This window comes from Pristis pectinata, chromosome 1 (assembly GCF_009764475.1).
Source record: "Pristis pectinata isolate sPriPec2 chromosome 1, sPriPec2.1.pri, whole genome shotgun sequence".
Lineage (NCBI taxonomy): Eukaryota > Metazoa > Chordata > Chondrichthyes > Rhinopristiformes > Pristidae > Pristis > Pristis pectinata.
Genome location: NC_067405.1, coordinates 97,996,826 through 98,216,256, shown reverse-complemented (window position 1 = coordinate 98,216,256; position 219,431 = coordinate 97,996,826). Strand labels below are relative to the sequence as shown.

General features: G+C 40.1%; 5 protein-coding genes across 7 annotated transcripts; 2 read left to right on the top strand and 3 right to left on the bottom strand.

Moving 5' to 3' along the window:
* Positions 1 to 26,093: 26,093 nt before the first annotated feature.
* On the top strand, positions 26,094 to 39,134 carry si:ch211-10a23.2 (Galectin-related protein A-like). The gene is made up of 4 exons (XM_052024534.1): positions 26,094 to 26,220; positions 26,900 to 26,988; positions 34,951 to 35,125; positions 38,714 to 39,134. The coding sequence occupies exons 1-4, from the start codon at positions 26,194 to 26,196 to the stop codon at positions 38,855 to 38,857; spliced, it is 435 nt and encodes a 144-aa protein (XP_051880494.1). The 5' UTR covers positions 26,094 to 26,193; the 3' UTR covers positions 38,858 to 39,134.
* Positions 39,135 to 43,741: 4,607 nt separating this feature from the next.
* plek2 (pleckstrin 2) lies at positions 43,742 to 62,189 on the bottom strand. The gene is made up of 9 exons (XM_052027789.1): positions 62,023 to 62,189; positions 58,962 to 59,126; positions 58,359 to 58,540; positions 56,660 to 56,751; positions 53,918 to 54,090; positions 52,063 to 52,164; positions 51,153 to 51,236; positions 50,593 to 50,674; positions 43,742 to 48,446 (listed from the first exon to the last, which is right to left on the bottom strand). The coding sequence occupies exons 1-9, from the start codon at positions 62,068 to 62,070 to the stop codon at positions 48,319 to 48,321; spliced, it is 1,056 nt and encodes a 351-aa protein (XP_051883749.1). The 5' UTR covers positions 62,071 to 62,189; the 3' UTR covers positions 43,742 to 48,318.
* Positions 62,190 to 79,224: 17,035 nt separating this feature from the next.
* eif2s1b (eukaryotic translation initiation factor 2, subunit 1 alpha b) lies at positions 79,225 to 95,309 on the bottom strand. Its single transcript, XM_052030641.1, is given in 10 exon segments — positions 79,225 to 79,772; positions 81,054 to 81,197; positions 83,816 to 83,913; positions 85,426 to 85,530; positions 87,419 to 87,457; positions 87,460 to 87,486; positions 87,489 to 87,573; positions 88,704 to 88,783; positions 89,714 to 89,955; positions 95,161 to 95,309. Coding segments are annotated over 9 exon segments (945 nt in total). The 5' UTR covers position 89,955; positions 95,161 to 95,309; the 3' UTR covers positions 79,225 to 79,646.
* A 461-nt stretch (positions 95,310 to 95,770) lies between these two features.
* Positions 95,771 to 122,157, top strand: atp6v1d (ATPase H+ transporting V1 subunit D). Its single transcript, XM_052030627.1, has 9 exons — positions 95,771 to 95,919; positions 98,873 to 98,990; positions 99,227 to 99,306; positions 99,714 to 99,781; positions 105,957 to 106,001; positions 118,409 to 118,512; positions 118,778 to 118,844; positions 121,472 to 121,550; positions 121,705 to 122,157. Exons 1-9 carry the CDS (start codon positions 95,879 to 95,881, stop codon positions 121,841 to 121,843), a joined length of 741 nt encoding a protein of 246 aa, XP_051886587.1. The 5' UTR covers positions 95,771 to 95,878; the 3' UTR covers positions 121,844 to 122,157.
* pals1a (protein associated with LIN7 1, MAGUK p55 family member a) lies at positions 118,853 to 212,770 on the bottom strand. Of its 3 annotated transcripts, none has more exons than XM_052030605.1 (18): positions 212,367 to 212,502; positions 169,171 to 169,243; positions 163,808 to 164,317; positions 158,293 to 158,501; positions 154,651 to 154,728; positions 153,586 to 153,732; positions 146,389 to 146,550; positions 146,177 to 146,254; positions 145,242 to 145,425; positions 138,403 to 138,474; positions 136,136 to 136,207; positions 134,532 to 134,699; positions 134,251 to 134,453; positions 133,159 to 133,269; positions 123,788 to 127,383; positions 122,393 to 122,515; positions 120,355 to 120,402; positions 118,853 to 119,057 (listed from the first exon to the last, which is right to left on the bottom strand). In XM_052030605.1, exons 3-15 carry the CDS (start codon positions 164,172 to 164,174, stop codon positions 127,207 to 127,209), a joined length of 2,028 nt encoding a protein of 675 aa, XP_051886565.1. In that variant the 5' UTR covers positions 164,175 to 164,317; positions 169,171 to 169,243; positions 212,367 to 212,502; the 3' UTR covers positions 118,853 to 119,057; positions 120,355 to 120,402; positions 122,393 to 122,515; positions 123,788 to 127,206. The 3 variants fall into 3 exon arrangements, with proteins under 3 accessions (XP_051886565.1, XP_051886575.1, XP_051886555.1); XM_052030615.1 differs by adding an exon at positions 170,750 to 170,868 and having other exon boundaries at positions 118,853 to 120,402; positions 212,367 to 212,496; XM_052030595.1 differs by having other exon boundaries at positions 118,853 to 120,402; positions 212,367 to 212,770.
* Between the last annotated feature and the right edge of the window lie 6,661 nt (positions 212,771 to 219,431).

Here is a 219,431-nt window from a genome sequence, read left to right as displayed (position 1 = left end):
TTGGGCCTCTGTACCTCCCTCTGCAACTGGATCCTCGACTTCCTTATCGGTAGACCACAGTCAGTGTGGATTGGTAATAACATCTCCTCCTCGTTGACAATCAATACAGGCACACCTCAAGGATGTGTGCTTAGTCCACTGCTCTACTCTCTCTGCACTCATGACTGTGTGGTTAGGCACAGCTCAAATGCCAGTTATAAATTCACTGATGACACCGCTGTTATTGGCAGAATGTCAGATGGCAATGAGGAAGTGTACAGGAGTGAGATAGATCAGTTGGTTGAGTGGTGTTGCAACAATAACCTCGCACTCAACGTCAGCAAGACCAAGGAGTTGATTGTGGACTTCAGGAAGGGGAAGTTGGGAAAACACACACCAGTCCTCATTAAGGAGTCAGCGTTGGAAAGGGTGAGCAGCTTCAAGTTCCTGGGTGTCAGCATCTCAGAGGATCTATCCTGGGCCCAACACATTGATGCAATCACAAAGAACAGTCCATGAACAGATGAACTCTACCTCGTTATTCCTCTTTTGCACTATTTTATTTATTTTTTTAACTTATAGTAATTTTAATATCTTGCACTGTACTGCTGCTACAGAAGTGCTACAAATTTCACGACATTTTGTCAGTGATAATAAACCTGATTCTGATTCTGAATGGTGGTGAGGGAGGAGGTGTAGGGACAGGTGTAACACTTTATACAGTCACAGGGATAAGTGCTAGCAGGGTCATCAGTGGGGAGGGAAGAGTGTACAAGGAAGTCACAGAGAGAGCGATCCCTGCAGAAAGCAGAGAGAGGGGGAAGGAGAAAATGTGCTTGCTGGTGGGATCCCATTGGAGGTAGCAGAAGTTGTGGAGAATGATGTGTTGGATGCGGAGGCTCGTAGGGTGGTAGTTGAGGACAAGGGGAACCCTGTCCCCATTATGTCGGGGGGGGATGGGGTGAGGGAAAATGTACAGGGAATGGATGAAATGCAGCTGAGTGCTGCATTAATGGTGGTGAAAGGGAAACCCCATTTACTGAAAAAAGAGGACATCTCCTCCCTCACCACCATCTCTGATGCCCTGGAATGGAAAGCCTCATCATGGGAACAGATGGGGCAGAGGTGGAGAAACTGGGAGAAAGGGATAGCATCCTTGCAAGTGACAGGGTGGGAAGAGGTTGTAGTCAAGGTAACTGGGAGTCAGTGGGTTTGTAAAAGATGTCAGTGGTTAATCTGTCTCCGGAGATAGAGACAGAGAAATCCGGAAAGGGGAGAGAGATGTTGGAGATGGACCAAGTGAATTTGAGGGCAGGGTGGAAGTTGGAGGCAAAGTTGATAAAATTGACAAGCTCAGTACGGGTGCAGGAAGCGGCCCCAATGCAGTCGTGAATGTAATGGAGAAAGAGTTGGGGAGCGTTACTGGTGTAGGCTTGAAACATGGACTGTTCCACGTAGCCAATGAAAAGGCAGGCATAGCTGGGGCCCATACGAGTGGCCATGGCTACACCCTTTGGTTTGGAGAAAGTGGGAGGAGCCGAAAAAGAAGTTGTTGAGGGTGAGTACTGGTTCTGCCAGATGGAGGAGGGTGGTGGTGGAGGGGAACCGGTTGGGTCTGTTATCAAGAAAGAAGCAGAGAGCCTTAAGACCTTCCTGATGGGGGATGGAAGTGTACAGGGACTCGACGTCCATAGTAGACGTCAGGGCCAGGGAACTGAAAGTTGTTGAAGTGATGGAGGGCATGCGAAGTGTCACAGACGTAGGTGGGAAGGGACTGGACCAAGGGGGACAAAATGGAGTCAAGATATGAGGACACAAGTTCAGTGGGGTAGGAGCAGGCAGAAACAATAGGCCTACTGGGGCAATTAGGTTTGTGGATCTTGGATAGGAGGTAGAAACTGGCAGTGCGGGGCAGGGGAACTACGTGGTTGGAGGCTGTAGAGGGGAGATCTCCAGAGGTGATGAGGTCAGTGCGGGAGACAATGACCTGATGCTCCTTGGTGGGGTCCAGGTTGAGGGATAAGTAAGAGGAGGTTTCCAAGAGTTGACGTCTGGCCTCAGCAAGGTAAAGGTCAGTCCACCAGCCTACAACAGCACTGCCCTTATCTGCAGGTTTGATTGTAAGATTAGGATTAGTACAGAGAGAGTAGAAGGCAGGGCAGAGTTGAGGGACCTATAACTAATAGCCAGCGCATAGGGTGATACTTTTTCTTCAAAAGTGTATCATGCAATCTTTCACATCCATTTAAGAGAGCAAATGTCTCAACTAAAAGTTGGCACATTTATAATACGTCTATTGTGCTATCAGGCAAGAAAGTACCACTTCATTTTCCAGCAGGAAAGTGTTAAAAATCAGAACATCTTTTTTAGGCTATAAATTCTCAAATAGTTCTGCAAAAGATGCTGGATTTAACTGCATGTGTCTCCAAGAAATAAAACTCTCTGCTGTTACAAGAAGGGAGTACAACACCCATGCTGCCATTGCTGAAGCTGTATAATGCTGTAGTGAGGTTGCAACTTCAGTAATGTACCCAATTCTGGTCAATAAGCTAAAAGTGGTTCTTCACAGAAAGCAACAGGGCTGATCCTTTATGTGGCGATGGTTATAAAGAACAATTAGCAAACATTTCAAGTACCTCAATAAAGTACAAAAGACCAAGAAAAGGTTAAAGCTGAGCACAATTTCAAAGTACATGGGCAAAAGTTGTAAAAAGACTGATACCAGAAAGTACATCTTAAAACATGCACATGTATGTCCCAGGAGATCTAAAATGTTGAACAACCATTGAAGTATGCAAGAAATCAGATTTTATGCAAACTCTCGCACACATTTTCAAACAATTTTGAACCACGAGGTTCAAGGATAGTTTCCATCCAACTCTCTATCTCATCAAGGCCCTTGCACCTTATTTACCTACATCCACTGCTCTTTGTCTGTAACTGTAACACTATATTCAGCATCCTGCTATTGTTTTCTCCATTTATACTACCTCGATGTGCTTATGTATGGAATGATCTGACTGGATGGCATGCAAACAAAAGCTTTTCACTGTATATCGATACATGTGACAATAATATACCAATTACTAATTGAAAGTACTTTATAAGTATTTTAGTTTATTGGCTGCTGCATCAACACTTGTCATTGATCTTGAAAAATACTCCCCAGAAACCCTTAGCATATTTCTAAATTGCAGTGACAGTTTCAATCCACACGTTCTGCAATGGATCTTTGGTATCCAGGAACAAGACAGGCAGTGGACAAGCTGATCAAAAACCAGACCAAAGAACATGCACAGGCAGCAAAACCAGAGGTAAAAGGCAGAGAATAATGTTTCCATTTTTGTGGATAATGTGAAAAAATGAATATACATGAGATTAAGAAATATCAAAACAAAAGCAAAATATTTGTTTTTAAATGTTCTCCTAAGGGAGTGCAACTTCACACTGATAAAGATTAGTTTTTTCAAGCCAGGGTAGTTCTCAGCTGTCACCAAAGCTTAGCACACTGTTTAAATATATAGTTACTCCTGACTGAATACAGCTTAACATTCTCATCAGTCTTTACATTGAGGAATGTGGTTAATTATTTTATGTTCACTTCAAATCCAAGGTTTTTAAATTGATTTTTATTTGTAAAGATTGCGAAGTCTATGGAGGAATGATAGAATCTCCCAGATTTCTGCAGTTATTGTGCTGTTGTAGATTCCAGAAGTTGTTTTGAGTTTTATCCAGTAATACTGGCAATGGCTGACGAGTTTATTGCTCTTACTACCAATGATTTCAGCCCACTACTTGGGAAACACAGCAGTTAATTTGTGTACAGTAAGATCCCATAAACAGCAATGAGACAGATGATCAGTTAGTCTGCTTTGGGCTGTTGTGCCTGAGGAATAAATATTGACTGGGATACTGGAACCCCTGCCCCCTCCTTTTACATTTTTCTGAACAGTAAATTTAACATTTTATATGAAAGATGTCACTTTTTCAATGAAACCAGACCTACACACAATACTCCAGATGTGGACTCACCTGGGCACTATATAAATGGAGGAAGACTACAAATCCTCATGCAAGAAAGACCAACATAGCATTATCTTGCTATTTATCCGCCATACCTACATGTTAACTTTAAGTGATTTGTGTACAAAGATATTCGAGCCCTTCTGAATATCAACACCATTAAAAAATGTTCTGCTTTTCTACTTTTTTACCAAAGGGGACAACCTCACATTTTTTTTGCATTATATTCCATCTGCATGTCCTTGCCCATTCAATTAACCTGTTCATATCCCCCAAAGTATCTCTGCATTTCTTCTTGCAGTCCACACTGAAAACCCCACCCCCCAGCATTGCATCATCGCAAATGGAAATATTACATGTGAACCCTTTATCCAAATCATTGATAGACATTGTTAACAGCTGGGGTCCCAGTACTGATCCCAGAAAACAGAGTGCAGGAAAAAATGACCCATTTATTGCCACTCTCTGCTTTCTGTCTTTTAACGGATATTAAATCCAATACCTCCTATTATAGTCTAATTTTGTATAATTATCACTTGCATGGCATCTTATCGAAAGTATTCTGGAAGTCCAAATGCACCCCATCAACTGGTTCACTCTTATTATTCTGCTAGTTACAACCTCAAAAAATAGATTTGTCAAACACGATTTCCCTTTTATAAATCCATCCTGATTTTTCCCATTCCAATTATTATTTTCAAAGTGTCCTGTTTCCACTTATTTAATAATAGATTCTACCAAGGCCATTGATCTATAGTTCCCCATTTATTATCTTCCTCCTCTTTTTAAATAGTGGTTACTTTTGCTACCTTTCTAAATTTCTAATTTCTAGAATCTCTGGAATTTTGGAGGACGAAAACTTATGCAGTATTGCATTATTCTGTTGGCTTTGTACTCAGGTCCTTAAATCAAGCTTGAACTTATAACCATTTGATTCAGAACTGGTGTTAGTTTGGTTCCGTAATCTCCTTCATAAACTCGTAAAGCAGGAACTTGAAATGGGAAAGCAGAGGTTTCAATGGAAGTTGGGCAGATAGTTTCTATCTGAGCCTATCTTTATGAATAAGTTATAAGATATTCAGCCTGATAATACAAAAACATTATTCAAAACATAATTCACAATACATCTAAACTATAGCATGCTTGGACTGTACTGCTGCTGCAAAACAACGAATTTCATGTCATATACATCAATGATAATAATTCTGATTCTGACATTGGTGGTGCTGGACAAGGAGATTTTTCAGACTATTGGATGTCATTCTTTCAATATTCCAAAACACTTTTAATTCACTATTTTTGATGTTACACAGTAGAGCGATACATTTTCCAGAGAATCCGTTAAGTTTAAAGGAAGCCGAGGCAAACAAAGCCCCTGTAAGTTTTAAGGGAGCATCCAAAACAGAACCAGGTGAGTTTCAAGGAAACACAGGAACTGAGGCACCAGTGCATTAAACAAAACAAGGGAGCCCCAGTGCTTTAAACCGAGCATGGGAATCAACAGCCGGTGAAACAGAAGCTGAACATTGCGATTTCTGAATAGTTGGAGAGTGGATTATCAGAGCTTTGCTGTATAATGCTTCCTTTAAATTGTCCCCATATTCATATTAATACCTTCCAAAAGAATTGAATCATTTTCAGAATATTTTATGGATTTGAAGACTAAACCGGGGACAGTTTTAGTACATAAACATTTCACTCACAATGTCACCAGAATTTCTGAAACAAGTGAGACCCGGAAACCTCATTATAATAGCACTCCAGCATAAAACATTTCTTTCATATGAGCACTTTTCTTTATTGATTATATATTTATTAACATGTTAGTAATTAGAACAAACTATTTCTATAATTGACATCAATGGAATGTGAAATATGACTCCATTGTTTTTTGAAGATTTGGTTATTGAGCCATACCTGGTTCAAAGCCTACTGAATTTTTTGGTCTGAATTGGCAGTGTCGTAATGAAGGCAACATCAATTACATTCATTATGTTTAGGCTCCTTCCTTGAAGACAAACCTGCATGTACTTGGAGAAAAAAAGCAAGCTGCTGGAGGAACTCAGCAGGTTAGGCGGCATCTGTGGAGGCAAAGGAATAGTGAACATTTCAGGTCAAGACCCTGCATCAAGATTGAGGCAGGGTCTAAACCTGAAAAGTTGAGACAGTCCTGAAGCAGGGTCTCGACCCAAAACATCAGCTATCCCTTTGCTTCCACAAATGCTGCCTGACCTATTGAGTTCCTCCAGCAGCTTGTTTTTTGCTCCAGATCCCAGCATCTGCAGTGTCTTGTGCCTCTATATGTACTTATGTACCTTGTTATCACAACAGCTTGGGTTAATATCTAACCATTTGACTCTTGCAAACAACTACATAAACACCACCATCTGCCTCCTATCTAACAAACAACTGTTTATTTGCCGTACTTTTAACACCTTGCCAATACAAAAATAAAAGAATTCTATTTAGATTATCATCAGCAATCAGTAGGCCACGGCGGCATTATGCATAGTTGCTTAAGATGTTGGGAAAACGGAAGTTTCAAACGCTTGACGAAGGCAAGGTACAACTGTGGAAGTAATAGAGCCTTCCATCTCAACGCCAAAACCAATTAAAGGCAAATCACAGGCTGTGTTTTAGAATGCAGATATGATTGTCCACCTAACTTTTCTTGAGTTTAATGTTAAAAAACATGTCATATCATAATGAATTGTATAAAAGAGAAAATAGAGTGCTAGAAACATGAATATAGAAACCACAATAAGGTCATAACGTCAAGAACATACAACCTAGAACAGTACAGCACATGAAAAGGCCCTTCAGCCCACAATGTCTATGTGACCGTGACATCAAATTAAACTAAATTCAAGGTTGTCTCCACAGCTTTGCACTTGGCTAAATGGCTGGCAATCCAGGCATTAGCCCCTTACACACTACCTTCATTAAGCAGCCAACCTTGTGATTTATCACCCAAACCAAATGGGTCCAGACAATTCTGTGTACTAAAGAAAAGCAATGCAAACCATTGTAAGATGACTCGCCCTTCTGAGGGCAACCTAAATTGCAATCATAAGAGGTGCTTTGCTAGTTTGTTTCAATGAGTTGTCCTTTTGTAAACATCTTTCTTTGCATTGATGGCACTATTTCTGCGTATTTTAGTTTTACTCTTTATACCACTTAGTAGTTCATTTAACTCATGTATATATTTTAATGTATTTTATTTGGAAACCAGTGTTTTGATTTGCTATTAGAATGTAGGTTTCCCTTTAAGGCTACAGTGTCCAATTGATTAGAAACCCACATCCTCTGTTCATGCAGAGGTCAATGAACCAGTGGCAGGCTGCAGCTCCAGGACTTTTTCTTGTCCAAATGACTGCTTTTGTTTCTTCATCCTTCTTTTCCCCTGTGTATGATGCAAAATTTGGCATTAGATAAGACAAGGGCCTGTGTAACGAAAAGAAAATACTTGCTTGAGTGGAAAAACTTTATAAAAGACAGGGACCCTGAATTTGCTCATTGTAATCCCTGTCATTATGCTGGATCAAAGACAATTTATTTTCAAAATATGCTTTATTCGTAATCATTTTAAGTCAGCATTTTCATCACGTCATGTTATTCCAAGTTCTTAACATTAACACAACACAGTTATCATTTATGTAAGCCCTTGACCAAATGGTTCATGGCGTCTTAACATACATTGCAACCACTTGTGCAGTGGGGGCACAGTGGCACAGATAGCAGAACTGCTGCCTCACAGCTCCAGTGACTTTGATTCAGTCGTGACCTCTGGTATTTCTGTGTGGGCTTTGCACGTTCTCCCTGTGATGGAGTGGGTTTTCTCCCACATCCCAAAGATGTGAGAGTTGGTAGATTAATTGGCACTGTAAATTGTCCCTAGTGTGTAGGTGAGTGGTAGAATCTAGGAGGAGTTAATAGGAGCATGGAGACAACTAGTTACAGGGAAAATTAGTGGGGAATGGAATTGTTCTGTGAGCCGGTACAGAATCAATAGGCTGAAATGTCCTCCTATGTGTAAAGTAATGTGGGAAAAAAAATGGAGGGATCTCAATTATGGCACTTTGCAACAGAACCTTTGCAGTTACTGTACTCAGCTTCAGCGTGTCCCTCGGCACTTAGTCCTGGAGTGTGCTAATTTGTAGCATTCAGTCATAGACATATTTTGCTCTGGAAGACCATTGTGTTCCAGGCAGAGCTGAGGGGATCTTTCATTCTACAGCAGCTGATATTTGTTTCACTGTGCTTCCTTGAGAACAGCCCATAAGAGTCCAGTGTTATGCAGCTATTCAGGATGAAATTCAGCAAATATCCCTTCTTCTCTTCCCAGACCTCCCATATTTTAGAAGGAGGAATTGTCTCATTTCCACTGCATCCATTACAAGGGTTTGGAACTATACTTTGCAACATCAGAGATGGATAGAACCTAAGGACATAGTGACACCTGATGTTCACATACCCAAGTCTACGCACAGCTTGATGCAGTCATGCACAAAGATAACCATCAGAATGAGACCACATTGGGAACCCTTCCCTCCCTTTTTCTGGAGGTCTGTGAACCTGATCCATTTTTGAACATCAGGTGAACTGGAAAAGGTCTCAGGTGATATCCACAGTGCAGTTGTGGAGCATGGGCCAAGTAAAGCAACAATGAGAGTACCTCACAATTGATGATCAGGTTCTTTCCCATGGTCGAGAGGAAAAGCCTAATTATTGCTTAGTGACAACAGCACCAAACTTGCTGGAGCACTTAAGTATCAATCGGGCAGATCCTTAATAGAGTGCCACTTAAAGAACACCATGGCATCTGGCTGCCCGACACTCCCAAAAACTCCAGTTTTATTCTATCCTATAGTTTCAACAATCATCTTTCAGCAAATTGGTATAACTCTTGCACTGCATGTACTGGTCACTATCATTAGTTTAGTCAAATCTGCCATTCACATTATAGAGTTGCTAAAGGTTCTAATTCTTACAAGGAAGCAACCTCTGGAAAATTTCTGGTGTATTTTACAGTCCATCCTCAATTCTTTTAGTCAGTCTCTCCTAAGTCGAATTGATTAGTTTACTTAATTATCTACTATGATTGGTAGCCCTGCCTTTTGCTTATTACAGAGGACTTCACACATTCCATTTGTCCTTGTTTTCTCAGGGTCTTACCAGAATTTGTTCCCAGCTTTAACGTGTACCTTGGTAATGAATCTTATTAAACATCTGGTCATAAGTATCCCTTCACATGATGGAGCAGTTCACAGTTGTTTTAATATTCATATTGATGACTGTTACTTTATTTTCTACATTAATCCCAAGGGATTGCCTACAAAGAAAGACAAATGAGCAACATCTTTAAAGCAACAGTTATTAGAGTCTTAGAGCAATACAGCATGGATACAAGCCCTTCAGCCCAACCATTCCATACCAACCATGTAATCCACCCAAGTAGTCCTGATTTCCTGCATTCGACCCATATCACTCCAAGCCCCACACCTCCACATACCCTGATTTTTAAATGGTACTATTATATCTGCATCAACCACTTCGTCTGGCAGCTCAATGCATACACTCACCATCCTCTGTGTGAAAATGTTGCCCCTAAGGTCCCTTTTAAATCTTTCCCCTCTCACCCTAAACGCATGCCCCCTAGTTTTGGATTCCCCCACCCTGGGGAAAAGACTGTTACCATCCACCTTATCTGTGGCTCTCATAATTTTTATAAGGTCACCCCTCATTATCCAACGTTCCAAGGAATAAAGACCTAGCCTGGCCAACCTCTCCCTATATCTCAGGCCTTCTAGTCCTGGCAACATCCTCGTAAATCTTTTCCGCACTCTTTCCAGTTTAACCACATCTTTCCTATAACAGGGTGACCAAAACTGTACATGGTACTTCAAGTGCAGCCTCACCAACGACTTATACAACTGCAACATAATGTCCCAACTCCAATACTCAATGTCCTGACTGATGAAGGCCAGCATGCTAAACGCTTTTTTCACCACCCTGTCTACCTGTGTCACCACTTTCAATGAACTGATTATTCGTAAGGTACACTACAATCTGAGTTGGTAGGAAAATTACATTGGATTTTTCGGAGGAGAATAGGGTAATATCAGAAAAACCCAATAAAATGTGAAGTTACTAACCAAATTTACATTCTAAAGCGGTTCTAAAAAAATTCTTTAAAGGGTAGAAACAAATACTTCTGAACATTGTTTACAACATTTTTCTCAGACACATATATTTCCATCCACACATAGTGATTCTACAATGAGTGTACATTGTAATATAACTTTTAAAAGCAAATGCAGGTCAGATAACATCCTCCATTGTACAGTACAGCACAGCTCTGATAGGCAAGCTGCAAAAAATAGTTGCAAAACACTTCCCTAATTCACTATTTCTTTATACTTCACTGTATCAAAAAGAAAGATGGAAGCAAATTTTCTAAGTTTCTAATCCTAACCTCAACACCTACTTCAACAAAATATGTTGCTATGATTATTGAGAAGCTATGCAGTCAGTACAATTAAGATAGGATTTTGTCTTTTTTTTCCATTGGCCTTTTCTGAATCCAAGGAGTATTTCAGTGATTCCAGTTCTATTTGAGAGCCTTTCTGTGCTCTCTGTACTTTCTGTGTACTTTCAGCCTTTCTGTGTTTTCTGTACTAAAAACGATCAGTATAAATGGGTGGTTGATGGTCAGTGCAGACTCAGTGGGTTGTAGGGCCCATTTCCATGCTGAATCTCTGTATTTCTCTAATGTGCAACATTGACACAGATGTTTCAGCCCAGCTGGTCCATGTCAGAGGTTATACACATTAGCCTCCTCCCATCCTGGCATAACTTTGTAATCCTTGCTCCTTAATGTGTTTATCTAGAATCCCCTTGAACACATCTTTGCTATTTATTTCATCTGCTTGTTGTAGTAAGTTCTGCATTCTCAGCACTTATTGGATAAAGAAATTCATTCTGAATTCCCAGCTGGATTTATTAGTAACTACATTTTCCTCATGGCCCCCAGTTTTTAATCTCTCTGTGGAAATGTCTCCTCCAGTAAAAACAGAAAATATTGGAAATACTTAGCAGGTCAGGAAGCATCTGAACAGCTGTGTAACAGCTTCTCCATATCTACTCTACTGATTCCTTTCATGATCTTAAAGAATTACATCAGGTTATTTTCTGCCTTCTCAGTCCTAGAAAAATAGCTTCCTAATTAGAAAATCATTTTGTTAGCTGAAAATCTTTTGAAAATTGCCAAACTCTTACCCAAGGCTGTTATAGCTGTTCTTTTCTTGTCAATTCTTGTCAATTCTTTTCTTGTCAATTCATTTTTCTATTCTCTCCACATTCTCAATGTTACATTGTTAAATTCTTTCTTTGTAGTGGTGTGAATGTGCTTTTACATTAATCAGATTATAGGTGCTGTGTTGCAGTAGATGTCATGTCAATAAAATCTTAAATTTAAAATTTACCAATGCTATAATAGGCACAGTTCAATTCATAGCGGCATGAATTCCTGTCAACTGCACCTTCTTGTGCCTGGCATAGATTTGTATGTCAAGTTTGAGATAAGGATTGGGTATTTAATTCAAATTCCCTTTCTCATGCTAAACTTTGACTGAGTCCAACAGAAGACAGCCTGCTGCCAGTGGCCAATCCTTGACACCAGCTTCAGGAATTCTTTGTGAGAAAAAAAATATCCTGCAGCTAGTGATGTAATGCCGTTATCTGTAAAATCTGGGATAAAATTTTCTAAGAAAAATCATTTGTCTTTCAATAATTCAATACTATATATGCTTCTACTTTCTCCGTGGGGAGTTTGTACCATGAACTAAAGTAATGGTTGCTGGATTCCCGCCACTTCTGTCATCTCTTCCACCATTCCCCCTCCCTCCCCACTGCACCACCACCACATTGGCTCAGTGATAAACAGGCTATCTCAAATTTCCACATGTTATTAAAGAACAGTACTGTTACAGGAAAATTGGGAACTGCTGCTTGCACTCCTAGTTCTCAGGGGAGTTTCCATCCACCCAAATTAGGGCTCTATTACACCAAATAGCTGGAATTCCTGTCAAGATAAGGCTTAACTGCACTCCTTCTAGAGTACCTCTGATAGCATTCTCTTTATGTCTGTAGTCCTAGTAGAATGATCAATACACAAAGGCTATCACCACCCCCACACACCACACCATAAACAAAGAAACACTAATTGAGGAATCTAACCTGGACCCTACACACTAATAGAGTTATACAAAGATGCCGTAAGGAAACAGGCCCTTTGGTCATGTTATACTAATCCTACATTATCCCTTTTTCTTATTCTCCCCACATTCTTGTTAACCCTCCCCAGATTCTACCACTCACCTACACACCAGGGGCAATTTACAGCAGCCAATTAACCTACCAACCAGCATCTCTTTGGGATGTGGGAGGAAACTGGAGTCATGGGTAATATTTCCCACCAAATTGATCTTACAGTGTTGCCAGATTAGGTAGTTCCTATGTTCTTGAGCCCACCATTTCTGATACATACAATATAGCTGAACTAAGAAGAATGAGATGGAAAATCAAACAATTAACATGCATTTATATGGATACTGGATAAGCACTGGATTTTCTGTGCCTAACGTGATCCCCAAAAGTCAAATAGCATGACACAATTCTGGTCTTGGCTCATCAATCAAAATCTTTTTTAAGGACATGTCAGGGCTTCTTCCTGCTGATGGAACTTTGCCATCATGAGCAGAGTTAACCATATATTGGAAAACTAAACCTCAATCAATGATTTTTTTAAAGTCACGATTGGTAAATATTGTCTGAAAACCGTTCACATACTTCACCTGTTAACACAGATGCCAGTGAAAAAGATAAGTACATGGCATAAGATGAAGTAATCCCCACATAAATATAAGTAGTGTAAGACACGGCATCATGTCAGTCATGGCATATCCTTTGGGAAAGATTATAATGGCAGCAATTAGAAACTACTTTTAGTTTTGAAGTTTCTTATTGGCCAAACACACTTGATATCCTGCCAAACAGAGTGGTAGCATTTAGCATTACTATAATTGGAAGTGAATTTTTTAAAAAGCAGCATTTTAGACCAGAAATATTTATTTGTGCAACACAGCGTGAGAAACTTAAGTGCAACATAAATTTTTGTTGTTCTGCTTTAACTGAAAATATATAATTGTGGCTCATAGTATTATATTCTCATCAGCATTTGGCTCAGTGCCCATGAAAATATCTCAGTAAGTTCAGGAAGCAAATAATACTCCATTTTGTTTGTTACTTTTCACTTCCAGCATCTACTGAGAGAATAGATTCTCATTTATGCCACTTTGTCACTAATTAATCAGATTGTGTAAGAATGATCCTCCACCTCCACAGAAGAAAGACCTTCAGTTTACTGCAGATAGTACTGGGTTATTCTGTTGGACTCCCTTATAGCTCTACCTGTGTCAAAAAATTGTTTTTGTTGGTGGCTAGTATTGGTATTGGTTTATTATTGTCACTTGTACCGAGGTACAGTGAAAAGCTTGTCTTGCATACCGTTTGTCCAGATCAATTCATTACACAGTGCATTGAGGTAGTACAGGGTAAAAACAATAACAAAATACAGAATGAAGTGTCACAGCTACAGGGAAGTGTATTGCAGGTAGACAATAACGTGGAAGGTCATAACAAGGTAGATTGTGAGGTCAAGAGTGCATCTCATCATATAAAGGAACCGTTCAATAGTCTTATCACAGTGAGATAGAAACTATCCTTGAGCCTGGTGGTATGTGCCCTCAGGCTCCTGTATCTTCTGCCTGATGGGAGAGGGGAGAAGAGAGAATGACCTGGGTGGGTGGGGTCTTTGATTATGCTGGCTGCTTCACCGAGGCAGCGAGAGGTGTAGGCAGAATCCATGGAGGGGAGGCTGGTTTCCGTGATGTGCTGGGCTGTGTCCACAACTCTCTGCAGTTTCTTGTGGTCCCGGGCAGAGCAGTTGCCATACCAAGCCATGATGCATCCAGATAGGATGCTTTTTATGGTGCATCGATAAAAGTTGGTGAGCGTCAAAGAAAACACGCCAAATTTCTTTAGCCTCCTGAGGAAGTAGAGGCGCTGGTGAGCTTTCTTGGCTGTGGCGTCTACGTGGTTGGACCAGGACAGGCTATTGGTGATGTTCACTCCAAGGAACTTGAAGCTCTCAACCCTCTCGACCTCAGCACCATTGATGTAGACAGGTGCATGTACCCCGCCCCCTTTCCTGAAGTCAATGACCAGCTCCTAATTAACCTTGTATCAACATATCCTGATGTAGCTCTAATATTTAGAATAATATTCTTTAAAAAATATAGGCATATTTTGATGGTAAGTAACTTGCTTTGTATTTCTAGCATTTTCTGTTTTGTTTTGGAGTTACAGCATTCTGGTGAAAGGCATATACAGGTTGTCCCCATGATACGGCAGGGTTCCATTCCTATGAACTCTTTGTCACCCAAACAGATCACAAGTTGGAAATGCGGCTGTGAATGGAGTTCCTACATGCAGAAGATGCCTGCAACCCCGCAGCAGCCAGCACATCCATACTGCTGGTCTTCAAAATGCTCATTCATAAGTACGGGATGAACATAAGTCAGTGTTTGTAACTAGGAAGAACCTGTACATGAACTATAAGTACATTTTTTTCTTTTCATAGGTTGAACTACTGTATCTCCAGAATTTTCAAATTACATTTCCGATTTCCAATATGTTTCTTCTCCTTGCACCATTTATTTAAATTTTATCTTTAAATATTCATTCACTAGTCCTCAACTCTCTCAAAAGTTAAAAAGATGCATCATCCTTGACTAGTTTCCTGTGCACCGACAGCTGTCAAAATTTAAATTTTAACAGGAAAAAACACTAATTCTGGCATTACTTTAGTAGTTAAGAAATATCTATGTGGTTTTATTTCAGTCATCTCTTTGTTTCTGAATCCACTAGCCCATGCTACAATAATATCATCCATTTATACACCAAATTTGATGTAGAAAAATGTCCCAAGATACTTCATTGGACACGTCAAACAAAAATTGGTACTACACACATATTAGGTCAGATAACTAAAAGTCAGGTCAAAGAAAGCAGATTTAAGGAGTACCTTAAAGGAGGAAAGTGAGGTAGAGAGGAGGAAAAGTCCAGATAAGGAGCTTCAGAGAAAATCTAAGCAGCTAACTACATGGCTGACATTCAAATTGTGATTTATTAGGAGATGATCAAGAATTGAGAAATGTGGGACAGTTATAGGGCTGGAGCTATTACAAAGATAAGGAGTGTCAGAGCCATGGAGGGATTTGAGAATATTAAAATCAAGGTGTTGCCTACTTGGGAGCCAATGTTAATTAGCAAGCAGATTGGCATAGAACTTGGTGTGAGTTAGAATGTGAGTTTTGGGATGACCTCAGATTTACAGAACATAGGATGAGGGAAACCAACCATTTCAATACTCCAGTCAAGAAGTAACAGAAGATTGGATGAATGTTTTAGCAGTTAATGAGCTGAGCCACGAGTGGCTGGACAATGTCACACAACTTTTAGTGGTCCTCTCAGCTCACCTCAGGGTACAATGGGACACCAAGGTTGTAAATGAAACTTTGAAAGCATAAAGATGCAAATGTTGGAAATCTGAAATAAAAATAGAAAATGCTGGAAATACTCAGCAAATCAGGCAGCACCTGTGGAGAGAGGAACAGTGTTAACTTCTCAGGTTGAAAACCCTGTCCTGATGAGTTCTGGTGAATAGTCATTGACCTGAAACATTAGTTCTATTTCTCTGCCTGGCCTGCTGAGTACTTCCAGCATGTTCTGTTTCGATATGTATAAAATATGTTTTTTTTTAGTTTCAGGAGGATAGCAGGAAGAGAGCAGGAATCAACAGCGAGGGGACAGAGTTTATGGTGAGGGTAGAAGACAGTGGTTTCAATCTTTCTGAGATTTTGTTGGATAGAATTTGCCGATAAGATGTTTATGTTTGACGATATTAGTGATTGTATCAAGGCTACATTCACATTCAGGTTGGAAGATAGCCCATTAAAATATATGACAAATTATATAAAGCACAAGTTCAAGAAAATAATAAACCTTTTTTAATTAAGTATCAAATACTGCATATTACTGCTGACTTTGGATAAATATAACATATGTTGCATTAATTAAGCCATACAACTCAGGGTGGTCTTAGGATTAATCGCTGAGATGAGTTGAGTTAACTGATCACAGATGTGGCCAAAGTTAGGGCACTGCTTTTACCCATGATGTCACAATTTTTCTGCTTTAAATTATATGAAACGTTTTTACTTTTGACACATTTAAACCATTGATCCATTAAAAACCATTGTAAGTGTAAGAAATTTTGAAAGCCATTTTATTAATAATTAATTAAGTTTTCCGATAACTGTTGTAGTCACTATTTCTGTGAGTGTAAATTGATGTTTACCGGTTTGAGTGCTATTGTACTACAACTGGTATTTCAGATGCACTGAAATGTGATCTGCATGTGGACATGAATCACATGGTTTTGACCATTTTTCAACAAATTAGGTCAAACCAAAGGGCTAATTTCCAGTTAAAGTGAAACAAGTGACTAATTCCTGCTAAATTAAAGTGAGATGGTTTTATTACTACCAGTAGGAAAGAAGAATCTTATAAATCTGGATGGAGTAGAATCTGATGTCAGTATTCATATAGGTACAGGTCCAAATGGAAATATCCTCTTTATCAAGGTTATTACTTTTACAAGAAAAGAGAGGGAAAAAAGTCCTCATTCTTCTTAGAACATTTTTCCCAAACTATAACATGTTTAAACTTAGAAAAAATTAGGAGTGGTACTATTGATCCTTCGGTTAAATTTGAAGAAACTTGGAGCCCATTTATCCAGCATTTTAATATGATGTAAGTTGACCTTTCCCGAATCCTTTTCAATAACTTTCCATTCGAATATAGAGGAGCGGAGTTAATGACATAATAATGCTTTTAAGTGAAGAAATACGACAACCCAACTTTTGTTTAGTTCTTGGTTAGTTTTTATTATTCCTATTTTTTTTTTGTTTTGTTACTGTTTTCTTATTTTTGGTTTTTTTTCATATAATCAAATTTCTTTTTAAATCTTTCTCATGTTTAGTTATCAAGAGATTGGGAGGTTCAGATTATATATCTTACTCTTTGTGTCCGTATATGTTAACTGTTATTATTGTAATCCCAATCTCTTTGTATCATCTGTATAATTACTACAGTTATGTTTATTAATTTGAAATTTAATAAAAATATTGAAAAAAAAGAAAGAAAGAAAGAACATTTTGCGATTATTGCATCAAGATGAAAAAGAAGTATGAAGAACAATTTGCAGAGGATAAACAAAGGAAGAAGGAATGAGCACTGGAAGAACAGAAGGAGCAGTTGGCATCTCCTTTAAAGTTATTAGTAGTGAATCCATGGAAGTTACAAGCTTAAGTAAAATTGGCTAAAGGTACACCAAAGTATCAGAATGATTGAAACAGTGCAACAGTCCATGCAGGTAAAAACAACCCTGGTAAAAATCAGATCAGAAAACAGAGCAGTTGAACTTAGGAAAGAAAGACAGTAAATGTCACAGTATCCAACAGCTGTGTGACATATGCAGCAAAATGAAACTGGGGAAGTTTGGTATGATATCCTGCAGAATATGAATTTGGCATGGTGATATGAAGAGCCCAATAATGAACAACCAGTCACAGCACTGATTCGGAGTTGAGGGTTTTCAAAAAGATCAAGAATTAACTACTGTACAATAAGCTTTCGTTTATCATTAGTTTGGATAAAATGTCTGCAGCAGAAAATATTTTCTATCTCAAGTTCCAAACTCAATTAAGTGAATTTGCATGCATAGCTACAGTACTAATTAAATATACGGAGAGATTAAATTATATTATTGTTTATTTAACTAAGAAATATTATTTTTTTTTACTTTACATCAGGTAAGCAAAATACAGTTCCAATTTGTTCCTGCATTTCCCCTTATACATATAAAGCAGGACAGTGGCACTAAATTACTTGCACTATTTGAACACATTTGAGAATAAAGTGCAGCAAAATTTGGGGGCGGCATGGTAGCGTAGCAGTTAGCACAACGCTATTACAGCACCAGCGATTGGGGTTCGATTCCTGTCGTCTGTCAGGAGTTTGTACATTCTCCCATTGTCTGCGTGGGTTTCCTCCGGGTGCTCCAGTTTCTTCCCACATTCTAAAGACGTACGGGTAGGTTAATATGGGGGTTTAAAATGGGCGGCGCAGACTCATTGGGCCGGAAGGGCCTGTTACCACGCTGTAAATAAAATTTTTAAAAAATTAAAAGAAACATCTATCTTCCCTCTTGTCAAATGTTGACCAGGACTTTGAATTTTCATTGTTTTTTTCCTTTCTAATCATGGGATCTCATTAATTTTGCTGTAACTGTGGATTCACAGTTTTACATTGTGAGTTTAACAAAAACATGAATTGGGTTCAAAAACATGGGAAAATAGAAAGCTGGGAAATCTGAACTGCATGTTCTACTACTGAGAAAAACAGTACAAAAGTTTTCTAGTTGCCTTAAGTATTTTCCAAACCTGAAACACACCCATTCTCATTATTTTAATGTTTAATTCTGTCATGCTAATCCATCATGCACTAATCTGGCCAAATGATTTTTCCATCCCTTGCAGAGCATGTCTCATTTTCACTTTATTGGAATTTTTGAAATAACGTGCTGAACAGAACAATTTAACCCATGTCATTTTGAGGGTTCCAATGATCTTGTCTATCATTATCAATGAAAAAGAATATCGATAGAGATAACAGTTAAAGGGCTTCATGGATCTCCTTTTCCTTAAAAGGTCCAAATATATCCTTAATAATAAATTACACAGAAGTTAAAAACTAATTTGACTCAAAACAATAATATGCATTTATATAAGGCATTTAACGTTGCAAAGCATCCCAATAGAATTCACAGGATCATTATTAGACAGGATTTGAAGCACAGAGGAGATATTAGAACAGGTGAACACAATGAAAATATTTGAGTTAATAGGTTAACAAATTCAAAATTTCCTGCGTAAGCTGCATCTCAGTTTGCATTTCTCTCACCCCTGAGTCAGAAGGCAGGGTAGTTTAGGGGTAAGAGTGGTGTATCAAATACCATTGAAGAAACCTTACGCTGACTTTCCTCTGTGATTTTGAGAGACTGCTGTACCAGAAGAGGTGAGATTAAACGGAGTCTCAGTCAACTCTTTCAAGTGGATGTAAAAAAAGATATTATTTTGAACAACAGAGAAGATAATCCCAGTGTCCTGCCAGTTCCCTCAGTCAACATCACTAAAATTGATTAGCAGGTTATCATTATACTGCCATTGGTGGATGCTTGCTGTGAATCATATACTACATCATTAACTACCCTTCAGTGATAGTGTTTAATTATACATAAAGTTCTTTGAGATATCCTTCATTTGTCTGTCTTCATTTTTTAATCTCTTTTGAATATAGATACCACATGAGCTATCATGCAATAGCCTCAGCATTTCCGAACATTCTGAAAGTACTAACAAGAGCCTCATATATTTTCTCTGTCATTTTCTTCAGGTATGTCATGTGTATACCATCTGGTCCTAGTGCCCTGTGAACAATTAATGGTTTCAGGTTACTTCTTGTGTATGCTTCACTGACCTCAGTATTTAATGGTTCCTGTAAGAGGGTTTGACTGGATCTAGAACTTTATGTGTAAAATTAATTTAATACATCTGTTATTTCCTGATGTCCTCCCACATTATTGTTCTACCCAAGTTAAAGGAACTTTCTGGTATTTTGCATAGTTCACAGAAACACTGACCCTTTAACTCCTTCAGTTTTATTTAGGACTCTTCATAACTTGTCCTCAACAGCAATATGGCAAGGCCCTCAGTTTCCCAATTACACAGAATGGTAAGGAAGTGCTCAACAACCAAGAATACATTTCTAATGTCCATGACATGGTAATGAGTGTTGCATAGAAACCCAGGGATTGATGACATAAGAGTGGTCACGGTTCATGACTGTCCACCATTGTCCCTCAAACCTCTGTGACTGAGACAGATTTGTGTTTCCTTTTAAAACAAATAGGGTGAAACCAACAAATAAACTGCCAATGATATTTCTACAGTACCATTCTATGTCCACATATCATACCATACTCTTACAATAATGCTATGTTTGTCAGTCCAGCTGAAGCATGTTACATTTTAACTTCCATAATGACATTTGTTTTGATGAAAGGGAAAGTAAAGAAACCAGCAGAGTGCATTGCCCTACAGAATTAAAAACAAGGAAGTTTTAAAATATTTAGGACTTATGGATTGGAAAAAGTTGTTGTGTTTGAATGACAAAATTATTTCTCAAGTATAAAAAGTTAATTATTGGAAGCAATAATGACAGACATGATGATAACGTGTGTACTGCCACTTTATAAATGCAAATTCGAGTTGATTTACATAAACACAAATAGTTAATGAGAGGCAAAAATTAAATATTGAAAAGGCTGAAGCCATTTCTTCCACGTACTCTGTTTCCTAACCACCAGCTCTCTCTCCTTTGTGATTTTCTAAAGTTGTACGTCTGTGTGCAACCTTGGACACTGAAGTGAGCTTTGGATCAGGAGTGAGAGGCGAGCGAGCGGAAGCAGCCGAGGAGTTCCGAACAAATATTTTTTTTTCTTCTAACGGTTCAAGGATAGCGGGGAGTAACTGCGCAGGTGCGTGACGTCAGTCGGTAGCGCGCAAACAGTTTAAAAAGAAGACTGCCATAACCAGTGGGCAGCGTAGGAGCGGGCAGCTGAGTAAGTGGGAGCAGAGTGTTTTGGGCTTTGGCTCAAGGGGCTTCGGCGTGAGGGAGCGAAGGCGGGCAAGTAGCTGGTAGGTAAAGGTGAGGTTTACCTGTTAACTGTTATAAATTTTTAAGAAGGAAAAAACTCGGTAGGGAAAGAATTAGTTCAGATGAAGGACATGGTGGTGTGCTGCAGCTGCTTGATGTGGGAGCTCGTGGATCTTGCTGTAGTGCACGATGACCACGTCTACGCAGTCTTTGTTCTGGGTGATAGAGATCAGTGATAAGGGAGGTGCTGTTGATGCATTGCTGCAAGTTGCTGAAGTGGATATTGTGGATACTGCATTTTGTATTCACAGCTGGCTGGTAATAATAGTCATGAATGTTTACAACTTCCAAACAAGTTTGTTCCTTTGTCCTGGGTCATTGCATGTGTCTCAAGTGTTATTGGAGCAATGCCATCCAGAAAAATGGAGTGCATTCCATCATCCACCTGGGTTGTGCCTGGATGGAAAGGCTTTTTGGATTCAATAATTGCATCATGGCACATGATACTAAGTCTCAGACCAGTTCTTAATAGCTGCAATATTTAGTTAGCTTAACCAGTTAAGTTTCTAGTCAATGCTTGCCCCCAAGATGTTGGTGGTGGAGGACTCAATTATGATATTGTCATAGAAAGTCAAGGGTAGATTATTAGGTTCTCTCTTGATATTTGTTGTATATAATTGTACATAGGTCCCCATAGATAGAAAGATTACCAATGTAACTCCATTTACAAAAAGTGAGAGCAAAAAGACAGGAACCATTTAGGCTCACATCAGTTGTAGGGAAATTGCTGAAATCTATTTTTGACAAAGTGGGAACAGGACATTTGGAAAATATCAATAGGATTGAGCAGAGCCAACATGAATTTATGAAATGGAAATCATGTTTGATAAATCGGTAGGAAAGTTTTTTGTGGTTGTAGCTAGTGGAATAGATGAGGGCAAGTCAATTGATAAAGTGTATTTGGACTTCCATTAGTCCATCAATGAGGTTCCACACAAGATATTATTCTTAAAATTTGACGATGTGGGATTTGAAATGATATATTCACACTGATTAAGGATTAATTAATGGATAGAAAATAGAAAATCTTTTGGGTCGGGAGTCATTGACTAGTGGCTACAACAGAGATCAGTACTATAGTCCCAGTTGTTCACAATCATCATCAATAATTTGGATCAGACCCAGTATCATATTCAGCTTTGCTGCTTGTACACAGCTGAGTGGCAGTGTGGGTGGTGCGGAAGATGCAGAGAGGCTTCAGTAGATAGGCATGGCCTAAGTAAATGGGTGAGGAGATAGAAGATGGAACAAAATGTGGAAAAAATGTGAAGTCATCCACTTTGGTGGAAAAATTAGAAAAATGGAGTGTTTTTTAAATGGTGATAGATTGAATGGTGTTGGTGTTCTGAGGGACCTGGGCAATCTTGTACATGAATCTCTGAAAGTTAATGTGCAAGGGCAGAAAGCAACTGGGATGGTTCTACCATCCACCGCATGGACCGGACGGCGGCATCCGGTAAAGGCAGAGGCGGAGGCGTTTGCTTCATGATTAACTCTTTGTAGTGCACAGATGTGGCGGTTCTGTCTCAGTCCTGTTCTCACAACCTGGAACATCTGGCAGTCAATTGTCATCCATTCTATCTGCTGAGGGAGCTCTCTGGCGTCATTCTGGTAGTGGTGTACGTTGTGTACGTTCCACCCCTGGCAGAGGTCAGGCTGGCACTGGAGGAGCTGAGCACCGTGATCAGCAGTGATGAGACAGCGTACCCTGATGCCTTCCTGATCATCACTGGGGACTTCAACCAGGCTAGCTTGAAGAGGTCTCTGACCAACTACCACCAACATGTCACCTGCAGAACCAGACAAGCCAACACACTTGATCACTGTTACACCACCATCAAGAACAATTACCATGCCATCCATGCCTGCACTTTGGCAAGTCCGATGACCTGGCTGTACTTCTACTCCCAACATATAGGCAGAGACTGAGGACCTCAGCAACAGTGCTGAGGACTGCGAAGGTATGGTCAAGGGAGGCCGAGCACCGTTTACAGGACTGCTTTGAATTGGTGGACTCGACCATATTCAGGGATTCATCTTCAGATCTGAATGAATATGCCACAGCCATCACTGACTTCATCAAGACCTGTGTGGACAAGTGTGTACCTTCAAGAATATACAGAGTCTTCCCAAACCAGAAGCCCTGGATGAACCAGGAGATTCACAGTCTGCCGAGGGCTAGATCTGTGGCGTTCAGGACTGGTGATCCAGAACCCGACAAGAAGTCCGAGGTACAAAGTACAGAAGGCCATCGTGAGAGTGAAAAGGCAATTCCAAGTGAAGCCAACTTCCCCTTTCTGAAGTCCACAATCAGTTCCTTGGTCTTGCTGATGTTGAATGCAAGTTTGTTGTTGCAACACCACTCAACCAGCTGATCTGTCTCACTCCTGTCTGCCTCCTCATTGCCATCTGAGATTCTACCAATAACAGTGGTGTTATCAGCGAATTTATAGATGGTGGTTGAGCCGTGCTTAGTCACACAGTCATGAGTGTAGAGACATACCAGTCTTCATTGAGGGGTCAGTGGTGGAAAGGGTGAGCAGCTTCAAGATCCTGGGCGTCAGCATCTCAGAGGATCTATCCTGGGCCCAACACATTGATGAAATCACGAAGAAGACACGGCACTGGCCCTACTTCATTAGGAGTCTGAGGAGATTTGGTATGTCACCAAAGACTCTGAAAAATTTCTACAGATGTATCCATAGAACTAGAAGGTGGCATCCATCACTAAGGACCCATCAGGGAGGAGGTATAGGAGCCTGAAGACCCAAAATTAATAGTTGAAGAACACCTTCTTCCCCTCCGCCATCAGATTTCTGAATGGTCCATGAACACGGCCTCATTATTTCTTTTTATTGCACTTTTTATTTATTTTTGTAATTTATAGACTTTTACGTCTTTGCACCGTACTGCTGCTGCAAAACAACAAATTTCATGTCGTACGTCAGTGATAATAAACCTGATTCTGATTTTGATTCTGGTATGTGGTATCTTCAAGACAGGTCAATGGATTTTTAGATATTAAAGCAATCAAGGGATATGGGGTTAGTGCACAAAAGTGGCACTGAGGTAAATGATCAGCCACAATTTAATTGGTTGGCAGTGTAGGCCTAAGGAACTGAACAGTCTATACCTGCTTCTTCCATGCTGGTGGCACAAATGATACTTACTACAGGTAGTTCTGCTGTAACGAGATACTTACCTTCCTAAGAAACCTCGTGTCACAGAAAGTCGCATCATAGCAGAACAGGCTGTAGTTGCCTTCAAAGCACAGACTTAAACAGGTTTTCTCGATCACAATCGCGCTATAACCAGTGCAGCCTGCGCAATGCAATGAGTGTTCTCTAATCCATCAATTGTGTTAAAACCAATTCGCTTTATGAAAACACACATTATAGCAAAACTACCTGTAGTTAAAAAAACAAGTTTAAACATTGTCTAGATCTTGCATTGAACAGCCATGGGCTGCTTCATTATATGAGAATTTCCAGACAGAACTGAAGACTATATGTTCATCAGTGAACATCTGACTTGGTGATGGAGGAGTTTAAGAAATTGTAAAATATGAATCTGTAAGTATAAAAATCATTATATTTTTTAGAAGTTGCATTGCAGTGGATGAGAGATACTTGATCACAGCCTAAAATCAAATTGTCCCGAGACCATAAAATAACCTGGAAAAATAAACAAGCATATTGTTTAAATGGTGAGAGACTGCAGAGCTTTGAGGTGCAAAGTGTGATAGGTGTATGATTCATAAGTTATTAGGAAAGCTCACAGAACATTATTGTTTATTTCTAGGGGAATTGAATACGTATGTTTTGGGTTTACAGGGCATTAGTGAATCCACATCTGAAGTAGTGTACAGTAATGGTCTTCTTAGTTAAGGAAAGGTGTAAATTTATTGGAAGGAAATTAGAAAAGGTTACTGGATTGTTGTTTTAAAAGTAAAGGTTGGGCAGATATCCCCCAGAATTTGAGAGTAAGAGGCGACTTGATTGAAACGTGTAACATCTTGAGAAATCTTAACAGAGTGGATGTTTTCTATTGTCAGAGAAAAATAAGGGGTCACCCTTTTAAGATAAAGATGAGGTGATGTTTTTTTCTCAAAGACATGAGTCCTTGGAACTTTCTTCCCCTGAGGACGGCAGAAATATAGTCTTTGAATATTTTTAGCACAAAGGGTGCAAAGGGATGAAGGGTTACTGGAAGTAGATGGGAGTGTGAAGTTGAAGTTACATTCAGGTCAGGCATGATCTTATTGAATGGTGAAACATGGTTGAAGGGCAAGTGGCCAGCTCCTTCCCCCATTTCATAGGTTCGTATTTCCTGGCAAGGGTGTCACACTGCTTGGGTTTAAACTGATAGGTATCAAATCATTATCTGTCACATTTCAACCCTATTTGATTTGAGCTGAAATCTCATAACGGCAGCCTAAAGAAACCTAATAAATGTGTAAAAAGAGAGAAAAATTATGTATTCCCGTTTTAAAATGATGCTCTAGAAATAACACGCAGAATAAAAATTACTGTAAACTATGTAGTACGTAGTATCAGCAGTACAGTTCGTGCCAATCACGGTTGGGGGGAAAAAACGAATGAAGGCTTGGCCAAACGTTGCTTCTTAAACTACTTGCACTGTTATATTCTGCTATATGAAGCTGGGGTATTTTCGTTCACGGCCCTGGTAAGTATTTTATGTGAGCAATGCCTTGCACTTATTACTGATACACTTATTCCTGGTCTTGAATCCTCTTAACCCAAAATTACACAGCATTGTTTCCTAAACGAACTCCCTAAGTCAAGAGAAAACGTGAACATATTGGAGATTCAAAATTTGCCAATTTTGTAGGCTAACAACGCTTTTATACATGAACGAATCGCCCAATGTACATAGAGAAACTGACCCAGAAGCTTTGGCGGGAGTTTTCTGCTTGAAGCATTGAAGTGTGCACGTTGCAGCCATGTGCTCCTGCGAGATTACTTTATCTGCGCTCAGAAGTCCGGTTGCAGACTGAAGGAGGACCGTGCAAACAATGAGGGCGGAGACGCGTGGAATCCCCACCCCGCCGGGGTTGCCATGGCAAGCGGCGCGGCTGGAACTGCTTGTGGTCAAAGAGGATGGAGGCAGGCGCGGCGCGGGCTGGAAAGGAGATAACGCACCGCCACTCTTACTTCTGGATTCACTGATCTGACCCCGGCAACCTCTTCGCTCAAAAGAAGGCGAAAAATGGCGGATAATGACAACTCATCATCTGTAAGTCTTCTGTGGAAAATTATGTTTAAAGTTGCAAATAGTTGAATTTGATGGGTTTTTTTTCGAAGGGGTTAATTTTGGTACGAATGCAGCGCCCCCCATATCCGATATACATACGATTTACCTGGCAATCTAAAATATGGTAGTTCGGTCACTTAATTGTTTAAAACGTGGGAAATAATCTTGGCATATTATTGATTCCAATATAAAGTTTGGCATGTGTTTGAGCTTTCGTGGCAGATTCAGGGATCACTGCTGCACATCGGACCCAGTCCATCCACGTTACAACACGCTTCCAGCGAAATATAATTTCGGTACTTCTGAACACTTTGCAAACTTAGCACGTGTCCGGTCAATTGTGAAACAAGTTTTGTTCATTGTTGCTGGTTGAAAAATTGGTTGATGCTCCAATATAATTAAGACAATTGGAATGTCTATGCATTGGGTCAGCGTAAAGTTTAAATCCGTTGCAATGAGGCGGGTGTCCCTACGTTTTACACGTTGCAGGTTCTTCTATGAAGATATATGTTATTTTAACTAAAGTACAGTATGAACTTTGCACAGTGGCACTATGACAGATGGCATCAAACCCTAGGGCAATTCACATAGACAGAGATGTTGTCCAGTGTGATGTTGCCTTTCAAATTTGCATTGACGGTAGCATTATTAATTTTTACAGGGGAAGCCCTTTGTCGGTGAGATCAAAAGTGGGCTGAAGCCATCGATGAAGATGGCCATCGTGGGGATAGTTCATTCAAAGCCGAACAGGTATAGCGAGCTGGGAACACATCTTTACTTTTCGTCATTGGATTCGGGGGTAATTCTCCATAATCCTGTCCTGCATCTCATTTCCCATAAATTCACTCTACCTGTCAAGTTTTGTTTTCATTGAACTGAATACTAAAAGAGCTGAAGGTAGAAGGTATGCATGGTCACTTGATGGAATCAATAATACATTATACACACCTGTGTTGCTTTGGTTATTGCCTTGTGAAAATAATAATTTTAGTTGAACTCTTAATGGGTTTGATGTTTGGCTTCAAAAGTTATTACATTTGTACATTGAGCACTTAACGGAGGGCAATAGTTTGCTGTGAGTGCCAGAGGTATCAGGTAGAAATATTTTCTGGTCAACAAACTTTCAGATACATTCAAATATATATGTGTGTATGTGTATATATGTATATATATATATATATATCCTACAGACCTCCTCACCACCAATTAATATAAAAGTATGTGGAAGCATATTATGGAAATGTATTGTATTTCTATAAGAGGCCATTAAAAAGAAAATTTTACCTTTAAGAGATACTCATTTTGATGCACACGTTGTTCCAGCCCTTTAACCGAATGTGCTTGCGATTTTGCAGAGGAACAGAATTACATCTTCTTAATCCCAGAAGTTCTTGAAATGAAACATGCCAGAAAGGATCAAATGTAAACATTATACAGAAATTGTGACAACACCAGAGATTAATTTAGTGGGCTATCAGCTTTTGTGCTATTTTGAGTAGAATTTTTAGCTTGTCATGGTTGGGGGTGGATAAACAGAAGTAAGAAATAAAGCTGGATCATCTGGCAAAGATGATGAAGGAAAGGAAAGAAACACTAGTGCTGAGGATTCTGTCCAGTCGTCCCCAGATACCCCCTTGGAAGCATATTCTATAAAGCTCCCCAGATCAGAAGCCAAGCTGGCTTATCGTACCAATTAGCCAAAATAAACTGACCCGGCTTAAATACGTGGTTCAGCTATTCACTGGATGTACTTTCTAAACTACAGGGAGAACCACTTTAAATATTCATTTATGCTGCAAGAGGGAAAATAAAGAGGGCATAAAAGCAATTGGAAAATAACTGGACAACTTCAAATCAGAAAAAAAGCTCTTGACAAATTAGCAGAACTTGATGATTCCAGTGTATGACAAGACTTTTAATATTTGATTAGAATATTAATCACAAGTAACACGTTTGGAAAAGTAATGCATCTCGCCACAAATTTTGTTATCCCTTTAGAACTATGAAAACTGGCAAGGGGAGAAGAAAAAAAGCAAAACAGAGTTCACATTTTTGGCACAGGAAGAATTAGCATTCCCTATTCTTTCGTAAACATGCAGTGTAAATCGTCATTTACTTTCTCATGGCCTTGGGGAAGAGGGTAGTTCACAGCAAGAAAGCACAACATTCCCAAGGCTTGATCAGTAACTATTTATGTACTGGTGAGTCATCTTTAGCCAAAAATATATATATATATCCTACAAACTTTCTTGCCACCAATTATCGAGCACACTATTTTAAAGCAAAAATGCAACCTCTCGCTAACTTCAGATTAATGCCAATTATATGTAAGCATATTATAGAAATGAATTATATTTATTCTTGAATCAATTGTGCACTCAGAGCCAGCACAATAACTTTTTAAACTCATGATGTGGTAGTGTGCACTGAAGTACTTGGCTTCTAAAATTCAGCTCCATTGAGTCAATGGATCTCAATTTCCAAAGCAGAGTACAACAAGCAAAAGCTGCCAATATATTGCACACTTAATGCAGGTGTCCAGGTTCTACTTTAGTACAAGATCGATCATGACCACTCATGTTATTTAATTTATATTTTATGTCTTGATTCCTTGAAGGCCACACAAAATTAATAAGCTAATGTTAATGTAGCAGTAGGACATAAACAAGCATATGCAACCCCCAATTGTCGAAAAGCAGAAAGAATATTATTTTTTGTAGTTTTGCTTTCTATGTTGTTCCAGCATTTGAACGTAACCTCATAAGATTTTAGAGTAAAGTGTCACGAACCAGCAACAAAAGAAACACACTGAGCATGATTTAGTGTTAAAAACTATTTTATTAATCACTACTTATGATAATACGTAAAATAAAAGTAAAAATGTTAGTATGTTAGAATTCAAGAATGTTAAACCTCGAACGTTAACCCCAAAACTAAATTCGTCGTGTGTGTGTGTGTGACAAAGTCCAAAACTCCCAGTTCCTGAATGGTTCTTAAAGTTCAGTTCCGCAAGCCATAAGGTGAAACATGAGCAAGGGCTTCTTCAACAACCACCGTTGTCTGAAGATAAGATGTAGATGTAGAAAAACATAGAGAGAGTACATACGAAATCCAAATGTTCCACGATGGAACCCAAACGACACTTCAGTGTTTACTCGGTAGTGACTTCCTCACCCCGAAAAGCATCCGAACCGTGGTCGTCCACACACAAATACCTGTTTCCTTCTACAGGTCAGCAACAAAGTGAACTCCACCGGATTACTTCCAACTTCCATACATGGATTTCAGTGGCAAACACAGTTATTGTTTCTCATCCATTGATAGAGAAAACAAGCAGGCTGGTGTCTCTCTCCCTTCTCTCTCTCTCTCCTTCTTCTTTTGCCTTCTTCAACAACGTCATTACGTCCTTTATCTTCTATTGACGTAAGCACGCCCCACACACACACATACACACACACTCTCTATCTTAAAGGGACTTTCACTGAGTCCGTAACAAAAGAAGCTTTGTCATTCTGGAAAATTGCAAGCTGAGAAATTAAGCCAAAGCATTTCTTTCGTAAATAGTTTTCCACATTTCTCCTCACTCCCCCCCACCCCTCACAACTTCTACGGTCCTCACCTACTTTGGTGCTCAGCTCCTCGCATCTACTCACAAAGGGTTTGGAATTTTGTTTCACAAATGCCAATGAATAGCAGGTCAGCTGTTGATTTTAAATCAAAGATTGATAGATTTTTCTTAACTGACGGTCTGTGGTGTAAAGGCAGTTATATGAAATTGAGTCACAGATCGCTTATTGTCACAGTAGATACCTGAACAAGACTTGAGGAACTAAATGTTCCAATGATCCTCTTTGCTGAGGTATGGTTCCAAGTTTGCCTTCTGGTAATTTACTTAGGTATTCATTGATCATACATCAGCCTGTCAGAAATGGCCAACTTAATTGAATAAGATCCAATCCTCAGGTGACACCCAATATATGGTCTTCTAACAAGAGTGGCTTTTAGGAGAGGGATTTTATTTTTATTTTGAGATTTGTTGTTATGGCATTAGAACTGACCTGGTTGAGTAAGCTTACTCCTCAGAGATTAGGATTCCCCTGTTTAATTCTCAGGTCACTGGATAGAACCACTGAAGCAGTGAGGGAGAGGTTCCCATTGAGAAGGTGATATGAGTTTCAGAAGTTTAGTTCAGGTTCCAAGGTAATTCATTTTGAACTGAAGCCAGATTGACCCCTACTATGAATTTAGATGCTGCAAAAAGTTACTTACTTTCAAATTTAAGGGTATAAATTTTCAGAGGAAAAAGCGACGAATCTTATAAATATTTCAAAGATGAAATAGAATGCAGAGCAAACATTTACTAAAAGCTGGCCAAAATCAGTTATTCTGTTAGCGATTTTCAAGTGTTACAAAACTTTCCCATGCATCCTGAAGCGGTTACAGTCTTGCTACAGGATCCAGACATTCACCCATAAATTCCATTTACAAGTGGGACAGGATGAAGAATTTAATGGCGACAAGAGGAAATCTGCCTCAAGCAGAATTGTGATGTTTAAAGTCCAGATATTAGTCATTTGTTGACCCAGTGTCAAAATTCTCCAACTTCTGGAAAAAAAGGGAGGTGGATGTGTGGCTCCTCATCTAAAAATACACGCTGAGTAATTCAATAGTGGAATTATTTTATAACAGCATGTAACTAATTATTCCAGCATGTGACAGCCTTTCTACTTTAGAGTGCTACTTTGTTGTAATGGCGACACCCCTGCCAGATCCCTTGTGCGTCACTCCAAAGCTTTTATTTTCATTCATCTCCTCCTTCTACATATTTTGTTTTAAAAATGGCCTAGTAATTTCCTATTTTTTCATCTTAAGCAACATCCTTTGGAGTTGACTGTAGCGACCCAGCTACAGTAATCACAGGGTTTCTGAATGTAGTGAAATGTTCAGTTTATCATTTGGAGCGGACTGCAGAAGTTTACTCTCTGCTTCTCAAGCAGATACTGTATATGTGAGGAAAACTTAAGCCCCTGTCCCAAAGCACATTTTGAAGCAGAGCATGGCTGTATCTGATGCTGTCAGAGATTTCAGATTGGATGAATCAAATCTGGCTTGTACAATGGTTGAGAACTCAGCAGGAGGCTGAGGTAGGTCATCTGCTTGGCACTTTTGGATGAAGATTATTCAAAATGCTTCAGCCTTGTCTTTGGCACTCACAGACTGGCCATTGTTGTTGACCGTGGGGATGTTCTTGGTGCCCCCTCTTGTTACTTGTTTAATTGTCTACCACCATTCACAACAGGCAGAACTGCAGACCATTCATTTGATCCATTGGCTGAGGGATCACTCTGCAATCTGTTGTATGTTGCTTTTGCCATATAGTACACATTTACAAGGATGTTGCCGGGACCCCTCATTTATGAGGATCCTCAATTACAAGGATGTTGCCAGGACTCCAGAGACTGAGTTGTGGAGAGAGGTTGAGCAGGTTGGGACATTTTTAATTAGAGCGTGGGAGAATGAGGGGTGATCTTATGAGGTGTGTTTAAAAAAAAACATGAGGGGCATAGATAGGGTGAATGCACACAGACTTTTCCCCAGGTTTGGGGAATCAAGAACTAGAGGGCATAGTTTTAAGGTGAGAGGGGAGAGAATAAATAGGAACTTGAGGGGCAACTTTTTCACCCAGAGGGTGGTCAGTATATGAAATGAGCTGCCAGAGGAAGTGGTTGAGGCAGGTACATTACCAACATTTAAAAGGTACTTGGACAGGTACATGGATGGGAAAGGTTTAGAGGGATATGGGCCAAATGCAGGCAAATGGGACTAGGTTAACGTGGGCAAATGGGACTAGCTTAGATGGGAATCTTGGTCAGCATGGACCAGTTAAGCTGAAGGGCCTGTTTCTGTGCCATTATCACACTATGACTCTGTGTAATCCCAGGGTGTGACTTCCCCAGACTGCTGCCTTTAGGCACATCCAGTGCTGCTCTTTACATGCTCCGCTACACACATTATTGAACCTGTGCTGATACCTTGGCTGAATGGTGATAGGCTGGCCATCTGTTTACAGATTCTTGGTGCATATGTTTCTGCCACTAATGCTGGTTCACAAAGCTTCATGTATATCCAGATCTGAGCTGCCAGATGTATTTGGAATCAATCCCATTTAACAAGATCGTGGTGCTGCTCAACAGAGCTCCAGAAAGACAATGCAGTGGTCACCACAACCATTACTGTCATGGACTGATGTATCTGGATCAGGTAGATAGACAAGGCCAAGGTTAAGTAGGTTTATATCTTGCGCTGGTTTGATTACCACCTGCTGCTGAGCAGCCTATGATAAGGATGGCCTGGTTGCAATGCTTCCAAGCCAATTCTAGTGATGGGCATTAAAGTCCCCCATCCAAATAGGTTTTATGCCTTTGGTTCCCTCAGTTCTCCCTCCAAATATTCACCAGAGATCCCATATTTCTTATCAGTCCTTCATTATAACGCCAGTCTGTACTCATTTATGTTGCTCATGTCATCTTTGTTTCCCTCTGTTCTTCCTTCGTATGTTGTTATGTTGTTCAGCAGGGAGGAGCAATGATTCATCAGCTAAAGCAAGATGGTGGGTATTGATCAGGAGGAGGTTTTGTTGTCCATGTTGTATCTGATGCTGTGAGACTTGCTGAGTCCATGAAATAACATTGAGGACTTCCAGGATTTCTTCCCTGCCATTTGACTAACCAAACCACATGAGCATGCATCCCCATCGCCATTCACCCTAACTGGGGAAGGTATCACCAATACTTCCCATGAGTCGTATTTCAGGAAATCAACTAAAATGAAGCTAATTTGGGAAGCAGGAAACAGAGGAGTAATCCTTTTTTTTGTAGTCTTAACTAATACATTAGGGCTAGATAATAAATATCAAAATAGTTGTGGTTTATTTACAAAAGCCAAATACATTAACTAAGATAGGATGAGATATCTTTACTAGTTACATGTACATCAAAATGCATCTTTTGCGTAGATGTTCTGGGGGGCAGCCCACAAGTGTCGCCATGCTTCCGGCACTAACATAGCATGCCCTCACCTTCCTAACCCGTACATCTTTGGAATCTGGGAGGAAACCAGAGCACCTGGAGGAAACCCATGCAGACATGGGGAGAACGTATAAACTTCTTACAGACAACAGCTGGAATTGAACCCGGCTCGCTGGTACTGTAATAATGTTGTGCTAACTACTACAACCACCATGCCTGCCCATATGTACATATAGAGTCCTCCATCACCAAAGAGAAACTGCTCTGCCTATTCAATCTGTCTACAAAGCAGGTAGATCATAATGGCTGTCATCCAGTCAAATTTAGTACATCCATCTGGAAATACACTTCAAAACGTGTATGATGACAGCTGAAAAACTCACCTCATCATGGCCTTGCACCTTATTGTCTGCCTGCACTGCACTTTCTCTGTAACTGTAACACTTTATTCTGCATTCTGCTGTTGTTTTTTTCTTGCATTACCTTGATGTACTGATGTGATGGAATTATCTGTACGGATGGCATGCAAAACAATGTCTTTCACTCTACCTCGGTACATGTGACAATAATAAACCAATTTACCAATTTACATTTTGTTTGACACAACTGCTTATGTTTGAGAAGTCAAGGGTATCATTGGTCCAGATTCAACAATAAATTTCTTAAGGGAGTGGGGAAAAAGTTACAGATGTGTGGCAGGGTGGGGAAAACTTAATTTACCAATTGGATAGCTCTGTGAAAATTTTGTCAGTCCAGGCCTCTCTTTTCTCTAACCTGATACCATGTACCAGCTAAACCAGTTTCTTGAAATAACAACAGAAAACAGTGAAAGTACTTAGTAAATTTGGCAGCGTATGTGGTTTTAGAAACAGAGATAATATTTCAGATTGAGGACCTTTCAGCATTTTTTTTACTTCAGAATTCTAGCATCTGCTGTCCTTTGCTTTTTAATTGTCTTTTTCTCGGTTGGGTTGTCAGCAGCCCACCTGGGCTAGCCTGGTTGTATGGACACCCAGCAGGACTGAAAACAAGACCTATCTATGGTTGGCTGTGGTCCCTATGGGCCAACATACACCCCTATCTGAAGAGGAGATGGACACGACCAGATCACTCTGGCTGAAGAATCACCCATAATCAAAAGAAACTTAACTAATCTCACACTGACCAAGCATGGGGTCTAATGGAGAGGATTGTTGCAGCATTGAGGGTACTTCAGTGATGTGACTGACTTGATCAAAGAGCGTTCAAGGGCACAATGGGCTAAATGTCTCACTGTGTCAGACCACTCTGTGGGTTATATTCAAATGGAAATTTTCAGTTCTGAAATCACAGTTTTAATACTTGAGCATCTAGCTAATGTTTTCTTAGAATCTCAGAATATCACATCATAGAAACAAGCCAGTTTTGATTTGAACCTTCAGCATGATGATCATAACAGAGCCCCATCTGGCTTGACCTCACAGTATTGTGTAGTACCAGAGCATTCATATTCTTGCCTTGATTTGTGCACAATGATTGCTCAGCTGAGATGCCTGAGAATAGATGCTGATTGTGGGCTAGTAATCTAGCACTGGTTACAACTTAGAACATGAGTACAAGGAGAAAGGAACCGGAAAGCAAAACCAAATGGAACCACTTTTTGTGATCACTCTTATGTAACGCTTGCACATGTGATTATCCACAGCTTTGTAATAAGTCTCATCAGCAATCCTTTGGAACCAGAGACAGACATTGGCCTTGAAGTAACTGTTAGCTTCCGGGATCGCTCAGTTGTACGAAATGCCAAAGTTTCAGGCAAATGGGGAAAAGAAGAGAAAAATATACCTTATTTCCCTTTCGCACCTATGCAGCACTTCAAGGTGAGTGTCAAATTAGCTGGTGAAAATGTACACTTAAGTTGTGTTATCTTTAAATGGTATCCTAATGAAATATATAAAAGACAGTGTAGATATGCCATTAAAAGAAAATACTTATGAACAGACTCAAAAACGGAACTCGTTTGTAATCCGGGGACTTCCTGTATGCTGGAAATGCTTTCCAGGTCTGGTACCATCTATGGAAAGAGAAAAAATTAATGTTTCAGATCAGATTCTGATGAAAGATCATCAACCTGAAACTTCAATTCAGTTACTCTCTTCACAGATACTGCCTCATCTCCTGAGTATTTCCAGCATGTTCTGTTTTATTTCAGATTTTCACCATCTGCAGCTGTTCCTGGTTTTTGTATGTAATTTTCGTTTTTAAAAACTGAATAGGTAAGAAATTTCAAGCTAATGAGTTCATAAGCAGAATTTTTCCTCAGTTGAATGCAGGGAAATATATAAATGTAACTTAGCACAAGAACACCAATTCCTTTATACTAATTCTGCACTTAAGGAAAGCAATTTCTTTGGTACAAAATCTTTGATCCCTGTGTTTTGGAATCCTTCCTTAGTCAATATATGCAGTGAATAGCTGAAACGTGTTCAGGATTCATCCTTCATTTGCGCTGGGGTAACTGACGTCATTTGGAAGAGCAGTAAGAACTAAATATTATCAGTGCACTTGGTTTAACAAAGAGGATAAAAACAAATGACCATGTTTGATTGTTAATCCTCTAATGCTGCTGGCTAGGTATTGGTTAGTAGTGGAGGTCAAACATGCCTTTAGACACTAGGTCTTAGATTCAAGTGCAGCCCAGACCAATGGAGCTGAAAGTTTTCTGTATCTGGTATAAGAAGAGGAAACTGAGACTAATTGTTTTCTTAGCAAGCCAGTATAGGCACAATGGGCTGATTATTAGCCTTCCATACTGTGTGATTCTATGAAGTGCATGTGAATGTGTAGGATAGATAAGGACAGACATTGAAGTTATAGGTGTATAAATAAATCATTGTAATTAAAAACAAGGTTTATTGAAAGATGTAAAATATAACTGTGATGATAATGGGACAAATGCTGCATATGGTGAAAAATCAAACGTTGGTGCTTTCTATATGGTGATCCATGCCAAGGCAATGTTATTGGAAATGTAGTCAGTCTGAAGGAAACCCATCAATAAGAGGTTCAGATTGAATAGTTTCAACAGATGGTTCAAATGATCTGATACTTGCCCTCAAAAATCCACACCTATTAGCTCACTATAATTCACTGTATCCAATTCATTTTCTGGTAATACACGGTATCTTTACAAGGACGTAAAACAAAATTAACCTCAGAGCATTTAATTATTTATTGAAAAAATGCCACAGCTTAATTCACTGCTTTTCCACTGGCAGCCAAGCAAGAAATCCGGCTCTGTCAGACCTAGGTGAATGGATAAACACACACTCAAGTGATTGTTCTGTGCACAATTGTTCATAGTTAGCAGTGCAGTAAAAACTGCAACTTCAGGTTCCAATGCTTTGATGAAAAAGAGTGAATGTTTTACTTTGTGACTTAGTGCCAGATACCTTATGTAAAACACCGATTGTGTTGCTTTGATTTTGTTCATTGAACCCAGACATTTGTTCATTAGCACTTAGTTCCTGAGCTGGAGTTTGACTTCACTGGTGATCTGTAGACAAAATGGCATAATTTTAAGTGGGGTAGAGGAACAGTGATCCTAGGTTTCACATGTACAAATCTTTAAAGTTGGCAGGACAAGCTTCACCAAAAGAAACACTTCAGAGCCATGGTTTTATAAATTTGAAACTGAGGAAGTCATCCTAAGCATTTATTTATCAATAGTTAGGCCTCAGATAGAATATTTAGTCCAGTTTTGGGCACCAAATATGATAAAAGGCAACAAAGCCTTGGCGGGTGGAAAAGACATTTAGTAAAAGGACAACAAGGATGAGACATTTCATTTATGCAGAGACTGGAGAAACTGGGATTATTCTCTTTAGAGTAAAGGAGGTTAATGGGAGACTTAGTAGAGATTTTCAGAATCTTGAATGATTTTCATTAAGTAAATGAGGAGACGCTGCAAATGACAACTGAGTTGATATCCAAAGGATAGAAATTTAAGATAATAGAAAAATCAGAGGGGTGATAAAACAATATTTTCACATAGCATGTGATTGCTAAACTCCCTGAAAGGGTGGTAAAAGTAATTCACTAAAGCAGTAACTCGCTTAGTACTCAGAATACATTGCCAGGAATGAGAGGGCTAATGGAATCAGTGCAATAAAGGGAATTATGGCATTGTATAGAGAGGGATGTGTTACAGCACTGCTGCTCTGGAAACCCTGTTCTCCACTGGCACTCTAGCGTCAATGAATCACCCACAGCTTGGTGTGGAGAGGCTACTTGAAAGGGCTGAGGTGAACGGTGTGGTAGCTCATCGAGCTGTGGGGCTCGGGCTGCACCCTATCCGACACCACGTGTGTTGACCATTGCTGGGGACCGGCAGCTCTGCTCCATGTGTTGACAGTCCACTCAGATCCTGTGATGTCTCTCATCACCTCCTATTGGAGGTGAAGGAAGCTGCTGTCAGCCCCTCTCTCTGTTTAGCTGCACGGCTTTCCCTAGCCCAGAGATTTCTCAGTGGCAACAGGATCAGAATGCAGCACCCTCCATTGAATTTGTCACCTGAGAAATCTCTTGGGAAAGCTGTGCGTCCAAATAAAGAGAAGAGGACTTCTATCACGTCCAGTTGATGGTGGCAGAAGCCAGGTGGTCTGTAAACACAGGGAGTACCCACTCGCACACCACTCAGCCCAGCCTACCCAGCAACAGCCCTCACAGATGGCCTCTCTGCACTGAGTCATGGGCTATTCATTGCTGTGAGTACCAGCAGAGGGCAGGAGCTTGTTCCAAGTTGCCAGCAGAACAGTGTGCAGCTCAAGAAGATATATTTTTTTTAAGTACAGTGGGTACATTTTTGCAAGTGATTGGACTGCAAGGTCAAGAGCATGATACCGAATCAGCATTCTGCATGGCAATACTAAGTGGAGTGCCACTATAGTAACTTTTTTTAAAGAAAGGAACTGTCTACACACTTGAAAGGAAATATTTGAAGGGCAAGGGGGAAAGAGTAGGTGAATGGAAACATAGTACTAACGAGATGGTGCAGGCACCATAGTCTGAAGGTGGCACTGTAAGTAGAGCTACTGCCTCACAGCACCCTCGACCCAAGTTCAGTTAGGACTTGTGGTGCAGTTTGTGTGGAGTTTGCACATTCTCCCTGTGACTGTGTGGGTTTCTTCATGAGTGCTCCAGTTCCTCCCAAATGCCAATGACTTGTGGCTTGGTAGGTTAATGGCCACTAAAGTTTAGGTGAGTGGTAGAGTCTGAGGGGAGTTGATGGGAATCTGAGGTGAATAAAATGGGATTGGTGCAGGATTAGTGAATTAGAGTGCTCGATGATTGGCATGGCCTCAGTGTTTCAAAGGGGCTGTTTCCGTGTTGTGTGAGTCTGTGGCCTACTGTGATGTAAAATTCCATGATTTTTCAACATAGTGAGACATTTTAAAATTTGATTTCAGATGGAAATCCTGTGTGAGCACCAGCAGTTCCGGGTGCAGGTCGATGGACAGCAACTGTTTGATTTCACATATCGTTTCCAGCAAATACAAAAATTAACTGCATTAAAAATTATAGGTGACCTTCGACTGACGAAAGTAGTTTAATCTTTGTCATATGTTCTTTTAAAAAAAAGATACAAGTTCAGGAGCTGGTTTCCCCAGTAAGAATTGTTTTAAAAGTCTGCATTTTCTCCAATGCTGCAACAATTTACCTTCTGAGCAGCAACATGATTTCTAGTGAGCAGTGAAAAAATGTACCTTTTGGAAAACTATTCAGGATTTGTTCGATGGTTTTGTGGACTTAGGTTTTTCAAATATTGGATTTGACTTTAAAAGCAAACCAACAAATTGGACTGTTAAGAACCTTCTTTGTTTAATTAAATATTTCTTATGTTCCAAAGTCTGTCTGCTTTTGCTTTTAATGGCTCACATCAATGCATTCAACCTTCCCTTTGCATTACTTAGTCCAATTAGTTAGGGTATGTCAGAATTATTATTTATACAATAAGAGACATATGGTTCCCAGGAGTTAGTGTTCCTCCCTGTTTTCCATGGATACTATCTTTATTAGACATCATTATCAGTTGTTGTTATTTATCATTATTATTGAGTGCATTAGTTGGCTGGCTGTCTTATCAGATCGGGGAGCTGTTAACACCTCACACTTGCCTAATATACAAATCTTGATAGCCTTGAACTCCTGCCAGTAAGCCTTCTTGTTGAGCTGGACATATTTCAGTGTTAAATTTTGTGTAGAGTTTCTTCTAATTTCTAAATTGTAGTTCATTCAGTAGCACTCTTGCCTCGAAGGCTGTGGGTTCAAGCTGACTCTTGAGATACTGAGGGTTGCTGCAGAGGTGATGTCTTTCAGATGAGACGTTAAACTGAGTCCCTGCCCAGTATCTCAGGTGCTTGTTAAAAGATCCCTTGACTCTATTTCAATAAATAGTGGTGTTTTCCCCAGTGTCCCTACAAATATATAATCCCTCTTCAGAATTTACAAAAATTCAGATTTGTTTGTTTTTATATTGCTGATCATGGTAGTTTCTGTGAAAGATTGGCTGTCACATTACCCATCTGTTTGATTCCACTGTCACATTGATCTTCACTGAGATTGGTTCTGTTGTATGCCCATTGGTTATTATCACTGCTTGCATGCTGTCATGGAGAAAACATAAGATGGAGACAGATTTCTGTGGACAGCCAAATTTGGGAAGGATGTTCCATAGTCCTTCCTGACCTCCAGTAAATTTCCTGTGAGAGTGGAGCTAATTCTCAGAATTGTTGGAAAACTTCAATTTATGGCAATTATATTCAGAACCAAGGTCACCCAAGCTTCAGTTGTAAGCTGCATTTCCAAGAAGACACTTGCATTTGCTCATGCTCAGAGGCTAAACTCCAAGAAACATTCAGCTCATTCACTGAAATGTTCATAATGTGCCTTGCACTCAACATGTGCAAGACAGAGACCCTCTATCAACCTGCCCTCACTTCACCACACTACCCTCCAACAATAAAGGGAGACTCTGGAAAAGGTGGACCATTTCCCATTTCTTTGGGGCCATTTCTCAGCAAAGGTAAATATCAGTGATGAGATTCACTGCTACCTCCAGTACATCAGTGCAGGCTTTGATCAATTGAGGAAAAGGGTATATAAAGATAGAGACCACAGACCCAGTATAAAGCTCATAGTCTACTGGGAAGCAGTGATCCCTGTCCTAAATGCTTCTGAGTCCTGGATTACCTACAGCAAGCATCTAAAGGCACTGGAAAATTCCATCAATGCTGTTCTGCAAAATTCTCCAAGTTCATCGGAAGAATAAACTAATCAACATCGGCATCCTCTCCTAGGCTAACTTCCCAGTATTGAGATACTAGTTACTTTGTTAGCTGTGTGGGGTAGGTCACATTTACGTAACCAACACCAGACTCCCAAAACAGACACACTATTCTAAGTTTGTCATGGGAAGAAATTACCAAGCCAACAAAGAAAAAGATTCAAGGATGGCTTAGAGCTTCCTTGAAGTGAACTTCCCAACTGACATCTGGCAACCTCATAATGACTCAAAGTGGAGAAGGAGCATTCGGGATCATATCGAGAACCTCGAGACCGTACACCAGAAGCATACAAAACCCTGCATAAACAGAGGAAAGAGCACACCACTTCACAAACCACCCACCCCATCAGCAATTTCTTGCCCTTCCATGGAAGACTCTGCAGGATTAGCCACCACAAAGTGGGACTGGAAGCCTTGATCCCAAGGGACTTTCTAAGGAGGAGGACATTAGGAGTATCCATTGGCAGCAGATCACTTTGGGATGTCCAGAATTCATGAAAACTCCAGATAAATGTAAGTCTTTTGCTTTTTGTTGAGCTTAAATATAACATTTAAAATATATTGAGATGACATATTCTGGCTCTGATTTAAAATGGGGAGAAAAACACCAGTCATCATAACACACCTAACAAACATTAGATGGTTCCAGAGCTCTGCATGGACGATGGACTCATTGGTTACGGGTACGGACATTCGAATTCCACTGAATGCATTTAATAGAATTAGAGCCGTTGTTTCCCAATTCCTCATAGTATTTGTTTATTACTCTGTCCATCACATAGCAGATAAATTTTGTTCACATGAACGTTCTAGCTAGGAGTGACAAGGACTGTATAATAACTAAATAGCACCTTACTGAGAGTACATTTGCAACATCCCATTTACACTTTGTCAGCTGAACTTCTACAAAGTCAATGTCAACATTGGCAACGTGCTGAGGGACGCACTGAAGCTGGGTGCAGCCAACGCAAGGGCTCAGTGGGGAAGGACTACAGTTTAAGGTTCTTCTGCCACTGGAGAGGGAGGGGTGGGGTCAGGCGAGAAAGCCCCTTAAATATTGTAAATATGGGATTGGGTAGCCCGCCCAGGGAGCCATACAAGTGGCATCAGTGCTGTGTTTTTTATATAGAAAAGTAACACTAATGATGGATCCGTACACGAATGTAAAGGTTTGCAATGTTTTATTGTTGTATATAGTTTTTTTTATGATGAATAAAGTTTATTTTGGAATTTAAAAAAAACACCAAAACAATGGAGGACTAAAAGTGGTCCTGAGTGTTATGAGCGTGAATGTGGAAATGGACATTGCTAAAAGGCATCATGGAGATAAAGAGAATTTGCATTTCAAGTTAAACAACTTATAAAAATAAAGTTGTTCACTCTGTATTGCATTTTCTAAGGTTTACGAACGAACTGCAAATAAGGGTGTCTAATGTTAAGTGTTAGAGCCACACCAGATTCCAAAACAGCTGGTAATTGTACTGTGGTTTGGAAAAGGAATCTTGCTTATCAAGCTAACAATTTCTGCTAATAGACAACTAAGTATAACAATTATTTTCCCTCTTCGTGGGCCTCCATGCAACCCAGCAAGTAGTAGTATATTTTTGAGACAGTAATTGGCAGGCAGAACAAGCAAAAGTGTTGGAAATGGAGGCAACTGATGAATCACAGCAGCTCTCATGTGGCCTCAGCTGCATACATTTACTGCACATAAGGAAAACATCCAGTCCATTGTCAGTGCTGGATCTTCAGAAGAACAACCCAGGACTAATCCATTTACCTTGTTTACTGCCCAAACACATGTGAATCCATCTACTTCAAATATTCATATAACCTTCATTTACTTGCCTCAGTCATTCAGTGGAAAAATAGGCCATGCTGCATTAAGTTTACATGAAGGCATATCTTTTCACTTGTCATTTGAGTCGGACCTACCCTGAATTAACTCACAAAAACTCCATTGTTACAATAGTAAATAGTCAACCAAAGGGCATTTTAACACCACCCACATAGCCAGCAGTGACGAGCTAAGACAAGTCTAGTTACCAGATAGTATCAAGGATTAAACTCAAAATACAGTGAAAGCAAAAAAGACTGTAATTAAACCCATTCAATTAAATCCTACCATCCCCAGTCTATTCACCACTGTCTCACTGATCATGATTCCTGGTTTTCATCTGCATTTTACACTGTTTTATACAATAACCCAATTACCATTCAATCAAACAAAATGTATCTAATTTACACACCCCTGAACTAATTGATTAAACTATTTCCAGTCAACATCTTACAGATATAGCATTGTCAACAAACTTAAGCATCTAATACTGAGTAGCTAAAATAATACTCAAAACTCGTTAAATAAATAATTAAAATTTTGCATACTTAGCAATCGTTTTAACATCATCTGCAATCTCCTGCTCTTTTGCAGGTTTAGGCTCATTGCTCAGTTCAAGTTTACACTGTCATCACACATTTGGTGCATGATAGAAACATTTTATCTCACTGATCAATAGAGTGTGGCAAGGTTAGTGATCACTGTCAGAGGTTTATTAGAATTAGAGATGTATGCATCAAACAACATGTGTAGAGAGCTAAAAAGGTTCAAGGTATTAACAGTTAATGGATATTATACTGACGCATAGCTTAAAGATGTTCAAATATGTGGAGGTGGTATGTGAATTAATTGCTGGGCTGTTATAGAATGGGAGTTAGTGTGAGTTGATGAAGACAAAGAAAAGGCCTGAATCCAGAACAAACATCTGTTTTACATTGTATCTACTTTACATAACAAGTGTTCTTCAATTTGTTCAATTCAAACACAAATCGATAATAATTTTGCTTTATCTCTATACTGATTGTCACTCTATGTTGCCTATGGAGACATTGGTGATTCTGTGCCTTAAAGTGGTAAACCTTGGAGATAGAAAGAACCAGACAAACACATTGATCTCAATAATCTAATCTCACACCAGTCAACAAGCATACACAGGTACCCTCTTGGAATTGCTCCACCAAACCCCATAACCCTTCCCATATGTATAACAAAAAATCATGCTAAGTGTAATCCTTTAAATAGTTAAATTATTTTATTGTTAATAAAAGAAATTCAATTTGTTTTTATTTACAAACATTTCATCCAGCTGTTTAAAACAATAAGATAAGTGTATACTCTAAATGCTGAAGAATTTATGTAACTTTCTTTTATAGATGTTACAGTTTAAACCCATTCAAAGATGCTTCCAACGTTCCAGATTTCTGATGACGACCCATACAAGCCCGAGTCACCCATATAAGTAAGCATTTGCAGGAAGTGGAGACTACGGCATAGAGTAGCAAGTAAACAAAGTCATACCAGACCAGACATGGAATTCCATTTTAAGTAGTGAACGAAACTTGTGGTCACCATTTCCACGATGTTGTAAACAGGAAAAAGAGGCAAGTAAAATTAAAAGAAGTCAATCCACAGAGAACTGGGAAGACACAAAAGAGTGCCCAACAGCATAGCACTACAGTAATAGAAGCTGGTAAAAGGAATCCACCATGTTATAAATGTAAAAATCACAGGATTTTAGAAATTTGAGGCATGATATTGCATTGCCTGATTTTTAACTTCGTGCTCACTGCTTTTTGTTATGCTTGAGGAAGGTTCCTAGATTACTTTTAGTTAATGTCTTAGTCTGATACAGATAAATAAATAACACCTCAATTAGAGTTTTACGTGAAATTTCATTAATATGTGCAAAGTTCTAAGCAAAAACTCTAATTTTCAGGGAAATCTGGAGTTCTTTGCAGAAAGTTAAAGAAAGGTATTCCTTCAGCACAATCGCAGGGTCAAATCTGGAACATTGCAATCTATAATGCTACATTGGTCATTGTGGAGCAGTAGATCCACTCTCAACATCTGTAAGATTAGCAGGACTGTGCAGCGGTCTGCACCTTAACCTTCATTCTGGTCTTCTACAAGATCCAAAGCTTATATTTTTGTTTTGTCAAGTTGATTTTCAGATAATACATTTTAATGTTTTGTGATCCACATTCGTGAAAGGTCTTTGTCCTTTTATGTTTAAATCTCTTTTATTTTCTCTTTTTATCATGCACTATTTTCTAAATACTTCTGTTGCAATTTTTATAATCAACTGTGAGGAACACATTTGGCCTTTAATTCTCCACTTCCTCCTGACTTTCTTTACCCTTATTATTAAGGGTTATTAATTATATAGTTAATGACTCCTCTTCCCCTAACTTCTCTCAACTCTTGACCTCCTTTCAAATTATCCCAAACGAAAAAAAAATTATACAGGAAGCTCGTAGTTCCTCAAACGTTTGTCTTTTTATCAGCCAGGAGAGGTTATCTTCATCATATTCAAAGAGTGGTTGAAAAGTTCCTTCACTGCTTCAGAAAGCCTTCTTGAGTTGAGCTGGTAGGGAGGAGAAGCAGCAGTGAGCAATTGAGAGGCAACTAGGACAAAGATGATCAAAGGATCAAAAATGATCACTTATGAAAGTGGGAAAGAATAAAGGTGAAGGATGTCATTGTGACAATCACAGAGAAAATGGTTGAAGGCTATACCACTGGGCAGAGGAGGGGGATTGAGAAATGAAGATACAGGAGTTCGGGCAAACAAGGCAATGGCAACTTAGAAGCTTGTTTTTTTCCAGCTTTCTTTCCTGCCAAAGCCCAGATCACTTGCACAGTTGTCAGTGGGCATGAGCCAGAGTGAAGGATTATGAGCGGATAGAGCAAGGCTAGGAAAGACTTTGAATTTCATCTGTGAATGTATGGAAATCCAGTAAGAGTCTGCGAGAAAGGACGAGAGATAAGTAAGATTTAAAATGGGATAGAGGGTGGGCAGCAGATTACAGGGTGAGCTGCAGTTTTGGCAGGATGGAGATTGAAGCTTTGGGGACCAAGAGGAAGAATAACAGGAGCTGACAGGTGTTGGGAATGGGGACAGCGTTGGTAGTTCAGGCGACGTAGATACTGTGAGGTGGAAATGGATGATAATGGAATTGATGTATTTAGACCTGGGATCGGAACCTGCTGAGTTTTAAATCTCCAGTTCCCACTTTATATAATGGCTGAAGCCCATGCGTCAATTTGCAACTCATTGTGGATTGGTGTAGCCACAATTTATCTCATCATGTTTTTGTTTCCTTCGAAACTCATTTTCGTATGGACTGAAAGAGGCAAGGAATACTCCAGTAAAGTTTTTGCTGGCTAATGACAAAAGAACATAAATTTCTGGGTTCACAATTTCTATATGAATCTTTTCTCTAGAAAGCCAGCTAGCTTTGTGGAGGAAATTGAGCAGTGATCTACTTCTCTCCATTCCATCTCTTCCCCTCCCTCCTGCTCTCAAGTGCTTCCCTTTCCATCTTCTAGTCTTCCTTATTTTTCTTTTCCCCCTTTTCCTCTCTCGCTCTACCTTTTGCTCCTTTCTTCCAATCTTTTCTTTTTCTCCCAAATGCCTTGACAGAACTGTGATTCAAAAAAGTTCTGTTGAATTCTATTTAGGATCATATTTATAGTATTTTATTTGTAGAGGTTGTAGCATGTTCTGCCCCTTGTATTTTGACTGCACTTTTTACTGGCATTTTCATTTACAGTTACAATGAATAGGACAAATAGGTTGGAGGATCTTTTTGTCTGCTTCTGGAACTGGGTAAGTCAGTTCATTATAAATACAAAATTCATAAAGTCACTGCATGTCTCCAGCCCTTTGCCCATGTTAGGCATGCACCTGGAATTGTTGAATCTACAGACACCTGCAACCAGAAGGCACCAATCTACTAAAGCAATTGAAATTCCAATTATGCTTAGTTTAGCATTTTAGTTTGATTCATCTCTTTCATTGCTATTTTCGACCAATCCCATGAATTGTCAATGCGGACAATACAGTATGTTTATTTTCACATGCAACTAATGGGGATTTCCTCTGTGAATCTTTTAGTTTTAGACTAAGAGAAAGTTCCAGACCAAGTTCCCAGTCCTCCTCACTATCCAGTTGGCCTTGTGGGAACCACATTTGTATGCTGATTGGATGAGGGCAGCTATGCTTCTGATGAACCTCTTGTATTGCTACTAGCAGCCTCCTCCAGTGAGAAGCCCTGTGTAAACATTGGTTAATAACAGGATTAAACTTGATTCTCACACTTCCATAGTTGAATAGACTGCAAACATTTACTGGACAAGCCACCAGAAGGGTGCTAAAGTGCATGCCTTACTTTGCAAATCATTTTCCCCAGCCTTCTGTTAAAACATAGACACCTGCTGAAGAAAGGTCTTTGACCTGAAACATTAACTCTGTCTGCCCTGCTGAGCATTTCCAACATTTCGGTTTTATTTCAGATTTCCAGTATCTGCAGTTTTTTTGCTTTTGGATACCTGACTATGAATTAGTTGTACTGGAACTTCCGAGAGTACTGCTAAGTGTGGAGGTTGCCACAGATCTTGTCAGTGGTGGGAGGTAGAGCCATCATGGAGGAACATGATCTTTAACTCAAATGCACCTTGAGCTAAAGTTTCAGGAAGGTGATAAAAAGTGGTTCCTCACCAAGTTAAGAGCATTGAAACCACCAATCCCCCAACTCCCCACCTAACCACTTTTGTTCAGATTAGCAATACGGCATGATCCAGGGATTGAAATGAAAGATCTTTCTGATTTGTACTGCTTTTGCTATTTATGGCAAGAAGAGAAGCAAATTCCAGTGAGGATTCCTGCAGCCTCTTTGTTTTCTACTCTAACTAATCCCATCTTGATAGCAGTGGAATCAAGCGGAAAACACTACTCTGGAGTGGCGTGCATGCCAGGTCGAAGAATATAAGCAAACTCTTTGTTGACAGTGAAAATGCCCCAGCCAAGTTTGTTCTGTTGGTTATCTGGGTATTATTTCAGGAGAGCAATTTGGAAGGGAACCCAGCAAATATTCCCAGCTCCCCCAAATACCATGCTCCCCACATCACTTGCTGCAAACACCACCGGCTATACCAGTTGAATGAAGATAGGGTGGAGATGAGATAAGCCAGCTGCCTCCTTTAATTATTATAATTGCATTCCTTTAAATTACACTCCAAATTGCAGGCCAACTTTAAATTGCACTGAGTAATATTTTAAGAGCTCAAAACTAGACGAAAGCAAAGTCCAAATACATCAGTTATTTGCATTTGATATTTATATGTAGATACAAATTAAAAGTGGTAACTATAAAAAAAACCTCAAAAAGACATCTAGAAAAATAAAGTGCATCAACAATAATTTGGGAAAAAATAAATAGTGACAAAAAGCTCAGGTTTTCTCTTTTGCCTGAGATTCCACCGAAAGGCATTGTTTCTGGGTGGCATAGCTATTGGGAGCTGTTGAGTGTAGTCCAATTAGTCTGGTAAATAGTCTTCATAAGAGTTACAGGTGGACAAATGGCAAATAGTAATATAAAGTTTAAAGATTACAACAACATGCTGTCACTGTGTTGTATCCAAAGTCCATCATATTCATCCATTCTTCCAGTAACACAGTTCAGAAAGTCAGTGGATGATTTTTCTCGACTCTGTGCATGTGTGTTAGAGAAATAACACATGGAGAACGTTTTCATATTCAAGATAATTTTCTCTGACGATACAGCACTACTTTGAAAAGAACCAACTACAATGAAGTGGAAGAACATTGAAATATTTTTTCAGTTCATTTCCTGCATTATACTTTCCAACTGAGGATGTTTGACAGATGTTTATGATACTTGTTTGATTGCCCGAATCCACTCAGATCTTTCAGCACGGGAGCCAGCTTGTATGTAATAATGCACATCATTTGTGGTTATGATCTTGAAGAGGTTGCCCTGAACATTCCCCTTTATTCCTGAAATATTAACAAAAAAGGTAAATATTTATATATGCCACATTAAAAAAAAGCAATTCATTATGTGGCCAAGTGCTCATGCTTAAAAATACTTCAGGGTAGTACTGTGGCACAGCTAGTAGACGCCGACACACAGCTCTAGTGACCCAAATTCAATCCTGACCTCTGGTGCTGTCAGTGTGGAATATGCACATTCTCTCTATGACCACATGGGTTTCCTCTGGGTACTCGGGTTTCTTCCCACAGCCCAAAGACATGCAGGTTAATTGGCCACTATAAATTCCCCCTAGTGTGCAGGTAAGTGGTTGAATTGAGGGGGGAGTTCTTGGGAAATGGGTGGAATGAATTGGGATTAGTGTAAATGGGTGCTTGATGGTCAGTACAGACTTGGTGGGCTGAAAGGCCTGTTTCTGCACTGTAGGACTCTATGACTCTTATACAAGTAGGTTTAATGGGATCTATAAATCACCCTTACATTACATAGGGACTTGAAAGATATCTAAACAATGCCAGTATACTTCCAGCAATGCTCTGTCATTTAAAATAAACAGAGAATACTGGAAATACTCAGCTGGTAAGGCAGCATCTGGGCAAAAAGAGGAACACTGAAAGGCCATCGACTTTCATCAGAACTAGGAAGATTAGAAACTGAACATGTTTTAAGTTTTAGAGAAGTGAATTGGAAGTCTGTGATCAGTTCAAGCTTTTTGATTTATATTCTCTGACAGGCTGTTGCAAAAGACTAAACACAAAAGGGGGCCTTCTGTTTTCATACTCACAGTTTATTCCAACATTTTTGTTGTCAGAGTACACATCTCCCCTTATACATTGGCTGAAATCAGTCTCTCCACTAGCATGGTTATCACAGTCACAATGTTTAAATTCAGAAACTTAAGTAACCTTTAGTGCTTCTTATGAAACACTTAAGTTTTGCATTTTGCAATAATGCTCCTGTGTAGCTATATTGAGACTGATGAAAGTCAACATAACCTTTGGTCACTGAATGCTACCAGCAACTATTGTTTGTAGTATTGGCTCTTAGTTTAATACTAGTTTTTTAAAAATTATTTGTTCTTTAGGTGTACGTGGCACCAGCAAGGTTTCAATTCATTTCTTTAGATGCTTTAAGAAAGTCATGGTGAAGTGGGAATTCATCACATGAAATGACCTAAAGCGTATCCGCACTTTTGCTGATGGATCAAATGAGAACCTCCAGTGGGGTTCCTGGCACAGTGTATTCCCCATCTGTGAGCCAGTGCATTGCAGCAGAGCAGTACAGAATGTGCTGGAGGGCAAAATGCTGGTGCATCAGACCTCCCATTCCACTCTGGAATCACCTGCATACAGTGATGGTTTCTGATGAACCTGAGCCAAGAGGTTGGATATGCTCTGTATCTGGCTCCTCTCCTATAAAAACTCATAGCTGGTGCATCCAGCACAGCCCTATTCATTCCAATGGGATCACTTAACCGAATGGAAAAGGTGTAGAGGCAAGTGGTTTGTTTTTTTAAAAAAAAATTTGATGTTTTCATTAATCTACATTAGATAAACAGATTTCTAAATACACTGCTTTTTATTGTAGTTCTTTAAAATTATTTAAATTTATTTTAACTGGTCTTTAAATACCTCTGATTACGAGGTAATCAAAAGTTGCGCGGCTGCAATAGCTAAATGCAGCCCGGCAAATAGCCCAGGAGGGTAGAGTCGACGTCCAGCCTGGATCAAGCATAATCTGGCCCAACAATTTTTCTTAACAAATGATTAGCTAGCAAGGCAATTTCTAAAGTTATTAAGATTCAACCACATGGCATAGGCCTGCAGTCACCTATTCTGAGTCAGGCTGGGCAGATGTTACTGACTCCACTTCTCTAATGAAAGCAATTGAACTTTAAATGATAAACCAGAACAATTCATGATCATTTTACTTTCTAGTGACTGCTCATAAATTACCAAGTTCTTTGTAGTTGAACTGGAATGTGAATTTTGGTGCTCTTCCGAAACTTCTAACTGTAGTCCAGCATCGTAACCATTGCAGTACTGTATTCTTTGAAGCTATTCATTATGGTTGCCCAAGATATTCATACCCGGTTTGCTGAACTGTTAACTCTTTCATCACCCGTTTCCAATATGAGAAGCTAAACCTCACCTGGTGGGATCCCATTGTCTTCCAATGCAGATACCAAGCAACCGCGAAGTGACATACCACCAACTGGTTCATTATTTTTTTCCTATTGATGTAAAACAGTTATTTCAAGTCAGTTGGGGTAAAAGTTAATAAAATGAAAACATTAAAAGTGCAAGGAACACATGTTGGGTGTAAATTATAGTTTAACTTCTATTGTGAACATTATACTTCCACACTGCATTCATTGCTTCATGTTAAAAATTGCCTTTTGATGATGTTAGTAGGAGTGAGTTAAATGTTCACATAACATTCTTTCTTTGCCACTGATGCATCTCCTTATCTAGCCATCCAACATCAGTGATCTGCATAAAATAAAGAACTCAGTGACGTAGCACATCAAACTCAATTTTTGAATGAATTATCAAATCATTTGTTCCTGTCTAGATTTGGATGCAGATCTGGATTTGGGTGTCAAAGAGGGAAATGTAGAGATCTACAGGCACTACTCCCATTGCCTGATCCTGATGTGACATGACAGAAACAGAAATCTGTTCTCACTGTAAACAGCACATGGCACGTACCTTGCAGGGGTCATAGTAATGTAGATGTGAAGGATCAGCTCTCAGGACAAATCTTCTCACTTTCCAGTTCTTTCTTTTGTGTCCCTAAGCACCACAAAAAAATATCATCATGTTTAGGATTTTGGAATGTGTGCAAGTGAGAAACACTAATATTTAACAGAGATATTTTCCTTAACATATTTACTGTTGGCAACTGATGTTCTGAAGTCTCCAAGCTTGTGATGTTTGTCTAAGAACATTTTACAGATTGTAATATTCAGAATTTGTGCATGTATTACAAGCCAAAGCTGAGCAGAATTTGGAATTTAACACTGTGCAGTCTGACAAACACCGAAACAACTCCCAACCCCACTCTTCTAACAACATTGGGAGCAATCTTGACTTTGAGTAACAGTGAAACATGAACAATACCATTAAACATTTCTTCCAATTATTGTTCCATTGAGGGGACAGAAATGGAACTACGTACCCACCAGACTACTACTATCCCACTACTTGTGATGAGAAAGCATTAGCAGGACTCTGGTACCTTCTCCAAGTGGTCATCCTTTTTACAGGACCAGGCTGCACAATGAGATCTGATCATTTCCTCATCTGATACAGACATGTTTTCACTTTGTATCCAGGGGTTACCGGTCACTGGTCAACTTTTCCCTTGATCTGGTAGATGAGCACTGACTGGGGATTTCACCCTAATCTTTCAGGTCTGTATTACTAAGTTAATAAATGTAGTTTAAAACTAAAGCAATCAAGTTGGGGAAACATTTTCAAGGTATTTGGAGGGTATAATTGAAAAATGGCAATGCATCTTATCTGAGAGATGAGCAAGATTTTTCAATCTCCATTTATTTCACAATATTCACATATCAAGCCAAATGAAATATGTGAACCTGGAACCTCGCTACTTTACCTGTTTCATCAAAAAACCTTGCTTTACAATCTTTCCACTGAGATCCATCTGAGGTATTTCAATTTTATCACTTGGACTATCTGTCTTCTTCAAATTTTTTGCCTGCAGGGAATGCAAAATGCAATAGTTAGCTTCAGAATTATGACCATCCTCATACCCAACCAGTCACCCACCCATGTCCCACAAAGAGTTAATAGAATCATGAGTTTGCCCATCAGGAGTCACATCATGGAGACAACACCCATTGAAGCTAACTTGACACCTAATGTCTGTAAAGAACTGTTAACAGTGAACAGTGCTGGTAGAATCATTGATGGCCCTTCTTTATTTCACAATTTAAACCTGCCCACAGAAGATGATCCTACCAGCTTTTCACTTTATAACAAAGAATCTGTGCTTTTTAGTGGCAACAGGTCAATGGTCAGAGAGCACATGCTCAAACTAAATGATAAAGGAAGCAAAGAGAAGATTAGATTTTTTTTTCCACATGAGACTATGTTCTAGAGTGCACTGTTCTAAAGAAGGGGGTAAGCAGCTTCAATCGCATCTTTCACAATGCAATTGTATATATACTTGAAAAAGACGAATTTTCAGGATAGCGAATGGAGAGTAGGACCAGGTAGGTTTTTCCAAAAGGGTCAGCACAGGCAAGATAGCCTGAATAGCCTCCTTTAATGCGCTGTGAAACTGTGATCTCCACCCCACAAAAGAAACTGATGTACACGTTGGATATTTCCATTCACTGACTTGCCCATCAGATGTAATAATTAACATTAATTTACACGAGTTGTTGTACAAATTACAATTTTTCAACCTCAGCAACAAAAAAATAAAACAATCTTCAAAACATGCAAGTGGAACAAAGCAACAACAAAAGACATGGAAATATTAGAACTTGGAGAAGATAGTGTTTGGGATCTGTTATTGTATCAGTTATGCCTAAAGTCCAAAGTGTCCAAATATTCTAACTCGTCACCAATAGTTACCTTTTCAACAATGCCTGTGAAATAGGTTGCAGCCAACAAATATTTCCAAATTGAGGACAACAATTACATCAAGCTGCACCATCAACTTAGCTTCTCTCCACACAGATGCTACCCGACCTATTGGGCATCACTTTTATTTCAGATTTCCAGCAACTGCAGTGTTCTGTATCTCATATTTCTAGCATTGTTTATTTTTTTGTTCCTCCTCTTGCCTGTCCTCGTTCATTTCCTTATACTTGCATTCCCATCAGACTGATCAGCTGCAGTGAACAAACCTTGACCACCCCCAGCCAGCATTGCTCGCACTCATGTCATTCGGTCTCTCTTGGTCTCCACCCTATCACAGATATTCCACTTATTCCCTCTATTCATTCCCCTTCTCTGCAACTTAAAACATGTTCAATTTCTAATTTTCTTGCTCCAGTCAAAGTTCACTCTGTTTCTCTCTCCACAATCGTTTCCCTGGTACCAATTCAAACAAAATCTGTTGAGGTGATGACCATTAGAAATGACAGCCAAAACAGCTGGTTCCATTTCCAGTCAGTCAATAAGTTGGATCCCAATTGCAGTGGTGAAGATGGAGAGGAATGACGTCACTGAGTGGTTGTTCTGCAGGGACTGTCAGTGATATAACGGAGCAAGTGCTCAAGGTGTTACTCCAACTATAAAGTTCAACATTCTCTTGGGCTGCTAGCAACAGTGCCCCACAGATTTGTGCCTCATCCTGGGGCAATCTAGGTGGGCTGGTATCCTGAATTTGCATGGGGCATTGGAGCAGTATTCCAGCACTAACAAACCACTGTAGAAGAGGAGAAAATGCTTGTGCATGAAACCAGAAGAACCACTGCTGTGCAGTGCAGGAAACTTACAAAACAATACAGTGCTGTTGAATCATCAAGGAACTGCTCCGTGCTGGGCTTTGTGCTTTTATCTCCAACTGGTTTGATGAGGTCATCTTCGATCAGAAGGGAGGCCACAGTAATGGCGTCTGAACGGGAATGGGCAACATTTCTGGACACCAGCCAGTCAATCACTGTCGAACCTTTAAACAGAAAAATTAAAATATGAAATGATTAGCCCGACTCACTGGGAATGAGTCCAGAGACTGATAAAGACAACATTGCATTTCATAAAGAACCAAAGCTGCCCAACTTCATTGATTAAAGTGTACGGGATTGTTTCCTAAGCAATTTGTAAAACCAGTTTGAAAGCAGCACTGCACTGCCAAAGTAGACAGTGTTTCCATGTTTGTTTTGTTTAGGGAAGATTCCCATAAGCAAAAGGGGAAAACCACTGGGAGAATTCCCCTGCTCCTTCATCTCGAAAGAATAATCGTGGCTTCCCTCGATGATTGCAAGGGGAATGCTCTGTACACATTTTACAGACGCAGTCTATTCTCATTCCCTCCACTACTCTAATCAAAATGATTCTTTTTGTGATCAAAAGGTAGAAAATATATTAAAAGCTGAATTAATAGGTCTCCTTCTGTTCCATGACAGGTAGCATAGGAGTTCTTTTTTGTAATGTTATCTTACTAAATACATATTTACATGCATTGGAATATTGTTATACTGGAATGAACCAGGATGCAGATGTTTACAGAACTCTGTCAGACTCCACCTGCATGCTGAGCTTTTGTCTGGGCAAATCCAGTACCAGTCTTTTCAAGCATTTGTTCCCACCCCTTCCCAAAAAAATGAAGTTCTCAGAATTGGCAGAGAGCAGTGAATCCAAACTAGTTGCCCAGCAGCACTGTAGACACAACAGGAGAAATTCAGAGGTATCTGCTAGTCAAAGGGCATGTAGATATTAACATTCATTCATCAGTGAAGACCATGTTCAAAAACAGCAGCTGGGTGTCAGGAATCTAAGCTCACAAGGATAATGAAAGAAAAAGAATTTTCACCAAGAGGAACCCTGCCAATTTTGTTCTCAATTGCTATCAATCATTCTTTATCCCCACTATTTAGCAAGAGTTTTACCTCCTTTCCACCTACAATGAAATCTAATTTCTGCCCCCCCACCCCCAAACACATTTATTTGAGCAGGATTTTGATTGCTTTTGTTTTGTTTTCAAAAATCCATTCATTCTCTCCCCGCTCTGGTTTCTGGGTTACAATACCTGTTTTTTCCTTTAAACACCAAGAGTGAAATCAATTGAAATACATGAACTTTCTCAATCATGTAATTAAAAAGAATATATATATATATATATATATATATATATATATATATATATATATATATATATAAATAAATAAACAAACACACATATATCTAAATTAAATAGATAGAGCTAGGAGAATTACCATAAAAATTACTTATTGTACTATGGTTGTTCTCCATAAATATTTACATTTCATCTTTGCTCATTTTATTTCCTTCCAAGAATGGACACATGAGAGAGAATAGGTCACAGGGAAATATGTGGGATAATGGGATTGCTCTGATTGCTGGCATAGGGTCAATGGGACAACTGGTCTCTCTCTCTCTCTCGCAAGGAAATATTAAAAATGTCAAATGGCTCACCTTGTGAAACCACAGGTTATGAGAACAGATTTTTAATTTTAAAGTAGCCAGTGTTTTTAAAATGGGGCTGTTCCTTTGCACACATATAATAGAAAATATAATAAAGTGCAATGTTGATGCTATAAAAAAAACCTGAATGGAACCACAGTTGGAGTATTCTGTCCAGCTTTGGATTTCACAAAACAGGATGTAAAGGCAGCTTGGATTCAATAAATGGCTACCTGGCATGAGAAATTCCAAATAAAAAGACAAGAGAAATTGGAGCTATTATTGCCAGAACAGAGGAGATTAAAAGGTAATTTGATAAAGTTGTTTAACATTATCTGTAGATGAGACACGGTGGATAAAGGCAGATTGTTTCTTGTGACTGAAGGATCTAGAATGAAATGCACACAGATGGTAGATTAGATGTTAGAAGGTTATATTAATGTACAGGATAGACATTTTGACACAGATGGTGAGAGTCTGAGGAATATTCTACTAGACTTAGTGATTGAGGCAGAGACCACACCAACATGTCAAAGATTCTTGGATTGATGCTTGAAGGAGAGGAGGAAAGGGACGTGGGACCAGAATAGGGAGAAGGTATTAGACATTGGTGTCACACCCAAAAGATTTCTGATTCCTGAATCCCTCCAGGGAGTAAATTAGCACTATTCAATTTAACTAAATATTGAGGGATTCAAATAATTTTTGAATTGTTACACCAAAATGAGTGAATGCCCTTCAAAATAGCTGACATCTAGCACTTGTGCACAATATTAGGGGTTACAGGGATGTCTGTGATCCAGACCCTTTTGGTCCATAATCCTGGCTCTGATAGCTTATCAATCAACGCAGCAAGAAGGTGTGCAGCTGTGGGATATCTGGAGAGCAGAGTATTGGGCTTGGTTGTGCTGAAACAATCTGTGCCAAAAGTTAACACCCATGAAAAGTGCTCATTTGGGTCTGTTACCCAGCAATGCTGCAGCACTGGAGCAAGCCTTATTCATCTCCATCTGATGGGGAGGGAAGGATATAGTTAAAAAGAATAGTAAAACAAGACTTGATTATTCTTCAGGTTCCCATATTCCTTTGCTTACCAGTGAAGCATAGTTTGTAGGTGTTCCCATATTCACCATTTGTCATCTCCTTGATCCCACTGTTGGTTTCTTGCATCTCCTTGATTAAGTGACTATGAAGTAAATAGATTGTGTTATTGTTCACTTATTTACACATTTCCTAATGCAGTTGTTGCTGGCAAGTCATTCATTGCCCTCTCCTACTTGCCCTGAAAAGTTGACAGGTTTGGCAACACATTGGAGGAGAAGATATGGAGCCCCATAGAGGCCAGCCCTGTGTGAGGTATGTATAGTTTATTCCCTTAGAAAAAAGTTAGACTTTTACAACAAAACAGCAGATCAATGGTCATTTTACTGATATTAGCATTTTTAGTAAAGTAACTTCTCAAACTGCCTGAGTGAGATTTGAACGCAAGCTCTCTGGATTACTCATTCAGCTCTATGCACTATTAATCTTGATCTCTGAATTGCTAGTCCAGTAGCATCTACATATCTAACCACCCAGGATAATATAGTCAGGCTAAATTTGAACAACTACAACATCCGTTCTGATTTTATGGTTAAGATGGTGCTAAAGTTATACTGATTAAACAGCATCAAATCAAAAACTAAAATGGATTATTATTTCCTCTTCATTGCACCAAATAAAATGGGGATAACATTGAATTAATGTGATATTTAGTAACAGTAATTAAAGATATTGGAGTAATTAGAAATATTGGAGAAATTAATGGGAATAAGATTCAATAAATCCCATGGAGGTGATGACCTATAACCTGGGGTTCTAAACAAAGTGGCTGCAGGGATAGTGGATACAGGGGTAGTGATCCTTCAGCATTCCTCTAGATTCTGGAATAGCTCCAATAGATTGGAAGGTATTAAAGGATATGGGGTCATGCGAAAGAGTGTTCAAGAATTAGCCTTCATAATGGCACAAAAGCCAAGGGCCTTTTCCCACTGCTTTTATTGTTCTAATGAGATGATCACAAACAGTAGCCTTTTGGTTTTCTGCTGCCATTGATGCACATTAAATGGGACTTTAAATGGCTGTTAAATGCAAAACAGAAAACATGTTAACACTACTATTATAAAACAAACATTGCACAATTCATTGCATTTTTGGGGTTAAAACAGGTAAAGCACTTCTATATTTTCACTATTACAAATGTTACTTTGATTCCCCTTATGGTTAAGATGGTAAGAGCAATGCAGACTATAATTATCCCTGCCTTGATGTCTGGACTTCAGTCGGTTGGTAATCTGAGCCAGGGTGATGTTAGGTCTGCTACAATTAACCTGCAGTGCAGTAATTGATCTGAAATACACTGTCTAGAAGGATAGGGGTAGAACATTCAACAGTGCCTTTCAAAAGAACATTGGACAAGGAATAAATCTGCAGCTGTGGAGAAGGAGCAAGGGAATGAATTAATTGGATAGCCTGAGCAACTAATACACACAGACATGATGGGCTGAATAGACTCTTCTTTTGCTGCAAGGCTCAATGGTGCAGATTTCCTTTTTATACTGAATCTATGTTATCTGTGTGTACCCTGTTTAGTTAAATAGGTGGCTGACATTCACGTATGCCTTACACATGAAGAATGGCCTAGACTCCAGAATGAATTAGCAACATCAGAACAGGAAGTAGAGAATTCTTGGAAGTGGGAGGATAGAAACAGGACATACTTGATGGCCTATGAAACAGAGTAATGACATTTACCTCAGGCAAATGTTTGTTGGCACTTCGAAGGATCTATCCAAAGAGCTCAGTTGCTTTTGATGCTCTGGGTTTGAAGCCCTGATCATGGTACTAATGTCTTCAGCCCAGGAATCTCTTTGCTCACGACAGGAAGCTTCTAGGAAATGCTCGACAGAATTCTTTGCCTTCAATTTTATCACCAGCTGTCAAAACAGATAACAGGTAATCAGACCTTAGTTTACAAATTCTTGTTTTTGGTAAAATTGTACTGATTCTGTAAAATTACTACAACCTCTGCATTCCTTGAAATGTTACAGAAGTGATTTTGCTCAGAACCAAAATAGCTAAATGTACTGTGGCACGTAGAACAAAGTCACATGGATCAAGCAGTTCCCAGATTCAATGCCTTATTTATGTTTTTTTAAAAAAAATCTCAGTAGAGGCAGCAGTTGGAATGCTGAAAGGTAAGGGATCATGTTCCAATTGTGAAGATAAAAACAATAATGCAGGCGATATCAGAAAGAAATTGTGCAATTAGAATATTACACTGCATTGTAAAATTATAGAGGTGGTAGAAACAAATTCACAAGCATAAACTAAAGAAATATGCTTCAACATTCTTACCGGCCTGTTTTCGTAGTCCAGGCAGGGACAGTGGACAGTACATCCTACCAAAGGAATAATGCCTCTGGGGCGAGACTCCTTCTTTCCTCCTTCAATTTTATAGTAGAGAAGTTGATCTTTGGACAATACAAACCACCGTGCTTTCCAGTTGTGCACGATATGACCCTGAAATTAAAAACTTATCATTAAAACATCCCAAAAAGAATTCCTAAACAGCAGAAACACCCTTAAATGCCACAATATGAATCTTTATTACAAAGTATTAATTTTGACAGACAAAAGCATTGCCTTCCATACTTGGTATTATCAACAATTTCAGGGACTGGAGGAATATTCTTTGAGGTGTTATGTTCAATAATAGATTAACCAGTTTGTTTCCAAACAGGTGATTATTACTATGAGGTCTTAGCCTAGTGTCTGTTTTGTAGCCACGCCTTTAGCTAGAATGTATTTAACTCAAATATTAACTTACTTTAATATGGGTCAGGCTCTACTGCACAGGCAATTTTGGCTCCTCACATATATATTGTATACACATAAACAAAATAAAAATCAACCAAGTATATCAGGTATACTACAAGGAACCAAGGAACTTTTAAATGAACTTTCAAAACTGGCTGTACTCTGACAGAAATGCTGGAGGGATCATTCATACTGAGACACAAACAGGTTGGACTTCACAGTAACCCAAGGAAAAAAATGGAGTAAATAGATGACACAATGACTCGTGTATGATTAAGTCTAACTGTTTGTCTTCTCTGAGCCACTATGGTATGGCTGTCCACAAGACTTACAAATCCACAAAGAAGTAACAACTATTGTTCCACCAAGACTGGATTCATCCCCAAAGCCATCGGAAATGTCAATGCCCAAATTGTGTTGGAGTGAAGTTCATTCGTTAGCCTTTCAAAATGCTGATTAATCCAAACTTTTCCCATCAAATCACCCATGTGTGATATTGATGAAAACCTCAAAATGACACAGACTAATTCACTGACACAGAAGGAACCATTTCACCATCTTACAGCATGATTAAGAAATAGGCAGTGCAATCAAAAGATGGGTGGAGGAGAGGTGGGTCAATCAAATTGTTATGGGGGTGATTTTTGAATTTTAAAGGAGTGTGTGGGGTAATCTTACAAGGATTGTTCCTCCCTGCATATGGCAACAGACTCTGAGTGATTACCAGGGAAAGTTGTGCTCAAAAATCATCTATTAAAGAGAATTATATATACATAACTAATATTTAAAGATAGAGGGATCATTGAGTTTAGTATTTGTAATTACGATAAACTACCAAATGGAAATTGAACTGCTTTGTGAGTGGTGACCAATTTTACCCTAACCAAAAGGCTCAGGTTGAATTCAATAATCATACTTTCATAGGGGAGGGTCACCCACCTACAACTGCACTGAAAAAACTTGGTTAAATTGTATCAATTCTTGATTCTAACACCTGCTGTAAGGTGATGCACCTAAAAAAAATCCTAATATTGAACTCTCCTAATAGATCTCATAACCTGCCCTGATCATTACAGCTGCATGGGGTGGCATCCATAATACAGAAACAATGAACGCCCGTATCATATGCTCATAAGCGCCTCCCGTCCCGGACTGCCTTACATCAAGCAACTTCTGTAGACTCTTGGGGACAGTCTGTCACACTTCAAGGTGAGAGATCTAGACCCGAAATGTCGACCATCCCTCTCCCTCCACAGATGCTGCCTGACCCGCTGAGTTTCTCCAGCAGTTTGCCTTTTTAAAAAAACTCCTGCATTCTCTTGTGTCTCAATAATAATCACTGGACGAGCAGATTAATTGACAATATACTCAAGTAGCATTAAATTCATAAATAATTCTGGACTGAACAGCACAGACTACCTGTTGAGGTATGACGTTGGAAAGAACTACTAAAGAAAAAAAAGTTAATAAACAACTGGCAAGGAAAAGGAGACTCAAGATACCTCAATGAGTTTTCTCCTTTTACCATGCTGTGATAAACTGTCGTCATTTCTAACCACCTGGTGAATGGACGAAGTGACCTTTCCTCCTCTTTGACCTTTGAGTCATTAGATCAACCGCCCCCGGTTCCTCCACTTCCCGCCTGGTCGAGGCGACTGCAGCCCACCAGCTGTGCCTCCGGTCCGGAAGGGGTGGTGGAACCCGTCAAGATCGCGCCTGCTCCGGCCCCAATGAGTCAATCTAGGAATTTACGTGTGCGGAGGTTGGTTTAAAAGTCGGGTCCGGGCTACGGTAGGATGCCCTCCACAGTCGAATATCCCCAGTTGACACCCCCCCCCCCCCCCCCCCCCCCGTTCCGGCCGCCCATGAAGAAAGCACTTAAAAGCAAGGTTCCCGGGGACTTCCAGAGCTCCGGGGGTGTTCGGGACCGCAGCCGGAGGAGCGGGTTATGGTGGAGTTGTAAAACAGCCCGGCACAGGAAGAAATAATTCGGGCCTTCTCCTATTGCTACAGAACAAGACCCCCTATCACTGTCCACGCCACCGTCAGTCTCGTTATGTGGTCAGATAAAATACTGAACGTCTTTGCCTCCTTGACTTTGAAACACTTGTCAGCGCTTCATTTTCATCCGATCTTGTGATTTAATTCAAGTCTGTTTGGAAAAGAGAATAGCATGTGGGCATCCTTGTTGTCACATCGGGGCACGGAAGTTCCCAAGCTCAGGTAGAGACGGTATTGGAGAATGTACTTTCTGAACAGAAGCGTGGGGGTGGGGGGAAAGTCTGGGTAAGTGGTACTCATTTCCTAATGTTTAGAAATTCAGGGAGTTTGTGAGCAAGGGTGCTCAGAAGAAGCAATGTGGGAGCAAAATAAAACCGGAGATATCAAGGTAAGGATAGACAATGGGGGGCGAAGAGAAAGAAGAACAATGAACATTTGCAGACTTCATGGCGTTTTCTTAAAATCTAGCCCATCATTCTATTTGCTAATTAGAAACGGTCATGGTTTCAATTAATTTACTTTTCAGCCTGTCACTATAAATGGCAAACACCAAACTGATTTCACTGGATGAAATGAGAAAAGCAATAGGTTTCCTTACCCTTTTGACCAGGAATCCTTCTCTTAATACACCCGTTTCTCCCTGCATGTTGGCTGCCGAGTATCTGGATTCTCTCTGTGACCAGCACTGAGTTGTTAAACTTTAAATACTTCGGGAAATATCACACCAAGTCATGACGACATGTTGCCTGCCTCCTCCACACCTTGGGTGCACCCAGCGTGACTAATTCTGAGTAATCCTTGCCTGTAGGATCTTCAAAGTAGTGATTTGATAAGCAGGTGCTGTAAGTAAAAATCCTGCTGCAGCGGTGAAACAAACGAACAAGAGTCAGGAGGTCCTCAGGAGTTAAACTGGGATGGTGGTTGGTGTGAGGAATGTACAGTAAGTATTTGAAGGGGGATTTGCCTGCTGCAGTGTGAATGTCTCACACTGTTGGTGAGCTTTGTTAGCACAGCTAGATATTAGACAAGGGACATCAAAATATGTGTTTGATACTGTTTGCTGTCACTGCACTCCAGGAGATCTCTGAGAATAGGTGTGTCATATGCCTGGAGAATTGCAGAAATGGAGTACATGCACTCAGAAGTAAACTCATCCACCTAGCACACAGCTATGTGCCTGTGATACTTCTGCGAGTAAGTTTTTCATTGGCCTTCTCCATACATATACTCATGTGTATGACAATAAACTCGACTTTGACTTTGAATGTTGACCACAAGAGAATTTCTTGGCCAAAATCTTGAATGAGATTTTGTGGATTTTATTTTATTTGGAAAACAACCAGGTAATTTGTGCCCCATTTCGCACATTACCTGCAAATGCTGGGCAGACACAATTCTGATGAAATGTTAACCCTATTACTTTTTCCAAAGATGCTGCTGAGTGTTTCCAGCATTTGTTTGCTTTTAAGATTTTCAGAATGTGCAGAAGTAGAGAGACATGGGTAGGGTCTCTGAGTGGAGATTAGAAAGGAGCAGAGAGAGTGTGAGTGAATAATGGAATGTGGGGTGTGAGTAGATTATGTTAATAGATATATTGAATATACAATATAGTTGGGATATAGAGAGGTGTCTGTACCACTTAAGCCATTTCCCAAGTCACTAATGGCATCTGTTGTGACTGTGACCATGGAATACTATCCCTCAACCTTTTCCACCCTTTAATAAGACAGTCTGCACCATCCTCCAATGCCACTCTTCTATCAGACATCTGGATTGGGCTGCCATTGTCTAGTTATATCTACTTATCCAAATGTAGTTGACAAATTATAATAGCTTTTCTTGTAACTTATATCATTACTCCTGGTGTCCCACAAGAATCTTGTCCTGGTTTTCTCCTATTTCTCATCTGCATGCAGCCCCTTGGTAATACTGTCTAAAACCAAAGTCAGGTTCCACATATACACTCAATTTTACCTCAACATCATCTTTCATGACTACTGGTATCCAGTACTGGATGGGCAGAAATCTCTTGGTAATACTGTCCAAAATCAAAGTCAGGTTCCACGTATACACTCAGTTTTACCTCAACATCATCTTTCATGATTACTGGTATCCAGTACTGGATGGGCAGAAATCTCTTCCAGATTATTGGGATGACTGAATCCTATTTATTTGTTCCCTGCTGCAAACATTGATCCTTCAACATGAACTCTATTGCTTTCCTTGGCAATGTTTGAGGCCAAACCAGACACATTCCTGCTGTTGTATTTATCCTGAGATGAGCCTGTGTCCACACATCCACACCTTCACTTGAGACCACTTACTTCCAACACTATAGCTTCTCTTGTACCAGCTCCAGCCTCGACTCACCTATTCCTGAACCTTTCAACCATGCATTTGTTAAGTTGAGATCTGGCTGTTCAAGTGCTGTCTTGGCTGGGCAATTCTACCCTTGTAAAGTAAAGCTCAACCAGTACCCCATTGGCTGCATCCTGACCTGCCCCCATTTTCTCATCAACCCGGTGTGCACTGATTGACATCTGGTTCCAGTTCCAGAATGTCTCAATTTAAAATTCTCATTCTTGTTTTCAAACCCATTCATGGCTTTGTGCCTCACTATCTCCATAACTTCATTCAACCCTATGACCCTTTGTAATCATCACACCTCTAGTTTTGGTCTCTTCTTCACCTGCCATAGGCCACCGTGCCTTTAGCTACATGGGCACTAACCTCCAGAATTCCTCACAGACCTCTCTGCCTTTCCATCTCTCTCTCCCTTTTAAGATGCTTTATCAACACAGGTCTTAAATACTTAATTACAAGGCCAAATGTGTGCCAAATTTTCTATGACATTTTACTTCATTAGAAGAGCTCTCTTGATGCTCTCTAAAGTTGTTGTTATTAGTTTGTTTTGGCATTGTGGGTTCAGGGATAAAGAACTGGAGGACTTGAGTTATAAAGGAGAGGCTGAATAGGCTGGGATTGTTTTCGCTGGAGTGAAAGAGGATTATAAAGTTATTAGGGGCATAGATAGGGTAGATGGGTCACAACCTCTTTTCCAGTGTAGGGAAGTCTAAAACTAGAGGGCACAGGTTTAAGGTGAGAGGGGAATGATTTAAAGGAGATCTGAGGGGCAAGGTTTTCACAGAGGGTGGTGGGTATATGAATAAACTGCCAGAGGAGGTGATTGAGGCGGGTACTATTACGACTTTAAAAAAAAACATTTGGACAGGTACATGGATATAAAGGTTTAGATGGACATGGGCTAAATGCAGGCAAATAGGATTAGCTAGATAAGCATCTGGATGGACATAGATGAGTTGGGCTGAAGGGCCTGTTTCCATGCTATATAACTCTATAAGGATTGGCAAGGCCAAAGGGAAACTGCATTAATGCCCTTGTGGAAGTGCAGGTGAATCTTTATCAGTCACATGAAGGGGAAGATGAGTCCAACTTGAGTTCATCTGAAAGATATCACATCTGACCATGCAGTAGTCCCTCAGTAGAGCATTGAGTCATCAACCTATATTACTTGCTGATGCCCTGGAGTCAGGTTCAGGACACTTGTATTTTGGAAAAACATAGTATGGTTCAATAAATACAAATATAGAACACGTTGTTTATGAGTGACACAGAGACGCAGCTAGTACAGCTACTGCCTCACAGCTCCAGTGATTCAGGTTCAATCCTGACTTCGGTTGTTGTATGTGTGGAGTTTGACCATTCTTCCTGTGACTGCATGAGTTTCCTCCGGGTTGGCAGGTCAATTGGCCACTGCAGGTTGTCCCTAGTGTGTAGCTGAGTGGGGTAGAATCCAGGGGCAGTTGATGAGAATGTTGGATTAATATAGGATTAGTGTAAATGGGTGGTTAATGGTTAGCACAGACTCAGTGAGCCACAGGGCCTGTTTCTGTGCCTTATCACTCTGACTTTATTATTGAAATTGGACCTTGCAGTGTCAGATCCATCCCAGGTTCACTTGTCCTCTGTTTCTTTTTAATCATGTTCCCCACCCAAGATTAGAGTCAATATTAGGGACCTGCTGTAAAAAAAAATGTACACATAAAACACAGATGGAGTGAAAGTAGCTTAAATCTCTTACTAGCACAACTGTTCTGCTAACATTGTTGATTTAACTCATTTGTACTGATTACAGAACCACTCTCACACTGGTACATCATACCGGCCTGTACCAGGTTCCTCTCACCTCTGACTGTGGACCATTTGGGTATTTAGTTAGCATTTTGTTAGCAACGTGCTGGTACAAGGTCTGAGAATGAAAGTACAGGCGTTCATCTTTCCTGCAAAACCTAGTGCACTTTGAACTATTTGAGAATGGACTTGGGAATATGCCGCAGGTAACTAAATAGAAGAAGAGAACATATCCGCACCCATGCTGATCTGACAATGAGTTCTTGTCCAGATCTTAGTGAACAACATACAGATACAGCCTGCCTCAGTGAGTCACCTATGCTTGTCACTCTGCTGTCTGCTCTTACCTGGAGTTACAACTTATTCTTAAAGTGGATCTCTGATCCAGCAGACTGTGTGTATTACAAGCCTTCCTGCCAATGGTAGCAAGCCCCACTCCCAATGCTTTGAAAACCAGGACTCAGGCTTATTGGCTGCAACAATTGTCAATAGACTTAAAATGTCTGTAGCATTTTCAAACATACAAAATCAAACAAAAATGGTAAAATATTAATCAGACTATTAAAAAATCTTTAATACACCAGAAAACAGTTAAAGGTAATTAAAAACATTTAAGTTAGAACAATTAATTAAACATGAAAATTATCTGAAACTTGCCTATCTCTCTCAGAGCTATTCATCTCCATTCAAAGGAATAGAGTTGCTAAATCTGTACCAAGTCTGACCTGGCACTGTTTCAACTAATTGAGCCACACTTGCTGCAGTTTCAGCAGTTTGATATCTCAACATAACTGCGGGAAGTTGGTACTCTACTTCTGGACTCCATGAGGAATTCAGGGTCAGAACCCAGGTAGAATGGTAGCTGTGAGGCCTTCTTAGGAAGTTTGGAATTTCCTTATTTGTGTCTGTCGACCTCAGAAATGTTTTGTATAGTCAATCTCTTCACAAAAGATTATACAGCATTGTTTTAAATGATCCTTTGACAGTAACACAGCATCATCCCAGATGAAGCCACTGAACGGATCTGCAACCTTGACATTCAACTTTAACTTGCTACACAAACAGCTGTACATGAGAAGCCTTGCAACGTGAGTCAGTGAAATAATCTATGCAGAGTTGGTTCATTTCTGAATGTTTTTTTTTATCCGAATGCACCCATTCCATTGGTTCCCATTGGATTGCACAGGCCATGTTTGCCAGTTCCAGGTAAAAGCTGCAGTGGGGAGATGGTCAGTACAGATCAGGAATAACATCTCCTCCTCACTGACTGTCAACACAGGCGCACCTCAAAGATGTGTGCTTAGCCCACTGCTCTACTCTCTCTACACTCGTGACTGTGTGGCTAGGCACAACTTAAACACCATTTATAAATTTGCAGATGACACCATTCTTGTTGGTAAAATCTCAGATGGCAACAAGGAGACGTACAGGAGTGAGATAGTTTGGCTGGTTGAGTGGTGTTGCAACAACAACCTCTCATTCAATGTCTGCAAGACCAAGGAATTGATTGTGGACTTCAGGAAGGGGAAGTTGGGAGAACACACACCGGTCCTCATTGAGGGGTCAGTGGTGGAAAGGGTGAGCAGCTTCAAGTTCCTGAGTGTCAATATCTTGGAGGATCTATCCTGGGCCCAACGCATTGATGCAATCACGAAGAAAGCACGACACGGCTCTACTTCATTAGGAGTTTGAGGAGATTTGGCCTGTCACCAAAGACTCCTGCAAATTTCTATAGATATATGGTGGAGAACATTCTGACTGGTTGCATTGCAGCTTGGTATGGAGACTCCAATGCATGGGATCGAAAGAGGCTGCAGAAGGTTGTAGACTCAGCCAACTCCATCACAGGCACAACCCTCCCTGCCATGAGGACATCTTCGAGAGGTGGTGTCTCAAGAAGACAGCATCCATCACTAAGCACCCTCACCATCTGGGACATACCCTCTTCTTGTTACTACCATCGGGGAGGAGGTACAGCAGCCTGAAGACCCACACTCAACAATTTAGGAACAGTTTTTTCCCCGTGCCATCAGATTTATGAACGGTCCATAAACCCGTGAACCATTATTGTTGTTATTCCTTTTATTTGCAATGTATTTATTTTGTAATTTATAATAATTTTTGCCTTTGCACTGTACTGCTGCCGCAAAACAACAAATTTCATGTCATATAAGTCGGTGATAATAAACCTGATTCTGATTCTGGGTACCGTCCAAAATTGTGGCTGTTGCAAAAATGGAAAAAACACAGAGACTAGATGTTCAGGTTCTGAATTAGCATTCTGTGCTATATAGCTGTCTTGGGGCAGAGAACAATCTGAAACATGTTAGTGTCACTAGTTATGTAAATTTTCTTAAATGACAATGTGAAAGAAATTTGAGTCCTGGAGGCACTCAATGAACTACGTGAAGCCTGCACTCAATGAACTGTACTCTGTGGTCAATAGCCTTGAAACAGGATACCCTGAGACCTTCTTCATTATTGCAGGTGACTTCAACCAGAATGTGTTACCAAAGTAGTACCAGCATGTCTCCTGTCCCACCAGGGGCCCTAACACCCTTGATCATTGCTATACAATCATCAAAGATGTCTTCCGAGCCACCCCTTGCCCTCACTTTGGTAAATCTGACCACCACACTGTGCTCTTTCTCCCTGCATACAAACAGAAACTGAAACGGGAGGATCCAGTACAGAAAGTCGTACAGAGCTGGTCTGAGGAAATAGATAAACTTCTATGCAACTGCTTTGAGTCAGTGGACTGGTCCATGTTCAAAGACTCAGCTTCCAGCCTAGATGAGTATGTCACCACCTTCACGGACTTTATCAGCAAGTGTGTTGAGGACTGTGTACCAATGAGGACAATACGGGTGTTCTTAAACTGGAAACCATGGATGAACCGGGAAATCCACTCCCTACTGAAGTCGAGGACTGCTGCATTCAAATCAGGCGACCCTGACCTTTACAAGAAATCAAGATATGACCTCCCTAAAGCTGTCAGAGATGCCAAGAGACAATATCAGTCCAAAATCGAGTCCCAGACCAGCCGTCAGTTGTGGCAGGGCTTACATGCTATAACGGGCTACAAAATGAAGTTGGGCAGCATAGTCAACAACAGCGCGTCCCTTCCCAATGAGCTTAGTGCCCTCTATGCATGTTTAGAATAGGAGGGGATTGGTTTGTCACCACCCACCCTGACAGCCTCCAATGCACCTAAACCTGTGGGCACCATTGAGGACGTAAGATCAGACTTCTGGAGGGTGGACCCGAAGAAAGCATCTGGCCTGGATGGTGTCCCTGCCATGTGCTCAGATATTGTGCTGATCAGCTGGCAGGGGTATTTGCAGACATATTTAACCTCTCCCTGCTTCAATCTGAGGTTCCCACCTGTTTTAAGAAGACCACTATTATCCCAGTACCTAATAAAAACAAGGTAATATGCCTTAATGACTACCGACCAGTGACTCTGACATCCACCATCATGAAGTGCTTCAAGAGGCTGGTCATGGCACGCATCAACTCCAGCCTCCCGGAAAATCTCGGCCCACTGCAATTTGCCTACTGCCAAAATAGGTCTACAGTGGTCACCATCTCCCTGGCCCTACACTCATCTCTGGAGCAGTTGGACAATAAAGCCACATACGTTAGACTATTGTTTATTGACTACAGCTCCGCCTTCAGTACTATAATTCCAAGAAAACTCATCACCAAACTCCGAGACCTGGGACTCAACACCTCCCTCTACAACTGGATCCTTGACTTTCTGACCAACAGACCGCAATCAGTGAGGATAGGCAGCAACACCTCCAGCACAATTATTCTCAACACTGGTGCCCCACAAGGCTGTGTCCTCAGCCCTCTACTCTACTCCCTATATACTCATGACTGCGTGGCCAGATTCTGCTCTAACTCCATCTACAAGTTTGCAGATGATACCACCGTAGTGGGCTATATCTCAAATAACGATGAGTCGGGGTTCAGAAAGGAGATAGCTTAGTGACATGGTGTCATGTCAACAACCTTCCCCTCAATGTCAGCAAAACAAAAGAGCTGGTCATTGACTTCAGCAAAGGGGGCGGTGTACATCACCTGTCTACATCAATGGTGCTGAGGTCGAGAGGGTTGAGAGCTTCAAGTTCCTAGGAGTGAACATCACCAATAGCCTGTCCTGGTTCAACCACATAGACACCATGGCCAAGAAAGCTCACCAGTGCCTCTATTTCCTCAGGAGGCTAAAGAAATTTGGCATGTCACCTTTGACGCTAGCCAACTTTTATCAATGCCCCATAGAAAGCATCCTATCTGGATGCATCACAGCTTGGTGTGGCAACTGCTCTGCCCAGGACCACAAGAAACCTCAGAGAGCTGTGGACGCAGCCCAGCACATCACAGAAACCAGCCTCCCCTCCATGACTCTGTACCTCGCTGCCTTGGTGAAGCAGCCAGCATAATCAAAGACCCCACCCACCCAGGTCATTCTCTCTTCTCCCCTCTCCCATTAGGCAGAAGATACAGGAGCCTGAGGGCACATACCACCAGGCTCAAGGACAGCTTCTATCCTGCTGTTGTAAGACTATTGAACATTTCCCTTATACAATGAGATGGACTCTTGACCTCCACAATCTACCTTGTTATGACCTTGCATTTTATTATTTACCCGCACCGCACTTCCTCTATGGTTGTGACACTTTACTCTGTATTCTGTAATTGTTTTTACCCTGTACTACCTTAATGCACTGTGGAATGAATTGATCTGTATGAATGGTATGCAAGACAAGTTTTCCCACTGTATCTTGGTACAAGTGACAATAACAAACCAATACCAATACTTTGGATTAGAATCTGTTCTTCATCAGTAGGATTAGTTTGCACCAAATTCACAGTTTGCCTTTGGTATTCCCCCATAACACTACTTTTTGTTGTATGGTACAATTATTTTGACCAGACTCTCTTGGTCAAAATAAAACTGTACTAATGATTCATACCAAACTCCACCCTAACATAACACAACCCAGGCAATTATTCAGCTCTGAACTCGTCTGGAAATAACCATAACCATTTTTGGGAATGCACTGTGCATGTAATCATATTTAAATTACAACATTATCTACTGGCTAGTCATAACAAGCCGACAACATTCTTTCTGGCTTTGAAATTCAGACAAACATGTGACAGGACGCTTGATTAGCAACAATTACAGAACTGGGCAGGTAAAGGCAATTGCCTCTCCACTGATACATTCCTGAGAACTATTTTTGATTGCAGTCAGTTGTGGTTAAGACAGAAGAAGCAATTGGTATGAGTTTGAAGGATTTGGTTACCCACACTGGGTAACTATTTTAGTTACTATTACTAGTTGCTAGTTACTATTACTAGTTTAGTTGCTATTTTAGCACTACTTATAGAGAAATGATATACTGCTAAAATGTGCAATAATGTTAATACACACCTTACTGGATGTCCCAGTTAAGTGCTTCAGAAATATAAAATGCTGTTGTAGGAAATATGGGAGGCAATTTGGACACAGCAAGCTTCCACAATTGCAATATGCTAATGAATTGTATTTTTTTTTACAATTGAGAGATTATATATTCACTAGCCTACCAGGGTAACTCATTTATTTGGCCCCAAAATGCTATTTTAGTATGTTTTAGATCATCCTGACAGGAGTCTTGGGTTAATTTTAAGATCTCATAAAAATGATGTTTCTACTAATGTAGAACTGCCTTGATATTGTTGAATTTTAAATTTTAATGTACTAACAGGAAGGTGATCCACAGTTAATAACAAAATATTTAACAGTCCTGAAGAGGGACTGGTGAAGGACCCAGTCTTGAAGAAGGTTCTTGATCTGAAACATCGACTGTCCATTTCCCACCACAGATGCTACCTGACCCGCTAAGTTCCTCCAGCATTTTGTGTGTCGCTCCAGATTTCCAGCATCTACAGTCGTTCTTGTGTCAACGTATTTAACATATCTGGAATGAATCAGAAGTAAAAGTGGCAATACCTTTACAAACTGACTCACCTCTGTCCTTTCTATATTTACACGCCGGATCAAATAATTTTACTTTAGATTTCTTTTCCACAATTCATTTCCCCCTTTTTGTCTTAAAGACATTGACACCATTTGGAACATAGTTGCACAAACACATGTCCTCTGGCATCTTAAACAATTTGTCATTACTATATTCAGTTATGAGCTTTGACAGTAAGCAGTGGACTATCGCAGCATGCTGTAATTCTGTCTCCTACTTCAGTAACAGTATTGTGTCAACCTGCTGAAGGGGTAATTGGACAGAGTTCTTGGATATCCAATTATTATTTGAACTAAGCTAACCTATTCTAGCTAACCTGCCTCTGGAGTACTGACAGTTGTGCTCTTGCCTCCATGTAATGGTGGAAAGTTAATTTTCATCTAAATTAATTTCTACATTAGAGAGGCTTTCAGAATTTGATCTGGGGAAACTATCTTCAATTTTACAAAACCCACTGTTGTTCAGTAATAACTTGCAAGGTTATTTCAGAGACTAATAATAGCGAGATGAGTAATTTAAAGTGGTTTATTTTACTTAACTCACCTATGTAAAAGATAAAATAATTCCTTTTGCCAATATGTATTCATAGTTACATAAAGGAGAACAAGAGAAAACAAACAGTGGGCACAGATGAGTTGTGTCAAATTGTTTGTTCCTATGTTGTGGCCTCCATGTAATTCTATACAATTCTTCTATGTAATAGCTTTAAATGGACAAGGTCCCTAACAACAAGGTATTATTGTAGGCTGGTCAGCGCTTTGTGTATCCAGGATATCTCAAAAATCTCTTGAGTTAATGAAGTACTTTGAAATGCCATCACTGTCGTGAAGGTATCAATAAACTTGCGCACAGCAAGCTCCCACAAACACCAATGTGATAATGATCAGATAATATGTTTTCATTGAGGGATAAATGTTGGTCAGGACACTAGGTAATCCCTATCCTTTGAAACAGTATCAGGGGATTAGTTATATACCTCCTGATTCAATAAATAACATCTCCAATAGTGCAGCACATCCTCAGCACAGCAGAGAAGTGTCACCCCAAATTTTTATGGACTAGTCTCTGCAGTGGGAATTTAACCCACAACCATCTCCCTCAGAGGCATAAGTACTCCCACTAAGCAATTGCTAATGTTCAATTAACAGCCGGGTTTTCTATCCCTTGAGGTCAAAGGACATGCTGCCATGGTTATTCTCACTTAGTTGAAACATGAGAAAATACAAATGTACAAATTGACACCCAATCTCAGACTTAATTATTAGCATTAGTTCAAAGTAACATGATTAGATGAGGATGTACTGAAAACTATGATGGAGTTATCTTTTCAGAAGGTCAGAAATACCAGAACCATGGCACCATTATATAAAATGCATACAAAAAATTGTTATTAGTTTTTCCAAAGCATTTCTTTTTAGTCATGTTCTCTGGATTAGACTACTGAGGCATTGAAGCCCATTGTTGGTGCCCAATACCCTTCGACAAGGACCTGGATAATTTCAGGTTGATGAAAACATTGAGAATCATATATTACCCCTAATCACCTGGATCTCTTCAGAGAGGAGCAATAATTTCCCAGAGAGGTCTCTATTCTCAGATTTTTCCTGGTCTAGGAGCATCAGCACTTGGCGATGTAGATGGCTGGTTGTATAATTTTTGAAGGGAGAGGATGTCAGTGTGGGTGCATTTTCATGGGCATGGAGTTTTTCTTCACACCCTCCTTATATTTTGATCATCATTTGGGTATGGAATTGTGCAACCAAGAAACTATATGCTCCTTGAGCCTGCTCCCCGATTTAACATCACGGCTAATCTGATTGTTGGCCTCATCTCAACACTTCTGCCTGTTCCCCATAAACCTCAATTCCCCTATATTCCAAAAATCTACTTCAGGCTTCAATGTAATAACAGCAGCCATTCTGGAAAGGGCCAGGGAAAATAAAAACAGCCATCCAGAGCAAGTAAAATTAGCAGTAGTTAAAGGGAAAATGTATAAATAATAAGGATCAAAATAGAGCTCAGACACAAAATAGGGATTTTCCTGATATACTACTGACCCTCTTATGTGAGTGGAGGAGTGCAGTCAGATTAAACTGGTCAGATTTTGATTACCTACTCCAGAATTTCACTGCATCTTCGGGAAGTATCATTGAGATAAACCAAATTTATCCAAATTCCAAAAATAAAAAAAAAATAGATGCTGGAAATCTGAAATAAAAACAGAAACTGTTGGAAACATTCAGCATCTGTGGAAGGAGAAACAGTTAAGATTTCAGGTCAAAGACCCCTTTTCAGATTCTTTTCCAAACCCCCGATGAAGGGCTTCAACCTGAAATGTTGACCGTTTTGACAGATGCTGCCCAACCCACTGAGTGTTTCCAGCATTTTCTGTTCATTCAAATTCTGTCTGCACAAGCATCTTGTGTAAACTGACTCTGCAGTTTGTTGTGCATTCCTTTCTGAACAGGATTAAGTTTTGCGGGGGTGTTGGAGTCAATCTGACACATCAAGAAGCAATAGAGGCTTCTGCAGAAAGTATTTCAGACAATTGTCATCTTGTTAATAGTATATAGGTGATGGCTCTCCACAGATCAGAGAAAGTGAGGGGACAGGGGATTGACAATGACTAGAGCAGGAACACACAAAGCAAATTACCCTCACTAACAATGTCTTCCCATAGGGAAGAGAAAAAAAAATCCAGGCAGGGCTATCAAATAGATGATGATAATATCAGAAACATGCATGGGCTCAGTAAGTGCATTAGATGGGAATGATAGCTTCCACCTTAACTCATTAACTAATTTAGTTAATGACATGGGCAAAGATTGCATTATTTCAAGGATGTCTTAATGACTTGGCCCTTGCACTTAGAATGATCTGGTTAATGGGGAACAACCATCTTAGATTTGTTAAAGGCAATTCATGTAATCTTAATTTTCTGAGGTAACAAAGAGGATCGATAAAGTTATATGTATGGGCTGGTGCTGTGCATTTTGAAAAGGTAGACGATAGTGAATAGTAATATTTGGAAAGTGGAAGCACTTTGTACGATTGAGGCAAAAATAATAGGCACATTATTGGCCTTGGACAAGGCAGTAGAAAACCATAGGAGAAAAGTATTAGGATCACTGTTTTTCATAAATTATCTGGATTGGTACACGAGCATATTTTTGAAATTTGAAAATTTTGCAGCATAGTAACCAGGATGGTGATGAAATGAGCAGATATAATGAACAATTTAATGCAGATAAATATGAAGGGACTGCAGACCAGAGGGATGAAAATTTATAAATTCTTGGAGGTAGCAGGACAAGATAAGGCAGGTATATATAGTGTGGGTTTTTGTTTCTACCACCTTTCAGATGGTGACTTCTGGACCCCAACACCGTCTTTGTGAATAATTTTTTCCTCATCTCACTGTCGATCCTTCTAATTACTTTAAATTTACACTGTGTGGTTTTTGACCAATTTGTTAAGAGAAATGGATCTTTATTTCCTCTCTCTCTCTCAACCCCTCATTTTATTTTAAACATCTCTATTAATTCTTCCATCAGCCTCATCGGTTTCAAAGAAAACAATCCTAGATTATCCTCTTTCCATAGTGAAAATATTCCAGACCTGGCAATATCCTTGTAACTCATCTGCACCCTCTCCAGTGCAGTCAAATCTTCTTGTAATGACATAACCAAAACTGTATACAGTACTCAAGCTGTGGCCTAACTAGTGTATATGCAGTTCAAGTGCAACTTCCCACCCTTATGTTGTGCTTCAGCCAATAAAATCTGCAAATACTTTTAAAAATTACTTTAAGATGTCATGCTACTTTTAGATCCTTCTGTTCTTCCATACCTCAGTATCCTCCATTTATTTATATTCCCTTGATTTTTGCTCTTCCCCAATGCATTCTCTCAAACTTTGTATTCAACTCTATTTGCCACTTTTCTGTTCAATTGATCAGACCATCTTCTTGCAATCTAAAGTTTTCTTCAATATGCAGTCTGCCCATCCCTAGGAGCAAGACCCTGCATACTGACAGGATCTTCCATGACAAAATTGGATCACATCAGTAGAGCAGGGGTCCAGAATAAGTCCCATCTACAAAACTGCTGGCTATATCAAAGCTAAAATATTGTATGTTTATTTCCAGAAATATTCAAAAATGAAAGCCAATGTAAAATCCTAAAACAATTACTTGATCTTTTTAAAGAAATGAACAAATACGTAGACCTTTTGAAGTCAAAACCCTCCCTTGAAGTAAATGGGAAGCCATCACCAAGTTGACAAAGATAGAAAATCACCACGTTATTCTCCCTCAGTGATAACAAATGTTATAAAAGTTGACATACAACTGATTAAGAACAAAGCTGCACTACTCATCATGTTGCACAAGTGATAATATTGAGGCAACAAATGGTATGGTGCAGATTCAGAGACATTTTGTATGAACAAAAAAAAGTGAAAAACTGAGGCACTGAAGTTTCTAGGTGTTTTCAGTGATTGAGGAAACTGAGAAGATATTCTGGGCAGCTGTTTCACACAAAGGTTTATTAAAGCGTGGAATGGAGTTCTAAAGTTAACAATTTAGATTGACTATGCCCAAATTAAAGGCTAAACAGTTGAGGAGAAAGGATAGAACAGTGGAAAAACATTTAGGCTGATAGAGTTTAAACATCACCAACCGAACAGCTTGGTTAGACATTTTCTGTGCTATAAACTAGACTTCAACTGTGCATTATATTGTACTCTCATTACTCCATTTGGCCCATCAGGTCTTTACTGGCTGAGCAATACCAGCAATCCCATTCCCTCACTTATTTATCTGTATTTGGACTCATGTTCATCAATTCCACACCGATTCTCCTGCCTCTCACCTGCACCCAGGGTCATTTTCAGCAGCCAATTAACTTACTAATCTGTGCATCTTTGGAATGTGGAAGGAAACTGGAGCTCCTGAGGGAAACAAATGGAGTTACAGTGAGAATGTGCAAGCTTCACACAGGCAGCACTAAAAGTCAGGATTGAACCTGGGTTGCTGGAGCCGAGAAGGATGAGCAACAAATCTTTTTGTAAATAAAAGAGAAGTTCTACTCTGAATCTAGACAAACCAATGTCAAGCCACTAATCTTTGATTTCTAATGAAAGGGAAACATCTCAACTGTCATAGTCACTTTTCAAACAAACTACATGACCACCTTTGCAAATGAAATGGTGGTCAAAGGCAGAATATTAGTCAAGACACTGAGAACTGCCTAATAAAAAATGAAATGCAAACTTAAATATGCCTCAATAGGCAGATGGGTTTTAAGTTTCAAGATTGACAAAGCAGAGCACTTTCAGTACTGTAGAATTGTCATCTTAAACTTGTTCAGATCCTGATATAGAGATTTCAGACCCAACTTCATGGGGAAACTGAAGTCAATCAAATTTTATTAAAAAAATGATAGATTGTGCAAGAAAACAGTTTGATATTAGTTAGCACAGACATCTCTTCAGTAATAAAATCCGATTTGCGAAAGGTTTCACCTAATTTGCTATTTTCTCCTCCCACTCCAATGAAACCCCCAAAATTTGTTTCTATCGAGACATGCCAAATTCAATTATCAAACAACAATGCATTAATTATAGTTTGTGTTGCCTGTCTGAAATGCCAAGACAGAATGAAATTAATCTTACAGAAAAATTATTGCATGAAATTGCACAATCCTGGGGAGAAGTTAACTCATTCCAGTTTAATTAATAAAAATGTTGAAAGTTGCATTATGGTAGAAATTCCCCCTACTCTTCACTACGACACACACTAGCTGTTCAATACTCAGGTTGTTACAAGCATCAAATTGGCATGAATGGGTACAAATTCTCTCCAGGACTTTCTCCCTGCATAGTGCCAGAACTGCTCACATTCCTGCTTAAAAGATTCTTTTGTATAATTAGTTCTGGATTTGTTAAAATTATTTATACATACAATACTCGCCCTTTCAAGGAACACTAGCTTTTAAGTTTACTGCATGTCTAAATAATCTAACAAATCCAGAGCTAATTATACAAAAGAAAATCAATTTAGAGGTGAAGGATCATGACTAAGTAGTTATGAAGGCAGACAGACCATCAGAAAATAAATACTTAAACATACAAATAATTAAGAACTGGTGGAAATATTAAGTGACAACTTTTGCAGGAGAGTGAAGGAAAAGTGTAGTATTAAGGATAGCCGCATTATTAGGAAGTTACAATGACAGAAAAACAGTAGAACCCGCAAATGTAATAGGTGCTCGGCCATTTTAACATATAGTCTGGTTGGTCAGGAGAGGTAATACCAATGATCCTCCCTTCAATATTTCAAACATCATTGGATATGGAAGTTATGATACAGGAGGGTTGCTAATATAACACCTGCTTTACAAATTGGATAAGCCAAGTAACTACAGTAAAACTCTGATAATCTGCTTTCTGACAAATTGGAAATCCTTATGTTTGGCATCTGGCTCACCAGGGCACTTGTTCTTGCACTGTCTTGTAACTATCTGGTTCCATTTCTCCATGCTCTTGAAACTTAAATGATTTACTGGAAAATGCATGACATCATTTTTAAAATCTGAACGTCCGATAGTCTAGAAGACTGCTAGTCCAGCACCCAAATCCTGAGTATGCCAGATTAAGAGTTTTAATATAGACCATTCACCAAAAATTCAGTGGCAAGTCTCTGAAGTTCACAATTCAAAATAAAATAACCACTTGAGTTATAGTATAAGGGCAGTCAGAATGAACTCATGAACAATTGGGTATCTGACAAATGTAATAAATGCCCTGACGATTTCATTTTACAATCCTAACTCTTGACTGGGATCAACTCGGATTCTGTGGATGTATGACATGCTGTAGTAATATGTATGGCATCATGTTTAATTGTTCCCCACATGGCAGCAGGATTCAAGCAACATTATACCACCACAGTCTGACAACAAGCATTTGAAAATGTGGCAAGACTTAATTCCAATAATCAGAGAGAGAGAGAGAGGAAAAAAAAATCAGAAACAACCTGGCAACTTACTCCCTAGTAATTTAGATACCAAAGTGTTAATACTACAACAGGTTACTTTTAAGCTAACAAATGGTTTAGCTGGAATAGCGAATTAGCAACCTGACTTCGGACATGAACATTTTTTGCCTGTAAATATCACTGTCACAATTTGTGGATGTGAGCTAATTGAGCATAAAGAGCAAGTGAAGTTCAAAAGCAGGCTTAGGTTTTTGATGCTAGCTATTTTAAGCACTAAATATACCATCACAGTTATGAAATCTTTAGTGAAATATCCAGATGAAGTATTATTAAGATTTTCAGTGGATAAACGTGCATCTGTACTGTTTCTAGGGTACTCAGCGTAGAAGAATAATCCAAATTCGGCAATTAAAAATGAGTGGTTTTAACTTGCATATCAGATTTCATATACTGACAAGTTACACAATGGAAGTGCAAAAAAAAGTTTTGCAGAGGAGAGAAATCAACTTGACCAAGGGTAGCCTCCACTTGCATCTAAAGAAAACAGAGTCAGATGCTTTACTTTGTTACTCATGACTATGACTTATCAGGTAGTGCATAAAGGCAGTGCCAGGAATGCAAACAAAAAGGCCATTTTGCCAATGTTTATTTTTTTTTGTTAGATGTTCTGAATACAATCTTTGAGAAATAAAACTTCCTCTCCTCCAGAGAACCACATACTTGTTAAGTTTCAATTAGTGATTTTCTGGAGTTTCACTTGGAAAGAGACCTGCTGGAAATTTAACAGTAAGGAGCAAGTTGAGTGCCTAACATTTTTAAAAACTCTAGCAGTTACAGCCTTCCAAAAAAATAAGATTAACCTGGTTTGTTTTATGTTGGATACTAAAAGATTCAGAACAATTTCCAGTCATGTTAGCTAAATGAGAAATCAAATGTGTGTATGAAGTATTTTGGATACACCCAATACTGATAGCTTTGGAGTCTGAATTTTGAATGGAATTTGTCTCGTCTTATCAATTTCCAGAATCCAGAAAGTATTTAATCCTCATTTTTTGCTTCCATTTCATCTGCATCATCATCTCCGTCAACTTCAGCATTTTCCCGCTCCAGTCGCTCAAGTTGTCTAGCCAATTCTGTCTCATCGGTATCTGTAACCACCTTGGGCTGTAAAAGTCATAACAAATAAATGCAAAAAATAAGACGATGAGGTAATCTAGATTGTATACAGTAGTTCACCATCCCCTCAAGTTCTTGTCACCTCAGTCTTAAATGGCCAATCCCTTATTTCTAAACTGTCCCCAGGTGCCAAACTCCTCCATCAGGGGAAACATCCTTCCTACATCTGGCCTGTCAAGCCCTGTATATTTCAGCAAGTTCTCCTATCATTCTAAATTTTAAGTCCAAGCATCCATCCCTGCAGTACCTCACTAGACACAGCCTGGCAAATTAAGAATTCCCACTCTTGGCTTTCCATCCAATAACCATTAATCAAGTCACATCATTTCCATATACTCTAACACTGTTAGCCATACTCTTGTGTTGTACCTTACTGAAAGCCTTCCAGCAACTGAAATTCTGGAAGGCTTTCACCACATCCCCTAGTTCCTCCCTTGATCTCCTCTATTATTCATTCTCAAAAAAAACCTTAAAAGATTAGTCAATTATGATTTTGCTTTCATAAATCCATGCCGACTCTGCTCAATCCTTGCATTGTTTTCAAGGCATTCTGTTAATATGTCCTCGATTATAGACTTGAGATGATGGAGATGATAGAAATAACGGTTTGTTATTTCCTTGTTTTCTCCTGCCCTCCTTTCTTAAATAGTGAGGTCATATTTGCTGCCTTCCAATACACAGGAACAAGTCCAGAATCTACAGAACCTTGGAAGATGAAAGTCAGAGCAGTGACTTTTTCAGAAGTCACCTTTAAAAACTCTGGAATATGAATCACCCAAAAATGGTATCGATGGTAATGGCTCTTACCTACTCTCTGGCCAAGTGTCCAACAGCTGCCGATTTGTATAAAGGATTGAGTTGGGCCAGGAGGGCATTAAATGACCCAACCCAAATGCTTCAGCACAATAGAAAACAACTCAATTCCTTCACATAGCTGGGGCCTGCTGGGCTCAGATTGTGTAGCTAGGCTCCAATGCACAACCTTCCAGTAAATAGTACTGTGTTTCAAAGACTGGACCACTTAGCTGAGCTATCCAGACCTAGTTTGCAAAGTCAGCCACAATTTTTTTCTTTACTATATCTAGTATCTTTAACTCACTGCAGTTCTTGGGTTATATAGTGGTGCGGTTGAAATCACTTGAGCACTAAGGGAATGGGATGTGCATTCACAACCACAGTAACTTTTCCCACCATGTTAAAGACCTGGTGTATATATTGGTCTACAGAATTTAATATAGGAATAAGGGCAAGCAAGAACACAAGACTGACCTCCATCTGAATGTTGAAAACTCCTCTTTTCTCCTCTATACGTTCTTTAATTGCAGACATGGCTTGGTTTAGAACAGAAAGACCTTCTGTACGCTCAAGTGTTGTGGTAGTCATAACGTATCTTGGAGGAGCTATGAGATTTATCTGAACAGGGAAGTAAAAGTTAAGTATTAATGAACTTTGTCAAAACAGATTTAGTTATTCACCGTGATTGCGAATAAAAAAGGACTTGTTTGTAATTTCACCCATCCATAGTTCCCACAAAATAGACTATGCCAACTGATTTGTCTCCTAAAAATGGAATTTAATTGCTGCATGATACATTCTGCATTACCAGAATCTTTTTGCTTAAACATCATTTGAACCATTTCTTCACACAACCAAATTACAAACTGAAAGTTCAAGATTACACAAGCTTATGTCAGTGTTCCATAAATCAACTTTATTTTTTGCTGAATCAAATTCTCAAAGTGTCTAACTGATGCATCCATATACAGTACCTCTTGTTAAGAAGCTCACCCTTCTCTTAGTTCAATTAATTTTGATGTCCCTGGCCACTGATATTTTCTCAGTGGACTGGTTAAATTTTTGCTTAAATGATTATCCAAATCCACTTGTCTCCAAATGCAACATCTCAATGTGATGTATTTTAAAAAATAGATTGAAAATGTAACACATTCAAAATTTCTGATGAATTATCTATGACATTACCGTAACTTATGTACTGCTGCAAAGCATTCCCATTTTCCAAAATGAAAATAGCTATTTATCTTAATCACAAGCACAGAACTGTTTATTGAAAAACGTACAGCTCAAAATAGATGGCTAAATCTACAAAGTTGGCACATGTTAATATTCCCACCTCATTGAGATTTTTAATAATAATCAATTTCCCCACTTAGTAAATAAATTGATTGCTAACAACCCCATCAAAACAAAAAGATTGAAACTACAAAGAATCTCTAGCTCAGAAACAAGCTATTTGGCCTCACTAATCTGTGCTACACACAAATTTCCTCCAAGCCCTTTTATCACAATATCAACATAGCGAGTTACACATTTTGACCACATTCTAGGTTTAAGGAAAAGTTTATGCCAAATTCCTTATTAGTTTATTAACCTCTAGATCTGGTCTCCACTGTAACTGGAAACATCTAACTTGTCAAATATGTTCATGGTTTCCAAGTATGTAGAAACTACAATGATTTTCAATCAACATAACAGTACATGTCAGGAGGATTCAGTTCACACACAAAGCCTAACCAGGGTGAATGACTGAGTGCTCAAGGCATTTGTGGAACTCTACTCCAGCATGACTCAGGATTCTGGAGAAGAGAAACAAATTGGGAGAAAATGTTTACAATAAAAATTGTTTTGCATCATCCATTTCCAGGCAACTCCAGTGGCATTCAGTTTGCTCTGACAAATGTATAAAAAGCATTTAAAATGACCCATTTCTCCATTTAGCAATTGTTTTATTCTGAGCATGCAGACCTACATTCTGATGTTAAATGCAAGTTATAAAGAATATCCTCTCTTGTTTTCGTATACCCTTCCAGGCATAAACTAATGTTGCCTTGCACAACACTAAATATGAAATCAATAAATGGAAAGTGTCCAAATAGATTAAAATGCACTATATACAAGTGATTTCAGAAATATTATTTTGTAAGCCTCAAGTCCTTGTTTATACTGAAGGTTACACAATGTTAAAAATAGCAAGCAATACGACATAAACTTTTTTTTAAAAACTTATAATCGTACGATGACAATTTTGCAGTTTTAACAGATCTCAGCCAAGTCAGCCAAATACGACTTTATAAAATACAATTATATCAAATTACAGGTATGGTGAAAATGACATTTACTTGCACATTTTAAAGATTTGGCTGACTGGATGAGATTTGTTAAAGTTGCAAAATTGTCACGACACAATAAGTTAAAAAGACAGTTAACTTGCTCTAGCAATATTGTTTAACTGAGATTTTTTTGGGAATATTTTTAAGTATACTGTGTAACCTCCAGTATAAATAGGAAGGGCTTTACATTCGCAAAACCTATACAGGCACCTGCACGAAATATAGAGTCTGCATGCAGTGAATTGTAGCAGCAAAACAGTTATTTTGCTGAAATCATGAGTACATTTTAATATTCTGAGCCAAAAAGTCTATTACATAAAAGGTTTGTGTATGCTGGCCCAAAAGAATTTTAACTGAAATCTACATACTGCGCAAAACATGTAAACAATTAACTTAAGGGCTTATGCCTCATAACAGCAGAATTTGATCCCTTAACCAACAAGTCAAATTGCATTTAAATTTTAATTTCTTACTTTCTATTCTCACTACTCTCCCTCTGAGGATCTACTTCAGGTACTCTATCCAATTACATCTCCCACAACCAAGCTTGAGACTCCTACTTCTGAACTGACCCAAAAAGGTCCAGATTCCACCCCACCTACCAAAAATCCAATTCCTTAATCCACCTAGGCTCTCCTCCCTACTGCAAATCCACCTCAAGACCCAAATCCAACAGCTAGTTCAATTCCTCCACTCGCTCTCCAATTAATACAGTTAGTTGAAAAGATATCTATGTACACACAAAGAGCAATTCAAGGAAGGGGCCCAGGCACCGAACATACATTGAGTTGTGAAACAACATTTTACCTATAATGCTTCCAGCTTGTGCAGTTAGTTTCTAGGCTACAAGGAACTGCTGCCATTAGAAAAGGTTGTCTTCCCCCCCCACCCCCCAACACTCACCTTAATGGGCATGCTTTCTGTAGAACATTCTAGACCAGCTCGAAGCGCCTCTTTCACAGCATCAATACCTTCATATCCGTAACATGCAACTTCAATATCTGGTTTTAGACAGAAAATGATAATTAAGGAACTTAAATGAAAATTGAAGTAGGAAAATAAAAAAAAGTTATCCCGTTTAAAAACAACCAACCACAATAATGGCATTCAGCACTAACAAAGCAGAATATCTCAAGGCCCTTGATGGAGCATTATTCAATAAACTTCATAGTGAGCCATAAGCAAATATTAAGGAAGATGATAAAATCATGACCAAATATCTAAATTTAGGACTGGATCAATACTGGAAAGAGGTACAGGGATTTAGGTAATGACTACAGGGCTGAGGGGCTTGGCAGTTAAATCATTAAGTGCAAGGGTGGCAAGAACAAATTAGATAGAGGATGATCAAGGGGCCAGGATATGAGCAGTGCCGACATTCAAGGTAATAAGATGTGAGAAGATTGCAGAGTCTGGATTGATGATGGCAGGACATCAGATGAGAATATATGCATGAGGATTTTAAACCTTCAGCATTACTTAAATTAACAGCAATATATATTTGTGAGCAGAGAGGTGGTGGATAAGCAACATGGTCAGAGTTCTGGATAACCTCATGTTTGTAGACAGTAGATTTGCTATATTTCCAATTAACTTTCTGATTCAATTTCTTTTCTACTCCCCCTGCACCACCCACCCCTAAAAAAACATTCCTAATGAAAGAAACAGCAGTGCTCCACATGCAATAAGAATAAACTGCTCAAAATGAAGTGAAAGAATATTTGTTTTAACTTCAGTTCACTTTGTACATGGTTCAGAAGTGTGTTAACGCATCCAGCTTGACAGAAAAGCTCAATGCTTGGCCACATGCATGATCATTCCATTTATTATGATATTAGTTTGATACATTGGGGGGGGGGGGGGGGCAGTGGGGATGGAAGTGGAGGTATAGAAGCATTTGTATTTAGAAACTTTGCAGAACATATCAAATCCACGAAGTACAATACAGGTCCTCCCCAGCCTACAAACGCCAAACTTATGTACAGCCCATACATGTGGATGAGCTTTTGGGAGACCAGTGGGATAGATTTTGCTGGTAGCTGCAGGGCTGCAGGCATCGTCTTCCATGTAGGAATTCAGTTCGTAGTTGCATTTCTGACTTGCAAACTGTCTGGGATACGTACAGTTCACAGGAATGGAACTGTGTCATAAGTTGGGGAGGACAGGACCTGTACAGGGCCTTCTTCATATCCACCCCACCCCCAACTCCTCCTTCATTCAAAATAGCTGTAAGAATCACTGTCCAAACTCGCAAAAGGAAGAAAATACGTGGGTGTGAATAAAAAAAAACCACTGGCTTCTCTAGGAAGTTAATTTCAGCATAAGGAGGGAATATGAATTTACCTCATCTAACATTGAACCACATACTACTACCGCTAGTGAATAGTTCAATGAATCACATTTGTTTTTCACCTCAATCAACCAACCCATGCAAACCCAAAATACATAACCAATTAAGCTTAAACCAACTATCCACAGTGCCCCGATGCAGTACAGAATCATAACTAACATACCTGCTCGAATTTTAACAGCCTGTGGGGTCAGACGCCGTCTAATATTTTCAAGTAATACACCCCGCTCTTCTTCTGTCAAGTCAAGACTGTCCAGAATGGTAGGGTCTCTATACAGGAGTTTTGGACAGGAGAGGGAAATGAGAAATCATATTAAGTAAGACTGTCAGACTAAGTAAGCCCAAGCAAAAATAATCTATCACAGTGATGTACAAAAATAAAATAATGTGACTTTCTTTAAAAAAAATGAGAAGTGGTATTGTGAAAAGCAAATTTCCATCAAAGGATCTTGTATGTTCAAGCAGTATTTTTTTTCAACAGACCAGCTGAACCACACAGACCAGGAATGCATTTAATAAATTCATAGGTTGCTATCCATTAACTGTTTACAGAGTAAAAATTAATAGAAGTGTTAAAGCTACTTTCCATCCTGTTGCTTTTGGTGGAAAGGATGCAGGAGAGAAATCAGCCTGTTGAAATTACAAATAAAGATAGGCTTGGTACCAGGCTACCTAAATTTGTAATGAATCACTGGTACTGTCCTGTGCTATTACAGCTTCTATACAAAGGATAGTTCCTAAAACACTTGGAGTTGCATTGATTAACAGAATTAATACTTGTAGAAAAATTTGTTCAATAACACTGCCCAACAATGAATTCTTAAAAAAATGAAGTGCACCACATTTACTTGCAGAATCACTCAAACAAGCAAACTCAAAATTTGCACAGACTCCACACAACAGGTTGAGAGACCACTATGTATAAACAAAATAGGCTAGAAGCAATTAAACTAAAAGGCTTCATGGTGCAACAGGAAAAGGCCAATCAGCCCCTCAACCCATGTCCACCATTTGGATACAAGTAGATCTGCATCTCATATTAAGTGATTTGCTTATCATTAGCACTGCACATCAATTCACATTGTCTCATTTGTTACATTAGTTTTTGGATAAGGGGCATTTAACTTAATTCCCCCCCCACCCCCCATTTCTGAAGTTAAAGTAAAGGGAAAAATAAAGGCCTATATATAAAGGGAATCAGATGGAACAACTAAGAAAGAATTGAAATACAGGTACAATTTTCAGGTCTACCATGGATTCCCAGCATTAGAAGCTCAAAAATCTGTAAATTATAATATAGGCACTACAAAAGGTGTTTATTTAAAAAAGTGACTGATGCACATGGACAAGAAACATTTGGTCAATTTAGTTATGTTAGTTGTGGCCAAGGCCTCTCACCGTAATGGCCATTTGTAATTTACCAGGAAATGACTCCTATAAAATACTCAGCTTTCACCACCCCCCCCCCCCCCCCCCCCCCCCCCCCCCCCCCCCCCCCCCCCCACCATTTGTCTTTGACAAATCTTTCACTCAGCCCTCCTAACATTTATTTTTAATGAAGCCCCAAGGCAAACAAAAGTTGAGGCACATATTTTTCTACTACAAATCCAAGTTATTATTGGCATCAGTTGAAGTATTTTGAAAAGCCAAGATGTGACAAAAATACCAAATTAAAGATGGCGTCCTCAAGTGAAAGAAACAGATTTCAGTTAATTTTACACTCACTAACGAAGCAGCATGTCAACAGAGCTTCCATCTACTGACCTCAAGTGGCAAGTGAGTTAACTGCCTCCAGTGGAGGCATGCCTGGATTAAATTTCTAAAACATCATTGCAATGCGTATGCAATGCACATTTATCCCATGAAAATATTCAGGCTGACAGATGAAGGACTGATATAGTATATGTTACATTGTAACAGGATCACCAATGTAAACACTAATGAACAGATTCTAAGACCACTGCGAATGAATTTTTTTCTGCTATACTACATACAAATTGCACTGTATCCATCGTGATGGAGAACAAAGAGGCAGATTTGACAAAGACAATTTGGCTATATTAAAGTCCATGACTCTTAAATTTAGTTCTTTACAAGCAAAACAGGAGGAACTTTCCAGAAAATTCCATCTTTGAATGAAGAAAATAAGTGCATACTTACGAAAACTGCATGTTTAAATGCATCATAAGCTCCAATCCAGGCCTCCGGTACTTCTCATCAAAACCCAAGCTGTTCTCTGAAATAGGGAGTCTAGCTGCTCATCTTTCGTGTACTCAAGTACTTCGGCCACATGGCGCAAAATACTGTACACCTATTTAAAAGGAACATTAAAAAAAGTTTTACTCAAGAAGAATTTATTAAATACCAAGTCTTTATTTTTAAAAATGACAAAGTAAAGATAGAATTTGATCTTGAAATATCCCACAGAATCTCATACAAATTCTCAGTGAAATTGACTCAGTGTTATCGCAGTTAAAAATGATATCCAGATTGAACACAAGCAAATTACATGAAAACCAAGCTTACTTTTGGTATTGTTTGGCAAGAAATAGCACAACTCCAGATTCTTAGAATAGTGCTTTCCCATCACCCTCATCATACCTATTGCAAATCACTGAAACAACAAATTAGTCATACTCATTTGAAGAACCTTCCTAACAATATACATCTTGTTTATCCAGTTATTTTGGTCAGGGATTTGCTATGATTAACAATTATTGATTATAATTTGCATCACATCTGATATTAATAAGATGCAGGACATTAAGGCTCAAAGCTTAAAATCCTACTCATGAAACAAACCCAGAAGCATATCTACATCTGATCAAAATTTCCAACAGACTCGTAACCATGAACCAACTCAAAGGCAAAAAGTACTACCAGAGTCTAAAGTTAAATTATGATCAACGAGAGCATAATTTTTATTCTGTGCTTCTCCAGCAAAAATCATAAAACATATTTTATTAGTATAATGACATGTTTAATCTAATAGTCGAAAGGGTAAGGATCAGTCTAAAGCTTGTTCCACAATCCAATGTTAAGAACTGGAAACATTTGCTTCAATACCACTTTACAATGGACTCTATAAATCAATTTTACATGCAACAATGTAAAATGTAAATTAAGTTATTTGTTAAGAGGATTGCATATTGTGTTTTGCAAAGAAGACATATTTAATGCAGGCCTTTTATTATACTGTGGGGCAGTCTATCTGCATCGAAACAAGAGATTGGTCGCACAACCAAGCATGGAGAAGATGTTCAACAGGTATTTAATATACAAACCTTTATGCATTGTTGTCTGTGCATAGGCTTGTTATAATATAAACCTATGTAAAGCCACAAGTTATACATATAGCAAGTACATAAATTGGCGCATTCAACCCAAGACCAAACTTTTTCCTTTGACGTATCAAATGTCTGAGAAAATGAAAACACTTACAGTCTTGGATTTGGTAAACTTGTCTTCACATTTTATGGTTTCTTCTTGTGAAACTCGACGCTTGGACAGATCAATGTAGCCTGGATTAAAAAGGATAAAGCATAATTATCACCATTTTACCAGTTGTTCACCTGCTTTGAAGAGACAGCCCTAAAATATTCCATAATGCTCAAAACTTTACAAGGAATTTTATTAGAATAAAACTATCATGCTCCAGAAAATTTACTTCATCCGTACATGCAATTCATTGTGCATCACTGATGTTGTATCAAAGCCCTGACAAAAGCTTTTACAGAAAGTGAAAAGCATACAGCTCAGGTTAATTCCATTATTCAATCACAAATTTAATTAATCCCTAAAGCTTCAGCATTTATTTATTTTTGCAGGGAAAAAAATTCCTCAATAATCCCTCAAGCAATCCATCCAAAGAATCAAATTCACCATATAGACAATTTAGATAAATGGTTTGAACCAGTAACTCTCGCACGGCATCTGAATATTAAATTACATCAGAAACAAACTAAAATCCAGTTGTTCTTGGAGTATGTTAAGAGCAGAGATTATTCGTGTATTTTAGCTATGTTTAAGGGAAAGAATATGAATTTTCATAGCAATTTTCACATTTACAAGGCACATTTCACAACCAATTAATTTATTTGGAAGGGTAGGCAGAGTTATTTTTACAATATTATAAATCATTTTCCTGAGTACTGGTAAGGGTTAAATAGCATTCATTAGAGATTTCCTGGTCTTCTTCAAAAGTCTTATGAAATCAGATACATCTGCCAAAATCTTATGAAATCAGATACGCCTTCATGTCTAATTCAAGGCATTGCACGTAGCCAAGATTGTGCTCAAATCCTACAATGGGTCAAGATCATTCTTTCTGACACAGAAAAAAGATACTGACATTTGAGCCAGCAAATCAAAAGACCGACTTTCACCCATAGCACATTCAGAGATTTAAAGAAAATCTACATTTGAAGAATCCAACCTCCATATAATATTACCTTTCTCTTTATCCACTCTGATTACGACTACACATTCATTTCTACCAATGCGAATAAGTTTGTTGATGGATCGGATACGTCTCCTTGAAAGCTCACTGAGGAGAATCATGCCTTCAATGTTGTTGTATTCTAGGAGGCTTACATAGGCACCCATCTCGGCAATGGAACGGACATTTACCATCACCACATCTTCCACTTCTGGAAATTTGTGTTGGTAAAATCGACAACTAAGAGCTGGCATTCTGAAAAAGAAATAGGTTACAATACGTTAGTATATTAAAGCTACAACATTGCACTTTTGCTGCTACATAATGCACAGAGTCAATGGGATCCAAAATATTGATGACAGGAGATGGGTGGTAGCGGAAGTGGTGAAAGGAGACAAAAGGTTAGGGTAAAATATTGAATATAAATACACAAAGCAACACTGATAAGGAAAAATGACTATGGAATGACACTATGTGTTTTAGATAATTTCAGCTTGCGTGCTTTAAAAGGTACACAAGAATGAGTGTTTGCAAGATTGGCGGGATGGATTCATTGGCAGCTTCAATCATCTACTGCCACGTGGGGGTTGGTTTGCTGTTTTACTTCTGACTTACGAACTTTCTGGGTAATGAACAGTTCACAGGAACAGAACCCTGTCATAACCTGGGGAAGACAAAAAATGTCAGAGATGTCTGTAGAACAAAGGACACATTTCTATTATTGTTGGGATTTAAATATAGTGGAAGAGGCAAATAATTTGCAAAAAAAAATTTGTAAAAAGCTTTGAACGTTGCATAGGTGACCTGAAAAACTTGAAACCTATGTTTAAACTGCAGTTTCCCAATTTATTTGCTTCCCTTGGTCAAAGTAGTCTACATTTCAATTAGAAAAACATGGCTTAAAAATTAAACTTTTGATAATTTTGGAAGAGTAAGGACTGATGTTTTGGGCTGCTGCGATAATTTGCAAATGCTCAGCTATCTAGCTGTGAATATGACTAACAATTTGCATTTAATTTTGCTGACTTGTAGACCAATTCACTCGCATTTTGCGCATCGAATTCCAATGATAGAGTCTGATATACAACTTTAAAGATTTAACAAGGAAATTAAGTGTGTGTTTTTTTTTGTTTACCTTGTACCCTACTTGGAACTGGTTGTGTAGTTTTGCAGCCACCTGTTAACCATTTTTCTGTAAAAATCTGAATAGAATCAGCTCAGCTGTAATGCAATCTGTTTTCACAGCATCCACACACAATGTATTTTCCAGATATGTCAATGGATGGCATTTGGGAATTTCATGCATTTTGTTTTGTTTCTTTCAGTGGAGAACTGAGATTAGCTGACTCTGTACAAACAGGGGATTGAAGTTTAAATATTGTATTTTAGTTGCTAGCATTCTTTCTGAAGGATAAGCTACATTGATATTTGAAAGAATGGTTGTGTAGTTTTAAACATGAACCAGAGAACTTTACAACATTCACAGCACTGTTTTGGGACAATGGTCATCACAATTTTACTTTAGAATGCTTTATTCCCAAATTCCAGTTTCTTCCTCTGCTTCAAAATGCCTCTTGTCTATTACAAGATTCATTTGTCTGTTTCAGCTACTCCATGCAGCAGAGCACTGTGTACAGTTGCAATTTTATCCAGACCCAAAACTTAAAGTGACTCCTGATGTCACAATGACTAATTTCAAAAACTTTAATTTTAACTTGTTTAACAAATTTTAAATCCTGTCCTCTTGGTTTTTTCTACTAATAGAAATACTCTCAATACTCCGTTTAATTTCTCATTTGAAAGATAACAATGCAATGGTCTAAAGGCTAGCAATCCAGTGATAAAGCTGAATGAATGCTAGATCTTTGAGAGAGATCACCATTCGATCGAGACGACCAATCAAAACCCTCTCAGCTGATTCAGGAGGACCCAAAAGATTCTACGACACTACTTTGATGTTTTTATTTGAAACCACTTTTCCAGTCAATGTTTATCTTTAAACAAATATCTAAAGCAGAGTCACATTGCTATATTTTCAAGTCTTCTATTACATCTGTGAGTATGCTTTAAAAAGTATTTCAATGATTGCAGAGAGGTTTGGGTTGTTGCAAGGCTATCAAATTACTATACAAGTATTCCCTTAGTGGCAAATGTCAAGCTTGGATTCTATGCTGCGTAGTCAGAAGTTTCTGACCCAGAAGCAAGCATGACAGAACTAATGACCAAAATAGATCTGACACTGATCTTGAAATGAAAGCAAAGTATCCCACATCAGATGAGTTCAGAGCATGAACTGCTTTTGTAACTGAAGATAACATCACAAACTGCACATCCATTGGTACCAGTTTTGCTTTTAGCCACATACAGACTGAGACCTCATCAAGTGAGCCACAGTCAGTTATTAAATGCACCTAACCATCACTATTCAAGATCTAGCACAGAAATCACAATGCCCACTTTTCAGCAACTTTATCTGCATGTCCATTCTCCCCAATATAAAGAAAAACAAGAAATCTGGGTGGTACCGTTAAGTTTTAGGTAAATACATTTATTTCATCAGATGCCCTGTCAATGGAGCTACAGCATCAGAATTAGGGAATTCAAACAATGTAATTTTGCGTTTCTCAATAACATTTTCATGATAAATTGCAGAACGACAGAAATTAACCTTGAGAAGTCATCGACTTCAAATTTGATTTTCCCTCGACAAATGCTATTTAATGTCAAGTATTTCTAGGATTTCCATTTTTAATATTCAAAACTGAAAGTACAAGCAATCTGCCCAATCCATCCCTTGAGCAGCTGAGACCTGGATTCAATCCTGACCTTGGATTGCATATGCTCCCTGTGATCAAAGATATGCTGTTAGGTTAATTGGCTATTGCAAGTTATTCCTTAATGCATGTAAGCAACAAAGGAATCAAAGGGGGAAATTGGTGTTCTGTTAGAGGGAGCAAGCTGTACGGCAATTAAATGAGGGAAATAAAATGATGAGCAATGGGACTAATGGGATTGCTCTGCTGGGAGCCTGAATGGCTTCCTTCGGTGTTGTAACACTTATCTTTGTACACAAGTCATTGACAGTTAACACACAGGTGCAGAAAGCATTCAGGAATGCAAATGACAACAGTCACCTAGTCTGCGTTTGGTCTTGCCAATGTAGAGGAGGCCAGAGGCCACACTTGGAGTGCCGAATGCAGTAGATGATATTAAGGGAGGTGCAGGTGAAGCTTTGTCTCACCTGAAAGGACTGTTTGGGTCCCTGGATGGAGGTGGTGTAGGGGCAGGTGTTGCATCTATGGCAGGGGCAGTGGAAAGTTCCCAGGGTGGGAGCGGGATGGGGGGGGGGGGTGGTGGAGGAAAGAAAAGAGACAGGAAGGAGTGAACTAAGGGAGTTGCAGAGAGAGCAGTCCCTGCGAAAGACAGAAAGGGGCAGGAGGGAGAGCAGAGGTGCAGGAAATGGCAGAGATACAGGTGCGAGTTCTCTTGACCACAGTGGGAGGGGGGGGAACCACGATTAGTAAAGAAGTTGGACATCTCTGATGTCCTGGAGGGGAAAACCTCATCACGGAAGCAGATGCAATAGTGGTGGAGAAATTGAAAAAAAGGGATAGCGTCCTTGTAAGAGACAGGGTGAGAGAGCGGTAATCAAGTTCTTGCAAGAGATAGGGTGGGAGGCATCTGCTCCCATGACGAGGCTTTCCTCATCAGGCTCATTAACGCAGACTAGGTGACCATTTCGCAGAACATCTGCACTCCGTCCATAACCGCGATCTGCATCTCCCTGTTGCCAGTCACTTCAACTCCCCCTCTCACACTATCACAGATATGTCAGTCCCCAACCTCCTCCACTGCCAGGAGAATTCCAAGCGCAAACTGGAAGAACAGAACCTCATTTTCTGTCTTGGAACCTTGCAGCCTAATGGAATGAACACTGAATTCTCCCACTTTAAGTAATCCCCACCAACCCCAAACTATGCCTCTTCTTTTCTTCCCTTTCCTAGTCTCTCTCGTCCTTCCACCACCCTTTTTTTCCCTCCTTACCTTTGACCCATCCCCCAGTGGATCTGCTCTCCCCCCCGCATCTGCCCATCGCCATCTCTTACCTACATCTACCTATCACCACCTTGTGCCCATTCCACCTCCCCTCTTTTGTCCACCTATCACTGCTCTGCTTTTCCCTCCAATATATTGGGCTTTCCCTATCTTCAATCCTGAACAAGGGTCCTGACCCGAAACATTGACAGCCTGCTTTTCTCCACAGATGCTGCCTGGCTTGCTGAGTTCCTCCAGCATCATAGTGTTTTTACCAGACTGATTCCTGGGGTGGTGGGTCAATCATGAAGGGAGATCAAGTTGGCTAGCCTCTTATCACCTAGCATTTAGAAGATCTCTTTGAAACACAAGGATAGATGTGAGGAACATTTCCCCCCAAACTGAAGGGATCAGTCTCAAAATAAGGTGAAAGCCATTAATGAGGAAACATTTCTTCATTCAAAGGGTGGTGAACCTTTGCAATTGCCTATGCTGGAGTCATTGATTACATTCAAAAGAAACACAGATAAGTTTCTTGATATTAAACCAATCAAGGGACATGCAGATGGGCCAGGAAAATAGCATTCTGGTGGAAGATCTAAAGTGCTCCTAGTTCTAAAGTGATACATTTTCAGTACAATAATAATGTTACTCCAATGCTCACCGTCCCCTTGGTCAAGAGGCTTAAAATGATACGTCAAAAGATACAAAAAAAAAGGATAAACTAGAAATTAGCCTGCAATAATTGGTTTTGCCGCCACAACTTGAAATTTTCATCTTATCCCTTACAGAATGTGAAAACGCTACAAAATACATTGATTCCCAATTACATCGAATGAATGTGAAAGTTAGCCAGACCAATTGTACTTCATTGGTTAAGAACGAAAACAAATCCACACAATGTGAGTTAGGCGCCGGACTCAATAGTTGGGAAGGGCAGTGGTTCACTTCTCAGGACTCCACAGATTCCGGCCCAGAATGATGCAATCTTCCGTGCTCTTCGACAACCCGACCTCTTAGTCACACGTGGGCACACACCACAAAAAGTGTGGCACAGAAACTGTAAGAAAACAAGGACGGAGTAGCTAGCCTGGCATCCGGGGGGGGGGGGGGGGGGGGGGAATGGTCAACTGCTCCCTCAATGCAAAGGTGCGAAGGAGCCATGAGCTATCGGCGACCATCAGTGGAGGTCGCAGCTGGACCTGCCAAGCTTTCGACACGCTGACCCACCGCCGGTTTAAAACCCAAGCAAAAGATTCAGGTCGAAAGCAGGAGTTGACTTAAGCCCCGGTCCGGTCCAGCCCAGACTGCGGACAAACGTGCCAGAATTAGGCCACAGCCCAGAACACGGTCCTCGGAGCCTTCACCCGTGGCGTGGGCAGGTACAGACAGATTGCCCCCCACCGACTTCACACCTCACCTCACCTGTACGGAATCCTCCAGCAGCACCGCTGCTACTCCACACACGAAGGAAAGTGTTGTCCGAGCCCGCTCCCCCTCCACACCGTTTCCGCCCGGCTCACAGGCCCCGCAGAAGTTTCCCGAGAGCCGGCACCGCGCAGACGCGAGCGACGGCACCGGAAGCCCGAGGTCAGATCCGGCGCTGCTGGAAAAAAACACGGCGGTGCTCCCAATTTTCTGATAGTCGCTCGACGTGCAATTTCCTCCTCCCTCCCCATCCTTTTATTTCCTCGGTTGTCGTCGTCGTCCGTCGCTGCCGAGTTCTGCTGGAAAATCAGCCGCGAGGCTGAATTGCGCAACGGTGCAGCGGGACACGACGGGCGCCATCTTGGTAATGGAGAGTTATCCGTTGTCGGCGTAAACGCACGGAAAGTGGTGCGAAAATCGGGACCGGGCAGCCGACATCGAGCGGACACTGTTCATTTTCGTAAAAATCCTCCATCGAAGGTGCTTGGGGTGTGGGGGGGGGGGGGGAATCGGTCGCTTCCGACCGTCACGTGATTTGCGAGCAGCTGACCGCCGAGGTGCGAACGCAGCCGGAGCTAACATTTGGCTCAGAATAAGAGGGGCTCGACTGCAGTGTCGTTGTATCGTTGCATGCTGAAGGTCAGCGCAGTTTCCTCAGAAACCGGTGGATTTTCTTTCGTTCGCTTGTAGCTGGATTGCTGCCAGAGAGCAAAAGATGTCGGGGAAGGAAAGGATCGAAGTCTTTCCATCGCGAATGTGAGTAATTTTTTTTTATCGCCCGTTCATTTGGATTAATTTTCCCATTCAAAACTGAGGGGGAAAAAAACGAGTTCCTGAAATTCGTACTGCTGTGTGTAAAACTAGCATCGGTATTTTCATTTTCTGTCGCGGTTATCGGCTTGTACTGAAGAAGCCGCAATGTAAAGGCCTATTTCTCGCTGAATCATTTGCCTATTTCCAAATAAAGGAACTATCGGGGACCACAAACTATGAAAGTTTCAGGAGCCACTGGTAGTGGGAAGTTCTTGGAATCGATTGCTGTGCCTGTGCCCAGTTTAAACGACTCTGTAATGTTGCAATTCGATATTGCGATTGGGTTATCGTATTGCACTTTTTGAAGAGGAGGATATTTAACTAAGATTGTTTGTGTATGTAAATACAAGAACTAGTTGCAGTTTTAGCAAAAACAATTGTCATGCTTTGCAGTTGGTCATAATGCAATGCTCTGACTATTCACACTGAACAAAACATTGAATCTTGTGTTTGGATTATTTCAAAGTTTCCTGTAATTAATACCATTGGGAGTTAAAGGCAAGAACAATGCAGATAAGTTTATAGCACAGAAATGAGATAGTCTTACTGGTCAATGCACTGCATAAGCCTTTTTCCATTCAATTGCTTCATCAACCCTCCAGTGAAGGTGTTAATGGTGAACTTGTAAACTCCACATGGACAGTAACTAAGTTCTTGAGACTGCATGTTTTAGTTTCCTCCCAGAGATGTGCAGGCTCGTATGTTAATTGGCCACTAAAATCTGCCCTGGTCTATAGGTGAGAGGGAGAATCTGGGTGAGTTGATGGGAATTTGGGGAAAATAGGTTGCACAGAAGGTTAGTGTGGGAATAGGACCATTTTGTGAGCAGCATAGACTTAATGAGCAGAATCCCCTCCTTCCATATGGAGGGGAATAGTATTAGATATTAGTTGAGTTGTACACAATGACATGGAACAATAAAATGGACACTTATTGTCTCTTTACTGGATCAAATTTTTGTGATCAATCTTTGAGCATCTGCACCAAACAGCAATGGTTCAAGAATCAGGCTATAATGCTGTCTTCTCAGAATAAGTAGGGATGGGTGATGTGACTGTCAGTATTGTCATTTCCCATGAACAAATGAAAAACTATCTAGAAACAGTGGGATTTGTGAAAGGCTTTGAAGTGTGACCTATTAATTCCCACAATGTCTGTGTTATCCCTGTGAATTCACCTGCAGTTTCTTATTCTCCCCACGATTTATTCTTCAACTAACCACCAAAACAGGTTATTACTTATTATCCTTGCCATATATAAATTAATTGTCATAAATTACACCATTTTAAAAAGTAAATAATTGGGCAGTTCCTTGAGAATATGAAAAGTACTGTATTAAAAGCTTGTGACTTTCTGGTGTCTTCTATGACCTTTTCATAATTAAAGACTTTTTTTTGAAGTAAATATTTTCATATAAACAGTGTGCAGATTAGGAACTGGTCTGAAGGGGTTATAGTACCTGATTGTATCAGAGAACCAAATCAACCTTCATAGCTGAATATACACAATCTCTGCATATTTAATTTAGTGCATCTGGTTGCTCAACTCTAGTATTTATACATACATGAACTCGGTACATATAATTCAGACTCAACTCTGGTCTGGAGTTTGACCATAAAACATAGTAGAATTAGGCCATTCGATCCATCAACTCTGCTCAGCCATTTAAGTCAGGTGGCAGGTTTCCTCTGCTGAAGTACATTAGTGAACCAGATGGATTTTTACAACAGTCTGGTAGCCTTGTGGCCATTACAACTAATGACATATTTAATTCCAGATTATTAATAGAGAATAACTAATTTCTCAATTCCTTTGAGTATTGAACTTCATCTTGATTCAATAAACCTCTGGCCACTCTCAGTGAATAGTAGCAGAGTTCTTTGCACCTTGTTATGTTTGCTGTTTGGAGTCGTACAGCATAAAAACAGGCCTTTCAGCTTGTCAAACCCGTGCCGACCATCACGTCCTATCTATACTAATTCTATTCAAATGCTTGCCAAATGCTGCTTAAATGTTGAGAGTACCTGCCTCCGCCACCTTCTTGGGCAGTGTGTTCCAGGTTGCAACCACACTCGAGATGGGGGATAAGAAGTGTTCTTCAGATCCCTTTTAAACTTTTACTCTTGACCTTTAACCTACACCCTCTAGTCTTTTGCACCTCAGCCATGTGGAAAAGTTTCTCATCATCTACCCTATGCCTCGTACTTCTGTATATGTCTATCAAGTACTTCTTCAGCCTCCTCTGTTCAGGGAAAACAAACTCTGCCTATCCAATTGCTTCCCTAACTGAAATATTCCATCCCAGGCTAATTCTGGTGAATTTCCTCTGCACCTTCTCCAGTGCAATCCTGCTTCCTTAGTGTGGGGCCCAGAACTGCACATGGTATTCCAGCTGTGCCTTAACCAATATTTTATAAAGTTGATCCAGATCTCTTTGCTCTTATACTCAATGCCCCAGCTAATGAAAGCAAGAATCCCATATGCCTTCATCACCAGCCTATCTACTTGTCTGCCGCTTTCAGAGATCTTTAGACTTGGACACCGAGATCCCTTTCTTTATTAATACTCCCTAGGGCCCTACCATTCATGGGATATGTTCTACCTTTATTAGACCTTCCAAAATGCCACCTGCCATTGCCCTGCCCAGCTTTCTGGCTGATCAGTATCATTCTGTACCCTCCTCACTATCAAAAACACCATCAATTTTAAATTAAGTGTGATTTCAGCACTTGGCACCTGCTCTGGTTGAAAATGGGAAATGTGATTCATCTTGTGGAATATAAAAAAAAAATGAGTGTGTTGAAAAGAACCTGTAATGTAAATTTTGTGTGTATTCTAATGAAATTATAATAGGAATATTGCACTTATCCATTATTTCCTTTTCCTGTTGCTACAGGGCAAAAACTATAATGAAGGCCCGGTTGAATGGTGCTCAGACTGGTCGTAATTTACTGAAGAAAAAGTCTGATGCTCTTACACTCCGCTTCAGACAAATCTTGAAAAAGATCATAGAGGTGAAATTTATGTATGAAAGATCACCATTACAAGCTTGAATGAATATTCCCATTTATTGCTATTGTGGTTTACATTGAAATTTTAATATAATACAAATTTTGATTAATAAGTGGCTGGAATTAATCAGTTAGGTTCAAACAGGTCATCTTCATGTAGGTATAAATAAGCAACATTTCTGTATATCTAAAAATGAGTTCTATATTTAAAAACAAAATTGATTTTTCTTTTCTTCCAGACCAAGACATTGATGGGTGAAGTCATGAGGGAAGCAGCTTTTTCCTTAGCTGAAGCTAAATTTACTGCTGGAGATTTCAGGTAAGACTATAATGAAAAAGTATTTTGCCAGATGACCGGTTTAATACTCAACATGCAAAATTTTGTGCATCTAATTTTTGGCATTGTTGTTGTTTGCTAACCATGAATTGATGAGTTGTGTAGTATTGGTTTACTGTACAAGAGAAATTGTACATTGAATCGAAGCCTCTTTATATTGTATTAACATTTATGTTGAATAAATATGATTCAGATTCTATATGTAGTATCCTTGCATAACTTCTTTTCACGCCCATTAAAGATACTATTCAATTGGCGTCATCCTTAGTATTTGATCTTTATTGCTAAAATTGTGAATTCATGTAATTTGAATTGTAATTATATGGAGGACAGTGTATGATCCAAGTTGGCTAATATCGTAGTTAATTTCTTGGTTCTGTTGTATGCAGTACTACTGTGATCCAGAATGTGAACAAGGCTCAGGTCAAGGTCAGAGCTAAAAAAGATAATGTAGCAGGTATGTTTTTATTGACACTATCATATCTTGGTTCTCTTGTAAAATGTGGCATTTTATACTTGCAATATCAGATTTACACCCAAATCAGTGAAAGGCTTTAACTTGATGAAACTTAGTTGTTTATGTAAACCTCTGCCAATTTAAAAGAAGCACCCACAATATTCTACAGACTTAGATGAAAAATGTAAGTGTCATATCAGCAATTTTCCTGCAATGTCTCTGTTTTTCCTCATGAGTACTCTGTAGAAGAGCCTCTTCCCTCATTCTCCTCTTATCTGAATCACTGATTTTTTAATGTGATAGAATGAATTCTGACGTTGTCCAAATAATATACAAGCTTTAAAAGTGGGGTAGTTTAATTTGTTTCCATTTTTCATTGAATGAAATATAAACAGATTACAGTTTATTGAAGGGAAGAGTTCTCATTCTGGTGCTTTAGTCTTACAATTATTATGATTCCAAACTTGCCCAGTATAAAGTTTGAAAGAATGGGAAAACTGTAGTGCAGAATTAAATCTTTGTTAATTTTCATTTTGTACTGTAGATTTGTCAAATTGATTCAACTTTACTGATTTGCTGACATATTACCAATCTGAAATATTGAATTAGCATATGGATTTTGCATTCTAATGGTGTCAGATCTGATGCATCTTAATTTGATTATGACAAGGGTCTGTCTGAAGGCTGCTCACAATACCTGACATTTTGTATGGAGCGTACCATGCCACCTTGATCTATGCTAGTAACTTGGGTTACTTTATAGCTGCTAAGCACAATTTTGTAGAGAAAAAAATTTTTTGTCCACACTTTTTAACAAGGAGGTTTGTTTTCCTCTTGATGTTGGTGACAGTGGCAGGGCTTATTTATTGTCCATTCATGGTTACTTTGATAGTAGTAATGAAGTACAGCATTTTTGTTTGAAGAATTTAAAAATGCAGTGTTCCCATAATGTTTGGTGGGGATTGCCAGGATTCGCCTAAAAAAAAATGTAAAAAGTGTAAATGGTAATTATTTTTGCTCCTTTCACCATCTGAGGGAAAGGTGGTGGTAGTGGGAACTCCAAATAGGCTTTGTGAATTATTGCAGTGGGTCCTGCTGATAGTAAATTGTTTGTTTTTTTTCCCCGAGGGGGGCCTCTTAGTGCAGGGCTGAAAATATTGGATGAGTACTTGTCAATCTTGTGTACTCAGTATTAAGAAACCAAGATTAATGGTGCAATTTTCTCATTGTTTTGCTATACTTGGAAATTCTGGAATTACTTCAACTTTTGTTTTATTTTAAGTCTATAGTTGCCATTGGTTAGTTTATAATTGTGCACAACAATGGTCTCCATTTTGTAAATGGATACAGATACGTAAAAGAAAGTGGTCTTTGAAGACAAACAAAATCATAGTGGCATGGTGTGGTGCGCGGCAGTTAGTCACTGCTTCACAGCTCCAGAGACCTGGGTTTGATCCTGATTCCTGGAGCCGTGATTTGTCCCTGTGACTACGTGGGTCTCCTCTGGATGTTTCCATCTTCATCCTAAAGACAGCTGGTAGGCTAATTGGCTACTGTAAATTCACCTTTAGGTAGGTGACAAAGCAATTAAAGAGAGGGGAATTGATGGTCCTGTGAGAAGAATAAGTTAAGGCTATTGGGAAATAAGATGAAATAGAAAGGGACCAAAGGGATTTCTCTACTTGGAGCTGATACAGACTTAATAATCTGAATGGCCTTTATGTTGTAATAAGTGTGAAGGTGTGTTATTTGACAGGTTGTACAGTAAAACTCTAATATGGCAGACTGTGGTTTTTGATGCTGGACTGGTGGATTTTTTGGATGTTAATTTTTTAGATGTTATACAGTATAATAAATTTTCTTGTGATGATGCAGGTAGTTGGGTGACCAGAAAAGCTAGATGGGGTAGACAGAGTGCAGGATTCCCCTGTGGCCATTTCCCTCAAACAAGTATACTGTTTTGATACCATTGGGGGTGGGGGGGGAACGGATGACAGTTCAGGAAAAAGCAGCAGCCAGGTCTGTGGCACCAGGACTGGCTCTGAGGCTGAGCAGGGAAGGGTGAAGGCAGAAGGGACTATATCGGTAGGACACCTGATAGTTGGGGGTGGGGGGACCCAGACAGGAGATTCTGTGGCTGCATGGTATGTTTCCTCCCTAGTGCCAGGGTTGAGAATGTCTGAGCGGTTGCAGAACATCCTCAAGGGCACATTGGCACAAATGACATGGGTGGAAAAAGGATGAGGTCCTGGGGAATGAGTATCAGGAGTTTGGAAAAGGGTGAAAAAACTGGACCGAGGGTAGTAATCACTGGATTACTTCCTGTGTCATGTGCAAGTAAGAATAGGAGGGTGTGACGGGTGTGACAGATGAGTGCGTGGCTGAAGAGTTGGGCAGGGATTCAGATATTTGGACCATTGGGATCTCTTCTGGGTCAGATGACCTGTACAGGAGGGGCAGATTGCACTGAACTGGAGGGGTACCAATATCCTGATGGACAGATTTGCTGCTAGGGAGGGTTTTCCACTAGATTGGCAGGGGGATGGGATCCAAAGCAGAAGTGAAGCAAATGTGAGGCTGGAAGTTGAGACAATTCATGACGGTAAGGTCATTGGACAAGATAGGCAGCAGAATGGCAGGGAGAGAGGGAAAGACTGTTGGATTAAATTTCAGTGCAAGAGGCCTGAAAGGTGAGAAGGATGACCTCAGGGCATGGATAGCTACAGTGGACTGGGATATTACAGCCATTACAGAATCATAGCTCAGGGAGGGACAGGGCTGGCAGCTAAATATTCCAGGATACAGCTGCTATAGGTGGGATAGAGGTAGAGGAAAGAGGAGGGGGAGTTTCATTTCTAATGAAGGGGAACGTCACAGCAGTAGTCCAAGATGAAATTACTGAGGGATTGTCCAGTGAGGCTTTATGGGTGGAGCTGAGAAATAAGGGGATGATCACCTTGTTGGGATTGTACTATAGGTTCTCTAATAGTCAAAGGGAATCAGAGGAACAAATATGCAGGGAGGTTGCAAGAATAATAGGATTATCATAGTAGGGGATTTTAATTTTCCTAATATAGATTGGAGTTGCCATAGTGCTAAGGGCTTAGATGGGTGAATTTCTTAAATGTGTTGAGGAAGTTTCCTCGGATAATATACTGAAGGCCCCTATTCGGGAGAAGGCAAAGCTTGACCTACTCTTGGGAATGGGGTTGGACAAGTGACTGAGGTGTCAGTGGGGAAGCATCTTGGGACCAGTAATTCCCATTAGTTATGGAAAGAGACAGACCTGGTCCACAAGTTAAAGTTCTAAATTGGCGCAAGGCAAATTTTAACAGTAGAAGACAGGAACTTCTAAAAGTTGATTTGAGTACTTTGAAGGCAAAGAGATGTCTGGTAAGTGGGAGGCTTTTGAAAGTGAGATATTGAGAGTTCAAGATCTGCATATTCCTGTTAGAGTGAAGGGCAAGGTTGGCAGGAGTGGGGAACCATGGATGAAGAGGGATATTGAGGCTCTGGTCAGGAAAAAGGAGACATGGGTCAGATACAGACAGTTGGGATCAAATGAATCCCTGGACGAGTATGGGGATGCAGCAGTATACTCAAGAAGGAAATCAGGAGGGCAAAAGGGGAGCATGAGATAGCCTTGGCAAAGAAGATTAAGGAGAATCCACTGAGATTTTAAGTATGTTAAGGAAAATAGGGCCCCTCAGAGATCAAAGTGGACATCTTTGTGTGGAGCAGTTGGAGATGGGTGAGGTCCTCTGTTGTTACAGTGGTGAAGGACATGAAGACTTTGGACCTTGAGATAGTTAATAGGGATGCCTTGGGGATGGTCCACATTACAGCAGGGGAGGTACTGGATGTCTTAACATGTAATGAAGATAGATAAATTCCAGGGTCTGATCAGGTATATTCAAGATCACTGGGAAGCTAGAGAAGAAATTGTGGGAGCACTGGCTGACTTAGATACATCGTTGTTAGTGACAGGGTAAGTGGCAGAAGACTAGGCGGTGGCTGATGTGTTGTTATTAAGGGCTGCAAAGAAAAACCTGGGAACTATAGACCAAAAGCCTAACATCTGTGGTAGGCAAGTTACTAGAGAGGATTCTGAGCGATAAGATTTATATACATTTGGAATTAATTAGGAGTGGTCAGCACAGCTTTGTGTTGGACATCATGACTCATGAATTTGATTGAGTTTTTTTTGAAGAAGTAACCAAGAAGGTTGATAAGGACAAGGTGGTAGATGTGATCTATATGGACTTCAGAAAGGCCTTTGATAAAGTTCCACATGGTAGGCTGCTATGGAAAGTTAGACCACATGGGATCCAGGGAGAGCTAGCTAATTGGATATACAATTGACTTGATGGCAGGAAGCAAAGGGTGATGGTAGTGGAAGATTGGTTTTTGGACTGGAGGCCATGTGATTAGTGGTGTCCCCTGGGGGTCAATTCTAGGCCTATTGTGCTATTTGTCATCTATATTAGTGATTTGAATGATAATGTTAAAGGTTTGGTTAGTACATTTGCAGATAACACTAAAATAGGTGGTGTCATTGACAGTGAAGATGGTTATCAGGATTTAGAGGGATCTTGATCAACTGGGTAAGTGGGCTGAGAAATGGCAAGTGGAGTTTAATTTAGATAAATGCGAGGTGTAGGACTGAGGGTAGGACTTTCAGAGTGAATGGTAGAGTCCTAGGGAGTGGTGTAGGACATAGGGACCTTGGAGTACAAGTACATAGTTCCCTGAAAGTGGCATCACAGGTAGGGTGGTGAAAAGGGCCTTTGGCACACTGGCCTTCAGTCAGGGCATTGTGTACGGAAGTTGGGATGTTATGTTACAGTTAGACAAGACATTGGTGAGGCTGCATTTGCAATATTGTGTTCAGTTTTGGTCGCCCTGCTATAGGAAAGATGCCATTAAGCGGGAGAGGAGACTTGAGGGACTGAGTTATGGAGTGAAGTTGTGTGGGTTGGGACTTTTTTTTCCTTTGGAGTATAGTAGGATGAAGGGTGATGTTATAGAGGTGTATAAAATCATAAGGCGCACAGTAGGGTGAATGCGCACAGTCTTTTTCCCAGGATTTGGGAACAGAACTGGAGGCATAGGTTTAAGGCGAGAGATTTAATGGTAACCTGAGGGACAACTTTTTCAACCAGAGGGTGGTCAGTATATGGAATGGGTTGTCAGAGGAGGTGATTGAGGCAGGTGCATTAACAGGTTTAGAGGGATATGGGCCAAATGTGGGCAAGTGGAACTAGCTTAGATAGGAATCTTGGTCAGCATGGACCATTTGGACTGAAGAGCCTGTTTCCATGCTGTATTGCTCTAGCCAGGTAAGCTTAAATGGAGTGTTGGAACCCAGACCCAGAAAGTCAGTGGAAAGTGCAGCAAACATCATCTCATGAGACAGATACTTAACTATTGGGATTTCTAAATAACTGGATAGCAGATTATTGGAGTTTTTAATGTAACAATCATGAACAACTCAATAAACAGATTCTTGTTTTGCTGTACAATGAGAAGGCTGATGGGTAAACCGATGCAAGTCTTTAAGATCATGATAGGAAAGAGGGAGAAAATATATTTTCACTGTGGTTTAGATCAAAACTAAGTGTCATTGATAACTTCAATTGGAAATTTTATCTGTAATTGTGGGAAGTACAGATGGCCAAGATCCACATGACAAAAATAGAAAGTCTTGTTTGGAGCATAACACCACCAATGAGCAATTATATCATACAGTTGGCTTGTGCTGTGGACATGATGTAACTAAAATTTCCAGTTTGGTGTCCTGATTCAGATTCCCTTTTCCAGGAGGGAAAAGTATATTTAAGTAATTTTAGTGGTGGACAAATAGATTTGTACTAATGTTGAATCATTTAAGTTCTTAAGCATGATAATAGTGTTATGTAGTACTTCCAATGAATCAACAGAATAGAGGATAAATATTGCAGTCTTTTTCTACACCTCCTGGCCATTGAAAGGAAATGGCATTTGAAGCCTGCTTTGACTTCTAAAACTGAGGTGGGTAAAGAAATGTACATTTTTTTTGAGCAAGATAAAGAGCAATGGGTAAATTTACGCTTTATAAAAATTGTAACTTCATGGTATGAAGGAGTATAAAATTTGTTTGCTGTTCGTACATTTAGTGAATTTATTTTCTTAATAGGTGTTGTACTGCCAGTATTTGAACATTATCAGGAAGGAGGAGACAGTGAGTAAAACATTTTTACTTTTGTCAAAATGGAAATGTTTATTGTGCTTCATAATGGTTAAATGATTCCTTGCAATTGCACTATCGCTCAAGTAGTCTTCTATAAAATTTTTGAAAGATAAGTCAGTTTTCTGGAAGTGTTCCTAAAAGGTGCAGAGACAAAACAGGTAATTTGGGACATGAATTGTGTGCATGAAGGGAGAATGTGCAAACTGTCTATATCACCATGGCACAGGGAGCCATTCATGTGTGGGGAGAAAAGAAATGTAGTAGTCATTGGGACAGCATAGTTAGGAGAATGGACACTTCTCAGCAGCAAAGACAGTCCTGAAGGCTGTGTTGTGCTAGGGTTAAGGGCACCTGTTCTGGACTGGAGAAGAACTTGGGATGGGAGGTGGTGGATCCAGTTGTTGTAATCCATGTGGGCACTAACGACATAACTAGGATGAGGAAGGAGGTTCTGCTGAAGGATTACAAGGAGCTCTGGGTAACTTGAAAAGCAGAACCACAAGGGTGGTAATCTCCACATCGTTAGCTGAGCCATGTGTAAATTGGTGAAGGGTAAATAGGATTAGAAAAGTAAATGCATGGTTCCAAGCTTTTTGTGGGAGAAATGGGTTCTGATTCATGGGACACTGGCACCAGAACTGGGGAAGGAGAGAGCTATTATTCTGGGATGGGCTCTACCTGAACGATGTTGGAACCAGTGTCCTGGTGAATCACATAATTAGGACTGTAGATAGGGCTTCAAACCAACTAGGAGGGGGAAGGGTTCCATGTCAAAGTCGTGTTTATTGTCATATGCACAAGTACATGCATGCACAGGTGCAATGAGAAACTTACTTGCAGCAGCATCACAGGCACACGGTATCATATAAGCTGCATTCACAAGAAAAATGTTAAAAAAAAAGTCCATTTTAGTGCAAAGTGATCAAAGTGGTCATAGTGTTGTAAAACTGTAGTGATCAGGGTTTTGCCATTTGGTTCAAGAACTGAATGGTTGAAGAAGTAGCTGTTCTTGAACCTGGTGGTGTGGGACTTCAGGCTTCTGTGTCTCCTGACCGATGGTAGCTGTGGAAAGATGGCATAGCCCAGACGGTGGGGATGTTTAATGATAGATGTTGCCGCCTTGATGCAGCACTTCCTGTAGATACTACCAATGGTATCATCAACAGAACAGGTGGTGTTTGAAATCAGGAGGAGGAAACTGATTGTGATAGGCCGGGGACAGAATATGCAAGTGAAAATGCAAAACAGAAAATCCAAGATTGTTTAAAAAAACTAAAATTAAATTTATTAAAAATTGCAAACAAAAAATCAAAACTGGTTGTGTTAATTAAGGAGGGTACCAGAACAGTGCTGAACTGTGATTATAAAGGCAGTGGATAGTGACGTGGAATTGGTTTGGGTTGAAATCATGAATAGCATGGAAGGGAAGACATGGGTGGGTGTAGTCCATAGACCCCCCCCCCCCCTCCCAAATGTGACCCTCAATAGGTCAAAACATTAATGGGCAAACATCAAGAGCACGTTTGAAGGGAACTGCAATTATCATGGAAGAGTTTAGTCTACATAATGATTGAGAAAACCAAACTGGTAAGGGCAAAGTAGAAGAATAATTTGTGGAGTGCGCCAGGGATTGCTTTTTAGAGCAGTACATTACAGAGCATAACTAGGAATGGGGTATTCTAGATTTAGTCTTCTGTAATGAGGAAGAATGAATAACTATAAGATCACTTAAAGATCCCTTCGGGTGGTGATCATGAATGAAAGAATTCCAAATACATAAGGATGAATACAATAGGTCCAATAACCAGACTCTTCAATTTAAAATAAGGGCAATTATAATGATATGAGGGAGGCTTTGTCAAAAGTGGACTTGATAGATAAACTGAGACATGGGTCAGTAGACGGGGAGTGGCAAATATTTAAACTGCTGGTCTGTAATGCTCAGCAAGAGTTTATCCCTGTCAAAACAAGGGATTCCATGAGAAAAGCACAATCCATGGTTGACAAGGGAGGTAGAGGATAATGTTGAATTGAAAAGTAGTTTATACCAAGTGTCAAGGGCTTGTGATAGATCAGAGGACTGGGAAGATTTTAGGATCCAGCAGCAGGAGACTAAAGAGCTTAAGGAGGGAGAAAAATGAATTTTATGATAAAACTTGTACACAATCTACAAACAGCAAGTTTTTATATTTTATATATAATATACACACACATACATAAATACACACACACACATCGGAAGAAGGCAGTTAGGGTAATCTAGGGCCTCTAGAGAACAAGGCAAGTGAATTAATAACTGCAAACAAAGAAAGGGCAGATATCTTGAATAAACTTTTTGCATCAATCTTCACCATGGAACACATTGCTTATATTCCTAAGATATATGGCTGATTTCAAATAACATGGTAGAAAGTGGTGAAATCCTAATCAGAAGAGATGAGGTATTGGAGAAGCATTGGGGGGGGGGGGGGGGGGGGTCAGTAAAGATGGACAAGTTACCAGGACCAATGGCCTGCACCCAAGCATTTTAAACAAAGTGGCTGCAGAGATAGTGGACCCATTAGTTGAAATTTTTTCAGAACTCATTATACTCTGGGAGGCTACCAGGGGATTGGAAAACAGCTAATTTGACACCCTTGTTCAAAAAAAGGAGAAAAGCAGAAGGCAGGAAACTACACTGACTGCTGCTATTGGCAAGATTCTAGAGTCCATAATAGAAAAGGAAATAGCTAATCATTTAGGAAAGCTGAATGTAATTAAAACATGGTCAACAAGACTTTGTTTGACTTTATGCAAATCATGTTTGTCAAATTGGCTCAAATTCTGTGAGGATGCAATAGGAAGAGTTGTTAGAGGAGAATTTGTAGATGTAGAGTATTTGGGTTTCTAGAAGGAATTTGACAAGGTGCCACGTAGGAAACTGGTGCCTAAATGAAAACCCTCATTGTATTGGAGGACGTGTTAGAATGGACTGAAAGCTGGCTGTTTCACAGAAAACAGTTAGAATAAATGGGTCCTTTTCAGACTGGAAGGTATCTAGTGGAGTACTGCAGGGATCAGTCTTGTCCTACATTTGTTCATCATATGCATTAATGACCCAGAGAAAGGAGCGGTATGTAAGGTTTTCAAATTTGCCGATATGAAAATAGCTGAAAGGGTAATGTTGTGATAAGGATACTGAGATTTTGCAATGGAATATAGATAAGATTGAGTGGTGGGCAAAAGACTGGAAAATGAATTTATTGCAGTGAGTAGAGTTCATGCACTTTGGTAAGAGAAATCGAAAGGCAAATTATTAACTAAATGGAAAGACTGCAAAAATAAGTTCATAGAATTTATACAGCAGGGAAATAGGCCTTTCGGCCCAACTGATCCATGCTAACCAAGATGCCCCATCCAAACTAGTCCCATTTGCCAGCATTTCTAAACCTTTTCGATCTATGTATCTGATCAATTGTCTTTTAAAATTTGTTACTGTACCTGCTCAAACACTTCCTTTGGCAGCTCATTCCACATACATACCACCCTTTGTGTAAAAATAAACAAAAGAAGTGTCTCAAGCTTCTATTAAATCTTTCCCTTCTTAAGCCTGTGCCCTCTAGTTCTTGGGAAGAAGTCTGAGTGCATTCACCCTATCTATGCCCCTCATGATTTTGTACACCTCTAAAAGTTCACCTCTGTCTTCTATACTCCAAGGAAGTTGGGAGATTACAGGTAGCTGTAAGAATATTAGGGTAGTGTTAGTGGGAGTTTTTAAACTTCCCTAATATTGACTGGGTCACCCATAGTACAATGGACTTGGGGTGGAATTTGTTAAATGTGTCCAAGAAAGCTTCCTTAATATTTTGAAGGCACAACACTGGACCTTCTCTTGGGGAATGAGGTAGAGCAAGTGGGGGAGTACTTTGGGACCCAGTGACCATAATTCTATTAATTTTAAAACAGATATGGAGAAAATAGAACTGGTCCACAAGTTAAGGTCTTAAATTGGGGCAGGGCCAATTTTGGAGGCAATTAGGCAGGAACTTGCAGAGGTTGATTGGGTGAGACTGTTTGCAGGTAAAAGGATGTCTGGTGAGTGGAAGGCTTTTAAAAGTGTGATACTGAGTTCAGGGACAGTTTGGTTCTGTTAGGGTGAAGAGCAAGGCTGGCAAGTTTAGGGAACCTTAGTGGCTGAGAGATATTGAGGCTCTGGTCAGTAAAAAGAAGGCACACATCAGATTTAGGCAGTCAGGATCAAGCAAATTCCTCAACGAGTATAAGTGTAGGAATCCACTTAAGGAAATATGGAGGGCAAAAAGAAGGCATGGGTGGATTTGGCAGGCAAGGTTAAGGAAAATCCCAAGAGATTCTACAGGCTAAAGAGTGGCTAGAATAGGTCCCCTTAAAGACCAGCATGGCTGTCTGTGTGTGGAGCCACAGGAAATGGGTGAGATTTTTAATGAATATTTGTCATCAGTTTTTTACTGTAGAGAAAGATCATGGAAGCTAACGAATTAAGGCAAATGAGTTCTGAAGTCTTGGACCATAGAATTTTACCAAAGAGGAGGTATTGGCAGTCTTAAAGCATATTGAGGGTGATAAATCCCCAGGGCCTGAGCAAGTGCATTCTTGGACCTTGTGGGAAGCTGGGGAAGAAATTGTGGAGGCCCTTGCAGAGATATTTGCATCATCTTTAGCCACAAGCAAAGTTCTGGAAGACTGGAGGGTGGCTAATGTTGTCCGTTATTTAAGAAGGGCAGCAAAGACATGCCAAGGAACTACAGGCCAGCAAACAGTGGTGTGCACGTTCCTGGAGGGAAATCTGAGGGACATGAACTACTAGCATTTGGATAAACAGGGACTGATTATGGATAGTTAGCATGGCTTTGTGCATGGGAAATTATGTCTGACAAATTTGTTAGAGTTTTTTTTTTTGAAGGGTTACCAGGAGTACCAAGGGCAGGGCGATGGATGTTGTATATGGACCTTAGCAATGCCTTTGCCAAGGTCTTGCATGGAAGGCTGGTCTGGAAGGTTAGATTGCATGGGATCCAGAGAGATCTAGCTAAGTGGATACATGATTGGCTTGATGGTAGGAAGCAGAGAGTGATGGTGGAAGGTTGTTTTACAGACTGGAGGCCTGTGACTAATGGTGTGGCACAGGGATTAGTGCTGGGCTCATGGTTGTTCTCATTTCGTATAAACTACTTGAATGAGAATGTACAAAGTATGGTAAGTAAGTTTGCAGATGATCCTAAAATTGGTGTTATCATAGACACTGAAGAAAGTTATCAAAAGTTACAGGGGGGAATATTGATCAGCTATGTAAGTGGGCCAAGGATGGCAAATGACATTCAAATCGGGTAAGTACAAGGTGTTGCATTTTGGGAAGTCAAACCAGGGTAGGTCCTTCACAGTGAATGGTAGGGTCCTGGGGACAGTTGTAGAACAGACTAAGGAGTACAAGTACACAGTTCCCTGAAAATGGCATCACAGGTAGATAGGGTGCTGAAGAAGGCATTTGGCACACTGGCCATCAGTGAGGGCATTGAGGATAGAAGTTGCATTTGTATAAGACTTTGGTGAGGCAGCACCTGGTGTATTAGACCATAAGATATAGGAGCAGTATCAGACCATTCAGCCCATCGAGTCTGCTCTGCAATTCAATCATTGGCTGATACTTTTTCAACCCCATTTTCCTGCTTTGCCTCTGTAACACTTAACTGTCTTACCAATCAAGAACCTATCAATCTCTGCCTTAAATACACCCAAGGACTTGGCTTCTACAGCCCTCTGTGGCAATGAATTCCACAGATTCACCAGCCTCTGGTGGAAGAAATTCCTCCGCATCTCAGTTTTAAAGGGATGTCCCTTTATTCTGAGGCTGCCCTCTGATCTTGGACTTCTAATGGAAACAGCCTTTCCCTGTCCACTTTATCCAGGCCTTTCAGTAACTGGTAGGTTTCAAATGAGATCTCCCTCATCCTTCTGAACTCCATAGAGTACAGGCCCAGAGACATCAAACACTCCTCATATGTTAACCCTTTCATTCATAGGATCGTTTTTATGAACTTCCTCTGGACCCTCTCCAGGACCAGCACATCTTTTCTTAGATACAGGGCCCAAAATTGCTCAATATTCCAAATGCAGTCTGACCAGCACCTTAAAACCTCAGCAGTACATCCTTACTTTTCTGTTCTAGTGCTCTCAAAATGAATGTTAACATTGCATTTGCCTTCCTTATTACCAGCTCAGTCTGCAAGTTAACCTTATGGAAATGCTAAACTTGCACTCGCAAGTCCCTTTGCACCTCTGATTTCTCAATTCTCTTCCCATTCAGAAAATAGTCTACAACTTCATTCTTCCTACCAAAGTGCATAACACCACACTTCCCTACACTGTATTCCATCTGCCACTTTTACCACTATCTCAATCTGTCCAAGTCCTTCTGCAGATTCCCTGACTCTGCGACACTACCTGTTCCTCCATCTATCTTGTTATCGTCTGCAAACTTGGCCACAATACCATCAGTTTCTTCATCCAGATCATTAATGTGTAAAGTGAAAAGTTGCAGTCCCAATACTGACCCCTGCAGAACTCCACTAGTCACCGGCAGCATCCTGATAAGGACCCCTTATCCCCACTGTTACTTCTGCCAGTCAGCCAATCTTGTATCCATGCTAGTGCCTTGCCTTTAAGGCCATGGGCTCTTATCTTGTTTAGCAGGCTCACGTGCGGCACTTTGTCAAAGGCCTTTTGAAAATCCAAGTAAATAACATCTACTGACTCTCCTTCGTCTGACCTGCTTGTTATCTCCTCAAAGAATTCTGACAGATTTGTCAGGCAAACTCCCATTAATGAAACCATGCTGGCTTTACCCTATATTATGTATTGCCAAGTACTCAAATTTAATCTTTTTATGATGGACTCTTAAAATCTAATCAACCACTGAGGTCAGGCTAACCTGCCTATAATTTCTTGTCTTTTGCCTCCCTCCCTTCTTAAACAGCAGTGTCAACATTTGCAATTTTCCAGTCCTCTGGGGTCCTCACTGACCCAAGTGATTAATGAAAGATGACGACTAATACCTTGACGATCTCTTCAGCTACCTCTTTGAGAACTCTGGGTGTAGTCGATCTGGTCCAGATGATTTGTCCACCTTCGGGCCTTTCGGCTTCCTCCTTAGTAATGGCCACTAGTCACCTCTGCCCTGACTCTGGAATTTCTGGCATGTTACTTGTGTCTTCCATTGTGAAGACTGATGCCTGACCCTGCATCTCTCTTTAATTGGTTGTGATATGTTTTTGTATATATCTAAACACTTTGTTATTATCTAATTAATGTTTCTTAAATTATAATTATAGGAGTATTAAACAATTTATGAAAGGGAAATTAAAGGACCTTACCCACTTCTCCCTGGGCCTCTTCTCGCTAAAGCCTCCCCACTCACACACTGGTCCACTCCAACAATGGCTGCTCTGCTGTAACCTGCCTCCCTTTTATTGGCTGCTTGGTCTCCCAATTAGCCAATAATAACTGCTGCAATGCTCTGCTCCTCCTGCCTTGGAAAACTCACCAGTCATCTTACAGTTGTGATTACCCTGTACATGGAAAGAGTGCAGAGGAGATTTATGGGACTATTGCCAGGACCTGAGTCACAGGGAGAGGTTGTGCAGGCTATGACTTTATTCCTTGGAGCATAAGGGACCTGAGGTGTATAAAATCATGAGGGGCATAAATGGGCAAATGCACAGTCTTTTTCTCAGGGAAAGGGAACCAAAAACTAGGGGGCATAGATTTGCCCTCTAGGGGCGAGATTTAATAGGAACCCGAGGGGCAACTTCTTCACGCAGAGGGTGGTGCATATATGAAACAAGCTGCTAGAGGAAGTGGTTGAGGCAGGTATAATAATAACATTTAAGACACTTGGACAGGTACATGGATAGGAAAGCTTCAGAGGTCTATTGGCCAGATGCAGGCAAATGGTACTGGCTTAATGGGCATGTTGGTCAACATAGACAAGTTGGGCTAAAGGGCAGTTTCTGTGCGGTATTACTCTATGACTCTAAATAAGCGAAACACAGAAGGTTCTAGTGCATGAATCACAAAAAGCTAATGGCAGGTCCAGCAAGTAGTGAAGAACGCAAATGGCATTATGGCTAGCATTGCAAAGAGGTTGGAGTTTAAAAATGTTTTCTTTCGATTGTACAGGGTGTTGGTGAGACCTTCACCTGGAATATGGTGTACAGTTTTAGTTCCCCTTACCTATGAGAAATGTAGTAACATGGAGGCAGTACAAAGGAGATTCACCAGGCTAATTCCTGAGATAAGAGGGTTGACCTACTAAGACAATACATAGTGTGGGCCTGTATTCCTTGGAGTTCAGAAGAATGAGGGGTGACTTTATTTAAACACAAGATCCTAAGGGAGCTTGACAAGGGTAGATGTTGTCATGTTTTCACCAGTAGAAGAGTCTCGAACAAGGGGATATTGCAACAATATAAGGGGCTTGTCATAATACTGAAGTTCATAGAAATTTCTTCTTGCAGAGGGTGGTGAACCTCTGGAATTTTCTGTCCTGGTGGTGATGGAAGCTGAATCTTTTGAAATTATTTAAAGTGGAGATGGATTAACATTTGCTAGATCCAGGAGGGGCATGGAGGAGAGGCACAGAAGAGAAGCTGAGGCCAGAATCGTATTAAATGGCAGGGCAGGTTTGAAGGGCCCGATAGCCTTCTCCTGCTCCTATTGCGTTCTAGCTGGTAGATTAGGGTGTGATCTCTGGATTATTTCTGGTGCTGTGTTCTTGTGAGTATAGGAATTGCTTGATAGGTCAGATGTATGTGTGGCTAGAGGGAGAGTGCAGGAGGGTGAACTATAGCTCGCTGGCCGGTGCAGAGAGGATGGATTACACCTGCATTGGAGTGGATCCCACAGCCTTGGGTAGTTTGCTAATCCTGTCAGGGAGGTTTTAAAGTAAATTGGCAAAAGAATAGGGTACAGTCAAATATTAGAAGGAAAACCAAGTCATTCCAGTAAGGAGAGCAGACCCAAGGCTAAATTGCATCAGTTTTAATGCAATCTTACTTGTAATGCAGATGAACTGAGTGTTGATGAGGACATGGAGTATAATATGTTGCTGTCACAGATACACAGCAGAAAGGAAGGTAGGACTGGCAACTCACTTCCAGGGTTAAAAAAAGTCTTCAAGCATGACAGTGGGGATACAAGAGGTGGTGGGATTGCAATGTTAAGACGATTACTGCAGTAATGAGGGAAGAGATCTTTGAAAGCTCTTCAAGTAAGGGGGTAGAGCTGAGAATAAAAAGGGTGATCATTTTGTTGGGAGTATCCTAAAGTCATCCTATTGGTTAAGCAGGAAATGGGTGCAGATGTGTAGACAAATCAGAGATGCAAGGCTAATAAGCTTTTAGAAATAGGGGTTTCATCTCCAATATTGATCGGAGTTTGCCTTAATGTGAAAGGGATAGAATTCTGAATGCAGCATCCAAGAAAACCTTCTGAGAGAGCATATTAGATAATTCTATTAGAGAAGAGGCAATACTGGACCTATCTTAAGGAATGCAGCTGGGCAAGTATTAGTGTCAACAGGAAAGCATTTTGGAATTTCCATATTTCTTTACAACATAGAAGCAGGCCATTTCAGCCCATCGAGTCTGTACTGGCTCACAGGAGTTAATGACTATTAATCTGCAAATCTCAAGTAGGATAAGAATGATTTGGAAAGTAAAGAACCGAATTAGGAGAAAGCTGAAGACTGGATCTGAAGTAGGTTGTTGTGGCTTGAATGAACTTCATGGAGACTAGAGCTGTAGATGCAATAGATCTTTATTCAGCACCACAAGCAAACAGAGACAACATGGTGACAGAATCTCCCTGAACTCAAAGTACGTGGAGTATACATAATCTAAGAACAAAGATAACAGTGGCTGATTGAATACAATTTCTATTGTTACAATTGCAGAGTTTACTTTAATATTTTGGGTGTATTACAAATGCTTCCATAGAATTGTATATTTACATTGGGAGCACACGTTTACAAGATTATCAAATGTCTTTGTTGAGATGAAGTAATCCACGGCAATGGTCTGAAAGCTTCCGAACACAAAAATCCAGACATTCTAAATATAGTTTTCACACAGTATTGAAGGATGATTCTTCAGGTACACAAACAACCCAAATATTGATTGACAGAACAAATATGCCAATGTGTGATGTGCTCAGTGGCAAAAGAGCCAGTCTGGAACCATAATAGTACAAAATGTCTTTGCTGAAGCTGTGTGATGTAGACCAATTAAGATAGCCCTGTTGTCTGTACATTTGGCCAAGTTATACAAAAATGCCTCATGGTCATGTTTCCAAACTATCTCTTAAGTAATCTCCAGATACAAGCTGGTGGCCTGCTCTTTACGGTGCTTTTTGTTTTTGCAGCTGTCTTTTAATGTCAGCTGAATTGCTGCTTCTAGCAGTTACATGTGAAATTGATAGAAGATTGGTCCTTGTTTATATTAATGGCTGCTACCCTATAACTCCTGTTTATAGCTGCTTCATTCTTAATGATCCCTAACACTAGGTAAGTCTACATGTGACAAGTAGGAGTCATTCAAAAAGTAAATAGAATTCAGGGCCAACATGTTCCTGAAAGGATGAAAGGCAAGGGCAGTAAGTCCAAGGAGCCCTGGATGTCAAGAGTTTAAGGGTTGATTAAAGAAAAAAATACAAATGGCAGGTATAGAAACAGAGAAAGCCTGTCAAGGTGTGAAATGTGTATAGGGGGTTCTTAAGAAATTAGTGTGCAAAACAGGGTACAAATTATTGGCAGACAAGATTAAGGAAAATTCCAAAGAAGTTTATATTAAGGGCAAGGGGATATCCAGAGAAAAAGTATGGCTCATAAAGAATCATAGGGGCAATCGGTATATGGAGCCTGAGGTGAGATTATGTATTCACAAATGAGGATGTTGTGGTAGGGGGAAGGTGAAATTCCAGAACAAGAATTAGTAGCTTAACAATAGATAAAGTCCCAGGAAGGCAAAGGAAGAGAGTGCTGGGGCCCTGAGATTTAAATCTTTGGTCTCGGGTGAAATGTTAAATGACTGGAGGGCAGCAAATTTGATACATTCCAAAAGCATAGCGGGGGGAAAAAACCAGAAAATTACAAGTTAGTGAGCCTAGTTAGTTATTGTGGGAGGGAATTTAGGAATAGGATTAATATACACTTAAAGATGGTCAGCATGGTTTAGTTAAGGGGAAAACTAAATTGATTGCTACTTTGAAAAATTCAGTGTCTATTAATGGGGGCAGTACAGTTGATATATTCCAGATGGACTTCAAATGAGGCCTTTAACAAGGTCCTATGTGGGGAAAACTGGTCCAAAAGGTTAAAGCCTATGAGATCAGAGGCAAGTTGGCGAATTGGATTGGTAGTAGAAAGCAGAGGGTGATTGGAAGTATGGAACTAGTTATGTACTGTGGGTATTGTTGCTGGGTCCATTGCTGTAATTGTAGGAGGTATGATTAGTAATTCCACAGAAAACATGTGAATTGATCAGTTGTTAAAGACAGAGCAAAAGTGGATGGAACTTAATTCCAGTGAATGACAGGTGCATTTTAGGGGGATGGGGGAATTAAAGGCATACAGAATGAATGGCAAGGCACTAGGGCATTTGAGGGCAGAGGACCAATGTGTATCCAAGAATTCCCAAAGATGGAAGCATGGGTAAATAAGGTGGTGAAGTTGATATATAGGATACTTATCTTCATTATCTGGGGCATGGAATTAAATGGAAAGTTATGCTACGCTCTGATGAGAGACTGGATGGGTTTGTTTTCATTGAAGTGGAGGAGGCTGAGAATATTTTTCACCCAGAGTGATGTTGAAATTTGGAACAAGACAAGAATTTAAATTGCTAAAGAATAATAAAGTCCTCATCACTATCCATTGAATTCTGATGAGCACCCCATGTGACAACTGTCCCCCTTCTGAACAAGCTGCTCCATCTTTAACTTAGTACATTTATTGATTAACATCTTTTGTGTTTCCTGGACTTTGATGCACCTAAGAATACTAAAGAAGTGTGTGTGTAATAGATAAATAAACAGGAGAGCCAAGTCCTTGGGGAAAAAAATGAAAATCAGAGCAAACTTGCAGAAAGGAATTAAGTGAAATTGTGATGCAGAACAAATGAGTCTAAACTGGGGGATGAAGAGGTGGGTGGAGCACAGAACATAAATTCACAGGAAAGTAGTTGCTGGGGGAAAAAAGTCAAACTTTGAGAAATTACAATGGAGCTAAAATGCTTTGTAACTAATTGTGGTTATACAGTTGGAGACGCACTAGTCCATAATTTTAGTTTTAATACTTAATTTTTGGTGATTTTTTTTCAATTCTTAAGGTTATGAGTTGACTGGCCTGGCCAGAGGTGGAGAGCAACTGGCTAAATTGAAGAGGAATTATGCTAAAGCAGTGGAACTTCTGGTTGAACTGGCATCATTGCAGGTACAAAGTTGCGAAAAACAAGACTGGGGTCTTATCTTTTTTGAAAATACGAAACATTTGTGGTACATATAAGACTACATTGGTATATTTATGGTGCACCAAAGAACATGGTGTACTTTTGCCAAAATCTTATTGATAGTTATGTACGTATCATGGAAAGATATGACTTGAGCTAGGCTCCTGAAACCAAGGTGTATGTTTTGATACAAACTATATTTTCCCCTTTGTAGCTATTAGCAGACTAAACTTGTATTCTTTATTTCAGACTTCATTTGTGACATTGGATGAAGCTATTAAAATTACAAATAGGCGTGTAAATGCAATTGAACATGGTAAGCTATGTGTTTTCGCTACTGCCTTTAAGATGCAGAGCTTTCAGAAAATTGAGCATCTCAATTTAAAATAATTCTTCAATCATAGAACCATAGAAAAACTACAGCACAGAAAACAGGCCATTCGGCCCTTCTAGTCTGATCTCTTTGTTCTTCCCAGATCTCTTTGTTCCTCCGCACTCCTCATCTTGTACATAGTTTTCCAAACCTTCCCTAGAAAATGTTAGAACATTAAACATTTTGTTGATTAGTTACATATTAGGTTGCCAATTTAAAATTTGGAAGAGTGCACACAGTTTTAATCACCATGCATGCCAATCGCAGAAAAATATCTCATTTCATTTTCAGTATCTGGATTTTTGTCTGAGGAAATAAAAGTTTACAACTCTTTTTATACCTTTTAAAAAAAATCACATGAAATTTAGTCCTGCATAGCTGCATGGAATTAAGAAAATAGGTAATTCTTGTTTCTTTTCTCTAACCTAGGAAACAAGTATTTTCTGTTTGGGCAGCCCGAGTGAGGATGACTACTTCCACTTGGTTTCCAAGTTGGTTAGTGAGGCCAATGTGGGCCTCAAACTGCAGAGTCTTCCATTGATGGGGTGGAGAGGTGGCAGTAGATAGTGACAGAGCATGGACAGCTGAGTAGTTTGAGGTGGTCTGCCACTTAGGTAAGGCCTTTTAGTGCTTCCAATTCATGGCCTTAAGGTCAAGTTGAAGCATTCAGGATTGCCTTCAGAACCTCTAGTGATCATAGGCCAGAGATTCCCTGGAGGCTTTGTGCATATTCTTGAATTGTTTCTCTAGCTGGCAAGTAAGCCCTTTGTTTTTAAAGAAAAAGTTTACTTACTTAATCACAATAGCTACATCATATAGGAGGGGCAAGATTCAATTTATTAGATCCTTGTACAGCTAGATTTATTGTATATAAATAAAATGAAATTGGCTCTTGGGTAAAAGATCTGTGGACTTCTAAGGTAACTAACTTAAGCTAATGGCAGAGACAAGTAAGCGATACAAATCCATGGGTTCTCAACCACTATTCTTGGAAAACTGTTTTCCAGCAGGACGCTGGAATTAGATATTTGGGTAATTGTATTGTAAAGTAGCCTCTAGCTGGTTGTTTGTTAAACCTATTCGGGGGGGGTGGGGGGGTTGTTGAGAGAAGAAAACTAGTCAGGCTTGCTTTGTTTTATATGTATCATTTTGCTCAGTCCCTATTAAGACTGAGCAAATGATACAGATACAAATTACCAAAGATTTAACACATTGTGCACTGATACAAAATTTACATTTGACTTTAGATTACAACTTTGGTATTTAAATGTACTTGCAGTGACTGAATGCAAAGTCACTCTTGCAATCACTTGAAAGAGCCTTTCCCCACCTTTTTAGTTGATAACCTGTCTACAGTTCCCTTGCAAACTGAGCTTCACTTTAATTCTAGATGAATTTGAATGCAAACTCAGTCCAGTGTTCACTGATGATTATATTTTTATGTACATCATACCCATGATTTACAGCATCTCCTTCCTGTTTGTTAGCACAAGTCCTTGACCTGGAAAATATAGAAATGTCATTTGTTTTAACATCAGCAGAACAAAAATATTTTGATGGGGAAAAGGCCAAGCATGTTAGCAATAGGGAGATCAAAACCAGAATATATAGAACCCATTTGTTACTTAGGAGTTCTAACTTGTAAATCTTGTGACAGCCATACCACAGTGTTTCAGAGAAGGACAGAGTTTAATTCCAACTAAGCCTGTTTGTATGAATGGCTTCTTAAGAAGTTCCTTTCAGCTCAGCCTTTTTAGTCCATGTAGTTTACCATGAGTCAAGGGAGCATTTGCTGGGGAGTTGACTATAGCCCTCGTGCAATCATTGCAAGTCATTGCCTGGAGAAAGTAGAGAGTCGGGTATGAGAACCTTGAATATTTTGTCCTTGTTCTTCCACGCTAAAAATGAATTTGGTGGGAATGTCTGGAAGGGAGGTTGATGGATTCAATAGTACTGAAATTCGTGAAATTCAGACTTCATGGGACAAGTAGTTTGGATGATAAGCTGTCCAAAACAAAAGTTAAGGCTGTCATTTGCACACCAGAATATTAATATTTATGATGAGTTATTAGAATACCAACTTTTAAATTTTCATAAGCTTTTTTCTTAGTCAACTTAAGCAGTTGTTTTTTATTCCCAAGAAGACTAAGTGAGCTCAGGATCTGGTCTCCATAAAACTTTCTTGGATTTAGATTTTCATCCATAAGATGTTCAAATGATCAGTCATCCCAACCTGTAGTAAATAATTTCTCCCGACCTTGCTCCTTGTATTGAATTTTAAACTTATGTCACCATTTTCCGCAAATAAGTTATACATATCACAAATTGGTGATTAGGCTAAGTATGGTGTGGGCTTCGGTACTATCTTCAATGTTAAGTTGGAAAATCTGAAGCCTAGAGAGAAATGGATAGCCAGAAATTTGTACAGTAACGTTTAACACAGAATTCCGCTATCAAGTCTAGAATAAGGTGAAGATGGGAAAAGATTATTCTCTGAAGGTGTCAAGAGTGATCAAATCACAATGTCAAGACACTACTCAACAACTAATCACTGTTCTATTTTACTTTAGTGATAATTCCTCGGATTGAACGCACTTTGTCTTACATAATTACTGAGTTGGATGAACGAGAAAGGGAGGAGTTCTACAGGTCAGTGGTGTGGTATCTTGTTCTGTTGCACCACCTCTTGGGTTTGTTACTATGTGACTTAAGTATCCCAGTTTGCTGTTTTATGCGTACTTAAGAAAAATCTAAGGATCAAAGCATTATTTAACAAATTAAGCAATGTTCACTTTATGTTCAGATTAAAAAAGATCCAGGAAAAGAAAAAGCAGTTGAAGGAAAAGAGAGAAAAAGAACAGGAGGGTCAAAGACTAAAACATGATAATGCACCGGCCAACCTACTTGAAGATGAAAAGGATGAGGACCTGCTCTTTGACTAACCTAATCAAGTGGCTTCAGTTGCCTACCTTTTATTGAAACAGCAAGCACTCAGCTTACAATTTAAATAGTGATGTTTATGTATGTGTTCTATTTAATAGACAGTGTTGATTTGCAAATCCAATTGTATTTGTCAGGTGAAACCTATGTTTCGCAAGTTCACAAGTTTTTACATTACATGTAAACAAGACATTTGATTCTTGCACACTTATCTGTGCAGTATGGGGATATAATTATTCACTGTTATCCTGTACAATGAGCTTATGAAATACATTCCTTGCAAACGAAGTTGATGATTAAATGGTTTGAAAAATCAGTGCTAATGGATGGATGTTTTTATTGGGTGATGCACTTTCAAGTTCTACCTGGAGCAATATGCATAAAAGTAATACAGGAACATGGCTGTAGCCCTTTGAATACTCCATGGAAATAGTTCACAAGGTAGATGATATTAACTAAAATACTTTTTCTAAGTCACTTTGCTCGTTAGTAATTAGGGTCCCATCTTTTTTTTTAATCTATGCACATTCACTCAGTATACTGTAGCTTACCTTTGTTGTCCTGAATTTGACCCAGCCTGGACCCTGGAAAAGCAATGTAGATAGGAAGAGCCTCCACTTTTTTCTCATCATTCTCCTTTGAGCCACATTGAGATGTACTCATGACTACCACCTCTGTAAATAATGCAGGATCCAATAATAATCAAAAGAATATGATTGTGAGGAGTAACAGGGCTACATCTAATGTTCCAAAATATCAGTAAAATTTTAAAGTTCTATATTGGAGAGACTTACTAATAGACAAGTATATGACTTTACCATCTTCATTTAACTTGTCGTTTTTGTTCTTTCCAAAATATGAACACAAATATCACTGGAAAAACTCAAGAACTTTCTGACCCTTGCACCTTAAGCTATGCTCCATATCCAAACAGCACAGTAGGGAGGAAGAGAGTCCATCCTGTAGTCATTTGTCTAAAGTTAAACATCAAAACCTCTGGCATACCAAACCAAATCTGTAAATAGCAAAACACAGCTAGCAAGTATGTATGCTGGTCTCATAGGAAAAGGGGTACCCATTTAATTGGAATAGAAGCCTTTTCTCTCCTACTAAGTACGGCTCCCCCACCCTCCTTCCCACCTCTCCAATTCACAGAAAAAATAGTTCAACAAGTTTCAAAAAGACATTTTTTAAAAAAGACATGGGTGATAATTTCAATTAACATGAACATTTAGTCTGGATATTTTAAATCAGTTAATTCAAACACTGAGTAGCAGAAAAGATACATTAGCTGATGTTGCTCCGACTGAATTGCTGTAATTTCAAAGATTGCCTTTCAATTAGGCCCAGGTTTAAATCTGCTACCTTTGGGGGCAACTAGCAATGGGGAATATATGGCAACATTAGCAACAACATACCAGAAATACTTGTTACATTTAAATGTTACTCAGGTGTGCATTTAAAGAGCTATGAACTCCAGAGCTATAAAGCAAATGCTGAATAGATGGGATTAGACTGGATAATTCTTTCTACCAACAAGATGGGAAAGAATGGCCTGTGTTGTAAATTTTCAATGATTATTTCTTCATAAAACTGTATCCATATTGGTAGTGATAGATCTAAGGACCTGCCAACATTTGAGCATAATTGCCACAAATTTGATTTCCACATGAATGGGGAAACTCAAAATTTATTTAGACAAAAGCGGAGAAGCTAATAAGTATGTACTTCAAATTTCATTTATTTAAAGCATGACCTTGAAATGTCTTAATGTTAGAAAAATCAATTGAAACTTCTCCAAATGTTAATTTTTCTTTCTCTCAAGTGTTTAATGTGCAGGACTTGGCTGGCTCTCTGATATGATGCAGCCTTAGTCTTTGTAATCAGAACAGCACTAAAAAGTCAGCTGACAAATATGGATTTGCACAAGTTCAATGTATACTTACCATGTACTCATCTTGGCACTCCCTTGGAATCAGGTGTGGCTTCTGCTCCAGTTGTAAAGTGGCTGATGAGGCCTCTATATAGGGATGAGACCTCTAGAGTCTACCACCCATGGGATGGGGGGTGGTGTACCCCTGTCATTTAACACTGCACTTTTGTGTGCTCCTGCCAAATGGACTTGAAATTCTCACTGCGATCTCAAATGTTCCATTTCCATTTTGAATAGTCATGGGCCAGAGATTTCCTCAAGTCACTGGGGACGTTACACCTTTTCCAAGGCTTTGAAAAGCCTTTCAATATTCTCCCGTCCTGCTGTGTATTATTCAGAAATGGAGTTAACCATTTCAGGAGTCTGCTGTTAGACTTGCAAACAATGTGGCCTGTTCAACAGAACCAACTGAGATTACTTAGGGTTTCAGTGCTGGGAAAGTTAGTCTGGATAGGAATGCAGATGTTGGTTCCCTTGTCCAGCCATTAAATTTGGGAGGATTTTTACAGATACAGCATTGGTGATATCCTTCCAGTGTTTTGAGGTCTCTGTTGTGGGTAGTCTACGACTTGGAACAGGAGGGCATGGAGCGATCCTGCCTGGCAGAACATGAACTTCGGCACCAGGGATGAGGTCTTGATCTTCAAATACTCTTCCTTCTCTCAGCCAAGTGCTGTGCAAGCACACTGAAGGCAAGGCTTAATTTCATTATTGGTGTGCCTAGAGATATGGGAAACCATCCATGTCTCTTTGTCAATCATTTTTGCTGGACCTTCTGTGCTCTGTCCACCCAACTGCTGGACTTGAACCATTAGATTTCCCTTGCGATCTTATGGATTTTCCAAATCCAAAAAACTACTTGTCTTTGTGGTTAATGAGGTCCTGGATCACTCATTTATTCTCAACTAGTTTTGTTTTCTGATGGACAAACCAAAAGTTTCTTTACAGGTACTAATTATGGTGAAATCCAGAAATTGTGGGCACAGCAAACATCCTGTTGGTTGGGGGTTATCAAGGCTCCAGAAGACAAACTGAGAAGAGTTGTCATTTTGAGATTCTTAAAACCTTCCATGTTTATTTTCTTCCAGCATCGCTCCTGTTTCTGTCATTGTTTTGGGGTTAGGCTGAAGATAAAAGGAATTTGACCACGGTCAGTCCAACAGTCATCAATACCAGCCTTGGTGCAAGGGATCTCAATGCCCTTAGGGTTTTTTTTGTTCAGATAAAGGCATCATAATCTAATACGCCTGAAGCAAAGGCTTTGCAATGAATCTTTTGCTAGTCTCTAGTTAAAAAAGACATTAGTTATGACAAGACTATGCTCCAAGCATTTTGTCCCAAGATTACTCCAATGAAGTTAGCTTTCCCCACTTGTCGTTCATGCCTTACCAGAGGATTGTGTCTTTTCCAGCCTTAGCATTGGAGTCCTGAGGAGGATCATTTCATTCCAAGGTTGAGATGTATGTACTGATGACTGTAGCATGCAGGTTCTATGTCAGAGTGAGCCAGGAGGTTCACAAGATGAAGGAGTTACTGAAATGTCAGACAATATCACTCCTGATATAGATTGGCAGTGGGCAGTAAACACTGGGAATTGACTGCTGGGAACAAGCTCAGGCTTTTTGAAACAGCTTTGTTAAAACAAACTTGTACTTAGATCTAGTGCAAACTTGCTATGTACGAATGAAACAGCTAATCTCAAATCACCAAATGATGCAGCACACAGTTCATCGTGTCTCTGCCGATTACACCTAATTTAAGAGTTTTATATCATGAATAATAAGATTAACATTCTGTAATACCAGGCAACCTAAATTCACTTATTAAATTGGGAGTAAGATAACATTTACATTCAAACATTTAAATAATTAATTCAACTTTAGACATTAACAATGTTCTCCTTACCCAAAAGGATTGGCTCATGGAATTTGTGAACCTCAGGATAATGATAAACATTCTGATAGACAGTTCTAGCGTTCAAAATTCTCTTAATCCTTTCAACTTTCATAATTAAGTATCAAACCTTCATGTCTTGGATGGCTGTAATCTCACCAATGCACTTTCTGATCTTTCCAAGACATTAAAAAATGCAGATCACTTTGATGAGCTCCAAATCAGGCAGGAGTGATTTGTTTTATTGAAAATCTACAAATACACTTTTACATTATTCTGTGTGGTCAAGTGTCTTAAAATAATTTCTATAATTAGAGTGTAGATATATTGCCAGCTGAGGCCGTACCCTGAATATGGATAGATTCCTAATGTTAAAATATGCATAATTTGAACATGGCACATCCAAACATCTGCCCAATGAACTTCAAAAGCATGAAGGTTGTACATAGCATTTGGCATGTCATCAAACCCAGATATCTATCTATTGCTGACCATCAATAAAATTAAATATCCCGATTACTTCTACAGCTATTAACACTTAACCTTTTCATAGATGCTGCTTTGCTTTTATACAAACAGATAGGCATAAGTGCACCATCTTCAATGTCTCTGCACTATGTTTAATACTGGAAAAATCATTTGCATAAAAACAAAAAATTAAAACATGCATCATTCAAAAATTGTTCAGTGAATTTTTGCCAGAAACAGTGTCATTAAATTCCAGTGTTTAAAAACTATTCTCAAAAATGAGAGAGAAATGTCATCACTAATCAAGATTTCATGAAAAAGATTTTACCAGGACTCTTAGTCATTTTAACTTAAGACATTCACATTTGACGATTGCTTTTTGAAAAGGCAGCTGCTTAGGATGTCTGCTGTGCCAATTATTGACTTTCTGTACAGTAGTTACATTCAATAATTCTATTCCAGTCTATGATCAAACTATCTGATCATTAGAGACAAGGTATTAGTCTGCACAAATTAGGTTCACGCATATACACTCTTTAAAAACAAATTATCAAGTCTTTCAACTGAGCAAGCCCCTAAGCTGCCCAAAACTAGTGTTTTTCTGTTAGGAGGAAGCATAATCTATTATAATGTAAAAAAATCTATCATGGAATTCACGAATTCTATTTTCCATAAAAAATATAGTCTTGTCGTCTGCATACTTTCCTCACAAAAAGACCTGGAACAGTGCTTGTCACAAACTATTGCGCATCAAGGCTATAACCTACACAAAATAAAAATACCGCACCTAAAAAGGTTAAATCTGTAGTGTCAGAAGACACAATTATGTACAGTGCGATTCAAAGATAGCTAATGACAGAAGTGTATCTATATTTACATTATAAATAGTTTCCATAATAGTAATTATACAAGTATTTCTACTGCCAATTTCTGGCATAAACTGGAATGTCAAATAGTTAATCCCTGCCATTCCCAAGCCCCCCCCCCCCCCCCACCAACTTCACACTCTACTGCTCGAATTAATAATCACTTTCTGATAAATCACCATAAAAAAGTCCTGTTCTTTGTTCTTCACCGAAGCCACGAAGATGGGACCCACTGAGGTTCTGTGTCAAGTTTGTTTATGAGGCGAATTAACTCCTGGTAAGCCTTTTCCAAGTCGGTATTAACAATTGCTGCATCAAAATAGTGTCCATAGTTCTGCTCCATTTCCCTGGCCTTTTCTATGATATCCCGTAAATCTTCTGGCTACAACACAAAAACAAAAAATGTTCAGTATAGTTATATTGCAGCATTTACATAGCAAAAGATTACCTGTTCTATGTTAACTTAGATCACTAAAGGGCCGATTAGAATACTTGGAGACCCAAAGTAAAATTAAATGTATTCACTCAATCGCAGCTCAAGCTTTTGCTGCAAATCAATTTCTCTGTTTCTCTGGCAAGCTGAGAGGCGAGTGCCTTAAAGTCATTTCTGAGGAAGCACCCTGGCATTACTGTTATGCAAAGACATCACATTTCCCTTTCCATCAACTGTGGAAATCAGGATCATTTTTACCTGGATTGCTGTATCCCAAATCATGTTCCATTTTCCAATTAACTTACCTACATTACTACATTTGAACTATGCCTCCCTGCAGATACATAAATGTGTAGATTTTGCACACAACTGGCCCAATGAAAATAAATGGAGAGACATATATGCAGCTGCTGGTTGAAGAATCCATGCTGGTTGGTATTTACTATAATCCACCACACATTTATGCAGTGGTTTAACTTCTGGATCCCTGTACAACATTGTGGCATTTGCAGAGATACACTTCTTTCAAAAAAAAGTTTGCCACAACCGATGTAATGCAACAAAATGCAACATTTTACTTAAATAGTGCAGACAGGGGTTCCCTGCTTTGATAGGGATTGACATTTAAATAGACAGACTACAGAATACTGGAGTACTTGTGCATGAAAACAAAGTTAGCATGCAGAGTAATTAGAAATGCAAATGAAACACCATCTTTTATTGCATGGAGGATGGAGTACAAAGGTCTTTCTACAACAAGAGGATGTTAAAGAAATCACATCTGGAGCACTGTGTACACTTTTGGTCATCCTATTTGAGCAGGGATATACTTACATTGAAAGTAGCTCATAGTAGTTTTACTAACTTGATACCTAGGACAAAGAGAATGATTTATACAGGTAAGGATGAACAGGTGAGGGGACTAGATAAGGGAGATGTTGAGAGGATGTTTCCCAACGTGGGGGAACATCCTCTCAACAAGGAATAATTGTTTTAGAATAAGGGTTGGCTATTTAACAGAGACATCGAGGAGTTTCTTCCCTCAGAGGGTCAAGAACCTTTGAAATTCTCCACCCAGGGCCCAGGAGCACTAATTATCAAACATATACTTTAAGATAGATTTTTGATCTATAGGAGAGTTGAGGAATATGGGGGGGAGGAATGTAAAAAAAAAGAGCTCAGATCAGATTCACCAGGATCTTATTGAACGGTGGCATTGTCTCAAGTGGCCACATGGGTTACTCCTCCAATTTCCTGTTTTGCAAAAGAAAAGGGAGAAGATTCTGAAGCAGATAAAACTGTGATGATACTGAAAGCTTTGACAAATGATAACAGATGGATTTTTTCTTGCGAAATTGGTTTGAGTCTGCAAATTTATGTTTGTCTGATATAACCCAATATAAGAAATGCTATAATCCAATAGGGATCTTGTGTGGAAGATTTTGAATTTTACATTTTATTACTGCAAACAAACTAAATGCACTAAATGCAACATGGACTGAACAGCTAACCACACAATACTACCTTAAGAGACTTACAACATTTTATGGCTGCACAGGTACACATGTTCACACTGGTTAACAGTGGGACATTATCAGTTATATTAAAGTAGTCCAAATAGAGAAAGTGGAACCCAGTTTATGCTCAGGTCAAGTTCCACAGTGGTGATTAAACAGTCATTTTATCTCAAAACATTTGAATCCAAATTCACTTCTCAGTGTCATCAACATCTTAAGGTAGTAATTTGAACAGGATTATCATGGGTCACAAAACATAAATTGTGTAAGGTTTCTAATACTTAAGATGCAGTTCAATCCTATTCTTACAGCCTTCTGCTCTCCAATTCCAAATTACCAAAAATGCTCTTTTGAATGCCTCCGATATTCCACTCGTTCACAAACACCATTTTTATTCAGAAGAATATACTTAAGAATGGGAAATTAATTCAAATTATTCAACTCCGAGAAACAAATGTGGATGCGTTCAGAGGACTTTGTCAGTCGTGTTAATGTTGCTCTGAAACACAGGAACAGGAATACTCCATTCAGCACTTTAACTGTAATTCCATTCAATTTGACTGACCTGTATAGGAATAGCATTTATCCGCACCTGCTCCAAGTCCTCAACCAAATAAACTGCATCAATCTCAATCCTAAAAATTTCTAAAATTCTAAAAATACACCACATATCAACTGAAGTGACTCCTGAAATCATTCCAAGAAGCCTTGGGCTTAATTATCATTATCATTATGCCTTCATTGGAGACTGTTCATCACTACATCAAACTCCATCAAATCTTCCTGGGGTGGAAACTGGGAAAAAAGGGGAAAGCCAGCTGAATGGATTCTCCCAAACAATGACAGGGAACTCCTCACACTGTGAGGATAGACAGTTATCTCTCCATTCACAAATGATCCTGAAGCGGTGGTTGGTTCTGGCCAAAAACTACCAGGTAGTACTTTATATGGTCCGGCAGGTTTTCCAACTACAGGCTAACCTAGTACACAGATTTGCTGGAGTCTGCGCATCAAAAGATAACTGCCAACCATGGTGGTAATGAACAGCACAGTAATGATAGAAAGAAAATAGAACTTCCATTTATATACTGTCATTCACAGCATCAAAAGCACGTCATTGCTGATTAAGCACTTTAATAATGTAACTGTCCGGCTGATAAACGGAATCAGCAGAAGATAAAGAGGGCAATCAGGCAGCCAGCAGCAAAAATGTATTCCATCATAATCAGCAGTTTCATGTCCTAGCATCATCTCACTTTACCATTTCAATCAAGTCAGGATATCAACTCTGATTCAATGAATAGAGAAGGGCATGTCAAGAACAGCATCAGGTGCTCATGAAAACAGTGTGCCAAACTAGCGAACTGTGAGACAGGGCTATGTACATGCCAAACAAGAATAAACAAGATACATTTAGACAAAACAGAGTGATCCCACAACCAACAGATCAGACCAATGCCCCTGTTGCATCTAGACACAAACGATGGTGGAAAATTAAACAGCCATTGGGAGGAAGAGGTTTCAAGCAACTAAGCAATGGCCGGTGCCAGCAGGTGAATGCCAAAAAAAAAGGCTGAAACATTAGCAACCATGTTTAACCGGAATTCTGATTGCATGATCCATCTCGACTTCCTTTTGAGATCCAGGATATAGGAGAAGCCAGTCTTTAGCAAATTTCAGTCACTCCACGATTTATCAGGATGCAGCTGAGAGCATAGGATGCAGCAAAAAGGGCAACATTCCAGCTGTGCCCTAGCCCAAATGTTCCAGAACAATTGCAATACTGGCATCTACCCAACAATGTCATGAGTTACTCAGGCACGCCCTGTCCAGAAAGAAACGCAGTCCTGCTAATTTCTGCCTAAATATTCTACCCTTAATCACCAAGACAATGGAGGTTGTCAACATTGTTATCATGCTGCATTTATCCACCAATAACCTGCTTGCCAATTCCCCACTTGTGTTTCTCTAAAGCCATTTGGTTTCAGACCTCATCCAGTCTTTACTCAGAGAGCTGAATTTCAGAAAGGAAGGAGGCCTCCCTTGACATCAAGGCAGCATTGCCCAAGTGTGGCATGGTGAAGTCTTAGTAAAACTGAAGTGAGTGGGACATCAAAGGGGAAGAAAAATACACAAATGAAGACTGTCGTAATTGTTGGAAGTTAAGTTCCCTAGCCATAGGATGCCACTGTAGGAGTTCCTTAGCAGTGTCTTGGTCCAACCATTTTTACCTGGTTCATCAATGGTCTTCTTTCCCATAAAGATCAGAAGTGGGGATATTCGCTGATGATCGCACAATCATGTTTGCATACAGCCAAACCTGGACAACATTCAGGCATAGACTTATGTGTGGCAAATAATAATCACGGATCAGACAACGACCACATCCAACAAGGCAAACTCCAGTTACCTACCATTGATGTTCAATGGCATTACCACTGTTGTGCCCCTCATGACCAACACCCTGAGGGTCATCACTGACCAGGAACTCAACCGGATCAGGTGCATAAGTACTGTGGCTGTAAGAACTGGGTCAGTGGTTGGGTACTCTGCAGGCAACTCATCTCCTGACACCACTCACCATCTTCTACACACAAATCAGGCAACTCAAACAGCAGTTCTCAAATCTCACAATCTCTGTAACCAAGAATGCAAAGGGCAGCAGGTGCACAGAAATATCACAAGTTCAGGTTTCCTCTCCAAGTCACACACTAACTTGGAAATATTTCACAAGTCCTTCATCAGACCTCCCTACGCAAGGGCACTGTGGGAGTACCTATAGCAGAAGGTTACAGAAAGTGCCCCACCAACTTCTCACGTCCCACCAACTATTCCAGCAATGTTCACATCCTGACAAATGGGTAAACTGTAAAAAAAATAGATGAAGAAACTGGCAAGATGTGACTAATGAAGTTCCTCAGGAGAAAAATACCATTCATAAATTTGATATCACGTACAATTTATAAATGATTTGGTTGAATCAAAATCCATGTTTCTAAATTTGCTGTTGATACAAGGATAGGCAACACAGCAAGCAGCATAGATGGAAGCATTGCTTAACAGTGAGTTTCTGTGAATGAGCAAAACTCTGATAAGTGGATTTCACACAGGCAAATGTGATTTTATCAACTTTGGAGCTTGAAAGGAGAGAGAGTTTTCTCTGCATAGAGAAAGGTTAGAAGTTTTAGAAATCCATATAGAGACTTGGCGAGGAAGAGTGGGGGGAACAATGTTGATTGATAAGCAAAACGGTATGGACAGACACAGAAAATAACAGCTGATGGAATGCTGACCTTTTATATCTAGAGAACCAGAAAGGACAGAAGTAATGCTGCATCTATACCAAGCCCCAGATTAGACTACATCCAGAGTTCTTGGAATACAAGCCACAAAGGATATATTTGCCCTGGAGGGAGGAGAGTGCAGATTTATGATAATGATGTCTGGACCCCAAGGCTGAAATTCAGAAGTGAGATCTTACTAGGATTGCAGATGCTGGAACTGAAAAGGATAAGTGTGGTTTAATTCTACACAAAATTTCAAGCAGCAAGATGGATAAAGAGGAACCATTCCAGCCAGAGTGGAAAACCAGAGGATATAATCTTACAATTAGATCTAGGACATTCACGAACAAATGGGAAATATTCCCACACAGAGCATGCAGAAATTTCAAATTTTTCTGCAAACAGCAGGTGATTTTAGATCTAAGACTGATCGACTTTTGATAACCAAAGACATTATGGGATAAAGCAGCAAGACAGAGCCTTGGTCAGCCGTAATCTCACTGAATGCCATTTAGCTGGAGGAGCTAAATGGCTCACTCTTATTTCTATGTTCTCATGGGTGAGTGTTTGAAAAGTTCACAAGGGCAAGTAGGAGAACAAGGAGCTCAGGGACATGCTTCAGGGAACTGTGGGAATTTTAACATTAATCACAGTACTCTTCCTTCCTTCGCTCCCTAACCTAACTGCTAAATTTGTTGATAAAGAATGATCAGAAAAAGACTAAAATGTTGCAAAATCCTGTATAACATTTAATTGGAAAAATGTAAAATACTTTGCAAATTAAGGAATAGGAGAAAGTACTGTTACTGCCAGTTCTTGAACTATACTTAACTATACAGTGTATTTTCTCAGGAAGAGTACACAGTGATCTGATTAAACAAAGGTTTAAAAGAAAGATTTCTCACAAACTATAAAAAAAATACCTTAGGATTTTTCCCCTCTTTGGTGAGCATTGCACGCAATCGTTCTTGGGAAGGTGGCGCAATGAAGATTATGTAAGGCTTTAAATCAGAATTGCGCAGAATCCTCAGTGACTACAGAAAAAAAAGCAGCGAGGTTAAAAATAATTGACAAACTCTATCTGGTTACGTTATTATATTTTTTCTTTCCGTTTCTTTGAGACGCAACTTGTGGAGCTATGAATTACTTCAAACCCCTGGACCACTTAATCCAAACCAACATTTTTGCTACAAATCATTTAAACTATAAGATGGTGGGTAAGCACTTCCATGTGGATGGTTAAACCTTCAATGCAAACTTGATGAGATCTATGCCAAATTATAGGAAAGCTTTGGTCATAAAAATGATGATTTTAGAACCATTTTATTGGGACTTCTTTTTTAAATTATGAAGCTATTAAATTAACATTTGATGGCAAGACTAAAATATCCTAAAAGTGCTAATAATCCTTTTAGATATGATTGTTAAAGCAAACTTAAACAAAAGAGTATAAAGATTACACTTCCAATAATTTTGCTCCAAAATCATCTACATGAAATATTTTTGTTAAAAATATGCAAAACGCTTTTACAGTCACAATAATTAAAGCACCAGGTGTGCAAGTTATTTTCATGTTCAGCATTTACTGTTGGAAACAATCAATCATTTCTTTAACCATTCCACTCTGCCTAACTTAAAATATTTCAGTTGTTGCTACAACATTCCCTGCAAATGTTTTATTCCCATTTGACTCCACTGCACCTATTATTTTGTTCAATACCAAGTTTATGAAAGTAATATTGCTTTTTTATAAAATCACCAGGATATTCAATATTAGCATTTTAATTCCTCACCAGTGGAAGTATACCGGTGATATACCACCAAGCATTTCCTTTTATTTTGGTTCTGTGGCTATCACTTATCATATGCTTCTAAGGAAGAAATTTTTTTCCCTTGCATCGTTAACCCTACTTGTGCAACAATTATCTCACTGGTATCTCTGCTCAAATTTCTTAACAAAAATACTAATTTATGTTTACTGGATTAGTAAACTGGATCACACACTCAGCTCTTACCTGTGTATGTAAATTTAACAAGCATATCTTCCCAGAGTTGATCACTTGTCGTACTGAATCAATACTGGTACCATACAAATTTTTTTCATATTCTCCATGTTCGATGAATTTGTTGGTTGCAATATCAGCTTCAAAAAACTGACGTGCCACAAACAGATAGTCACGTCCATTCACCTCATTATCTCTCATGGAGCGTGTCGTATCTACAAGTTTAAGAATACAAGTTACAGAGAGTTCATAACAAACACTGTAGTTAAACCAAAACAGTGCAGATAACTTACGGGGTACTGCTGGAGCAAAACGATCAGCTTCTCTTTCCATCAGCTTCTGTCGCAGTTCATTCTGGCCACAGTTTACTGGGCCAATCAAAACTATTGGCCGCTTCCTGCTTGCAGGTTGGTGATACAGTGACATTTCTTCGTATGTCAAGATCTCATCATTGTCATAGTCTAACGGGGAAGGGAGCAAGACACAGAAATCCTGAAGTTAATCAGATGTATTACTTGCAGATACATTAAACAAATCATTCCTTGACAAGTTTCAGAGATTTATCCATAAACACTAACATGGTTTTGCAAGTTTTTAGAACAAGCTTTAAAAATGGCTTTATTGAATATTTTCTTTTACCTTATGTCAGTTTTGTTGAAGCATTTAGAAAACACCTCTGCTTCATACATTTCTGAACCTACATGCCAGCTCTTATGGCACAAAAGGACATTCTGCCCATAGAATCCTTGTCTGCTCTCTGCAGAGCAATCCAGTCAGTCCTTATGATGAACAAGTCTGTACAGTGGATCTGACACCTTTTAAAATTCTGCCAAGTTTCATCAAAATACTATTTATCATTTGGGGCTCTTTTCAAATATACATGTCAGAGGAAAAGAACAAAATCCATATGATCCACCTCACTGCACCACTCCTTTAAATTACTGGCAACTCTGCACGGCAAACCACATTCCAGAAAGCTAGCAACTGTTTCAATACAGTTGCCAATTCTAAAAAGTCTGTAGATTAAAAACTGCAGTGGCTATTTTACTTGCCATGTATTTATATACATTTTGCAATTTTAACTATGTACGCTCAGCATTCTTTTACTTTCATGACAAGTTAAAAGGTATGTGGAAGTTCAGAGGCATAGTTTGCAATGTAATTTATTTTTATATTGAAACTGACGCCTTCTGCCTAACCCTAGCATTCATCCTTCCCTCCTTATCCTCCTCAGTATCAACTGGCTTTCCTCCTTCAACCGTCGTTTCTTCCATTATCATTCCCACAACTTATTTCTCCCTTCCATTTTCCCTCTTCCATCCAATACATTTAACTCTTGTTCTAACCTTAAATCTCTCATTCCACAGAGGTTGCCTGACTTGGAGTGTTTCCAGCATTTTCTATTTTTGTTTCAGATTTCCAGTATGAAATTTCTTTCTTAATTTTGTTATCTGTTCATACTCTCTCCTCTAACCAAGCCCAGATGCTAACAGACTGTGCTGAGCTCTTCTGTGCAGCAAGACTTTAAGCCTTGATAAACTGGAGGGGGGAATTTCTGCTTAAAGTAACAAAAGGGCCAGAATCACAACTATAAGTGCAAAGGCAGAGGGAAACAAGGTCTCATCTGGTCCACTGGCAGCTGTGTAATTAGTTAGCCATGACCAAAACTGAATTGGAAGGTAAATAATCTCCAGTCTTTGGTGAAAATTCAATGAAATGCTAAGCAGCCTGATAAGCATGTGAATTGTAGAAGGTTAGCATGTGCATACTTTACACATCTTGAATGTGTTTGAGATACAAAGTTATCCAACTTTAAATACTTAGCAGAAGTTATACCAGTTCATTATACTTCACCATATCAAATTCCTCACATCAAAAGCTCTACATTTTTACATACCATCATTTCGATTTGCATTATATAGCACCTTCTTTCGCTTCTTCTTATTCTTCTTAGCACACCAAAGCTTACCTAAGCAGAAAAATGTTTTACAATCATGTATATTTTAAGTAAATTTCAAAGTCAACTTTTAACCAGATGATATACACAATTAAGAGAGGGAAAGGTAAGAATTAAAACTATTTTATTTTTAACAAGAACAAGGAGAGTCTCACACTTTGGTCAAAACTGCATGACATCCTGTGATCATAGAACAAACAGCACAGAAGGAGACCAGCCTTTGCTAACTATTCATTCCACTCTTTGATCCTTTCCACTTAACGCTTGCAAATGTTTTATATCTAGTTAATCATTTCCCTCAGAAAACTATAATTGCATACACGTCCACTACCCCACCTGATACTGCATTCCAGATCACAACAACTCACAACATTTAAAACATCTAATCCTTCTGTAAACTCAACTTATCCTACAGAGTGCTTGCTGCCTGTTTTCCAACTTTCACCAAGTCTCTCATCCATCATCACCATGCTCTGAACCCACGCAGGACCTAAGCAACAGCTGAGCTTTTAAATTCTCATTCCTATCCTCAGATCCCTCTTTGCCTTGACCCTCCCTACCTTTGAACTCACTTCCAGCTATACAATCCTCATTTCTGCTCCAGTACAGGTCTCTAATGCAACACCGATTTTAATTGTTCCATCATTCCAACAGCTCTCAAAGTGCCCAAGTTCTGCAAATACGTCTTTTTTAAAAAAAAACTTCTCCATCCATTATTCCTCCTTAAGAATCTCATTCTGTTTGTCCTAATGCATCCTGTGGTATGATGTCCATTTGGGTTTGGTAGTGCAGCTGTGAAGTGCCTTGGGATGTTTGTTATATTGATGGCAGTATATACAAATTCAATTTGTTCTTAGTTCTTTTGTCAATTAATGTAAATCCATATCCTTTAGTTAGAGAGATGATTTTCCAGGGAGAATGGACAAATACCATAACCACAAGAAGAGCATCATGATTTCCAACTGCTTCTGCTGTTGTTGCAACGATAGCAATGATTTTAGAAGTTTAGGATTTCTTTGCCAGCAATTTACATTTTGTCAACTCAGTCTTTGTCATTACTTGAATCCACCAAGTTCTTATTAAAAAGGTAACAATTGAGCTTTTAACTTACAACTGTTAAATTTCTGGTCTGAAATATAACTATGCAATAATTAGATTATGATATTAATTCTGTATGATAATGATATCACAACATATGATATCCAATGTGTTAAATTATGACGTTTCCAATTAGGATAATATTACCCAAAATCTGGTCTTTATCGTATGTACTCAATTTCCAATACCACTTTGAATCTCCAGGCTTAATAGCAAATTAAGCACACTTAACCACAGTATATTACACAATACTCACTTCAGGGCAAGAAAGTCTCTATATATTTAAGATGATTTCAATCAGTCGAGCTCTGTTTTCAGTGCTTGACAAGTGCTCCAAATGTGTCATTCAGTGTCTATTCAGTAATTAGTGCAGTGGCACAAAATAACTTAAAAACTCAAGGAGTGGCAAAATTATATAGACATTACAAGAACAATTCTGTTACATATACACAAATATAACAGTGCAAGATTCCACTATTAATATAGGTGGTAAATATTCTGGTTAAATTTCTCATCATAAAAACAGAATTATACTGTATTATGGACATCAGACAGTAATTTAATATTGATAAAGATTTTAATTGTGAAAATTAACAAATTGAAGACTAAACAACTGGGAGTTACTTTGATGTATTTAACTCCAGACTATAACCTTAGAGCAGAAAGTAAAGTATCAAACACATTTAGGAAGTCTCCTTTCCTGCTTGCAACATTGTGCTTTATCATAGAAATAATACCTGAATGGATTTCATGCTATACCTCAAAAAAAGGTATAACCCTGAAAATTGTGCTCTGAATGCATTTGGGTGATTCTGACATTCATCTTAGGTCAGTCATGGAGGGCGACTGTTCTGTGTCACAGATGATTTCACTCTTATGTTATGGGAAATGGTCTATGGTTTGCATGATGTAGCTGAATCTGGATATTACCTCTTCCTGCACTCAAATGATGTCATATAAAGTCAGCAATCAGGTTTTGAAAGAAAATTGCACATAGATGCTACTTTCAATCTCAAATGTGAATTTATTACTTTCACGTGAAACTACAACTCCTTTGGCTTGAAATTACTTTAGCCAACTTAGAAGTCTTTGAATTTATGTTTCCCAACCTGATTTTTCAGGTTCCTTGTCTTCTTCTATTGTTTGTTTCATGGCTTCTCTTTGTTGCTGGAAGCTTTTCCCTGTTTTTGAATAAAGGAAAAAGTTTTACAACAAAGAATAAAATGCACGATTATAAAATAGACAAAAAAAAAATGATGGTAACTATAAGTTATAAGAAAAGTTCATTTGCTTGTCCAATCCAAAAGGTAATTTATCAATTATTTTTAACCAAGCATGTCAAAAGACATGCATTTTTATTTGCTGGAGACTTGAAGGAGGCTATATAAGGTCAATATAATAAAGCCATCAGGCTTCCACAATCCAAAAGGGTGGATTTAAACACCACCTTTACTGCTTTATTGGTAAAGGAGTGGTAAAAAATTTCAGCTTGCTTTGCAGTTGAGCTGTGCAAAATGGAACCACAGTCTGCGGATCCCACAATACTGTGTTAATGTAGCATTTTCCAGTTTAAATTTAAAAGTATTCAGTGGATCAAGGGTAAATTTCCCAGTGAGGTAAAGAAGATGGTCTTTTTGATTTCTTGTTAAATTTCCAGTTGAACTCTCCAGCAAGTACAGCATGAAATGTCCTCAATTCTTGGCAAGCTTTACAAAAAGCCACCAATGACCACACTTGTTAAGAAATTATTTCAGTGACATATTTAAAATAAAGGCCACATTACAAAGATGACATTAATAACACTTGTGCCATTATTAAACAACCTAAACAAATTTTAAAGACATTTCAGGTAATGTAAGACCAAGTGGAAAACAGTTCTCAAAATCAGGAGCAATTTGACACATGTATACTCAAAGCAAATTGAGATCTAAGTCACCAACCAATTATTTTAAGATAGCACCATTTAAACAAAAATACAAGTGTTGTGTGAAATCGTTCTTTTAACTGTCTTAAGGATCAAGGACTCTGGACTCCAGCTTAGTAGACCAAAACTAGTTTAATCACAAAGGCAAACGCAGGACAGAATGGACGGGAACAGACACACGCTCACTCACGCACAGGATACCACGAACACGAGAGGGGAAGCACAACTGGGGTAAAATACACACACACACTAATACACACAAGCACACAGTAACAATGTACAACTTCAGGATATAACACTTCAATGCCCATCCCACACTAGCATTGGCCCTTAACGCTCCCTGACCATGTGGTGATGGCACTCTTACCAATGATCTCTGCAGCGTTGTCTCACTACTCCTGGGGTCGTCGAAAGAGGAAGGGCCAATGCTAGTGTGGGACGGGCACTGAAGTGTTATATCCTGAAGTTGTACATTGTTACTGTGTGCTTGTGTGTATTAGTGTGTGTGTGTGCTTGTGTGTATTAGTGTGTGTGTGTATTAGTGTGTATTAGTGTGTGTGTGTATTAGTGTGTATTAGTGTGTGTGTGTATTAGTGTGTATTAGTGTGTGTGTGTATTAGTGTGTGTGTGTGTGTGTGTGTGTGTGTGTGTGTGTGTGTGTATTTTACCCCAGTTGCGCTTCCCCTCGTGTTTGTGGTATCCTGTGCGTGAGTGAGCGTGTGTCTGTTCCCATCCATTCTGTCCTGCATTTGCCTTTGTGATTAAACTAGCTTTGGTCTACAAAGCTCGAGTCCAGAGTCCTTGATCCTTGATCCTTAAGACAGTTAAAAGAACGATTTCACACAACATTTGGCGCTGCAAGCAGGGTCTTGAGTATTTTGGCTGGACACAAATGCGGGGAGAATGTTTTGGAACTGGGGATACAAGGCTAGCGCAGATACAGAGGAGAGGATCCCGGAGTGGACAGACGAGAGTGAGGGATTTGGGAGCTTGGCCAGCATGCTGGCAGACCATGGTAAGCCAGTGGACTGGGCCGAGCAGTTAGATCCACGTGGTGAAAAACTGGGACACCATGTGGTGGCCCTCCTCCAGCAGTCAGGATTCCCCAGTGCCAAGGGGAGCCAAAGGGGTGCCCTCTGGCTCCTGGCATACTGCCTGAGGTGCCAGGTCAAGATTACTAGCCAGTTGCAGGATACCTGCCTGCAGAGGGAAAGAGAGATAGAGACCCTCCGACAGCGGTGTTGCACCCTCCAGGAGGCAGTCCAAACTGCCCAGACCCAGGCCAACGACCTTGAGGTCCGGGGTACCGAGGTCGCCTGCTGGCTGCTCCAGGTGCAGCAGGCACAAGCCGCCCGCAGAGCTGGCTGGCAGCCAGATCCCTTTAAAATCCGAGCCCTGGTCCGGCGCGGCGACCGGCTAGACACATGGCTTGGGGACAGGGATATATGGATGGATAAGGACGATGAGGGGGCGCTCGATGAGAAGGGGCTCCCTCGTGCCCACCCTCCCCCCTACCCACCCGAACCCCTGCATGCTCGACCCGTCACCATGTGGTCCCAGGTCCACCAGAGGGGAGGGGAGTCAGGATGAGGCCCCCGCAGGGGGAAGTGCCCATGGTCCCTCCGAGATTACTGAGACCCGGGATTTCTCCATCAAGGAGTTAACGCAGCTAGCGGACCGGTACCTCCAGCAGCCGGGCGAGCACCCGGCCGCATGGTTGCTCTGGCTGTGGGATGGGGGGGCCTCCAACGTGAGCCTCTCCCACCAGGAGGCGTGTGCCCTGGGGAGCCTGTCTGACCAATAGAGCATTAACAATGCCCTGCGGGCGCCACATGGAGGGACTGGGAACAGCACTACCCTGTGGGATCGGGTAGTGACCGCAGTGAGGGTCCGGTACCCTACCCTCCTCGAATGGGACTTATATGGGAGACCGCAGTGCAGCACGGTCAGTGAGAGCACCGGGGTCATCAGGGAATGGGTGCTGGTGACCGGCATCTATGAGAGGCCCGGCGATCGCGGGTTGTTAGAAAACACCAGGGTGACCAGCGCGCTAACGGGATACCTGGCCACCACCGCATGTGGTCATGCCACATGCATGAGGCCAGTGGTCCTGCCCCTCATGGGACCGGCTAACAGGAAGACCGTGTGGGACGCCATCACCCTCCTGGAAGGGCTGGAGTTCTTGCAGCGGGGGAAGCCCACCCAGGTCTGCAGAGCGGAGACGAGGGCTGGGGACACGACCCCCCCGTCCTACACGCAAGCAGCTATACCTACACCTGTTGCGCGTAGGGGTGGACCACGCCAGCATAGACAGGGTCCCGACCTCTGCTCTCCACGTGCGGTGGAAAGAGCTCTGTGGGGGGAAGCCCAGCCATGGGAAGATCCACCGCCACCCCGGGTTCAAGCCAGACACAGGGGGCGCCCCCAACCGCCGGACCACGTGGGCTGCCCCTGCAAATATTGATATTGCCTCCGCCCCTCCCCCACCTGAAACAGTCTCCCCTGCACTCATGGCTCAGCTCTGGGACCTGCTGAGACAATAAATAGCCCACCTCCGCCAGCAGGAACCTTCACCCGCGGGGTGGCAGGCCCCCGCCCCCACCCCCCCGCCACAGGATGAAGGCCAGGGGTCCCGGCGCATTTGTTCCACTGCCCTCTCCTGCCTGGGAGACCTGAGGCCACATATACCTGTAGCAATAACACTGGGGAAAAAGGAACGTACAGAGGTGGATGGCACTCATTGACACAGGTGCCCAACACACCATCATCCCGGGTAACCCCGCTGCATGGAAGGGGCCACAGGTTCAGATAGAGGGGTTGTGGGGTTCCCTTTTGCCCGCGAGGGAAGTCAAGGTCCGCATGGCTGTCGGGAACCAACCTCCTCGGACTGTAGCTGTCTTAATTGCATACTTGCCTGAATGCATACTGGGAATGAATGTCTTAAAGGGACAGTCCCTACACACCAACGGAGGCAAGTTCACTTTTGGAGTCACCCGTGCCACGGTGGTAGTCGGGGCGGCCAAATGGGAACCGGTTGTTGTCCCCCCTCCCTCCAAGGTCATCTGCAGTCGGCAGTATTGCCGGGAGACATCAAGATAGTACAGAGGCCGTTCAAGCCTTGCTGCAGGAGGGAGTCATTAGGCACGCAACCTCCACTTTTAATAGCCCCGTCTGGCCCGTCCGCAAAAAGAACGGGACGCAGTGCATGACGGTGGACTTGAACAAGGCTGCCCCCCCCCTCACTTCAGCTCCCCCTAGGGGTGGCAGCTACCCATTACATTGGACCCCCTCAGAAGGGAGAAGTCGTTGCACGCGGTCCTGGGGACACTCGTTGGGTCGCGATTCCGGGTCGAACTAACCTGTCCTGTCTCCATACCCAACACCTGACCTGCCAGGAATGAGTTTGTTTCCCCCGCTACAGGACGATGGCACTGCTCCCTCCACTCTCCATCTCTTTCTGCTGACTGTGATGATTGACAAGATGTCTGCTCAACTTTCCTTTGAAATTACTCACAGATCCGCCAGCACCTCCAAAGACAGAACCATGGAGCATGCGGAACGGTTGAATCTACCCCTGAATCCCGGCACACGCCGTTGAAGCCTTGCCATCGATGATGATTCCTTTGGTTACTTGTCAGAATGGACTGTTTACATGGACTCTCTTGTTTTTATTAGTTTTCCTTTTATCTTTGTTGCATCGGTGTTGCGCAGTTCGGTTGCCCTGTTGCGCCTGTCGGGCTCATTATATCCATGTTCTTGAGGGGTTGGATGGCAATTCCTCATCATTTCCCCCACCATTGCACATTCCTTCCAGAGATTCCGAATGGGGTGGGTGTTTTAGGAGCTGGTATTTCCCTTCATACAATTTGACCTCCATGTGAGCACAGTTACTGAGCACGCCAAGGGAATGCTGGTGTAGACTCCAGGATGAGTACAGTTCCACCTTTTCAGTTGGACGTTGTGAGTTTGAGCGAGACTGGTGTTCAGGTGCCCCATGATCACGGCTGATGGTGCTGCTAAGCTGGGGCTCCCTGAACTCCGAACTGGACCTACTGGATCTCCAGCTCCAGTACCTACGCGTGGCTTCCCACAGGCTGGTACAGTTGCTGCCTTCCAGTGTTTGACGGTGCCCTGAATCCACACTCAATGAACAGGGGGAGCACCCAGCAGGTACAGTGACAGCAGGGCCATCGCAGAGTCGGAGAGGCTCGAGAGGAGAGCCTGCCCCCCGTATTGCATGGCCAAACTGTCCCATGAGAAACAACGATGGCAGCGGAGCTGGCTGCAGTCAGGCTGGTAATCTGGTGGAATCAGACAGCCCTGGATGGTCCACTCACTGCGAATGGTGGTACATGTGCGGTGATTACAAAGGAGTGCTGCACCTTTATCTCTGATAAATCCAGCAATCCCTCCAACCTGACTGCTCACTTCGGGGACTCGGTGGCCAAAACTCAGAACCAAGGGACCAGCTCCTCCAGCGAGACACCTTATGGGAAACAAGTGGCCGTTTGGGTCACTGGGGGATGTTGGGCTACTCTCACCCACTAGCCATTGCCCTCCTTTTGTTGATTATGGTTTCTGTGTACCCTGATAGCTCCTCCCTTGATTGACAAGTCATTTAACTTCCGAGGGGTGGAATGTTGTGAGCAATCCACATGGATGTCACGTGACAGTAACGACACTGACCCCCGCTGACCAGAGGACAGCTTTGCTCCTCTGATCGGAAGTGATACCACTGTCAATCAAGGTGTGGCTCCACCCACCCCTCAGGTGTGAAAGTACCTTTTACACCTGAACTTGCCTGATCAGTATCCTTTGTCTCTGAACCTGCTTGACCATTGGCTGTGGCAGGAACCTGTGTCTTTGACTTCCACACCATTGGCTCATTCAAATCACAACAGTGAGGCTCCACCCAGCCTCCTAGCACCATAAAAAGGGCTGCCTCCCCTAGCCCTGCCTCTTTTGACGACCCCAGGAGTAGTGAGACAACGCTGCAGAGATCACTGGTAAGAGTGCATCACCACACGGTCAGGGAGCGTTTCACTCAGACTCAGAGAGCGTTAAGGGCCAATGCTAGTGTGGGACGGGCATTGAAGTGTTATATTCCTGAAGTTGTACATTGTTATTGTGTGCTTGTTTGTATCAGTGTACATATGTGTGAGTGTATTTTACCCCAGTTGCAATTTCCCTTTCGTGTTCGTGGTATCCTGTGCGTGAGTGAGTGTGTGTCTGTTCCCACCCATTCTGTCCCGCGTTTGCCTTTGTGATTAAACTAGTTTTGGTCTACAAAGCTTGAGTCCAGAGTCCTTGATCCTTAAGACAGTTAAAAGAACAATTTCACACAACAACGAGTGAGGGACAAATTCAGAAATAGGAAACTTGCTGGACTAGATGTCAGTCAGCAGTAGGGCAACAGCTTTACCACAGATCTCCTCTTAATGTGAACTTTGCAAAAACGAAAGACATTTCTGCTCTGTGTCCATCAACATCACTGAGTTATGCGGGCAGAAAAAAGGGACATCATGTGCCATGGTAAAGATGTGCCCACAAATACCAGGAAATACAGACTGTGAATTACAACATGCAGACTCAAACTCAGAGCAGTTCAGATGAAAGTCTTAGGAGGCTTAGAAAACTGTCAAGCTCTTTACAAAAGGCTGAACATCTTAATTAACAAGCCATTGTGAGGTTGTAAAAAATTTGGAAAAACCTTGAAAAGTCTTTTTAAATTAATAGGCCATGGACCAATCTTCTTAAATCTTCAGAGGAGTTATTACCAAGTATTGGGAAATAAGTGCAAGTTCACTCTCATATTGAACCTTGTATTGATTTGAATTTTGGAGTACACCACAGAGCGGTGAACAGCTGCCAGCAACTTTGTGCTCAACGTGCTTTGCTAACAATTTTGCACAGATTACTTTTACATCAATTATGCAAGGTAAATTTCACTCTTTACCACCGAGAGAACACAGAAGTATAATATTGCAAAAACAGCTAAGAAATGAAAAACTAATGGCCTCTTACCTGGAACAAGCCCAGCTAATGGCTGATTGTCTTCATCTCCATCTCTATAAGCCTGCCACCAGTTAGGGTCTTCTTGACTTATTACATGAAGTATGTCTCCTTTTTGAAAAGATAGCCCCAACTCACGACAAGGAATATAAGGATCATCCGAGGGGTCATAATCGAAGTGGGCTTTTACGTGCACCTGATAAAAAGGTAGTTTCATATCTAATTAACATTTCTTAGTTTTCATTACTCTTAAGGTTAAAATCATCTACCAGCATCATAATGCACCCAGAGTAGAGAGCCAGAGATCCAAATTGTGCTTCCGTACAAGTATTTTTCTTAGTTCTAAGGTCTCACTAAAGCATCATTTCCCAGGGCTTGATGAAAACAGTTCAGCAGGAACCAAGTTCCTTGACATACTGCAAATTCTACTGATCTCCTCCCCATTGCTATTCACCTGACAGCAATCTTCATCCAAGAGGAATCAGAATGAAAAGCCCAAGGTCTGGTTAACAAAGAGTTTAGTACAAGGACTCTTTTTACTACAAATATATTCACTGCACTTAACATTTGCATTTCTAACATTCTGGCAAATGGATTACACAAATTTATAGTTTTGAAACATTAGATTTGTACTGTGGATCATTAAACAAGGAGAAAAACAAGCATTGTTCCAATTTTTCATCTGGAAAGAGTCTTAATACTTCTCAATAAATGACCCCCAAAAGATGGAAGAAAAGCACTTTACATCCACAAAGCACAAACATTCCTATTTCAATTGATTCAACTATTTTAAAAGAACAGATTCCTCTGATCTATTAGTACTACCACCATTAAAACAGAAAACTGTTTGCTAAAGAATAACTTGTAATGCAAACACAAGTTTAAAAATTAATTCAAATCAGTCGTGGTTAGATTCTTCTTAGCTATTTTACAGAAAGCTCACTTACCACCATTTCCTTAGCAGGAGGAATCTTGGTCTGCTGACTGGGAATCAGCACAAATGTCAGTGTACCATGCATCTCAGCCTACAAACAAAGAAAATTTTGGTTTGATTTTATAGAAATGTGGCCATTTAATTCAAAGACCACACAAGTCTTGATAAAAGCTTCGAAGTTAAAAAGGAAGTACAGTTTTAAAATGACAAGCACAAATCACATACCAGCAAGTCAAACACTTCATTAACATCCTTTCCACGAATCTCAATTCCATTTATTTCAAGAACTTCATCTCCTTCATGCAATACACCACTCTTCTCTGCAGCACCACCCTTCACTATTCGACTGATGATCACAGAATCCAGATCATTACGTACCGTGGCTCCCTTAAAAAGGAAGACAAAATAGCATGTTATTTAGGTTGAGGGTAAACCACACAGGTTGAATGCTGAGATTCTGGTTGAATCAACTGACCCCAATAAAGGCAGCAAGGAGGGGCAATACAAATAGCCCATGGTCCCTATGCTCGTGAAACAAGAAAAAAAAAATCAACTCACAATTCTTTGTCACTAGTGCTCCCCTTGTCGAAGTCATGAATAAATGTTCTAATGACAAGAATGTGCTCAACAATTATATCCTTCATCCAATTACTTCTTATCAATAACATAGAAAACCTACAGCACAATTCAGGCCCTTCGGCCCACAAAGCTGTGCCGAACATGTCCCTACCTTAGAAATTACTAGGCTACAGAAGCATAGAAAACCTACAGCACAATTCAGGCCCTTCGGCCCACAAAGCTGTGCTACCAGGTACTTTAATTTCTTACATTTTTCAACTATTTTAAAACATCATGAATGACCAGTTGAACAAACAACTTGAAGAACACGAGCACCACTTGAAATGAGCCTGAGCTTCGGGTACCTTCTTGAGGAGAGGGAGGATTGTAAAAAGCAACAGCAGTTATTAAGGCAAGGCTGAAAGTGTAAAATTTTTGAAAAGGGCCACTAGATGGAGTTAGAATGCTGCATTAAAGCAAAGAACATCCCAAGAGAAATGCAAGAGAAACAAAAAGACATGCAAATATCTTAAAGGAAGTCAATCCAATCCTTTCCACTGGCTCTTGCTGAATGGAATAATAAGTGAGGTTACAATATGAAAGAATCACTGACATCTTTTCAAAAGGAAGATACAAAGAAAGACCAAGTTTACAGCTTTAGAAAGTGAGCAACAGGGACAACATCTACTCTCTTCCCAAGCACATTAATTGAGTAGCATTGCTCGATATTCACAGATTTAAAGTATATGCGCACAGTTATTTCATATAAACTTCATTCAAATTGGGGACAAATTGGAGTTTGCAGAACCAAGCCACTGGAGAAATTACCAGTCTTCAACAATGGATATCTGAACTGATAGGCCCAAATCTGTAGCATTTCAACATTAAAATCTGTGTACTTGAAGAGAAAATGGCCTTCAAATAAGACTTCTTGCAAAACTTTTGTCCAAATTCGTTTATAGCCAATGTATATTTAAAATATCATCTCTGTTGTAATGCAGAAGTCAATTTTCATACAGCAAGCTCCCACTAACAGCAATTGGTGATGACTACAAAGACATTTTTATGATGCTGATTGAGGAATCAAGAATGACAACTGCAACTCCGCCACTCTTGTTTGAAACATTAACTTAAGATTTTTTTTTACACCCACCTCACTAGGCAGATGGGGTCTCTGAATAATGTCTCATCCAAGGATGGGACTTTCAACAATGTGTTACTCATTCTGCACTGCAATGGATGGCAAACATACTGAACAGATTGTATGCTAAAAAAAAATTCTTGGTCATATGAACTTGCAACTCAGAAAAACAATGGAAGGAAAAGAAATGTTGTTTTCCCTTCTTCACTGAAAATTTGTATTGTTGCTCTAATATTTGAAACTAAATAGCTATGAACAAAAATAATACTTAAGTTTAAAATGTTGTACCAATATTGCAAACTTAAGCATTTAAAAATCAGTAGTTTCCAATGCAACTTAGCAACTGGAAACCAGTTCAAGGAGCACTATTCCATCTTCCAAACAGGTATGTTATAGCCGACAGGACTCAACAATTTCAGATAACCAGCCTTTCTCATTTGCTTCAAAACTTGTCAATTCTGATGAACAGTCTGTTACATGAACTTCAATTTTCATTTCTCCATAGGTACTGCCTGACCTCATGAGCATTTCCCGCATTCTCCATTTCAGATTTCCAGCAACATGCAACGTTTTGGATAGCACAGTTCCATCAGTTTTTCATTTCTGTCTGTTCTCGTTTATCTCTTTCAACTTCCATCCCCTCCAGACAGATTAGATGTGATTTTAACAAGCTTTCACCACCTGCCATCTTTGTTCCTGCCACCTTATGACCTTCTCTGCAACCTTAAACACATTGAATTTAACTTCTCCAAGTTCTGATGAAAGAACATTAACCCAGTACGTTAACTCTGTTGTCCTTCCACAGATGTTGATTGACCCAAGTGTTTCCAGCATATTCTGTCTCTAATTATTACAGTCAGTTTATACCAGTTAATATTTGGACTTGGAATTTCCAAGTACTGCAATGATTAAAAATAACAAAAATAAAACAAGGGTGCATTAACACTACAAGAGTTGTGGATATGACATTTTTTGTGGTGTTGCCAACACCTTCTATGCAACAAGTATCCTTTACAATTCTTACTCCACGTGAACATGCAAACGAAGTCTGTAAAGAGAATCACAGGCTTTTAAATAGTAATAGTGGCCTTCCCAAGTTAATCAGCTCGGAGTTTGTGTTGTTCAACTTTATGTCTTAAAGAAACAACGTGGACTTGGCTCTGCAAACTCCAATTTCCCCAAAATTGAGTAAAATCGATGGGAAACAACTGCTTAAAAAGCACTTCAGATGAAGGAAGTCGAACATGCTTGGCAAGTGAGGAGAATGAATTCCATTTGTGCACTTGTTAAAAGTGCTGCAACCTAAATGAGTTAAGTATTTAATTATTTTTAAAAACACAGGATCAAGTGGGCGAGTACAAGATATAAACTGAAAGAATGAAATTAAATAATTGATTTACTTCAAATAAGATTTGCAATTAAGTTGCCTGCAACACTGCAATAAGATGAAACGACAATGGCTGAAAGATTAAGATACTGAAAGTTAAATCCCTTTTGCAAATTGTTGCTGTGTAAATACTTTCAAACTAGTTTTGTTTCTTATCCATTAATAATTGGACAATTCATGTTAAGAACCCTGTCCTGGTATAGTTTTCAATCCGGTAGTATTTCTGATAATGATTTTGAAGTGAAAATTTCAACAAAAATTTCTCAAAGAGAACTCCCAATCTTTTTAATAATTACATATTCACTCCTGGATATTAGGTTGCATGATTAGTTTTTGTTCTGTAAGATTATACAAAAATCATTTGAAGAATTATTCTGTACTTGCATAAACCTTGTACGTGGGAAGCATGTAATAATAATTTAAATATCCACTGGCTGGCATTTATTGCCCATCCCCGTTTTCCCTTTGGAAAGGCAGCGGTCTGCCACCCTCCTTGACTGTTGCAATCTTCTTGTGAACTCCCACAGTGCTGTGAATTGGAGAGTTCCAGGACTTAGACCCAATGATGCAAAAGGAACCGAAATATACATCCAAATCAGGAAGTTGTGCTATTCAGACAAGAAACTGCAGGTAGTAGCACTCCCTTGCATCCTCTGCTGTCATTTTTTTAGACATAGAGATCATAGGTTTAGGAAGTGCTGCCAGATTGCACTTGGTAAGTAGCTGCATTTTGTCAATCTTACATGCTGCCACCAGAGAATATGTTTGGAACAGTGGGTGGGGATGACAATCAAGGGGGGCTTCTTGACTGTAATTGGTGCTTATGCAGGTAAGTGGACAGTATTCCATCTCTCAGCACGTATTTCAGGAAATATACGCAATGCTTAAGTGCTACATTGACATCTGTGGGCGTTCTCTATTGTATGTGCACCGTTTATAGGAATCCTTTGCTCAAGAAGCTTAATCGCATATTTGTTTCTGTTCACCTAACTCTTTGCTCTGAATGGAGAGAGAGAAAATTCATGTAACAACTCATAGCAGCAAACATAACTCTAAACAGATCTGTGGTGGCTTGGTGATTTAAATAGATGTCAACAAGACAGTATTAGTGGCGTCTTTCCAGTGCGTTGAGATGCTTGCTGTAAGCACAACCATGCTGAATCCTGATCTTATGCTTCATCTTCTTTGCCATTAAAACAAGGTGACAGAATTCTTTTCTGCCTTTTCATCCACTATTTTAAGATACAAAAAGAAGTTCCATGACACAATTTATTTGCTCCTTCCAAAGAAATGTACTGGTGAAATATACTAAATGAAACAGCACAAGTCAATTTATGATTTAGAAGGGTGTGCTCAAACATTTCATGTCAGATTGCCCTTCCATTTTTTAATGCAGTCAGATTCAAAATTACACGACAATAACAACAGCGACTTCAAGAATAACAACACCATACCTCTTCACAATCACAATAAGGTTACAGCATGGAAAAAGGCCATTCACCTCATCAAATCCATACTGGTTCTGTGAAAGAGCAATCACGCTAAGTTGTACTCCCCCGGCCTCTCCTCATAGCCCTGCAATTTTTTTTCCTGTTAAGGCTAACATTTACACTGAACCCCATCACATAGTAACAATTCATTATAGCTCTCTTCGTCCAGGAGACTGAACACTCACAGATACATCCCTCCTTACTTTAAAAATGCCATCCACTTGGGGTGTGCACTGCTGTACCAAGAATCTTACAGGAACCCCTGACTCTGCTGGTGCTCCTGCAACAATGAAAAGATGGACAGTTCGTGACTACAGCGAGTGAGCTCTGTTACTCTAGAGAAATATCCAGCATGGGGAGAGCTCTGTTGTCAAAGAGGGGTAGACAACAACTTCTGGAGGAGTTGATGAGAGATATCATAGGATCCAAGTCATCTGTCCACACATGAAGCAGGTGCTGCCAGAACCCAGCAACGGCCTACACTCACTAGCCAGGATGCAGCTTTACCTCCGCATCTCAGTGTTACGGAGCCGCATCACTCCCCCTCAACCTGCCTGACATCGGCCTTTACAAGCAGCCTCTGCATACTGCCTCAATGGTTCACCCCACACCGAGCCATGCAACGATGAGATCATTTTAACAGTTTCATTGCTGTAGGAGTGCCAGCTACACTAGTTCACTGAAGACAGCAATTCTTAAAGCACTTAGCAGCAATCTGTCAAATACTGCTGGCTGTAGCAGTCTGAAATATCTAGTCTGTTCAAAAGGAATAATTCTTGTATCTCAAACACTGATTTGCACTTTGATATTGTCATTCCGGGAATTACAAAGGCTGAAAGACAAAACCTCAATGATGGGGCAACTTCAAAATTTCACGAGGAAAAGTGCAATTGTGTTCTTTTTAGATTGCTAGAATAATTATTCTTGCCAATTAAAGAGTACTGCAATCAGAACTTACTTTTTAAAACAATGATCACATGCTTTTTTGCAAATATTTCTGACTCTTTCAGTTGAGGAAAGTGTTCTGATGATAGCATTATGGAAAACTGTTATGAAGCAACTAAAAAACTTGATTGAAGCTTAATTAACATTTGTGAAGATAATGAAAGCTAAGGATGATTCAACATTGCAAATGTGTGTTAATTCAACAGCCCAAGTTTGAGAGGCACAATAATTGTAATTGGAGTTCCATTTTGAAACATCATTCAAATGTTTCTTGAATTAAGTTTTAATGAAATTATCAAGAAAAGTACAAGTAAACAATAATGATACGAATTCTCACATATTAATGGTTTGCTTTTAAACTTAGATTCTGACAGAGTTGAAGTTCTAATATTGCCCAGTGTTAACCAGGGATTCTGTTTCCTTGAATTTTCTGCCCACAAGGACTGTTACGTTTGTGGTAGACAAAGTGCTGCATTCAACTTGGAATATTGATGGAGAAAATTCTTAGAGATAGGATATACGAGCATCTGGAATCCAATGCCTTGATTAGGGAAAGCCAGCATGGCTTTGTGCAGGGCAAGTCGTGTCTTACTAACCTGGTTGAGTTTTTTGACAAGGTGACGAGAGAGACTGATGAAGGTAGAGCTGTGGATGTCACCTGTATGGACTTCAGTAAGGCATTTGACATGGTCACACATAATAGGTTAATAAAGAAAGTTTAGATGCATGGGGTCAGTGGAGAATTGGCTGTGTGGATCCAGAACTGGCTTGCCCATAGAAGACAGAGGGTGGTGGCTGCAGGGACTTTCGGGCTGGAGGCCTGTGAATAGTGGTGTTCCACAGGGATCTGTATTGGGACCTCTGCTGTTTGTGATGTACATAAATGACCTGGATGAGCATGTTGATGAGTGGGTTAGTAAGTTTGCAGACGATACCAAGATTGGTGGTGTTGTGAATAGTGTAGAAGACTGGCGACGGATATAGTGTGATATAGATCAGTTGCAGATGTGGGCATAGAAATGGCAGATGGAGTTTAACCCGGATAAATGTGAGGTGTTGCACCTTGGTAGGACTAACGTCAAGAGGCAGTACACTCCTAAGGGCAAGACCCTTAACAGTGTTGAAGAGCAGAGAGACCTTGGGGTGCAAGTCCATGGCTCATTGAAAGTGGCTACACAGGAAGATAGGGTGGTTAAGGCGGCTTATGGAATGCTTGCTTTCATTAATCGAGGTATTGAGTATTGGAGTCAAGAAGTTACGATGCATCTCTATAGAATTCTGGTTAGGACGCATTTAGAGTATTGCGTGCAATTCTGCTCACCTCACTATAGGAAGGATGTCGTAGCTTCAGAGAGGGTGCAGAGGAGGTTTACTAGGATGCTGCCTGGATTAGAGGGCACGTGTTATCAGGAGAGGCTGGACAAACTTGGGCTCTTTTCTCTGGAGTGGCAGAGGCTAAGAGGTGATCTGGTGGAAGTGTATAAAATTATGAGGGGCATAGATAGGGTGGACAAACAATATCTTTTTCCCATTATTGAGCAATCCAATACCAGAGGGCATGCACTTAAGGTGAGAGGCGGTAGGTTCAAAACAGACATGAGAGGCAAATGTTTTTTTTACTCAGAGTGGTGGATGCTGGAATGTGTTGCCTGATAGGGTGGTGGAGGCAAATTCATTGGGGGCTTTTAAGAGGGGCTTGGATGGGCACATGAATGAGAGGAAAATGGAGGGATATGGGCATTCTGCAGGTAGGAGGGATTAGCTACGTCGGTACAACATTGTGGGCCGAAGGGCCTGTTCTGTGCTGTACTGTTCTATGTTCTATGGTCTACTCAGTTACTGTACTGTCTCATGTCAAGCTGAAGTGTACATGAATAAGGTGAGCAGAATTTGATACTCACAAGGGGGATATCACGTGCTTTTTCAATACGAACAATTTTCACAGTTTCTCCTCCATATTGTGCTACTCTCTCATAAATACTGTCTTCATTTTTCGATTCCAAAAGCATTTCCTGTTGAGCCACTCCATCGTGAGCTAGAAGCAGTGCCTGAAACAAATCAGATCAAACAAACTTAAGAACATTACAGTTCAAACCTGCCTCAGTACTACAAACTAATCTCTTCCCTCATATTACTTAGAACAAACAATATACACAAATTGTTCATGCTTCACCCTGAGAACTGGTTAAGGGTACTAGTTTCGTCAAACTTCCCGAATGGTTAGTTACTTTTCAAGTATATTATCACCCCGATTTTTCTTAATTGTTTGCGAAAAATCAAACCTCTAAAGATTTAAAATATCTGTCTACATTAATGTTGTACCTGTTGGATGGCAATACACACAGATTTGGTTTACTGGAAATAAATCAGACAAGCAACCTATTTCCAAAAGACATCATTATAAGAAAAGCATTTTTCAAAAGACCTGAAGAGAGAGCAACATTTTATTTGCATATTTTGAACCAAAATATCTCCATGGAACCATACAGAATCTATTTTAATGAATCAAACATGGCCGAATTTCTTATGTCAACAATTCATACATTTTGTAGGATGGAAGGGAAAACTACTAAGATGTTAAATCATGAGAATAATGAATAAATTAGTGAGCTAAAATTTCCACTGCAAACTTGTGTTCTTATTCACGCAAATGATATTAGTTGCTCTTTTAACCTGAAGCAAGCTTAAATTATTAATTACAAGAAATTTCTTTTTTTAAAATACTTTGCTTCCAAAATATTTCATGACAATTAAATACGTGATCATTCCTGAAACAGTCAATTGCCACAAAATAAAATATTCAAAATACTGATATTTAAAATTACTATCTACCTGTGCTAATTGAAAATACATCAACATAATAGTTTAAAATGAAATTTCTACATTTGCTTAATCTGCTTTTATTTTATATTTTTGAAACAAATTTTGTGATATAAGAATTAACAACAAAAATAACAAGTACATACATCGAAGAGTGGTGAAGCAAGAAGAGCTCCGAGTTCCTGTCCATCCTTTTGGTGACTAATGGTCAAAATCTTTTGTACCTTAAAAGAAAATAATAGCAGTGTGCAGCATCTCTATATGCATTATCATAATTATATATTTATCCTATGTGCCTACATTGCTATCTTTTGATTTGCACACATTTTGAATCTTTCTCCATCTACTGGCAAGTTTCTGCAAGAAGACAAGGCTACCAAATGTGAAACGATCACTGATTTTATTGAAAAATCTGTGGAATTGATGATATGGCAAAGGCACATTTATTGCTCATCCCCAAATATCTGCACTTCTGACAGCATTAGAAACAGAAGGAATATGCTGAATGGCCCTTCAAGCTTGGTCTTCCATTCAATATAGGCATGGATGTATCTGCATCTCAAATCCACTAAGCTAGCCACGCCTCATATCCTCCAATTCCCTCTAATGTTCAGATCTCAGCCTTAAATATGCTCAGCAACTGAGAATCCACAGCTCTCGAGGGAGAAGATTCCAAAAATGTACAACCTTTTGCATTATGTTTCAATTCAGTCCTGAAACTATGCCCACTAGTTCTAGTCTCTCCAGAAAGAGGAAACAGATTCCCACCATCAACTTGTTAACATCCCACAGAATTTTAAGTCAATGAGATCACCTCTCACTCTTCTAACCTCCAGTACATGCAGGCCAATCTTACTCTTTTATCCATCAATGCCTCAGGAATCAATGTAGTAAATCCATGCTGGACCAACTTGAAGGCAAATAAACAAAACCAAATACTGCAGATGCTTAAAATTGGAAATATACAAAGTCAGGTGGCATCAATGGAGAGAGAAATAGAGCTAATGTTTCTAGCCAATGACCACAAACTGTTTCTCTCTGCAAGGGTGCTAGTTAAAATGGCAATACACAATAGGAATCGTTTCCAGAAATTTCAGCAGGATTCTTTTTTTTAAAGAAAGGTCTTTTCAAGGTCTTATCCAAGTATAATTCAGAAACATTTACACTTGTACTACTCAACTGCAGTAGTTAATGTTGGTTGGAGTACTAAAGTGCCTTCAAGCATTTTACAAAATACAAAGTCCCCATAAAGCAGCAAATTATATGACACAAAGTTTCTTCAACCCATCAAATCTTCCCTGTGTTTTTCACTAAACAGTTTTTCAAAAATGCTAAAAGCATTTTAAACTTTTTAAAAATATAAAATAAGAAGAAACTACTAGATTTAGCTCACTCCATGAAGAGATTTCAAATCATCACAGAGGTCTGCCCCACAAGCTCCAAAAATGTATTGAGTGAGTGCCACATCATCAATGGATCAACATTCAGGAAGATAATGTAAGGGACAGGGAACCCAGCAATCCTGGAAGTATTTAAACGTGTGCTTTAGAATTTTAAATTGTGAACAATGGGGAAATAGGAGGAAGGATGAATGTGCAAGTACTGGAATGACAAGTTAGTGGAATTTAGATATTAGTTAGATATACTGCTACTACTTGCCGAGGCTGTTCTCAGAGTACCTCATAAACCTGCGACCAAGAAGGACAAGGGCAACAGCTGCTGAGGAACGTTGACACTCGTAGGTCTCTTTCGAAGTCACACACCACACTGACTTGGAACTACATTTCCAGACCTTCATCATTGCAGGCCCAAATCCTGGAAATCCCCACCCAACATCACTTTGGGAGTACCTACACTGGAAAGGCTGATTCAAACCAGCCCATCAAGACCTTCGAAGGCAATTAGGTATGGGCAATAAATGCCGGCCTTGCCAGCAATGCCCAGATTCCAAAAATGAATTTAAAAAAGGCATCAGTATTGTCATGTATGTAATCAAAACTTATCCATGATTTTCCCCAAATTTTTATTTGTTGACTAGAATATAATAAATTACAATTCAATAAAAAACTTTACATCAAACTTTTCCAAAAATCTGCACGGAAGTATAAATATTTAAATGAATAAAAATTAAATCTCCATAATGAAACAGCCAACTTTAAAAATGGAACATGCATATATTGGAAACAAAGGCATTTCATGAAATCCTACTACATATATGCGTTGCAGTAATTTGTAACAGTTTCATCCCAATAACTTCCTCTAGAAGTAGTGGCCATTTCCTCATTCAATGCAGAAGTTCACCCATTCCTTCTTCATGATGTTCAATGACTTTAATTTTTACTGTACATGTTGATAAACTGTTCCACAACTTTTTCAGTTAGTAAAACAAAAATCTCAACCCATTTTCTTTTAACAGCTATAGCAAAGTCCTTTAACAAGCTCTAACCACATCTAAATTCTGGTAAATTCATTATCATTATTTTTGTTGATGAAGCATGGAGTTTTCAGCAGGGAAGAAGAGCAGCATTTCCATTCACTGGAAAGATGTTTCTACCGAGAAAAAACTTCTGTTATGTAGATAACTGTCTTAATATGTTGCTATGGGGAAAAAGCAAATGCTTGGAAGGAAAATGAGTTTTGAGGATGGAAGAGACTAAAGTCATGCTCCAAGAGATAAGAAATTGGGAAGACATTTGAAAGAGCTGAGGAAGGTAATACAGGAAAATAGCTTTGATTGAGAACCTATGCGGATACAGATAGGGACTGAGAAAAACTACAGAGCAACAGAAGGTGTAAACTGAAAACAGGCCTGGAAAACATTGCTCAAATGTGATGGCCGAGAGCTGAGGCTCAAAGAATGGACTTTGAAATAGGTTTCAAGTACAGAGCGAATGAAGCACTGCACAACCGGGATGAATGGATTACACACTTCTGCATTAACTTTTGATTCAGAAGACTGCAAATGGGGAGAAATAAATCTTCAAACTGTTCAATGGAGATAAAGTCTCACAAACATTGGGAGTGCAGGAGGGGTGCCAGATGGGGTTCTTGAGATTGCACTACATTGTAATTGGAGCCCAATTGCTGCGTACACTAAGCACTGGATTCAACAGATTGCCAGGAAGGATGATGATTATAGAAACACAAATATAATTTTAAGGAGCTGAATAAGTTAGCTGGACTTAGTAGTGAGCTGAACAAAATTTACAGCTCATGTAGGACTTGGGTAATGTTACCTAAAGCTTTAGGTCAATGATGACAGTATAATTTCACTTGCTGAAGATGATCCAACATGCATGGAGGACACTTCAGTACAGAGGACATCCAGATAATGAATCTGGAGAAGAGGGGGGAAAATAAAGGAATTTCAGGAAGACAAGAGGTGATCAGGTGAAGAGGAGAAACCACCAGAAAAAAGCTGTCATTGCAGTGGAGTACGAACAAGTAACTTCTCATGTTCCAGAATAACAGATTACTCAAGTGATTACTCATTTAACATACCATCAAAATGGGCTTCAGAAGTTGCCATCAGAACATTGCTAATATTGGGGGTAGAAATTTATCTTTGGTTGCCTGCACTAGAGGTACAGTGCAATACTTGCTGCATATTGTACTCATTTTCTATGTTAGGTTTCACTGAAGTCAACAGAACTGAATTTTGGGAAAGGAAGATGATGCACAATAATACCATAATGGCAGAGTTAATACAAGCAGTCATGAACAAACTTCTACCCCATAAAGTTCTGTACAAGAATCAATTCTCTAATCAAATTTAACAATTGACCTACCTCCTGGGATAGCTCCTGTGCATTGGAGCTTATAGGGTAAGGTGGACTCATCTTGTGCATATGAACTGCTACTGTATTGTGAATGTTGAAGGCATTTTGGAAATCCCGGTTCTGAACCAGCTGCAAAATGAGTGCCACATCATCCTGACTCTGACTGTCAACCAGGTTGTGTTGGATATGTTTTAGAGAAGACAGTAGTTCATCTACCTCTGGAGTTTAAGAACACAAAAGCCTTGTCAGTAGAATCATTCAAAAGCATTTCATAATTCTTCTTTGCAGGCAGAGTCAACGTAAATGAACAATTGTTAGTAAATAGTGACTCAGAGATTGGGAAATCCCCAACTCTAATCCTCAGATAATGATTTGACTGATTCCCTATGTCAGCTGTTTGTAAGCAAATGAACCTATAAAAGGCTTTAGCAAAAAAAAGTGAGTAGGCTGGAGGGAAGGGAGTAGCTAAGGAAAATTAGATGGAAGAAGTCAAGTGAAGTATGGTTTGGGTTCAGTGATATTCTCTTCCTTCACAAGATCACAAGACAAGGGAGCAGAAGTAGGCCATTTGGCCCATCGAGTCTGCTCCAAAGAAAAGGAAAAAAGAAAAAGAAATGAGAAATGGGGGGGGAGAGAACCTAACCCCAATTTCCGGCCTTATCCCCATATCCCTTGATACCCCAACTATTTAGATATCTATCTATCTCTTCCTTAAACGCCTCCAATGATCTGGCCTCCACTGCTGTAAGGAATTCCACAAATTCACCACCCTCTGGCTAAAGAAATTTCTCCTCATCTCTGTTTTAAACCTGTACCCTCTAATTCTAAGATTGTGCCCTCTGGTCCTGGACTCACCCACCAAGGGAAACAGCTTGACCACATCTACTCTGTCCAGTCCTTTCAACATTTTAAATGTCTCTACGAGGTCCCCTCTCATTCTTCTGTACTCCAGTGAGTACAGTCCAAGAGCCGACAAATGCTCATCATATGTAAGCCCTTTCATTCCGGGAATCATCCTCTTAAATCTCCTCTGAACCCTCTCCAACATCAGCACATCTTTCCTAAGATATGGGGCCCAAAACTGTGCACAGTATTCCAAATGAGGCCTCACTAGTGCCCCGTAGAGCCTCATCAACACTTCCTTACTTTTATACACTATACCTCTCGAAATGAATGCCAACATAGCATTCACTTTCTTTACTACCGATCCAACCTGGTGGTTAACCTTTAAGGTATCCTGCACAAGTACCCCCAAGTCCCTTTGTACTTCTGTACTTCGAATTTTCTCTCCTTCTAGATAATAATCTGCCCATTTATTTGTTTCCAAAGTGTACAACTGCACATTTCTCAACACTGAATCTCATCTGTCATTTTCTTGCCCATTCTCCTAAACTATCTAGGTCTCTCTGCAACCTTCCTGCCTCCTCAATACTCTCTACTCCTCCACCTATCTTGGTGTCATCTGCAAACTTAGCCACAAAACCATTTACTCCATCATCCAAATCGTTAATGTACAAGGTAAAAAGAAGCGGCCCCAACACTGACCCCTGCGGAACACCACTAGTAACCGGTAGCCACAGAACAAGATCCTTTTATTCCCACCCTTTGCTTCCTGCCAACCAGCCAATGCTCCACCCATTCTGTTATCCTACCTGTAATTCCATGATCTCTCATCTTATTGATCAGTCTCTTACGCGGCACCTTGTCGAAGGCCTTCTGAAAGTCTAAATACACAACATGCACCGCCTCTCCCTTATCCACCCTACCTGTGATTTCTTCAAAAAGCTCCAATAGGTTGGTCAGGCAGGACCTTCCCTTCACAAAACCATGTTGGCTAGGACCTATCTTGCCTTGCACCTCTAGGTATTCCATAACCCCATCCTTAAGGATCAATTCCAATAACTTTCCCACCACTGAGGTCAGACTAATAGGTCTGTAATTTCCTTTATGCTGCCTCCCACCTTTCTTATACAGCGGAACTACATTTGTGACCCTCCAGTCCTCCGGAACCATGCCGGAGTCTATTGATTCCTGGAAAATTATCACCAATGCCTCCGCTATCTCTAAAGCCACCTCCTTCAGAACCTGGGGATGCACCTCATCCGGTCCGGGAGACTTATCAGTCTTTAGCCCATTTAGTTTTCCTAGCACCTTCTCTCTAGAATTATCCTTTGTGATAATCTCTTCCAAGAGTTGAACAGCTCACGAAAAATCATCATTAAGGCCTTTCAGAAAAATTGGCTGTGGGTGAAATTATAGAAGGCATTTGGCAGAATGACATCCTTCTATTTCAAGGATATTGGATAGATATCATGTTTGGACTGCTTACATCCCTCAATATATTTATTATGTAGTTTTATATACTGCTCTTCACCTTTTAATAATAGAAAAAGTTTAAAATCTCATTGGTCGATTTTCAATTACAATATCATACACCAGTATACGAAACTAATAATGCTTGGTGCTGAATATTTTAGATGAAATATTCTTGCATCTAGTCAGGATCAGTCTCCATCTTTGTGAGGCAATGGTTAGGGAATTATGTGCTCAAGTTTTTTTTTTAATTTTTAAAAAAATTTAAAAAAAAAATTTTTAAATTTTATTTACAGCGTGGTAACAGGCCCTTCCTGCCCAACGAGTCCGTGCCACCCATTTTGAACCCCAAAATTAACCTACCCGTACGTCTTTAGAATGTGGGAGGAAACCAGAGCACCCGGAGGAAACCCACGCAGACACGGGAGAATGCACAAACTCCTTACAGACAGTGACGGGAATCGAACCCTGATCGCTGGCGCTGTAATAGCGTTGCGCTAACCGCTACGCTACCGTGGAAGTTATCTTTTGGCAATGGAATGCACTTCCATTTCACATATCCAATTAGCATTAGCTATAATCACAAGAGAGTTATAACAATGCTCATAAAACAGATAGAAGTATTCCTTCTACCTGCTTCAACAAAATATCCTTTCAAAAAAAATCAAGAAGTGAATCCTCTTGTGTAACTTTTCCACCTTGTATGCCAGCTACTGATTGTGTTCCTTCCTACAATGATTTTTAAATGATATTCTCATTTCATCGAAATTAGGGAAGTTTTGACAATGGAGCTACATCTATTAAACTTCAGTTGAAAATACCCAACATAATAGAGATACAGCACAGAAACAGGCCCTTCTGCCCACAGAGTCCACATCCATATAAAAGATATCCTACCCTAACCCATCTCACTACCTCCACCCTCCAATTCCCATCAACTCCCCACTATATTCTATCACCCACCCACACACTAGGGGCAACTTACAGTAGCTGATCAACCTACAACCTGCACATCTTTGGGTATGGGAGGACACCAAAGTACTTGGATGAAACCCAACTGGTCACAGGGAGAGAATGTGCAGATTCCACACATGTAACACCAGGGGTCAGAAATTAAACTGGGTCGCTGGAGCTGTGAGGCAGCAAGTCTATTAGCTGCGCCACAATGCTGCCCCAAATAATTTCACGTAGTAAACTTAATACTGGCTAGCAGAGGTTTGCATCCCCACAAAGAAGGGCTGAATTTGACCCAAATTCTTTTGATGTTGTGGCTGGGCTAGATGTCAAGCAAAAATGATTCAAACAGAAATTGTTCAATGGAAGCACCACAATGCTGTGATGCAACAAAATCAACAAGGACTTTTTGGAAACAGAGGAACAGAGGGCAATTTTTTTGTGAATAAGAAGAATGTCGAAAGTTAAGCAATGATGCATTACACAGTACTTCACAAGAATCAGCATAAATAACATTTGCACTTAAAAGCTAGCGTCGTAGCACTTTACAATTTAGCACAATAAACATTTCCTAACTCCAAACAGTAACTTCACATATATTTCATCTTAAAAGTCATGCAAACCTTTTACAAATTTCAATGGAAGAAAAATTAAGTATTTTAAACATTGGTATGCTTAACAAAAAGAAAAAAAACATCTGCAGGCAGAGTAATTTCAAATAGTGTCCATGAAACAGAAAAGTGGTTAAAAAATGGATAAAATTCATTTGGCATTCATCAACAGTCACAAAATAAAAAGCACCAATAGAAATGGAGAAACAAACCTAAAACCACAACTTGCTGCCAACTGTATGCCACGCAAGCTCACCACTGTTGACACAATGTTAAGCTTTAAGGATCTGCCAGTATCCACGCTGCCCAAAGCTACCTAGATGTAAAATGGCAAGGCCTTGTGACGTGGCAAGCCATGAACAAGGCAATGTTATCACATGCCTTGGCCAGAATAAGCTCTGCCCTTGAAACAGGAGGAAAAGACAGTTGGCTTCCTTAGCTCACTATGAAGCCTGTCGGTAACTGTTCTTGAATGTTCTTCACATTCAGAAGAATTCAAAAATTATTAAGAATCAATGAAACAAAAACATTCAAATTATCATTAAAATGTAAAGCAACAAAGATAAAAACACTTAAATAACAAAATGCATTGAAATAAACTAAATTAAGATGTATAAAAAAATGTAAGTCACCTTATATTCACTGGACTCCTTTGCAGCAGTTTCTTTCCATTCAAATGAATGGACTTGAGTACAATAGACAGAAACTGGACTCGACGAAGAGCCCGAAGTCTGAAGATGACATTATGGGCTAAGAGCAGGCAGCAACTTCAGGATTTCTCCTTTCAGGTGGGAGTTCCAAGGTTGGATTCATATGCTGAGAAGTGCCAACAGTTCAGCACCCAACTGCTGGCAATTTACAGCAAGCCCATCCTGCAGCCTTAACAGATTATGGGGTGGGCACAAAGAAAATAATTTCAAAATTTGAAAAGCTATTGTGACTCAGATCACCACTGGAGATTGGGGACAAAAGAACTGAATTCTGTATTTACAGTCAAAGCATAATAGACAAGATGGGAAATCATGTTTCAAAAGAATAATGTTCATTGCTTTGCTTTTCATGCATTGCTTTGGCTCAGATGTTTAATGAAGTTTGAATTAATCATGACATAAGGGAGAATTAGATGGGATTGAACAGAGAAACAGCAGTGACAATAGTTGGATACCATGCAGGAACTAATATTAACACAGTGATTAATAGATTAAAATGCTTTCTGGTGTAACTGGGATTCTGTACCAATTAAGGCAAAGCTGTACAACTATCAAAAGGAAAATTAGCATTTATGGCAAAATTTAATTTTACTGCAAATAGTAAGGTTTAACTTTGCACCTGGTCACCATGACCTTTGATGTACTTACGATGTAGCATTAACAGCAGTCTTAAGTTTTACAATAAGATAGAAGATAAACTTTCAAGTATTTCAATTAGAGTACTAGACTTGGTGTGCCATAATGAATTAACATTTTATATTCAAGTTGAGGGATGTTAATCTTTTAACCACATGCTCATTATACCTAGAAAACGGTAATTATGCAAGTACACTCGATGTTCTTCCATAGCAAGATAATAGTATTCCATTAGTAGCACTGTGCATTTTACTTAAGAGCTAAGAAAGACTTTTTCACACATACTGCCCAGTTACATACCAAGAACTTTAACTGCATTGCTGGGTCCCTCTAAAATAAAGTCCTCTTCTTTATCAAATGTTGGATTATCAATGCCCACTTTAGGCTGAACTTGTGCCAGTTTCTTCAGTCGAATGGAAGAATTAAGGTCGAACTCCTGCTTTTTTCCCTCTTCTTCTCGTCTACGACGCATATCATCCTGTTGTTGGCGAATCCTCTCCAATTGAGCACTTCTGCGTATTGGCATGGTTCGTGAACCCAAATCATCAGGGCAATCTACAGCCATTTCTCTGTGTCTTAATGGTTCATCATGAGAAGAAAGGTCCAAGTTCTTAGCATCATTATCCGATTCATCTGCAACGTGTCCATTCATATGCGAGGTAGTCATGACTGAAATTTGTGTCCTTAAATTACTTGTATCTGGAACCTGTACTTAAAATTTGGTTCTTTCTCAGAAAGTTCATGTTAATGATGATAGAGGTACTTTTTGACGTGAACTTCACATTCCAGTCTACTTAAACTGAGACTAGCCTGGAGAAAGAGAATTAGTGTTTAGAAAAAAAAAGTGTGCAATCCATGTAAAACACAGTCAAAGAAATCTAAAATAATCCACTACATAGTCTCAACATTTATTTATTTTCCCACCACTATTAGGTTATGCAGACACAAACTCAAACTCCTATACTGAGGATGAACACAACCTTCCCAGACTTTCCAATACAATGCCACCCCAAGTTTGAAGTTATTTAACACTTGAGTTTTTGTTTCAGATTTCCCTAGCCTGTAGCAAAGAAATAACCAGTCGCCAAGTTTCTGTCACAGGGTCCAGTGCATTACTCTCAACTGATTTCAACTACAAGGCTCCCACTTTTCCCTCCCAAACGTTCACCATTTTGGTCACAACTCAGATCATTCAGTAGCAGCCAGCAGACACATGAATCAGAATGCCAGCTGGCACTTTCCCCATCTGCAGGGTCAGTTTGAGTGCTGCTAAGGTTTAGCAATTAGTTATTAGCAGTGCAAAGGTGGGCATTGCAGTCTATAGAAAATAATTAATACTTCAATCACACTCTCAAATAATAGACAACTTTAAATGCTAAATGACAGGTTTACACTAGAATGTGCATACAATTCACATGCTAGTGTAAAAGGGGCCAATTTTCTTTAGCAGAAAAATGGAAAACCAAGATAATAAGCTTAAAGCAATGGCAGCAGAATTAGAGGGGAGAGAAAGAAAAATTGTTATACCCAGAGGGTGGTAGGAGTCTAGAACTCACTGCCAGAAAGGCGAGTAGAGGAAACCCTCATCACTTTTGAATAAGTAGTTAGGTGTGTATTTGAAAAGCCGTGATCTGCAGGGCTACAGACCAGAGAGTCATAGAATTATACAGCACAGAAACGAGCCCTTTCGGCCCACCTCTTCCATGCCGACCATGATGCCAATCTACACTAATCACATTTCCCACATTAGGCCAAGTGCTGGAATGTTACATTAGGTAGGACACAATGGTCTCAACTGGGTTCTTGTGCATCATAAATTTTCTATAATTTCCTATATTATTTTAGCCCCAATGGCAAATACTGAAAATCAAGAACTTTGTTTGCACTTCTTCCCTTCGCACAATAAACCAAATTAAATTTTACATAGCCATGTTCATACATCTTATATTTTGTTTGTGAAGTGGAAGAAAAATCAGCATCTGGAGCAGGAATGGTAGTAAAAGATCAGAAAACAAAGGATGACAACTAAAGGGAGATTGTGCCTTTTATGGATATCTTGCCAAATTACCAAAAGCTTCTCTATTATTTCATGCACACAGATGAAACAAAAGAGTAAAATAAAGGCCCAGAACAACCTCTTCTCCAACACCCACTGCTACTAGGTATGAATTTGAGGGGATCCATGACACCCAACAGCTGTGCCATTATCAAGCTTTTTGAGCAGCCAATCACATTAAATAATTATTGCAGACATCAAAGGGCACAAAAATAGAACAATTTTGAAGTAACTTTGTAAAGTTAATGGTCCTAAATCTTGATTGGATAAACTTATAATGCATTAATCACATGTTTAAATATACAGCACAAAGTTCTATAATAAAAATTAAATTCTTTGAATTTTGAAATATTCACAAGGGTGCTGTAGTATACTGTGCATGCTTAAAATCATTTAGTGCCAGATTGATTAAGATGCAGTCATTATAGCTTGGCACTATCTATTCTCTGAATTGTCAAATCATTCTGATATCCAGTACTGGATGAGCAGAACTTTCTTGCAAGGAAAAATTGGCAAGATCTTGGGGTGCAAGTCCATTACTCCCTGAAAGTGGCAACACAAGTAGATAGGGTGGTAAAGGCAGTGAACCGCATGCTTGCCTCCTTTGGTCAGGACATTGAATATAAAAGTTAGAAAGTCATGTTGCAGCTGTATAAAACTTTGGTTAGGCCACATTTGTAGTACTGTGTGCAGTTTGGTCTCTACACTACAGGTAGGATGTGGAAGCTTTAGGAAGGGTTTGTAGAAGTTCAGAATGTTGTGTGGATTGGAGTACATTACGTATAAGGAGAAGTTGGACAAACTTGGATTGTTTTCTTTGGAGCGTCAGAGGTTGAGGGATCATCTGATAGGAATTTATAAGAGAATGAGAGGCACAAGATAGGGTAGATAGTCTTTTTCCCTCAGGGTGGAAATGTCAAATACTAGAGGGCATAGGTTTAAGGTGAGTGGGCGAAAATTTAAAGGAAATTTGCGAGGGAAGTTTTTTTTTCCAAAACGCAGAGTGCTAAGTGCCTGGAAGGCACTGCCAGGGCAGGTGGTAGAAGCAGATATAATAGCAATGTTTACGAGGCATTTAGACAAACAAATGAACAGGCAGGGAAGAGAGGGAGCAACAAACAATCTGCTGGAGGAATTCAGTGGGTCAAGCAGCATCTGTGGGAGGGGAAGGAATTGTTGACGTTTTGAGCTGAAACCCTGCATCAGTCCAGATTCCAGCATCTACAGTCCCATGTCTCCAGAGAATAGAGGGATATGGACTATGTACAGTAAAATGGGGTTAGTTTAGATTGGCATCATGGTTGGTGCAACATGGTGAGCTGAAGGGCCTGTTCCTGTGCTGTACTGTTCTATGTTAAATATTCAGTTCCTGAGACTAGCTTAATTTCTAAAGCAAACTCCCCTCACTCTTCCCGATTATTAGATCTTTACATGGCCTCATCCATTCATAACTCTCTAATTTCCTCCAGCTCCAAGCCTTCAATATAGCTGCATTTACCCATTTCTGCCCTCTTATTCTTTCCTGAATTTAATTGCTCCACCATTGGCTTCATCAGCAATAGCTCCAGGGTCTGGAATTCTCTCCCCAAAGCTCTGCCTTTTTGTTCATCTTTCTTTCTAAAGATGATCCTTAAAACTTACTCCAAGCTTTTGGTTCTTTGCTCAATTATTTCACATAGCACCGCCCTTAATTTTTGTTTTGATAATACTCCTTATGAAGTGCTTTTGGATAATTGTGCAAAGTTTAAAAAGTGCTATGTAAATGTTGTTGCTGCAGTATAAATTCAAAGCTCAGACCTTGTGCAACCAAGCACAAGGTTTTCAAGGTACATTACAGCTGCACTATATATAAAATATATGAAATATTAGTTCAGATGATTTCCCTTCACTGCTTTAGTAATGGCTGAAAACAGTACAGCTCAACAAAGTGGGCTGCAATGATGATAGCATCTTTGCAACTTCTACATTAAACTCCGGAAGTTCCCGTCCCTTTCATGGAGTAATAATGGCAAGTGCAAGCAGTTGTACCGTCATTGCCACCACAAAATCCAACTAATTAAGCTATGAAATATCTGGACTTTCATTTAGTTATATGTAGGGCAGGATATAAATTTGATCATAACAATTGCCTGATAAGCATAGAGTACCACAGTTTCCATGAATGTAGAATCACACTGCATTTCCACATGCTGAGGACTCTCCCAGCTTCAAGAGGATTCTGTGCTGGACTAAAGGAATCAAATGAACTAGAGCCATGGGTCTGTAAAGAGAGTAATAGGCAGAATGCCCCTGGGATCTAAGACAATCCATAGAAGTGGAGGACACCAAATTTGCATCTTTATACCTATGCTAAATTATGCTAATTTTCAGATACACAAAAATGAATCAAATTAAGAAGAGCTTATGGTGGAGAAATGCAAGAACCATTCCTGCACTTCAATGCAATTCCCATGTTGGCCCTGCAACTGGAGTGGGCACATACCCAGCAATGTGAACACGGAATTTCTGGAAGTTCCTCAGTAATGTTGTGGTGCAGAGACCCAAGGTAGAGGGACTCTAACTTCCATTTTACATTTCCCAGGTTCAATCAAAAAGAAAATTTACTCCATAGTTTCAATTTAGCTTATCTAAGACATTAGATAAGCTAAATTGAAACTGTGGAGTAAATTTTCTTTTGAGCTACAGATCCAGACATTAGCAAAAGGGGCAAGGGTTAGGTCCAATTATTTGTTGATGTAAAAATTACAAAATAAAAGTTACAGGGTGTCAGTGAATAATGAGTACTGTACATCATAGAATTGTACAACACAGAAACAGGCCCTTTCAGCCCACCATGATGCCACTTACGTTCATTCCATTTGCCTGCATTAAGTCCGTAACCCTCTATACCTTTCCTATCTAAGTACCTATCCAAATGCCTTTTAAACATTGTAATTGGATTTGCCTCCACCACCACCTCTGGTAGTTCATTCCAGATAACCACCACCCCATGTGTGGAAAAACTTACCCCTCAGATCTTTTATTTCTCCACTCTTACCTTAGATCTGTGCCCTCGACTTCTAGACTCCCTTAACTGGGAAAGAGACTCTGGACTATCTTCTATCCATGACCCACATACATTTATAAACCTCTAAGGTTATCACTCAGCCTCCTACATTCCACTGAGAATAAACCCAGCCTATCCAACCATAACTACAGTTCTCCATTGCAGGTGACATCCTGGTGAACCTCTTCTGCTACCACATACATTTCTCTTCAATGCACAAGTTTGAAAAAGAGCAGACATTTCTGAAAGCATTATCATCAACTAACAGGTTACTTTGTAAATTCATTATTGTAGCACAGTCATCAGTGCTGGCCAAAGTACACACTCAAAGATGAGTTGGTGAATTTATTACAAATTCCTTCGTTTCGGGGACAGCAATTTTTTTGACTCCCCCTCATACTTCATTATCAAACAAACTTTTTCTTCTCCCCCAGGCTTCCAGTGCAGCTGGAATTCCTCATTTAGCTATGATTAGCATTCTAAAGAACTTGACCCCTGTTTCTGTATTAACAGTTCTGTCACCCATCAAGATGCCCTGGCACCATATCAAAAGATACTTACATCACTCCGGGAGAATTTCCACATTTCATCTGCTTCTTTCTGTCCCACATTGATTTAGGTTTTGCTTAGCAGCCTGTATGATATAGAAAAGATGTTTTCTTTGAAAACAGGTAATCATCTATGAGCACAACATATTGCTGCTCCAACCCATGACATCATATAGCTTAAGCTAAATCCTTAGAATCTGTAATAAATCATAAATACCAAAAATAATGGACTTTAAAGTATCTGATGTATTCATATCAGTTGCTTTAGGGCAGTGATTTTCCTCTCATTATCAGCTGGATGAAACAGAGCAGCAATATTTATTGAAGCTAATTTTGATTGTCAAGTTAGTGTACTCCAGCTACAGAATATATTATCTATCCACATTAATATTTTGCAATTAGATATGGCCACAAGAGCATGTCCATTTTCTCCCCCTCAACCTTTAAACATTTGACCTGCCCAGTATTGTTGTCACACTAAAGAATCCAGCTTACACACTAATTTAATAGGAAAAAGACATGACTCAATTTCAAATATTACAAACAGCAATCTGCTTCAAGTTAATTATATAAAAATACAGAAAGACCTGCAAGCAATTCAAACACCTCTGACAACAGCACTCTGTCAATGGGCCCCTGGGTCCATGCAGGAATGGGATATCAGGATCCATCACCTGATACCTGCTTGCAGACCACTCCATTTCATGGGAAGGCTGCAGAGGCGATGCAGAGGGCCAATGACCCCATGGGGCTGAAGAGAGGAAAAAAAAGTTTTACCCAAGGAATTGCAAGGCAGCTGCCAAATACAGCAGCATTTCAGCAGATTCCGCTGTTTAAAGCATTTATGTTTTGCGATAATACTTCCCCTTTCTCATAAATGAAAATTATTTATAATTATAAATTTAAGTAAAGAAAAACTAAAGCCTATTTAAACAACAGCTACCACATCGATTCACACATTTCAGTCCAAAGACAATGGAAAAAAAAAATCACTTTCTCCTTTTCCTTCCCCTCTGCACAGGTATTTTCCAAACAGTACACAAATACATTCATCACAACAGTTCAGGCCCAAGAAATTAAAAAATATTCTAAAAAAAATACCAGCAATCTCAGCCATGGATTTACCTATAGAGACATTTAAAAAAAAGTAATTAACCTTTCATGCACATGATGACCAGTAAAACGGATCTCTGTTAAATTCTTTTCATGGCTCATGGCAGTATTTCCAGCTTTCAGTCAGCAGATCCCACTGGAGAATTAGGTTGATGCTTCAGTGCAGTACTGAAGTGTTTCGGAAGGAACATTAAAATGAGTGGCTGAGGCTCAGGGGAACATTTAAAAAACATTCCATTATGCAACTTAAAAGAATAGCCGAGGAGCTTTTACTGGTGATTAACAGCAAGTCAAATGAATTGATATGCCTGCCAAATGTTGGAATGACTATTTGCAAGTTTTTCTCCATACATGGACATCAATATCGTCAATATGACAATCAAATTGATACTTTGATGCTGAGAGGACAGTTTATTTTTGTTAGTTGTCCTTTGGATGAGCTGTTACACCAAAACCTTGAAATTAACTAAAGAACGTACTAAGTATAAAAGTTTCTTGCTGGAAACTGGACACTGGTCACAATAAGTTCCTTCCATTCAGATAGTAATTTGTTATATTTACTGCAACTGCAATTTTCTGGATTTTGTAACATCAGTATCTGTAAAGCAGATAGTACTCATTATTATTACAGAATAAAACTGACAGCGACTTCTGAGATGTGCAAGAAAGGACTGATTGCTCCACAACAGACAGCACATAAGACAATCATGCAGAGTCAACATGGTTTTACAAGAGGGAAATTATGTTTGGCATATTTGCTAGAGTCCTTCAAAAATGAAACAAACAGTGAATGAAGGGGAACTAGTAAACGCAGTGTATTTGCATTTCTGGAAGGCATACGATACGGTGCCATATAAAAAGTTTACAGCACAAGAACACATGGAGATGGGGGCAAAATATTGGCATGGATAAGGGCTTGGCTAACAGAAAACAGTGAGTCAGGATAAAATGAGTCATTTTCAGATTGGCACAGCCAAGAAAGCTCCCCAGCGCCTCTACTTCCTCAGGAGGCTAAAGAAATAGGCATGTCCCATTTGACACTCACCAACTTTTATTGATGCAATAGAAAGCATCCTATCTGGATGCATCACCACTTGATATGGCAACTGCTCTGCCCAAGACCGCAAGAAACTGCAGAGAGTTGTGGACACAGCTCAGCACATTACGGAAACCAGCCTCTCCTCCATGGACTTCTGTCTATACTTTTCACTACCTCGGTAAAGCAGCCAGCATAATCAAAGACCCCACCCACCCTGGACATTCCTTCTTCTCCCCTCTCACATCAGCAGAAGATATAAAAGGCTGAAAGCACGTACACCAGGATCAAGGACAGCTTCTATCCTGCTGTTATAAGACTATTGAACAGTTCCCTAGTACAATAAGATGGACTCTCGACCTCACAACCTACCTCACTGTGGCCCTTGCACTTTATTGTCTACCTGCACTGCACTTTCTGTGTAGCTGTGACACTTTACTCTGCATTCTGTATTGTTTTACCTTGTACTACCTCAATGCACTGTGTAATGAATTGATCTGTATGAACTATATGCAAGACAAGTTTTTACTGTACCTTGGTACAAGTGACAATAACAAACCAATTCCAAAATAGTGGTATGTAATTGAATCCGTAAGACAAGACCACATTTTAGATATGAATACCAAACATTACCTGTCCTTGAGACTGAATTGACAAATTGAACTAAATGAGAAACTTGGACGATTATATAAATACATGCATCCAGGTTACCTGAACGATCTGATAGTGATCTGTTTTAGTCCATTAATTCAAACCAATTCAGGACAGCAACAGAAAGTAAAAGTCGTAACTGTTACATGAAAGTCATAATCTTTACAAGAAAGAGCACGTTGTGTCACTCTCGAAGCAAGTTGTTGTATGATGACTGAAAGAAAGAAGTGTATCTGGACACTCTTCAATGAAAAATAAATTTAAAAAAAACACAATAATGTTTGAAGTTCAAAATACAAATCATGCCAGAAGTACATCTTTGGAGCAGTGCCAGCATCTGCCAAGAAGTCAAGAATTCTGTGCTGAAAGCGAGGCAGACAACGAAGCTATCCAACAACTTGAACATGATACATGCAACGTTAAGTTTCTGTTGCCAAAAATAAAACATGATATATCAACCTTCAAAGCAGATAAAAAATTTGAAGTATCAATAATTACAATTTAAGTGCATTCATTTTGGTACTGAGAAAGTATAAATATATGGATGTTTTAAAACTAACTTTTAGAATCATATGCAGAGCTTCCTCACAAGGTGTAATGAGTTAATGATAGAATGGGTGCATTTGGTTGTGATGTGTGTAAAGAAAAAGAAATTCCTTTTCGAAAACAACGTTAATCCCTGTGACAAAGATAAAGTTATTTTTTTGTCATTGGAGACTTTTTGAACACCTTGAGCTTCAGTGAACGTACACACCTCCTGGATTTAATGCAACAAGCAAAAACATTAGAAAGCATGCCATCATACTTGGCAACAATTCACTAAAAAAAGTCAGAAGTTCCTCTATGCTAAGAATGCAGAAGCAGAAGGGCATTCCACCCCTCATGTCTACATCTCATGCCCTACATTTTAAGATGGTGGCTGATCTCTTATCTACTTTCCTACACTAGCTGTATATTCCTTGACTTTCTGAACATTCAAAGATACATCAATCTCTGTCTTGAATATATTTAGTGACCAAGCCTCCACAGCTCTTTTGGGTAGGGAATTCCAAAGATTCACTGCTTGTTGGGTGAAAACATTTATTTTCATCTCCTCCTGAATAATCATGCCCTTGAGACACTGACGAGACACAAGAGACCGCAGATGCTGGAATCTGGAGCAAAAAATAAACTGCCGGAAGAACTCAGCGGATCAAGCAGCATCTGTGGAAACAAAATAATGGTCGACGTTTCGAATTAAGGCCCTGCATCAGGACTCAGATGCAGGGTCTCATCCCTTTGCCTCCACAGATGCTGCATCACCCACTGAGTTCTTCCAGCAGTTTATTTTTTGCTTGAGACAGTGACCTCTGGTTTAGACGCCCCACCCATGAATACATTATCCTTGCATCTACCCTGTCAAATCCATAAGAATTCTGTATGTTTTAATGAAATTCCTTTTTAATTCTTCCAAACTTGAGAGTTTAGAGAGACAATGGTAGTTATTTTCAGGTAGCTTTTTCAACCTCTTCATACCCCAATATGACATTAAGTTTGGATTTACACATTCCCATTAGTAAATATCAAATTTAATTTTTTTTCTCAAAGGTCTTTGGTGTTGAAGAGGCAAAACAACATCTGGTGTGTTCCATGCTGCATGAAGAAAAAAAATATTAAAAGAAACAAACTTTCGTTAGAAAATTGCGGAGGTGTTCTTTGGGGTAAGTATTGTGGTTTTGAAGTATTAGAACCATAGAACAATACAGCACAATACAGGCCTTTCGGCCCACCACGTTGTGCTGACCTTCAAACCACTCCTAAGACTATCTAACCCCTTCCTCCCACATATCCCTTGATCTTAAACTCCTCCATATGCTTATCTAACAATCTCTTGAACTTGACCAACGTATCAGCCTCCACCACCACCCCAGGCAGCGCATTCCATGCACCAACCAATCTCTGGGTGAAAAACCTCCCTCTGACGTCTCCCTTGAACTTCCCCCCCATTACCTTAAAGCCATGCCTTCTTGTACTGAGCATTGGTGCCCTGGGAAGAGGCACTGGCTGTCCACTCTATCTATTCCTCTTAATAATTTGTATACCTTCATCATGTCTCCCCTCATCCTCCTTCTCTCCAATGAGTAAAGCCTTAGCTCCTTTAGTCTCTCCTCATAATCCATACTCTCTAATCCAGGCAGTATCCTGGTAAATCTCCTCTGCACCCTCTCCAACGCCTCCACATCCTTCCTATAACGAGGCGACCAGAACTGGACACAGTACTCTAAGTGTGGTCTAACCAGAATTTTGGAAAGCTGCATCATTACTTCGCGGCTTTTAAACTCGATCCCACGACTTATGAAAGCTAACATCCCATAAGCTTTCTTAACTACCATATCCACCTGTGTGGCAACTTTCAGTGATCGGTGGATCCGAACCCCCAGATATTCCTCAAACTGAAACCAGAAATCCTTTTTACAGAGGAATGTGAAAAACCACAGATTCTAAGTCTGAACATCCAAATAGCTTTAGTTCTCTTAATCAATCCAATGTACTGCAAATATTCTTTGAAAAACAAAACAGACTCTTTTGCATAAAATATACAAATTACATGTATATTTTTTAAAAAAGAATTCCAAGTTAATGCCAATTTTAAGCAATTTTAAATTGACATGAAACACATGCAGTGTAAATACTATCGATGCAACGATGAGATATCCCCTGGCTGGGTTGTTTTGAGCCAGGAATCTCAGTCTCAAAATAAGGGGTTGGTTACTCAGGGCATCGGTAAGAAGAAATTTCTACAGAGGGCAGTGAACTTAACCCAAGAGGCCTGTGGTCACTGATGATGCAAGAGAGAGAGGAAGAAAGAGAAAAGAGACATACCCCTACAGATACTGAAAAAGTATCAAAGGATATGGTGTTAGTGCTTGAGAGTGGTAGAGGTAAAAGATCTTGATGAATGGCAGCCCAGGCATCAGGGGCTAAATTGTTTACTCTTGCTTCTATTTCTTATGTTCTTAAATTGGGTATCCAGGCCAAGAAATGATCTGTACCAAAAATTGGATGGTGTTAGCTCTGGCATAGTGCTGCAGCTAGTGCAGCCACTGCCTCAAACCACCAGCGAGCCTGGGTTCTATCCTGACCTCTAGTTTGCCCATGTGGAATGTGCAAATTTCCCGTGGTTGCCCAGGTTTTTTTTCCACGCGCTCCGATTTCCTCTCACATCTGAAGGACGCGTAGGTTGGCAAGTTAATTAGCTTCTATAAATTTTCCCCTATACAGTGGGTGGGTGGGTGGGTGGTAGAATCTAGGGGAAGTGATGGGATGCCTCTGTTGCTGGTATAGACTCCATGGGCCAAAATAGCCTCCTTCTACATCGTAAGATAACATGGAACTATTTTGAGAATGAAGCAGGTTTGCTTAGCTGTTCCTAGTATATTTGCAACATCTTCCAAATTACAAAAAGAGTCATTATTTAGTGAAAAGAAGAAAGTGAAAAGGAGAGAATAATGTTGCTGATTTACATATAGCCACTGGTAAAAACAAAAGGCAAATCCAGTAGTTCCAGTCAGGCAATACATCAGTTATAGCACCTGCATGGAAAAAAAAATTCAAATAACCTTTACACACATGGGCAAATTTTCCTTCCTGTTGCCTACGTTTTAAAAGTTTTCTGGACATGAGCATTGATCCTCTTAGTATACATAAATATGTCTTCAAGTTCTAAGCGTAAAGACTTGGAAGCATAGTAATTCAGGCATTATGAAATTCAAGAAGCATAAGCTGCCGAATCAATGGAATCTCAAATTGCTTTACACTGGAATCAGGTCAGGCACATCCAGAGCTGTCGCACAGCGCAAGCACTGGTGTGAAGTGCATACAAGAGCCTTTGCAGTGATGCTCATCTGTCAAAATAAAAATACTTGGAACATCAGCACGACTCAAATTTCAGACTGAAACCTTAACAGACTTCAGTGTTGATGACCAATAAGAGTCAAGTTTATTAACAAAACCAAAAGCACCTTCTCCCTGAATTTTCAGGTTAACACTTACGATCTTAAAAAAACAAGGGATACTTGTGAATTTCAGAAACTTTGCCCATTTTCCCCAAAATTTAGATTGTTCACTTATTTAACATACCCAGAAAAACAGAACTGACTTGCAGAAGAAAGTGGAACTATTCAAATGCACTACTAAGGCCCATCTCAATTGCAGTATTGTTTAAAGCAAAAAGATATGTCACGAACCAGCAACAAAAGAAACACACTGAGCATGATTCAGTGTTAAAAACTATTTTATTAATCACTACTTATGATAATACGTAAAATAAAAGTAAAAATGTTAGTATGTTAGAATTCAAAAATGTTAAACCTTGAACGTTAACCCCAAAACTAAACTCTTCGTGTGTGTGTGTGTGACAAAGTCCAAAACTCCCAGTTCCGGAATGGTTCTTAAAGTTCAGTTCCGCAAGCCATAAGGTGAAACATGAGCAAGGGCTTCTTCAACAACCACCGTTGTCTGAAGATAAGACGTAGATGTAGAGAACATAGGGAGAGTAGATACGAAATCCAAATGTTCCACGATGGAACCCCAAACGACACTTCAGTATTTACTCGGTAGTGACTTCCTCACCCCGAAAAGCATCCGAATCGTGGTCGTCCACACACAAATACCTGTTTCCTTCTACAGGTCAGCAACAAAGTGAACTCCACCGGATTACTTCCAACTTCCATACATGGATTTCAGTGGCAAGCACAGTTATTGTTTCTCATCCATCGATAGAGAAAACAAGCAGGCTGGTGTCTCTCTCCCTTCTCTCTCTCTCTCCTTCTTCTTCTTCTTCTGACTTCTTCAACAACGTCATTACGTCCTTTATCTTCTATTGACGTAAGCACGCCCCACACACACATACACACACACTCTCTATCTTAAAGGGACTTTCACTGAGTCCATAACACCTCCCACCTAAAAAAAAATTTTCCCAAGAAAAATTCAACCGCGCATACAGTTAGTAATGTTAATAATTATCATGCTACACAACTACAGACTATCAGATTAGTACAGATACATGTTTCCCATTTAACATCGGGAAAGACAATCAGCAATCACGTTATCTTTGCCTTTAATGTGAGTTATCCTGAGATCAAACTCTTGCAAAATTAAACTCCAGTTTAACAGCCTTCTGTTCTTGTTTTTGACTCGGCTCAGAAACACCAGTGGGTTATGATCTGTATATACAGTCAATGGTTTCTGAGCGGTGCAAACATATACACTGAAATGTTGCAAGGCTAAAACAAGCGACAGTAATTCTTTCTCTATGGTGGAATAATTCTTTTGATGCTCATTACATTTCTTTGAAAAGTAAGCTACAGGATGGTCAATATCATCAAGGTCACCCTTCTGCAACAACACAGCTCCTGCAGCTTCATCACTGGCATCTACTGCTAATGAAAATGGCTTTTCAAAGTCAGGTGTTTTGAGCACAGGATGGTAGCATAAAATGGCTTTCAGCTTCTTAAATGCTTCTTGACAAGAATCTGTCCAAACAAACTTTACTCCCTTCTTCAGAAGATTAGTTAGGGGAAGAGCAATATCAGCAAACTTTTTACAAAATTTTCGATAATATCCAACCATTCCCAAAAATCTTCTAACAGTCCTCGTACCTGTGGGAATAGGGAACTCAGATATTGCTTGAACTTTTGCCTGAACAGGAGCTTGCTTGCCTTGACCTACAACATAACCAAGATACGTCACAGTGGCATGGCCAAATTCACTTTTAGCCAAGTTAACTGTAAGATTAGCCTTGGAAAGTCTTTCAAACAACCTTTCTAACGCAGAGATGTGATCTTCCCAAGTATCATTCCCAGTCACTAAGTCGTCAATGTAGGCATCTGTATGTTTTAACCCATGAATCACTGAATTAATCATTCTTTGAAATGTTGCCGGAGCATTTTTCATTCCAAATGGTAAAACATTGTATTCATACAATCCAGAAGGGGTTACAAAGGCTGAAATTTCCCTTCCTCTATCTGTTAATGGAACACACCAGTACCCTTTTAATAGGTCAATCTTTGTAAGAAATTTTGCCTTTCCCACTCTGTCTATGCAATCATCCACCCTAGGAATAGGGTAAGCATCTGACTTTGTTACAGCATTCACTTTCCTGTAATCTGTGCAAAATCTAACAGTTCCATCAGGTTTAGGTACAATAACACAGGGCGAACTCCAATTTGAAGTAGAATGTCTAATAATATCATTTTCCAACATGTATTTGATTTCCTGATCAACAAGTTTACTTTTTTCCACATTCATTCGATATGGGTGTTGTTTGATTGGTTTTGCATCCCCAACATCAACATCATGGGTAATTATCGATGTTCTGTTTGGAACATCTGGGAACAGATTTTTAAATTTTAAAATTAATTCTCTCATCTGTTGTTTTTGTGAAACTTGTAAATGGTCCAACTTCATTTCAAGGTTCTCCATGATATTTTGGTTTTTCAGTTTTGATGGAACAATATTTGGTCTAAATTGGCCTTCCTCAACATCAACATCAGGCATTCTAGAAACAACCTTTACACCATCCACCAAGGCCACAACTGAATCCCTCTCATAATAAGGTTTTAGCATGTTTACATGACAGAGTTGTGTTTTCTTGCGTCTATCTGGTGTTTTGATTATATATGTTAGATCAGTCACTCGAGATTCAATAACATAGGGTCCAGAAAAACGAGATTGCAAGGGATTATTTTGGCTAGGGAAAAATACCAACACCTTTTGCCCCACTGCGAATGTCCTAGGCCGAGCACGTCTATCAAAATATGTCTTCATTCTTATCTGGCTTGTTTTCAAATGCTCTCTCGCTAGCTGGCAGACTCTTTCCAACCGAGTTTTAAATTTTTTTGGACATGGGGAGGTCTCCATTTCCTCATTAACACTCCATTTTTGACATAATATCCACTTGGCACTTTCTCAATCTCCTCACATGAGAGTACTTTTTCTTTCAATTCTGTCAACTCAGGGTCCTTTGTCTGTTCCACCATAAAATCCTTCCTCGACAAAGACAAATCTTTAAATTCAGGCTCACTATAAGGATGTTGATCCTCCAGTGAAGACAGAAAAGTCTCAGATAAGGCATCATAATTTTCTTCCTGTTTAGGACTGTCACAAGGAACCACATCAGACTGCATCGGACTGTCTGTCTTGGCTAATTCTCTAGCTCGAGCTCGAGTCACCGCACATGATGGGTAAACATCTGAATCATTCTCAGACTCATCAATCCTTGGTTTGGTTGTTAACCGTACCACAGGATCACTTTCTCCATTTGCAAGGTCATTTCCCAATAACAAAGAAACTCCTTCCACTGGCAAACTAGGTCTTATCCCTATCTCGACTGGTCCTTCTACGAACTTTGACTTTAAAATCACCCTGTGAAAAGGGACAGACATGGTCTCACCTGTAACGCCTCGTACTAGATTTACTTCACCAGTGTCACTTTCTTCACCAAAATTTAAAACACTGTCCAGCAAGAGAGATTGACTAGCCCCAGTATCTCTAAGAATTTTCACTGGCACCTGGGGTGACTCATCATTCAGTGAAACAAAACCCTCTGATACATATGAACGGAATTCTTTTCTCACCTCCTCCAACTTTTCCGCTTTTCCCTCTTGCAAGGACTGATCTTTAACAGCATCTCCTAAACCTTTTTGATTTTTAATTGCCTGAAAGCAAGCATTGGGCACAGCTTCCTTCTTTTTCTTCAAAAGGGCACAATTAGATATCACGTGGCCAGGTTTCCTACAGTAATAACAAGTACGCTCAACAGGTTTCTCCAGCCCTGGCTTCTTTTCATCTTTTCCTTTTTGATTACCTCCCAATTTAATCTCTGGTTTACCTGGATTGTCTTTGTAACTCTTTTGAAAGGTTTTAGGTTGTCCCCATTTGGATTTATGGGTTAAAGCATAATCATCTGCCAACCTAGCAGTTTCTTGTAAAGTTTCCACTGCCTTTTCATTTAAATATGTTGTTAATTCAGCTGGAACACATCTTTTAAAGTCTTCCACTAGTATCAATTCTGTCAATTTATCATAATCCCCATCTACATTTTTAGCCAGGCACCATCGTTCAAAACATATTCCCTTTCCATTGGCAAATTCCATATAAGTCTGATCTGCAGATTTCCTCAAGTCTCTAAATTTTTGTCTATAAGCTTCAGGTACCAATTCATAGGCCTTCAATATAGCTTGTTTTACCTTGGTATAATCAGCTGCATCCTCAGCAGACAAAGCAGAATAAGCTTTTTGAGCTTTACCTTTAATCACACTCTGTACCATAAGAGCCCATCCTTTCCTTGGCCAGTTTGAACTCACAGCAACCTTTTCAAAATGTTGGAAATACTGATCAACCTGATCTTCTTCAAACGGAGGGACTAATCGAACCTCCCTGCTGGCTGAAAAACCATCATCAGAATCAGATTCCGAACTCCTACGCTTCATTTGTAACTCATGCTGCCTCTTTTTCTCCTCGTTATCCAGCTCCATCCTCCTCAATTCCATCTGCTTCATTGCTAGATCAGCCTCTATCTTCATCTGAGTTAGCTTTTGTTCGGCCTCTAATTTCTCTCGTTCGGCCTCTATCTTTAACTGGGTTTGTTCTCGTTCAGCCTCTATCTTTAACTGAGTTTGCTCTCGTTCAGCCTCTATCTTTGCCAGCTGCACCTGTGCCTCAGAAATTGCTATTTCACTGCCAGGAAACTGTTTTAACACTTCCTTCTCAAACACCTTCTTTTCCACATAATGGCCAGCTATCAATCTCTGAATATCTGCCTTTCTCATAGACTGCTTTACTTCTGTAAGGTTTAGCCTTGTAGCAATCTTTATCAAATCATCCTTTTTCGCCACCTCCAATCCTTTTTGGGTTGGTGACTCCAAAAATGCCTTAATATCCATTGCTGCTGGTTTCCACACACACAAGCCAATTAAAAAGAATTTATCAGACCTTCCTCAAAAATCTTTGGATTGAATCCCGAACAAATCTCGTCAATCTGGGGTACAATCCCAGACGACACTCGTTAACCTTGGGAACTATCCCGGACGAGCCCCCAATTTTGTCACGAACCAGCAACAAAAGAAACACACTGAGCATGATTCAGTGTTAAAAACTATTTTATTAATCACTACTTATGATAATACGTAAAATAAAAGTAAAAATGTTAGTATGTTAGAATTCAAAAATGTTAAACCTTGAACGTTAACCCCAAAACTAAACTCTTCGTGTGTGTGTGTGATAAAGTCCAAAACTCCCAGTTCCGGAATGGTTCTTAAAGTTCAGTTCCGCAAGCCATAAGGTGAAACATGAACAAGGGCTTCTTCAACAACCACCGTTGTCTGAAGATAAGACGTAGATGTAGAGAACATAGGGAGAGTAGATACGAAATCCAAATGTTCCACGATGGAACCCCAAACGACACTTCAGTATTTACTCGGTAGTGACTTCCTCACCCCGAAAAGCATCCGAATCGTGGTCGTCCACACACAAATACCTGTTTCCTTCTACAGGTCAGCAACAAAGTGAACTCCACCGGATTACTTCCAACTTCCATACATGGATTTCAGTGGCAAGCACAGTTATTGTTTCTCATCCATCGATAGAGAAAACAAGCAGGCTGGTGTCTCTCTCCCTTCTCTCTCTCTCTCCTTCTTCTTCTTCTTCTTCTGACTTCTTCAACAACGTCATTACGTCCTTTATCTTCTATTGACGTAAGCACGCCCCACACACACATACACACACACTCTCTATCTTAAAGGGACTTTCACTGAGTCCATAACAGATAGAATTCAACCTAGCAGATATGGAGAAATTATTGACAATGATTAGGAAATCCAGGACACCCTAAAATGAGTGGTCAAATTAGGAAGCATGAAAGATAGTGGAAACATGGCTAACCAGTACTAAAATCCATTTACTTTGGAGAAAACAAGTTCAAATTTCTGGTATCTCTTAACAATGCTTTAATTTTAAAAATTTCATCCTTGTTTTCAAATCCCTCCATGACCTTTTACCTATCTCTAGAATCTCTGTCAGACCTTTCATTTTTCTGAGGTATTCTACCATTTTGATCATCCTTTGAATTCATTTTTGCTCCAACTTTGTCAGCCTTGCCTTCAGCTGCTTGGATTTTGAGATCTGCAGTTCTGTCAACCACTTCGCTTCTCAAGTTCTCTTCCCTAGCTTAAAACACTGGTTAAAACCTACCTGCTTGACCAAGCATGTGACTACTTGTCCTCTTATCTTCTTGTGTGTTAGTTGTTATTTGTTAATGTTACTATGAAGTACCTTGGGTCATTTTACCAAGTTGAAGGAATGGAATGAAATACAAATAGTTCAATTTCTAAAAATATTCCAAGGACCTACTTTGCAGTTGCAGAAGTGCAAAGAAGTCATTTTAGTGATCATGCTTTGGAACTTTATTAATAGACTAGTTATAGCTGTCCTTTTGTTTTAATGAAACAAATTGTGTATGTGACGACTTCTTAACCTCAGAAAATAGAGACCGAGTTAGGCTCCTCAGCTCCATAGGCCTACCCTGCTTTTCAATTTGATTGTGGCCAATCTGCCTCAGGCTCTCTCTCATCTTCAGTGCAGTTCCTATATCCCTCAATTCTCCTATGTTTCAAAAAAATTATTTGCCTCCTCTTTAAATATCTCCAGTGATCCAGCTTCCACAACCCTCCAGGATAGAGAGTTCCAGAGGTTCACCATTCTCTGCAATGCATTTCAGTTTTATATGTCCATCTTCTAACTATGACCCCCGTAGTTAGTAATTTAAGCAGGAAGTGAGCGAGCATGCACAAGAGACACCGCAAGCATAAATCTGTCAGTCATTCTTTCCCATTCTGGCCAACGTCCCAAATCAGTGCTGTAGCAACATGGTTGACTCTTAAATGCCTCCTGAAATGGCCAAGCAAGGTTCTCAATTGTACCAGAACCACCATCTTAAAGCGGAAAAATATAAAACCAGACAGAACATCAGCATCGACCTAGGCACAGATTTCAGAAACTACCAAGTTATTTCTCCGCAAAACAACCTTGCAAAGTCCTCCTCACAAAACTCTGGAGTGGTGTCTAAATTGGGAAAGCTGTCTCATGGACAAGTCAAGCAACAGCCTGACATATACAAAGATATACCTTCAGATATCATGTCAGACACCTCCATCACAATCCTTGGGTATGCCCTTTCCCACCAACAGGGCAAGCCTACCAGAGGACCTGGTACAGTGGTAAAGAGGGAAGGGGAGCCCTCAACAATGACTCCAGACTCCATAAAGTCTCTTGGCAATGGGCCAAAAATAAGCAAGGAGATCTCCTGATTATTACCTACCTACTCACTCAGGTCTTTAAGTTGAACCTTTTTGGAAGCAGCACTGCAAGTAGCAAGGAAACAGACGAATACTTTGGGGACTTCAATATTTACCTCCAAGAGCGAATTGGCAGCGCCACCACTGACCAAGCTAGCCAAGTTCTAAAAGGCAAAATTTCCAGATTGGATCTGTGATAGGAAAGGATAAAACTACTTAACCTTACCTTTACAAATCTATCTGTTGCAGATACATCAACCTCTGACAGCACTGACGGCCCGTGACACAGTCTTTGTGGAGACAGATTTCCAAATTCACACCCAAGATATTCTCCATGTGGTGTGTCACAGAGATCAGTGTCAAGATCCCAACTTTTCACATTTTATTGCAATGATTTACAAGTAGGAAATCAAATGTAATATATCAATGTTTGTTGAAAATACAAAGTTGTGGAGATTGTAGGCTGTGGGGAGGATGTAGGATGCAGAGAGGTTTTGGGGGATATAGACAGGCTAAGTGATTAGGCCAGGACATGACACATGAAAAATAATGTGCAAGAATATGAAGTCATCTGCTCTGGTGGAGAAAGAATGGAAAGGTAGACTTTTCTTTTATTAAAAAAAAATCACAAAATCTTGAAAGGTCTTGGTGTTTTGGACCCCATTTCTAAGGAAGAACGTGCTGGCGTTGGAGATGGTCCAGAGAAGGTTTACGAGAATGATCCCGGAGATGAAAGGGTTAATGTACGAGGAGTGTTTGATGCCTCTAGGCCTGTACTCGCTGGAGTTTAGAAGGATGGGGGGGGGGGGGGGGGGGTGGAATCTCATTGAAACATACCAGATATTGAAAAGTCCGCATAGAGTGAATGTGGAAAGGATGTTTCCAGTAGTGGGAGAGTCTAGGACCAGAGAACACAGCCTCAGAAAAGAAGGACGTCCCTTCAGATCAGAGAGGAGGAACTTCTTTAGCCAGAGGGTGATGAATCTGTGGAATTCATTGCCACAGACGGCTGTGGAGGCCAAGTCATTGGGTATACTTAAAGCAGAGGTTGATAGGTTCTTGATTAGTAAGGGCTTCAAAGGTTAAGGGGAGAAGGCAGCAGAATGGGGTTGACAGGGAAAATAAATCACCCATGATCGAATAGTGGAGAGAGGCGATGGGCTGAATGGCCTAATTCTGCTCCCATGTCTTATGGTTTACAGGGACTTGGGTGACCTCATACACAAATCAATGCAATATTAATTCACAGTCTCAACAAGCAATTAGGAAGGCAAATAATATAATGGCCTTTGATTCAAATCCTCTTGCTCTGAGTAAAGATATCTTGCTCCAATTGTAGAGAGCTCTATGGAACACCTCGGCCTTCTGAGTGTTTTCAGTATTTTCTATTGTTATTTCCAATGAGACCGCATCTGGAATATTGTCTGGTCTTCATGCGAATGAAAGACATACTTGCAATTGAGTGAGTACAGTGAAGATTCAACAGATTCCTGGGATAGCAGATTTACAATGCGAGGAAAGATTAAACAGTCTAGGCCTGTAGTCTCTTAATGAGAAAAATGAGAGGTGAGGAGCTCTTTGAAATATACAAAATTCTTAAAAGGTTTGACAAGGTAGATGCAGAATTAATATTACCTCTGGCTTGGGAATGGAGAATCAGGATCACAGACTCAAAAACAAAATGTTGACTGCTTCAGAACAGTGAGAGAAGATTTTTGGAATTCATAACCCAAGGTGATTGTAGGAAGTTCACTTGCCAAATATATTCAAGACATGATTGATATATTTTTTAGATGTACAGGGGATCAGGGGATATAGGATAAACCGTTGCTGAGTTAAAAGATCAGCCATGACCGTATTGAATGGCTGAGCCACCACAAGAAGCTGAATGGCACATTCCTGCTTCTATTTCTGTTTTTATGCAACTGTGCTAAATGGGTTAGACTTGAAACACATCTGCCAGCTCAAAATTGGACATACATATAGCATTGTGTATCATGAACACTTGCAAAAACATCCACTGTCACTGTAAGCTCATGGCCTGGCCTATCCCTCACTCTCCTATTAAAAATGAAGCCAAGGGATCAAACTTGGTTCAATTATGAATAACTTGTATAAATCCCAATCAATAAGGATAAAGTATCAGAGAAAATCATAGGGCTACAGGTAGGCAAATTGTGAGGTCCTGATGGCCTCAAGGAAACAACTGCAGAGGTAGTGGAGTCATTGGTTGAAAATTTTCAAAACTCACTAACATCCAGAAGACTGGAAAACAGCCAACATGACAGCCAACAGCCAACTTGTTCAAAAAGGGAGAAAAGACAGAAAGCAGGGAACTACAAGCAAGTTGTCTATTATTAACAGTATGCTGGAGTCAGTAATCAAAGAAGAAATAAACAAAAATTTAAGAAAGCTGAACATACATCAAACCTAGTCAACACGGTTTTATGAAAGGTAAATCACATTTGACAAATTTGCTCAAATTCCTTGAGGATGTAACAGGGAGAGTTGATAAAGGGGAACCTGTTGATGTAGTGTATTTAGATTTTCAAAAGGCCTTTAACAAGGTGCCACATAAGGTGCATAAATTAAGAGCCCAAGATATTGGAGGAAGTATGTTAGCATGGATTGAAAACTGACCATCATATAGAAAACAAAGAGTTGGAATAAATGGGCCTCTTTTAGGCTGGAGGCATGTATCCAGTGGACTACCCCTGGGATCAGTTCTTGGCCCTCAACTGTTTACTATTTATAATAATGACCTGGAGGAGAGAATGAAATGCAAGATTTCCAAATTTGCCAAAGATACAAAAATAGGTGGAAGGGCATACTGTGATGAAGACATTGTGATTCTACAATGGAGTACAGATAGAGAGAGTGAATGGGCAAAAATCAAAAGAAAATTTAATGTGGGGAAGTGCGAGGTCATGCACTTCGGTAAGAGGAATCAAAAGGCGAATTATCTAAATGCAGAAAAACTGCAAATGAGTGAAGTTCAGAGGGATCTAGGTGTTCTAGTGCATGAATCACGAAGTTAGCAGGCAGGTCCAACAAGTAGTTAAGAAGGCAAACAGCATTTTGGCCTTTACGAGAAAGGGGTTGGAAGTTAAGAACAGGGAGGTTTCATTACAGTTGTACAGGTTGTTATGGCCACACTGCACACAGTTTTGGTCACCTTTTCTAGAAAGGAGACCAAAAGAGATGTAACAGGCTAATTCCTGGGATGAGAGGGTTGTCTTATCAAGAGAGGCAAGACAGTTAGGATCTGTATTCTTGAATTTTTAAGAACGAATGATGATCTTAATCAAACATACGAGATCACTAAGGGGGCTCAACAGGGTAGACATTGAGATGTTCTCACTGGTGGGAGAGTCACAAAGGGGATAGAGCTAGAAAATAAAGGAACAGTCGTTTAAAACTGAGGTGCGTATAATTTTTTGTTCTCTCAGAGGGTAGTAAATCTCTACAATTCTCTTCCCCAGGGGGTAGTGGAGGTTAGATCATTATAAGTTTTTAAGGTATAGATAAATAAATATTTTAAATATCAAGAAATTGAGAGTTATGGGGAACTGGCATAGAAAAGCAATTGAGGCCAACATTAGTCATGATATTATTGAATGGTGGGGCAGGCTCAAGGGGTCAGGTGGCCTCCTCCTGCTCCTATTTTCTTGTGTTTGTGCATAAGAGTGCATGTCAGCAGCAGCAGCATCAGGTAAATCTAAAAGTGAGGTGGCAACCTGATGAAGCCATAAACACAGGATTGTTTCTTCCAAGGTAGTCCTCAGGATCGAGGAGGACTTGTCTCTATTCCAGTTCTGTGGTTTCTGTGGTGCCTGATGAGCCCAAAGTGGGCAACTCAGACTCTTCTACAGATGGGCAGTAGATAGTTTGTGAGGTGAGGTGATGTGTTCTTGCCATTTATGTAGGGTTCCTTTGTGCTTTTGTTCTACAGACTCAATGTATTTAATATCACGCTAAACTCTACTTCTCTATTGTGAGTAGGCATGGGTTAGAGATTCCCAAGGGTCAGTGAGATAGAATATAGAACATTACAGCACAGTACAGGCCCTTCAGCCCACAATGTTGTACTGACATTTTATCCTGCTCTAAGATCTATCTAACCCTTCCCTCCTACATAGCCCTCCATTTCTCTATCATTCATGTGGCTATCTAAGAGTCTCTTAAATGTCCCTAATATATCTGCCCCACAACCTCTGCCGGCAGTGCGTTCCATGCATCTACCACTCTCTGTGTAAAAAAACTTACCTCTGACATTCCCCTTATACCTTCCTCCAATCACCTTAAAATTATGCCCCCTTGTGTTAGCCATTTTCACCCTGGGAAAAAGTCTCTGACTGTCCACTCGATCTATGCCTCTTATCATCTTGTACACCTCTATCAAGTCACCTCAAATCCTCCACCTCTCCAAAGAGAAAACCCCAAGCTCACTCAGATGTTGTGACTTTACCATGGTTTTACGAACGCCTTTGAATATCTTCCTCTGTTCACCTTGTATATCACTTCCCATGTCAAAGTTCAGAACAGTATCTGTTTCAGGCATCTGGTGTCAGATATCCAAACAATGCAGCCTGAACAACAGAGCTGACCGAATATAACTGGGGTCTCAATACCAAAAATGGATGGCCAGGGAGAGAACAATGACATTGCTTATTTCTTTCCCGTGAATTTGGAGAAATTAGTGGAAACAGCACTGCTCGGTTGCGGTCTGTAGATTCAGACAGCAGATCATACCAAAGCTCTCCAGTCCTGCTACATCGAGTCATGAATGTTGGTGGGTACTTAAACACCAAACAGGAAATGGAAACTCCAGCAACATTCCCATCCTCAATGATGGTGGAACCAGCACCTCAATGCCAAAGCCGAGACTGAAGTACTCACAATCACATTCAACCAGAAACAGTCACAGCCTCAGACAGCCACACTTCTCTTTCTTCCCCAACTATCCACTACAGACTTCTTCCTTACTGCAGCCTTCTCTTGATATCAGCATGTAGCCCTCTGACAATCCAACATTTATGCTCGCTAGAGGTTAAGACCTCAAATTTCCACTAGAAACGGATGACCACTGGTATTCAGATAAAGCCCAGTTGTTATAGCCTGCCAGATCACAGTCTTGGACACTTCACTGGGAATTAAAAACTGGGCTCTTTGTTCAATGAAGGTAATACCGAGCTTGAAACTTTGATTGCCATATTGGTTAAGGCTGCCATAATTGTTAAGACTATCATCACAGATTTTTCCCCACTTGACATGAGGCAAGGAAACAAAATAAAATGGTTTGGCTCCTGAAACACAGCTTTATTGATTTGGATATGTTGGTGCACAAGTTAATTTATTTCACAATGCATTTGTATGCATTAACACAGTGAAGCCTAATTTCACTCCTCCAGTCACTATGTGATTTCATTGTTATGGCACACTAAATGATTGGAAAGTTTGGAATTCCTGATGACATGAAGTTATTTGGGAGTTAATATTTTTTCTATGGCTACATCACTCATGTAGTATATCTGTTCAACTCCTTATATTCAGCATGAAATATGCACAATTAATAATTTTAGAAGCCGTAATACAATGGATAAAATTGATGCTTTATCCATCTCAAACAGATACCAAAAAACTATAATGCAGAGCTTTCATCCTCCTTCACAACCAAATCCCATGTTAAGTTGCAAAATTGAATTCAATGAATCTGGTACATTTGAGGCAGCACCAGAAAAAAATCTGCTATGAAAACATCACTTGAGCATCATTAAAAAGCTTAAATCATGTATTTTACCCGAACCGATCCTGCTCATAATTGAAGATGAAACTCAATCACTCCAAATGGTCCAATAAGCCATTCAACTGTCAAAATTTTTGCCCCTATTGGAGGTGAGTATAACACGTGCGTCTATCAGCATCACCCTCATCTTGCAGGCAAAATTTTGTTAAAAAATGAAATATCCCCAAGCTCAAAGCAGAAATTTTGACCATCCATGCTTTTAGAACAAAATATTTAAAGCTACAACTGGCATGCCTTATAACAACATGATAATTGGTTACTGTGAAAATCAAGAGGTCACTAAATAGTTTGCATTTACAGTAAGATTCAATTTCAAAACAATGCTACCTTAGTTACAGTCCCTGATCTCTGTCTGAAAAGAGCAACTGTCTTGGAATTAACCAGCTTAAGCTGAGGACAAGAGGGGTAGTTTAATTTAGGACTGTGACACAAACACAACTTCAAATTGAGGGCTGTATTTACTGCAGTAACTTCCAGGACTTGTTTTACTTCCTCTCAGGCGGTGGACCAATCAACAGAAGGGCTTGCAGCTCAGCAACCCAGCCATCTCCCAACTATACAGCCAAGGTGGCCAATTCCAGATCTAGGCACCAGGCCAACAAAGAGTCTGCCAATACTGACTGGCAGCCCTTCTTCCAAGAAAATGTCCACAAGAATGGTGTCCTTGGAGAGGGAGCACATGGTGTCTGCTGGCTAATGGAGGCCCTCCAGGAGTAGCGAGCACCACAGGGGCCAGAGTGCAACCAAGACAGCGAATATCACATTTTACTTTAAATGTTGGAAATAAGGTTAAAAAAACAAAGCCACCTGATTGTCCAATTGCTGACGCCAGTCCCTTGCACAAGGAGGTAGAATATCCTGTCTTTTATCATTCTGCAATCCAGCTCTGACAGCTTTTGGCATAACTGGACAGCTAAATAGTGAAAGTCTGCTAGCTGAGTAGGACTCTGGATCAGTTTGGGCTTCTGGAGTTTGAAGATTGGTTGTGGGTGTAGTTTACTGAATTTGTTTAATATTGTTAATGTAACTGTTTGCCCAACATGAGACGATAAAGACACAAAAACTGGCCCTTCAATTTTGAATTATCAAAAAAATGCAGATGACAGAAATCTGAAATGAAAACTGAAAATGCTGGAAACTCAGCAGGTCATGCAGCTTCTTCTGATTTGTTGATGTTGCACACATCATATTTAAATATTTTTGTTTTAAAAACTATAATCACTTCAGTTTGAGTTTGAATAAGGAGTCAAGCAAGGAAAATTGAAAATCCATGTTTCTAATCTGCTTATTTGCCTTAAAGATTTTGCTAATAAAGTGAAGAAGCGGTTAATTCTTTAACAGTGTGACCAATTTTACTGACTTGCTAAATTCTAACTGTGAAATAATTTCTCCAAAACATTCACTGGGTTGGACTTTCTGCAATCATTACTGCAAGCTTTCACTATATTTCAATTTTCAGGAAGCTTCAATTTTCAGGAAACTTCAATTATCCTGCACAATTGATTATCAAATCATGAAGAGTTATTTGAATATAAAAAATGGTATCAGTGAGATGCAGCTCATCATTATTCGAAATCTAAAGTTATATTAAACACCATGAATGTTAATGCAATTATCAAAATTCAAACTGCATCATCTTACTGAGCCTGCATTAAGATACTTAACATAATCAAGTAATTAAAATGGAAACATTATTCACTTTTCAGTATCAGCTTAATACTCTTTCTTTAAACTGTGTTCCCCATTTCAAGCCTAACCTGCTGAAGTTGACGGCCAAAGCACAAGACTGCAGACAAATTCCACTTTGAATCAACAACTGATTCTGAACACAAGGACAAACTGCCTAAACTACTTGAATCAAACTCAGAAAAGTATTTGAAATGAACAATTAAGATTTTGGTATGCAGTACATTTCTAAGTTTCATTATTTTGTACACTTTGGCCCAGAAATGTCAATGTGGTTTTGATGTCACAGAGGCCAATCATAAGTACATTGACAAGACGATAGGCTCATCCAGAAGATTGAGAAACATGGGATCCATAGTGACTTGGCCATTTGGATTCACAATTAGCTTGCCCATAGAAGACAGAGGGTAGTGGTCGATGGGTCTTATTCCAGTTGGAGGTCCATGACTAGTGGTGTTCCACAGGGATCCGTACTGGAACCTCTGCTGTTTGTGATATATATATGTATAGGTGGGTTAGTAAGCCTGCAGATGACACAAAGATTGAAAGATTGGTGGTGTTGTGGATAGTGTAGAAGATTGCCAAAGGATACAACGGGACGTAGATCAGTTGCAGATATGGATGAAGAAATGGCAGACGGAGTTTAATCTGGGCAAGTGTACAGTGTTGCACTTTGGGAGATTAAATGCAAATGGAAAGTACACAGTTAATGGCAAGACCCTTAACAGTGATGATGTACAGAAGGATCTTGGGGTCCAAGTCCATTGCTCCCTGAAAGTGGCCGCACAAGTTGATAGGGTGGTTAAGAAGGCAGATGGCATGCTTGCCTTTATTAGTCGAGGCATAGAGTTCAAGAGTCAGGAAGTTATGGTGCAGCTTTGTAAAACTCTGGTTAGATCGCATAAGGAGTATTGCATTTAATGCTGGTCACCCCTTTAGAAAAAGGATGTGGAGACTTTGGAGAGGGTGCAGAAGAGGTTTACCAAGATGGATCAGACGCCAAGTGTTATGAGGAGAGATTGAACAAACTTAGGTTGTTTTCTCTGAAGCAGCAGAGGCAGAAGGCAGACCTGATAGAAATTTATAAGATTACGAGAGGCATAGTTAGACAGCCGGTATCTTTTTCCCAGGGTCAAAATATCTATTGCTAGATGGCCTGCATTTAAGGTGAGAGGGGAAAGTTCAAAGGAGATGTGCAAGGCAAGTTCTTTACACAGAGAGTGGTGGATGCCTGGAATGTGTTGCCAGGGGTAGTATTGAAGGCAGAAACGATATAGGCGTTTCAGAGACTCTTACATGGGCACATGAATATGCAGAGAATGGAGGGATATGGACCACGTGCAGGCAGAAGGGATTAGTTTAATTAGCTCAGCACAACATTGTGGGCCAAAGGGCCTGTTCGTGTGCTGTGCTATGTTCTATTTCCCTTCCACCTTAATTTGAAAGAAACAACAGCAAATCAGAATGCCTCACAAGAACATACCCTAGCTTGTGCCCTTTCTTCCATGATTTGTTGAAAACAGAGGCTATTTGAAAATTCCTTCACAATATCTTAACTGATTTCTCTGCACTTGGTTGCTCTCTTCATCTTCATTATTGGCCAAAGCAAAACTATTTTTCACAGCAGGCTGCCATGATATCAACAATTCTTTCAATTGAAGCAAATCTTACTTTTAAATCAAGGGGAAGTTGGTGACCATGTGAAAGAGAATAAGAGGCTACAGAATAAGAGGAGTCAGAATTGGTCTTATAGAATTACTCTGCTGGGAGCCAATGTGGACTCCATGGGCCAAATGGCAAACTTTTGTATAAACATACCTATGATGAGGTTTTTTTTTGTGAAAAAATAATTTTAATCAATAATATTCCATTTAGCCAAATTGAAAACCTACTAATTTAAAGATGCACATTTGGGGAAAAAAATCCCATTTCTTTGCATTAAAAACAGTATAGTTAAAACACCAGTAAAGTATAATCCTGGGAATCCATCACAAATTCAAAACTGCAACTGGGTCTGGAGACTAAATCAGAGGAATGGTTGGCCGAAGGAATTTGAAACTGCAAATCTCTCAGAAATGCTACCTTAAAATAGACCATTTGGAGATTTAAGCACAGATCACCTGCAAATAAAATGCGCACGCTATCAACAGTTGTATTGAGGAAAAACATGGTCATCGTTTAAGTTTTTTGACAAGATCATAAAAATGTTACTTTTTGAAATTGCTACAGGTGTTACCTCAGAACTGGCTGAAAATTTAAGAAAATTTGTCTTCTGCACTAGATCCTAATGATAATTTTTTCCCCCATTCTAGAGCTACTGGAACAAAAAGCACAAAACTTCAGATTCTGGAAATCTGAGATTTAAAAACACAACAATTCTGGAAACACTCACCACAGCAGGCAGAGTCTGGCCAATGAGAGACAGCCTGTAAATGTGACAAACTTTAGCAGTGAACATACAGTGGTAGCTGTTCATTGCACTTCAGTGAAGCTTGTATTTCAAAGAGAATACAAAACACCTGAATGAACAGGGTAATCAACAGATCTCCTCGATCAATCAAATGCATCCCAGAGAAGATTCTTCTGATGCAAGCTGCAAAGTTAAAAATGAAGACAGAAGTTGCTGGAAACACTCAATTGGTCAGGCAGCATCTGTGGAAAGAGAAACAGTTATGTTTCAGGTTGAAGACCCTTTGTTAGAACTGAAGTGTTAACTCTATTTCTTTCCACAGATGATGCCCAAGCTGCTGAGCGTTTCAAGCATCTTTTACATGGTCATATTAAGCAGTTTTTTATTTGAGATTTCCATTATCTGCAGGTTTTTCCCTCACTCACAGGAGTTAAAAATTGCACATTTGATGTCAAATCACCTACTGTGAAAGAAAAGGAAAGATGTAATTGAGAGTAAGTAATACTTGAAAAGCACGATCTTAAAATCACCAACAACAGTAAGTCATAAGGAATAAAACCCCACACATGCAGAACATGTAATTACACTGTTATTGAAGGTTATCACCGTATTAAAATTCACTTATGATCGACTAAATAAGTCTTTGGCTTTCCAGAGTGTTTTATGAGTGTGTCTCTATCAGACATAAAGCAGGAGTCGGCCACCTGGCCCGTCGAGCCTGCTCTGCTGTTCAATAAGATCATGGCTGATCTAGTCGTGGACTCAGCTCCACCTACCTGATTTTTTCCCATAACCCTTAATTCCCCTACTATGCAAAAATTTATCTATGTCTTAAATATATTTAATGAGGTAGCCTGTACTGCTTCCCTGGGCAGAGAATTCCATAGACTCACTACTCTCTGGGAAAAGCAGTTCCTCCTCATCTCCATTCTCAATCTACTCCCCCGAATCTTGAGGCCATGTCCCCTAGTTCTAGTCTCACCTTACAGTGGAAACAACTTTCCTGCCTCTATCTTATCTATCCCTTTCATAATTTTGTATGTTTCTATAAGGTCCCCTCTCATTCTTCTGAATTCCAGCGAGTATAGTCCCAGGCGACTCAACCTCTCCACAGGTTATCCCCCTCATCTCCGGAATCAACCTGGTGAACCTCCTCTGTACCGCCTCCAAAGCCAGTACATCTTTCCTCATAACGGCATGCTGCAATCTTTCACCATTTAAATAATCTGATTTTCTATTTTTCCTTCCAAAGTGGATGACCTCACATTTACCAACATTGTACACCATCTGCCAGACCCTGCCCACTCACTTTACCTATCTATATCTCTCTGCAGACTCTCCACTTCCTCTGCGCAATTTGCTTTTCCACTCAATTTAGTGTCATCAGCAAACTTAGATACGCTACATTTGGTCCCCTCTTCCAAATCGTTAAGGTATATTGTGAACAGTTGCGGGCCCAGCACTGACCCCTGTGGCACCCTGCTCACCAACCAGAGAAACACCCATTTATCCCAACTCTACCTTCTATTGGTTAACCAATCCTCTATCCATGCTAATACATTACCCCCAACTCCATGAATCTTCATCTTATGTACAAGTCTTTTATGTGACATCTTATTGAACATCTTCTGAAAATCCAAGTATACAACATTCACCTGTTCTCCTCGATCCACTGTGCTCATTATATCCTCAAAGAACTCCAGTAAGTTTGTCAAACAAGACCTGCCCTTCCTGAATCCATGCTGTGTCTGCCTCATGGAACCACTTCTATCCAGATGTCTCGATATTTCTTCCTTGATGATAGCTTCAAGCATTTTCCCAACTATAGACGTTAAGCTAACTGGCCTATAGTTACCTGCCTTTTGCATACACCCTTTTTTTAAACAGTGGTGTGACATTCACTGTCTTCCAATCTGCTGGGACCTGCCCAGAGTCCAGAGAATTTTGGTGAATTATCACAAACGCCCCTACTATAACTTCTGCCATTTCTTTCAGTACCCTGGGATGCATCCCATCAGGACCAGGGGACTTGTCTACCTTTAGGCCCACTAGTTTGCTCATCACTACCTCTTTAGTGACAGCGATTGTATGGAGGTCCTCACCTCCCATCGCATCCATAACATCTCTATTTGACATGTTAGACGTGTCCTCCACCGTGAAGACTGACACAAAATTGTCATTCAAGGCCTCTGCCATTTCCACATTACCCAATATTAATTCCCCTTCCTCATCTTCCAAGGGACCTACGTTCACATTAGCCACCCTTTTCTGCTTTATGTAATTATAAACACTTTTACTATCTTTATATTTTGTGCTAGTTTACTTTCATAATCTATCTTCCCTTTCCTTATTGCTTGCCTAGTGGTTCTTTGTTACTTTCTAAAGCTTTCCCAATTTTCCAGTTTCCCACTACTCTTGGCAACTTTGTATGCATGAGCTTTTAGCTCGATGCCTTCTTTTGTTTCCTTAGTTATCCAAGGCTGGCTCTCCCCACTCTTACTGTCCTTGCTTTTAACTCTTTGAAATCTCTTTGAAAGTCTTCCACTGTTCGTCAACTGTCCCACCATATAGCCCGTGTTTCCAGTCTACGCTAGTCAACTCCTCCCTCATCCCGTTGTAGTCTCCCTTATTTAGGCATAATACACTGGTTTTAGATCAAACTATTGCACCCTCCATGGGAAATTCAATCATACTGTGATCACTCTTTCCAAGAGGATCCCCAACTACAAGATCATTAATTTTACCTGTCTCATTGCACAGGACCAGATCTAATACTGTATTTCCCTTGTAGGTTCACTAACATGTTGTTCAAGAAAGCTATCACAGATGCATTCAATGAAGTCCTCCTCAAGACTGCCTTGACCAACTTGATTCGCCCGATCTATGTGGAAGTTAAAGTCCCCCATGACCACTGCTGTTCCATTCTTACATGCAGTACATATTTCTTGGTTTATTGCCTGTGCCACTGTAATGTTATTATTCGGTGGCCTATAGACAACTCCCACCAGTGATTTTCTTCCCTTTACTATTCCTAATCTCTACCCAGATGAACTCAACATTCTGTTCCATAATATCATCTCTCACTCTTGCCCTGACCTCATTCTTAATTAAGAGCACTACCCCACTCCCTTACCTTACAGCCTATCCTTCTGTATTACCTGATATCCTTGGATATTCAATTCCCACTCATCTCCACCCTGCAACCACGGAACACAACTTCATCCTATTCCATTTATTTCAATGCCAAGTCTCAAACTGAGTTAATGCAACGGTGAAACTTCTGGAGAACCTGAACAAGTTCCTGATCAATGTCTGTCTATTCACACATAGCCACGGGCTATTTGAAGAATATTCGAATTAGGAGCAGAGTACTCTGCCCTATGAATCTGCTCCACCATTTAATCAGATCATGGCGAATCTGATTGTAATCTCAACTCTGCATTCCTATCTACTTGCAATAACCTTTCCCTCCACACACCTCCTCCCCACCCTGGCTTATCAAGAATCTGCCCAACTCTGAATTAAAGTATTCAAAGGTTGTGCTTCCACCCCATGCTGGAGATGGAAAATTCCAAAGACTGACAAGCCTTAGAGAAAACAAAAACTGCACCCCATCTCTATCTTAAATGAGTAACCCCTTATTTTTAAATAGTGGCTCTTAGCTCTCAATTCTTCCACAAAGATGAAGCATCCTCTATTCATTCATCCTGTCAAGTTCCCTCACAGTCTTATGGGTTTCAAACAAATCCCTGCACACACTTTAAACTCCAGCAAATACAAACCAGGCCTGTCCAATATTTCCTCCTGAGGCAACCTGCCCATTCCAGGTATTGGTCCAGAAAGCCTTCACCAAACTGCTTCCAATGTAGTAAGGATTTAGTACTCCTTAATATTCATCCCTTAGACAAGGAGATCAATACTGAACACTGTACTCATGACCTTTTTCAATTCAGTAAGGCCTTTGATTCCATTAATTAAGGTGGCCTCAAATTTGGCTGCACATAGAAACTCACCTTCACTTTATCTTTGCTTTGTGGAGGCATGTAAGCCATGATCCTTCCAACACATTCATTCTCAATGCAGACCAGTGTCAAGCAAGACCAAGTTACCACTCTGACACTTTCCCCCCACCCCCAATCTTTCTCACTGCATTGCTGCACTTTACCACCATCAAAAGGTGAATGACTACCTCCTATTTCATTTGCATGCTGATTACACTCAACTCCACCTCATCTTTACCTCTTGAACACTCCATTTCCAAACCCATTTTGCTCAAAGTAGGCACTTTGCCTGGATGAATAGAAACGTCCTCCAGCCAAATAATCAAATGAAGTAATCATCTTCAGTCCTAACCACAAATACATTTCCCTTGCTACCAATTCTATCAGTCACATCAGTAACCATCTTACACTGAACCACTTCAATCTAATTTCTAATACAGAGATGTGCTTTTGAAATATATACATGCCAAAACTAAGACTTTCCCTTAGATAACATCACCCAATTCTGCCCAGCTAAGATTATATACTACCGGAACCCTCATCTATGTCTTTGGAATAGTCAAGCCATGACCTAACAATGCAGTCTAGGCCAAACTTCTATTTTCAACTCTACAAACGGGATATCTTCCAAAACTCTGCTTCCACGTCCGAATGGATAGAGTCTGCTTACGTGCTTAGCTACAAAGTTAAGCAAAGTCTGGTTTTGCTGCTGGTTAAGCAAAGTCTCAAAATTTTTCAACTTTAAAATTCCCCACCGTTTTCAAATTCACTCCTAGCCTTGCTCCTATCCATTTCTAATCTCTTTCAACCTCACTGCCCTCATATCTGCATTGCTTCAAATCAGGCCTCTTCACTTTCTGCCAAATCATAGCATTCCACTTCTGGCAGCCTGCCTTCAGTTGCATGAGCTTTGAAATCTCCTCTATAAACCTTTGACCCTCTACTTCTCTTGCAACTTTTTCCAGGAAGTGGGTTGATGAGTGGCAAGTGGATTTCAATACAGATAAGTGTGAGGTGATGCATTTTGGTAAGTCAAAGCAGTGTAGGATTTATACTATAAATGGTAGGGCACTAGGAGTGTAATGGAACAGAGGGACCTAGGAGTACAAGGGCATAATTGTTGAAAGCAGCGTCATAGGTACTCCGGATGGCAAAAAAGGTATTTAGCATGCTGGCCTTCACCAGTCAGGGCATTGAGTATACGAGTTGGGACATTACGTTGCAGTTGTATAAGTCATTGGTGAAGCCACATTTGGAGTACTGTGTACAGTTTTGGTCACTCTGTTACAGGAAAGAAGTGGTTAAAAGGGAAGAGTGCAGAAAAGATATACGAGGATGTTGCCAGGACTTGAGGGCTTGAGTTACAGGGAGAGGTTGGCCAGGTGAGATCTTTATTCCTTGGAACTATAAGGGGACGACCTTATAGAAATGTTTAAAATTATGAGAGGCATAGATAAGGTGAACAGTAACAGTCTCTTCCCCAGGGTAGGGGAGTCTAAAACTAGGGGGCATAGATTTGGGGTGAGAGGAGAGAGATTTATAAGGGACCCAAGGGGCAATTTTTTCCCCACACAGAGGGTGGTGAGTATATGGAATGAGCAGCCAGAGGAAGCAGCTGAGGCAGATACAATAGTATCATTTAAACACTTGGATAGGTACATGGAGGGGCTGGGCTTAGAAGGATATGGGCCGAACGCAGGGAATTGGGACCAGCTGGGTGGACATCATAATCGGCATGGACTGGTTGGGCTGAACGCCATGTATCCATGCTGTATTGCTCTATGACTTTAAGAGGCTCCTGAAAATGCACTTCATTGACCAAAATTTTATAAAATTCCCTATATCCTTTTTATGTGGTCAAAGTCTGATCAATAATGGTTCTACAAAGCATATTAGGATGTTTGCTACATTGAAAAGGCTGTATAAATAGCAGTTAATAGTTATCATACAAAATATTGAAATGTAGAAACTCACAAAGTTATCACATTTCATAGAGGCACTGTTGATAAAAGATTTGTTTAATAAATACAAATTATTTTGAATTAGATTGGAAATTATTTTGAATTAGTATTAGATTAGAAATCGATTGCGGGACAGTACAAGTCGCTCTCTTTTGCTTTTATATTAAAATGGATTTTATATAAAGCATTTTAGAATCCAGTCTCACTTACAACACATTGCATCCATCCAACCAAATTTCCTCTGATCCACATCCAACCCATTGTTCCCCTCTACCTCATATAGGCACCACTATCACTGATTCCTTGCAGCATACCCTTCCTGTGACTCCCAATCCTAACTTTTACCCAGTCCCAATGGACCCCTGTCTACAACAAACCCCCGGAAACTTCAGTATTTTCCTTTATGTTTAACGTACAAAGTGATGGCCTTACTCCAGCCTCACTCACTAGTGAATTTAAGTGGCAGGCTCAGGAACAAAACAATTGCTGGCACGTTGCACAAAAATGGATAAACACATCTCGCAGTGCCAATGAATTTCAAGATCAAACTATTTCTGTTGGTTCAGGTGCTTACTGCTAAAGGTTAGATTCAGGTTATTTAGGAAACATGCAAAAAAATGGTATTTTCGAATTCTATTCTACAAACTGCAATTAATGTGCTTACAATACACAAAAATGTCAAATTGTTGTATTCCTATGTTATTCATAAATTATAACGCAAGAATGGGCCACTTCAAATTCACAGATCATACTTAAATTGACTAAAATGGTAACACTCAAAATAAAAAGGTATACCACAGCTTAATAATACATTTAAAAATATTAAGTTTTCGTTCATTGGTCCCATCCTCAAGCCACAGAATAGTGATCATGTTGTCACTTCAAACTTACATTGATACAAAGAGCCCCATTTATTGTGTTCCCTGTGTAGCGGTTGCTACCGCGGAATAAAACAAGACTCTACTCGGAGGATTGCCAAACAGAACTGGTTTATTTTCCCGCCTTGCGCGGGCCCTTTAAGGGAGAATGTTCCCGCCCAAAACAACCGGTAATGACCTAAGTCCCACGTCATCAGGACTTTCCCGCGCGCGGGTTCTCCCCGTCGCTCGGAAAGACGAGGCCCGCCGCCATCTTGGGCCTCGTCGCTCCGACGCCGCGCGACCCGACTGCCGAGCCGGTTCGCCCGACTAGACGGTGAGTCGCCACACCTGCAACATTAGAAAACAAGAAAAAATTGGACTTCAGTTACCTTATTTGCAGCATGATTACAGCACCAGTTGGCATTATTTACAGCAAACTCAAGTCAATATATCATGCTTTGCTTTTGTATTAATACCTTCAATTCCTTAAGAGTGAGAACAAGTGTAAACACTTATGAATTTAGGAAATTCTCTGCTCAAGTAAGTTTTCTGATAAACCTTAAGTACTATAAAAGTAACCTTAGATCTGAGGGCAACTACAAGAGGAACTAGACATTCAGAATTTGCCGTTTGTTCCCAACACAAATGTCACTTCATTGGTAAAACAGTCAGGCAACTAACAGGCTGCTGTTTTATAACCAACTGCATTATGGATTCCTGGTATAAACAGAATGGGTGTAAGGAATAACAAAGCACCCAATATAAAAATAAGTGAAAGATTAAATAATTAGGACAAATGATTGGATACTATTTTAGTTCTAAACTATTTTTAAGGATCTGGGTTGAGGGATTAAATTGGGGAAGACTGAGAATTGCATACAACAAAAGCAAAATACAATGGGGTGCTGGAAGTCTGAAGCAACAAAAAGGAGAAAATACTGCAAATACTCAGCAGGTCAGAAAACTTACGATGGAAGGTTACTGACCTGAGACATTAACTTGTTTTTTCACTGCACAAATGCTGTCTGAGCATTTCTAGCTCTTATTTTAACAAAAAGTGTTTTCCTTTGATTCAGGAGCCTTTAAGGCCATATGGGAGTACATCATTGCCCCTCCAAGGAGTACCCCCAAGATATTACTTGCAATAAAGTGGCTTCTATTTAAATTACAACACATTCACAAACCTAAATGTTGAGAAAAACCAAATGATACTCCAAACACAACTCCTTATCACTCATTGATTTTCCTTCCTCTCACAACCATTTCACTCAATCATGAGATTAAAACCTTGCTGCAGCTTGCTCTACAAAGTTTTGGGTCTCAGTTTTGGGGTTCTTAAATTTTAAAATAATTTAATAATCTTTACATTAACAGTTACACACTTGCTTTGTACAGATGCTCTCATCCCCATGATGTTATGCGAGCTTCACAACCAATGTATCCTCCTTTAGCAGATCAGAGTGAGCATAACTGTAAAAATATTAATTAGTACCAGATATAGCACATCTGGCCTGAGTTTCTTTTTTAAAAGCTATTGGACAACTTATTTTTAAATATATATGTTATTAGGATGTGGGCCACATTGGCAAGGTCACATGCATTACATAATCCTGAAAACCCCAAGAAGATGGTGGTAGGTCCTCTTCTTGGTAAACTACTTTAGAGTCTTCAAGGGCCAAACAAGTACTTTTGCATTGGAGTCACACACAGATTGGATCAGAAAGAACACCAGTACACAATTTGAACACTTAGAAGAGGAAAGAAAAACTTCTTCTCCTTCTGCTTGCTACAAATGATTTATGTTCACAATGTGTCACAATGGAATTTGGATTAGTGATTCAGTCCCAAAGCCACTACAGGTCCAAATCCAAGACAGCCATAACGGTATTGCAGATGACATTTTGTTTTTTTCTTCTTAAAATTTGTTTTTTTTCCCACAGAAGTGCCATTGTATGTTTAATGCACCATTATTTTAATAATGTGATTCTGCCACTCCATTCACCCTGAAACACTTTATGTAATACCAGAACATTGTGCTGTCCATAGAGATTGGCTTGCATTAACACCACAGTGTGCTCCATTCCTTTACAAAATTGTCACTGGCAAGCACTCTGTAATGCAGTGTTATCTTTGCCACAGCAGCAAGAAAAGGTGGTTCTGCTCTCTTGTAACATGAAAATAAAGCTCAAGCAATTAACATGTTGAGGCTGAGCAAGCCCAGTTATTTTTTGTACTGCAGCTCACAAAGGGAGCGATCACTCTACTGAAATATTCTACAGATCCCCCAATAGCAGCAGAGACACTGAGGAGCAGATCAGGAGGCAAATTTTGGAAAGGTGCAAAAAATAACAGGGTTGTTGTCATGGGTGATTTCAACTTCCCTAATATTGATTGGCACCTCCTTAGTGTAAAGGGAATAGATGGGGCAGAGTTTGTTAGGTGTGTCCTGGAAGGATTCCTTACACAGTGTGTGGACAGGCCGACTAGAGGAGGCCATACTGGACTTGGTTCTAGGCAATGAGCCTGATCAGGTTTCAGATCTCTCCGTGGGAGAGCATTCTGGAGACAGTGACCATAACTCCTTTACCTTTACCATAGCCTTGCAGAGGGATAGGAGCAGACGATATGGGAAAGTATTTAATTGGGGAGGGGGAATTATGATGCTATTAGGCAGGAACTTGGGAGCATACATTGGGAACAGATGTTCTTGGGGGAGTGCACAATGGAAATGTGGAGGTTGTTTAGGGAGTACTTGCATGGGGTTTTGGATAGCTTTGTCCCACTGAGGCAGGGCAAGGATGGTAGAGTGAAGGAACAATGGTTGATGAGAGATGTAGAATATCTTGTCAAGAGGAAGAAAGAAACTTACCTAAGGTTTAGAAAGCAAGGATCAGACAGGGCTCTGGAAAGTTACAAGGTAGCCAGGAGGGAGCTTAAGAATGGACTTAGGAGAGCTAGAAGAGGGCATGAGAAGGCCTTGGCAAGCAGAATTAAGGAAAACCCCAAGGCATTCTACATGTATGTGAAGAATAGGAGGTTGACTAGAGTGAAGGTAGGACCGATCAGGGATAAAAGAGGAAACATGTGCCTGGAGTCAGAAGAGGTAGGGGAGGTCCTTAATGAGTACTTTGCTTCAGTATTCACCAGTGAGAGAATCCTTGACGTTTGTGAGAATGGCATATAACAGGCTGATACACTAGGGCATGTCGATGGGAGGAAAGAGGATGTGATGGAACTTTTGAAAAACATTAGGATAGGTAAGTCACCGGGGCCAGATGGGATATATCCAAGGTTATTATGGGAAGCGAGGGAAGAGATTCTGCACCTTTGGCAATGATCTCTGCATCCTCACTGGCCACAGGAGTAGTGCCAGATGACAAGGATGGCAAATGTTGTTCCTTTGTTCAAGAAAAGGAGCAGGGATAAACCTGGGAATTACAGGCGAGTCTTACTTCAGTGGTGGGCAAATTACTGGAAAAGATTCTTAGAGACAGGATTTATAGGCATTTGGAGAAGCATCGGCTGATTAGGGACAGTCAGCATGGCTTTGTGAGGGCAGGTTGTGCCTCATGAGCCTGATTGAATTCTTTGAGGATGTGACAAAGCACATTGATGAAGGTAGAGCAGCAGATGTGGTGTACATGGATTTTAGTAAGGTGTTTGATAAGGTTCCTCACAGAAGGCTCATTCAGAAAGTTGGGAGGCGTGGGATCCAGGGAAACTTGGCCATGTGGATTCATAATTGGCTCGCCCATAGAAGACAGAGAGTGGTTGTAGATGGAGAGTATTCTGCCTGGAGGTCGGTGACCAGTGAGTGGTGTTCCGCAGGGATCTGTTATGGGATAGAGCTACTCTTTGTGATTTTTATAAATGACTTGGATGTGGAAGGGTGGGTTAGTAAGTTTGCATATAACATGAAGGTTGGTGGTATTGTGGATAGTGTAGAAGGCTGCTGTAAGTTACAACAGGACATTGATAGGATGCAGAATTGGGCTGAGAAGTGGCAGATGGAGTTCAACCCGGAAAAATGTGAAGTGATACACTTTGGAAGATTGAATTTGAAGACAGAATACAAGGTTAATGGCAGGACTCTTGGCAGTGTGGAGGAACAGAGGGATCTTGTGGTCCATGTCCCTCAAGGTTGCCGTGCAGGTTGATAGGGTTGTTAAGAAGGCGTATGATGTGTTGGCCTTCATTAGTCGGGGTATTGAGGGTTAGATAGATCTTAGAGCAGGATAAAATGTCGGCACAACATAATGGCTGAAAGACCTGTACTGTGCTGTAATGTTCTATGTTCTAATATAAATAGAGATGATTTGAACTGATGAGCAGCTCCAGCAAATTACAAAAATGTGTACTTCAGTTGAACCATAATGTAGCCCTAACTTGTGTATTTTCTATTTTTTTTTAATTTGTTCTCCACTGTTGCTGGAATGGCAGAGGCAAGGACAAGTACAACTTTTGCTTCAGTATGCTGAACAGATGCAATGACTGTGAATAAATACATAAAAGTTGAGAATGCTAATTTCAGAAACATCAATCTTAATTAAATACACTGCACGTTAAAACTCAATGTGATTTTAAGTTTCAAGAAGGGCGCAGAAGATTCATATTAAACAATGGAATAAAATCAAGAATTCTTTCTTAAGTATCATCAACATGGTACTATAGTGAACAACAGTGAAAGAGCAGTTCACAAAAAATGTGAAACTAAACTGAGCTAAATAACATTGTTTGAAACTGGAGAAAGTATTTTTACTTGAATGTTTGAAAACCTGGAAATATCATCATCCTTGTCTTATGCAAACTTGACACTGGCATGCCAACATAGAAAAGGAGTTTCTGTAATAGAAATACTGTCAAGATGGAATGTAAACCACAGACACCTCCTTAATTCCAAACAATGGTACTGCACAAAACGTTATTTGAAGACGTATCAGATTTTCATGCTAGACCATCACAAAACATCTATACGACGATGACAATTTTGCTGTCAATATTTATCAACAATACAAACAATAATAATAGCAAACAATAAATTTTCATATTCCTCTAAAGGCTAATAACACACCATGAAATGCACTTAAAATGTTATGCATAGATATATCCACCAAAAGGCACTTTCCCCTGCCACCATAAGACATGCAACACCTGTACCTTCACCTCCTCCCTCAACACCACCCAGGACCCTAACCAGCCCTTCCAGGTGAGACAAATATTCACGTGCACCTCCTCCAACCTTGTCTATTGCATTCAGTGCTCTTGATCTGGCCTCCTCTACATTGGTGAGACCAAGCGCAGACTGAATGACTGCTCTGCTGAGCACCTCCACTCAGTCCACAATAGCCATCTTGAGCTCCTGGTTGCAAGCCATTTCAACTCGTCTCCTCATTCCCACACCATCTCGCCTGTTCTAGGCCTCCTCCATTCCCAGGGTGAGGCCAAAAGCAAATGAGAGGAACAGCACCTCGTATTCTGCGTGGGTAGTCTACAACTCAACAGCATGAACATTGAATTCTCCCATTTCAGGTAACCTACACTGCCTCTGTCCCTTCCTCTCTCTTCCTGATCCACCATGGTCCTCCTGTGCATCCCTTTTTTCCAAACCACCCCAGCCCTTTTTTCCAGATTCTTTCCCCTTCTCCACCTGCATATCATCCACACTCTGCCCAGTCGGTCCCCTATCCCCTCCCCTCACTGTTCCCCTTTTGCCCAGCATCCCTCCCCTATCTGGTTCCACTCACACCCTTCCTTTCTTATCAGATTCCATAATATGCCGCCCTTTGTTGTCTCCACTACCACCTCCCAGCCTCTGTTGTTATCTCCACACTCCCCCCCACCCCCCCAGCTCCATCTGTCCATCAACCCCTCCTCACCCAGATCCACCCATTGCTTGTCAGCTTCTGCTTACCTCTGTATACTAGCCATCTCCCCTTTACACTCAGTCTTGATGCAGGGTCTCGACCCAAAAAAATTGACTATCCCTTCAGAGCTTTCCTCTGTAGATGACATATCATCACCACCCGCCCCACCGGATGCAAGGGTCCGTGTCCTGGTTTATCCCCAGCAGCTGCGTGACAGAGGACTCTCTGATCTACGGGCTGTTCCCGGGGACACAAACCGAGACAGACATCAAAGTACTGGAAGGTCATCAACCCGGTGGAGGACACCCTTTGGTCTGCCCAAAACTTGTTGCTCTTCCAGCACAGCTAGATGTACATAAGGGAATGCTGCCGACTGGCACAGTCCAGGCTGCAGGAGTACGTGCTGAGGGACACATTGAAGCTCGGTGCAACCGATGCTAAGGCTCCAAGGGGAAGGAGCACAGTATAGGCTCCTTCCACTACTGCACACGGAGAGGCAGAGTTGGGTGGGGAAGCCCCTCAAACAGTGAAAGTTGTATCACCTCAGGGAGCCACATAAGTGGCAATGGTGCTCTGTTTGTGTGTCTTTCTCTTTAAAGTTTACACTACTGAATGTAACAACCATGAATGTTAAGGTTTGGTTTTTGCACTCTTCCTCTGTATATATTTTTTATTATGAATACAGTTTATTTTTGAAATAATCCCTTTGCCTCCACAGATGCTGTCTAACCCACCGAGGTCCAGCAGCTTGTTTTTTTGCTCCAGATCCCAGCATCTGCAGTCTGTGTCTCCAGAAGATTTTAATTCCAAAAAAATGAATGTACATAGTACTCATGGGAAATCCAAAAATCAATAAATGCAGCAAAGATCTTTGCACCAGTCGACAACTCCACAAACTTCTGACAATGATCTAATAATTCCACTTTTTTTTCCAAAAACAGGAAAGGAATTCAGAAGTTCTATACATCTACAGAATATCACCAATGAATCCTGCAGCTAGGTCAGGATTTTACTGAATTTAAGGATAAACAACAACAATGAGAATCAAACAAAATGACTGCACTCAACACATATAACATCAGTGAATAGGGTACAAGTTCCACAATATAACAAGACATTGAGTGAATTTCACTGCATGGTAATCAAGTGAACTCATTTTAATTGATACTTCAAATCCATTTAAAATTTAGCATGCACAACAATTGAGATTCTCTGCCACATCGGTTCAAATTCTTAACCTGAAAGCTTTCATTTAAACTTGAAACTGACAGTCAATCTTGGCTGTGTGATAACACATTCGCTCACTACTCCAGAGACTTCAGTATATAATCCCAGCAGATATTTCAGTACACTACTGTGCATGTGTTGCACACTAGAAATTCTATATTTTGGATGTTTTGTTAGTAAACCAAGTCTTTGCACTCCATGGCATTTGACTACATGTAAAAAAAACTTTACTCACTACAAGGTGCTTGGGGTGTCTTACAACTGTGAAAGGTACATTATAAATCCAAATTATCCTGCTCACTTTGAAGAGTTAAAGTCACTAAAAGCATAGAAGGTGATGAAATTTATACACTAATGCAAAACAAAAATTTAGAGAAATTCCCTACAATTTGTAAATGACCTTATGTTCAAGAGATTAAAATTTACTCTGTAATGCCCTCAGTGATATCCAGATTGAAATTCCTCCATTACAAAAGCTACTGATCACCCAGGCACATGTCTAATTGCATACCAGGCACCAAATGAGATTTCATTAGTTTCAGACTTCCATACCAGCAGCATCACAAATGTATCAAGGGAATTCACTTCATTCCAACATTCTGTGTTTATGCTACAGGGGAATCTACTGGTATCTTCCTCACTAATCCTTGTGTGAATTCAAACACACAAGTATGTGACAAATCTATGTTGGTAATTTTTTTTCAAGCGATTCTCAGCCACTGCATATATCATGTCATTGTCGCTCTAAAAAGAATAAACTTCAATAAATCCCAGTGAAGTGCAGGGATTGGGAAGTGGAATGGAAGAAATCACACTGTGGTCATGATAGGAACATCTCATGACAAAAATCACATGTGTTTTCCCCCCCCCCCCCCATAATCAAAACTCCAAGGATGAAAATCCTTAAATCCAAGGCCCAAGGCTGGGAATCAAATATTTTCATGCAATGAAAAATAAAGCTGAATGATGACAATAATTCAAGTTTGAGGTGGTGCTTTCTGCAGCCTGCATGGGCTTCTCTCAAAATTTTCCTCTGCCTCTCAGAAGTTGACAATCTTAAGTTCTTGACAACAATGCAAATACCACAACAGTATCCACAAAATAATTACTGTAGTCAAATTAGCTCATCAAGCAGTAGCATATGATCTGAAAATCCAAATATTCCAATCACCTGATTACATAATCTTACTAAAATCCGATAAGTCAGTTTTACTGCTCCTTGAGTAATATAAGCTCATCACTATGTCTGTCACAAAGTTTACAGTTAGCTCCAGGTAATCTTACTGTAACTACAAACAAAAAAATATATTGTTGGGTAATGCACCATACAATGAAGTAATTATTAACTTCAGTCACTAACTTCACCTATAGAACGTGACATTTAATCTGATACTGCATTTTAATCAGCTATTTTCAGCACTTGTTTCAAGGAATTTTGTAGAGTATCCTTAAAGCTTCAGTGGATTATTCTCTTATTATGAAAAATGAGGTAATTTGACCCATCAGGACTGTGCCAGATCCCAGGAGAACAATCCCATCTCTTCCCCTTCCCCTGCAACTTGTTCTCCCTCACGTTTGCCCATCAACTTCTGATTCTTTTTGCCATTAACCTGCACTAATAGGTAACTTACGGTAGCAACTAACTCATCCACCCATCTTTGGGAGGAGAGGGAAATCAGAAGAAACCCAAGAAGAAAAAGGAAGCCTATGTAAGGTTTAGGAAGCTAAAATCAAACAGGACCCTTGAGGATTATAAAGAAGCTAGAAAAGAATTCAAGGAGGGAATTAGGAGAGCCAGGAAGGGCCATGAAAAGTCCTAGACAAGTAGGATTAAAGAGAATCCCAAGGTATTCTGCACATAAAGAACAAGAGGATAACTAGGGAGAGGGTAGGACCACTCAAGGATAAAGGAGGGAACATGTACTTGGAACCAGAGGATGTGAGCGAGGTCCTAAATGAGTACTTTGCTTTGGTATTTACCAAGAATCGGTTGAAGCAGTAACAATAGTATCATTTAAGAAGCACTTGGGTAGATACATGGAGGGGAGGGGCCTGGAGGGATATGGGCCTAACAAAGGAAATTGGGACTAGCTAGGTGGACAATGTGGTTAGCATGGACTCATTGGGCCGAAGGGTCTGGATCCGCGTTGTTTTGCTCTATGGCTCTAAAAAAAGATGTGGAGGAGAGCAAGATCAGTGTGGAGCATGCTAATATGCTGCGGCATTTTGAAGTTAAGTAAGAGGTAGTGTTGGGGCTCTTGAAGAACATTAAGGTGGTTAAGTCCCCAGGGCCAGATGGGATATACCCCAGGTTATTGAGAAAGGCAAGAGATGACATTGCTGGGGCCTTGACCAAGATCTTCGTGTCCTCTCTAGCCACAGGCGAGGTCCTGGAGGACTGGCAAGTAGCTAATGTTGTTCTGTTACTTAAGAAGGGAAATGGGGATAATCCTGGTAACTATAGACTGGTGAGTAGTGGTAGGGAGCCTATTGGAGAAGATGCTTCAGGAGACGATTTATAAGCATTTAGAGAACCATGGCTTAATTAGGGACAGCCAGCAAGACTTTGTGCAAGGCAAGTCATGTCTTACTAACTTGATTGAGTTTTTTTGAGGAGGTGTCAAAGGTGATTGATGAAAGTAGATCTGTGAATGTTGTTTACATGGATTTCAGTGAGGCATTTGACAAGGTTCCACATGGTAGGCTCATCCAAAAGATTAAGATGCATGGGAACCACAGTGACCTGGCCATATGGCTTGCCCATAGAAGACAGAGGGTGTAGTGGTCAATGGGACTTATTCTGGCTGGAGGTCTGTAACTAGTGGTGTTCCGCAGGGATGTGGACTAGGACCTCTGTTGTTTGTGATATATATAAAATAAATAAATGACTTGGATGAAAATATGGATGGGTGGGTTAGTAAGTTCACAGAACATACAAAAATTGGGGGTACTGTCAATAGTGTAGAAGACTGCCAAAGGATGCAGCAGGATAACAGAACAGTTGCAAATATGGACAGAGAAAAGGCAGATGAAGTTTAATCTGGCCAAGTGTGAGGTGTTGCACTTTGGTAGATCAAATGTAAACGGACAGTACACAGTTGATGCCTGGACCTTTAACAGTGTTGATGTACAGAGGGATTTTGGGTGTCCAGGTCCATGGCTCCCTAAAAGTGGCCACACACATTGATAGGGTAGTAAAGGCGGTGTATGACATGCTTGCCTTTATTAGTCGAGGCATTGAGTTCAAGAGTCAGGAAGCTACATTGCAGCTTGATAAACCTCTGGTTAGGACACATCTGGAGTGTTGCATTCAATTCCGGTTGCCCCATTATAGGAAGGATGCAGAGGCTTTGGACAGGGTGCAGGAGGTTGTTTACCAGAACACTGCCTGGATTAGAAGGAATGTGCTGAGGGGAGGTTGGACAAACTTGGGTTGTTTTCTCAGGAGCAGCAGAGGCTGAGAGGAGACCTGATAGAAGTTTATAAGATAAAGGTAATAATCACATATCCTTTCTTTGAAAACTCTTCTCCATTGTCATGTTATTTTTAAAGATTTGTGTATATACACATCTGTTTCTGCACCACCTTTAAAATTGTGTAGTTTATATTTCTGCCTTTTACCCCCAAAGCAAAATGTGTCATTTTTGTTTACAGTTTACATTTCTCTGCATTAAACTTCACCTACCACCCATTTGTCTGTTTTACCAATCTGAAGGCTCGTGGCTGATTTATCCTTGTCACTGATTATTTCTTGGGGTTTGTGTCATCTATAAATCTTCTAATCATATGCTGTATCATCTGAAGACTTGGACTTGAGAACAGCAATAAGTGGTCCGAATAGTGTCTCCTGGGGCACATGACAGTACCTCTGAACACTCTTAAAAATGAAAGAGGAAGGCTGATCTTCTTGTAAAGAGCAACCCTAAGCTATTGAATGAGTGCAGTGTGCCAGCCTGTTGTTGGAGTGATTCAACCTGTAGTCTGTCAGATTTATCCTTCTCCCCTTTTGCAAATATATAACATTTGCAACCCTCCAGTCCTCTGGCACTAACCCCTCCCCCCCCACATTTCCAAGGAGGATTAGTAGAATATAGCCAGAACCTCTGCCACCACCATTCTTATTTCCCTTGGCATATTTATATCCTGAGCCAGTTGACTTTCCCACTTTGAGGGCTGCCAGCTTTTTCAGCAAATTCTTCTCAATCTTGTCATTTCCAATATATCCACTGCTTCCTATATTACTTCTACAGCATCTCTTCTTCGCTGAAGCCATGTGCAATTAGCACTTCACCCATGCCCTTTGCATCCTCAAGATGATCTTTTCATTCCTAATCAAAATCACCCTTCCATTATTTGTGATTTTTAAAAAATGGCCAAGTCTTCTGCAGCTGCTGATCCATTCTTATATTTACTCTTTGCCCCTAATTTCCTTTGCCAAGTGCCTTTTGTAATTTCTGTATTCAATTTTATCCTTTCAAACCTCACAACTGTCATAGGCTTTCTTTTTTTTGCATCTCATTTTAATCTCTACATCTTAAGCCATCTACAAAGCTTTAGTCTCGGCAGTCCTACCTTAACCCTTTCCCTACCACACCATAGGAACTCCATCTACAAACCACTTCGTCTTCAAATTCCACACACCCACCCCGCAACATATGAATCCCTAAAATCAGAGCATCTTAGAATTGCAAGGTTTTCTATTCATTGCCAAATTATTGTATGCCAATACCGCTGCCAATTATTTTTCTATCACAATAACTGAAATCAAAATTCAACCAGTTTATGAGAAACAAAGACAAAAAGCCAGTGTCTCTGCAATAGGATCAATGATCTAGTGTATTCAGACATCTTATTGTGCGTCGGCACACAAAGCAACAATAGAGCTGAAGATCGAGCTGCGCTTTTGAAAGAAATGTGTTTCCCCCCCCCCCCCAAACTAACCTCTCGCAAGTTTCTTAAAGTTGGATGCACTCCACAAATAATTTGCACAGAGCTAAAGTGGGTGCACAGCGTCTGTCCGTCTTTATAAGGGAGAAAAGCATTAAAGTAATTTGAACATGACTCGGCGATGATAAATGAAGAGATAAAAAGCACAACACGCCCAAAGTTCCAGCGCCGGGCACCTTTCCCCGGGATTAACACAAGCAGCAGGGCGGCGGACGCGGCCTTTCGCCAGATCGTTTCCTAATAAATTTCGGGCTATTCCCAGTGCGCTCCCTCCACCCCCACCTCGCTTTACTTTCCCTCCCCATCCTGACCTGCAGCCGCTCGCACTCCCGGCCTAGGCCCGAGGGCCGGGACAAACTTCCAGAGCAGCCGGCCGAACTGATCCCAACTCTCGATCCAACCTGTTGATGGGGCAGGAGGGGAAGAAGCTGCTGCTGCTGCTGCTGCTGCTGCTGCTGCCGCCGCCGCCGCCTCCTCCTCCTCCTCCTCCTCCTCCTCCTCCTCCTCCTCGACGGTGGGCCGACACCGGGTTTAAACCGACCGGGACAGCACCTGGGCCCCGAATGCCGGACTCCGGCTCTCGCCGGCGCCTCCGGTGACTTTCGGAGCCTCCAGGGACGGGTGTCCGCCCGCCCGCAACGAAACCGACTGCCGCGCGTGCGCGTTATGCGCGCACCTGCCTTGCGTGCACGCGCACGCAAACGCCGCGAGCCCCGGCCTTCTTCCCGCCCCATCCCACTCCACCCCGAATCCCCTTTCCCCATTGGCTGAACCCACCGAACCCCCCTCCTCTCCCATTGGAGGGGAGGGCGGCCGTCGCCAGGCCAACTACCCCCACCCCACCCCCTTTCCTTTCGCCCCGGGGAAGCCTGCGAGACAAAGGAGTCTCGGCCGGGGCGCGCGTGCGCGCACCCCCGCGCGCTCCCGTGCCCGCGCGCGCTCGCGGCTGGGGGCAAAGGTGAACCTGAGCCATGCCAGGAATGCCTTAATATTTTGCAATGCGGTGGAAGCAGAGGAGCAGGACGGGGAGGGGAGGGGAGGGGCGGTGACGGGAGGCAACAGGAACGTGGGAATCACAGCGCTTCACTGCTCAACCCGTCGTTCCGCCCGAAAGCAGACCTCGCAGAACGACAGGGTCAGCTTTTGCTTTGACTTCTCCCGCTTCGAACCACCCTCCGCGTCTCTTCCCAGGCAATGTTGCTTGGCGTGTAACTTTGCAAAACAAAACTTGTAATGTACATTGATAGTGAATTTCACATTTTCAGTAACCTTTCCACCTAGATTATCTTGACTATGTTGAAACAAAGATAACATCGCACAACTCCAACCTCCCCTCTGTTCAAGTGCATTCGCAAGCGAAGGGATTGCTGTCATTGAAGACGGCGAAAAATCATCCATGTATTTAGGTCACTGATGGTTGAAGTCCACCGGGGAAATTTAATTTCGGCATTTAATCGAGTAAAAAGAAAACTGTACTGCGATCAAACAAAAAATAGCGGGCGTGTTTATTTTCACTATCTTTTAATATATTATTTCTAACCATTCGGATTCTGTATTTTCTTGAAGTAGCTGAATATACTGGTTCGGGTATATACTCAGCTTTCCCAGCACTTCTATGCTTCTCCCTTCTTTCGTGAGGATTTGTTTCCAACTCTTACTTATCGCGACTCCCTCTGCCCACCCTGGATTCCAGTTTCTGGGTGCAATTCCTAACAATCGAACGTGGAAATATGAAACAAACGCATTGTTATTGTTGATTTAGTGATTTCCTTGTTTTGTTTTAATAGAATATCTATCCTGTTATGTTTCTATCCCCTGAATGTAGTTTATCAGTTTATTGTGCGTCTTTTTTAAACGAAATGGACAATTTATGCTCTAATTCATGGGATTCAAAAATAAAAAGCATTGCCAATTCCACGCCCAGCTGTCAATCCCGAAGAAGTTAAAAAGGTTGTCATTTCCACCCCCCCCCCCCCCCCCCCCCCCCCGGTCAAGCACAGGATTAATGAATATTTCAATATTTATCACTAGAAGCCCACAGGAAAAGTATCTACCCAGCTAGTATTCACCAAGGCCGATACCCTTCAGCTGAACATTGACATACCAATAGGAAAATAATACAAAAGCACACGAAATTCCATTGTACCGTTTCTTGACAATATGATAAATTTACTTGTCTTCGTCTCTCTTTGTTATCGCCGATTTTATGAATTGTCTAGTGAACAGCAGAGCAAAAACGTTTGTTCAGAGGTTCAAACGTGATGGACAGAGCACAAAACAAAACTTCAGTGTGATAACCAGAGCCAAAACTACCAACAGTTTTGAAACTCGTAAGGATCCACGGACCTCTTCGAAATGAAATATGTTGTTTTCCCTGTACCCAGCCGCGTGAAATGTCTATTTCAAAAAATAATCCCAGATTTCATCTGGATTGTGGAAGGATGCCTCCAGGAGGGCTGAATAGTTCTTGTTAAGGAGGAAGAAAGTAAAACTTAAGTTAAATTATGCTTTTCAAATCAAGATTTATTATCGTACTTAACGAGTTTACATTTTTGTTTGGAGTTTATAAATTGAATGTTGCTTCATCGGACTCCGAAATTATTTTAGATTTTGATGGTCAGAACACTTAAAATATGCATTAGCAGCACTTGGTATGCCACGTGAAAATGCAATACTACAATATTGCCAAGTCCCGAAACTCAACGTTGGTGGCTTCTGTTTTATCATCCACCTCCCCATTAGTTCCAAACTACACAAAATAATCCTTGAGATGCCGCGAAAGAAAACGATAGGGGCCATTATATCCCAATTGGTTTGTGCCTGTATATGTTGCCGTTCACTAATTACCTTTAAAAGCGCTAATTAGTTATAGTTTTCTCATGGCTTCGAAATATATAAAAAACGGATTCGCAGTCGTGTTTATTGCTACGTTAGGTGAACCTCCTTTCCCTTTTTATTCATCTCTGGACTTCAAACCTCCTTTGCACGCGAATTACTTCTGGTTTTTTAATACCAATGTTTTCGCGATTTTCGGGATGTTTTGCGTTATTCCATACACGTCCAGTTGCAAATTGGAGAACGAGTTTGATGCAGCGCCATACTAAGACTTCAATCCCGTCCATGCATTCTAGTTTTACGTCGATGCGTCTTTAATTGGCCTTGATCTGTCTATGGGGAAGCATTTGGGAACTTTTGCATATCTGTAATATTCTAAAATGACAGCATTTCTGTTTATACGCAAGAACAGATAATTAGGATGTATAATTCTGCTCGCTTGAATTTATTATTCTTTTAACTCAAATAAATGTTTGGGAATATATACAACTATGAAAAAAAATTTCCCCTGAGAACATAAGAAGAAATAGAAACAGACCATTCGGCCCCTCGACTGCCAATCAATAAAAAAAATTGGGGGATCTTTTGGCTAAGTGCCACTTTCCAGCACTACTCTCTTCTTCCTTTCATATACAAAATCTACCAATCTAAGTCTTGAATATTCTCAGCAACTGAAGTTCCATAGCACCCTTGTGTAGGGAATTCCAAAGATTCACCGCACTCTAGGTGAGAAAACTCATTCTCATCTCAGGTTCAGATGAATGGTCTCCATCGAAAACGTCGACTGTCCATTTCCTTCCATAGATGCTGCCTGACCCGCTGAGTTCCTCCAGCAGTTTGTTTTTTGCTACTTCTCATCTCAGCCCTGATTGAAAAGCCCCTTATTTTGAGATTCTGACCCCCTGCGTTCTTGCCACCCCAGCCAGCAGAAACATCATCATTGCACCTACCCTCTCAAACCCGGTGAGAATTTCGTCTGATTCAACAAGATCACCTCCCATTCTTCTGAAATGAAGCATTACTCTGCCCAGTCTCCTTAATCTTTCCTCATTGGGTAAACTCTCCATCCAGCAACTGGGCTGCTGTGTAGGTTGTGAAGTGGATGCAGAGAGGCTTCAAGGGGATATAGAATGTGTACAGACCTAGTGTCCCTATCTTTGTTGCAGTCCATCCATGGAAAGGATATCCTCCCTGAGGTAGGGACACTAGGCCTGTACACAATATTCCAGGTCTGGTCTCACAGAGGACTTAAGTAACTGTAGCAATATATCTTTATTCTTATATTTAAATCTTCTTGCAATTATGAGCAACATACCATTTCCTTTCCTCAACGCTTGCTGTTCCTGCATGCTAATCTTCAGTGATTTGTGCACAAGGTCACCCAGTTCCATCCAAACTCCAACATCCTAACCCTTACCATTTAAGATACACTCTGCCTCTCTATTTTTTTCTGCCAACATGGATGACCTCACATTTTTCCACTTAATATTCCATCTGCCACATTCTCCCCCATTCACTTAGCCTGTCTATATCTGCCTGAAGCCTCCCTGCACCCTCCTCATAAACCACACTTCCAGTTTGTTATCATCAGCAAACGCAGATGGAGTACACTTCATGAAAAACACTCTGACACTGGAGGCCAGGCAGCATCTGTGGAGAAAAGCAGGCGGTCAACATTTTGGGTCAGGACCCTTCCTCAGGACTAAAGATAGGAAAAGGGAAAGCCCAATATACAGGAGGGAAAAGCAGAGCAGTGATAGGTGGATAAAAGAGGGGAGGCGGGGTGGGCTCAGGGTGGTGACAGGTAGGTGCAGGTAAGAGATAGTGATAGGCAGGTGCGGGGGAGGAGGGGAGAGCAGATCCACTGGGGGATGGGTCAAAGGTAAGGAGAGAGAGGGAAAAGAAGTAGAAAAAAAGAGGCTAGCAAAGGGAAGAAGAGAAGCATGGTGTTGGGGGGGGGGGGGTTTGTGGGGAAGGGTTCTTCATCTGGAGTACGCTTAATCCCCTTATCCAAATCATTGATATCAATTATGAACAGCATGAAACCCCAGCATTGATCTCTGTAGCATCCCATTAGTGACCATCCCCAAATGGAAAATTACCCATTAATTCCACCGCCACACACATCTTCCCCTCCCCCCTTCCGCTTTCCGCAGGGATCGCTCTCTCCGCGTTCCTTATCCACTTGTCGCTCTCCACCGATGACCCTCCCTGCACTTATCCCTGCAACCGTGCAAAGTGCTACACCTGTCCCTGCACCTCCTCTCTCACCACCATTCAGGGCCTCAGACAGTCCTCCAGGTTAGGCACCGCTTCACCTGTGAATCCCAGGGTGTCATTTATTGCATCTGGTGCTCCTGGTGCAGCTTCCTCTACATCGGTGAGACCCGACGCAGGTTGGGTGACTGCTTTGTCAAGCACCTTCGCTCCATCTGCTGCAACAGCCAGGATCTCCCAGTGGCCACCCACTTTAATTCCACTTCCTATTCCCATACTGACATGTCCATTCATGGCCTCCTCTACTGCCACGCTGAGGCCAGACACAGGTTGGAGGAGCAACACCTCATTCTGCCTTGGGAGTCTTTAACCTGACGGCATCAACATTGATTTCTCTAACTTTCAGTAACCCCACCCATCTGTTTCCCCTCCGTTTATTCCCCCCCTTTGTATTCTCTCATTCCTGTGGCCCCCTCACCCCTTCCCTTTCTCCTACCCCGCCCTCATGACCTGCCCACTACCTCCCTCCTATTCCCCGCCTCCTTCCCTTTATTCCATGGTCAACTGTCCTTTCCCACCAGATTCCTTCTTCTTCAGCCCTTTGCCTCTTCCACCTGTCGCCTCTCAGCTTCTTACATCACTCCCTTTCATCCCCCCTCCCCCACCCACCTACCTGCCCCCTCTCACCTGGACTCACCTATCACCTGCCAGCCCGTGCTCCTCCCCCTCCCCCTACCTTTTTATTCTGGCTTCTATCCTCTTCCCTTCCAGTCCTGATGAAGGATCTCGACCCAAAACATCGACTGTTTATTTCCCTCTATAGATGCTGCCTGACCTGCTGGGTTCCTCCAGCGTTTTGTGTATGTTGCTCCAGATTCCAGCATCTGCAGAATCTCCTGTGTCTCCATTTATTCTTACTCCCTGGTTTCTGTCTATTAACCAATCCTACTCCCAATTACTCTTCTATGGTACCTTATTGAAGGCCTTCTGAAAATTCAAATAAACCACTGGTTTCCCCAAATCTTTTCCACCGGTTAAAAACCTCAAAGAACTCCAACAGGTTGGTTAAGCATGATTCATTGTTTTGAGTACATATTGACTCTGTCCATTCCCAATATTATTTTCCAAGTGCCTCGCTGCAACGTCCTTAATAATAGATTTTAGCATCTTTCCCCTCTTTTCCTAAATAGTGTGGGTTACATTTACTGTCTTCCAAACTGTGAGAACTGTTCTAGGACCTATGAAATTCTGAAAAATGGGAACAAGTGCATTCATTATCTCCATAGCAACTGCTTTCAAAACCTTTGATGCAGTTCACCTGGTCTTAGAGATATATTGTCTTTGAGCCTCATTAACTTTTTCTTCATTTCTGTTACTGATGCTAATTCATTTATCACTTCTTAATTTCTGGACCTGTTGCTCTCCATCATTTCAGGAGGTATTTATAATCTTCTGAGGAAACAGAAACAAAATACTTGTTTAATTGTTCTACCATTTCCTTGTTGCCCAATATATTTTCTCCCATCTCAGTCTGTAAGGGGCTGACATTAACATTTACTAATCTTTTCCTTTTTCCTGAAGGCTTCTACAATCTGTTTTTATGTTTCTCACCAGATTACTCTTGTATTGCACTTTCCCTTTACTTATCAATTTCTTCGTCTTCTTTCTCTGCAGTCTTAAATGTTCCCAATCCCCAGGCTTACTGATCTTTTTGACAACATTGTAAGCCTTTCCACTTGATCTAATACTATCTTTAACTTCTCTTGTTAGTTGCAACTGGACTTTTCCTGAGGTAGTTTTACATGTAATTTCACACACTCTTGATAATGTCTGATCACTTCTTTCACATTGCTGTCCTGTGGATCCACTGGAGACTCCTGAATGGGGTCCATGTGTAATACATTCCTGGATAGTGCCCTTGGTTAACGTGGTATCATTGTGGTCTGATATTTCCAGTGCTTTTCCAACTTTACAAGAGTAAAACTGATAATCTTACCACCCTATGGGAGATGGATTCACATGATGATCATTAAACCTAACCATCTGTCGAAACAGATCAGCAAATTACAACGTGAAATATCTCTGCAACAGCTCTAAAAATTGAATATAAAATGTTGTATGGGTATTGTGACAAATATTGAATTCCTGAAGCTTCATTAAAATTGCAGTGACAACAAAACTACTTAATGCAGATGAGGCAGCTTCTTGTGAATCAGAATTTGCATTGATAATTTTAGTTAGTGCATAACAATATCATCCAGTCAATTTCCACATCTGATGAATGTTGAATTTAATTCACACATTTGACTCTAGTGTTCTTATCA

What these genes read in the sequence shown, in the direction of transcription:
- si:ch211-10a23.2 (XM_052024534.1), top strand. Translation starts at nt 26,194, where the DNA reads ATGGCGGATAATGACAACTCATCATCT. An exon ending in GTTCATTCAAAGCCGAACAG is followed by an intron (nt 26,989 to 34,950) that starts GTATAGCGAGCT and finishes GATTATCCACAG; the next exon opens with CTTTGTAATAAGTCTCATCA. An exon ending in CACCTATGCAGCACTTCAAG is followed by an intron (nt 35,126 to 38,713) that starts GTGAGTGTCAAA and finishes ATTTGATTTCAG; the next exon opens with ATGGAAATCCTGTGTGAGCA.
- plek2 (XM_052027789.1), bottom strand. Translation starts at nt 62,070, where the DNA reads ATGCAGGGAGAAACGGGTGTATTAAGAGAAGGATTCCTGGTCAAAAGG. An exon ending in CAACAGCACTGTATTGTTTT is followed by an intron (nt 52,165 to 53,917) that starts GTAAGTTTCCTG and finishes CATTCCCTGCAG; the next exon opens with GCAAAAAATTTGAAGAAGAC. An exon ending in ATTACTATGACCCCTGCAAG is followed by an intron (nt 50,675 to 51,152) that starts GTACGTGCCATG and finishes TTACATCAATAG; the next exon opens with GAAAAAAATAATGAACCAGT.
- atp6v1d (XM_052030627.1), top strand. Translation starts at nt 95,879, where the DNA reads ATGTCGGGGAAGGAAAGGATCGAAGTCTTTCCATCGCGAAT. An exon ending in TCTTGAAAAAGATCATAGAG is followed by an intron (nt 98,991 to 99,226) that starts GTGAAATTTATG and finishes CTTTTCTTCCAG; the next exon opens with ACCAAGACATTGATGGGTGA. An exon ending in TGTAAATGCAATTGAACATG is followed by an intron (nt 118,845 to 121,471) that starts GTAAGCTATGTG and finishes ATTTTACTTTAG; the next exon opens with TGATAATTCCTCGGATTGAA.
- pals1a (XM_052030595.1), bottom strand. Translation starts at nt 164,174, where the DNA reads ATGACTACCTCGCATATGAATGGACACGTTGCAGATGAATCGGATAAT. An exon ending in ATTAGCTGGGCTTGTTCCAG is followed by an intron (nt 138,475 to 145,241) that starts GTAAGAGGCCAT and finishes ATTCAAAAACAG; the next exon opens with GGAAAAGCTTCCAGCAACAA. An exon ending in TGTTAAATTTACATACACAG is followed by an intron (nt 133,270 to 134,250) that starts GTAAGAGCTGAG and finishes TTTTTTCTGTAG; the next exon opens with TCACTGAGGATTCTGCGCAA.